A 243793-nucleotide genomic window follows, 5' to 3' on the forward strand; every position below is an offset into this window, starting at 1 on the left:
TAGGCAAGCCTTTTCGACCCTGACTCCCACCTGCTTTTGCTCCCGTGTGTTTTCCGGCTTCGACCCGTTTTTTGATCCTGACTACGTCTACTCTCCTCTCCTGGCTTTCAACTCGTTTCTGATCCCGACCAGGTTTTAACTCTCCTGCCCCGGCTACTGACCCGTTTTTTTCCCATTCCCGACACCGCTCGCCACGGAAGTCCCACTTCCGCGTTCAGAGCGATCACCGGATCGTGGGTGCAACCTAAAGAAAAGCTCATGAGAATCTCTGCCCAATTTCGTTGTCACAATATGTTAACCCATTTTGTAACAATGACAATAAAGGTATATTCTATTCTATTCTATTCTATTCTCCGTTCTGGTCCTGACAGTATGACTTTATCGTTGTTGTCACTGTTTTCCACTTCCCCTTCCGGTTATCACTATCTTTTTTGGGACACATTATTAAGGGCAGTAAAAGGAAATCTCATCTCATTAGCTGCACCGCTTATCCTCAGTAGGATCGCGGGGGTGCTGGAGCCCATCCCAGCAATCATCGGGCAGTGGGCAGGGGACACCCTGAACTGGTTGCCAGCCAATCGCAGGGCACACGGGGGACAGACAGACAACTCACTCGCTCAGTCACACCTAGGGATAATTTGGACTGGCCAATTCACCTGAAATTCATGTCTTTGGAATGTGGGAGGAAACTGGAGTGCCCACACAAGCACGGGGAGAACATACAAACTCCCCACAGTAAGGCCGGGAGCTGGATTTGAGCCCACGCAGGAGGTTCCCACGACCCCAGAACTGTGCCGCACACGCGCTAACCACTGCGCCGCTGTGCTGCCCTAAAAGGAAATTAAACCAACAAAATCACAATAAAATGAGATGTGGTCTGGGCGCTCTTAAATGCGCAGATTGACTGAACAGGTAGAAAAGATCAAACAGGGCTTTATTGACATCTATTGTTAAGGGTTGAAATTGACCCTCGGTTTTTTTCTTCTTAGCATTATTTTGCCGAGGAAAAAGGCCCACAGCCCAATGAAAATGGGTCCGTGGCCCACTTTTGGGTCCCCACCCACCAGAAACACTGAACCAGACAATTTTGTGTTTTCCATAAAAATCTCACACTTTTATTTATCAAAAGGAGGTTCCTAATATCTGTGTTTCTTTGCCAATGTTAATCTCTTCCTTTTGTTGACCAGTCTCAGCTGTGGCTTTTTCTTTGCGATGCCTTGAAGGCCAACATGTAAGAGTCGCCTCTTCACTGCAGATCTAAAGTACTTTTCCTCATGCTCGGTTGTGCAGGCCTCCCACTTCAATTTCTACTCAGTGCTGCTCTGATCTCTGTAGGGAGTAGTACACATCGCTGTAGGAGATCTTCAGTTTCTTGGAAATGTCCTGCATGTAGAAGCCTTAATTTCTTAGATCAATATCATACTGTCCAGTTTCACATGAAAGTTCTCTTTTTCTAGCCATTCTGAAAGTTTAATCATACAACAAATGTGATAGTCCAGATACTTGACAAGCTCAAAGGAAGGTCAGTTTTACAGCTTCTTCAATCAGCTAAATGTCAGGACCAGAACTGAAACAGGACTCACTTGCGTAACATTTACCACAGGTTTTATTGAAGGAAAGAGGAAGGACTGCACCCACGATCTGGTGTTCGCTGGAGGCGGGAAGAAAATCGCTCTCGTACTGGGATTGTGATCCGAACACAGAAGCAAAGACGGGACAGGCGGGAGTCAGGGTCGAAAAAGGCTTGCCTTGTAAAAACAGCGGTTCGCAAACGGACTGACAACAGAGGAGTGACAAGACTGAGTTCAAATACTGATCGGGAGCCAATAAGAACAGTTGGCGCACAGAAGCGGGTACAACTGAGTCACATCAGTAATCGTGACACTAAAATGTTTTCAGCTGTGCTCATTTCATTGCACAAGAGTTTCCTAATCGTCTATTATTATTTTAACGCAATTAGCAAACACATTGTACATCAGAGGCTGAGGAATTTTGATAACAGGACTCTGACAAAGGACGTCAGGCATTGCTTTGATAAACGCTCGGTGTTGTTCTGAGACATTGAGGCGAGGGTGTGGACCCTACGTGGGGGGCTGTCATTGGCACGCCCATGGGAGGAGCCGGCACACCAGCTTGCTGAAAAACGTGGGCCTAGGAAGAAAGGCAGAAGATCGAGAGAGGAGGCTTGACAGAGACTCAAGCGGCACTAATTCGGCTAATTCAGCCATATAAATTCGATGGAGTTTGTTAATTTGTTTAAGAAATTAAATCTGCCTAGTCTCAACAGGCGGCTCTGGAGCCGTATGTGGCTCCTTGGTGCTCACTAGTGGCTCCCTAGCGCTTTTTCAAAAATGTTTGATAATGGAAAATGATTTGGTTTCTGTAAGAGAACAAAAAATGACACAAACATTCTCTATGGTATAATAAATTTACAACTTTGCAACTCAGATCTCCTGTTTCAAAGTGGTGTTCCAGTGTGCTTCTCATAGTTGCAGTTCAGAATACACTAGCTTCCCATTTTCCTTGAATGCAGCACGAATCTTGAGGCAATGAAATTATTATCAGATGAGAGCTAATAGCAATATGCAAAACCTTATCCTGAAATGTATCAAAACTGTTATTAAGTTGATTTTGTTGTTGTGGGCAGTATGTGGATACTCTTCTGTTGGCAGTGGTGTGTCCTACATGGAAAAATGTTCCACGAATGCATCACCTGATCCGCCCTGTCAACGCCTCTCAGATTCTCATGTTTGGATGGACAGTGGGTCAAATATTTAGGTCAGGGGATTTCCAAAGACATCTAAAGATGAGATGCGAGTTCCCCATGGTTGGGGTTTCCAAAAATATGCAGTCTGGTATGTGGGGTGAAAACCCGCTTCATGTCTCAAGAGGGAGAAAGCCGGGTGGAGATATTTGGCTGTGACGTGCCTACAGGCAACATTTTATTTCACATACTCGAAAAAAAAAGAGCACATCATTGATATGATCTAAGAGAAATAAATATGCATCTTGGATGTGTGGCTTTTGTGGGTGTGGCCAAGTAACTGACATAGGAGGAACATTTCTGTATTTCCCGCCCTATACGGCAAACATGATTATAAGGCAATAGTCTTTTGTGAGAATCTTTTCAATATAAGGGGCACTGTACTATGAGGCACATCAAATTAAAACTAAAGTTGTCAGGACCAGAACGGAAACAGGACCCGATTGCGTGACGTGTACCACAAGTTTTATTGAAAGAAAGAGGAAGGGCTGCGCCCACGATCCGGTTTTCGCTCGACGCGGGAAGCAAGTCGCTCTCGGATTCCGACTGGGATCCGAACACGGAAGTGGATCTTCCGTAGCAAGGGATGGCGGTGTCAGGGATTGAAAAACAGGTCTGTAGCCGGGACTGGGAGAGCAAGGCGTGGTCGGGGTCGGAAATGAGTCGTAAGCCAGAGCGGGAGAGTAGACGTGGTCGGGGACAAAAAAAGGTCGTAAGCCGGGACGGGAGAACAGACGTGGTCAGGAGAAAAACAGGTCGTAGCCGGAGACAGACGGGAGCAAAAACAGGACAGGTGGGAGTCAGGGTCGAAAAAAGGCTTGCCTAGTATACACTGAGGTTCGCAGACGGACTGACAAAAGGGGACAGACAGGACTGGGTTCAAATACTCATCGGGAGCCAATCAGAACCCGCGGCGGTTGGCGCCAAATGAGCGGGCACAGGTGAGTCCCATCAGTAATCATGACAAAAGTAAGCGCGAAGATTGCATCATTATAAATACATAAATTTTAATTCAAACAATTTATTTCATAGAATATGAATTACTGTCATGACATCTGGCTTCCTCACTGAAATTAATCTTTTCATTCATAAATGGTTACTTGTGCTGCCCTCCGAAGTGTTCCCTTTTTTGACAGGTAGACAGCTAGTGAAGGACGTGCAACAACAAAATAGGAATCGAAAGAACATGTTCACTGAAGGAGGGCAATCCAAGACCACTCTATATATTTCTCAAAGGTAAAATAGAGACCTTGCACTGTCACAAATGATTGTGAACCTAACGTTATTTACATTTGATTAAACATTAACATTTATTGGACAATGGAATACATTGCCGACTAGTTCTATTATCGATTTTTGTCGACATCGTCGACTTAACGTTGCAGCTCTAATAAGCTCAGGAGATTTCAAGCTGTCATTTGGCATTCACTTTCTAGCATCGGGATGGAAACAAGATATGCAAATGCCCGTCGCCATGGCGCTCGTTGCCACAGCGTCACCGCTGACGAGGTCACACACCGATGAGCCTCTTATAGGCCAAGGCAGACGTTAATCCACTTAGAACTGGCCAACACACATACACACACACGCACACACACATACACACACACACACACACACACATACACACACACACACACACACACATACACATAAAGCACCTAGCCGTGTACTGCAGGGAAAATGACAAGTATGTTGCCACAAAAGCTCAAGGGACCACAATATGACGCGCACACACACACAAACAATCCACTATCCAGTTACGAGGCATGATCAAAAGAAGAAAGTTTTGTTTTGAAACGCTGGGATGAAAAATTTCAGTTGGCGAAAAAAGTACTGAAGCAACAATTTCCTCACCATAGGGCAAGGAGCGCTAAATCTACTCTTAGTTAAATACAAAAGGGAAATACACACACATTTGAAACAAAACCAAGCAAACAGTGCTTATGTAGACCACCAATTACACAGGGAGTTCACATAGAGGCTAACCACCTACCGTATTTTACGCACTTTAAGAAGAACCTAAATAAGACAGAAATGTGAAAGCGCGCCTTATAGTCCAGTGCGCCTTATGTGGCTTGCGAAACTATTTGCCCCCCTTGAACTTTGTGACCTTTTGCCACATTTTAGACTTAAAACATAAAGATATAAAACTGTAACTTCTTGTGAAGAATCAACAATAAGTGGGACACAATCATGAAGTGGAACACACTTTACTGGATATTTTAAACTTTTTTAACAAATAAAAAATGAAATAGTGGGTGTCTAAAATTATTCAGGCCCTTTACTTTCAGTGCAGCAAACTCTGTCCAGAAGTTCAGTGAGGAAACTTGAATGATTCAATGTTCATCTAAATGACTAACGATGATAAATGAAATCCACCTGTGTGTAATTAAGCCTCTGTATAAATGCACCTGCACTGTGATAGTCCCAGAGGTCTGTTAAATGTGCAGAGAGCATCATGAAGAACGAGGAACACACCAGGCAGGTCTGAGATACTGTTGTGGAGAAGTTTGAAGCTGGATTTGGATACAAAAAGATTTCCCAAGCTTTAAACATCCCAACGAGCACTGTGCAAGCAATAATATTAAAATGGAAGGAGTATCAGACCACTGCAAATCTACCAAGATCGGGACATCCCCCTAAACTTTCAGCTCATACAAGGAGAAAACTAATCAGAGATGCAGCCAAGAGACCCATGATCACTCTGGATGAACTGCAGAGGTCTACAGCTGAGGTGGGAGAAGCTGTCCATAGGACAACAATTGGTCGTATGCTGCACAAATCTGGCCTTTATGGAAGAGTGGCAAGAAGGAAGCCATTTCTTAAAGATATCCATAAAAAGTGTCGTTTAAAGTTTGCCACAAGCCATCTGGGTGACACACTGAACATGTGGAAGAAGGTGCTCTGGTCAGATGAGAACAAAATCGAACTTTTTGGCAACAATGCAAGACGTTCTGTTTGGCGTAAAAGCAGCACAGCTCATCACCCTCAACACACCATCCCCACAGTCAAACATCGTGGTGGCAGCATCATGGTTTGGCCCTACTTCTCTTCAGCAAGGACAGGGAAGATGGTTAGGATTAGGAAGATGGATTGAGCCAAATACAGGACCATTCTGGAAGAAAACCTGATGAAGTCCGCAAAAGACCTGAGACTGGGACGGAGATTTGTCGTCCAACAAGACAATGATCCAAAACATAAAGCAGTACAGATATCCAGATAATAACACTTCTCTGCTATGTCATGTTAGAAAACTAACAATGATCCAAAACATAAAGCAAAAGCTACAATGGAATGGTTCACCAAAAAACATATCAAGGTGTTAAAATGTCCAAGTCAAAGTCGAGACCTCAATCTAATTGAGAATCTGTGGAAAGAACTGAAAACTGCTGTCCACAATTGCTTTCCATGCAACCTCACTGAGCTCGAGCTGTTTTGCAAGGAGGAATGGGCAAAAATATCAGTTTCTCGATGTGCAAAACAGAGAGACATACTTCAAGCGACTTGCAGCTGTAATTGCAGCAAAAGTATTAATTCAATGGGGCTGAATAATTTTGCACACCCACTTTTTCCTTTTTTGTTTGTTAGGGTCTCAAATATCCAATAAAGTGTGTTCACTTCATGATTGTGTCCCACTTATCATTGATGCCTCACAGGAAATTACAATTTAATATCTTTATGTTTAAGGTCTGAAATGTGGCAAAAGGTCCGAAAGTTCAATGGGGGCAAATAGTTTTGCAGGCCACTTTAAATCCAATATATCTGATCTTTTGAGTTGCAGCAAAGAAAATAAATAAATAAATATTTACCACAAGTAAAATTTCAATATTTCGCTATAAAAGAGCCAGACTGTTTTTACAAATGTATTTAAAATGACCTAGATGCACATAGTCCAAAGAACAAATGTCAGCTGTTAAAAACTGTCACATTTCCAACAATTGAGAATCGTCAAGTTCTTTTGTTACAGACTTTGCAGTTGACCACTGAATGCACTTCACAAAATTCACATAATGTTTGTTTCATTTACTGTTCTAATGATGCTAATAACCCTCTTCTTGGTTTACAGGGATGAAAAATGTTTATTTAATTTCAATTTATCGTTAATTTGCTTGCACCTAAAAAAATGCCAAGTATTTTTAGGTACAATCACAATCCCAAAACATGCATGGCAGGTTAATTGGCCGGTCCAAATTGTCCCTAGGTGGGAATGAGCGAGCAGATTGTCCCTGTGTGCCCTGCGACTGGCTGGCAACCAGTTCAGGGTGTCACCTGCCCACTGCCCGAAGATAGCTGAGATGGGCTCCAGCACCCCCGCGACCCTACTGAGGATAAGCGGTGCAGATAATGGATGGATTAATAACTATCTGATAATTCGAATAATCGTTTCATTAGCCGGTTGACGGATCCCTTAACCACATGGGTCATCGGGGCACCAATGAGGACCCAACCCTGGACAATTTTCCTTCCTCTCTTCCTGCCCCCTTTGACTGTGCCCTGGAGGATTATCTTGGCTAATCTTGATGATCTTGTGATTAGACCACACGACCTGCATTTGTCTGATCATTGATTTCACTCCTGTGTTCCTGTCACTGCAGTTGGGTTTAAGTCTGGCAAGTGCGGCTATGGTCTAAGGTATCCTGGCCATGATTTCTGTTTCTGAGCCTTCTTCTGATATGATAGCTCCAAGATATATAAATTTGGTGAAAGATTCTAGCTCACTGTGGTTGATGGTGATGTTGGGGTGATACCTTGGGGTTTTTTGGTCATCACTTTTGTTTATTCTGTGCTGATTTCCATCCAATTCGGGCTTGATGCCTTGTCCAGGCAATTGACCAGATCTCTGAGTTCCTGTTCATCTGCTGCCAATTCGGCAGTATCATCAGCAAAACGGAGGGTAGTGATGTTGTGTCCCCCAATACTGACTGTATCTTCATGTTGCTCCAGCGCTTCAGACATGATCGGTTACTAGTCTACAATTAAAATAGTCGTGATTTTTATCCCCAGTGCTCACACAGTCAATCCTTCACACCACACACTCTCACACGCCCGAGGGTCGTTTTGTGTGTTTTTTGCACAACCTCCCTTCTGAGCCGAAGTGCGGCCGCATTGCCAGATGTTGAGTCATGTGAGTCATAAGTCTCGCTGGCCTCAAACGACTGCAGCTTGAGCTGCTGCTTTCATTGTTGACTTGGAAGCAAAACAAGCATGAAAAGCAGGAACTTGCTGAGCTGTTAGGCCCACGTCCCAAACCGGACGTCAGTGAGGCCCGAGAACCGTCATGTGATTTAAACAACCAATCAAAAGACAGATTTGATAAAAACACAACAAACAAACAACATTACTGTCCTCTGGAAAATAAATTTGAAATAAAGTAAAAGTATCTTTTGATGCTCTTATTTGAAAGGGGCAGTGCATAGACTTATCTATCTATCTACCTTGGTCATATCCCTCAAGAGGGGTGACCGACAGCAAAAAAAACACATCCACAAAAACAAAGAGAAAAAGGGAAAAAGTAGCAAAAAACACACACAAACATTTTTGGACCATGGCCAACCCTAACGCCCAAACAAGTTAGGCACCTCGGCACCTAAGTTGGTCATGCTTTCGTACCTCCGGTTGAAACGGGACACAAGAAAGCGGCCGTGTCACTCGGGTCAGGGTGACACAACACACTCTTCTGTTCAGCAGCAGGGCCCGACAGCTTTCACTGGTTTAACCCTGCCGCATCATACGGTGCCCTGCCCATCCTTTAGAACGCGTCCACAATCCCACTATCCTTGTTGGTGATAGGAAGGAGTGGAGAGTTGTTGTGAAATGATAGCGCATAGACTTAATTTAGAAATTAAGCAAAGACAATAAAACATGTGTTTCTATGCTACTGTTTTTATATTCTATTTTTGCCCTGCCAATCAAATGATGAATTACTTTAACCCTATTTGTAAATCTGACTGTGCCTCACCAGACATGAACCTTAATGCACATCACTGCTACATCGAATTTGGCTTAGTTATTGTGCATTACAGTAATCCCTCGGTTATCGCGGTTAATGGGGACCAAAACCACCTGCGAAAAGTGAAAATCCGCGAAGTAGCGACGCCCCTTCATATATGCTTAAAAAAAAAACGTTTTTTTTTAAAAAATTATTTGATTATTATTTTTTTTAGACCCGGTTAATGGGGACCAAAACAACCCGCAAAAAGTGAAAACCTGCGAAGTAGCGACACCCCTTCAAAAATGCTTAAAAAAAATAAATAGAAATAATAATAATAATTTTATTTTATTATTATTATTTTTTATTATGAACCCGCGAACGTGGAACTGCGAAGTAGCGAGGTCCCACTGTAGTATCGTTATCAGTAGCTTGGTGAAAACGTACTCATTACACATTTATTCATTTGGATATGAATGTATTTTTAATGGAACTATTCCAATGAAATTATATTGTGATTTTCTGTGGATCCAAACGCAGGGAAGCAAGAAGCATGGCAAGGCGCTCAAAAATGATGGTATTTAATCATGAAAATCACAAAAGAGTATCAAACCAATGGTCAAAAACAATAAAATGGTCTTAACCAGAAAACAAAACCCAAACCTCACAAACCAGGATGAAACTGGAAAAGGTGACGGTGATGATTTAAGGTGAGAAATGAAGACGACCCGATAACGGGCTTTCGCCAAAGTGTCCTTATGAGGCTCAGGGTAATAAGGGACAGGTGTGTGGTGGGTGGACACACCTGTCCCAATTCCAAAACCGTTAGATTCCCTCTATCAAGAACCGGAACCTGATCAGGACCCGAAACGCGTAACGTTTCTCACACAAGCCTTTTATTTTACGGGAAATGGGGAGTCATGCACGTTAGCCATCAGTCTGACGTGGAATGAACGGAAACCAGAGGCCGACGAGATCGATACCAATTGCCCGAGCAGATATCGGACAGATAGGGTCGATACCGGACAGGACGGGACAGACAGGTTTGTTATCAAAACAGGATATCGAAATTAAACAGGGCAAACTAGACGGGAACAAAACTGGAAACCAATATTGAACAGGACAAAATAAACGGGAACGATACCAGACAGGAAATACCAACAGGAAACAGGACCGAGTCGAAACCCACATCTTGCGGGGCAGAGGTTCGTTGACGGACTGACCAAGGACGAGTGAGAGCACTGAGCTTAAATAGACGGAGAGCCAATCTGTTAACGAGCCACAGCTGGCGCCACACGGGCGGGGCCAATTGGGCGCCATGGCAACCGTGACACCCTCATGTAGAATACCAGGGAGATGGTGGTGGACTTCAGCAGAACTAGAACTCACCCGGTTCCTGTAACTATCAAAGGAGAATGTGTAGAATTTGTCCAGACCTACAAATACCTGGGTGTGCAGCTGGACAACAAACTGGACTGGACTGCCAACACAGAAGCTCTATGTAGGAAAGGCCAAAGCGACTTTACTTACTCAGAAGGCTGGCCTCCTTCAACATCTGCAAAAAGCTCCTGAAAATGTTCTATGAGACTGTTGTGGCAAGCGCCCTCTTCTATGCGGCTGTGTGATGGGGAGGCAGCGCTAAGAAGAAGCATGTTTCTCGTCTTAATACAACTGGTGAGGAAGGACGGCTCTTTTGTGGGCACAGAGCTGGACAGCCTGACAACTGTAGCACTGAACAAGCTGCGGTCAATCAATCATGGACAATCCATCACATCCACTACACAGCATTATCTCCAGACAGAAGAGCAGTTTCAGCAACAGACTGCTGTCACTGTCTTGTACCACGGACAGACTGAAGAGATCTTTTCTTCCTCATGCCATGAGGCTCTTTAACTCCACCCGGCAGAGTAAAGGCCCAGATTAAACCACATTGCGTATTACCGATTTTTATTGCAATATGTATTCTGTGTAGCACTATCTCGATACTTTATAGAACACGCTACAGTGGGTATAAGCACGTCACATTGGGTATCTGTGTATTGTATTATTTTTGCTTTATTATTGTATTGTTTCTCAGCACAGGGATGCTGCTGGAAATGTGAATTTCCCTGCGGGGATGAATAAAGTATCCATCTATCTATCTATCTATCTATCTATCTATCTATCTATCTATCTATCTATCTATCTATCTATCTATCTATCTATCTATCTATCTATCTATCTATCTATCTATCTATCTATCTATCTATCTATCTATCTATCTATTTATCTATCTATCTATCTATCTATCTATCTATCTATCTATCTATCTATATATCTAGAAAGAGGCAACAAACTATTTATTTATGCATTTTCAATGAAACCATTTTATTGAATTAGTTATTTTTTGTATTTTTGTAACTTAATTTAAATAATTTATTTTTTATTTTTAAAGGAACCATTTAATTTTTTAATTCATTTAGTTATTTATTCATTTAAATACATAACACATTTGAATATAATACAAAAAAATACAAAAAAAGGAGCCTTTGAGCCTTTAATATGTCACAAAAGCAAAGGACGTAATGTCTTTGCCTCAGAGTTTTTTTTTTCAACAAATATATGAAAGCCACAATGCATATTGAATGATGTGATACTCAACATTTACAAAATAGCTTTTCTACAGTGATTTAGAATCTAGTTTTAAGAGGGGGATGATGATTTACACCTAAAACAACAGCAACCAGAGGATAAATGTGCTGTATCTGAGTCAGATCAGAGGTTTCTCCTGGCACTGTTAACCATGGAAACTAGTAATATCTGTTTCATGTAGTGGAGAAAACCCCTATTTAGAAAACTTTCTGGAGAGGGATGGGCGCCACCAGGTTGTACTTCCACGTTACACCACCGGAAGTAGTGCCCCGATGACCCTGGTGGTTAAGGGTTTTGTGAACCGTGATTTCTATGATATAGTTCTGTGAGACAACTTAGCCACTGTGAAGTCTACAGCAGCACATTGAGGCTGAAATCTACTGTAATTTCGGAACTGATTATAAGGCACACCCAGAAAAGTGTCTTGTGATATTTTTTTCATGTATAAGGCGCACTGGACTATAAGGCGCTTGTGACTAAAATTACAGAAAGAGCTCGGGTTGCATAGAAAATAAATAAAAACACTTGATTCGGCTTCAACAGTCGCCTCCTTAAGCGCTAGATATAAAGTATTAGAAATGTACTGTATACTGCTTGTGAAGTAGTACAGGGAAATATTTAAAACTTTTTGTTTTGTTTTACGCTGTTATAAAATTATTGGACTTGTTTTTGTTCCAGATTTTAATTAAAACCAGAGGAATTCTGTTGAATGGCTTCTGTTTGCTGCGGTAACATTTTTAGTCCATTTTTCTGTTGTAGTCCGATTGAAACATATTGAAAGAGTTTGGATTTACGGTACTGTAAATACTCAATTTCCGAGTAATGGGCTACTTTCGGGTGTCACTTATAAAGTGATTGCACAAAGTCCAGACAGTCACTCAGTGAGTAAGTCTTAATTTTACATTCATTTATTTATTTATAATGAAACATTTTTATTGAACTATTCATCTACAAATTTAAATGCAACTTTTTTATCAGTTTATTTTATGTATTTATGTAACTTATTTCAAATCAAATCAATTTTTGAAATAACCCATTCATTTTTTTACCCATCTAATTATGTATTTGTTTAAATACATACATAATTTGAATATAGACACAAAAATATTTGAAATGCAAAGTAATTTATGGGACAACGAGCCTTTAATATGTCACAAAAGCAAAGGAAGCAACATCATTACCACAGCTTTTTCAAAAAAATATAAAAGCATCAATTCTGAGGTATGGCTCATCTTTGAAAAGCAAAATGACGCTTTCCAATGAAAAACAACAGCAACCGAATGATGAAGGTCCTGTATCTGTGTCCGATCAGGAGGCTTCATGCATACCAGAACTATCTGTTTCATGTAGGGGAGCAAACCTATAACCAAATACCAGGCCTGGGTAGGGATGTGTCACGGTTGCCCATGGCACCCAATTGGCCCTGCCCGTTTGGCGCCAGTTGTGCCTCGTTGACTGATTGGGTTCCCTCCTATTTAAGCTCAGTGCTCTCACTCACCCTTTGTCAGTCCGTCAACAAACCTCCGCACCCGCATGACATGGGTTTTGACTCTGTCCGGTTTCCTGCTTGTGTTTCCTGTCCGGTATTTTTCCCGTCTATTTTGTCCTGTTTAATATCGATCTCCAGTTTCGTTCCTGGATATTTTGTTCTGCTTGTTATTGATCTCCAGTGTCTGGTATCGTTTCCGTCTATCTGTTTGTTATCGGACTCCAGTCTCCAGTGCCTGATAGCGATCCTGTCTGTCCCGTCCTGTCCGGTATCAACCCCATCTGTCCGATATCTGCTTGTGCAATTGGTATCGATCTCGTCGGCCTCTGGCTTCCTGTCATTCCTCGCCAGACTGCTGCCTCACGTCTTCCGCTTAACGATCGCCGAATCACTGGCATTTGGGTTAATGTGAAGCCCTTTGAGACTCTTTGTGATTAAGGGCTATACAAATAAAAATGACTTGACTTGACTTGACATGACTGCCCCATTTCCTGTAAAGTAAAGCTTGTGTGAGAAACGTCACGCATCTGGGTCCTCTTCTTGTTCTGGTTCTTGACAGGATGGGCACCTACCAATCAACAGCTGGTTCCCTCCAAGACGCCTTTTTTTTTCTTGTGATTCGTCAATATGCATTTTATTGGAATTCTGTGTTGTTGACTTTAAATTTTCTGAGCATAACAATGTTAAAACTATTTTGTATTTTCGCTTTGTAGATTTATAAATATCCATTCATTCATTATCTTTCTTCTATCTATTATTTCCATAGTAGAATCTTGTAGTATATCTGTAGTATTTTTATAGTATTACTTTACATTGATTTGGAAGTATTTCATAGTATGTCTACAGTAGTAATTTCGATTGCTGGTTGCTCGGACACAGAAATGGTATTTGCGTGGCGAGCGATGGTGGTGTCGAGAGCGGAAAAAAACAGGTCAGTAGCTGGGACGGGGGAGCAAAAATCGTGGTCAAGATCAGAAAAAGGGTCGGAGCCGGGAAACAGATGGGAACCAGAACAGGAGAGAGTCAGGATCGAAAAGCTTGCCTAGCGTAAGCTGAGGTTCGCAGACCGACTGACAACCAGTGACAGGAAGACGGGGGTTTTACAAGTGACAGGGAGCCAATCAGCGTCTCAGGCAGTCGGCGCCAAAGGAGCGGGCACAGGTGCCTCGTATCAGTAATTGTGACATGTATAGTATTTCTTTATTAAGTATTTTTTAGCTTATCTACAGTAGTATTTTTGTAGGATTCCTGTTGATGTAGTGGTATTTTTTTAGTATTTTGTAGAAGTATTTCCATAATAGTATATTTTTAGTGTTATTGACTTCCAATGTAACTCTTGTTGTATTTTTGTAATATTTCTGTTGTAATATTTCTGTAATAGTATTTTCTTTATTGTAGTATTACTGTAGTAGTATTACTTTTGCGGTGTTTCTGTAGTATTTTTTTCTAATCATAATGAAGACAAAATCATATGTTTGACGCTGTTTTTTTTTAGTTTTGTAGGAATTTCGTAGTATTTGTGTGTTTTTATTCAATCTGAAAAGTTATTCCAAGTAAGCAAAGTGTGTGAAAAAGCGCGCGCTTGCCAAAGGTGTCGTCATTGCAAAGACGCCAAAAGTGAGGAAAGAAAAAAATTAACAAGCGCTTACACAGCCACCTGCCTGCGGCTCTCGTCCCTGAACGCAACACAAAAGCTCTTCTGTGACAGCTGACGGATGAATAATGCTTACTCATACGCGCGCGCCCAAAGCGCACACGCACACACAGTTCCCGACCACACCTTCTGGAGACTCCAAAGGATAAGCCTTCAATAAAATACTTCGATATTTACCAATTACATAACATTTTCTATACACTAATCCAGGGGAGAACATACTATGCACCGCGGGCTAAACGCGGCCCGGCAGGCTTTTTTTATTCGGCCCGTCACACAAAAGTAGTAGATTTTATATATATGTATATATATATATATATATATATATATATATATAAAGTAAATTTAAGTTCCACTAATAACAAAATGTATGTTTTTGGTGCCAGCATTGTCCCTATTGCCCATTAATAATAATAATAATAATTTCCTTGGTATTGTCATTCTTTGTAACAATGTACACAGAACGAAATATTAATGAGTTGACTACAAAAATACTACTGTCAGAAACCAGAAACGGAGACAGGACCCACTTGCGTTCATTTTACTCAGCTTTATTTAAAAGGAGGAAAATGATTGCACCCACGATCTGGTGGTCCTAGAATATCATTTTTGTTTCATTCTGAAAAGAAGAAAAAACATAGTAACATTACTAAAAAGCTACCGCAGTAATAATATGATGAAGAAATCCTGCAACAGAAATACTAATGCAGGAATATGACTGGAAAAATACAACAAAATCACTACTCAGACATACTACTACAGTAACACTATAATACAACAGAAATACAACTACACAAATACAACAAAAGTACTACAGAAACATTACAAATGCTACAAAATTACTACTACAGTAATGCTACTCAAAACTCTAACATGAATGCTACCTCAGTAACACCCCAAAAATACTCTACAGAAATACTACAACAATAACGCTTAAAAATAATAATAAAAATACTACTACAGGAACACTTCAAAAATACTACCACATCATACAATTATACAGAAATACTACGGAAGAGATACTACAAACGTACTGGAAAATACTAATGAAATACTACGACACAAATACTACATAAATGCTACAAAATACTACGAGAGAAATGGTAAGAAATGTGGCCACCCCCACACTAATCCATTGGCGCTGTCCCTTTAAACTTGACCAGCGTGCAAGCGCATGCACCTTTTGCGTGCACGCAGAGCGTATCAAGGTGTGGCAAGGTTATTACATAATAGCTGGAGGAGAAAGTTCAAACTACCTGCAGATAAAGGGCTTCCTCTATAAACACAATTAAGGGGTGAACAGCGCTCCACAGCGGCCACCGTTGGTACTAACACGTTGCGTTATAAAATGATGACAGTCTCAACACATCAGACAACAGCTCCCCTTTATCAACGATTGCAATTCCCCATGGAGCAATAATAAACCTAACATACATACACAATGCGGCACCTATTAGGTCACAACAATACAGATTATGTGGAATAAACAGAAAGATCATTTGTGTCAACCCATTTTATTTACCAAACAAACAACACAAACAACTTTTTCATCATCTTTAATCGTTCTTTTCCCACTTGCAGTCAATTAAGTGTCGCATATTATCACGCTCATTACTCTGGGTAAACCATATACAAAAAAAAAACAAGAAAAAAAATACTACAAAAGACAAAATACACAACACAATAAATGACAAAATACATGACAAACGACAAAATACACGATGCAATACATATGACCAAATAAACATCAAAATACACTAGAATATACAAAACTGAGGACAAAATACTCACAAAAATAAATGAAATGAAATGATCTGCATTTCTATAGTGCTTTCCAAGTCAATGACTTCCCAAAGCGCTTTACAGTGTGCTTCACATTTCCCAATAGCGGCCGTGATCTGTGCAGCCATGTAAGGCGCTAACCTGCTTATTGGAGGTATTGGGGGTTTAGTGTCTTACCCAAGGACACTTCGACATGTAACACGGACAAGCCGGGATTCGAACTGGGATCCCTTAATCCTAAAATGATCGCTCTACCTCCTGAGCTACTGCCGCCCCAAAAAGGACAAAACACACGAGAAAATACTCAACAAATGACTAAATACACAACAAACAACAAAATAAACAAGATAAATACAAAATAAAGTAAAAAAATATACCACAAAATAGACAAGAAAACAAACAACTAATGACAATATACATGACACGCGACAAAATACACAAAAAAACCCCAAAGTAAACACAAAAAACAAACGCCATAATATACAAGATACATAACAAACAACAAAATACTTGACAAACTCCTTTTCCTCAAATTTTCCTCCTCCCTCCATCTCACCGTACCCACAGCCCGTCTCAGCTCCATAGGGAGCAGAGCTTTCAGCTGCTCTGGCCCCCATCTCTGGAACTCGTTCCCACATGACATCTGAAATCCCTCTACCTTGTCCATTTTAAAATCTGGACACAAAACCATCTCTTCCGACCCCTACTTATCTACCTCCCATGCCCCCTCTTTTTGTTTAAACTGTATTCTGTTTTTATTTGTGTGTTTATTGCTAGTTTGTTTTATTCTAGCTTTATTGTAGTTTTATATTCTGTGTACAGCAACCTTGGGTGTCCTGAAAGGCACCTTGAAATAAAATGTATTATTATAAAATAATGACAAAATACACGACAAACGGAAAAACAATGGACAAAAACCATGACAAAATAAATACTAAAAGAAATACTTGACAAAATAGTCGACAAAATGCATAAATAAATTGCATTTAAGTCATATATTTGTGTACTACGTGATTTATTTATGTGTTCAATTATTCATATGGCATATATTTGTAGGATTGTATTTATTTATACCTTTCTTTTTACATACGGCAGGATTGGTCCGCCAGATCAATAAAACGCAAAGAAATCATGCTAGTTATAAACCAAATTTTCTAGAAAATCAAAATGATCCTATTTTCAGAACCGATTTGCACTCTACTTAGGTGTTCTTAGGGGGCTTCCTAGGGTGGTGACCCCTGTTTTCAGGGAAGAAACTCAGTATTGGCGTTACAGGACTTTTGTTTGGCTACGCAATAAAATGCAGCAGTCTTATGTAATTCATTACAAATTGTAATTCAATCTGAGAGAAGCTTTGTTACCTGAAGTAGAGACACATCTTGTCTCATCTCATTAGCCGCACCGCTTATCCTCAGTAGGGTCGCGGGGGTGCTGGAGCCCATCCCAGCAATCATCGGGCAGTAGGCAGGGGACACCCTGAACTGGTTGCCAGCCAATCGCAGGGCACACGGGGACAGACAACTCACTTGCTCATTCACACCTAGGGATAATTTGGACCGGCCAATTCACCTGAAATGCATGTTTTTGGAATGTGGGAGGAAACCGGAGTGCCCGGAGGAAACCCACGCAAGCACGGGGAGAACATACAAACTCCGCACAGGAAGTCTGGAGCTGGATTTGAACCCACGCAGGAGGTTCCCATGACATGAACTGTGCCGCACACGCTCTAACCACTGCGCCGCCGTGCTGCCCCGTAGAGACACATTTTAAATGTAAATGCACCAATCCGTTCCATGCCCTGCAAAAGTACAGTGTATTTTTTTAACTAAATATCCAAAGAGCACCAGAACATGAAAAAAATAGATGTTAAAATTAGATTACCGCTCAATCAACAAAACGAGAGGCACATCAATAAAAAAATAAAAAATAAATAAACAATGAAGGAAATACTAAAAATACTCATTAGCCTTTTTGCCGCGCGTTTATTGAAAAACGGATCCAATGACGTCTGCTTTTGACAATCCGTCGGAAATGTGCGAGTCAGAGGAAGCGATAGCCCGACTTGTCAACACTTTTTCCGGGTGATTCCTTTCCGCATTTTCCGAAACTTAATAGAATTTTGCTAAAATGCCTTCAACCCCTCCTCCTCCTCGTCTCTAAACTTTGAACTATGACGATGACACGAAGAGCATACTGGGATAATGCATGCGCAGCAGGTTGCCAAGCAGATTTAGATTTGAAGCGATAGCCAGTTTGTTAACGTTACGAAAACTCTGCAAGCGGCGATTAGCAGCGCGTACAGTACTGTATTTTTGACTTTGTATCCTGAAACGCCTTTGTAACAAGAGGCAGTATTTTCCCGTTCAGGTACTTCGTAACTTGAAACCTTCGTATGTAGACATTCGGAAGTAGAGATACCACTGTAGTTGAAAATAACAAGCAGAGTGTGGGCGGGGCTTGACAGATATCATTTTCAGATGGCCACCGAAACGTGGGCTCATATTCTGCCTCTAAGGACGCGTCGTGTCTTCTCGTCCGTCATGGCCACCCGCACTTGAACCACAAGACAAGAATCTGTGGCAGTTAGGTCACTTTCTGCTTTGTTTTGTCACTTGTTGACAGGAAATGAGCATCTGGTTCCGCTTTACTGGATCCTCAAGAGGTTTCGGGTGCAGTACCCCTGAGGAAACTTTTGACCAATAAGACCGATCAAAGTGTTTGACTTCACAACAAAATGAAATACTGTTGAGGGATGAGAAAATAAAAAATGTACTCTTTGATGCCTTGCAAATGCAGCGTTAACTTTGCTGATGAGCAAAACAACCAAACTATCTGAAGACCATCAGCCTGGAATTGATGCTTAGTAGCACCTTTATGACTGTATGTAAGTTATATAGTAAATCAAGATTTGGTTGTAGGGGCTCCATTTCCTGTGGTGTGTCTTGGGGAAGTACAGCCTCGTGGCGCCCATCCCTCTCCAGGCCAACATAGAGGACTGTCACGACCAGAACAGAAGTACGACCCAGATGCGTAACGTCACTCACAAGTTTGTTGAAATATAGAAGAAAGGCAGAGCCAGCGATCCGGTGTTCGATGGACGCAGGAAGCAAGCCGCTCATCGGATCGGATCATGTTTCGAATGCGGAAGTGGATCTTCCGGTACAAGAGATCGTAGCGTAGTTAGACGGAAAAACAAGTCGTTAGCCGGGACAGGAGATCAAAACGTGGTCGGGGTCAAAAAACAGGTCGTAGCAGAAGACAAATGGGGAAATCAGGAACGGAGTAGTGGAAAACGGGTGACAAAAAGGGACTGACGGGAGTCAGAGTCAAAAATGCTTGCCTTGTGAAAACAGAGGTTCGCTGATGGACTGACAACAGGTGAGTGAAAGGACTGGGCTTAAGCAGGATGGGGAACCAGCAGCAGCTGGAGACAAACGAGCGGGCACAGGTGAGTGTAATGAGTAATCATGACAGGAACTTTTTTGAACCAAAGAGCCATAGTGGCAAAATATTTAGATTTTTTTGAGAGAGCGAGCCATACCATATATACAAACTCGCTCTCAAGATAAAAGCTAATTTCTTTATAACCTTTAACAACCTTCAATTAATTAAATTAATTAAATACTTTGCATGTCCCTAAACTGCATTTGAAAAGTAAGATAAAACTGATAGGCACAGAGTACGGTAATTAAAATATAAAGGCTCTTTGAACTCAGTTGGGCATTGTTAACACATACTTGATTAAAAAAAAAAGCTCTACTTTCAAATTTAATAGGTCACCTTAAACGACGCACCCCAGTGTGTAATATTTTGTTCCTCCTAGAGGACAAAAAAACCCTTCAGTAAAATAGAAATAAAAAATGCATTCATTTGAATATTGGGCAAAAATATGTGAACTATCATACCTATGTGTTTTTTTTATAAGTATGCAGAGGTTGAGAAATTTGTATTTCTTTTAGCGGAATCCATGCCTACTAGTCACCGCCATGTTTGTCTGTTATCTTGCTGTTAAGCTGTTTTCATTTGGAACTGGTCTTCTTTGGCATGAGAAAAAGAGTTCCATCTGGTGGTCAAATATCACAAAAGTCAAGTCAAGTCATGTTTATTTCTATATCCCTTGAATCACAAAGAGTCTTGAAGGGCTGCACAGACCACAGATTATTGCAAACCACAGACTATTATTACACCATCTCCTGATCTAAAACCTACATGAGGGCAAGGAAAAACTCAAAAACCTCAAAATGAGGAAAATGATGAAACCTTGAGAAGGGACCGCATATGAGGTACAGTAATCCCCCTTCTGGGATGACCTGGCTGCAATGGATGTTGCAATAACAAATAATACACAGATATTGTCAACATAAAATATAGGTTATTTATATGCAATAGAATAGAAGTCTATGTTAAGCTTGGATTTAAACATTTCTACTGAGGTTGCAGATCGGATCTCATGAGGAAGAGCATTCCACAGCACCGGGGCCCGAATGGAGAACGCTCTCGAACCAGCGATTCTTCTTGGCTCTTGGGATCACTACTAAACCAGCAATGTACCTTTAATGGCCTGGAGAAGGATGTGCACCGCCATGCTGTACCCTCCCAAGACACACCAGAGGAAATGGTTTCCCTACGACACTAGTGATAAGGGATCTACCCACACACCACCTTTAAAAAAGGGGGGTGGGGGATAGGTCGAACATAAAAAGAACAGACAAACAGATCAATTAAATAAATTGAGACAAATATAAGAAAAAGAGGAAAAAGGAAGAAAAAGAAATAACAAAAATTGTTGTTTGTTTTATTTTGAAATTGTTTTTTTTTTATCCTGGTCGTCACTAAACGAAAGCAGACATCGCCTTCTATAATATTCTCATTTTTTGTATCGCTAGCCAGCCAAGCTTACCTGTAAATAAAAATCCTTTTTAATTTGTTTGTTTATTTATTTACATTCACTTTTGGGGGAATATTTATGTGTTCGTTTGGTTATCTTATTCTGAAATTACGGTCCCCTCCCCCCCCCCCCCCCCCACACTCGTCCTCACAACGCGGAAGCAGGCGGGGTGGCAGGCAGGTGGCACGACCAAGGAAGAAAAAAAAACCCTGCATAGATTAAAAAAGGAAAAAAGGTTAAAAAAATCCACGCGACTCCGAAACAAAGTGACACGTCATCGGCGAAGGAGGCGATAAAAGTGCGAAAGGGATCGCGGGCGGTGGTTTGGGCATCATGGCGCTCATCCCGTCGCAGGTCCTCCGCGTTGCCATCCTGTTATCTTATTTCTCCATCCTGTGTCACTACAAAGCTCTCGACATGCCGGCGCATCAGACTTACGGGGGAAGCTGGAAGTTCCTCACTTTCATCGACCTGGTGAGCTTCTTCTCGGTTTATCATCCGGTTAGCTTAGCTCCGCACTCAATCAAAGGTGTGTTTGTTTTGTCTTTACGAGTCGGCAGAGTTGATTGGGATGCAACCGGGGGGCGGGGTGTGTCTTTCTCAAAATCTAGAAAGCGGTTTAAATCGGGAATTGCTCTGGAATAAATCGGGGGACACAGATTCCCTGCCCCTCGGTTGTTACCGTACAGGCTAACTGACAGTTTTTAGCACACGCGTCGAACCCTCAAGATCAGGGGTCTGGAACCTTTTTGCGACCAAACAGGCATAAAAGGAAAATATTTTGAGTTTTGATTTTTAGTTTATTTTTGAGTGAGCGAATCATACCATATTTTTAAAACAAAATAAAAAAAAAGCTCTCCAGAAAAATAGCTAAATTTCAGTGCATTTTATTTTACTGGTTGACGTTTGGTGATTTGATCAAATTCATAAAACGATGATGCCAGAGCTTGTGTGACATATGAACAATATACGTCTTTAAACTTGTCTCCCTCCCGTTGTTACTTAAGATTCTTGAGGCTCATTTTGACCCTCAAGTCAAGTCACATTTATTTATATAGCCCTTAATCACAAGTCTCAAAGGACTGCACAGGATTACAATTACACCATTACCTGATCTTAAACCAACATGCGGGCAAGGAAAAACTCAAAACCGCAGCGTGAGGAAAAGAGAACCTTGAGAAGTGGCCTCACAAGGGGTAATCCCCCTTCCAGGACGACTGGGTAAACCGTCTTTTTAAAAAAATGATAAATAATGGTTTCATAACAAGGTGTAAGCAGTTCTTTTGTAAATTAGCATAAATTAATGCAAACGAATAGTTTAAGCATTTTTTCCCTATAAGCGCAGTGGGTATGTGCGAGAGTGGGCGTGTGCAAGAGAAAGCTGTGCATTGCGTTTTTTAGGGTGTTTACAGTTTGTTCTGTGGTTCTCAAAAGTGTCTCAACAGTGAACACATATTGTTTAATGAGCTTCTATATAAGGGATTATTTAGCGACGTACAGCATAAACGAGGTATGCTAGTGTAACGCCTTGACTTTAAACTGTAGTTGAGACCTTCATCTACTGGACCAAACATTTCTGAGGTTTGTATATGCTCTGCGTGTATAATCATAGGAGAAACAGAGAAGACTGAAATGGGACACTTTTTGTCTCCTAGCCAGATGTACTCAAAATGAAGCCATAGCTGACTCTTGAGCCATAGATTTCTAACCCCTACTCTGGATGTCTAAGAGTCTAAAAATAAGTCAAAACAGTTCTTTGACCAAAGACTACCCACAATGCTCAGCGCCATTGTACAGAAGTGTGCCTACATCAATGCTAATGATTGCAATTGATAAATAAATTATCCCCAAAAAATTCCAAGAGGATTGGGTTATTTTAATATATTTAGTCGGTAATAGGGCTGCAACAATTGGTCGACACTGCCGACGCAAATCGATGATAGAACTAGTCGACAATGAATTCCATTGTCAACTATTGTCGCCAGACACGTTTTTCCAACAGAGTGAGGCATCTCTAATTGAATATAATCCCTCTTCAGAGTAACACATGCACAATAGTGTCTGGAGCGATAACATAAACACCAAATCTCCAGCAAAATGACTCTTCCATTATCATAAAGGCTAAACAAGTAAATAGATAGGGACAATCGATGCCACATTTTTTCAGAAGTGGCAATGTGGAATGCAGCAACATTTAGTGGGCAAATGATACACACTGTCCCTTTAACTTTCATATTAAGGCAGGGGCCTCAAACTATCATCCGTGAGTTTGAGACCCCTGCCAAAGGTATTCTGGTCACTTGTTGCTAAATATTTTAAGTGTCAACAACAATTTTGACAATATCAGTGTTAATTTTACCTCTGAAAAGTGATGAGTCCCGCTAAAAAATATATGGGTCCCAACAGAGATCTATGGGTCCCCAAAATTTTGTGTTAAGGAGGTTGAAATTGTAAATCGGCGACAAATATATGATGTGAATTTATATATTCATTCAGTTTTAATCATCACAGTTTATTGGTAATACAAATCGGTTATCACTTCAAGATTTTTCAGTTCACAACAATATTGTACATTATACAAAATATTGCTGAAATAATTATATTAATCTATATTTTCATTTAGTTTTAGTCATCACAGTTAATTGGTAATACAAAGCAATTATAGCTTCAGATTTTTCAGTTCACAAAAATATTGTACATTATACAAAATAATATTGCTGAAATATTAGTCTATATATTCATGCACTTTTAATCATCACAGTTAATTGGTAATACAAAGCAGTTATCACTTCAGATTTTTTAGTTCATATATTCTTTTTGGTTTGCCGTCCCGCCACAGTTGTAATGCCTTCTCAAGGTCCAATCCATTACCAACCTCCTCATAGCTTCACCAGGAATATAATTTAGTCCCTTTTGGCAGAAAAGTCCTTTTCTTGCTAGGAGTATTCTTTTTTTATTATCTTTCGTCGAATCGTTCGCTTCAACACACGTGTTTTCCTTGCCTCCGCGATCTTCAGAAGAATTTCTCTGCCGTTTTTTCGTGCCGGAATTATTGCCGTTGTTATTCTTTTTTTATTATCTTTCGTCGAATCGTTCGCTTCAACACACGTGTTTTCCTTGCCTCTGCGATCTTCAGAAGAATTTCTCTGCCGTTTTTTCGTGCCGGAATTATTGCCGTTGTTATCACTTTCTCCATTATGTTTCGACTTATTACTGACACTGAAGAAATGACCAATTTTGTGTTGATTTTCACCTAATACTGTCTTGCTCAACATGAATAAGGTTTATTATAAAAAAAAAATCAAAAATTGAGTAGCTTGGACGTTCACTGTAGAAGGAAAAAATACATGCAAATATAATTAAGTAGAATAATACGTTCTCTCATTCAAATTATGAATTCATTTTCTCTCATCTCATTATCCGTACCGCTTATCCTCATTAGGGTCGCGGGGGGGCTGGAGCCCATCCCAGCCATCTCCGGGCAATGGGCAGGGGACACCCTGAACTGGTTGCCAGCCAATCGCAGGGCACACAGGGACAGACAACGCATTCGCTCATTCACACCTAGGGACAATTTGGACCGGCCAATCCACCTGAAATGCATGTTTTTTTTGGAACGTGGGAGGAAACCGGAGTGCCCGGAGGAAACCCACGCAAGCACGGGGAGAACATACAAACTCCGCACAGGAAGTCTGGAGCTGGATTTGAACCCACGACAGGTTCCCATGACATGAACTGTGCCGCACAAGCGCTAACCACTGCGCCGCCGTGCTGCCATTAATTCATTTTGTGCATTAAATTATTTTGGGTAATATACTGATTAAAGGGATAACCACAAACCTGTCTTTTTTCATTTTCTCCTTTTATATTTTTTCTTAACTTCTCTATACAACATAATAATTCGTAATATAATGCATCAAAGCAAGTGAGCCGTTTGAGAGCCGGCTCTCTTTAATGAGTTGAGCCGAAAAAGCCGGTTCTCTAAAAACAGACGGACTTTCACTACACAACTCAAATAGGTTTGACTTGATTGATTTGCCGTTTCGTGATGTATTCCGGATGGTACCCATAATTGACAAATTTGCTTTTTTTCCGTACAGATTTTTTTGTACGTGGTAAAAGTCTTAAAATGCATAATAAACGTACTTTGTACGGCAAAAACGTACAGGTTGACAAGTGCGCATACTTAACCTTCACTCAACGACAGGCACCACAACAATGACGTGATCTTGAAGCAACGAGATCTCGTTTGCCGAGATCGACGTGCAGACGAAAACTCGAACCGCGAGACCAAAACAACAATGGCCGATCTGCCTGACGAAAAGTTTGGAGTGCGGTAAATCTTTGATAAAAAAAAGGTAATCGGGTAATAATGACAATTTTGTGTCAAAAAAGTTGCGTCCCGGGGACGCACGTTAATTTGAGACGATGCGTCCCCAGCAAAAATGATGCGTCTAGGACGCAGGGATGCGGGCAAACTAGAGCACTGCAATATTCAATTAAACTCCTAACTTCCTTCATTCGCTATAACACTCTCAGACAATTTCAAATTATTGATTTTTGTAAGAGTAAAAAAACGAATGTATTCGCTCAATTAGTGAGCTATATAAATAAGGATCAGCAAGTACCGATCCCAGGTATTGTGCCGAAACCAGACCCTTTTATGGTATCAGTACTTGCTATGGTAGCGCTGCCTTTTAGTGGCTATTCAATAATCAGGAACTTGAAATTAAAACAATTGTAAATTGCCAATAAATATTAACTATAGGGTTTCCAATAAACACCCGAGTAGCCCACGGACAGGTTCTGAAAATAGCTTACCAGTGATGGGTCATTGCGATTTTCCAGTAAATTTGATTTCTAACTGACATGATGTTATAGTGGTCTTATCATTTCGACCTGTAATAAGAGCCTTAAATATGCCACAAATGCAAACGTCATTGCCACAAAGTTTGTTTACCAAGAAAAATATGAAAGACACAAGTGATGCAATGCATATTGTGATGTAAGATCTAGTATCAGTATTGTCACACGATGCCCGTAAATGCCAAGATCCTGCTAATCTCTGAACAGCCGGATGACTCTTTCCGATGAAAAACAACTGCGACCTGATGATGAAGGTGCTGTATTTGAGTCAGATCAGGAGGCTCTGGGTATCCATGGAAACCAGTACTGTTTCATGTTTGGAAGCATATACCTGCCCCCAAAAAAACTGCCTGGAGAGGGATGGGCACCACCAGGCTGTACTTGCTCAAGACACACAATGGTGCCCCTATGACCCAGGTGGTCAAGGGATCCATGAAACGTGAACCCAAAACATGAGTCATGTTTATTTGTATAGCCCTTAATTACAAGAAGTCTCAAAGGGCTGTACAGACTGTTATTACACAATCCTTGGATCTAAAATTTACACAAAAGAAAGGATGAACTTAAAACCCCCAGCATGAGGAAATGAAGAAACCTTGAGGTTATCCCCCTTCCAGGATGACCAGGCTGCACTGGATGTTGCAAGGGCAGTAACAGGCAATACACAGACATAAACATGAAATATAGATAACAATATGTGCGGTTGTCATCTTCTTGAGGTCAACATCATTCATAATCTATAGAGTATAAGTGTGTTTTAAGCCTAAATTTAAACTATTCTACTGAGGTTGCAGATCGAATTTCAGAGGGCAGAGCATTCCACAGCGAACCTGCGGATTTCTTCTTGATTCTTGGGATCACCAGTAGACCAGCATTTCCTGAGCAAAGGCTCCACGCAGGAACATGTGGTCATTGATGTCAATATCACATTTTTATACAATACTACAAAAATAGCTACTGGAAAGTAGAGAAACAAAATAGTTTTTTTTAAAACATGGCAACATAATGCTGATCCCACATTAAAGTATAGAAGAAGGTGGGGAATAGAAATTAACTGGAACGGTTGTCCACACAAAATTGCATAGCAATCCAAGCATTTAGTCAGATTTTCTTTTTAAAAAAAAAAAAAAGAAAGAAAATTCTGGCAGGGTATGCACACTTTTTAGCACAACTCTGACTGATATTCAATTGGATTTGCCACAAACACATCCTTTTCTCAACAGGCTGTGAACACAATGCGTGCCCTCACACAAAAGCACAAAATGTCCATTGTTATCTTCGCTTGGAGGACTGGATTTCATTGAATTTGTCCACTTGTCGTCATTGAATGATTCTCAATTTTTAGCAAACATTGTAGTGGTTATTTTAATTGTATTTTTTCCCTGTTGTGTCATATCTTTCTCATGAGGTCTTTTTGGTTATGTGATTGTTTCCAGCGGCAGCCTGGAAACACAACAGAAAACATAGAGAAAAGTTAGAAAAGATGTCGTTTGTAGCGAAAATGGGTGGTAAGTAAATTATTCTGACAATTTATTAACCAATTAGGTCAAGAAAACGGATGAAAAACCTTGTTGAGTTATTCTAAAGGGCAGCTACACACACTTTAGGAGAATTCTTTTTACTGTTTTTGATAGTTCAATATATTTTAATCAAGACACACACACTCTTGGATTTATGGACTTTTCTTTTACTAATCATCTACTGAAGAAGCTTGAATAGAACACAAAACGACAATAATAAAATAAAACAAAGACAACAAGAAGTTGAGAACTTAAACTGGCACCATTTAGATAGACAACATTGGCTGGATAATTACGTTATTGTATTTTGATAGAGTTCCCCATTTTACTTCACACCAATACCTAGCAACAACAAGATGTTCTGTGGAGTTCTGCGTCGATAATGATAAAGGGCGCAGTCTTAATGCGATGAGGAATCCTAGAGGGCTCGAGAGCCAGTTGGGACGAGGACCACAGGTTGCAGACTGTTGAAGGAGAGGTTGACTGCTGGTGGCTAGAGGCTTTTCTGAGCTCGCTGGCTTTGTCCCACTGGATTGGCCGCTAGCTTTATCAAGCTTGGCTGCCGACCTGGCAAGGCTCGTCGGCTGCCTGTTGGGCTGAGACCTGAAAGTTAAAGGGACAGTTTATAATTTGCCCACTAAATGTCGCTGCAACCCGCCGTGCCACTTCTGGATGAATGTGGTATTGATTGTCCCTACCTATTAACTTGTCCGGCCTCGCCTTAATCTGAAAGTTATAGTGTGTATTTTTTTTCTCACTATATGTCGCTGTAGTCTGTCGGGCCACGGAAAACGACTGCTTTAAGCTAAACGCACAACAGAAGAAAACACAATACGGAGACCCAAATTGATCACGCAGCCCTTTACTATTGAAAAGAAGAGGAATAGGGAAATAAAAAACGGGGTTCCTAAAAGTCTTAAAAGGCATTGAATTCATTATACTAAAAATAAATACTTAATTGGCATAAAAATGTTTTAAATCCTATTTTTGAAAGTCTTAAAAACATGGACACGTTTAAAAGGTAATTATGGGAGAAAAGGGGTGCTTTTTGCTCACCTTCTGTCTCAGAGGTTCTAATTCATGCATTTATTATTTCTCGGTTTGATTACTGTAATGTATTGCTTTTTGGCCTCCCTTGTCTCACTTTTGTTTGCACTACACATTACAGCGACAACTAGTGAACAAATATAAAACACTGTCTCTGTAAGAACCGCGGAATGTTTTTATCAGCCCAAATGTAACTCTATGGTTAAAGGTGGTGTACGTAATGTCAAAATATTGTACTTGCTGATGCTGTCTTCTGGATTAAATCTTTAATGCAGGTCCTTTTGATGCACGTGCAAGTATGTACAATTTTTAGATGTGCTCAAATAAACCTTCTTTTTCATCTTTTTGTGGGTTTCGGTTGGCATTTGGATTGTATTTTAAACAGTCCTCTTCTTGTCACGATTTTCATCCTAGAGTTAAAGAAAACCGCGACCACACGCGCGATATCATCGTAAGCACAAGCATGAAATCACTCCCTCCCTTTCCTGCTCCCCAATGTGTTGCGAGTCCAGAACCACTTTGATAAAAGTAAGATAAAAGCAGATAGGTGCTGTGAAAAATTATAAAGGTTTTTTGAACCTAGAACACATGCTTAATAGAAAAAATATCCTACTTTCAACTCTTTAAGGCTACCTCAATTGACGCACCCCACTTTTAAGTAATTGGTTGAGTTATTTGGTGAATATATATTTTTAAACAATTGATGCATTTGATAAGTTAAAAAAAATCTTCACACGGGCGGGGTTTTAATACAAACAACTCTGAATAATTTAATTAGATTTTGTAACTGTTCTGATTACTAATTAATGAAAAATGTTTTTCTTAGGTACATAAAAGCTCATTAAAATCTAAAATTATGCAGAGGTTAGTTTTTGTTAAATACTACTATAGCGCGACCGAACGGCACCCGCGGTGCGGCGCAAATAAAAACCCTGTCGTGAATTTGTCTCCGATCGTCCCGGGCGGACGTAAAATCGCCCAGCTGTATGACTCTTAGCGGTGTCACTCGGCTCGTGCGTCAATGAAGAACGCAGCAAGCTGCGAGAACTAATGTGATTTGCAGCTGCGATTGGCTGGCAACCAGTTCAGGGTGTCCCCTGCCCTCTGCCCGGAGATGGCTGGGATGGGCTCCAGCCCCCCCCCCCGCGACCCTAATAAGAATAGGCGGAGCAGCCAATGAGATGAGATTTATTTATTTATTTATATATTTTTTGAAGGGTCGTTGCTACTTTGCAGATTTTCACTTTTTGCGGGTGGCTTTGTTCCCCATTAACCGGGTCTAAAAATAATAATAATATTAAAAAATACTAATAATATTTTATTTTATTTTATTTTTTTTTGAAGGTGCGCCGCTACTTCGCGGATTTTCACTTATCGCGGGTGGTTTTGGTCCCCATTAACCGCGATAACCGAGGTCTTACTGTATGCAAATTGGAAACCGTCTGAAATGTCCACACAATGTCCATGTTAAGTCAATTTAAAGTAAATATTGGTGTTTGTAGATATTTGTAATCTTGTCTTATTTTCCTGCAGGTGATCCAGGCGGTGTTTTTCGCCGTGTGCGTTCTGATTGACGTTTCTAGCCTGCTGACCAAAGCGGGCGAAAACCGGGAACAGGAGAGGCAACTCCGGAAGCTGATTGGTCTTCGGGACTGGATGATGGCCGTCTTGGCGTTCCCAGTCGGAGCGGTGAGTGCATCCATGTCGAAACTCCCTACATTCAAGTTTTTCTCGTTCCAAAACACTTTGAAACAAGCTTACTTGTTTTCAGTTTGTAGTGTTCACCTTTTGGAGTCTGTACTTGTATGACAGAGAACTGGTCTACCCCAAACTTCTGGACAACTTCATCCCCCAATGGCTCAACCATGGCATGGTAAGGTTACTAGAGTTCAGAGGGTCTCATTTATCTTTTAAGCTCCGCGCACACCTAGCGCTAGAGGTAAGATGGGTCCTAAATAATCTAGCCCAGCCCAACCTGGCGTGCGGGTATATAAGCACAAACCCGGCCTAACCCGACCAATTAGCTTGATTTGAAGTTCAGAGTGTGAAGTCTATAAATATATAAACCCATTGCTGACCAAAGTATTCAGGCAAAGGCATAAAAATTAGAGTTTAACTACTGCGCATGTAGGAGATCGGCCCGCCAGCCATCTTGTTCGGCTGCCCGGGCCTCTCTGACCACATCCGGTTCAGTAGGCGTATTTATTGAAAGGCCACGCATGCGCAGTGAATAGAATGGAGTCGCGCATGCATATTACATTACATACAATAGAAAAAAACGTGGATCTTTTAAATGTGACTGTGTGTGTGTGTGTGAATGATTACTTGTGTATTAAAAATAGAAAAACAGGTTAAACAAGTTAATTTCATAGCATAGGAGTCTGAGAAATGCACAATAGCTAATAGTAGCTTACTTTACACCTGTGCTATTTCGGCAACGAAGTGCATTTCGGCGCCGGAATGCGCGCTTTGAGTTGACTTCGAGCCGAGTCCTCAAATCAAGTGTGCACTTCAAAGTGCAGCGAAATAAAACGGAACAAAATGGCACTAAAAAGAAAATGATATCCTGCAGATTACAAGCTGCAAATAGTGAAATATTTGCCCGAAAAGCAGAAAGTTTGTAAAGTTTGGAAGCTATTACCTAGAAGCGGAAATGACATCTGATGTAAGCCACATAGAGGTGGAAAGAGGAAATGGTGCATCTTTTACCGTGACACTGAGAATGTAATTTTCTTTCGATTTAGTGATTTGGAGTTTGACTGATAGTTCGGTTAGCTTGTTCTTTATGATGGAATTATCTGAATAATAGAACTTTGGCGCCCATGTGCGCATTTTGGCGCTGAACTTCAGCCCTAAAGTGTGTTACTCAGGTATAAAGTACTGTTACTTGAGAAAAATATTACTCGTGCAGATGTAAAAAGCAGTCATCAAATAATTACTTGAATAAAAAGTAAGTGCATAATGATCATCCACGAAGAAAAAAAAGAAGCCCGGCCCGGCCTGACTTAACGATTGACATTTTAAGCCCGAACCTGGCCTTTATCGACCGGGTTAGGGCCCGGGACCAAGATCTTACCTCTACCTAGCGCCAACCACGTGCGATGTCACTGGCGATCGTCATTTTATTTCTGGCGTCAGGTGTGCGCGGGCACTTTTTGGTGCAAGACGGCATGGCGCGGAATATCAACCATGTTTAATATTTCTGCCAAATTCTTCAAGTGTGCGGGATAGCGGGCAAAACCGTGACTTGACGCATGCGATCTATTTTCAAAAGACTGCACTGACGTATGTGACCGGAGTTTACTTCTGTCCTCGAGGAAACAAATGTTCTGTTGAAGATATGGGAATTCCGACTATTGTTTAATCCATATATCACCATTTATCATGTATTATTGCACGGTTCTTGAAGTCTTAAAAGGCATTGATTTCATGATTCTAAAAATAAGGCCTTAATTGGCATTAAAATCCCTCAATTGTCTTATAAATGTGAATACGTTAATCAGATTTATATTTGTTGGAACTTAAAAACTTCAGAAACATTTATCGATTGTCTTTTTTAATAATTCCCCGATTTACTTACGTGGCAATATGGCGTGACCACAATAATGGAACTATCAAAACAGTGATTTGGTTTCAGTCGGGCCTTTCAGAGCAGATTCAGCAGTCTTGGGTCTACCCACAATACACATAGCAACTTCAGACAGAGATGTTAATTTTGGACCATGGCAAAGTGTCCATTTAATGAGAAGTGGCTGTCCAAAGAATTTTTTTCACCATGGCTAAAAGCTGTGCCAGGTCATGTGTACAGGCCACAAATTATTGTTTGATTCAACTGTGTTTTTTTTTCAACTCGGTCTTAAATTTGATTTCAAAAGGCATTAAAAAAGGTCTTAAAAAGCCTTTAATTCAACTTGCCTTAAGCTGTAGAAACCCTGTATTGTGAATTACTTAAAAGGTGGGGAAAGTAAGGCAAAATCACATGTAATGGTTAAGACTGAAAAACAGGAAACATAAAATATACATAACTCTTCAAAGAAAAGATAAAATAAAAAAACATTTTACCCCTTTTATACTTGACAATTTAAAGTCAACAGCATGGAATCCTTGAAAAAATGCATTTGACCTAATCACAAGAGAAAAATAGTGCCTGGAAGAGAACCAGCTCTTGATTAGTAGGTAGTCTGCTCCTGTTGTCCACTTTGAAGAGCTAGCATAGAGTCGTTTCATTCGTGTACGACAAGAGTCGCTTGCTGCTGCATTCACCATTTTGCCTTTTCTTTTGGAATAGTCTGTAGTTTGCAATCGTCTGTGGTCCGTGCAGCCCTTTGAGACTCCTTGTGAATAAGGGCTATGCAAATTAACATGACTTGACATGAATAAATACTGTTTCTGTAATCGCTATCTAACTAAACAGTGGTCACGATTTTGAACAGTAATATGATACGCAAATACGTGACGTAAACAACTTGGAGGAGAGGGGAAAACCTGCACCGCTAAAAACGGCTTATGTAGTGTGCAGGGGCACGTCGCCTTTGGCATTCTGCTGCCAAAGGCGTCGGCGCCAAATTCCCCACACGGTTGGCGTCAGGTGTACGCTGTGGTTCAGACACACGGATGACACCACTCAATCACTAGCGCCTTCCATTGAAATCAAGAGCGAGAGACTGGTAGAGAGACGGAGCGTTTCGAAGGGAGACGGCCCTCTTTGTTCACTTCAAAGAACCGTCTCATAGTCGTTTCATTCGCAAATTATTTATATGCAGAGAAATCTTAGTTATTTTGACCAACTTTGCATCTACAGAGCCCTCTCGCTACTTTGCGCTTCAGTTATTGCTGGTTCACTCTTTTGCGGGGAACAAAGAAAATTGAATAAATAAAACAGAGGCTTTCCCCACCACCCAGGAACATTTCGGGCAGCCAAGATTCAAGCCGATTAGGCAGCAACCCCTTGACTTGAGATCTCTGATGCAGATTGGCCAATTTATATCATACAGTTTTTCAAACTGTACCGTGACTGTGCACCTGCTCTGCGTTTCTCCGCATCTCGCTGAGAAGAATTTCTGTTTCACGCCTCATGCCGCCTAAAAGATCAATCTGCCGAACCATTTGGTCTCTATCCTCCTTGTTATGCTCTTTTTTGGCAAGGCTTTGCGCCCCCCCAAAAAAAGATACATAACGGGTTTCAATTTGTACTGACTAAGTCGGCAAGTCCCTTAAATAAGAAGGATCTCTGTATGTAAGATGATTTGATTTTTTAATTATACAATAATGTTTTTATTGTTTGATCTTATTTAATGTAGCAAATTTAAAAAAATCTATTTGAGAACAGTGGAATTTTTGTCATCAAAGCTTTTCTTGTAGACAACCGGATTTGGCCCAACGTCACCAAGACCTTAGCTTCTGTGGCCCCCAAGTAAATTGAGTTTTAGACCTCTGGATTAAAACAATGACTTGGATGAATAAATTATGTTAATACGATGTTAACAACTCCCTGTTACTACAATCCAGGAACAAAGACATCACTACTCTCCAGAAAGTGATGTAATAGGGAAGCGGTTGCTACGGTGGTCTCGCCAAAAGCCCAAAACAATCAGATCACCACTGGCCTCTGCTTTTATGTGTTTTTTTTTCCCTGTGTGTCATCTCTCATGGCAGTAAATATTTAGCAGTATTCCATGGTATCGATGCTCAGTGTTTGGATTGGTTGCCTCGGCAAATGTGTGATTATTCCCATTGCTTAAGGGAGAGGCCGGGTGTTGTCAAACAGTAAAATAAAAGGAATTTTAATAAAAATTTGAATACTCAAAAGTGCTTAAATTTTAATGCTGTGTTTTCAAGGTCGGGAAAATGCTTGAAATTTGGGTGAAGTGCTAGAAAATGCTTGAAATTGTTACCATGGCTATGTTTCATGGCAGTCTGGCTATAGATCACGCATGAAATGAATAACATTAAAAAAAAAAAACTGTGTGAAAATGACGCCACCACGCTTGCTCTCGTGGTTTGTCGTTATGGCGTTGTCGTGTGAAGTGTCACCGCCCCCTACTGGTCTCACCCAAGAGGACAGAAAACCATTTTTTTTTCCGGCTCCCAAACGCTTCCTAAGATTGTTTTAATGATATACTATCCATCCATTATCCTCAGTAGGGTGGCGGGGTGCTGGAGCCCATCTTAGCTGTCTTTGGGCAGTGGGCAGGGGACACCCTGAACTGGTTGCCAGCCAGTCGCAGGGCACACAGGGACAAACAATTCGCTCGCTCATTCACACCTAGGGACAATTTGGACTGGCCAATTAACCTGACATTCATGTTTTTGGAATGTGGGAGGAAACCGGAGTGCCCGGAGTAAACTCATGCAAGCACGGGGAGAACATGCAAACTACACACTGGAAGGTTTGATCCCATGACCTCAGAACTGTGCCGCACATGCACTAACCACTGCGCCGCCGTGCTTCCCTAATTATATACTATTGATTATAAAAAGCATAATGCAGCTCAGTAGCCTAGATGGTAGTGTGCCCGCTTTGAGACTGGGAGGTCGCTGGTTCGCGCCTCGGCCGAGACATACCTAATTGGTATAATGGCGGCGCCCTCTGTTGGCTGCGGCTGCATCGACTCGCTACAACGGGTCAGGTGTATCGACATTTCGTTCTGTGTACATTGTTACAAAGAATGACAATAGAAAGGAAATTATTATTATTATTATTATTATTTGGTATTTAGTTATTTAATATGTATTGCAGGGGATATCTGAAAAACACATTAAATAAAAGTCTGAATATTTATAGATCTACCCCAAAAAATTGTAAGATACAAAAGGGTTTCAGCTTTTTACACGATTTAAAATGCAAAACAATGAAATGTAAAAATATCAAGTCTTCTGTGCTATAAATAAATTAAAAAATGTAAAGAAAATAACTTTACAATTCTATTTTAACATATTAAGACACAGATCCTCTAAAAAAAAAAACACCCCAAAATTATAAGTCAAACTATGTGAATCAAAAAGCAAAAGATCAGCAGTCTCTAAGCTTGATAGAATAAATGCAATCTGCTTCGGAGAAAACAATATCAATAAAATAATACAATTTTGGCTCATTTTTCTGTTTCATCTCATAAAGTACTTTCTTATTTCGTCTTCCGTATTAATCTCTATTATTACCCATTGCGTATAAAGTCCTTTCCGTGTTCGTAAACAAGTGTGACGTAGCCAAGCTGCGCCAGCATTGTTGAGGCAGAGTTCATATCAGTTTATAGCACCCTGTTGATACAAACATCTAGATTGTAGCTGAGAACAGCCCAAATAGCACTAAGTATGTGGATTTGTTCCTTTTAAGGTACTGAAAAGTGCTTGGATTTGAACTTGAAAACGTTGTACAAACCTTTTTTTTTTTTTTTCAAATCTTCAAATTTCCAGCAGAAAGTTAGAATTTTACGTGTGGATGTGGGTGGTTGTCACGCGTGACCCAGATAATCTCCTTAAAGTCTGCGGCAAAATGTCAACTTCAGAGCGTTGCGAAACGACGCTTCCGCACGGTTCGTGTAGAGTTCAAGACTATACTAAAGCAGTCGTGAGTTTCTCTAGTTTCGACAACATTTTCTTGAGAACATTCACACGGCCAAATCTAAAAAAACGGTTTTGTGGGGTTTCTAAATTATGATCCACAAGTACATTTTTATTAGAATAACTTAATAAGTCCCCTGGTTGTCCGCTTATGAAATTATTCTCTGAAAACATGGACTTTTTACCTCCAGGACCGTCCAGTGAATCTAAAATAAAAATGTTCACCTCAAAGCAAACGATAATTCCAACAGATTAAAAAAAATCTGACTAAAAGCATTGCTTCATTGTTGGATATTCATTTTTGTAATATGTCTGTTTCACCAAATTCCTGTTTACAAATAAAAAGATTAGAAAAAACTATGGACTGTTCTAATGTTTTTTTTTCTTCAAATAATATCAGCGGTAGGAGATTTTTAACAGTAACATAGAGCTCCCAAACATTGAACATTATATTTCAGAACGAATAAAGAGAATTTTTAGATTTTGAAAATGCTCGGTAGTAATTAAGAGCGGCATTTTCGAAAGTGGTTCTTAGATAACGTCACTTAAAAAGAAATGGCATATTAAATTTACTGTTATCGTAAGTGTCCTACAGATAGCACTAATGCACCATAAATTACGAAGGAATAATCTACATTGCCAATACAAAAATCAGCATTGATTTTTTTTGTTTGTTTTATTTTCGTAGTTTTCACAGAAATTGCGTGTTTTGAATTTGCCATAAACTGGCATTGTAAACTTTGGATAGGGGTCGTACAGGGGTTTGAAATACTTAAAAATGCTTGAATTTTAATGTGCTTTCAAGGATCGAAAAGTTCTGGATTTTAGGGTGAAGTGCTCGTAAATGCTTGAAATTTTTCCCATGTTTCTCAAAGTCTGCTTAAAAATGCCACTGCAACTGCTCTCTGATCGCTTCGCTTTGACATTGCATTTCTTCCCCCGTGATTAACTGACGCATTAGTTTGTACGGCATTGTCCTGTGGAGCATCATTGCCCCCTGCCAGACCTATACTGGGCACTATGAAATGTATATTAAAGGCCATGCAAAAAGTAAAGCTAGCGTCAATTGTAATGGGAAGAACTTCCCAAAATTGAAAATATAAGCTCCAAACTACTGTCATTTTTACCGAACACCCTGTAGCGAATACGGGTGGTAAATAAATTCTTCTTCTTGCTGGCCAAATTCAGACTGCCCTTGTGAGGTGAGACGTGTACCAGCTCTGGTTTCCGATCTCCTGGGAGGGGCGGACTCACTGTGGTGGACTTGTCACGACAACCTTTGATGCACAAATGCGAGCTAATGCCCCCCTGCCCAAGCTCACAGTCCACCATTATCAGATAACCTATCTATTTGATCTACTTAAAACACAGTATTCACTTCACATGTTTTGACATTGTTTGATCATTTTCTGTCATTGGAAAACATTGAATACTCTACAACCCACATTTGGAGAGATTTTTCTCAAAAACAAATATATTTGATATTTACTCAAAAAGAAAATCACATCTCTTGATAAATTTACACATAAGATTAAAAACCGCAAGGTATATTTTTGTAGCTCTGTAAAATACACGATTCACACAGGGTTTTATCTTTAAATCCTACTGGAGAAATTGGAAAATTGGCTTTGAAAGTCTTTAAAAAGTGCTTGAATTTGGCCATAAAAAAGGTGTATGAATCCGCAAACTCAAAATAGGTTCAACAAAAAAAAGCGCTTTTAAAAATGATTCAGGTTTAAAAAATAAGCTAATGAGAACAAAAGTTTATCAATAAGGAAATACTGAAAAACTTAAGCAGTACGTTTTCCCACATTAGCTTTAACATCCTGAGTTTGGAGGAGTTAATAGGGAACTAGGCATATATTATCACCATCTGTTTGGGCGTTTAATTGACCCTCAAATATTTTGTTTCTTTTATTAGCATTATTTTGCCAAGGCAAAGGCCCCGCAACCCACTTGAGGAAACACTGCTCTACACTGTATGAAGCAATTGTTCTAGTCGCAAATGTAATTTCGTTTTTGCCACGGGCCAATGAAGAATGATTGACAAGCGGCAAATATCACCCAGTCCTTAGATTGAATATAATGATCTACAAATTGTCCTTAAAGTCACCACCTCGTGAAAAAAAGCAGAAAATCTCAACTTGAGTGGCCTTTTTTTTAAAAAAATGTTCCCAATTTGGTTCAAGACCACAGGCTTGACCTGCACACATGTTTGATATCATGATGGGAGGCAAGGGTATCATTTAATCCCTCTTGAAGGGAGACGTCGGCCCTTTCTCCGGCCTGCTCTCCAGGATGCCGTGGCGATCTTGGAGGACTAGCTAAATATCTGCAGGGAGGGGGTCTTCTTTTGTTTGTGCGGAATGGCAAGCATGCTTTTTTGGGTCTTCTGAAATATCTGCAGCGTGACAGCTTTTGAGAAATGCTAAAATTGCTCGAGACGCAATTTGCCTGCTTCAGCGGTTACTTTTTGCAGAAATTCCTTTGCAAAAAAAGTGATCTTGACTCCCTTTCAGCACACCACCGTTCTGCCGTTCATCATCATCGAGATGCGCACCACCCGCCATCGCTACCCCAGCCGGTCGTGCGGCCTGGCGGCCGTCTGCTGTTTTGGTGTGGGCTACATCCTCTGGTATGTACTTTTCCATCTCCGGATTCGCACGGGTGTTTGAAATCCTTGAAAATGCTGGAGTTTTGATGTTGTGTTTTCAAGGTTTAAGAAGTGGTTGAATTTTGGGTAGTGCTGCAACAACAAATCGATAAAATAGATTAAAATCGATTATTAAAAGTGTTTGCAATTGATTTTCTGATGGCTTTGTTGTGCCGCGCAAATTATGAGCCACCAAGCACGTCATATCAATGCAAATAAGTGCATTAAATTTAGTTGAGAAATTAGTGTTAGTGCTACTTAGGCCCGGCAGAGGGTGCCCAAAAACTGTATTTATACTAGAATATTACAAAATTGAAAAAAATGAACAGAAAAGTAATGATGACATATTAAGTCAACACAAGGGGAAGATTCTTAAACCTATTATGGTAGGCATTTATAACCCCTTAATGTTATGACTGTTAAGAAGCAGTCGTGTCTTAACTATGTCACTAGTCACTGAAATATGCCATGCCACATATCATTGGAAAGTTTAAACTCTCGGGATTCATCACAAAAACTTTATGATCAGTCTGAAACAAGATACCCCAAAACTATAAAGTCAGGATACCTCACCAATAAGTCCCCTGGTTGTCCGCTTATGAAACGATTCTCTGAAAACATGGACTTTTTACCTCCAGGACCGTCCAGTGAATCTAAAATAAAAATATTCACCTCAAAACAAACGATAATTCCAACAGATTAAAAGAAATCCGACTAAAAGCATTGCTGCATTGTTGGAAATTCATTTTTGTAATGTCTGTTTCACCAAATTCCCGTTTACAAATAAAAAGATTAGAAAAATGATTTCCAGTATGGCTGTTAGCCTCTGACCTTTTGATTGACACCACTCTTGGTCAATTGCAAGGTCCACAGCCCACATTAGCCTATAAGGGACTTTATTGATAAAACAAACATCGCCCTCTTTAGCTCTAAATATCTTTAGCAAGTAGTAAATGATTCAAATGATGATTGTCACATGGGTTAGCCAATGAAATTCTAAAGTCCGCGCAAGTGTGCACAATCATTAAGTGTCTTTTGCATAAAGAACCTCAAACGTTTAAAACTCTTTCACAATTTCAAAAGAATTTGCCAAGGTAAAATACACATTTGCAAAGGTTTTATTGTTGTAAACTGGTCGTCTCCAAATGGTGTCTTTTGGAAACGCGTAGACCTAGCCTTCGAAACATGTGTAAAATACAATGTTGAGTTTTTCAGATTATGATCAAATTTGACAGGGTACCAGGTAAGGCTTCAAGCTCTTTTCTAGCTAAGATGTTTAGGCTGTCTTTATCTGCAGGCATTTGATTGCATAAAAAATTCACACAAGAATAAAAGTCTTCTATTTCTGTGTGTTCCAACTCCGATAACTCAATGTTAGTAGCACTCGCAGCGATTAATTCAGTTTGGGACAAACATCAGTGTGTTACCTTTTAAAAAGGTTAAAAAAAAAGCATTCAATTTACTTTCATTACGTCTTGGATTGGGATTTTAGGTGCATTTTACATGAAGTACGCAAACCAGAACTTGAAAAGTTTGGGAGCATTTTAACCTGGATACCGCAAATAAAAAGACCACGTGCAAAGTTTGCAAAGCAGACCTTGTGAATCGTGGCAGTACCTCGCTGAAGTACGAACATTTAAAGAGAACAGTCGGGCAGTTGAATGAAAAGGAGTCTCGCCTCGGTATGATTCAAGTAACATTCAAGCCAACGCGGCTGCAATAACATGCATTGTACATTCTTCAGCGTCAATTTTGCTATAAAAAAGAACAAACGTCAGTTGTGCAAACGTTAAAATTGACAAACGTAAGTTGTTGAGACCGTTTGATTTCAATTTTTTTGAGAATGGTTAACGTTCTTTTACAGACTTTGCAGTTGACCACTGAATGTTATTGTTTTGTTTACTGTTTTATTGATGCTAGTGGGCTTGTTCTGAGTTTACAGCAATAAAAATGTTGATTTGATTTTATTATTTATTTGATTGTCTCAAAAAATGGACAAAAGTTAATTAATGGATTTATGTCTCCTGATTGGTTTAAGATTTCCTATTTTTTTACAAATCCGCAGTATGTTCAATAAACATTTTTTAATTGTGCCCATTTTCTTGTTCTCTTGTTAGTAAGGGTGCTTAAAATCCTTGAAAATGCTTGTTGTGTTTTCAAGATTTGCAAACTGCTGCAGTTTTGGGTAAATTGCTTGTAAATGTTTGAAATAGTTTCCTTGTATCCCGAGAGTCGTGACTCGATAGAAAAATAAATAAATTCTGCTTGAAAATAACGCCAACATACTTGCTCTGGTGGCTTTGCTTTGCCATTGCATTTCTTCCCTCATGAAACCGCAGCTGGCATTAGTATGGGGTTTTCATGTGACGAGGACAGGTAAAAAGACCAAGATGTTTAAATTGACTTTTAAAGTGCTTAAAAAATGCTTGAATTTTGTCAATGAAATGTGTATGAACCCTGCACATAATTAAATCAACTTCATGCAAATTTAAGAAAATTAGTATTAATCAGATTTAACTTACTGTTTCAATAGTTGGTGATGAGTCAACTATTAAAATAGTCGTTAGTTGCATCCCTAATTTGTATGTTTTCTTGTGCATTTCACATGCTACAATGACAGTAAATTTACATCTTGTTCTGACCTTGTGTTTGTTTGTGCAGGACTTACTGGGTGCACCAGGTGACAGGCATGTGGGTGTACCCTGTCCTTGAACGCATCACGCCGGTTGCCCGCCTTGTCTTCTTCTCTGTGCTTATCGGCGTCATTTGCATTTTCTACCTGCTCGGGGAAATACTCAATGGTTACATTTGGTACCGGCCAAACACAGGTGTATACACACACACACACACACTCCCACACAAAGTACACGATATACCACGGGTCCCCAAACATTTTCTTTTGATTGCCACATAACGTATACCTACTCTGAAGAAGGGCTGGTTAGTCTGTAACAGAAAAAGTGTGATGTGGCGGGAGTCCCTCAAATGTAAAAACTTCCAGAAAGGCACAATCAAATTACCCTTCCGGTATCTTCAGAGAACAAAAGTCAGAAAATAAATAATACTATTTATGAAATAAATAATGACCAAACAACCCCTCTTTGGGTTTCTCACAGAAAAAAGTACAAGGAATATAAGTTTTCTGTTGCGCCATATTTTTCAGAGCACTGAACCACCATAACTTGCAAAAAGGCAGTAGATTTTATCTCATGATCACACTATTTTTTTAGTGACGCTGCCAGATACTAATGTTAATTTCATTGTGTGATTCACAAGTTATTTTTAAAACAATAAATTCTATTTTTTCTTAGCATTGTAGATGATAAATTTATAGTCTTACTGTGTGAAATGCACAACCAAATGAACATTCGTCTCTGGTATTATGATTAAAGATAGTGTGTTACATAAGGAAATATACATGAACGATCATACAAACCTGCATTTTCTTAACTACTTGGGTCAAAGAAATTATTCATAGGTTAAGAAGTTGTATTTGTTTAACACTAGGGCTCACTTAGAGGGAGCTGACATAATTATCGGGCATCTTGCTGCTGCAGGTACCCAAAAACAACCCTGTAAAAGACTTGACAAAAAATGAGAAGATAAGAGTGCAGTTAAATCACTTTGAGTCTTCGTTGTTTGCATTCTTCTTTGTGCTTTAACAATTGTTTTTGGTTGCACAACACAATAAAGCGACAGCTATTTGACATACACTTTTCCTATTAAACTTTCACACTGAGTCGTATTGGACTTACACAAACGCTCTACATATTCCAAAATGTGCTTTTTATTCCCAGGCAAAGCTAAAGGTGAGTGAAGTCTGTTCACGCGCACCGATCAAGTTGCGCAAATGAGGTCACGTGTCCCGCTCCGTCCACCGGGAGAGCACAAGGATTGCCGGGTGACCTTTGAACCCCACCCATCAGCGGTAACAAACCCGAAAGTGGGAAATGAGATGCACAAGTTTTTTAATTTTACTTTATTTTAGATTAGCCAAGCAATACGCACACATACACACACAAAAATGGCTATACATATTTATTCCTGAATGAAACGGTCATGTTAGTTGGTGTGATAAATGCTATTTATTAGTGACGGGTACATATGCATACACACTCTTGCTGATGTATACTTGAAGAGGTCCAGATAATGAATACTTTTGGTAAGCACATGGAATCTTGTCAAAGCAAAGGCCTTAATGAGGTCTATGTAGATGTGGTGCTCCTAAATGTTGATTGACTGATTTGAAAACCTTTGGAAGCAGTTAAAGTCAACTGGAACCTTGTCAGACATCAGTGTGAACCAAAAACACTTGGACTCTGTTAATATAATTTCGGTTTGTCCTCATAGACGTCATACATACTTTAGAAAAGAGGCAAGGTGCACCCTGATTTGGTCACCAGCCAATCACAGAGCACAAGCGAACTCCTTATTGACCTTTTGCACGTGATGTCACGTCGCCTTCCCTAGGTGAATGAGAGCCATGACGGACGGCAAGAGCACCCTAGCAGACGAGCATTTGAGTTTAAACAAATACCAATAGCCACGACAGAAGAATATAACCACGACTTTTTACGAAGGTGATTTATTGCTGTGCCAACTGGCAAGGTTTTAAGCCCGATTTGGATTTTTTTTCGTATCCCTTTTTAATGAAGACAGACGGCGATGTTTATCCACAAATCACACAGAGGGACTCGCATCCCTCATTTTTTTCCAGGATTTGCAGCAAGGACTTTACACATAGTACTGTTGATGTATTTTCAATTAATTTTATGTTTAGTAGGTACGTGTGTAGTGGCTAACTTTTACTCGCCTGCAAAAGAATCTCACTCCCCTTGAAGTGAACGCGCACTCTGTTCTGCTTCTTAGCTCTGCATTTCTGACAGAACGAATGTCACGATCGCAGTCTTTATAATGTGTTCATTAAGGAATATTGATTAAAACAAAAAGTGAGATTCTGTAGGAAACGAGTCATGCCAATTACACTTAATGTAGCTACTGGAGTTAACTACTCAAATTGTTAATCATTTTTTTTCGGTTACAATTTGAGCTTTGAAAACGCCTTGGATAAAATACATTAGCATACACAGCTAATGTTAGTGTCTTACCTTGCAATAATGAGGTGCCTCCCACCAACAAACAACTGATAAGCATCCAGACTTTTAAGCTTTTGGATCAGCCCCCTGTATGGGGATGCTCCAGTTACAATATAGTTGAACAGATGGTGTGGACTGAAGTCAGGCATCCATTCATCCATCCATTTTCTTCTGCTCTTCCTGGGTCAGGTCACGGGGGGCAGCAGCCTTAGCAGGGAAGCCCAGACCTCCCTGTCCCCAGCCCCTTCATCCCAAGGGGTTCCCAGTTGAAGTCGGGCAAATTGGACGATTTTGGTTAGGTCTGTGAATATGTCAGGAGGAAGACTGTTTGGGTGTAGCTAATCTTGCTAATGCTATATTCAGTTTCTCTTTAAAAAAAAAAAAAAAAAAAAAAAAAAAACTCTCTTTGTGATTTCCAACAAGGTGAGTCACCTGAATCGACAGCTGCACAAAATTAGGGGCAGTACTGGACAGTACTGTAATGCGTCTTTCTTCCGCTACCGGCGTGTGGCGCTGTGAGAGCTCACCCAGCATCCACTCCGAAGAAGAAATACTGCTTCTTTCTGTCAGTCCCAGTTCGTGCGTAAACATACTGTACTGTATCTCCAGGGCGCTAAGAACTTTGACATTTTTATTTTTAATATCTCGCGCATTCATTCAATATGGTTGGTGTAAAGGAGAGGCGAGACGTTTCATTTGAAATGAAAGTGGAATAAGGAAGCTTGAGCGGTTGAGAAAATGGTTGGATCTCTTTTTCGGACACTTTTTTTCCACGGAGGATGAAGTCGTCTAATATTTGAAGCCCATCTTCCAAAAGTAAGTTAAACTTCACTTTATTTATAGAGGATATTACTTTATTCATCGTTTATTTTTCAATACGAAACAGGTTACTTAAACAAGCCTTAAACATACTTATATAAACAGGGATCAGAATTTTCCGCGGATCCGCGGATTTCCGCTGTTTTTGAACCCCAAAGGCATTCCGACTTTTTCACTTTTTCTCTTGCGTAGCAAACAAATTCAAAATCCGACTGGGATTGGTTGGGGGGGGGGGCTCCGCCCTGGTTTATTCCTGGACGCTGGCTATTTCAGCTGAAAATGAAAATCTCCATTCTGATCCCTGTATAAACCTTAAACATACTTAAATAAACCTTAAACATACATTCCATACAAAATATTGCACTGAAGCAAATTAATAACAACTTGCGAACGATTGCCCGGAAACATCTTTCGTAAGTAGGGGAGTGTCTGTTTTATGGTTTTCCTGCTGTCCTTCATGGTGTCTACATGTGTGTGCAAAGGGTCAAATATAAGGATGCCTGAAATGAGATTCAAACCTTGAACTGCTCAACTGTGAGCCAAATTTTTTTCCAAGCGTTTTGCTCACATGGCCTCATGTTTCATATTAGAACTCCTGACAAGGGCTTTATATCAGGTGCTGCCTTAAGATATGAGTGCCTCAATTGACGAGTCTTTTCAAGTTGCGTTTTATAGTAAAGGAAAATCTTAAACTAGATCATGCAGCAAGACGATACCGGGGGTCGGCAACAAGCGGTCTGGAGCGACATGTGGCTCTTTGGTGCCCCTAGTTGCATCCTGGCGCGTTTTCTAAAAGGTTTGATCATGGGAAATTTGTAAAACACACATTGTAAAACATGTCATTTGATTCTTGACATTGTCATTCTTTTTATCTGCAAATAGGTATTTGGAGTAGCAATCAAGGTAACTCAATATCTTAAGGCACCCCTGTTATTTACATGAGTTTAAAGGTTATTACATATACACATATTACTTTAATTTACCTCATATATGACACTCCAGCATTATAGGGATGCTTTGGCAAAATGGGAAAACAAAACAGGAAAGGTTTTAATATTTATTTTAGGGCTGTAGAGGGTGTACTGATGCTTTTTTATGGCAAAAAGTACATACATAGGATGCTGAAATTCAAAAATGTATCAGAGTTCTATTGTTAGTTGGAATGCTGACCAAGGTACTGCACATGAGGGATGATGATCAACTTGAATATTAAATATAAGATTCATAAAAGGTGTTTTTTGTCCTTTGTTTGCCATCAACGGATATTTAATTAAGGACATTGTCTCACAAGATACATTTTTAAGGTTTTTAGATGATGTAGAAATTCCATCACCAGCAGAAGTCAAACAAATATCATTCATCCAAAAATTCAAATGTCACAATTGTTGAATGCATTGTGGATGATGTTGCAAAACTACAACCTCTGAAATGAATCATTTCAGAATACACGAGATGGTAAAAACAACCCAACAACCACATAAAAACTCAAATATAAAAGAAATGAACCCTTGCTCCAACATGATTTAAGTTTCATGGTTTTGCTGATTTGCACTATACACTCTGTTCTGCGTTCTGCTTAGCTAAACTTTTAGTTTACAGTCAGGTCCTCACACTAGCAGACCCCGTTTTGGCTGTAAATTGCTAAATAATCCTTTATATGGATTAACCCAGCTCTAGCAAAGCACCCAGGGCAATTTGATTGGGTGAGCGGTAGGAATGGGAGGAGCTATAAACACTCTTAATCCTTTGCTCGAGCCGTCTGCACTGAAAGTAGATGTGTTGGCTATCCTCGTTTGCAGTATTAGGTGACATTTTTAAGAAATAACTTTGCTCGCACCTCGTTTTGAAACCATTATTTAGGACCAAAATGCCAGGCCAATTAAATCTCACCACTTTTAAGTCCCTTCTGGTAGGTTTGAGTTTTAAGTAGTATATTTGTATTGATATACCATCAAACCTTACACAGTGAAACAAATAGCGCTAAAGAATTAGCTTTTGTCTGGAGCGCGGGTTTGGCAGTTATGGTGAATTTTGTCTTAAAATATACGATGTGGCTCTCAAAATAATTTCCTTTTATGGCTCTTTGGTTCAAAAAGATCTTGAGCTTGCTGTAAAACAGTGGTAGGCAATCTGTGTTGAGGGCCACATAGGGTGGAAAAAAATTGGCTTAGGGGCCCGACTAGGAGGGGTGAAAAAGATAATTGATATCATATAGTCGGGAATCTGATACCTCGGAGGGGGGAAAAACTATCCAATTACAGATACAAACCATAATATCAACAAGATACATTGAAAACTCAAATTAGGACTAACTTGTACGTTTTTATGCATGTAAGAATATCTTGATAAAATACATAATGAAAAATAAGCAAGTATAGAAAAATGAACATTTTTTATGAGGTGGGGTCCTACATAAAAGACAGACTGGGGACAATACTTTTTACTTTTTTAATGATGAACACAGGAAAAGTAGTACATAACTATTATTAACCTTTATTTTTAAATCTTTGAAAAACATACAAGAATAACATCAACAGAAATGAACCTACTCATTAATGGAAAACTGACACAAAGAACACAAATTTACTGCTTGAATTACAATATGAAAGAAGTGACATTGTTTATTTTGGGGAACGCTGTTCGCTTACATTTCCAAAATGTGACATCTCATATTACACTTTGTTGAAACATGACAAGCATGTGCATGCTCTCTTTTTGTGAGGTGCCATCCAAACGCTCAACTCCTCTGTTTACATTTGCATAATTTAGCATGCTGATGAGCTGGGTCGCCTGACAGTCTGCCTCTGAGTGTGTGTTTATGAAAATAGGAACATAAAACTGTACATTATTAACGGAAGGGAAGGTTATTGCCGCTGTCAAATTAAAACTAGCATGTTTACTTAATCTGTTCTGCCCTCTGCTGGCTGGAAGTCTGAAAGGTCGGCTTTTCCAAGGCAATTGATTAGGAACATCGCTCACGTTTTCCTAATTTTAGGTTTGGGTGCTGAACAAAAGGACAAAATAAAAATATTACAATTTTCAGAAGAATCATGAAAATGTGACAACATAATTGAATATAAAAGTTATTTTGTGCTAACCGTTGGGGTTTTCCTGCTTGTAAAACGTCTTCAGCATCTCGACAGCTTCGTCCGCCCTGTGTCCTGTAACGCACTGTACACACACTCAGAATTGTCACACAGACGTTTTTTGGTAAACATAATACTGCATATCCACCTTGAAGGCGGATCCTGTGTTATTTAGCTTAGCCGAGGAGACATCCAAGACTGAACCACAGCCGCCGAAGCGATCGTTCCTGCAGCCGTACGCCACCACCGGGATCTCTGTCACATGGTTAAAGGAGAAAAAGAACAGAAACTCCAGCCAAATACTTATCAAATCAAAGGATACTCGTAAGGCGCAGTGCAGCAGTGCACATAATGCAAGGCTCCACTGTGACGTACAGAACCGTCTGCTCGCATACGCATTTTGAATCATGTTTGCCACGGTGACACCAATCCAGTAGCTGATCCAGGGCCACCATCTCTGCATGTCGGGTGGCCTCAAACACAGAACCAAGGTGAGTAAGCCGAGTGTGGGGATTTTGTTTCTGTACTTTAGAATTTGACTTGTCTTTATTGTCATAGATAGGAACAACTAGATTAGAAATGGCACTCAAAAGTAAACCTGTAAGAAAAATAAAAGAGGAAAAATAATGTCAGGATAAATGGGCAAAAATATTAACATGGTATTTCTTGGGGACTGGCCCAAGTTATTATAGTAGTGCAATGAAAAATAGTGATTTGCAATAACAGTGCACTGAAAATAGTGCATTAATTTTAACAGTGACAAAAATTCCAAAATAAGTCAATGAGATCAGAGTACTCATTTTTAAACGCAACTGGCAATATACAGTATCTATTTTTCAATCTTGCGCACTACTTTAGGGTGGTGATGGCCCCACGGAAGAAACTGTCTCTTAGCCTGTTAGTTCTTGTTTCATATATGTCAAATAAAACCCACGAATACACTAAAAAAATCTCAAAACAAAAAATGCACTAAATCGCATGGATTCGCTCTCCAGCACTGATGGAAAGCATATTGCAATGTGTATGTGAACAAAAACAGACCCCATGCCCCAAAGAAATCCCCAGTGATTTAAGATCTGATATTAGTATTGCCACATGCGGATCAGATCTAAAGATTTTGGGGATGCAGCAGACATAGTCGCTGGGGCCGCTGCCTGTCAATTCCAAGGCATAATTCCTAAAGAGCAAGAAGACGCTTAATGACAAAAACGGCTAACAGATGATAAAGCTGCTATATCTGATTCGGATCAGGTGGGCTTCTGTTACTGTCAACCTTGGCCTACTGCGCGCCTTAATGATTACTATTCCCCTTATTAAGCGATAATAAACCTTACAAGAACAACGCAGCAAGACAGACTATATAGAATAAAGACAAAGATGATTTGTGTATCAACTTTATCAAATAAATGCTTGATCGAGGATAACATTTGCAAAGATGTAGCAACCATATTTAGCAATCTACACTAACGTTGTCGTCTGCTACCGGTGACTGAGAGGATCCGGATTAGAGCTGAAATGGGGAAGACGAGATTGGTTTAACCGAAAACTTTTTTTTTTAAATTCCCTGAATGATTTTATGAATTTTACTATAGAGGATTTTATACGATTAAATGCAAGTTACATTTATCGAGTGTAATGAAGATTTCCACTGAGTGGGCTAGAGGTCACGCTGATCCGAATGCGGAATGTTTTGTTTAGTTCTGTTGATAGCAGAACTCTGACGCAGATCAGCAGGCATTGTTTGGAGAACTTGTTTTGATAAGCGCTCTGCTGTTGAGTTTTTCAGACATCGAGGCGAGGTGGTGGAGCCAACGTGGGGGCTTTTCCTGGCACGCCCATGGGAGGAGCCGGCACACCAGCTTGCGGGAAAAAAAACATGGGCCGAGAGAGAAGGAAGCGAGAAGATCGAGAGAGGAGGCTTTACGGAGACTCGAGCGACACTAATTCGGCCATATATTGGATGGAGTTCACTTAGCTAATTTTAATAAATTAAATCTGCCCCCGTGTGGAAATGCCGGTCTCTTGTTCATTTTTCCATCAAGAAACGAGCGCGCATTGTAAGGAGAATGCAGGTTGTGTTTGGTCAATGGAGTCATATAACTAATTCAAACAATTTGGTTAACAGTACATTTTAATATTTAATTCCTAACATCCCGTACAAAAATATAATTTGAAATGATAAAAAACGGATAAAATACAGGGAAAAGTTAACAGCCTCTCGCTGACAGGTATGCTATTTTATGGGACCTGTAGCGCCTACCAGAGAGCACAAAGGTGGTGGCCGGGATAAGAAGAGTACTTTATGTTGCAGTATCGCAATCCGGCAATGTCCTCCGCAGATAGCAGACAGCTCTGTGCAGAGTTGATGACTCTCTGTATGGTTTGCATTGCATTATATTGTATTTGGCCTCGACATTTGAAAGTGCACTGCAGCGTACGTGCACTGCTTGCTCAGACAGCAAAAATGAAAAATTGACGACACACATTGATAGAAACAGATACTGTTGTAAAAACTACGAAATCGTCAATTCTTGAAAAATATTTCCTCTTCTTACATTTTTCGTTTCGTTTACTTCGTTGCGTCCTTTCCCCACCACTTCATCCTTGTAGACGAGCAAACATCCCACTGGAACTTCTCCATTGTCCAGAGCCTCTTTGGCCTACAGAAAACAATGATTTCCATTACTTTTTGCACGAATTTATTTAGAAAATATTAATTATAAAACATGTAATTATTAACGTCACCATGTCAAAAGCGCAGTCCATCCACTTTGCAATTTCCTCGTCAGAAGGATAATAGGCAACTTTTAAGAACTGCTCCACCGTTGTCATTTCATTCTTTGGTACGGTTTTCTTGTTTTAAATGGAATGTTGTAAAATATGTTTTAGAAACAAAAACTCTCCCCTTGCCATGTGCCACATTGCTATGATTTGATATCCGGAAACAGAACAAACGGCGGAAGACAATATTAGCCGGACCTGTTCCTTTTTAGCAAACAACTGGTGGGTATGGTTAAAAATCAATGCTTGAATAAATCCATGGTTTTACAATAACAGATAGAATTATTAGTAAATTTTCTAAATATTTTTAGGTATCCAAAAGGAACTCTGGTTTTGCTCTATGATTTATTTTCACATGGTAAATGCCCGGGTTCACAGAGGGGAAGATAATATTAGACGTATCCCTTCGGCACCTAAGACTACTCCCTTGCCGTTTATAAGATCATGTTTTATCTGGATCTTTCAAAATCTTAAGTAGCCCATTATGATTTATTTTGTAATTTGTTGTTGTTTTCGTCAAAACTTAATAAAATATTTTTTTATGATTGTGTTATGATTTAATCTGCAAACTAGCAGAGCCTATTAAAAATATGCAATAATGGAAACATATGAAATTTTTAAATGATTTCAAAATGTAAAAAGTGCTCGAAAAATAAATGCTTAAATGAGTGAATACTTCCCCATCACACCGCTTTGCCACATCCAAAATGGTGTCCGGGCCACTGACGTAGAATACGAGATCCGGTTTTGCTGTTTGACAGTTAGCTCGATGCTAACGAGGTTTAGCTGAGGACCCGTCGGCTAGACATGTTGCGCGAACTTCGAGTCCAAAGATAAAAGTGCGAACTTTTTCGTCAGGTCGCACAACTTGTGGAAGTTTTTAATTGCGCAAGCATGTTTTCCTCCATGTGGAATTTTGTGAAGCGTCACAAGAGGAAATTTATCTTTACTGGAGCTGTAGTTGGAGGTACAGTAAAATGTTTAGCTTGTGTGCTACATTAATGCTACGGTTTGGAATTCACCTGGTGAATGAGTAGCTTTGTCTTTTTGACTTTTGGGTATTGTCCAACAGTACATTATTTTTCATTGTTAACATTTGCTAAATGTTGGTAATGTATCTACATCAACCAACGGAAGTGTTCTTTAACGTCCTCGTATTAATCGGATAGTCAAGTCACATTTATTTGTATAGCCTTTAATCATACAAAATCCCAAATGGTTGAACGCATTACCATTACAACATCCCCCTCATCTGAAAACTTACACGAGGGCAAATGATAAAGTCTACGTGCTGTAATAAATTTTTGGCATATGGGCAACATGTTCACAAATTGATAGAGCGTATTCCAAAGTTTTGCGTTTCAATTCCTCGAAACATCATTAAATCTATTATCTGAATCTTCCCACTTTCACTTCCAATCTGATCAGGTGTGTACTTCTTGGGCAGATATGCCCGATCCAAGATCAGAGAACTCCAAGAGAAGGAAGCCACAGAGTATATCTCTCAGGCAAGACGTCAATTCCACTTTGAGAGTAACCAGAGGACGTGCAACATGACTGGTGAGGAAGTCAATGAGAAACAATGAATGTATACAATAGTGGGAAACTTTTAAAGATATGCCTTTCATTGCTGTGATTCAGTTGTGTCCATGTTGCCTCCTTTGAGAGAAGCCATCGTCAACCAGCTCAACTCAGAAACTCTCACCGCCATCCTGAAAACCAGGCCAGTGTCACTTATCGCGCACTTAAATGTCAGATCCTGTCAATATTATCGAACCTGCTGACGTTTTTATTTGGTCTTCTTTCTCACAGGCCAGCCAATAAAGTGGAGATCTGGGATGACCTAAAAATCATCAGTAAGTTATACTTGGACCCCCCCTGCTCTTTTATCATAATTATGATCTCAATTGGCGCTCTGTATTCTCCGTGTCAGGTTTTACGCGAAGCTTAGTGGCCGTATACAGCACGTGCATGTTAGTGGTCCTTCTGAGAATCCAGCTCAATATAATCGGCGGATACTTATACTTGGACAACTCTATGGGAAAGTCTCCTGAGGTGAGGAACTTTTAGAGGCATGTTTATTTAGAGAAACCTTTACACCAAGGATGGGCAATTTCTTTTGAGTGGATGATCAGATTTAGTTACAACAGAGTTTCTACAGGTGCTTAAAATCTTTGGATTTTAATGCTTTGTTTTCAAGGTCAGGAAAATGCTTGAATTTTGGGTGAAATGCTTGAAATGGTTGCCATTGCCATGTTTATGGAAGTCTGACTCTGTAGACTACACAATAAATGAAGAAATGTTTTTAAAAAAGGGTGAAATGACGCCGACATGCCTGCTAAAGTGACTTGTCATTATGACATAGTCATGTAAAACGTCACAGCCCCCTAATGGTAACACTTAAGAGGACAGCTCTATTTAAAAAAACTGCTCTTTTGACTTATTTTCAATAATAATAAAACATTATGCATCAAATTATTAAGAAATGAGTAATTTCCTATGTTTTGCGGGGGATCATTGAAAAACACATGAAATATGAATTAAAATATTCACAGATTTACAAAAAAATTGCAAAATACAAATGAATTTTAGCTGTACAGATTTAAAGTTGAACAACACAAAATCACTAAAAATGCAAAACAATAGAATAAAAATGAACTCTATTAACTCTCCAGTGCTTTAAATAAATACAAAAATAACTATTTACAATTCTTTTTTTTTTAACCAATTTAGACACATCTCCTCTGAAAAACACGCAAAAATATAAATTGAAATATGTCAAACAAAAAGCAAAAGATCAGCAGTCGCTTGATACGAAAAATCGAATTCATTCTGCTCCGGAGCAATCAATATCAATAAAACTAATCAAATTTTCGCTCATTTTCCTGCTTTCTTTTTTTGTCTTCCGTATTGAACACAATTATTAACCAATACCTATACAGCCCTTTCCGTGTTTGTCAACAAGTGGGACGTAGCCAAGCTGCGCTTGCATTGTTGAAGCAGAATGGCAGAATTTATGTCAGTTTATAGCAGCCCATTGACACAATAAGATCGTAGTTCATTGATGGGAATAGCTCAAAATAGTCAACAACAAAAAACGTTATTTTGATCGGCGCTGGATTCTTCCTTACAATGTACTGGAAAAATGAAAAAAAAAAGGCCTTGAAAGTGCTTGAGTTTGGGCATGAAAAAGGTTTACGAACCCTGTTACAAATTTGGCAAAGGGGCCTGGCAGAAAAAAAAGGTTGATTATTTGAAGTTTTTAATCTGCCAATTTCGTGTCTTTTATTTATGAATAAATACAGATGCACATTTACGAGTTATATTTTACATATATTTGGGGTTACTTACATCGGGTACACTGGGGACAAGACTGCCACCAAAACAACAACCTATTTTTACAATTTTTTTTTTAACTTGGTAGGCCATATTAAAAGCTTAATGGGCTGTAATTTTCCCAGCCCTGCTTTAGGCCATAAAGTCTTAAAACAAATTTCCATTGATTTATTAAGATTTTAATCTCTGTCTTTGTCAGACTCCCCAGGCGCCTCCAGAGGTCCAGCAGCAATACTTGTCCAGCATCCAACATCTCCTTGGCGACGGTACGGACAACATTGATTTCCGAATGTTTTATAGAATACTTTATATAAACCTCTAACATAATCATTTGCCTTTCTGACTGTACAGGATTGACACAGTTGATCACTCTAGTAAAGAGGTCTGTGCAGAATACCCTGGACGGGTAAGCGCACTGAAATCAAACCACTTGGTTGTTCACAATTGCACAACATTACATGCAAAGGAAATCAAACCCAGTTTGTGAATGGGAGAGTGCCAGATCCTATCCACAAGTCTACTAGGGATACAGACAACACATGAAAATGCATTATATCTTATCTCATTATCACACTATTTTATTCATGGTATCAGATGAGTTGGAGAAATGAAAAAACATAAAGTGATTAAAAATTGGTATGACATTTTGTTTCACTTTCTCAGCTCAAACTAAGCATTGTCAAAAATGTTTTGAATATGCTCGGCCTTGTGTTGTATATTTTTCATGATGACCTAATTACTTCCCACAATATCTTCCACTTCATTTAATTCATAATCTCATGCGCTCCGTAAACACTTTGTGAGTTGGTGATACAATACTGTATTTTAGTAGTCCCCGACCTTTTCTGTACCACGGACCAGTTTTATGTCTCACTGTATTCTCACTGCGGGACGTTTGATCATTTGATAAATCTATTAAAAATAATTATGCCATAGGCTGTGTCCCATATCAATATAAATTTACTAGTTAAAATTTGTCTCCCTCCTGCAGTAAGTTAAGAGTGTCGAGGCTCATTTTGACTGCCATTTTTGTCATCAATAATGGTTTCTAAACAAGATGAAAGCAAAGTTCTTTTGTAAAAATGACACAAAATACTACAAACGAGGATTCCCAATATATATCTCCAGGGCCGATACCGTCCATTAATTTTAAGAGGCGGCCAATAACCGATATTCGGAGCCGATATTCATTTACTGTGGAAGCTTAAAATTGGTTAGAAAATTTTAATACTGAGAAAAGGAACAAATAATACTTGTTAAAAATTAAAAATAATTTGTAGTAGCTCTCTGAAACATTTTACAGTAAATGAATTATAATTTCAACACAACTAATATGTCTAATCTTTCACCTTAACCAAAAACTAACAGTGCAGGAAATAAAATTAGGCTTAGCAGCAATAGCATAAAGGTCCATAAAAACTTAAACAGCTCCCTGAAACCTATTACAGTAAATTAGAATTTCAACACAACCAACATGACTAATCTTTAACTTCAACAAAAATCTTAAAGTTCAGGTAATAAAATCAGGTTTAGCAGGATCTCGTATAGGCGAGATGGAGTGCGAGTTCCCTGAAATGAGCTCCACCCAATCCTACCGCTCACCCAATCGAATTCCTCTATGTGCTTTGCTAAAGCTTTTGGGTAATTAAAGATTGTTGGGTGGCTTTTCATCATATAGTGTCTTAACATAGATTGTTTAATGAGCTTCCATATAAAGGATTATTTAGGGATTTACAGCCAAAACGAGGTCTGTTGGTGTGACACCATGACTGTAATCTGTAGCTATAATTGTGTCCGATATATACTGGACTACAGTCAATAAGCATTGTTCTGGCTTAGCACGCATGACAATTGATAATATAAGTAAATACGCAAATTTCATTTTCATCTCCGAGCTATATGAAAAGAGCCATAGGTTCCCGATGCCTAGTCTGGTGGTTAAGATCTGGTAACGCTCGCTGCCGCGATCCGGCTTCGACCCCCGTTGCATCCAAAGTTATGCAATTTTTATCAGCTAAGTGTTCAATGCACAACTATGGTACTTTTTTGTGCAACCTTAGCCCTCATTGTATTGTTAGTTATAATCCGGTTAGCCTTTTAAAATTGGGTAATTCTAATTGTGTGTGCAGTGTGTCTCTTAAGCAGAGTTTGAGTCTGTTGGAGTTGGAGCAGCACGTTAATTGGATACGAGCCGAAGTGGAAGCTTATCCCAGCCGCCCGTTATCATCTTATATGATGGCCGCTGACGACAATGCCCTCGCCGATCAGGTACGTACGCAAACACTGGACTGTTGTTGTTTTATTACTTCGGTCCGACATAGCAAACCCGAACCAGTTCCAAATGAATGACAAAAATTGAGGAGATAAAAGAGGAGTTGTTTACAATGAACATTCTTTACAATGTGATTAGATGTAGTAGGTAGTGTCTATAGATTGGCCTATGTTGCAATTGCATCAGCCAGTAATGCAGGAAAAAAAATGATATTAAATGCAAGGAACATCTCTTGGATGCAACTAAGACATCATCAGTGATGCATCCCGGCTTCATTGAGTCTTTTGGGTCTCGCAACATCAGACACTCTTTCCCAGATGACCCAGCCAGGGTTGGTCAAGCTGTCCAGCTACAGTATTTTCAATACCATGGACAGCCTCTGGCGCCAGTATTTGATTTGTTGCGCCAGGGTCTGATAACCTGTATTATGAAAAACATAATAATTTTAAGTATACTGGACTGTCTCAGAAAATTAGAATATTGTGATAAAGTTCTTTATTTTCTGTAATGCAATTAAAAAAACAAAAATGTCATACAATTTGGATTCATTACACATCAACTGAACTATTTCAAGCCTTTTATTATTTTAATATTGCTGAATTTGGCTTACAGCTTAAGAAAACTCAAAAATCCTATCTCAAAATATTAGAATACTTCCTCAGACCAAGTAAAAAAATAATTTTATAACAGCAAAACTAAATCAAACATTTGAAAATGTCCTTTGATGCACTCAGTACTTGGTTGGGAATCCTTTTGCACGAATTACTGCATCAATCCGGCGTGACATGGAGGCAATCAGCCTGTGGCATTGCTGAGGTGTTATTGATGCCCAGGATGCTTCGATAGCGGCCTTCAGCTCATTTGCATTTGTAGGTCTGGTGTCTTTCATCTTCTTCTTAACTATACCCCACAAATTCTCGATGGGGTTCAGGTCAGGGGAATTAGCAGGCCAATCAAGGACAGTGATGCCATGGTCAGTGCACCAGTTACTGGTGGTTTTGGCACTGTGGGCAGGTGCCAGATCATGCTGGAAAATGAAATCCTCATCTCCATAGAGCTTTTCAGCAGATGGAAGCATGTAGTGCTCTAAAATCTCTTGGTACACAGTTGCATTTACTATGGACTTGATGAAACACAGTGGACCAACACCAGCAGCTGACATGGCTCCCCAAACCATTGCTGACTGTGGGAACTTCACACTGGATTTCAAGCAACTTGGATTTTGCTCCTCTCCAGCCTTTCTCCAGACTCTGGCGCCTTGACTCCCAAATGAAATTCAAAACTTGCTTTCGTCTGAAAAGAGGACTTTGGACCACTCTGCAACTGTCCAGTGCTTCTTCTCCATAGCCCAAGTCAGACGCTTCTTCCGTTGTCTTGAGTTCAGAAGTGGCTTGACCATGGGAACACGGCTATTGTAGCACATTTCCCGGACACGTCTGTGAACTGTGGCTTTTGATACCTGGACTCCAGCTTCAGCCCACTGTCTTTGAAGCTCCCCCAAATTCTGGAAGCGGCTCTTCGTCACAATTTTGTTAAGGCTGCGGTCATCTCTCTTGGTTGTGCAGCGTTTCCGGCCACATTTTTCCCTTCCAACAGACTTTTTGTGGATATGCTTTGAAACTGCACTCTGTGAACAGCCTGCTCTTTGAGAATTTTCCTTTTGTGTCTTACCCTCCTGATGGAGGGTATCAATGATGGTCCTCTGGACAGCAGTCTTCCCCATACTTGTGATTTAGTTTACTGAACCAAGCTGAGTGTTTTTAAGGCTCAGGAAACCCTCGCAAGGTGTTTCGAGTTAATTAGATGATTCAGGTGATTAGTTGAATAGCCTACTTGTATACTTTTTCATGATATTCTAATATTTTGAGATAGGATTTTTGAGTTTTCTTAAGCTGTAAGCCAAATTCAGCAATATTCAAATAATAAAAGGCTTGAAATAGTTCAGTTGATGTGTAATGAATCCAGAATGTATGACATTTTTGTTTTTTTAATTGCATTACAGAAAATAAAGAACTTTATCACAATATTCTAATTTTCTGAGACAGTCCAGTATATAAATGTGAAGTTAAGCAAAATAACCTTAAGATATCTCATTATGGTTAATTGGTTAATATTCGTGGTGTCGTCTTTGTAGAGTTAGTACCTGTGTTGGGGCTAACTTCTACTCTCCCGCAGAAGAGTCTCACTCCCCTTGGCGTGAACGCGCAATCTGACTTTCCAGCGCTGTGTTTCTGACAGAACAGGGCGTCACTATCATAGTCTGTATAATGTGTTTAGTAAGGAATATTGATTGGCGTGATTGAAACAAAAAGTGAGATTCTGCTGGGAAGTGGAAATGATCCACATCGAGTCACACCATATAAGCTACTGTAGCTAAAATATAAACGATAAAACGATTTGAGCAGTTTTCGGTGACAGTCGACTTGTGATTTGATGGCACCCTGAATAAAACACATTGGCATACACAGCTAATGTTAGTGTTTTAATCGTTGCAATAATGAAATGCGTCATTGAGCAACGCGTACCGGGATCCCAAACAGCTACGAAGAACTAGTGAGCATCCAGACTTTTAAAAGCTTTTAGTTTACAGAAGTCGGGCATCCTGGACGATGTGTTTGATGTGTGGATATGTCAAGAGGAAGACTAGCCCTGCTAATGCTACCCCTGTTTTTTCTAAATAGCACTCTTTGTGCTTTCCTAGAAGGTGAGGCACCCGATGCGACAGCTGCACAATATTCGTTTTGACTAGTCATTGCCAATGGTGTTGAATAGTATAACCGATTTGGTTATTGTCTACCATTTACTGGACTCACCAAACGTTTACTACAGTTTTACTGCCATCCGTCATGGAGTCGTCACGTCTTTAAGTCACGTGTGTGCAAAGGGTCAATAATGTACAATGAAGAAGCTCTGAATGTGAAATAACATGGCTGCGTTTCATTCAGGCGTGCGGTCTTACTGAGAGTGACGTCCTGACCATCCGCCTACTCAATGAGACCAGAGACCTGATGGACAGGTAACGAGTCATGCAGCATTCTCTTTTTTGTACCCATGCTAGCAAGCAATTTACATTGTTTTTTACAGTCCTGATTTCAGCACTGTGTTGAGCGCGTGCCTCCAACGAGGATTCTCTCGTCTCTTGGACAACCTGGCGCAGTTCTTCCACCAGCCGCCTGTTGAATCCTCCCATAACACTGAATCTGACTGGTCAGTTTGTTATTTTTTGTTTGTTTCTTATAGGTTGTAATAAGGTGCACTGCGATTTATCTGTTTGTAGTCTGCCGTCTATCAGTCTTCCACTGGCTAAGATCATCCCCATCATCAATGGTCAAATCAACACCATCTGCAGCGAGGCACCAGGACACTTTGTTCAGGTGACAAAAAGTCCAATAAAGTTGAAATCCTTGATTTGGTAGTACAGTAAATTCCAGACTAGAAGCCTCTACTTTTTTCTACAATTTAAACACTGAGGCTTTAAATATGGTGCGGCTTGTTGTTTTTTTTTTTTCATGAGGCAGATAGTCACAAGGGGTGTGGCAGCCCAACGCAGCGGTCTCCAACGTGGTGCCCTCTGAGGACCTGTTCTGAAAATGTCTCACCTGTGCTGGGTCATTGTGATTTTCTAGGCTAATTGGTTTTTAGTAGTGACTCTATTTCTAATTTCCTTGGTAATAACATAGTAATAACAAGATAATTAGTTATTTTAGAATTGCATATCAAACTGGGTGCCCTTTGCGCTATTAAGTAACAAAAAGTAGCGCTCAGCTTGAAAAAGGTTGGAGACCCATGATCTGTCGTACAGCTAACGTATATCTAATTGACATCTAATCTATATCCAAACCTACATCTAATTTAAGTCTGAATCTAACCTAAAGTACTTTTTAAATCCCAATTTGTGTGCGTGTGTCCAAGTTTATATTTTAATAATGGGGAACGAAACGGCATATTTTTTGTACAAAATTTACAGAGTTCTACATTAGGCCTCTCGAGTGCCCTTAGCTAGGTTTCGCGTCGAGGCTCCCCCAATAAGTTCTAACAAAATTAATAAATAGCTGCTTTTGTGGGGTATGTAACATTCTCCTGCGGCCAAATAAGGTACTGCAGTTCCCGACCAAGCAGCTAAATGCAATCTGCTTGTTTTTCATATAATGCATAACAGAAGCAAATTGGGAGGTTTGTTACAGGTACTTTATTCACTATTTACCATGTACTCACAATATTTTGACCTCTGCACCCATAAATTAAGACTTAAATTTATACATCTAAATTGAACCGCAGTGGAAAAAACTTTACACTTTTTTCTTCGTATCATCGCTGGACTTTCCTTTAACCCACGAGAAACGATGACAAGCAAATTACAAAAAAAACATGTCTGAGTGACGAACCAGTCAATCTTGCTTTTCTTTGGTTAATAGTAAAAATGTGCTGGCCTTGGTAATTGTCATCTAGAATGGTCACATTAAAACTTGGACCTAGGCAAATTAGAGGGGGGGACAAAACGGCACAGCTGAAAACGGTACATTCTTTTAATCAGGTGTGTAGTCCAGAATTTGCAGAAACCCTTATTTTACTCCTTCTTTGTTATAGGAGCTCCTGATGAGCAACGACTTAAAGGAGTTTGCGGCCAATGTATACGACAGCTTCAGCACACCGCAGGAAATGCACAAGTAGAAGGACCAACCGATATATTTTGTATTTTTCTTTTTATTTCCCAATGACATCTATCAAACTGGATTATGACTGGATTATGGGAAATGGAGTGTTTCAAAAGAAAACGCCTCTGCGTTTTGATGCCCTGGCGGAGGTTACAGGTAAGTGGGACACATGACCGCCATTTGTCTCTCATTGCGTGACATCATGTTGGTATTTTTTTTATTTTTTATGGTTGTATTAGCGTGCTCTAATACATGGCGATTGTTGACAAATTTTGAGACAAATACGTTTATTTCATTAAATAAGAAATGTTATTCTTGAACCTTCTTAGGGCTTTTACTTGGTTGTACATGGTTTAACTCCATAACTAATTAGTAGATCGCTTAATTGTCTCGGGAGGCAGTTTGATCTTGCGATAATATAGTGATATTTTCATGTTCCCGTTTAAAAATGAGCAACAAGGCTGTCATTTAATATTGGCAGCACTTGTCTTCCATTTAATTTCATCAATCTATCAAGCCACTCAATTGTCGTTTACGTGCCACTAACCTCGATAAAAAAATCCTAAAGCCGCCTGGATTTGTACTTGTATTTGGTAATGTATAACCCTTGTTGTCCACAAGGTGTCACCCTTTTACTGTACAAATTTTATGGGGCATTTTTCAATAGTGCTGGCCTTAATAATCCAGTTTATAGCACATTAATTATTTTCACTTTTAAGATGCTGAATTTATTGGTTGGTTGGATCCCATAACCACTAGTGTCTTAGGGGCACCATTTCCTGTGGTGTGTTTTGGGCAAGTAGAGCCTGGTGGCGCCCATCCCTCTTCAGGCCAATATATAATATTGCATTCAATTTAGAAAATCTGAAACATGCTAGTTTTACCAAAAGAGGTCGCTGTGGTCCTTACGGATCATAGAAGAAAACTCCCTGGGGAAAATGCTGACTTAACATGTCATAACAAGGGAAACATATTTAAACATATTTTAATTAACTGTCCAATGGTTTTATATCTATGTATTTAATGATGAATATTTTCCATAGTAGTCCTTTGTAACATTTTAGTACTAATGTTAAAGAAGAAAAGAAAATGCAGATTTCCTAGAGTCAAGTCAAGTCATTTTTATTTGTATAGCCCTAAATCACGAAGAGTCTCAAAGGGCTTCACAGATTGTTACACTATATTACACAAACTATTTTCAACCGACAAGAGGAGTAGGTTATTCGTATGCAATGGAGTAGAAGTGAGTTTTAAGTTTAGATTTAAACATTTCCACTGAGGTTGCAGATCGAATCTCAGGGGGAAGAGCATTCCACAGCACCGGTGCCCGGATGGAGAACGCTCTCGAACCAGCAGAAGACTTCTTTGCTCTCGGGATCATCAGAAGACCAGCACTCTCAGATGGTAGGCTTCGGACCGGGACATAGTGGCAGATCAGATCTGAAAGATAAGAGGGAGCAAGTCCATGTATGATTTTGTACAATACTAAGAGAACTTTGAAGTCACATCTTTGGCTAACTGGGAGCCAATGCAGGTTAGCCATAATCGGTGTTATGTGATCGTACTTTTTTGTCCTAGTTAAAAGCCTCGCTGCGGCATTTTGTACTAGCTGAAGAGACTTGATTCTGGACTTCGGGAGACCGGAGAGTAGTGCATTGCAGTAATCGAGACGGGAGGTAACAAATGCATGAATTATTGTTTCCGCATCAGACTGAGACAGTATTGAACGGATTTTAGCAATGTTGCGAAGATGGAAGAAGGCAGTTCTAGTAATTTGCTTTACATGCATCTCAAAGGATAGATCAGGGTCAAATATGACACCTAAATTTTTAACTGAGTCACTCTGTGTGATGTGACATTTGTCAATGTTCACAGCAGTTTTTGCGAATAAGTCCCGGCATTTAGAAGGACCAATGACTAACATTTCGGTCTTTTCAGAGTTAAGACGCAAGAAATTGAGTGACATCCACTCTTTTATCTCAGTGAGACAGGCCTCCAAATTTCCACAGTTTAGTGTGGAAGATTCCTCCAACGGAAGATATAGTTGAGTGTCGTCTGCGTAGCAGTGGAAGCTGATATTGTACTTGCGAATGATATCACCTAATGGAAGCATGTAAATGTTGAAAAGTAGGGGGCCGAGCACTGAACCCTGCGGAACACCGCAGGTAACATTAAAGGGCTCAGATGTCGTTTCACCATATTTAACACAGTGCGTCCTATCTGAGAGGTAAGATTTGAACCACGAGAGGACGGCTCCTGAGAGACCAATCCATTTTTCCAACCGTTCTAGTAGGATATTGTGGCGCACTGTGTCAAAAGCAGCACTAAGATCCAGTAGCAGCAAAAGTGATGAAGCACCAGAATCCATTGACATTAGGAGATCATTTGTTACCTTGATCAGAGCTGTCTCAGTAGAGTGGTTAGCCCTGAATCCAGATTGCATGGATTCAAAAAGGTTATTCCCTGATATGAAAGCATTCAGCTGCTGTGCCACTACTCTTTCGAGTACTTTAGAGAGGAAAGGTAGGTTTGACACAGGTCTGTAATTACTTAATATTTCTGGATCAAGGTTGGGTCGTTTCAGTGTGGGTTTAATAACGGCGGACTTAAAAGCTGCTGGAACTACACCTGAGGAGAGTGATGTATTTATAATATTTAGAACTGAAGGCCCAAGGACGCTAAAAAGACTTTTAATAAGTGAACCTGGGAGAGGGTCGAACTGGCAAGTTGTCGGTTTGGCCGCATTCACCACTTGTTTGAGATCATCAAGTGACAGTTCACTAAAACCGGCCATTTTCCCAGGGCAGCCACCCTGTCGTGCATCTGTAAATTTCAGTCCTTTAATACGTGTGGTACTAACAATATCTTTTGCAATTTCTTCCTGTATGCATTGAATCTTCTTAGTGAAGAAGACCATTAAGTCCTGAGCAGAGTGTGTCGAACTGTCTGCGATAGCCTGTTGCCTTGTAAGCGATGCTACAGTGTCAAAAAGGGCTTTGGGGTTGTTTTTTTGAGACGCAATCACCTTCGAAAGGTAGGCCGATTTTGCAGAGGCAAGGGCCGCTTTATACTTTAACAAGCTGTCACACCAGGTTTGATGGAAAACCTCAAGCTTGGTAGCGCGCCATTTTCTCTCCCATTTCCTGCATTCTTTTTTAAGGGCTCTAGTTTCATCAGTAAACCAAGGTGTGCGTCTTTTAGGACGTGATTTTAGTTTTATGGGCGCTATTGAATCCAGCACACTAGTCAGGGTGGTATTGAACTCATTCATGAGTGAGTCAATCGAGCCATTGTATTTAGGAAAGGACGCAACTGCTCCAGGAAGGAGTTCAAAGAGCTCAGAAACTGTGCCAGTGCTTATATTGCGTCTGCTAAATCCCTCAGCTTTATTAAGTCTACATTTAGTTAGCACCTCAAATGTCACTAAATAATGATCAGAGATAACAGTAGTACACGGTAGAACCATAATGTTTGAGGTTAAAACTCCTCGAGTCAGAATCAAGTCTAGCGTGTTCCCATTTTTATGGGTTGGCAAGTCAACCAGTTGAGTAAAACCAAATGCATCAATTAGAGAACTAAACGCAATAGTAAGTGAACTGTGTGGGGAGTTCATATGAATGTTAAAGTCTCCCATAATTATAATTTTGTCTGCATAGGTTACTAGTTCAGACAAAAGTTCAGCAAATTCGTCTAAGAAAGTTGTGTATGGCCCAGGTGCACGATAGATAGTTATTACATCAATTGACAATTGAGGGGACCGCATCACAAGAGCCTCAAACGTTTTGTAATTATTAGAGGTACGTGTATTAAATTTGAGCGATTTTTCAGAGATTAGCGCAACACCACCACCTCTTTTCAGCGTGCGTGCTATATGACTACTCTCGTAGTCTGGGGGAGAGGCATAATTTAGCGCTAAGTGCTCATCCGGGCGTAACCACGTTTCACAAAGACCCATACAGTTAAGTTTATAATCACGAATAATGTTATCAACAAGTAAAGCTTTTGGAGCAAGCGATCTAATATTTAACAGACCAAATTTCAGCTTTGCTGAATCATTTGACTTAGCTGAACTCTTTGTAGTCTTTGTCGAGATCTTCAAAAGCTCCCGGCGTTGTGGCCGCTCGTGAGCGCTGAGTTTAAAGCGTCGGTTGTCCGGCGAGGAATGAATGGTGGAATTAGTTACATCCTCGCGTCCATCCTCGCGTCCATCTTGCTGCTTGGACTTCACACGCTTCACACATCTACCTGCACGGCAACCACGCTTCTGTGTCCTTTCTTTACGGCGCCGTCGGCGACGTTTATTAAGAGGAATAGCTGTCCACAAGGATGCCGGGTCTCTTTGAAGTTCGCTCGGTATATCATGGGCGGTATAAAAAGTGCCCGAAAAATCGAAATTTAGACGCCCACCCAACCGAATAAGTTCGTCCCTACTGTAAGTGTTTTTGGCCACACATGTGTCCAAAAGTGTAAGCAAAAAAGACAAGAGAACGGCAATAAATAGAAGATTAGCTGGAGAGCTAGCCGCAAGCATGTATCCATGCGCAGCCGCCATCTTGCGAAAATAAATAAAATAGAGTCATTTGTTGGCCCAGTTTGTAGCCCTTTAGAGGGTGGCCACTGTCTCTTAAATATGATGTTATGTTCAGCATGAGGCATTTAAATCTTTCGCTGCCATTGACGTCTATAGAGTGCTTCGAGGTCCTAAGATTACCCACAATGCATTGCTTGCGGGCATTTTGGAAGTCAACAAAGCTTTTCACTTCATTCTTATTGTTCAGCGAACCAGTTAGATTCTACATTGTAATGCCGAATACATGCGTTATTGTTGGCTGTTGTAGCCGAGGGGAAAAGGGTGGGAAGGGCTTCTTTAGACTTCCGAAGTGTGTTTACGATCAGGGGATTGAAGCTCAGGAGAAAAGTGAACGGCGAAGACGAATGTGGCTGGCAGCTATCAACCGGTCGAATTTGCCAAAGCTTGACTGTGTTCGTGTTTGTTCTGACCACTTTCTGACAGGTAAATTGAATTATTTATGATGTAGAAATAAATTTTAAAAAGGTTATGGAACATGTGTACTTCATGTACATCTGTCGACACCATTCAAGTATGGCTAGGTTAAATACTGTGTGCACAGACACATCCCGAACCCAACCAGACACAAATCTGTCGTAGGCTTCCATACTTTTGTAATTTTGAAAATCCTTCAGTTCACAAAAGGGACTTGGGTGGAAAATAAGATAGTTGACAAGTTCGATGTAAGTCACACACGGCAACAAATCGGGATCAGACTTCCAGTCCTTGTTTTTAATTTTGTAGGGATCCAATTTTCCAATAAAATGCAACTTCGCAGCGTACCGCTCACGTGCTTCCTTGTCTAAACTCTCCACGTAGTTTTCCATAGTGTTGACAAAATCCGTACACAAACAAAGCTAGTTGAGTAAATAAATAGACAAACTGAGTAAATATTTGCTCCTCTCGCTATCACCGCTTGTAATCGACAGACTTCCAAGATGGCGGCACGAAGCCGTGTTACTATTTTTAGCACAGAGCTCGGAGCCCTCTATAGTCGTCGATAGCAGTGCCTGGAGAGGGATGGGCGCCTGTACTTGCCCAAGACACACCACAGCAACTGCTGCTGGTTGAGGGATTCGTGAACCGTGATAAGGTTTTTATAGCTTTATGTTCGTCATGCTCAGAGCTAAAGCTAGCTATATGCTAACTAAGAGAGACTTACTGCTCACAAATAACATTAATGTACTCTTTGATAGTAAAAGAACCCGTTTTTTTATTAATCTAACTCATTTGCTGCCATTGACATTTTTAGTCGTCGATGGCAATGACCGATTTCATGGCAGTTACGTATAAATTCCTCAACGGCAGTGAATGAGTTCAACAAATACAATGATGTAACTAGTGCTATAGTTGTACTGGACTTCAGTTATGCAAATAATCAGATTTCGCTTTCAGTCGACTAAATATGAAGATGTGCCATTTTCCATTTGTGTGCTTAAATAAGACAATCACATGACTTCTAGATTGTACCCATGATAGAAATATTTGACATAACATATACTGTAAGGAATTGTTAATGACCATTGAGGTTGTTGATCACGCATTCAGGGAGGGAAAATCTTTGAAAAATGCTGAGTCGTAATGACATCACAGCTCGTTTTTTCCTTTCCACGTGTGACATGGAAAACTCATCCCGTTTCCTAATCGAAGTCTTCCAGGGTGTGGAAGGCGGACCAAAACAAACTGGTCCAACCTGCAGGTATTTTTCCACGAGAACCTTAAAAAAAAAATCCCTTCAATCCCTGCAATCAATATGTAATGAATATGTCTTCATCGGTGTCCTCTCCCCTAGTAAATCCGACCGCATTTGCCGCATGGCGTCCGCTCAAATATTTCACTTGTTGAGAATTTCCACACGCGCTTTTAGTTTTTCCTCCCATGAATGGAAGTTTCAGTGGTGCACCGTGCCAGCTGCAATGAGGTTGCCACTTTCTGCCATGACAGCTCAAAATATTGCTACTGTTTTAGATTGCTGTGACAAAGAATATTTTGATTAATTTATCGATGATTGGTTACAAAACACATATCAAACAGAAAGTGGGATTTTGTCACATGTTTTTAATACATAAACTCCAGACTATAAGCCGCATGTATATCAGTGGAACGATTAATCGGTCGATAAGTATCGCCGATTAAATCGTGAAATATTGTATGCAACGGGAATCAAACCTGGCTCACGGCAGAGAGGGCGACTACACTTGCTACTAAACCATAACAATGGTATATGAAAAGGCATTAGAACCTTATTCTCCTTATTACACTATTTTTAATGGCCGTACCAGAAACACGGATTTGCATAGTGAATTCTGATAGAGTTAACGGTCTCTCCACTTCTTCACCTGTGTGTCAATTAACCTCTCAGTTTGTGTTATGTATAGACACGAAAAAGAGCTTGTAAAGTATTTTGTTGAAAGAATGTATTTTCTGTCTGATGCAACATAACGGAGTAGTTTTTATACTACGTTGTTTACTGTGGCACTCATTTTCAGTTGCTCTACACAATACAGCAACATCTACTGGTCAAATATTAGTCCCTTGAAACCATATTTGTCAAACTCATGGCCAAATGTGGACTGGTACATCATTTTATGTGGCCTGCCAGAGAATGCTGAGAGAAGCACAAGAGAAAAATGAGCCAAACGAGGACCTGAAATTTTAAATATGTCCACTGGATGTTGCCAAAGGCAGGCACCACTTGCAAAGGACCCACTGTAGCGGTATTTGCTGACCACATTAATCAACCAGAGAACATGGAGGAAACCCATTCTGATGTTATTTTACGGATGAGCTGTTTAAGGCAATATAGGAAATAAAAGACAGTTCAAAGAAATTTTAGCTCCTTTTTATGATAGATGTAAAACCAAATAGAGAAGTTCCTAATATCAGGTAAACAGTTTCGTAAAAAGAAAAGAAAATCTGACTTTTAAATCATTACATCAATCATTTAAATCAATTTTTGAATGCAGTTTTTGTCACTTCCCAGTTTGCTTGAGTTTTCCAGAATTGAATGAACCGAAGTTAAAAAGTTGAGTTGAATTGTTTTTTTGCTTTAGTTTTTACAAATGCACTGTCAATAAACATTTCAAGAGACTAACTAGATCTTAGTGAAGGAAAGGAATATTGAGGGGCCCCAATAATCGTTTTATAATCAAATCTTACACCCCTGAACAAGAGTATAATTGTGAGCCTCCAAAAAGACCCTTAGCACTCCAGCTAAGGCAAGGGCAGGTAATATACGGCCCGCGGGCCACATGTGGCCTGTTACTCTTTTTCATCCGGCCCGCCAAACAAAATCGGTCAATACAAATATGACAATATAAATAATAGTAAATAAAGTACAACTAATAAAATACGTTTTTTCGAACGTTAGCTTTGTCCCTATTGTCCCCTTGTCTATAACAAATAAAAAAGAAATACTACAAAATTATGACTAAAGTGATTATCCAACATGGACCTGATATATCATTTTTCATTTTATTCTTAATAGAAAACACATACTATAGAAATACTACAAAAATACGACTACAGTAATATTGTGACACAAAAACACTACTACAGATAGTTTATGACAGAAATTACTATGGAAATATGACGTATACTACAAAAACGAGACTATAGTGATACTACAGATGTACTATAAAAGCTCTACTATGAAAATATTACAAAATACCACCATGGAAATCCTACAACTGAAATATCAGAAAAATACACTACAGTAATACTACAAGAAAACACTACTACACAATACCATGACAGAAATACTACAACATGCTACCACACAAATATTATGTCAGAAAAACTAACAAAATACAACTACAGTATTACTACAGATATATCACAATAATTATACTATGAAAATAAGACAGAAGTACTATTGCAGAAATACTACAAAAACACACCAAAAAATGTTCAGTTAAACAACAAAAATCCAACAGAAATGCAACTGCAGAAATACTACAAAAATAATAAAAAATATACAGCTTCATTAATACTACAAAACTTAATATCAAATTTAGTGATTAAAAGAAGGACCTAATCTATTTTTTTGTTTTAATTGTGAGCGTTTCAAAACCATTCCGTGGAAACTGATCTATTTATAAACACATAAAGAGATATAACATGTATATTTATCCATAAATGAAAACATTGGATGGGTCTCCTGGTTTGGCCACTAGGCTACATTTTTTTGAACCCCACTCCAAATAGTTGCCTTCCCCTGAGAGAAGGCATACTTTTTACTAGTCCGGCCCTCTTGAGCAGGTTTCATCTGCAATGTGGCCTGCAAGCTCTGATGAGGTTTGACACCCTTGCTTTAAAGGAACGGCCGACTACTTGCAAATAGAGAGCGAGTGGTCCGTCTCAGTGATGCTTGTTTACTGATGGGGTGCTAGTAATCCCGGTGAGTCACAAATACGGGCAGAAGGGAGGACGCGTGGCCATGACATCATCCGCCATCAAACCCCCCAACCCCCACAACTCCCGCAACATGAACCCCTCCCCACGCACGAGCGCTACCGCTAGCTTCTGTATTATTGAGCGCGCCCGTGCCCTCAGATGCCACCCGATTGGCCGAGAGCAGCTCTTGCAGATGCGTGAGGGGGCGGGGATTTCAGGTGGTGCTCTGGTCAATCCCTCATTAGGCATTGGGATGACGAGGGATGAGGTCATTGGGATGATGTCATCTCACCTGAGCTTGCTTAACACTCGGGTACGACATCTTTCTTCATCGGGTCTCTTATAATATTAGTTAGGGCTTTTCGAATACCCCAATGATATATATATATATATCTCCATCCGTTATCTGCACCGCTTATCCTCAGTAGGGTCACGGGGGTGCTGGAGCCTATCCTAGCTATTCTCGGACAGTGAGCAGGGGACACTCTTAACTGGTTTCCAGCCAGTCGCAGGGCGGAAACCGGAGTGCCCGGAGGACTCTTCGACATGTACTACAGAGGAGCCGGGATTCGAACTGCAATCTCTTGATCCCAAGACGAGCGCTCTACCTCCTGAGCTAATGCTAACGGCTACATTCAAACGAGTTGATGCCAAAGAGTCATGCTAAAGACCAGATGCTAACAAGTCATGGTAATGGCTACATGCTAACGATTCATGCTTGGAGCTATATGCTAATGAGTAGATGCTAGCGAGTCATGCTAACAGCTACAAGATAATAAGCCATGTAAACGAATAGATGCAGACGTGTCATGCTAACAGTTACATGCTAACCAGTTAATGCAAACGTGTCATGCTAAAATTTACATGCTAATGAGTCATGCTAACCACTACGTGCTAAGGAGTCCTGCAAATGGCTACATGCTAACGATTTATAATAACAGCTACATGCTTATAGATAAATGCTAACGATTATATGGTAGGACCCAGACCAAACTTTCACACATGTTGTTGAAATCATCCACTTCATTCCTGTATTCCTTGTTGGTAAGCAATGACAGCAGAGGGGGCGTGGCCACAGGGTTGCTATTGACCTATTACCCAATTGTGTCCCAGATGACACTGATGGTCTTTTTTTATAGATCATTAGTTCAGAAATTTCCTACGGTCTGGAGAGAGACATGAAAGCAACATGAGTGATGTTAATGGAAGACTGAAAAAAGAGGAGAGTAGTGATCCTAAACTGTGACCCGTGGGCTGAATTGTGCCCACCTTCACATTTGGGTGGACCACCTGAAATATACTCGGAAAACCGCCACTGTTTTCCAGACTGCAAATAAAAATGGTTGCCGACTAGCTTATGAGCTGGGCTTAAGCTCAAGTGCTCCCTGATGTTAAAAGCCATCCTCGAGCCTCAAATACCGGATTTTTGGAAAATTCAGAACTCTTAGTGAAACGGGATTGAAAGCAATAAACGCTCGGACTTCCCTCCTGTTCAGTTGGTCAGATCGATGTTGGCACATTTTCTTCATGTGAAAGGGAAAACAATTCTATGTCTTCTGCGCAGATACATAGTGGCTTCTTTGTTTATCCCCAAAACTAGCCTATTCTTAAAAACTAGCATCATCATATTTCATGTCGAAATTGAGCGTTGTCGCCACACCCAAAAATGTGCGCCTTTTTTTGAAAACTAGCAATATATGTCTGAAGCTAGCATTTCTATGCTGAAAGTGCCATCATTTTCTTCTACTCTGTAAATTAACAACCTTCTCTGCCTGAAAACAAACAGCTCTTTTCAACTTCAAAAACAAAGCATTTCATACGTTGACAAGTAGCATTGTGGTCTTCACTGAAAACTAGTCTCATTTTATTCTCCGGAACATAGCGTTGTGTTCTTTTACACAAAAAAAACTGATGTCGTCCTGCCCTATGCCAAAAATTAGCTTGATTACGTCAAAAACTAGTATCATAAATTTTGACTTAACCTAGCGTAGTCATTTTCTGCGCCCAAAACTAACAACCACTTAATCTACTTAGAAAACTAGCTCGTTCTCTGCCAACTAGTATCTTCTTCTGCACAGAAAGCTAGTACCATTTTCTTCCATGCTGATAACTAGCCTCAAAAACTAGATTCTTAGAGAGCTAGTCTGGACTTCTAAATTGAAACCAAGAATTAACTTCTCCTAATTTTAGTTTTGTGATCTTCAAGGATTCTGCTTTTGGCTAAATATTAGCTTTGTCACACCGAACACTAGCATTTTTATCATTGCGCAGAAAACTAAACTCTTATTCCACACAGAAAAGGACTAGCATGTTTTTCTACATATAAAGTTCATTTTCTTCATTACTGAACATTGTCATTGTCATATTAAAGGGCTGAAATCTATAGATGCGCAACATGGTGGCTGTCCGGGGAATTTTTCCCAATTTAAGTCAAGTCAAGTCATTTTTATTTGTATAGCCCTAGGGGTTCACAGATTATTACACTATATTACACAGACTATTTTTCAGCCGACGAGAAGAGTAGGTTATTCATATGCTATGGAGTAGAAGTAAGTTTTAAGCTTAGATTTAAACATTTCCACTGAGGTTGCAGATCGGATTTCAAGGGGAAGAGCATTCCACAGCAATGGTGCCCGGATGGAGAACGCTATCGAACCAGCAGAACACTTCTTTGCCCTTGGGATCACCAGAAGACCGGCACTCTCAGATCGTAGGCTTCGGACCGGGACGTAGGGGGAAATCAGATCTGAAAGATAAGAGGGAGCAAGTCCATGTATGATTTTGTATAATACTAAGAGAACCTTGAAATCACATCTAAGGCTAACTGGGAGCCAATGCAGGTTAGCCAAAATCGGTGTTATGTGATCGTACTTTTTTGTCCTAGTTAAAAGCCTCGCTGCGGCATTTTGTACCAGCTGAAGAGACTTGATTCTAGACTTCGGGAGACCAGAGAGTAGTGCATTACAGTAATCGAGACGGGAGGTAACAAACGCATGAATTATAATTTCCGCATCCGACTGAGACAGTATTGAACGGATTGAATGTTACGAAGATGGAAGAAAGCGGTTTTAGAAATTTTCTTTACATGCATTTCAAAGGATAGATCAGGGTCAAATATGACACCTAAACTTTTAACTGAGTCACTCTGTGTGATGTGACATTTGTCAATGTTCACAGCAGTTTTTGAGAAGAAGTCACGGCATTTAGATGGACCAATGACTAACATTTCGGTCTTTTCAGAGTTAAGACGCAAGAAATTGAGTGACAACCACTCTTTTATCTCAATGAGGCAGGCCTCCAAATTTCCACAGTTTATAGTCTATACTAACGGAAGATATAGTTGAGTGTCGTCTGCATAGCAGTGGAAGCTGATATTGTACTTGCGAATAATATCACCTAATGGAAGCATGTAAATGCTGAAAAGAAGGGGGCCAAGCACTGAACACTGCGGAACACCACAGGTAACATTAAAGGGCTCAGATGTCATTTCGCCATATTTAACACAGTGCGTCCTATCTGAGAGGTAGGATCTGAACCACGAGAGGACGGTTCCTGAGAGACCAATCCATTTTTCCAACCGTTCTAGTAGGAAGTTGGGGTGCACTGTGTCAAAAGCAGCACTAAGATCCAGCAGCGGCAAAAGTGATGAAGCGCCAGAATCCATTGCCAGTAGGAGATAATTTGTTACCTTGATCAGAGCTGTCTCAGTAGAGTGGTTAGCCCTGAATCCTGATTGCATAGATTCAAAAAGGTTATTCTCCGATATGAAATCATTCAGCTGCTGTGCCACTACTTTTTCAAGTACTTTAGAAAGGAAAGGTAGGTTTGACACAGGTCTATAATTACTTAAGATTTCTGGATCAAGGTTGGGTCGTTTCAGTGTGGGTTTAATAACGGCGGACTTAAAAGCCGCTGGAACTACACCTGAGGAGAGTGATATGTTTATAATATTTAGAACTGAAGGTCCAAGGACGCCAAAAAGACTTTTAATAAGTGAACCTGGGAGCAGGTCAAACTGGCAAGTTGTCGGTTTGGCCGCATTCACCACGTGTTTGAGATCATCAAGTGACAGTTCACTAAAACTGGACAATTTCCCTGGACAGCCACCCTGTCGTGCATCTGTAGATTTCAGCCCTTTAATATGTGTGGTATTAATAATGTCTTTAGCAATTTCTTCCTGTATGCATTGAATCTTCTTAGTAAAGAAGACCATTAAGTCATGAGCAGAGTGCGTCGAACTATCTGCGATAGTCTGTTGCCTTGTAAGCGATGCTACAGTGTCAAAAAGGACTATGGGATTTTTCTTTTGAGACGCAATCACCTTCGAAAGGTAGGCCGATTTTGCAGAGGCAAGGGCCGCTTTATACTTTAACAAGCTGTCACACCAGGTTTGATGGAATACCTCAAGCTTGGTAGCGTGCCATTTTCTTTCCAATTTCCTGCATTCTTGTTTAAGGGTTCTAGTTTCATCAGTAAACCAAGGCGTGCGTCTTTTAGGACGTGATTTTATCTTTATGGGCGCTATTGAATCCAGGACACTAGTCAGGGTAGTATTGAACTCATTCATGGGTGAGTCAATTGAGCCATTGTATGGAGGAAAGGACGCAACTGCTCCAGGAAGGAGTTCAAAGAGCTCAGAAACTGTGCCAATGCTTATATTGCGTCCGCTAAATCCTTCAGCTTTTTTAACACTACATTTAGCTAGCACCTCAAATGTAACTAAATAATGATCCGAGATAACGGTAGTACACGGTAACACCATAATGTTTGAGGTTAAAACTCCTCGAGTCAGAACCAAGTCTAGCGTGTTTCCATCTTTATGGGTTGGCAAATCAACCAGTTGATTAAAACCAAATGCATCAATTAGAGACCAAAACGCAATAGTAAGTGAACTGAGTGAGGAGTTCATATGAATGTTAAAGTCCCCCATAATTATAATTTTGTCTGCATAGGTTACTAGTTCAAACAAAAGTTCAGCAAATTCGTCTAAGAAAGTTGTGTACGGCCCAGGTGCGCGATAGATAGTTATTACATAAATTGACAATAGAGAGGACCGCATCACAAGAGCCTCAAACGCCTTGTAATTATTAGAGGTACGAGGATTAAATTTGAGCGTTTTTTCAGAAATGAGCGCGACACCGCCACCCTTTTTTGACGTGCGTGCTACATGGCTACTCTCGTAGTCTGGGGGAGAAGCATAATTTAGCGCTAAATACTCATCCGGGCGTAACCAGGTTTCACAAAGACCCAAACAGTTAAGTTTATAATCACGAATAATGTTATCAACAAGTAAAGCTTTTGGAGCAAGCGATCTAATATTTAACAGACCAAATTTTAGCTTTGCTGAATCATTTGACTTAGCTGAGCTCTTTGTCGAGATCTTCAAAAGATGCCGCGGTTGTTGCTTTTCGTGCGCGCTGAGTGTAAAGCTTCGGTTGTCCGGCGAGGAATGGATGGTGGAATTAGTTACATCCTCGCGTCCTTTTTGCTCCTTAGACTTCGCACGCTTCACACATCTACCTGCACGGCAACCATGCTTCTGTTTTCTGTCTTTACGGCGCCGTTGTCGTCATTTATTAGGAGGAATAGTTGTCCACAAGGATGCCGGATCTCTTTGAAGTTCGCTCGGTATATCATAGGCGGTGTAAAAAGTGCCCCGAAAAGTCGAAATTTAGACGCCCACCCAACCGAAGAAGTTCGTCCCTACTTTAAGTATTTTTGGCCACGCATGTGTCCAAAAAAGAAAGCAAAAAAGACAAGAGAACGGCAATAAATAGAAGATTAGCTGGAGAGCCACTAGCCGCAGCAGCATCCATGCGCGCCGCCATGTTGAATCTGGTCAATTTAGTGATCTGTCACTCGATAATCTTAAACAGGTGGTGAATACAGCCAAACCGACAACTTGCCAGTTCGACCCGCTCCCAGGTTCACTGATTACAGGTCTTTTGGGGGTCCTTGGACCTTCAGTTGAAATATTATAAACATATTACTCTACTCAGGTGTAGTTCCAGCGGCTTTTAAGTCCGCTGTTATTAAACCTACACTGAAACGACCTAGATCCAGAAAGCTTATGTAATAGACCTGTGTCAAACCTACCGTTTCTTTCTAAAGTACTTGAAAAAGTTGTGGCACAGCAGCTGAATGATTTTATATCCGAGAACAATCTTTTTGAATCAATGCAATCAGGATTCAGGGATAACCACTCTACTGAGACAGCCCTGATTAAGGTAACCAATGATCTTCTAGTGGCAATGGACTCCTTCGCTTCATCACGCTTGCTGCTGCTGGACCTTAGTGCTGCTACATTGGGCCATAACATCTTATTCGAATGGTTGGAAAAATGGATTGGTCTCTCAGGAACCGTCCTTTTATGGTTCAGATCCGACCTCTCAGATAGGAGGCACTGTGTTAAGTATGGTGAATTATTGGTCCATCTAAATGCCGCAACTTATTCTCAAAAACGGCTCTGAACATTGACAAATGTAATATCACCCAGAGTGACTCAGTCAAAAATGTAGGTGTCATATATTTGACCGTGATCTTTCCTTTCAAACACACGTTAAGAATATTAACAGAACAGCTTTTTTCCATCTTCACAACATTGCTAAAATTCGCCCTATGCTGTCTCAGTTGAATGCGGAGATAATAATTCATGCGTTTGTTACCTCCCGTCTCGATTACTGTAATGCACTACTCTCCGGTCTCCCAAAGTCCAAAATCAAGAGCCTTCAGCTGGTAGAAAATGCTGCAGCGAGGCTTTTAACTAAGACAAGAAAGTTTGATCACATTACCCTGATTTTAGCTAACCTGCATTGGCTCCCTGTTAGCTTAAGTTGTGATTTTAAGGTTCAGTTGGTATTATACAAAATCATGCATGGACATGCTCCCTCTTATCTTTCAGATTTAAGATTTTAGGATAAGGAAAACAAAGAGATAAAGGAACAAAACAGATGTTTGTACTGTCCTTGTTGCATAGGCTTTGTTTTTCTCCGGAGGGGGGGGTGTATGAGGGGATGAGGGACAGACAGAGATGGCCGGATCCAACTAGATGTTTGATCTTACTGTACACACGGTCCAGTGTTTTTCCCCCTAATGGCTCAGTCCACATATTTAATGAATTTGGGAAGTACAGTACAAAATGCTGGTCTACTAGTGATCCCAAGAGCCTAAAAGAGAGCGTTCTCCATTCGGGCCCCGGTGCTGTGGAATGCTCTTCCCCCTGAGATTTGATCTGCAACCTCAGTGGAAATGTTTAATTCTAAGCTTAAAACACACGCCTACTCTATAGCATATAAATAATCTATATTTTACGTTTATAATTTGTGTACTATTTGCCCTCATGTAGGTTTTAGATGAGGTGATGGTGTCATAATAGTCTGTAATAATAGTTTGCAATAGTCTTTGATCTGATCTGTGCAGCCCTTTGAGACTCTTTGTAATTAAGGGCGTCTCAAATAAACATGACTTGACTTGACTTGGCTCCTCCGGCTCAGCTCCCAAACGGCTCCTCCGATTTTTGTTTTTTAATGATATAGTCTCAATAATAATACTACATCATGCACCAACGTATTTAGTAATTAGTAATTGAATATGTTTTGCAGGGGATCCTTGAAAAACACATCAAATGTAAATAAAAATATTCACAGATCTACCCAAAAATGTTTACAATACCAAAGAACCTTAGCTTTTTACACACTAAACAGATACAAAGCAGACAACAAAACAATATTCCTTTGAATTTAAAACAAAATTAGAAATACTCTACAGTGCTACAAATAAATTATGAAATGCAAAAAAATAACTATTTACAATTCTATTTTAACGATTTTAGACACAGGTTCTCTAAAAACATTAAAAAAATAAAAATTAAAATAAGTAAAAATAAAAAGGAAAAAAACAGCAGTCTCTAAGATTGAAAACACTGCTTCGAAGCAATCAATATCTTTAAAATGAGTCTAAATTTAGCTAATTTTTCTGATTTTTATACATACATTATTTTCTTTTTTCTCTTCAATATTGAAAACTATTACCCAACACCTTTCCATGTTTGTAAACAAGTGTGACATGGAAAAGCTGTGCCAGCATTGTTGAGGCAGAATTCATGTCAGTTTATAGCAGCACAATGAGACAAATATATCATAGATAGGGACCGCTTGAAATAGCAAAAAGTATGTGCTAGAAGAAAGATAGCAACTAGATTTTAGTTATCAAAGCCAACAAAAAAAGCTGGACAAATTGGCCTTGAAAGTGCTTGAATTTGGCCATGAAGAAGTACAAACCCCGCCTGTAATACCATCAAAACGATCATCGCACTTTTCAGTTATGAACCCGTTCGAGAAATGTTTATTTTCCACTCAGCGGAAGTGTACTCACGTCGACAATTCCAAACCTTCCCTTGTCGTAATGGGAGAACTTGCGTAATCGCTGTGGCCCAAAATGCATTTGTGGCCTACACTCTTGTAGTCTTGCTATGTGCTCTACTTTGCCCATAGGCGTGTGCGAGCATATTCATGTCTAAAAATAGCCTGTGCAGAATGTGTGACGCCACCAAAGCCCAGTTTGGGAATCCTGGGATGCGTTCCATTCCAAAATAATCTCGCTTTGTCAGAAACTGAAGCCCTAAATGTCCGAACACCCCCATTTCTCTCAATCTCCCCGAAAAACGTATAATTTGACAAAACCTCAACCGCTCTTCCTCTTTATTCTACGTCCTAAAAGTGTCAAATGGGCTATCGGATGGAAATGTTTTAGTGTTGGAACGTGACCCGACACGGAGGCTTCCCTTTTATTAGTGACCTCATCATACCCCGGGTAAAAGTTCGCAGGGTGTGAGTGGCGTCGCCACGGCAACAGCTAAGTCAACACACACACAAGGAACAGCCGCGTGGAACATTTTCACGATACTTGACGATCGTTTACGTCACTGGACGTGAGTTTTTGTAACGCTCGATTGTCCTTTGTGACTAAAAATAACTTTTTGAGCTATAAAATGACGTTTTAAGGATGGACAAACTCTGCTAACTATAGCCCATTTGCTAATAGTAGTTATATTTTAAGGTTTCAGTACTCTCACCGACAGTTAATACCAGTGACATATGCCCTCTACTGGCCGTTTTACAATTAGAGACTAAAGATTTTTAATTGTTTAAATTAGAATCGTCTTGATTGTCATTGATAACAAGTACCGTATTTTCAGGAATATAAGTGGCAGGTATTTTTCCAGTTTGGTTTGGGGGTGCGACTTATACTCCTGTGAGACTTATGTGTGAAATTTTCAACACAGTTTCGTGATCTAAAATCTTTGTAAGTAGAGGCGCATTTTGAATGTAAATGCTAATCCATTCCCAAATCCTTTGAACAGTATGATATCCATCCATCCATCCATTATCTGCACCGCTTATCCTCAGTAGGGCCGCGGGGTTGCTGGCACCCATCCCAGCCATCTTCGGGCAGTGGGCAGGGGACACCTTGAACTGGTTGCCAGCCAGTTGCAAGGTACACAAAGAATCACTAGCTCATTTACACCTAGCGACAATTTGGACCGGCCAATTAACCTAACTTGCATGTTTTTTGGAATGTGGGAGTAAACCGGAGTGCCCAGGGAGAACATGCAAACTCCACACAAGAGGCTCGATTTCATGACCTCAGAACTGTGCCGCACACGCACAGTGGTTAGCACAGTTCTGAGGTCGAACCTCCTGTGTGTGTTTGCGTGGTTTTCCTATGGGCACGCTGGTTTCCTCCCACATTCCAAAAACATGCATGTCAGGTTAATTGGCTCGTCCAAATTGTCCCTAGATGTGGATGGACGAGTGAGTTGTCTGTCTCAGGGTGTCCCCTGCCCACTGCCCGAAGATAGCTGGGATGGGCTCCAGCACCCCCGCGACCCTACTGAGGATAATAATAATAATAATAATAATAATTTCCTTTGTATTGTCATTCTTTGTAACAATGTACACAGAACGAAATGTCGATACACCTGACCCGTTGTAGCGAGTCGATGCAGCCGCAGCCAACAGAGGGCGCCGCCATTATACCAATTAGGTATGTCTCGGCCGAGGCGCGAACCAGCGACCTCCCAGTCAAGCGGTGCAGATAATAGACGGAAGGATACGGTAGTGAACTTATCTTACGGGATGACACATGGCACTCAAGAATAAGTACATAGGAAAAACTTAAGAGAAAATAAATAGGCTATTAACAAGATTAGCGCTTGGAGACTGGCTAAGCTGTGAGTGCATCTAAACAATAGTGCAAATAAAACTAGTTCAATAACAGATTGTCCTTTTCATGCATTTTATAGGACAATATATTCTAAAAGCAGCTGACTAAAAAAAAAAACATTTTGTCAATGGTGGACCATGACTAACACACATTAGGTTTTATCTCCTTTTTACCCTATTTTTATTCATGGTACCAGAGACGAATGTTGGAGAATGAAGAAAACGTCCTGCAAAATATAAATGATTTAAAAAAAAAAAAAGCCTGATGAGGGAAGCAACTCTTTGGTGTGTTCGTAGTTGTCAATGCATGATTTGAATGATGGCCGCATGTATTCAACGTTCGTCACTTGTCACAATAGTCGAACAGAATTTGTAAAATTTTTCCATCAAAAATTAGGGGTGCACTTTTACAACAAGTAAATATGGGAGTTGCTAAATAATACACACTGTCCCATTAATAATGATGCTATTTCATGCAAAAAAGTGACACATGCCTATGTGATGTAAAATATTTTCAAATTTAAAATCAAACAACTGCATTTATGGTCGATTTGTCAGAGATCTACATGGGATATTCCACCTTGCTTAAAAGCATGATGCTTCCAAAAAAGTGTGAAGTCAAAGTAAGATCTTGAGCCATTGGGCCAGACTGGGCTTCTCTCTCGCCATTTTTTGATGGGTTTTTTCATGGAGGATCTGCACAGCATGCACCTTACTCTTACTCCAGTAATTATTTAGACGACGACTTGATTGGAGAGACCAGGCCCAAAGTAAACCCAAAGCTGGACTTCGGCGCCAGGCGTACTTCAGCCGAAGTGGGTTAACTTCGTGCTCGGTCTCTCACATCGAGTCAATCAGTTGGGTTAGGGCTGGTTCGGGCTTTTATACCCACGGGCTGGGTTTAGTCAGATTTTTTAGGCCTCATCTTACCTCAAATGTGTAATCAGAATTCCTAAAAAGTCTTAAAAACATGAAATAACTTCAAATCAAGGTGCTTGAATAGGTCTTCAATTTTTCCTACAAGTCTTAAAGTAACTCTCAAATGTCTTTATTATTCCTTGTCTGTGTGATATATCTAAGTAAACTAACAAAATATTGGACATTGTGTCCTGAAATTATTTATCATTTTCTCTTACTATATCGATCTCAAACCTAGATATAACACATGGTGTTGTAAAAGGATAGTGGGATGTTTGGACGCGTTCTAAGGGATGGGCGAGTCGCCTGGGCACCTAAGTCGGTCTGTCCCCGACCCCCATCAGTCTCACCCTTAGTGCAGGACTGGCCAGGTCGGGGGCCATTCCACCCTTGGTCCCAGCACAGTCTGGCCGCCCTTACAACCCTAACCTTATCCGCCGGGTACGCAATACCTACCCTGCTCTTCGACGCGATAGTGGGGCTTCAAAGTCCCCGCCGTGGTGTCAGGCACCAGGGTCTGTTACGACGTGGAGCTTGCCTCCCGCGTCTGTATACCAGAATATGTGCAAAATTGGTTTTAAATTTCATCGGATGATGTCTTGAAAAAAGTCTTAAGTTTGAATGGAAAAATCCTGGGGAAACCCTTCGTATAGTGTGTTTTTAATCTGTCAAATTTAACACTGAAAATGACGTTAACATTTTAAAGACGTTAGGTGTCACGTGATTTGGCGGCTTGCCACGTCGTTACTTAGTCTTGCAGGTCGACGAATCTGAGTCAAAATTAGGTATTAAATGACAGGGGGCGGGACTTGTCAACTCAACGCAATGTCAATTTTCCCAACCTGTCTGTCTTCATTCCTGAATAGTTACTCGGAGTGAACTACCACTTGAATTCCCCTCGAGAGAAAAAAATCCAAAAATATTTAACATGACAATGTTTCATCATAGGGCATTACGGCAGCGCAGTTCTTAGCATGCGTGCGGCACAGTTCTGAGGTCACAAGATCGAACCTACCTGTGTGGAGTTTGCATGTTCTCCCCGTGCTTGCGTGGGTTTTCTCCGGGCACTCCAGTTTCCTCCCAAATTCCAAAAACATGCATGTCAGGTAATTTAGCCGATTCAAATTGTCCCTAGGTGTGAATGAGCGAGTGATTTGTCCGTCTCTGTGTCCTGCGATTGGCTGGCAACCAGTCGGGGTGGTCCCCTGCCCATTGCCCGAAGATAGCTGAGATGGGCTCCAGCACCCCCACGACCCTACTGAGGATAAGCGGTGCAGATAATGGATGGATGGATGTTTCATCATATCCTATACAAATCTCATAGACTTTCCTTTATTTGTTTCAATGACATTTAAAGTAAGCGAGGGGGAATCGATCTAAATATCGATTTTGAGTGAAGGTCGACCGATTATCAGCACAGACATTTGGTAATTTGAGAGATATCAATATCAGTGTTTTTATTTATTTGACGAGCCAATCAGGTACAGCAGAGCCTTTTCTACCTCTTTCACGCAGTCTTTCTCACACGCTAAAAACGCACCTTCTGATTGGATAAGCGACCAGAGGCGGAGCCACTGAAGCAGGAAGAATAACTCTCTCTGCTGACTCCTGAGTCCCGACACACTTGTGAATCACTGATAATATTAAAAAGTATGTGGTAGGAAAGTGTGTGTGTGATTAAAAGATGAGTGAAAAGTGTAGTTAATTCGTTTTAGGGAGCACATTCAGGTGGAGACTGATTAGTTCTTATCAAAACATAAGTTTGTCAGTCAAGCATGTGTATTTGTGATTGAGAGCAATAAAAGCATGCTAAAGTGGAAGGCTGAGCGATTAGTTCCTACCATAACATTTCGCTCGTCAATCTAGTTCTAAAACAGTAGCGCTCACACATTTCAATTTGCGAGCACCATTGAAATTAAAATGCACTTTTTGTCTTGAGTTATTTAAAGTCATGTTGATTTAATTGACATTTTTATTCATTCATTGTAAAAAGTTTCAGGGACCTATTTATGTTTCTATGTACCTTTATACAAGTTGCTGCTGAGCCTAATTTTTTTCCCCCCTGAACTGTTAGTTATTTGGTTTGAATTAAATATAAGTCAACTTGTGTTGAAATCCTAATTTATTTGCTGTTAAAGCTTTCAGAGAGCGATTAAAAGTTGTATTTAAATTTATTACAGATAACTTTTGTTTCACTTTGTTTTACGCCAATTTTTAACCCTTTACAGCAAATGAATATCGGCTCCAAACATCAGATAAGAATTAGTATTGGTACTGAAAAACACATATTGGTCGATTCCTTATTACAGAGCAAGTACTTGGATTAGAACGATACTATCCTCCTGAAGATCGATACTGTCTTAACATTTTAACTAAGACAATAATGATGCTGTTAGTAAATTATAGGATTATACATACATTTTCACTTTCAAATTGGATCAAATTGGGCTGGCTTTATTTTCCAAATATTGTGAATTGGAACGTATTTTAGTTGTCTAGTTGACATTGTAGATCTATTTTTTTTATACTGTTAAAGGGATGGTGTATTTGACCGCTACATGCTGGTGTACTGTGAAATGCAACAGAAAACGCTTGCTAAAAATCACAAAGAAGGATACCAACTATGGAGACTCAAAGGGACCGAAATTCACCATGTTTGGGTTTTTTTCCCCAGCCTTTTTTGAGGTTTTTGGTAACCCGTAGCAGCAAGATAGCCAACTATGATCTCTCTAAGCGATGCTCCTGATTTTTTTAAAAAAGGTTATTTCTAATTACAAGTACATTGAATGCTGTTTTTGAACCATTTGGAGAATATGGACGGTTCTGGTCTCTTTTAAAAGGCAAAACTCTGAAGTTTTGTTCCAAACTGAAATAATCACTGCAAGTGCTGCTTACATTGAGTCATCTAAGTTGCAACACACATAAAAGGTTTTTATTCTCGCCTGAATTTTTGGGGGCAATTAAATGCCTGCAATTGAATGTAGCATGGGCATCTTAGCTGGAAAACCGCTGGGACAATAGCACAAAGCCATACCTGGTACATTGTCAATTTTGATCACTATCTCAAAAACTATACATTGTATTTTACACATTTTTCTAAGGGTAGTTCCAGGCGTTTCCAAAAGTGACCATTTGGAGACAACCAGTTTACAACATTAAAACCTTTGCAAACGTGTACATTACTTTAGACATGAAATGGTAAAAGTTGCTAATATTCATGACTTTGCACACTGGCATGTAATAAAAATGCATATCACTAGTGGCGTTGCTCACTTTCATTTTGGGGTTTATTTGAATACCCAGTGCGAGTAATATAGAGATAAAAAAAGATATTTGAATTAAAGTTAAGTATTTTACAAGCATGAATTCATTTTTGTTGATTTTAATCAGGGGTCTCCTACCTTTTTCAAGCAGTGAGCTACTTTTTGCTACTAATTAGCGCAAAGGGCACCTAGTTTGATACGAATTTCGCAAATAGCAACTTAGCTCGATGCCTTGCTAAATAGCTAAATAGGTAGCTTGATAGTAAGCTAGACAGGTGAAAAACTACAAGGGGGCTAGAGTAAAAAGCCATCCAAATACCCGGATAATAAGCTAAAAACAAAACTAGCTAGCTAGCTAGAAAGAAGCCTAAAGATTAGCTTGATAACTAGCAAAAAAGTAAAATGTTAGCTAGATAGCATGCCCCAAAAAACATGAAAAAAGATAGCTTGATAAAATGGTAGGAAGATAGATAGCTATAAAAATTGCACTTTTTTTTTGTTCGTTAGCTTTACAAAACACATAAATTTGAACGTAGTTATTTGTATTTCCTTTCAAATAAATCAATAAAAAACACATTTGTTTAATACACAAATAGTTTCTAATTGGAACGTGTTTTTAACCTCTTTGAAGCCAAACTCATCTTTGCTGGTTTGCTCGTTAAAGTTCATAAATCAAAATTTAGCACCGAAGGGTAATTGCATTTCTCGTCGTAATACAGGACCAACATTTTCGTGTTACCTATATCTTAAACCAACTTGTTGACGTTAAGTTAACATACATTTGAATATAGAGTTCGGTGTTAGCTTAAAATGTAGGAATGTTGTGTGATTTTTTTTTTTTTTTTTTTTTTTTTTTTTTTTTTTTTTTTTTAATGCAGTAGTTACTACTTGAGATAGATTGAGATCACGGAGTTTGTATGTTCTCCCCGTGCTTGCGTGGGTTTCCTCCGGGCACTCCGGTTTCCTCCCACATTCCAAAAACATGCATTTCAGGTGAATTGGCCGGTCCAAATTGTCCCTAGGTGTGACTGAGCGAGTGAGTTGTCTGTCCCCGTGTGCCCTGTGATTGGCTGGCAACCAGTTCAGGGTGTCCCCTGCCTACTGCCCGGAGATGGCTGGGATGGGCTCCAGCCCCCCCGCGACCCTAATAAGGATAAGCGGTACAGCTAATGAGATGAGATGATATATATATATATATATATATATATAAAAACAGAGAGAGAGAATAATATACTTTATTTGTTAGCTGTACTTCAGGCTATAGGACATGCACTTCATTTTGTTGAGATGGACAAGTATGAAAAGCTGAAGAAAATAACCGAAGGTTCATTTGGTAAGGCTATTCTCGTCAAAGCCAAAAATGATGGGCACTAGTATATCATCAATAAGGTCAGCATATCCGGGGTAAGTCAACCAAATTCTAAGTCAAATTTCCACATTAGGGGAAACTGGGGACAGTTGTAACTGTCGTAAAAGTCAAAGTTTGACCAATTAAAAGAGAGTTTTATCGATGCCACTAATAGAGGATACTCCCCTTTTTGAGTTTTTCCTTGCCCTAGGTTTTAGATCAGGGCATGGTGTAATAATAGTCTGCAGTTTGCAATAATGTATGGTCTGTGCAGCCATTTGAGACTCCTTGTGATAAAGGGCGTCACAAATAAACATGACTCTTTATTTGGTTGGTTAAAAATAATTACTTTTGTCCATGATGCCCATGAACTGGAATTTATTTGAATTGTTCGAATAACAACACATATCATTTTACTAGAAAATCCCATTGACCCAGCAATTTTCCAAACAGCCCTGCCTGCCCCTCAACTGTCCTCAGGAGGCACTACGTCGGAGACCCCTGATTTGGCACGTTTATCGAAATCAAGGGGAAGTTCCCATTTAAATGAGCATGTTTTGGATGCTGAAATCTGATTGGGTGGGCAGGCAGGAAGCAGATTTCCCCTGTCTATTCATATAAGTGGCTGTTGGGAAGACGCAATGAATTCCAATTCGAAGGATTTCCTGTCATTGAACAAAATAAATGTAAAGTCGCGGTTTGTGCTCAACAAAAGGACAATGCTATGGCGTTGCGTGTTATATCGCAAACACGAAAAACACGAAAGCTGGGATGTCTGTCCAATTGTTTTGGTCGCGCCGGAGATGTTGCATCATCAGGAAGCTGACACGTGATTGGCTAGAAGCCAATGTTGATCTTGAAAAATACCGGCAACGCATTGACCGAAAACTGTGAAAGGGAAAAAATGAATTTCTTCTCGTAAGTATCTTTGTTCTCAATTTAAGCTCCTCCCACCAAAAATAGAATTAAACACAATTGTATCAATTCTTTGTCATTGTAGGAAGTTTGCATTTTACATTTCATCTAAATAAAGAAATGGCATATGTTTCATTTGGAATTCTATGCAAAAAGTTTTCGTTTTCAGTCGGCAGTGTGTGAACTGGTAAGTGTGAAGTACATTGTAAAGCGCTTTGGGAGGTCTTCAGGGTCCGGTTAAAGCGCTGTAGACAGCGTTTCTACGAGTGTTTGAAATCCTTGAACATGGTTGAATTTTAATGTTGTGTTTTTAACAAGTGCTTGAATTTTGGAAGAAGTGCTTGTAAAAGCTTGAAATGGTTGCCATGTTTCTAGGCAGTCAAACTCAAAAGACTGCGCATTAAATAAAGAAAAATAAAACTGTAAAACTGGACATTCTTTGGCTTGCACCCACCATAATTACATTGTTAGTTTTGGTGAGAAAAATACAGATAATGACAAATAATAATTATTAAGAATATAATAATGTATTCTTTCTTCTTTGAATTTTACTTGAGAAATTGGAAAATTGGCTTTTGAAAGTTTGGTTATGAAAAAGGTGTACAAGCCTCATACACAAATGCAGTGCGTTTTAGAGAATCTGCTCTTCTGGCTTGGCTCAAAAAAGAATCGATTCCCAAATGACTCTTCAGATTTATTTGTAGCTTTAAAGGGACAGTGTGTATATTTTGACCACTAAATGTCACTGTATTGTGTCGTTTTAAAAGATCAAAGGTAAGAATACAGACTTCAGAGACTCAAAGTGGCCACACACCCACACTGCAACATTTTTCAAATGTTTTGCACAGGAAAAGAAAAAGAACAAACTGGGAAGGAAAAAAAATTTTTGAAATGGAAAAAAATAAAGCAAAAAAATAGGAAATAGGGAAAAAAGAAAAAAAAGTGAGAAAAAATGGTAAATAAACTGCATTTATATAGCACTTTCCAGTCACTGGGGAACTCCAAAGTGCTTTACAATACACTTCACACTTTACCCATTCACACACATTCTGATAGTGGACTCAGCCATGCATATCGAGGGCATTAGGGGTTCAATGCCTGGCCCAAGGACAGCTTGGTGAAATGATAGAAGAAAAATAAGAAAAGGGAAAAATGAAAGAAAAAGAAAAAAAGACATTCTTGGAAAAAATGAAAAGAACAAGAATGCATATTGGCCAAGAAGAAAAAAGTGTCTCGAACAAAAGGGAGAAAGAGAGAGAATGGGTGAGAAAGAGAAAATAGTTTGTAAAAGAGAAAGAGTGTGGGAGAGAGACAGAGTGTGAGATAGAATACGAACTAGAGAAGAGAGAGAATGATAAAAGAGCAAGAGAGAGAAACAAAAAGAGAGCAAAAAAAGAGAAATAGAGTAAAAAAAAAGAGGGATACATTATTTTTATCAAACTTTTTTTAAATAAACGCCAAAAACAAAGGAAAAAAAGAAACAATAGAGATCAAAAGGGATAAATGGAAGAAAAAGGAAATTTGAAAAAAGGCTTGGAAAAGAGAAAACAAACTAAATAAAAAGGGAGCAAAAACGGATGGAAAAGAGAAAAACAAGACAAATAGACACCAACAAGATAAAATCCCTGACAAAAAAATGTGCATATTGCGTCTCTAAGGTAGCCGGCTCCTGATTGGTGGGGAGCCTTGTCGGTGTTAACCCGCGGATGGGAAAGTGAGGGGAGAGGGGTGAGGAAGCAGGGAGGAGGGGGGCGGATTTCCCGGATAGGTCGTGATGAGAAAGAAGAGGAAGAAAATAAAAAGGGAGAGGGGCTTGCGGAAGAGCCGGCACTTCCCGGAAGAGATGACATCACCCGAGTATGAGTTCATTTCGCGGCATCCCAAGAAACAAGTCATAATATTCAGTTCTTCTTTTAGTCTGGCTCGTGCAAAATATAATAAATCCCTATCATCAAATATATGAAAATATCTCCAAAATAACCACAGGGATTCTAAAACGTTTTTTAATACTATTACCTGTAAATAATGATTGGTTCCATTTAAAACACATTTTATTTCATTCAGTCATCTTAGAGATCAAGATGTTAGAATCTTATCTCGATTTTCCTACTTCAGAAATGAAGTCTAATGACTTAAATCAAGTGAGATGAATTACTACTCATTATTTTGTGTGTCTTGTTTTATTTCAATTCCAAGTTTCGGTAAAGAAACCGGACTATACCACTTTTTCATAAGTGTTCACCTTTGATTTAAAGCTTTGAAGTCGCTTTGTCTCTTTTAAAATGCTTTTTTGACCGCAGAGTAAAAACTTTAAATCTACTACTAAATGTTAAGGCTTGAGTTAAAGTAACTTTAATTTCTTCAAAAAGCTGTTTTGACCCCCAAGTAATAGCTTCAAGTTCGCATATTTCAATTTTTTAGACATTGTGAAAGAGTTGTAAACGTTTGAATTCTCTTCCCACATCTCTATTACTATTGTGCACACGTAAAAATGAATTACTGGTGGCGTTACACACACTTATTACTGGGTCTAATTTGAATACAATCATAATATCTTCATATCGATTTATTCAGAAATTCATTGGCTAACCAAAATGTCAATCATTATCTGAATCAGTCACTATTCGCTAAAATTACTTAAAGGTAAAGGAGTTCGCATATTTCAAATTTAAACTCTCGAGGTAAATCTGAAACTCCTTTAAAACCCCTGAGTTAATACTTCAAATCGAGCTGAACTCATTTAGAACTTTGACTCTTGAGTTAAAGCTTTAAAGCAACTTTAACTTGTTTTGGTAGCTGTTTTAACTCCCAAGTTAAAGCTTTAAATCTACATAACACATTTAAAACTAACTTTTTAGTCAAATCCACTGTCACTCCTTCAATAGTTTGTTTAAGTCACAAGTTAAAGATTTAAATCCACTTCAACACATTTGAAACCTTAACTTTTGAGTTAAAGCTTTAAAGCTACTTTGACTCCCTTAAAAGGATGGTTGAACTCCCAAGTAATAGCTTTAAGTTTACATATTTCAACTTTGAACTCGAGGTAAATGTGTAACTCCTTTGAAAACCCCTGTGTTAATGATTCAAAACGAGCTAAACTTATTTAGAACTTTGACTCTTGAGTTAAAGCTTTAAAGCAACTTTAACTCCCATGTTAAAGCTTTAAATCTACATAAACACATTTAAAACTAACTTCTTAGTTAAAGCTTTAAAGCCACTATCACTCCTTCAAGATTCTCTTCAACTCATCAGTTAGATTTAAATCCACGTTAACACACTTTAAACCTTAACTCTTGAGTTAAAGCTTTAAAGCCACTATGACTTGTTTTAAAAGCTTTTTTCTTGACTTCTAAATTGAAGCTTTAAACCCACTTTAACTCATTTTAAACGTTAACTGTTGAGTTAGAGCTTAAAAGCCAATTCAAATGCTTTAGTTGAAATCACTAAAAACCTTATTTTACCACTAAGAAGCGTAATTCATTTACAATCTCCCTTTTAGGATTTGAAGCTGCTTTTCCTTCCTCGAAGCTGCTTTAACTCCTGAGTTAACAATGGTTTAACTTTAACTATCAAAACAATTACAAGGCCCTATAATAGAACTGAGATTGTCAATAGCTGTGTCATTTCGTAGTGTTTATGTATCATTATTCAAACGTGTTCCGGATAAAATATACGTTTATAAATACATCAAAGCTACAACTGATGGAATTCTGAAGAACAGTATATTTGTGTTAAATGAGATCCTTTTTTTTTTTTTTTTTTTTTTAATCGTCTCCATTTTTTCCGGTAAATGACCTCACTTCTTCTCACCTTCGTGCACTGCTGTGTTGCCTTGGCAACACTTTCACCAACGGACTACTTTAGAGGTCGTAAACGAAACAAAAAGTGATGGCGTCGAAGGGGGAGAGGAATAAAGAGATGGAGGGAGAGAAAGGAAAACAGACAAAGAAAAGATAGAGAGAAAGACAGGGAGTGAAAGGGAGAGGGAAAGAGACCAAGAGAGAAAAAAGGGAGAAATAAATAGAGAGAAAGAAGGAGTGTGAGAGAGAGAAAGAGAAAATAGAGGGAACGTGAGAAAAAAGAAAGAGAACAGACAGAAAATAACCTGAGAAAAGAATAGAAAAGATAGAGAGAAAGAGAGGGAGTGACAGGGAGAACAAAAGAGAAAAAGGGAGAGAGAGTAGGTGAAAAGGTGTGCAAGAGAAAGAGTTTGGAAGACAGAAAAAGAGTGAGAGAAGATAGAGCATGTGAGAAAAGGAGAGAATAGAGACAGAGAAAAAATGAAAGAGAGAGAAAAGAGAAAGAGAGTGAGAAAGGGAGAGGGAAAAGACAAAGATAACAACAGAGAAAAAGGAAGAAAAAGGGAGAGAGACAGTATGGGTGAGAAAAATAAGGGTGTGAGAAAGAGTGTGTGAGTAAAAGAAAGAGGAAGTGCCAGAAAGAGAAAGACAGAGTGGGGGGAGAGAAAGAGTTTAAAAGGAAAAGCATAAGAGAGAAGAAAGAAACAAAAGAGAACGAGAACAGAGAGAAAGAACAAGAGAAAAGAGAGCAAGAAAAAGAGCGAAAAAAGAGCAAGGGAGAGAACCAGGTCATTTTTGTCATACATGATGATTATTTTTAAATAGACGCAAAGGAAATATTCTCTCTGGCCGCTAGAGGGCAGTGCTAAGTTCCTCTAGCGTGGCGACTTGGTTCTGGTGTAAAACACATTTAATGCCAAACAGGAAAATCTTATCCCCCATTTTTTGTGGATAAATGTGTTGTGTTTAGAAAAGATCACTTGTCATGTGAGATTATGATATGTAGGGTAGGTTTACTCATGTAGGCTAAATGATATAGCATTACACTCTACTGAAAAACTTTCGCCGGCCTGCCTCAAAACAGAAAGTGTGGTCCGGTCCCAGAACCAAACTTCACATCCCTGCGTTTAACTTTCACTTTTTCTTCCGTCATATTTTCTCGACAACGTAGTCAAGAATGTGAGCGCTCTCTCATAACGAAAGAGAAAGTTGTTCAAAGTTCAAACGTGGCCAACGTCAAACTACTTCAATAAATTAAAACAAAAAATTAAAGTGACTTTAAAACTTTTAACTCAAGAGTTAACACTCGAAATATAGCGACATCTAATGGTCCAATATTACACAGTGTCCCTTTAACTCAGGTTATGAAAGAGTTAAAGTGCATTTAAAGCTTTAACGCTGGCATTAAAATAGCTTTTTAAAGGAGTTAAAGTGGCTTCAAAGCTTAAATTAGAGTTAACACAAACATATATAAGTGACGTCTGTCCCTTTAACTCAAGTTGTATAAGAGTTAAAGTGGCTTTCAAGTTTTAACTCACAAGTCAGACTAAAAATATAAGCGACATCTAGTGTTTAAATATTACACAGTGTCCCTCAAATTATAAAGGCGTTTTAAATTGCGTTCAAATTTTAACACTAGAGTTCAAACAGCTTTTTAATGAGTTAATTAAATTAATTAAAGTCACTTTAAAGCTTTAACTCAGAGGAAAACTCTAAAATGAGGTAAAGTAGATTTAAAGCTTTAAGTAGGGATTGAAACCCATTTTTTAAAATTAAAGTGACTTTAAACTTTTAACTCAAGAGTTAACACTTAAAATATAAGTGACACTTAGTGGTAAATTAGAGTTAATACAAACATATATAAGCGACATCTGTCTCTTTAACTCATGTATGTTGTATCTCATCTCATTAGCCGTACCGCTTATCCTCATTAGGGTCGCGGGGGGGGGTCTGGAGCCCATCCCAGCCATCTTCGGGCAGTGGGCAGGGGACACCCTGAACTGGTTGCCAGCCAATCGCAGGGCACACGGGGACAGACAACTCATTCGCTCATTCACACCTAGGGACAATTTGGACGGGCAATTCACCTGAAATGCATGTTTTTGGAATGTGGGAGGAAACCGGAGTGCCCGGAGGAAACCCACGCAAGCACGGGGAGAACATACAAACTCCGCACAGAAAGTCTGGAGCTGGATTTGAACCCACGACAGGTTCCCATGACATGAACTGTGCCGCACAAGCGCTAACCACTGTCATGTATGTTGTATATGAGTTAAATTGGCTTTCAAGTTTTAACTCATGGGTTAACACTAATAAGCGACATCTAGCGTTTAAATATTACACAGTGTCCCTTTAACTCAAATTTCAAAGGCGGTAAAATTGCATTCAAGTTTTAACACTAGTTAAAACAGCTTTTTAACGAGTTAAAGTCCCTTAACTCTTTAACTCGAGGGGAAAACTTTAAAATGAGGTAAAGTAGATTTAAAGCTTTAAATAGGGATTAAAACACATTTTTCTAAATTAAAGTGACATTAAAGTTTTAACTCAAGAGTTAACACTAAAAAATATAATACAATCGACATATCGGGGTCCAATTTTACACAGTGTCTCTTTAACTCCGGTTATTAAAGAGTTAAAGTGCATTGAAAACTTTAACGCTAGCATCAAAATAGATTTTTAAAGGAGTTAAAGTGGCTTCAAAGCTTTAACTAGAGTAATCACAAACATATATAAGCGACATCTTGTCACCCTTTAACTCAAGTTTTATAGGAGTTAAAGTAGCTTTCAAGTTTTAACTCACAAGTTAAGACTAAAAATATAAGCGAAATCTAGTGCCGAAATATTACACAGTGCCCCTTACACCCAACTTATAAATGAGTTAAAGTGGCTTTCAAGTTTTAACTCATGAGTTAACACTAAGAAAATAAGCGACATCTACTGGTCAAATATTACACAGTGTCCCTTTAACTCAAGTTATAAAGGAGTTAAAGTGGCATTCAAGCTTGAACACTGAAGTTAAAACAGCTTTTCAATGAGTTAAAGTCACTTTAAAGCTTTAACTCCAGAGGTCTATTTTTAAATCTGGTCAAGTAGATTTAAAGCTTTAACTCAGGATTAAGACACCATTTTCAAGAAATGAAAGTGACTTTAAAGCTGTAACTGAAGACCTAACACGAAAAAATATATAAACTACATCTGGTAGTCAAATATTACACAGTATCCCTTTAAGTAACTGAGGGAGCGACAAGTTTTAAGTGGTATATTTGTTGATATGGGGCACGTTATTATTAGTGCGTATACGACTATGTTAAAATTTTGTCTAAAACTATATGGTGTAGCTCTTTAAATCCCAAAAGTTCCTGATCGCTGGTTTAAGCTAACATTAGGGCAGGGGTGTCAAACAGGCGGCCCGCGGGCCGGATCAGGCCCACTAAGGGGTTGAATCCGGCCCGCGAGGCAACGCTGAGGGAAGCGCGAGAGAAAAACGAGCTGCAGGTTGAAATATGTCCACTTGATGTTGCCAAAGCCAGGTGCCTTTCACGAATGCTGTACTTGTACCCCTCTCTCTCTGTGTCTCTCTCTCTGTGTCTCTCTCTCTCTTTCTTCCTCCCTTCTTCTCTCACTCTATTCTCTCTTTCACTCTCTCTGTTGCTTTTTCTCTTTCTTTGTTCGTCTTTGTCTCTTTCTCTCTCTGTGTCTTTTTAACTTATTTTGCTCTAACTTCTTTTTTTCCTTTTTCTCTCTTTTCTCTTTCTCTCTCACCTCTCTCTTGCTCTTTCTTTCTCTCTATCTCTCTCTCACCCCTCTCGCTCTCTTTCTCTATCTCTCTCTCACCCCTCTCGCTCTTTCTTTCTCTCTATCTCTCCCTCACCCCTCTCTCTTTCTCTCTCCATCCGTCGCTCTCTCTTTCTTTCTCCCTTCTTCTCTCACTCTATCTCTCTCTTTCACTCTCTCTGTTGCTTTTTCCCTTTTTTCCCTCTTTGTCTATTTATCTCTGTGTGTCTTTTTACCTTCTTTTGCTCTCTCTTCCTTTTTTCCTTTTCTCACTCTTTCTCTCTCTCTCTCTCTCTCTCTCTCTCTCTCTCTTTCCCCTTCTCTCTTTCTACCCTTCTGTCTTTCTCTCCTCGTTTCTCTCCTTCTCTCTTTCTATTTCTCTCTGGATTTCTTTGTTTCTCTCTCTTTATTTCCCCCTCTTTCACTATTTCTCTACCTATCTATTTTGTTTCTCATATTCTCCCTCTCTCTCTCTCTTTATCCTTTTCTCTCTTTCCTTGTCCAACACTCTCTCTTTTTTTCTCCCTCTCTTTCTCATATTTCTTTCTCTCTTTTTTTCTTTCTCCTCAATCGACTAGTCCGGCCCCCGAGAGAATGTTTGTTCTATCGTGTGGCCCCTCAGTTAAAATGAGTTTCACACCCCTGCATTAGGGTAAATTCTGCCATGCAGTAGGCCCTCCTCCACATCGGGTGGCGCTATACTAAAGTACTTTGACACAAAGGAGAATCCAGCAAAAAATACTCAATATATCTATCCTCTAGATTGGTGAGTATCCGATGATATTGGACACCTGAAAAGGAGATCACATAGGATGCCAGTTTCATTGTTCTGACTATTATGCACTGTGCGCGGGAAGCAAGTCGCTCTCGCAATCGGATTGCGATCCGAATACGGAAGTGGATCTTCCGTAGCGGGCGATGGCGATGTCAGGGACGGAAATCAGATCAATAGCCGGGACAGGAGAGCAAACAACGTGGTCAGGGTCAGAAACGGGTCGTAAGCCGGGACGGGAGAGCAGACGTGGTCAGGAGCAAAACGTAGCCGGAGACAGACGGGAGCAAAAACAGGACAGTTGGGAGTCGGGGTCGAAAAAGGCTTTCCTGAAAAAGGCTTGCCTAGTATTCACTGAGGTTCGCAGACGGACTGACGACAGGGGACAGACAGGACTGGGTTCAAATAGTGGCAGGGAGCCAATCAGAACCCGCGGCGGTTGGCGCCAAATGTGCGGGCACAGCTGAGTCACTTCAGTAATCATGACTATGACAGCAAAAAAAGAAGAATTAAACTATAGATCTATGTCAATACTAAGCAGTTGTTGTCTAAAACATGGTTGGCTGGATCCCTTGATCACACGGGTAATAGGGGCACCATTTCCTGTTGTGTGTCTTGGGCCAGACATGTCAAGCCAACAGGCGTTTCAAGGGATTAATTGATCAATTTCTACACACTTCGTCTATATCAATAGAAAATTTATGGTGGGGTGTACAGTTTGAGGCATGGGTCTCCAACTTGCTGCCCACTGAGGACAGTTGAAGATGCCTGTGGACCTGTTCCTAAAATAGCTCACTAGTGCTGGGTCATTGGGATTTTCTAGTAAACTGATTTTTTTTTATTAATTGACTGAGTCTATTGAACCATTGATCTGTGCAGCCCTTTGAGACTCTTTGTGATTAAGGGCTATACAAATAAACATGACTTGACTTCAAAATCCATTGGTGTCTTCTCTCCTTATTTTGAGTGTCTCCCGAACTATAAGCGGATCAGTATCTTAAAGTGTTTGTGTGTGAGACGCGACATCTAAATGAAGACTACGTACATCAGTGTGTATTAATAGTACACACATACGACACACACGCAGATGGTGGAGATCTAATAATACCGCACACGATTTAAAATTGGTCGCGCGTGTCACTTTCTTTTCCTGATGACTGGCGGATGCCAGTGGAATTCTGGGGGAATACCCGCTTGTCTCGAGTTGAAAAGCTCAGAAATTTTAGGAGAAGTGTTTGTAAATGCTTGAAATTGTTGAATTTCCCTACGGGGATGAATAAAGTATCTATCTATCTATCGATCTATCTATCTATCTATGTTTCTCGGCAGTCTTATTCCACAGACCAGGCAAGAAATGTAGAAAAATAAATCAAGTCTGCTTTAAAATGACGCTGACACGTCTAACTTTGCGTTGCCACGGCATTTCCTCTTCCCTCGTGACTTACGGCAGCTGGTATTAGTTTGTGTAGCGATGTCATGTAAAGCATGATTGCACCCAAGACGACAGGTGAAGAGATCAAGATGCCGAACACTGTAGAAATGAGGAAATAGGTTTCAAAATTTGTTAGGAAGTGCTCGAATTTAGCTATGAAAAAGGCGTGAATTTAGTGATATTTGTTCATAATTTGGATTTCAATCCTACTTTTATTTCTGAGTGTAATTTTCAGCTTCGCTTAATGTTTTATGACATTTTATGACCGTGTTTTTATGAGTGACACCTGTTACACAATGTTCTTTCACTTTCTCCAAGAAGGAAACAGACATTTGAAATACATTTTGGCTTTTCCCCCACATTTGATAAGGAATTAACACGTAAAGTTGCTGTAAAATTCGCCTAAAATCCCATTCTTGGACGCACCCAAAGTAAAATAAATGCTGTTGGTCTCTTTTGAAAGGTAACACTCTGAAATTCTGTTCCAAACTGAAATAATCACTGCAATCTCTACTAACTTTGAGTAGTCCGAGTTAAAACACACAGATATAGAGGGTTTATTTTTTCCTCGCCTAAAAAATATTGTTTTGCAATTAAATACCTGCAAATGAGCGTAGCATGGGTATCTTAGCTGTAAAACAGGTGGGACAGTAGCTTGTAGCATTACCTGGTACCTTATCAAATTTTATCACAATCTGAAAAACTAAACACTATATTCTACACATTTTTTGAAGGATAGACTTAGATGGTCATTTGGAGACGACCAGTTTTCAACACCAAAACATTTGCAAATGTGTATTTCACTTTTTTTTAGACATTGTGAAAGAGTTGTAAACCTTTGAATTCTCTTCCCACATCTCTATTACTATTGTGCACACTTGCACCTAAAAATGAATCACTAGTGGTATTTCACACACTTATTACTGGGTGTAATTTGAATACAATATGAACATCTTCATATCGATTTATTCAGAAATTCATTGGCTAACCAATACGTCAATCATCATTTGAATCAGTCACTATTCGCTGAAGTCCTTTTTAGCATGACAGACCCAAATAGGCTAATGCCGCCTGTGGACCGTGAAACAAAGCCTGCAATTAGCTGAAAAAAGTCTGTTAATTTGTAAACGGAAATTATGGGGCTATACAGACAGCTAGCAACAAGGAGCATCCATCGATGCAAAGATGCTTTTCGGTGGATTTTCTTTTCTTTCTTTTTCTTTTTTTTCCATCTGTGTGTTTGGGAGAAAATATTTTACACGGTTGAATTCACTAGACTCTCACAGATGGAAGGATGCTTTATAGTTTTCGGGTATCTTGTTTCAGACTAATCTTGATGTTTTTCGGATAAGTATATTTTCAAATGGTCATCATATCTTGAATCACAAGAGTTGAAGCTTTCCAATGATAAGACATGAACTATATTTGCTTCGGAATGGCAAGGGGTTCATTTTTGGATTGATTCATTTTAAATGTTCCTGTGACAGAAAATAAAGTTCTCTCCCACTGCTTAAAATCTTTATTGTTTGTTAATTGTACTAAAATAAAAATATTTCTTTACAAATTTGGCCTACAGTTGCCATTTTTTATCTTCCCTTATCCCCGCAAACGAGTGTAGGAAGTACAGAATGAAATCAAAGCCGGACTGGAAATGACCTACGTACAAGGACGTCAGTCAATGTTTTCTTCTCCTCTAACTGTTTCCTTTTAAAGGGACAATGTGTGTTATCTAGCGGCTGCTTTTGATACAAAAGAGAAGAAAAATCATGCGGTTTGGTCAGTTTGAGTATCCGTAGTTAGTATTCTTTCTTGTGATTTTTAGCACTTGTTTAATTGTTTGCTATAAGTGCAAGCGCATTAAAAAGTCAAGACAGAAAATGTGTGGACTACGCCTGTATGGCTAGTATAGAGCTTCCTGTTTTCTCACAACCTTGAGTGCACACACATTAAATAGAAGGTTATCTAACGCATATACTCGCAGATGAGTCAAATTGAGAACTTTAAAGTAATTACTGAAATCTGGCTCGGCTTATGTGCACATAAAACAAAATGAACACGTTCCTGTTCGATTGCCGCCATCTTGGTAGTGTTCAACAGGGACAACATCTCATTTTATTGTGATTTGGTTTGTTTTATGGCCTTTTTTCTCATAATAATGGGTCCTCATAAAGTTTGTGGTAAGGATAAGTGGAAAACAGTGACAACAACATGTCGAAGAAGGAAATTATTACAAAAAATTTATGAGTGTATGTCATTAAGCACTGCCTAAAAGTAAAGTAAATGGTTTAAAATATATATTTTTTTTCATCTTTACTACTGGTTTACTAATATTTCTTACTTACACATTTAAATTATTAGAGTTGTTTAGGTACTTTCATGATGACTGATTAATTTCACCTGTGCGCGCTCGTGCGTCTGATTGGTTCCCCGTCCTACTTAAGCTCAGTCCATTCACTCGCCTGTTGTCAGTCCGTCAGCGAACCTCAAGGCAAGCATTTTTGACTCTGACTCCTGTCTGTCCCGTTTTTCTCACCCGTTTTCCACCCGTCCGTTCCTGATTTCCTTGTTTGTCTCCGGCTACGACCAGTTTTTTGACACAGACCACGCTTTGATCTCCAGTCCCAACTATCGACTCGTTTTTTGACCCCCACCACGTGCTGATCTCCCGTTCCGGCTAACGACCTGTTTTTTCCGTCTACTACACTACAATCTGTCGCTCCGGAAGATCCACTTTCACATTCGGAAGGCGTTCCGATTCTGTGAGCGGCTTGCTTCCAGCATCCAGCGAGCACCGGATCGCGGGCGCTGCCTTTCCTCTATATCTCAATAAACTTGTGATTAACGTTACGCATCTGGGTCCTACTTCTATTCTGGTCATGACAGGTGCATGTTTCGTTGTGTTTTTGGGTAAGTATTTCTCTTAGCAGGTGGCCATTTGAAAGCAGTTTTAGGGGGGTCGCCTTGTATGTGAGTACACACGGTATGTTATTTTATGCCATGGGTAAGATATTATGTGCAAGTACCATGCTACATGAATTAGCTTTCACTTTTCACGCAGTCACTAACGTTTTCAACCTAATTTGCAGACACGCCTACAATATTTAAGGTACATTTTTTATCTTCCTTTTGAAACGACATTTTACGAGATGGATTTTTTTCTTTCCGCTCCAACAACAAATGGAAATAAGCGCTCACATCCTAATCTTGATTGACAGAAATCGAGTGAACATCACGTGATGCTAACTGGGGCAAAATGAATAATAAAGCAAACTGAATAAATATCATATGAGGGTGATGTCATTGACTGGTTTCGGTGATGAGGAAATATGGGTCTGTCCGCAGACAGACGACAACCAAACAGAATTGATACAGGTGAGTATCGAGACTAAGAATCGAGAAAAAAAAACTATACTCGAGATAAAACTCAAGAAAGGGATCCAGTACAGTAAAACGACACATCATCTGAATTATAAAAAAAAGGCCTTGCTGTCCATTGTTGTTGATAATGAATAGTAAGATTGTTAATAAAATAACAATATTGGTGGATAATTGATATTCATTGAAGGTGCAATACCATGGATTAATACAGGTGGATACGATGATATTTTCATACGGTCACAATAATATTTTATATTTTAAAAATTAAAAAAGTAACACAGGCTTAAAGGTTATGAGAAAAATATGGTCCAAAAATTACGAGCATACTGTAAATTCAGAAAATGGCAAAACTGTTCTTTTTAATTATTTGTTGACATTAAATATTCAAGATGTGTAAATGTTGTAGGGATAAATTAGTAACTTCCCCAGAATTTACTTAAATTTAAGGATGGTCAAAAAATTAAGAACAATCATTTTGCTTTTCGGTCACTTTAAGTGTCCGTAGTTTGTATTTTTTCTTGTGCCTTTTGACACTCGGTTTCAATTGCACTGCACCAAAAAGCAACATCTCGTGCTCAAATATTACAAAGTGTCCCTTTATAAAAGACATTCGGATCATATCTGAATTTCCCTGGATCAGAATTATTGTCAAATGAATTATTTCACATTTATGTTGTGTCTTATCTTAAAATAACTACAAGTATTGGTGAATAAACGATTAATACCATACATTTACCACGTATACTGTTTTTGTTGTAGTTAACTCTTGAGTTAATGCATTGAAAACTTTAACTCTAGAGTTAAAGCTTTGAAGCCACATTAACTCGTTAATCTTTTAACTCTTGAAGCAATACTTTTCAGTCAATTGAACTCTTACTCATTCAAAAGTGTTTTAATTTCTGAGTTAAACCTTTGAATTAATTGTAACTCATTTAAAATTTCAGACAAAGCTTTAAAGCTTCTCTGACTCTTTTAACTTTTGAGTTGATGCATTAAATCTACTTTAATGCATATAATACTTTTTTGAGTCAAAGCTTTAAAGTCACATTAACTCCCTCAAAAGGCTGTTTTAACTCCTAAATTTAAAGCTTAACATCCACTTTAACTCATTTGAAACCGTAACTGTTTATTCACTTATTCTAACTAACTTTTCTTTTTGACACTAGAGTCAAAACTTCAAATCCACTTCAATGCATTTAAAGCTTTGACAGTGTTAAATACACAGTCATACTAAAAAAATACATCAAAGTCTATAGATTACTATAATAAATGTATTATTGTTTTTGTGCAAGAACATTTTAATTTATGTAAGAGTGTTAGTAATATAATACAATTGCCAAAAAACATCTACATTTAGTAATACATGGTATTTTTTGTATTTGTTTCAAACGTTAAGTGGTCATGTTGTTACAATATAAAATATTAAAATCACATTTAATCAATCTTAAAATATGAATATATTTCTTGTTCTTTGCGTTTCAACAAGCGCAGAATCAATGACGTAAACATTTTCAGCAATAGAAAAAAAACAAAAATGTAAGGGGGAGCCTCGCATTTGTATTGGATTGCGTCATGACACAGCAATTTCTACGTCATCTAGCCACGCCCCCGCCCGTCCTTGCGCGCGCATATAAGCGTGACGCAACCTGGGAAGCTCATCCACACAGACATACGCGTGCTTATTCCGGTCTCCTCGCTAACTCGCACTCTTAACACGTAAGTAGACTTTAAAAACACTTTTTGTTTTGTATTCTAAAGCTTTTTGGCTGTTTTGACTTACCCTCAGGGTATTCTCCTACCTCTCAAAAGCGATTGAGAAATGGAAAAAGGGTATAAAAGTGAATAAATAACAAACTAACCCAACTTTTTCTTGCTTACGCTTCAGTATGTTTACGTTTTGTTTTGAAAGGTTGTAATCTATTATCATTGAGAAACAAAATACTATTTATCCGTTTTTCTTTATTTTTCCCCAGTGTTTAAAATGTTTTTAAAGTATATGCGCGCGATGATAATGTATTATTAAGTAATAACCGAGGGAACAAGAGATAATGGTGTACTTTTCCCCACTCGAACTCCTTTGACGTACATGTACTTTAACTTACTTAAATTCGTTTTCATTCTATATGTTATGTTCAATCACTAAACAAGTTTAACAACCGTTGCACTATTGTTTTGACTTCACAGACATTCCACTTTTAGTATAAGTTGTATAAGTTACATAATTATGCCTTTTCATCCTGAGTCTTTTATTCCCATTAAAGTCTTTTTTTTACGTGTTTACCCTGGAGTGCCATGTCTAAACTTGTTGCATACACAATGCTTACTACTTTGTTATCAATGACAATAAAGACAATTCAATTCGGTTTACAACCCTGAAAATCAAGTCTTCGCATATAACCAAACAGGTTTCATTTCGGTTGAAAAACCTGCTTGAATAGAAAAAAATATAACACAAAATGAATAAATACAATTTCAATGTATCGAGCGCAAGAAAACTCTGAGAGATTGTACAGTTTTGAACTTAAATGGACAGTGTGTTATTTTTTTAGTGGTAAGAAAAAAACTGGAATAATACTTAAAATGAGCTAATTTTGTTGATAAGGCAGAAAGTGTTGCTGCTATTGTATTATTTTCCCTATTTACTCAAGGGGCAAGGTGTATTATTTAGTGCCTAGAAGTGGGAAAAAAACGTTATTAATTTATTTTAAATACAAATATGGATTTAAATAATAATCAAAAATGCATGAACAAGAAGACTTAAGATATGCATTAAAATCTGAATGATAATAATTCAATGTTTTGACTCAAACATATAGCCTTTTGATTGATTTTCGTATTGATTCTCAATATTGTTTTAGAATTTGTAAAGAAATTATTTTTTAAAGATTTTTGAAAACATTGGCATTTTTTAAAATCTGGGCTGCTTTGGGGTGGAAAACCTACACCGCTCAGACAGACCCCAAGAAAATCAAGTGAGAGACCCCTGCTTTAAAAGTTAGATACCTTCTTTGTTTTCTTTTATCCTCACTGTTAAATGTGACACTGGAGTGCCACGTCCAATTTCGTTGTCACGATATGTTCAACCCATTTTGTAACAATGACAATAAAGGTATATTCTATTCTATTAAAACTATGTTCATTCAAGGATCCATTCACTAATTACCAGGGGGAGCTCTTGAGCACTTGACGCGGCATCGTCAATTTTTTGGGAGGGTTTCCAAACGTTTATGGTACAAATATCCAAGATATCTGACTAAATTTGACCTTTTATTTTCTGCAGGGCATGCTGCAGAACTCTCGGCCGACGCTGGCAGACGTCAGCTGTTCGTCCCCTGTCCCTCGACTGTCCCCGGTCCCTCACCCGTCACCTGTCCCTCGTCTGTCTCCGCCCGGCTCGCTGTCCCTGGACGACTTGAGTCACTTGATGGGGGATCCGGGCCGAGCCGGCCGTGCCGACCACAGCTCGGATGGCGCCAGTTCTTGCTCGGATCTCGGGGGAAGGCCACGGGTAAGGACTGAGTCACTTTAGAATTGGGCTGCAACAATTAATTGTCGTTGCCGACAATATGCGCTGATATATTGACTTAAAGGGACACTGTGAGATATTTGACGTAGTGCGACTGAAAAACGAGTGACCAAAACTCAAGGAAGAATACAAACTACGGAGACTCAAAATAGTTGACAATTAATTATATTGTCGCCAGACCTATTTTTCCCACCGAGTGCGGCATCTAATATTATTATGTCTGCTAAGAGTCGCTCATGCACAATGAAAGGTAACATACAGAAATTCCCCATCAACATCAAGTACACGTACCAAAATAGGACTTCTTGCAAAAGTTTGCAAAGCAGACTTTGTGTATCATGGCAGTACCCCAGTGATGCCCGAACATTTAAATAGAAAGCACGTCAGAAGGTTGAACCAAATGAAGACTGACTCGCCACAGTAAAACTAAACTAATGTTCAAGCCAAAACGATATTGACGACACATACTATATAATTTATATGCATATTTTTCAAAATAAAAGAGAGCTTAAGCGTTATGCCTGTCTGTGCCTCAGAAACATATTTAAAATGAAATGCATAAAGTCCAAAGAACATCATCAGTTGTTAAAACCACCTGATTTTCAAACTGTTTCTTGGAGACTTTGTAGTTGATGTATTTCACAACGTGCACATATTCATTTTATTTAAAGTTCTTCTGCTGATAATGAGCCTGTTCTTGGTTTATAGGGATAAAAAATATTTACTCGATTTTAGATTATTACATTTTTGCCTGTTTTTATAGATGTATGTCGCTAAATGGTAAATGGTCTGCATTTATATCGCACTATTCAAGTCACTGAAGACCTCTAAGAGCGCTTTACAATGTGCTTCACACTTAACCATTCATGTATAAATGCCCATTTATTTAAATCATTGGTGTTTTTTACCATCTCTACTGACCGAGGACTGTGCTTAATTGGTTTTAGGGTTAGTTTTATTAAGGTTAGGGTGCATTTTTATTTATAGCTTAAGTGTTTTATATTCAACCACTAGATGGCACTGTATTGTTTAATGTGGATGAAAACCAGTGCCAAGAGAACAGTGGAGTAGCAAAGTTGCCGGACAAACACGGCAGCAACTTTTAGGAAGGGATTCCTGTGTAAAAGAAATACATTGTGCTATGATTTTTACATATTAATTTTTTATATATACAAATCAATACTGGTATGATATTTCATGTGTTTTGCTTAATTCAGTGTTGTGGTTTTTTTTTTGTTACTGAATGATTTTTTTTTTTTGTACCACTAGGTGGCAATAAATACACTCTATCCTTCTAATTTTTGTACCGAATCGCGGTATGTTAAATAAAAAAAAATGTATTTTGCATTGTACAACAAAGGAAAATGTGTCGCCACGTAATTAAATCAAGTTTATTTTAAAGATAAGAAAATAAATGAGTTATTAGACTAAACGGTGATTAGTCATTAGATGCAGCCCTATTGTCGAATATACAATTCCCTTCATTGAAGTAATTGTGACTTTTTGTTGTTGTCATGGAAACAGATGTCGCTCTCTGAGTCGGACAGGAGGAAAAGAAGGCGAGAGAACAACAAGGCAGCTGCTGCCAAATGCCGCAAGAAGAAGAAGGACAGGACGGAATATTTGATGCTGGTAGGTCTTTACTTCAATTTGTTTCTAATAACTGAAGTGTAGGAGCCGAAATGCTATTATCATAATCATTGAATGTTCATTTTGTTGAGTCCATGGGGTGCCGCTCATTGGCTGCTAGGCTACGCTAAGCTGCACCACGTGCTGTACCCTTTTGGCCCGCGTTTCTTTTGTAATCGGCATTTAACGGAAGTCAAGTAGAATAAAGATGTTTGTTTGAGTTAACTTGCAGACCTTTTCCAACATCATTGCTTCAGATCACTTTATAACAATACTGATCCCCAGACACTTCAGGTAAAATTTAGCGCGTCAGCCTAACACCACCGGGCGATTTACATATCTCAGTAGTTCTGTATTGGGAAGAACTTCTTCAACATGGAAAAAAGGATTCAAATTAATTCAGTGTTTTGTTATGGAATGTTTTTTTGTCTCAAAACTGTTTCTCAGCTTTTTCCATGGAAAAGATCTTGAGGCCTATCTCTCGTCCAAAATCAAATTTAAAAAGAACTACAACACTAGTATAATTTTTTTATCAATTAAGCTGTTCTCATCAAAGTCTCAAATTGGAATTTTTGTTGTCGCGACTTTTATTCAGGGAGTATGGGTAAATCATTTTGGACATTGTTATAATCTTACGTTTTTGTATATTTTACTATATTTATAATAGATAGTTCTAGGTTTACTATGATGATGCTTCAAAACAAGCAAATAATTTGCCAGTTGATTTTTTTTAACTTCATCTTTGCTTCTTTTTCGAGGAAAATAAGAAAAATACTGTTGTAGTAGATGTTAAAGAGATATTGCATATTATATTGCGCCTCCTAGTGGTATAAAAACTTAATACGTTAAAAAAACTATTGATGAGAATAATAAGCAAAAAAAAAAAGCTTTAACCATCATATAAACTTACAATACAGTGTCATATAGTGGTCAAATGTTACAGTGTCCCCTTAACCAATAAACTGTTGTCATCAGAGTCTCAAATAATGTTTTTTGTGGCTTTGGTACTGGAACATAAATTTGTACATTTCTGGTAAAATAAGAAAACATGATACTAATAAACAGGCAAAAATATTTGCTAGCTGAGCCTCTTTTAAACTATTTTGTACTAATTTTTTGAATTAGGATCTCAAAAATGGTCAAATTCCAATTAGCAATATTATATTTCAACATTTTCAAAACAACATTACATGAGTGTTTTTTCTATTAAAATAAGTAAAAATAATATTTAAATTTTTAAAAATCTGTTTACAAAACGAGATTTTCATTCTTTCGCAGTGGCAGGTCAAACATCACCTTTAAAGTAACTAACATAGTTAAGACATACTTCCTCTTGAGTAATAGTTATAAAAATAGCAATCTGGTGCTTCCTGATAAGGGAAAATAGTACAGTTATTGCTGTTACGGGTATGCAAAAATATCAGAATCTCTGAGCAAAAAATCCGAAGTAAAATGGTGAAATCTGGTTGCTAGACTCTCCATAGTTTGTATTCCTCCTTGTGCTTTGTAGCACTCTCAGTTGCACTACACAATACAGTGACATTCAGTGGTCAAATACTATACAGTGTCCCTTTAAAGTTTCTTTTGACCTTGGGCACCAGAGGGCTGTCCTTTATTCATTGAAACCCCCAAAATAAACCCTATTTACAAGCTCAAGTGTTTGTTTAACAAATAAAAGTATTGCTCTTTGTAGTTTGGTTGTTTTTTACGAATGATATTTCTAAAAACAACCTTGCTGCTTTATTGCACTATGGTGAATACTCTTTTACGTTTTGTCGCCATCATATGGATGATATTGAGAAAGGAGAATGTGGCGTAAAAATGTATTTATCTTCCTTTAACATGTGAAGAATTTTGTGGATATAAGCATATTCCTCTGCCCTTTGGTGCTTTTGTCAGTCCAGAGCCCAGGTGTCAAACATACAGCCTGCGGGCAAGATCAAGCTCGTGAAGGTTTTTAATTCGGCCCGCGAGATATCGCTCAGATAAGCACAAGAGAAAAATCTGCAGCAGTTTGAAGCATGTCCACTTGATGTTGACAAAGCCAGGCACCACCCGCCAAGCAACCGGAGCTGTATTAACTGCTCTCTTTCTTTCTTTCTTTCGTTCTTTCTTTATTCATTTCTCTCTCTCTCTTTCTTTATTTCATTTTCTCACTCTCTTTCCATCTCCTTCTCTACCTTTTTTGTGTCTTCTTTTCCCTTTCTTTCCCCATTTCATGAGATCCCCTCTTTCTTTTTTGTCTCTCATCCTTTCATTTTTTCTCTTTTGTTTTCTCTCTTTCTCTGTCTCGCTCTTTTTATTCTGTGTTTTCCCCCTTTCTTTAGCACTCTGTCTTATCTCACGTTCTTTGTTGTCCCTTTCTTCTTGTTCTCTTTCTTTTTTAGTTTCTTTCTCTTTCTTATTTTCTTTCGGTCTTCTTTCTTTCTCTTGTACTCTCTCTGGTTTTCTTTCTCTCTTAAATCTACTAGTTTGGCCCCCGTGATAGTTTTATTTCTACCATTATGACCGCCAAGCTAAAAAGATTTACAGGATAGATAGGGTGACGCATACAGAAAAGGGGCAGGACAACTATGTAGCCAATCAGAATGCGAAACACAATGCAAGATAAAAAAAACCTGCCAATTTTACCAGTACCATTAAACAAAAAAAAGTGCAGATCAAAAGAAAGGGAGCCTAAACCTTACTTTCAAACTCTAAACCTTATTTCGGGACCCTAAAAAACCCTAATTAACAGCCAAAACCCGAGCTCCTAACCCTAGCCCCACACATATAACTAGCTGTAACCCTAGCCCTGTTTCAAACTGTAATCCTAGGGCTAAACAAATTTGGAACCCTACATTCCGTTTTGAACCCTAATATAGAATTCAAACTCTTGTTCCTATCCATAAACCTACACCTAACTCTAGCTGCAACACTAGCTTCTATTTCAGACCCTAAATTCAGTTCAATACCCTAACAATAAGCCTCAACCTTAGTTTGTAACTCTAGCCCCACCCATCACCTAACCTATGAAACATGGCAACAAGTTCAAGCATTGACAAGCACTTCATCTAAACTTCAAGCACTTATCAAACCTTGAAAACTCAACATTAAAATTCAAGGATTTCAAGCACCCGTACACACCCTGTGTAATTGTAGGCATTTTGTGCAGAGGATAAAGAATACACACGTATTGCGTTCAAAATACATGACTGCTAGCTTGACGCAAACACCTGATTTTGAAAATCGCTGTGACGGTACAGCTCGACCTGACCATTTGCCGTCCCTTTTTGCGCCCTCAGGAGTCGGAAAAACTGGAGACGGTCAACATCAACCTCAAGGCTCAGATAAAGGCCCTGAACCAACAGAAGCAACACCTTTCCTACATGCTCAACCAGCACCGGCCTACCTGCATCGTTCGAACCCACAACGGGTGCACGCCCGACCAGGAAACGGTGGACCTCTTCGCACGTCACTTCCAGGAAAGCCCAAATGCTCAAACATCTCTTTTCACCATCCACGATGCCGCCGGGTCCATCTTCGCAACCGGGCCGGAAATGGACGCCTCCGGACTGCTGGGCCTGGACCAGGTCCAGTGTTCGGTTTCTATGTGAAGAGGAGATTCAAGCGGATGAGTCCCGAACCTCGCAATCCCGAGCTGCTGATCGAACGACGTCATCTCCATCACAAACTTTGAATCGTCCGACTCAAAGCGAAGCACTTTCTTTTGCCACGCCCACTAGATGGCACCGTGACAGTACTACTACTACTTCCTCCTCAGCGATGCACAAAGAAGCTGAGATTAATTTATTTATTTAAAGAAACGACAGTCCGCTGTCAATCGCGTCTGCTACGCCCCCCAAAAAAAGCTGCTAAATGTTGGTTGTAACCACTCAGGACTTTACAAGCGAGTCAAAATGATTCCGACGCCGTAAAACTCGACACTTTCAATATGCTAGCGTCCAGGCTAAAGGCTAACTGTCTGTTCATTTTGTGTTTTTTGTGTCCGCCGTGGCTACATTTCTAATAGTACGGTTTAATGCTCGTGCGTTACTTCAAGGGTGGCACCTCACGAATGGTGTGTGTGCCGAAGCTACACAAATGTTTTGTTTTATACCACTTTTGTACAAATGTGTTTGTGACCGTTTGAGCTTTGAGCCAAAATACTTAACATGTTGCAGGTCAGAGACCAGCATGTTTTTGTCTTTTATCTTTGGTTAATAAAATGTTGAATGACAAACCACAGAAACTTGTGACATGGTTGTTTTGTCATATTCCAATTTACATATATAAGTAAAAAAAAAGGGGGAGTACGGTAGCTGGTTATAGCATTGCGTTTGGGGAACGCAACTTCAGATTTAGAGTAAACTGAATTGGTTCAAAGTAATAACTGGAGAGGAATGACTTTTCTTCCTCCCCGTCTTTGTTTAAAGTGACTTATGAAGGATTTTATACATTTGACTATAAAGGATTTTATATGATCGAATACAAATTATATTTATTGCAAAAGATATTCACTGGCTGGGCTGTGGTGCGATGTCAGGGCACCCTGGTGGAAAATGTCATTTACAGGAACGGCGGGAACGGGACATAAGGCTGATAAGATAATCAGCACATCCAGACGCAGATACGCCCCCATGACGTAGAAACGCTCGGTGTTGTTTTGAGTATTCCAGACATCGCGACGCTCTTCGAAGAGATGGTGAAGCACAGGGGGGCTTCCTTGGCACGCCCATGGGAGGAGTCGGCAAGCCATTATGCGGGGAGAAGATGGCCAATAAGAGAGAGCTAAAGGACTTGAGAAAAAGGCTTCCCACAGACGCCAACGACACTGATTCGGCTGTTTTCGATGGAGTACACTTAGATAAATTGTTGATGAGATTAACTCTCTGTGGAAACGTCTGCTTTCCTGTTCATCTTTTCCGTCTAGGAACAGGCGCGCGTAAATTGTTGGGTGAATGTAGGTTGTGTTTGGTTAAGGGAGTCAGATAACTATTTCGAACAATTTGGTAAACGGTACATTTTTATATTAATTCCCAACACTTAATTAGCACTTCCTAGTGATTAAAAAAAATCGTGAAAAATACACCGATTTGAATAATTATCAAAAATACAGGAACTATCATTCGGTATACACACTCGTTTTTTTTTAAACTCATCGGTAGAGAACCTTGTATTATTTTACATAACACAAGGCTCACAGCAAGGGAGCTGATATGAAATGAAATGATCTGCATTTATATAGCGCTTTTCAAGTCAAGACTTCCCAAAACGCTTTACAGTGTGCTTCACATTTCCCAATAGCGGCCGTGCAGCCATGTCAGGCGCTAACCTGTTTATTGGGGGTATTAGGGGTTCAGTGTCTTACCCAAGGACACTTCAACATGGGGGAGCCGGGATTCGAACTGCGATCTCTTGATCCCAAGACGAGCGTTCTACCTCCTGAGCCACAACCGCCCTCCCAGCCGGTGACAGTATGACTGTCATATTGCTGCTACGGCTACCCAAAAAAACTCCGAAAGGCTGGGCAACGAAATAAAAAATAAGTTGGTGCGTTTTAGTCACTGAGTGTCCGTGGTTTGTATTCTTGAGCCTTTCAGCACAAGCGGACCAAAAAAAAAAAAAAAAAAAGTCCTGTGATAAAAAAAAAAAACGAGAAGAAAAATCGGATTAGTCACTTTCGGTGTCCCTAATTTAAATTCTCCCTTGTGCTCTTAGCACTTGCCCTACACAATACAGCGACATCTAGTGGTCAAATTTGACTGTGTCTATTTAACACAAGGTTTGTGACAGCTAAACAAGCACTGGAGTTGAGCAGTTCCACTAAGATTTGTATTCATCATAAACAGAATATTCTGGGCAATGTAAGGTACAGAACAAGACTGTCCAGTTTCACAAATGCGCTATAAAATTGGCTGAGAGTACACTTTCATACTAGGAGGGGGGGCTATGACAAAAACAAAACCCTTTCTTCTTCACACTAGCCTTTTGTCTAAACCGAGTCAGGCCAGTACCAATAAATTTAAAAGTCTTCCCGAACAACAACTATTGTAGTACAAATATTTGTGTTTGTTATTAAAATCAATATTGTTGTTTTCAAATGAATTGGGTTATTTTTCAACCACCAGAACCAGATATGTCAAACTAATTTGAGTTCAGGGGCCACATGGTTGGACAAAACCTTTCATGCGGGTGGGGCTAATGGATTAGAAGGAAGAGAGAAAAAGAAAGACATAGAGACAAATAAAAAGAGAGCTGGAATAAAAAACAAAGCGAGGGAAAGAGAAAGGATAGAAATAAAAAGAAAGAATTAAAGTGAGAGAGACAGAAAGAATGAGAAAGAGAGAAAATAAGAACAAGAGAGAGATAAAAAAGATAGAAAAAGAAAGAGGAAGAGAGACAAAGAGAAGAGAGAAAGGAGAGAGGGAAAAAGAGAGGGGGAAATAAAGAGAAAAACAAAGAGAGAGAGAAACAGAAAAAGATAAGTGGAACAATAATAAAAGGAGAGATAGAATAGAAGCAGAAGAGAAAATTAGAGAAAGAGAGTGAGGCTGAGAGAGAAAGAGAGAGAGGAAGAGAGAAAGAGAAGAAAAGAGAAAAAAGGGAAGAGAGAGAGTAAAAAAGAGAAAGAATTATCAGCAAGAGAGAAAATCAGAGAGAGGGAGACAGGGACAGAAAAAAAGAAATAAAACAAGAGATATAAAGGGAAAGAAAGAGAGAACAAAAGAGCAAGCGATACAGCTGCAGTATCTCTGCAAGTCGCGCCTTGCTTTGGCAACGTCCAGTGGACGTATTTTTCTCTTGTGCTTCGCCCACTGTTGCTTCACAGGCCGAATTAAAGCTCTAGGTCTCAGGTTTGACACCTATGGACAAGAAAGTGCTAAATAATACAAAATGTCCAATTAACGTTTCCAAACAAATAATCTTCATGGTTTTTTACTTTTGGTTTTCAAAATAACACATTTGCTCCCAACAAACTAACACAATCGCACTCCAATAATTCCTGTAAACCTGTTTCCCAAACTTTTGTCTTCCTCTTGCTATCAAACATTGAGAAGCTAGCACGTGTCTAATAGGTCAAAGGACAAACACTCATGCTTAGTCATTCTGTGAGAACATTGATGATGCAAGTCGATCGAAAACCGAGGAAAGACTGGAACATGGTTCAACTTTCACATCAAGAATGTTCTCTTAGCGCATTAGCCTTGTGTCGAAAGCCTGACTCAGGCAGGAAAAAGGGAAATTGTGTCGGATTTCGTGGTATTAATAGGAGATAGTCCAAAGTTCGGCGTCGTGTCATCAAGTAAATTGGAGCAAGCAAAAATGCTAACCGAGAGAGGAAAAAAAGAGATAACTATATATATTTTTTTCATTTCGAAGAGATGTTGTTTTTATGTGGTCAAAGCGAGCTAAAATGCTAACAAGGTACCTGAAAAGAGTGGCCTGAATTAAAAAAAATATATACATTTTTAGAAGCAGTAACATGCACTAATATTTCTGTCCGTTGAGACCGACTCAGCACCGACATCTTGTTTCATTTAATAGCAAGAAAGCAATATATAAATAAAACAGGGGTCTCCCGCTTTTTGTTCATAATTAGATAGATAGATAGATAGATGGATAGATAGATAGATAGATAGATAGATAGATACTTTATTCATCCCCGTAGGGAAATTCACACTTCCAGCAGTCTACCCCGTTGTTTAATAACAGATGAACATGATGCCCTAGGGGTGCTTGTAGCGAAGTGGATGACGTCATGCCAGTCCAAAAATTCGACATCCCTGCGGCAGATGGAAAATTTTTCTTTGTGAAAATACAGGGATACACCACCTCGTGTTAGCAAGTCCGCCTCCTCTCCGATTCCCCCCGGCTTTCGTGTCTCTGTTTAGCGGCGTTGAAGCCGGATTGCTCCAGGTAGCTCCGGGTGGCTACACGTTAGCGTCCGGAATGCTAAACGTGAGCCACGTTTCCGCAAAACACAGCAACTGCGCTCCCTGTGCGCTTCGATGTTTTCCACCAGCACTCGATGATCTTATTTGGTCGTGAGTTCGCATTTACCATGATTACGGATGGTACCGAAGACTTATAACGCCGCTAGCCGCTTCGCTAGCTCCGGCTTTTCCTCCACGATAGGCCCCTTCATCACGCCGGCACGAGAATTTTTCAGGGCAAGGAGTTGAAATTCCTTGAATACACGCATTTCTTGTGCGTTAAAACCCATGTCCATAGGATAGAAGTAATCCATAGTGTAGTTGTCAAAACGGGAAGAAAAAAACACCGAAGATAGGAGCAGACAATAAAACAATAGGGCAGCTGCTGGAAAAGGCAGCCGCTTGTGGCAGCGCCGCTTTGATTAGCGTAAAGGGCACCCAGTTTGATATGAATTTCAAATATAGCAACTTAGCTAGATGGCTTGCTAGATAACTATGAAGTTAGCTTGATAGTTATCTAGAAAGGTGAACCACAGGTATAAAAGACAAAACAAAAGGGAGCTAGATAGCTAGTAAAAAGCCGTCCAAATAACCAGATAAAAACCTAAAAACCAAGCTAGATAGCTCATTAAAAAGAAGGAAAAATTCAGCTCGATAGCTATCAAACAAGGTCAAATGTTAGCTAGATACCATGCAAAAAAAAAAAGAAAAAAGCTTGCTTAATAGCTATAAAGGTAGGAAGCTAGTTAGCGACAAAGCTAAAAAAACTAGCAAGATGGCTAGCGGAAAAAAACTGCAAATTTTTTGCTCTTCGCTTTATAAAACCCATGAATTCGAATTTAGTTGGTTGTATTTCCTGTAAAACAAATCAATAAAAACATGATATTTGTTTAATACGCAAATAAATTCCCATTGTACTATCTTAATTCATTTCTTAAAAATAATTTTCAATACTTTAACACTTTTTTTTTCATTTTTTGTCCATGAATCCAACAAACTGGAATTTTTCTATTTGTGTTTCTAAAATAACAACTCATCATGTTATTACTATGGTTTTACTATGTTATTACGGGGTTAATTGTTAAAACCAAGGTTTAACAGACTCAGTCAACCAATAAAATCATTTTAGTAGCGAGTTAACGACTTAGCTTTGGTGAGCTATTTTCAGAACATGTCCGCGAGTACCTCAACTGTCCTTAAGGGGTACCATGTCGGAGACCCCTGATATGAACTGTACCATAGAGTAAATGTTGCATTGTCTTACCTTAACCAATAAATGAAGTCTACGTGCAGCTCCTTAATAAAAACACCAATAAATAAGTAAAAGATTATTTAAAAAAGGCCATCATTAAATCTATGGGTTTGGGGCTAAGGTGTGCGTTAAATAAGAATCCTTGATCTCACTATCGCCCTCTGCCACGAGTCAAGAAGATTACGTGCCTCAGTGTCCATCAGCACAGTTACGTACTAATTGTGTAAATAATATTCATAATATGATGTGAAGATTCAGCGGTTTTGAAAGAAAAAAAAAGAGCCAAAAATGTTACATTCAAACGAGAAAGAACGTTAATTCTGAAAAAAAAAAGAAAACATTTTTATTATATTTACATATATTTCGATTACGGGTCATGCACTGTTTAGAACAGGGCTCTCCAGCCTTTTTCAAGCTGAGTTCCTTTTTTTTGTGCTACTTATTAGCACGAAGGGCACCTAGTTTGATAGGCATTTCTAAAATCACTTATCTTGCACTACTTACTATGTTGTTACTATGGTGTTACCAGAATAATTATTGGAAGTAGAAAGAAAAGAGAAAGAGCACAGAAAAGAGAAAGAGAGAGAAAAATAAAGGAAGACAGAAAGAGATTAAGACAGAAGAGAAAAAGAAAGGGAGAAAGGGGAGAATGAGAGAGAGAGAAAAGGGTAAAATAAATGGAGAAAATTAAGAGATAGAGAAATAAATGAAAAAGGGAAGACAAGAGAAGAAAATAAAAGAAAAAGAAAACACGAGAAAAAGAGAGCAAGAAAGCAAAAATAGAAAACGAGAGTGAAGTAGGAAGTAGGGGGTGAACTGACAATGTTGACCACTAAAAAAATAATTTGACTAGAAAATCACAATGACCCAGCATTGGTGAACTGTTTTCAGAACAGGTCCGCAGGCACCTCAGCTGTCCTCAGAGGGCACCTCGGGCCCCACATTGGAGACCCCAGGTTTAGAGGCTATTTTAATTCAAACAAGTACAGTAATGTTCAATTCATACAATTCAGTTGCAATTACTTGTTTTTAAGATGCATATTAGCACCTATATCTTCAGTTAGTGATTTACTATTGATATGAAAAAGTTTTGTATTCAGGCATAGTTATTCGGTGTTCGGAACAATAAAAATGAAGTGTTTATTCAATGTCGATAACACTTGATGTTAGCAGGAGCCTTCATGTTTGTAGTTGAGAAATAAAAATAAGTCACTTACACTTTTTCATGTGAAGCGCACATATTTTTAAAAAACATTGGGGGATAATGGTTTTTACATCAAAGGATTGGGAATGAATGATTTCTAATAAACGACAACTGGTCGACAGTTATTAGCAGGTGCTAGCTCGAATGCTAACAGACCACGTACTTCCCCTTTCAGTGAATGGATAAATTAGGATTAAAAACAAGTGTTGGTGTCATAATAGAAACTTTTTTTGACGTAGCAATAAAAGTACGAAAAGTCACTTCCAGTCAATGTTCTGCTGACCTTTTGACGGCACTAACTTCTCCTTTTTTGTTACTTTCATTTCGTCATCTGTAAGGAAATCAGGAAGATGCTGTCCATACTCTACTCCGTCATTCTGTTTACATTTAATATTTCCTTTGAGGAAACTATCCACGGATAACAAACTATTAAGTTAATAATTAAAACAGAATATATTATGTGGGGCAGCACGGCGGCGCAGTGGTTAGCGCGTGTGCGGCACAGTTCCAAGGTCTTGTGTGGGTTCAAATCCAGCCACCGGACTTCCTGTGCGGAGTTTGTATGTTCTCCCCGTGCTTGCGTGGGTTTCCTCCCACATTCCAAAAACATGCATGTCAGGTTAATTGGCCGGTCCAAATTGTCCCTAGCTGTGAATCAGCGAGTGAGTTGTCTGTCTCTCTGTGCCCTGCAACAGGCTGGCAACCAGTTCAGGGTGTCCCCTGCCCACTGCCCAGAGATAGCTGGGATGGGCTCCAGCACCCCCGCGACCCTACTGAGGATGCAGCTGATGAGATATTATGTAGTTTTAAAAATGCTGAAATCTTGTCACTTTTATTAATCACACAGATGTAACGAGTAGAAAAGTCTCAGAATATTTAGCGTTTATACGTCTATCAAAACCAGTATCATAATAACTTGAATTTTATATTCACTCTAAAAACAGACAATTGCCAAAAGCATTTAAAGCACGATTTTGTATTTAATTTGAGGCATTTATATGAGAGCATTTAGTACAGCTTCATATTGCAAGAACAAAATTGAAGACAATAGAGGCAAGAGTTTCCAAATTATATTCAGATTAAAAAAAAAAAAAAGAATACAAATATGTAAAATATTTCCTTTTCCACCAACCTCAGTGGAAATGTTTAAATCTAAGCTTAATACTCACTTTTACTCTATAGCATACGAATAACCTAAACTTCTTATATGTAATAACTTGTGAAGCCCTTTGAGACTAATTGTGATTAAGGGCTATACAAATAAAAATGACTTGACTTGACCCCAAACTTTACTAAGGAGCGCTGTGGATTTCGTCATATTAGTGTTTGGCGAGCTCTAGTGGTTTAATCGAGAAATGCATGTTCTCTGGGTGAAACAAATGTATTTGTATGATGTGGTTTTTAAAGGTACAGTGTGTATTACTTAACAATTTTACCATTTTTATGCTACACTAACAAAAACAAAAAACGCAGGGATGAGCATGAAATCACCCAACCGCCCACTCCCCCTTCCCTTCTCCCTATTGTGTTGCGTCTCCTGCAACAGCATTGCTAAAGGATGAAAGCTGTTAGGCATTGGAAAAAATATTATAAAGGCTCCTTGAACTCAGTTGGGCATTGTTAACACAAACTAATAGAGAAAATATTTTACTAAACGACTTAAAAGACACACGCCACTTAAAAATAGAATAAATAAAATGTAAAATTGTACTGATATAAAAATATAACCCAAAAAAATAAACTTTATTATCAAGAGGTCCTATTCATTCATTTTTATATATCCATTTGAGGCCAGGGCATCCTGCGCCTCAAGTAGAACCGACTTCCTCTTCCCTCTCCAGTCTGCGGAGTTTGGAGGTGGAGGCGGAGTTTCTTCTAATTGGTCCCTTCCAAACACTTCCTGGTGCACAGCCGATGAAATAGGACCGGGCTTCATGCTGATCAACTGCAGCAAACCTTCTGCCTGTTTCTGAATTGCCTTGATGGACTGAAAAAAAAAAAATAAACAACAACCACATTTCTTTTTTTTTTGCCAGTTTCTGAGAGTATTTTTTTTTTTATACCTTGACGTCTTGAGCGATTTGTTCTGTCACTCCCGATGCTCGTGTTGACAAGTCCTTTAGCAAGTTTTCTGTTAACAAACCAAGTAGGTTGATGTGTTTCACAATTTGTTCTTTGGTGTGTGTGCTATATTGCCGAGCATTCTAAAAATACATATATGAATACATACTTTAAAATACTGTATATGCAAAATAAAAGAAATGAATAAATCATGTGACACCTTTATACATTTTTTATGCATTTTGTCATTTCTTTATTTCCGTATTTGTTTTATTTTGGTGTGTATTTTGTCAAATATTTAGTCATAAATTGTGTCGTGTACTTTTACACATTTCTTTTGTAGTTTGTCTTGTATTTCATAGCATTGTCATGTGTTTTTATCGTGTATTTTGCCACGTATTTAGTCTTTCTTTTGTCGTATTACTTTTTTGTGTATTCTGTCACATATTTTGTTAGGTATATATTCATTTATTTGGTTGTGTAATTTGTCGTGTATTCTGTCACATAGTCATTTATTTTGTACTGTAATTTGTAATGTGTCGTGTATTTTGCCACTTATGTAGTAATTTTTTTTCGGGTTTTGTTGTGTACTTTGTCGAGTATTTAGTCATTATTTTGTCGTATTATTTTGTTGTGTATTCTGTCACATATTTTCTTATTTATTTTGTCCTGTAGTAATTTATTTTGTCACGTATATATTCAATCATTTTGTTGTGTTATTTCTTGCGTAGTTTTTAGTCACAGTCATCTATTTTGTAGTGTAATTTGTCATGTGTTGTGTCGTGTATTTTGCCACATATCTAGTCATTTTTTTGTTTCAGGTTTTGTTGTGTATTTTGTCGCGTAGTCATTTTGTTTTGTATTTTGTCGCATAGTCGTTATTTGGTCGTGTAATTTGTCATGTATTTTTCCACATAATTAGTCATTTATTTTGCCACGTACATAGTCATCCACTTTGTTGTGTAATTTGTTGTGTTTTTGTCGCATAGTCATTTACTTTGTCGTGTAATTTTCTGGGCATTTAGTAATTTATCTCTTAGAGTATTTGTTGCATATTCTATCATTTAGTATGTAGCATAATTTGTCGTGTAGTTTGTTGTTTATTTTGTCATATATTTTTGGGGGTATTTATTTTGTCGAGAATTTGCCAGTATTTATTTTGACGTGTAATTTGTTGTGTATTTTATCACGCTTTTTTTCCTTTATTTGGTTTTTTACTTTCTCGTTTATTTCGTCCTGTCTTTTGATGTGCATTATGTCATGTATTTTGTCACAAACAATATTCAAATGAGGGATCAAACTAGCTGAGCTTTTCATCTATTCTAGTAGTTGATTCCTTTCTCACTGATCAACCAATAGGTGAAACGCTAAGCCAGTTCAACACACCCTCTAATTTGAATAGGTTTAGTAGTGACGAGGTACCTGAAAAAAATAAATGACAAATACCAGAAATAAATAAAAAATGCATTAATACATGAACAAATTGCCCATAGGTATGACACGATTTATCTGTGTTCATTCATTCATATGGCATACATTTGGTGCTATTTATATACACGTGTATTTCTACATAGGGCGGAATTGCTTTTCCATCGTGTTACCTGTCTGAGAGTGTGTGAAAAGCGGCTGAGGTTCGACTACCATTGTATTTGAAGCCTAAAAAACACAAAACAACCAATATCAAGTGATTGCCAAAGGTAAGAACGTGAAGTGAAAGTGGAACCCACCATAAGTTTCTCCTCTGCTTTGAGGGCGCGCACGGCTGAGCGAAGGATTTGCGGCGGGAGTTTGCGTCGTTTCTTCGCCGTCTCCACGATGGCGGCGTCAAGCTCCCCCTCCAGCTTTGCCCCATCTGGAAAAAAAGAGAGATTAATGAACACACGCAAAGATAAGTATATAGCACTAGACAGGACAAGCCCATTTGAGCGGCATGGCTACTGCGAACTGAAGCTAGTCGGATCAAACTAGCAGGATCTTCCAGTGCATGTGGACGGATGCATTCAATGCAGTACCATAGAGTCCCTGAAAGCTGAAATAAGCGTTCAATGGTTTTTTGGCTCTGTCAACCTCATCATTATATCTTGTTGAGAGCTCAGTAGGTCCAGTCCCACTTGTTGGCTTACACTGTTTCTATGTTCTTAAAAATAAGTCTGCATCACATTGTCAGATTCACTTCCCTTGATTAACAAAGTGCTTGCTAAACCGTCCTCTTTCACGATTTCTAGGAATGTTTTATAGTTTTAACCCTTCATGTGGCAAGTGACCTATGGTCACTTCAGTAGACATCAAAACTAGATGAATAATTTCCTTTTCTTTCAATATTTAAATATTTTGTATACATACAGGATTTATTTATTCTTTTTAGCCTGATTTATATGGTTTATATATTTATTCATTTACCTTGATTTGCAAAATTAAAAAAAAAAACATTGTTAAAAATACCTAAACAAGCTTTTAAAAGAATTCTTAAAACATCTTCTGATTTTGAATTATAAATCGTTTTTTTGATGAGTTTCACCTGAAGTGTTAAAATTTCAATGCGGTTGTTTGTAACTTATATAATTGTTCACTATTTATCTATCTATGCAGATGACACTCAACTATATCTTGGAAGAATCTGCCACATTAAATTGTGGAAATTTGGAGGCCTGCCTCTCTGAGATAAAAGAGTGGATGTCACTCAACTTCTTGCGCCTTGAGCTCTGAAAAGACCAAAATGTTAGTTATTGGTCCATCTAAATGCCGTGAGATGTTCTCAAAAACTGCTCTGAACATTGACAAATGTAATATCACCCAGAGTGACTCAGTCAAAAATTTAGGTGTCACATTTGACCCCGATCTGTCCTTTCAAACACACGTTAAGAATATTACTAGAACAGCTTTTTTCCATCTTCGCAACATTGCTAAAATTTGCCGTATGCTGTTTCAGTCGAATGCAGAGATTATAATTCATGTGTTGGTTACCCCCCCCGTCTCGATTACTGTAAAACACTACTCTCCGGTCTCCCAAAGTCCAAAATCAAGAGCCTTCAGCTAGTAGAAAATGCTGCAGCGAGGCTTTTAACTAAGACAGGAAAGTTTGACCACATTACCCCGATTTTAGCTAGCCTGCATTGGCTCCCTGCAGTGTTCTCGTTTGCCCGCGTCCCTGCGTCCTAGACGCATCATTTTTGCTGGGGACGCAAATCAACGTGCGTCCCAGGGACGCAACTTTTTTGACACAAAATTGTCATTATTACCCGATTACTTTTTTTTTTTATTTAACAAAGATTTACCGCACTCCAAACTTTTCGTCAGGCAGATCCGCCATTGTTGTTTTGGTCTCGCGGTTCGAGTTTTCGTCTGTCGTTGCTTCGAGATTACATCATTGTTGTGGTCGTTGTCGGCGAGGGAAGGTTGAGTATGCATACCTGTCAACCTTTACATTTTTGCCGTACAAAGTACGTTTAGTATGCATTTTAAGACGTGTACAAGAAAAATGCAAATTTGTCAATCATGGGTACCATCCGGTAAACACAGACGAAAATGAAAACGGCAAATCAATCAAGTCAAACGAGTTCTAGTTGTGTAGTGAAAGTCCGTCTCTGTTTAGAGAACCGGCTTTTTCGGCTCATCGCATCAAAGAGAGACGGTTCTCAAACGGCTCACTTGCTTTGATGCATTACATTACGAATTATTATCTTGTATAAAGAAGTTAAGAAAAAAAGGAAGTATAAAAGGAGAAAATGAAAAAAGACAGGTTTGTGGTTATCCCTTTAATCAGTATATTACCAACAATAATTTTATGCAGAAAATGAATTAATAATTTGAATAAGAAAATGTATTATTCTACTTAATTATATTTGCATGTATTTTTTCCTTCTGCAGTGAACGTCCAAGCTACTTAATTTTTGAACTTTTTTTTATAATAATCCTCATTCATGTCAAGCAACTCAGTTTCTCAGAACAAAATGTTCATTAACAATATATATGATAAAAGGAAACACATGTACAGTATAACATATTAAACTACATAAATAAACACGTTTGAAAAAAAAAATATGGTGTAAGATTTTTTTTGTATTTTGTAAGGGAAAATACGACAGTTTGTAAGGGCATGGAGCCCTGGAGGTTGACAGGTATGAGTATGCCTCCGAAAAAACAATTAGTATTAGGTGAAAATCAACACAAAATTGGTAATTTCTTCAGTGTCAGTAATAAGTCAAAGCATAATGCAGAAAGTGATAACAACGGCAATAATTCTGGCACAAAAAAACGGCGGAGAAATTACTCGGAAGATCGCGGAGACAAGGAAAACACGTGTGTTGAAGCGAACGATTCGACAAAAGAAAATAAACAAAAGAATATACCTGTAGATTAATACAATTATTTCAGCAATATTATTTTGTATAATGTCAAATGTTGTTGTGATCTGAAAAATCTTGAAGTGATAACTGATTTGTATTACCAATAAACTGTGATGATTAAAACTGAATGAATATATAGATTTATAAAATATATTTGTCGCAGATTTACAATTTCAACCTCGATAACACAAAATTTTGGGGACCCATAGATCTCTGTTGGGACCCATAGATTTTTGAGCATGCGAGTCCCCGGGACCCATCACTTTTCGGAGGTAAAATGAACACTGTCCCTGTTAGCTTAAGATGTAATTTTAAGGTTCTCTTGGTATTATACAAAATCATGCATGGACTTGCTCCCTCATATCTTTCCGATTTAATTTCCCCCTATGTTCCGGTCCGGAGCCTTCGCTCTGAAAATGCTGGTCTACTAGTGATCCCAAGTGCCAGGAAGAGATCCGCAGGTTAGAGAGCGTTCTCCATCCGGGCCTCGGTGCTGTGGAATGCTCTTCCCCCTGAGATTCGATCTCCAACCTCAGTGGAAATGTTTAAATCTAAGCTTAAAACACACTTCTACTCTATAGCATATGAATAATCTATATTTTTTTGTTGACAATATCTGTGTATTATTTGTTATTGCAACATCCATTGCAGCCTGGTCATCCTGGAAGGGGGATTACCACAAGTGCGGTCCCTTCTCAAGGTGTCTTCATTTTCCTCATGTTGAGGTTTTGTTTGAGTTTTCCTTGCCCTCATGTAGGTTTTAGACCAGGGGATGGGGTTTGCAATAACCTGTGCAGCCCTTTGAGACTCTTTGTGATTAAGGGCTATACAAATAAAAATGACTTGACTATCTATCTATCTACCTACCTAACCTGGTCGTATCCCTTGAGAGGGGTGACCGACAGCAAGACAAACACAAAAACAAAGAAAGAAAAAAATGGAAAAAGTACCAAAAACCACAAAAATTATTTGGGACCATGGCCAACCCAAATGCCTGAACATCCAAACAAGTTAAGCACCTCGGCACCCAAATTGGTCATGCTTTTGTCCCTCCAGATGAAACGGGACTCACGAAAGCGGCCATGTCACTCGGGTCAGGGTGACACGACACACTCTTCTGTTCAACAGCAGGGCACGACAGCTTTCACTGGTTTACCCCTGCCGCATCATACGGGTGCCCTTCTCTTCCCTTAGATAGATACTTTATTCATCCCCGTAGGGAAATTAGCATTTCCATCAGTCTCCTTTGTTGTTTATTAACAAATTAACAGGATGCCTTCGGGGTGCTTAGTTGTAGTTTAGCCACGGCGGAGTGGATGACGTCACACGCTAGTCCAAAAGTTTGACTTCCCTGCGGCAGATGGAAATCTTTGTGCCTTAGAACGCATCTAAACATCCCACTATCCTTTTACAACATCTCTCCACTCATTCTTATCACCAATGAAAATTGTAGCTTCCACTAGATTTAGACCCCTTTCTTGCAGTGCACTCATAACACTATCCAGCCACGTCAATCGCAGCCTTCCTCTTGGTCTCTTTCCATTTACTTCTGCTCTGTTCATAAAATGTTTTAATAAATCGTTTGTTTTTTTAAGACGCCTTTTTTCGTTTTTACATTTTTAATGAAATTTCTGTAATAACAGCAAATGACAGCGTCGACAAAAAAAGTTACCCGCATGAATTTCAGTTATAAAATGAGCAAGTTACGATTTCCCTCCGCAATGTACGTACATTGCCTTAATGGGGACGTTGACCCTACCAATGTGGCTGCCACGTAGGGATGCTAGTTAACAGGTAACTACAGCGTGCTGACGTATATAGTGTTCTGTAGAGCAGATGGCAAACAAAGTGGCACTAAGTAATCGTCCTCACCTTCATCGTCGTCAGCTGCGGCTTCGTCCCACGGCTTTCCATTCACCAACACGTTGGCTTGAACAGCAGCCTCAAAATCCTGAGTAGAAGAAAAGCCACATTAAAGTGACAGTTTGTAACAATTCACCCCTGCAGGTCTTAGAATGGAGCAATCGAGGAAGAGATGAATTTGGTAACCTACTACCAGATTTTCTTGGGCGGGTTACACTTTTATTCTGCCTTACTTTACTTTTCAGGGTCCTTACACATTTTTCATGGCCAAATTCAAGCACTTTTTAGGACTTACAAAGCCAATTCATCAAATTTCCCAGTACCATAAATAAAAAAATCCAGTGTGAATCATGCATTTTGTAAAGCAACAAATATATCGGTGATTTACATATGCAATTTTTATTCTTGCAGGTGCATTTATCGAAACATAATTTTTAGATCTGGAGTAAATTGCTAATATATTTGTTTGAGACAAATCTCTCCCCATACAAGTGTAAAATGGTAATACAGTTGGGGGAAGTTCTTTCCATTACAGCTTACTGCTGATTTACAAGCACTTCACCCAAAGTTCAAGCACTTTTCAATCTTCTGAACACGCAACAATAAAATGAAAGGATTTAAAGATTTCAAGCACCCATACAAATCGCTGCATATTGGTCACCTACAAAGATGCATAGACAGGGATGTTCGTTTTTTTTAACTATTATGCACGGTTTATGTCATTAACACTATCAACCAATCATCTTGCTTTTCTTTGAATTCCACACCCTTTAGGGTAGATCTGCTTTTTGTAACCAATGACATTAAACAAAAACAAAGAATTCAGGGGAAGACCTTTAGAACAGGTTTCGAATCTTTTTTGTCGTTTTTTTGTAAAGTCCTCTCCTGTTCTGGGCGGCAGTAGCTCAGGAGGTAGAGCAATCGTTTTAGGATTAAGGGATCCCAGTTCGAATCCCGGCTTGTCCGTGTTACATGCCGAAGTGTCCTTGGGTAAGACACTGAACCCCCAATACCTCCAATAAGCAGGTTAGCGCCTTACATGGCTGCAAAGATCTCGTCCGCTATTGGGAAATGTGAAGCACAATGTAAAGCGCTTTGGGAAGTCATTGACTTGAAAAGCGCTATATAAATGTAGATCATTTCATTTCATTTCATTCTCCTGTTCAAAATCAATGTATTGTCTCCTTTTGCTAAATCATTTAGGCTTTAGTAGTAGTAAGATGGTGGCCAAACATGTCAGTTTCTTCAAGTTGTAAAATGTATTATAACTTTGTAAACCTAAAAGTCATTAAAAAAATCATGTTTATGATATACTGCATGTGTAAGATTATTATTTCAATCAACAGTGTTTCATTTAAATGAAGTATTTGTAAACCACTAGAGGTCACTATATACACGACACTATGGGTTTAAAGCAGTCATGGGCTGCTAAAAAATGGTTAAATATGTTGTTAAAGCCCCAATATATAATATTTGACCACTAGATGACAATGTTGGCAGTATGTCGGACAAACATGGCGCCGACTTAAGTGGGTAATTAAAAGAAGGTGTAAAAGAAACACTTTTTTCAGATTCAGATTCAGATCTACTTTATTGTCATTCTAGTATATGTGTATACAGAACGAAATGTCGATACATCTGACAAGCACAGTTTCCTTGAATGTACAGACATAAATAAAATGTTGTATTGAGTTGGAGTATTGAGTACTAATAATATAGTAAATAATTATGGCTATGTATAGTATTTTACAGTAGCGCAAATAGTGCAAGAGGAGCAGCTAACCAGATGTGCAAAATGGGCAGTCAGGTAAACAAGTCTGGTAAACAGTAACAATAACACTGTACCAATAACGCTGTAAGTACAATAGTGCAGAGAAACAGATGTGCAAGGAGTGGCTAGCTCTAAAGAACTGCCAGTAGTGCAAAAAGTCAAACAAAACCAACAGATGTACAGATTAGCAGCAGTTAGATTTACTATGTGTTTGATTGACCGTTTAACAGTCTAATGGCCAGGGGGACAAGACTATTGTGGAACCTGGTGGTCCTGCACCGCACACTGCAGTACCTCTTCCGAGAGGCTAGCAGAGTGAACAGTCCATGATGGGGGTGAGAGGGGTCGCTGATAATGTTCTTAGCTTGGGATAGGCAGCGCTTCTGGCCAATGTCCTGAATGGAGGGGAGAGAAGTTCGGATGATTTTCTCTGCTGTCCTCGTCACCCTCCTCACACTACCCCAGTCGGAAGCGCTGCAGCCTCCACACCACACAGAGATACAGCTGGTCAGGATACTCTCTATGGTGCCCCTGTAGAATGTGATGAGGAAGGGTGGGGGCAGGTGGCCTCTCCTCATCCTCCGCAGGAAGTACAGGCGCTGCTGTGCCCTCTTAACCAGTAATGCAGTGTTCACGGACCAGGTGAGTTTGTTTGTGATGTGCACCCCTAGGAACTTGATGCTGCTGACAACCTCCACAGCCTTGTTGTTGATGAAAAGTGGGGCATGGTTGGGCTGGTTTTTCCTGAAGTCGACAATGATCTCTTTAGTTTTGTCAACATTCAGGACCAGGCTGTTGTCCCTGCACCAGCCCACCAACTGCTCCACCTCCTCTCTGTAGGCCAGGTCGTTGTCGTCCCTGATGAGGCCCACCACTGTTGTGTCGTCCGCAAACTTCACGATGTGGTTTGTGGCGGACCTAGGGACGCAGTCGTGTGTCATCAGGGTGAACAGCAAGGGGCTCAGGACACAGCCTTGGGGGGAGCCCGTGCTGACGGTGATGACATCGGAGATGTTCTGACCAATCCGCACTGACTGGGGTCTGTCAGTGAGGAAGTCCAGCAGCCAGTTCCGCAGGGGGGTTTTGAAACCCAGGAGTCTCATTTTGTCTACCAGGTGTTTTTTTCTCAAATTATGATAAAATTGGTATGATAGTTCATGAATTTTTGCCTAAAATTCAAATTAATGTTTTTTCTATGGATGAAAGTTTTTTGTACCACGACGGGGCACTAAATTTGATACACTGTCCTTTTGAAGAAGTACTACTAATAATGCTTTCCCTTTTGCTATGCCCACATTTCCCCAAAAGATGGCGCACTCAAACAACAATGAACGTTGGAAATACTCCGGCTGCATAACTGGTGTCTGGAACTACAGTGGCGGTCGATTTGAAATGTAAACCCATTTTTAGAAATGAATGAACGAATGAAAATGAAAATTGGACAGTGCAAAGACAATATTGGAGAGGTGAGAAAACGAGCATGATGGTAATTAGCAGCTGTGATGCACGCAGCTCCAAATTCTTCCGGTTTTAAAACCAATTTCATGTATTGACACCATTCTAAGAAGGACGCTGTGTAATATTTCAACACAAGATGTCGCTGTATTGCTGAGTGCAACCAAAAACGACACTAAAACAAAAGGGAGAATACGAATTACAGAGAAACAAAGAGACCAAACCACTCCTGTTCTTTTAAGATCTAACAAAAACATTATTATCGCTAAAACATAAAGATACAATTGGGTTTTACTTTAAATATCGCCTGCCCGCACAGTTAGACTACAGTATTGTTGTCGCAGAAGTAGGCTTCTCTTTTAATAAAAACGGCTCTTTTGGCTGGGCTCACTAAAAAGAGCCGTTTCTTTTGGCTCCCAATCGGCTTTTCAGATTGTTTTTATTGTTTATTTTACCAATTGTTATGTGACATTATGCACAAAATAAATTAAAAGGGGTGAAAACGTAAAACCAAAATGAAAAAGTAAACAAAAGCAAATCAGGGGAGGGAGAAAAACACAAAACTGAAGTATAACATAAGTGGCAATAAAGCTGTTGGTTTGCCAATCAGATTCTATTTGGAATGTAATGGCTATACAAATAAACATGACTTGACTAGAAGACGTAAAAACAGTCAACAATTTCACAAACTAAGATTGGCTAAGGGACGTAACGGAAGTACCACAACGAAAGGATGAAGAAAAATACAGTATCCCTGTGTCCACAGCTTCTGTGGAACGGGCATTTCCAGCCCTTAATCGAATAAAAAAGTGTTGCAGAATTACAACAGGGCAGAATTAGCTTTGATGGTGAAGGAAATGAATTTCTTGGTTGAACAAATGCGCAAATAATCTGTATAATAGAGTAATTGAAATGTTTTTGAGGAATGAAAGGAGGATGGATTTTGTGCATGAATAAAAGGGATTTCGGTGAGTAAAATGTGGCTATATTCGTAAAAAATATTGCAATTTTAAGAGGTTGTTATCGATGCTTTTAAACACCTGTCTTATGAGATAGCAATTGAGGCTTGGATTGATTCAGCCGACTGAAGGCCTAGGTGTAAGATGCACGGCCCGCCACTGATGTAAAATAACCCATGCCTTTCGCTTGTCAAGAAAGTTGCCTTATTCACCCGACCACCAAGATTCCCAATACCAACATCCGGGCATTTTATAAATTTGATGTGGCATTACATTATTCGTAATACTTTCAACTTGTAATTGTATTTAATAAAAACACTTGAGATGTATCAGGTGAAAAAAAATGACGCGTTGTTAATTTGGGAAAGCGAGCATTTTAACTCACGTCCAATAGTTCCTTAAGTAAAAGTTCCTTTTTATCCCCTGGAATTTCCTCTTGTCCGTCCAGCGCTTTCTTCAAAATGTCTCTGTACTGATTCATTTGTTGAACAATTTGTGTCTTAGACGTCAACCGCACTCTGAAATCTTCGTTTGCTTTGGGTTCGTCTTGGGCGTCTGTTTTTGCCGCCATGTTTTGGTTTGAACGGCTTCCTTTTTTCCGGGTTGCATCGCCTTTGAGAATCCGTGTAGGAACAATTTGAACAAATGTTCCACATAAAAGTTATGGTATTCTACAAATAAATGAATTTAAAAAGAAAATAATTAAATTCAAATAAATACACAAATAAGCATAAAATTACACAAATATTACTGAAGTCCAATGAAACAACATTACTTTGATTTTTTACCTCTCTTTTATTGATTTAGTCTCATCCGTCTGTAAGCCTTCCATCCGTCCATTATCTGCGTTGCTTATCCTCAGTAGGGTCGCAGGGGTGCTGGAGCCCATCCCAGCTATCCTTGGGCAGTCGCAGGGTACACAGAGACAGACAACTTACTCGTTCATTCACACATAGGGACAATTTGTATTGGTTAATTAACCTGACAGACTTGAATAGTCTAAATTGAGTTTGTTATTTTTGTTAATCTTGTAAAAGCAATCTTAAAGGGACGTTGTGTATTTTGTGGACATCGTGTAACTGGATGTTGCTGTATAGTGTAGTCAGTGCAACCAAAAAAACAAGTGCTAAAAAGCACAAGGAAGGATAAAAACTACAGATATTCAGTGACCAAAACGTACCATTTTACTTCTAATTTTTTTGCCCCGCCTTTCAAAAGACTTTTGTTTTTTGAGGGTACCCTTAGCTACAAAGTGACGGACAATTATGTTAGCTCCCTCTAGGTGAGGCTCATGATATCATACCTGACAACCTGTACGGTTTAGCTGTACAAAGTACGTTTTTTTTGTGCATTTTAAGACGAGTCCGACGTACAAGGAAATCTGTATGGAAAAACTCAAATTTGTCAATCGCATGCGTCTGCCGCCTGGGGTTTTCCCCATCATGCATCATTCCGTAAAAAATATGGAGTACGATTATTTTGTATTTTGTACGGGAAAATACGACAGATTGTATGGGCATGTGTAACAGAGTTGAAATTTGATTGTTTTGAATGTTTTTTTGAATTCTCACAAAATCTGTGTTTTTGTTGTATTACTGTTAATATTCCGGTACCTCATTCAGTTGTTAAGTCATGGGCGTCTGCGACTGTTCTTTTCGTTTGGCACTTTATGGGCTTCAGCGCTTGCCGTAGCTTAAATAAGTTTGTAAGCGTTGAAGGTAAGATGTGCCCAATATCAGTTGGATAAAAAAAATGCATATTTTGCTAGACATTTGAGCTGCTTTCGAAATTATTTTTGTATATAAAGATATATAAGTTGTTCTAAATGATGTATATTAAAAAAACACTAAATAAGAGGTTAAGCAATACAGCTTGAAATGAAGATGCAACGTGTTTTGATGCAAACACGCCACGAGGTGCGGCCTGTTGAGTGATGACCCGTTCTTTTGTATCTTTAATATTTTAGATAATTGCAGTCGTGAACAGAAGCCCCTGACTTTTGTATTGTTTTGTTTATTGAATGCAGGTACGTGTGAAAGTTATGTTCATTGTTATTATCGAAGTTTCATTATTAATGTGCTCGCATGTTGTCTGCTTGCTGTAGCTAAAATAAGTTTGTAAGCGTTGAAGATAATTGCAGTCGTGAACAGAAGCCCCTGACTTTTGTATTGTTTTGTTTATTGAATGCAGGCAATAAACCCAGAGATTGTGAAACCTTGTGTCGTGCATGAAAGAGGGTCGCTACACATGGAGCTGTGGAGGTTGACAGGTATGTGATATGAAAAATCAATCTTTAGTTCTCGACCTACAAGTATTTTAAAAATGCACCATTATGTGATATAAAAAGTCAAAAGTTGTGATTTTTTTTTAATAAATGCAAAACCAAATATTAATCTCTGGCCGCTAAAGGGCAGTGTTGACTTTGTATAGCATGGTGAGTTGCTTCAGGAGTAAAACTGCCTTCACTCAACTGTTAAAATAAACCAGTTAACACATTCAATGCCCAACATGAGCTGACATTCTTTTCCTGATCCGGCCTGCCTCAGAATAAAAAGTCTGGATCCAGTCCCAGAGTCAAACTAAGTGTCGCATTCCTGATCTAAATTAAAATGTTTTATTCTCAATGAACAACTTTTTTACCACAAGGAGGCGCTACATAATACACAATGCCCCTTCAAAATTTTCAAAAGAGGACCCAAATTGTTTAATCTCACTTACGGTTCCTATTTACTGTCAAACCACACTTGAAGAATTGAAAATTGCAGCAAATTCAGTGAAAACTACACAGGCCCCAAAATTGAACAATGTAAACCACCTTCTATCATGCCATACCACACAAAACCAAAGCTAGCTAAAATAAATATAATCATTATTTGTTTAATAAAAAAATTTCAAATAGTGCTTTTTTTAATTTTTGATTTGTTTTTTTCTTTTTACCTTTTTTGGACAAAATACATGTAATGGCGTTACATAATTAGAATACCCAATTTTTTTTTAAATTGTATTCCGTTACCGTGACATTAAAAAAGGTGTGATCAAATTTCAGGTTTATTTTGTAGGAGCCAAAATTACTTTGCTGGATTACAATTTTGTTTAAAAGCATTTTTTGTCATGAACCGGAACAGGATCAGGACTCAAATGCGTGACGTTCTCACACAAGCTTTTATTTTATGGGAAATGGGGAGTCATGCACGTTAAGAAGCGGTCTGGCGTGGAAAGACTGGAAGCCAGAGACCGACGAGATCGACACAGATTGCCCGAGCAGATATCGGACGGATGGGGTTGATACCGGACAGGACGGGACAGACAGGATTGATATAGAAACAGGGTATCGAAATTAAACAGTACAATCTAGACGGAAACGAAAACTGGAGAGAATAATAAACAGGACAAAAATAGACGGGAACAAAACTGGAAACCGATATTAAACAGGACAAATTGGGCGCCATGGCAACCGTGGCATTTTTATATTGCACACTACAGGGGACAACATTTATGTCCGGTGTGCGTGAGCTTTAAAGTTTTTTTAAAAATTATTTTCTTCGTTTGCAAAAGCTTGGTTTACATTTGCCATGTCAGTTTCCTCCTCTCCCTCTCTGCAGTATCATTCATTACACACAAACGCTCACTCTCAGCCCCCCAGCATAGCTTCACGACCCAAAACGGCGTGAAAACAGAAAAGTGCCATGTTAGTAAATTGTAACTAACGAGACAATTAAAGGATGAATGCAGTTTAATGCCTGGGAGCCTGTGCCCTCTTCCACAGCCTCCATTCAAGCATCCATTCATTAACTTCATGTACTCATTCACGTGTTTTACATTTACATATATATAATGCACTCATAATGACAATAATTTTAGGAAAATTTTGAAAATGGACACGTGCTTAAAACAATATTTGTCACAGTTGCCATGGCGCCCAATTGGCCCGGCCCGTGTGGCGCCAGCTACGGCTCATTGACAGATTGGCTTTCCGTCTAACTAAGCTCAGTGCTCTCATTCTACCTTTGACAGTCCGTCAACAAACCTCTGCCCCGCAAGTCGTGGGTTTTGACTCGGTCCTGTTTCCTGTTGGCATTTCCTGTCCGGTATTGTTCCCGTTTATTTTTGCCCTGTTTAATATTCTAGTTGTCCCGTTTTATTTCGATATCCTGTTTCATTATCAATCCTGTCTGTCCTGTCCTGTCCGGTATCTATCCCATCTGTCCGATATCTACTCTGGCAACTGGTATCGATCTCGTCGGCCTCTGGCTTCTTATCATTTCACGCCAGACTGCTGCCTAACATGCATGACTCCCCATTTCCCTTAAATAAAAGGCTTGTGTGAGAAACGTAACACGTTTGGGTCCTGATCCTGTTCTGGTTCATGACAATATTGGGTTCTTGATGTCCTCTTAATGTAAAGTAAAAAAGGGTATATTTTCAGCTACGTAACAGAGAATATTTTATTTTTTATTTTTTCTATTATCTACGTGGTTAAAATGTGAGCACTTTTTTGTTGGACTACAAGCAACTCCCTGATCTTGGTTTCCTCTATTTCTTTTTGAAGGTTACATTCTTCATTTATCCAAAACAAAATGTATTCATTCTATTTATATTTAGTTTATTTGTTTTTCTATTATCATATTTTGTATTGGTGTAATCAAAAAGTAATCGAAAGTCATCACTTTACAATCCTTTTATATTTTAGTATTCGGATTATGTTGCTGATTACATTTTTCAACAGGTAATTAGTAACTGTATAAGATTACATTTTTAAACTAATCCTTCCAACCCTGTTTGCATGCTTCTCAAAAAGGTTATTCCGGTAAATTCCTGCTTTTGTTCGAATCAGAACAAAAGCAGGATTAAGATGTCAGAGACGAGTAGATGCATCCAGCTGACAGGTGGGCCATTATTTTGAGTGTTGACATACAGCCTGCGGAAGGTGTCAAAAATCTTGTTTATTTTTCATCTAGGTTGTCTTTCGTTTATCTTGAAACATGGAAGGCGTCGTGCTGAGCCTCATTCTGAGAACTATGTTTGTATGATGGATAAGTGAGCTCCAAAGGACGTTTCCTCTGAAATGTAAAAACACATGTAATATCCATCCTAATAACTCACTGCTAGCTTGTTTTTCCTCTTGTTGCCGTTTTTTTTTTTTTTTTATTCTATTGGGGCGGCAGTAGCTCAGGAGGTAGAGCGCTCGTCTTTCAAATCCCGGCTCGTCCGTGTTACATGGCGAAGTGTCCTTAGGTAAGACACTGAACCCCTAATACCCCCAATAAGCAGGTTTGCGTCTTACATGGCTGCAATACAAGGCCGCTATTGGGAAATGTGAAGCACACTGTACGGCTCTTTGGGAAGTCATTGACTTGAAAAGTGCTATAGAAATGCAGATTATTTCCTTTCATTTCATTTCATTTCATTATGCGAAGAACAACTACCATATTATTACTGTTTGTAGTTTGGCCGGAGTGCGATTTATACTCTGGTGTGACTCATATATAAGATTATTAACATGTTATAACATCATTGAGTTTTAATTTTTTAATTACCGGTTGAGTATATCACTTCATATCTTATTTTTACACTTAACCTCAAGAGGGCGCTCGAGGCCTGTGTTGATAATTTTAATTTTGCCCTGTTGAGAAGCGGCTTATCGTCTTCCTCATGAGTTGTTTACCAGTAAAAGTGACACCAAAGATAAATATTTCATTAGATTTATTGATTTGGAGGAAATCTGATACTTTGGTAAGGATGTTATTTATGTTAGAGATATCCGAATAACTCTTAAAATGTTACCCCGTTATTGACGAGCGTGTCTAAGTATGTAGGTGTATTGTTAGTATACTGTGTACTCTATTTTATCTTTATTTTAAATTTCCTTTCAAGATGACATGTATGTTTTTGGTGTTGGATTTCATCAAATAAATTTTCTCCCAAAATGTGACTTCTACTTGTTGTTTTCCTTCTTAAGTATGCTTTTTTTTTTGCTGGTGCGACTCATACTCTGAGAGACTTATAGTGCGGAAAATACTGTTCTCTAGATTTAAGTTTTGACTGTGGTACTTCTACTGGGCCATAGTGGAGAACATACTGGCATATAGCATCACAGTGTGGTTTGAAAACAATAAAACCTTACACAGAATCATCAAGACAATCCAGTAAATCATCAGCTCCTCTCTGTACAGTCTGGAGTGAATTGCCAGATCGTGATACCGGATTAGAGCCGATGACCTTAGCAGTGTGCCATGAGACCTTGTCTAGTGTGCCACAGGGAATTACTCTATTTTATCTTTGCAAAAAAGCAAGCCATTGCTCAGTATCTATAGTTTATTCCAGTAATAATGTATGAAAATTAAACTGTCGTAAAACATTTTTGGGTTAGCTGGCAGACAACTTTCTCAAGGATGTATTTTTCTACAATAAAAAACAGAAATGTGTTGAAAATAGGTTGAAATAAAGCCAAACCCAAAATGATAAGCAAAATTATTAGCCATGGTTCTGTATCTTCGCTTTCTTCCAGTGATCAGTACTGTAGCATTCATCTATATCAGATGGTGGCAGAAGATTATGATAAGATTGTAAGAAGATTATGAGATACTTTTTTTTTTACATATTAATTATCTGCTAATGACGTAGCACAGTACATTTAAAATTAAAACAAAATTTTGAACCTAAACCTTTGTTACCTCTTAACCAAAGGTGACCAAAAATGATAAGAAAAGCTTAACACCCTCAATTCAAGCAACATGGTAATTCAAGCAACAGAAGATTGACAGATGGGTCGGTGCAGCGTCTGCCGTCATGCGGACCCTGTCGTGGTAAAGAGGGAGCTGTGCCAAAAGGCAAAGCTCTCGATTTACCGGACTATATGTGTTCTTACCCTCACCTATGGTCATAAACTGTGGGTTATGACCGAAAGAACACGTTCCCGGATGCAAGTGGCTGAAAAGTGTTTCCGGGAGGTACTCTGTGTAGAGCCACTTGTCCTCCGCATTGAGAGGAGCCAGTTGAGGTGGTTTTCCAGGCATCTCCCACCGGCAGGAGGCCCCGGGGACGACCTGGGACACGCTGGAGGGACTATGTCTCTAGGCTGGCCTGGGAGCGCCTCAGGATCAAGTCGGATGAGCTGAAAGAAGTGGCCGGGGCAAGGGAGGTCTGGGCTTCCCTGTTAAGGCTGCTGCCCCCCGCGACCCAATAAGGGGAAGGATGGATGGATGGTAATTTAAACTGGTAATTCATTAATAAACATTTTTAACGGTTGTTGTGCCTCATGATTTTATGATGAAAAAAAGTGTGTTTTGGCTGAAAAAATGTTGAGAAACACTGTTGTAAAGGACCCCCTGTCAGGTGCAGGGCAGGTCTCTTCAAACAAGGACACGGAGACTCATAGACTGTTTCATCCCCCAGGGTGATCCCCACTCTGAACAAAATGCAGAAAGATATATCTTACATAAATATATATTTCAAGAAATGCACATTGTTGTTTCATCTCTTCTCTCTTATATTTTGCTAAATGTTGCCAGTAATATCATTATTTTCTGATGAACTTACAATTTAGGCCGGTCTACAAACACTAGCTTGTAAATATTGACTGTCCTAAAATTCCTCTATTTTATATATCTTTCTTTAAAAATGTTATTACATGTTTATCTATCAAGAGACCAGAACAGACCAGGAAACCCCAGAGCATTCGTTACAGTTCTTTATTAGGGAAGCGTACAGGGCTTGCGGGAGATGTGATGTCTGTCAGACGTCAGCAGCGGAGCCAGGAAGAGAGCTTCGGATCAAGTAGTCAATCGGACTGCGGAAGTCAAGCAGGTCAAGTTTACCGGGGCTGGAGAGAAGATCGTAGCGTGGGTCGGAAGCAGGTCGGATCGGAGGCAGGCAGAAACAGGTAAATAGAGTTCTAGACGGAACGGGTAATCAGGAGAGTCACACAGAGTTACCAACGTATCCTCTGATGAAGAGGTCTGGGCGCAGCACGCTAAAGAAGAAAGCATTAGCCAATCAGAAGGCGTCCACATGATTGCTCCAGGTGACCAGAGTTAGCAATCATGACAGAACCCCCCACCTCAAGGGACGGCTCCAGAAGTCCCAAAAACCAGAAAAAAAAAAAAAAAAGTAATCCAAGGGCAGGCCGACAGGTATCCCAGAAAAAACAGAAAAACAGAAAAAATGCAGGTACTCCAAGGGCAAAAACCAGAAGACAAAAGTAATCCAAACAGGCACAAAAAATATTCCAATACGTCACCCAGAGGGATCCAAGGCAAGTCACCCGAAGTCCTTGGCAGTCACCGAATCCACAGGCACGTCTCCAACCACCCAAAAAAAAGGAATAAACAATCCAACGATCAGTGACGAGACACAAGGCAACTGAAAAAACAAAAGCATTACAAAAACCGAGAGACAGAACAATACAGTACCTAAAACTCCTCCGAATGGACAGAGGTCCCCTCATCAGCACCCGAAGGGGCAGCAGAGGGTGGGTCCGGAGGTGAACGTGCAGAAGGCTCTCGGGGACGACCACGGCGCGGCGCTGGTTGATACGGGTGTTGTTGGTGGAACTCCTTCACGAGGGAACGGTCCAGGATCTGCTGGGTGGGAATCCATGACCTCTCTTCCGGGCCATATCCCTCCCAGTCGACCAGGTATTGGAGTCCACGTCCTCTGCGTCGGGAGCGGAGCAGGCGACGAACGGCACCCCGCATGCTGGTCCCCATCCAGCATGCGGGGGCCGGAGGAGGAGGAGTCTCAGGTGCCAATGGGCTCTGGCGGACGGGCTTAATTCGGAATACATGAAAGGTGGGATTAACCCTCATTGATCTCGGCAGGCGGAGACGGACAGCTGAGGGGTTGATGATCTTCTCCACTGTGAATGGACCAAGGAAACGAGGCGCCAGCTTCTTGGATTCCACCCTCAGCGGTAGGTCAGTGGAAGAGAGCCAAACCCTTTGGCCCACCTGATATTCCGGAGCGGGCCTTCGACGTCGGTTAGCCCCAGTCGAATGGGACTTGCCTGCTCGAAGGAGTGCTGTCCTAGCTTGGGCCCAGATACGTCGGCAGTGCCGAGCGTTCGCTGTCCTAGACGGGCAGGAAGCCTCTCCCCCTTGGCTGGGGAACAGGGGGGGTTGGTGACCATAAATGCACTGGAAGGGAGAGATTCCCGTAGAGGAGCTGACCAGGGAGTTGTGCGCATACTCCACCCAAAGCAAGTGCTTGGCCCAAGAGAGCGGTTCCCGAGACACCATGCAGCGCAGTGCTGTCTCCAAGTCCTGGTTTACTCGTTCCGACTGACCGTTGGACTGGGGATGGAACCCTGAAGAGAGACTGACTGACGCCCCCAGCAGACGGCAGAATTCTCTCCAAAATCCTGACGAAAATTGAGGACCCCGGTCAGAGACAATGTCAGTAGGGATGCCATGGAGGCGAAACACAATCTGTTGAACGGCCTGGGCGGTTTCTTTAGCGGTGGGGAGTTTGGGTTGAGCCACAAAGTGTGCCATTTTACTGAACCGGTCAACTATGGTAGTCATACCTTCAGATTCAGGTAACCCGGTTACAAAGTCCATAGCGATATGTGACCATGGTCGATGAGGGATGGGTAGGGGGTGGAGTAGACCGGCCGGACACTGGTGAGAGGACTCGTTCTGGGCGCAGACTTGACAAGCCTGGACGTAGTCTTTTATGTCTCTAGTCATGGAGGGCCACCAAAAACGTCGTGAAGCAAAACCTTGGGTTTGCGCTGCCCCTGGGTGGCAAGACAGGTCGGAATCCTGCCCCCACTGTAGGACCTCTAAATGTAGGGGCTCTGGGACAAATAATCGGGACAGGAGCTGGGACCGGCTTGGTCTCGTAGTGCTTAAATTACTCGCCTCTCTATGTCCCATGTGACGGTTGCAACCATGCGCGATGCTGGGAGAATGGTAGCCGGACCCTGGGGTTGGTCTTCGGGTTTCTGGAACTGTCTAGAGAGGGCGTCGGGTTTTACATTGCGGGATCCGGGTCCGTGGGAACAGGGTGAAATTGAAGCGGGCAAAAAACAGAGACCAACGCGACTGCCGTGGGTTTAGTCGCTTGGCCGAACGGATGTATTCTAAATTCTTGTGGTCCGTCCAGACAATAAACAGCACCGTCACCCCCTCCAGCCAGTGCCGCCACTCTTCTAGCGCTAAGTTAATGGCCAGCTACTCACGATCCCCCACATCGCAGTGGCGCTCAGCCGGGGAAACCGCCGGGAGAAGAAGGCGTATGGGTGCATCTTCTGGTCCTTCAAAGATCTCTGGGACAGGACAGCCCCAACGCCCACATCCGACGCGTCCACTTCAACCACGAGTTGCCGTGCGGGGTCTGGTACCTGAAGAATAGGGGCCGTGGAAAAGCAAGTTTTGTGTTTATTGAGGGCCTTATCCGCTGCGGGGGACCACCGGAAAGTGTCCTTAGGGCTGGTAAGAGCTGTGAGGGGAGCCGCCACTGAACTGTAATTACAGATAAACATTCTATAGAAATTGGCGATACCAAGAAATTGCTGGAGCTTCTTACGATTCTTCGGAACGGGCCAAGAAGTGAAAGACGATACATTGGCTGGATCCATCTCTAGCTTCCCTTTGGTTATTATGTAGCCCAAGAATGACACAACCTTGGAGTGGAACTCACATTTCTCGGCTTTGACAAACAGGGAGTTCTCCAAGAGGCGACGGAGGACGAGCTGGACGTGTTTCTGATGTTCCTCTTGGGACTTGGAAAAGATTGGGAGGTCATCCAGGTATACAAAAACAAAACGGTTCAGGACATCCCGTAACACGTCATTAATCAGAGATTGGAAGACAGCGGTTGGTTAACCCGAACGGCATTACCAGATATTTGTAGTGGCCGGTGAGGGTGTTGAACGCCGTCTTTCATCCGTCTCCCTCCCGGATACGAACCAAATGGTAGGCGTTACGGAGATCGAGTTTCGTGAATATTGTGGCCTCTTGAAGTAACTCGAAGCCAGAAGCAAGTAATGGTAACGGGTAACGGTTCTTTACTGTGATATCGTTGAGTCCCCGGTAATCGATGCAAGGTCGGAGGGATCCATCCTTCATCCCAACGAAGAAGAACCCTCCTTCCGCTGGCGAAGAAGAGGGTCGAATGATGCCGGCCACCAGGGCATCTGATATGTACTTGTCCATGGCCTCCCTCTAGGGAGCCGACAGGGAATAGAGCCGACCCAGAGGGGGAGATGACCCGGGCAGGAGATCAATAGCGCAATCATAAGGCCGATGGGGTGGCAGGGAAGAGGCCTTAGCCTTGCTAAAAACCTCCCGTAAATGATGGTAGCACTCAGGGACCCGGGACAGGTCAGGTGGAGTCTTCGGGGACACGGAATTATCAGGTCAAGAGGCCGCGCGCAGGCAGGTCTGATGACAGTCCATACCCCACTCCAAAATCGAGCCAGAACGCCAATCAAAGTGGGGATTATGTTGGACTAACCAGGGGTGGCCAAAAACTATAGGCTGACTGGGGGAGTGCAGCAGATGAAAACAAATTTTCTCTCTGTGATTACCGGAAAGTCTTAATTCGACGGGGAGCGTTAATTGAGAAACGGCGCCTAGCAAGTGCCCATCTAACGCTTATGCCGAGATAGGACTAGGGAGTGTCTTAACAGGTATTCCTAACTTGCGGGCAAGGGACAGATCGAGAATGTTTACCTCATCGCCCGAGTCAATCAGGGCCGGAAATGTCTGAGCAGAATCGGAGAGGTAGAGAGAAGCCTGGGTCTAGCGTTTTTGGGAGCAGATACGAGGACTGAACTCAACCGGACGCCCCCTATGTCCAACGAGCGTTGGCCTTTTACCGGCCAGGGGGCCACGCGATGTCCTTTGCCGCCGCAGTATAAACATAAAAAGAGAGACCCGGTCCACCTCCATCTTCTCTACGATGGGGATGGCCGGGACCCGGGGATTCGGTACGTTACCCTCTTCTGGAGACGGGCGGGTAACAATTCGATTAGGACCTCCCCGCTCTCGTCGTCTAGCCTGAACCCGGCGGTCAATCCGGGTGGTTAATTCAATCGCCTCATCTAGCGTACCCGGGAAAGCGTGTGACACTAATTCATCTTTAAGATAGTCAGCCAAACTATGTAAATAGGCGTCGACCAGCGCCTCTTCGTTCCAGTGGCTTTGCGCCACGAGCGTACGGAAATCAATCGCATAGTCGGCTATGGTGCGCCTACCCTGGCGAAAGTTCAGAAGCGACAGGGAGGAATCGACCGACGAAGAACCCGAGTAAAATACCTTTGTCATTTCTTAAGCAAAAAGGTTGAATGACGTGCACGCCGAAGCACCTCTCTCGTAGGCAGCCCTTCCCCAAAGACGAGCTCTTCCAGTGAGGTGATTAATGGCGAACGCCACCTTAGCTGCTTCAGTAGCAAAATTGCGGGGATGGAGATCAAATATCAACGTACAATTGACTTTGAACGGGCGGATCTGAGCGGGATCTCCCCCAAACTTCTCTGGGGCTCCCACTTGTGGCTCAGCGAATCCGGCGCCGAATGAACCGGGAGAGGGCGGGGCTGGGATTCGCCACCCGAAACCCGAAGGGGCGCTGTCGGTGTTGGGCACCGATGAAGTGGCTTGTCGGATCATTATTTGCGAGAGATTGGACCAATCCTGACTAAACAGATCCAATTCAAGCCGTTGCTGACTCACTTGCTGAGCCAGTCTGGCCACTTCGGAAGCGACTTGCCGAACTGCACATTCGGCAGAGGGACTGCGCTGCTGGTTCTGGCTTTCGTAGTCGTCAGGAGGCAAAGGAACGAACACGGGGTCCATTCTGATCAGAGGATTCTATCAAGAGACCAGAACAGATCAGGAAACCCCGGAGCATTTGTTACAGTTCTTTATTAGGGAAGCGTACAGGGCTTGCGGGAGACGTGATGTCTGTCAGACGTCAGCAGCGGAACCAGGAAGAGAGGTTAGGATCAAGTAATCAATCGGAGTGCGGAAGTCAAGCAGGTCATGTTTACCGGGGCTGGAGAGAAGATCGTAGCGTGGGACGGAAGCAGGTCGGATCGGAGGCAGGCAGAAACAGAGGCGTGTTCAGGAGAGTGATCAGACATGTAGTCTCTTGATAATCGCTTGCCGTGCACTGCTGAACGTTTTGTAATCGCTCACTGTGATTGCCTTACTGATCCAAAATGGCCGACGACAGTACAATGGATTTCGTTCTACAGCTTGCTTTGAGCGAGTTGGCTGATATGAGCGACAGTTCGCATATTGACACAGTTAAGGTTATCCTAAACGCAGTGGAAGGGTCATACCTGTCTTGCATTGTTCACAAACATTACCAGGCAATGTAAGACGATATATTACATCGCCAACAGCACTCGTCAGGGTGAGATCCTCCATCTTCTGCACTGTCGACGCCATGTTGGAAATCAAAGTAAGCGGTCTTTCTCCCGTGATTACTCGGGCACGCGAGCGCTCAATAATCACTGGCCGTTCAGAAGCTAGCGATAGCTCGCGATAGCAATCACTCACTCCTGAACACGCCTTAGGTAAATAGAGTTCTAGACGGAACGGGTAATCAGGAGAGTCACACAGAGTTACAAACGTATCCTCTGATGAAGAGGTCTGGGCGCAGCGCGCTAAAGAAGGAAGCATTAGCCAATCAGAAGGCGTCCACATGATTGCTCCAGGTGACCAGAGTTAGCAATCATGACATTATCCGAGAGTGTTATGTCTAATGTTGTTGTAAACAATATTCACGATGTTGTTCACAGTGACAAAAATACAATTGTAATCTCCATGTTTATGTTTGTAATACACCGCTATTGTGTGGATATTACATGCACAGCAATATTTATAACCCCTGCAAAAAGTATGACATTACCAGTCTTGGGCAACCTCTTACTCAACCATTTTATTCTGTAGAAAAAACTCAGATCGCAAACATGAAACAATCGTAAAGTCATTCCAAAGTGCAACATAATGGTATTTCGAAACACTAAATGAAATTAAGAAAAGACATTGCAATGGTCAAAATGTTAGTTTTATAGAGCAAGTGCTGGGAAATGAATATGTAATCACTGAATTCTGAGGAAAAAGAATATGGAATCAGTGCATTTTGAGTAAGGAATAAGGATGCACCCAGTCAATTTATTTTCCTTAATTAGCCACCTTGCTTGGATTAAGTCTGCTCGTTAGTCAGTGTTAAGAACAGTGCAGTTATCCCAACTGGGAGGGCTCCTGCACCAAGTGGATTGACAAGAATCATGGCTCCAACAAGAGAGAGGTCTCTTGAGACCAAAGACAGGATTGTCAAACATCTTGGAGAAGGTAACTCTACTTGTATGGTTGCCAAAGATGTGGGCTGTTCACATTTGGCTGTCGAAGATTGGACCAAGTACAAACAGCATGGGAAAGTTGTTAAAGTCAAGCGTACTGGTAGAGCAAGACAAACAACTAAAAGCCATATGTCTTGAAAACATAAAATGCACAACACAAATGAAGAGGAAATTGGAGTAAGTTGGAGTCAATGTATGTGACAGAACTGTGCAAAATCGCCTAAAGGAAATGGGATTTTCATATAGGAAAGCTAAAAGAAAACCATTGTTGACACCTAAAAACAAAAGAACAAGATTGCAATGGGCTAAAGAGAGGCAACCATGGAGTGTGGATAACCGGATAAAGGTTATCTTCTGTGATGAGTCAGGAATCTGCATTGAACAAGGTGATGATGTGGGAACTTTTGTTTGGTGCAGTTCCAGTGAGATTTACAAAGAGGACTGCCTAAAGAAAACAAAAAAAATCCCACAGTACTTAATTAATGATATGGGGCTACATGTCAGGTAAAGGCACTGGTGAGATACATGTAGTCAAATCTGCAATAAATGCACAAGTTAAAATTGTCATTTTGGTCAACTTTATTATTCCTTCAATTTAAAAAGTTTTTGGGAATGATGAACTCATTTTCCGAGATGACAATGCATCATGCCACAGAGCAAAAACTGTGAAAACATTCCTTGGACGCATCCAGTCAATGTCATGGCCTTCAAATTGCGTAGATCTCAACCCAATTGAAAACCTGTGGTGGAAATTGAAAGACATTGTCCACAGCAAGGCTCCGACCTGCAAAGATGATTTGGCAACTGCAATCAAAGAGACTTGGCACCTGATTGAATGAATGAATGAATGAACCTTTCATTTTGAACATGACAAAAGCAAAAATGAAACAACAAATCAAAAAGAAAAAAAACCCACAAACAATTTTAATTTACATGTTCAAAAGGTAGTAGGAAGATTAAATCCTACCACCAGACTTCCTTAACAATTGCATCACTCATTTTGATCCCCTGTGTATTTACATGTAAAAATACTCATGAATATACACATTTACATTGGCTCTGTGGATATACACTCTCTTCATTATTATCCTTATCATCATCATTACAACTTCCATCCCTTTTTTTATAATACCAGATTACGGTAGCGTTCCAGTAAATTTATGGAAGTGAAGTCAAGTGTAAATACGTCAAAGGTACAATGTAAAACCTTTAACGGTACAAAAATGAAGTAAATGACTTCTCTGATATAAAATACTTCTTCTGTAAAAAAGTACTTATCCTGCATAGCTGTTTTGGAATTAAGTCAAAAGCATTTAAAGTAAAACTATACAAAACTGGGATTGCACTTGAACTGTATTTTTCAAAGATTATCATAAATCTCAGCCCTGTTGACACACACAGCAAACAAAATTACCAATCATGTGACTTGGGCCAAAGTAATCAGATTACAATAGTTTGAGCTCACAGTTTTGCCACTAATTGTAGAAGTCTTGTTAATTTCTGTAATCTTTTTGACAGAGTACAGTATACTGTATACGGAGCTGCGGGTAGGAATGCGGCTTAGGGTATTGTTGTTGTAAAGGATCAGCGTGGTGGCGGCGTGTGAACGGACAGAAAAATGAACACAACTTCCACACTGAGGAAGGTTTTGTGGGCCAGAGGTCAGTCGATGTGCGCCTCTGGTGCTCCATGCTGAATGGGATTTGTCTCGTGGTTAAGAATTTCAAGAAAATATGACTTGGTCGAATAAAAGGTTGAAAAAAAGTCAACCACACTTAACTTCTTTAAAAAAAGGAAGAAAAGCCGAACTAGACGGGTTTTGGTGGGTTTGTTTCCTTTTCTCTTTGAAATTTTAAACGGTTGCTTTGATGCCCTAAAAAATTGTTAATTGAGACGGCTCAAACTATTTAAAACATATTTTAGATTTACCAGTTGTTATGAATAGCTCAGCACTATGAGTAGTCACGTCTTTCATGTCCTTTCCTTGGCATGAAGTAGATGGATCGATGTTGTGAAAGTTTATTGTTTAAAAGGACTAAATATAGTCCTTCTGCTAGCCTTTATCCAAGACCTCACTGATCTGAGTGGCGAGCTACACCAGACCAGTACTCCGACAGGAACCTGATTGGTCACAGAGCTCCACATCAAGGTCGCGGTGGGAATTTGATCATCCCTGGGCTCTTTGCTGTGAACCACTGAACATTGAGAGCCAACGTATGCTCATTGAGAACATCAACATTGTATTTTCTTTGCTTGTTTGATAAACCTTTTTGTCATTCATTTGAATTGTCACTCAAATTTGCGGTGTATTATTATCCGACTTTAAATTCTGACATGGAAATAGATCCATGTTGATTCTAAGATCCTATTTGGGCGCACAAAAGTAAATTTTGTGACTACTAATACATTTATCAACTCCAATTAGAATACAGAATATGACTGGTCATAAAACCGGTATTGAAATAAAACAGTGTTAATCAACCAAGCCTAACCACTCCAAGAATTTCTCATCCAAGACCAGGGGTGGCCAACCTGGTCCTTGAGAGCCACACACATCCTGCATTTTCTTTGGAGTTTCTCTGCTCCAATCTAGGTAATTCCAATCATCACGATCTTTAACAGGCTCACACAAAGCTTGCAAACAAATTGATCATTTGTATCACCTGAGTTGGAGAAGAGAAACCACCAAAATATGCGAAGGGCCTTGCACACGGACGTGCGAAACATAAAGCCTATCTTTTTTAACGGAATCTAAGTTAAGCAAGACTGTATAAATGGAGAATATGAACAATGACGGGTTGATAATTTTTTTTAAAAGTCAGCAAGAGAAGAGCTCTGCCAGACTCCAATGTACCGACATGGCCCGAAATTCAGATTGGGTCGGGTTTGGCCTTAAGATCTTACCTCTCTGCTGAAAGTGGCGGACAAATTCCCACATGCAAAAAAACTTGCTTGCTTCGGAGTTGTATGACCTCTCGCTAGTAAATAATTTCCTTGTTTAACGGCTGTTGGCGCGATCACTTTGATAGATTACCATCCCCTAGCCAGTCATTTTTTGTGCAACCGGTGACGTTTCTTTAATACTGCTTTGAGAATCCAACTCAGAATCTGATTGGCTGAACCATCAGCTTTCTCGAAGACTGATTATACAGGCCAGGGCCTTCAGAATTTTTTGTGAAAGCCACTCGGTGTATTTATGGACTAGAAACAATTTATAGTTGAAATTTGGTTGAATGCTTCAATATGAAAACACCCATCTAAAAGTAGTGCAAACAGGGAGAAGCAATAAAAAAGAAGCTGAAAGGCAATTTAGAAGTATAAATGGACAAAATATAATTTAAAAAGCATGATTCCGATATGCGGCATGGCAACTGAGTGTTTAGCCCGTTTGCGGCACAGTTCTGAGGTCAAGGGTTCATATACAGCCACAAGTCTTGCTGTGCGGAGTTTGTATGTTCTCCCTGTGCTAGCGTGGGTTTCTTCCGGCGACTCTGGTTTCCTCACACATTCCAAAAACATGCATGTCGGGTTAATTGGCCAGTCCAAATTGTCCCTAGATGTGAGCGAGCTAGATAGTTGTCTGTCTCTGGGTGCCCTGCGACTGGCTGGCAACCAGTTCATGGTGTCCCCTGCCCGCTGCCCGAAGATAGCTGGGATGGGCCCCATCACCCCCGCGACCCTACTGAGGATAAGCGGTGCAGATAATGGATGGATGGATAATTGTAATATCTAAGTCAAAAATGTAGGTGTCATATTTGACCCAATTCTGTCCATTCAAACACACGTTAAGAATATTACTAGAACAGCTTTTTTCCATCTTCGCAACATTGCTAAAATTTGCCGTATGCTGTTTCGGTCGAATGCGGAGATTATAATTCATGCGTTGGTTACCTCCCGTCTCGATTACTGTAATGCACTACTCTCCAGTCTCCCAAAGTCCAAAATCAAGAGCCTTCAGCTGGTAGAAAATGCTGCAGCGAGGCTTTTAACTAAGACAAGAAAGTTTGTTCACATTACCCCGATTTTAGCTAACCTGCATTGGCTCCCTGTTAGCTTAAGATGTGATTTTAAGGTTCTGTTGGTAGTATACAAAATCATGCATGGACTTGCTCCCTCATATCTTTCAGATTTAATTTCGCCGTATGGTCTGGTCCGGAGCTTTCGCTCTGAAAATGTTGGTCTACTAGTGATCCAAAGAGCCGAGAAGAGATCCACAGGTTCGATAGCGTTCTCCATATGGGCCCCATTGCCCTTCCCCCTTAGATTCGATCTGCAACCTCAGTGGAAATATTTAAATCTAAGCTTAAAACACACTTCTATTCTATAGCATATGAATAACCTGTATTTTATGTTGACAATCTCTGTGTATTATTTGTTATTGCAACATCCACTGCAGCCTAGTCATCCTGGAAGGGGGATTACCTCATGTGCCCTTCTCAAGGTTTCTTCATTCTCCATGTATAAGTTTTGGAGTTTTTCCTTGCCCTCATGAAGGTTTTTGATCAGGGGATGGTGTAATAATAGTCTGTGGTTTACAATAATCTGTGCAGCCCTTTGAGACTCTTTGTGATTAAGGGCTATACAAATAAACATGACATGACTTGAGTGATTCAGATATCTTTGAATCCAGCAGAGAATGAAGAATCTTCCCCTTGTGTTGAGTTAAACATGACATAATTATTTTCTTTTCCATTTCCTTTCTATGTATGTATTTCTGCAGCACTTTATGTTCCTTTCAAAATTGTGAACTTCGTGTTTTTGTTTCCAGCCAATTTTGCTTCTCATGATGGAATGTTCAATGAAAAAAAACCCGACAAATACCGGTAAATCCCCGGCGAGCAGGGGTGGGGGCAGCTCACTGCCTAGCTCACCTGGTTGAACCCTGTGCATGGCGATACGTCCTTTCCTGTCGAGATGTGCTACCTGAGGCTGAGCTGACAGAAATTTTGTTTTCTTTATAATCAAATAAAAGTAGCAACACTAAAACTCAGAATTATAGGACAATATAACTTTTACTGATCATATAAACGAGGGTTGGCATGCATACATACACTGCCTGATTACTGTAGTCAACAAACACCATGCTAGAAAGCTACCACAGACAAAAACAACAGGGTTAAAAGCTATGTCAGAAGACAGTATTTAGAAGCAGTGAAAGAGTCAAATAACTCAAAATAAAAACGAAAATCGTAAGTAATCACCGCTTTCAACTGAAAGTATCCTCGCTTTCAAAGGGACATATTACGGGTACGCCGAAAACGTAGGTAGGGCGTCTCGATGGGTTGGAAGAATTTTCAGAACACCTGGCTAGAGTGCAGGTGAGCTTGGTAATGTTTCCCCTGGGCCCTTTTCCAGGCGCAGCGAGAGGCCACCTTTCCTCTTCCTAGAACAACTCGGCCATGTTTGTTTGGGAAAGCCGGCGATCCAGATGTTGTGTCAGCGGAATAAAGATTCTCCGGTTGCTGTGGCTATGGGAAACCGGAGGCTTCGGAGATCATAGCCTCTCTGTCAGGAAGGAGAATCTAGTACGTGTTCTAGAGTGATCATCGGAAGAAAGATTTTAAATAAGTTAAAATGATGAAAAAAAAATCATTATTGAATGAACTCAATATTTAGGAAATATTTAAAGGGACAACGTGTGTTACTTAGAGCCTCCTGGTGGTAAAAAAAACAATAATGATTTGAATTATAAGCAACAATTGTCATAATTACTGATGTTACTCAGCCGTTCCCGCTCATTTGGCGCCAACCGCCGCGGGTTTTGATTGGCTCCCTGTCACTATTTGAAGACAGTCCTGTCTGTCCCCTGTTGTCAGTCTGTCTGCAAACCCCAGTGTATTCTAGGCAAGCTTTTTTCGACCCTGACTCCCACCTGTCCAGTTTTTGCTCCCGTCTGTCTCCGGCTACGACCTGTTTTGCTCCTGACCACGTCTGCTCCCCCGCCCACCGACCAGTTTTTCCGTCCCTGACACCGCCATTGCTCGCTATGGAAGGTCCACTTCCGGATCTTGGGCGCAGCCCTTCCTCTTTCCTTCAATAAAACTTGTGATAAACGTTACGCAATTGGATCCTGTTTCCGTTCTGGTCCTGACAACAATAGATCTACTATCATATTGGTGCGGCTGATATCATTGCTCGACATTTCGCTGCTACAAATACCGCCAAAAACACACAAAAAGTTTGAGATAAAAAAACAGAAAAAGATCTGTACAGTTTGGTCACCTTGAGTATCTGTCGTTTTTACACTTCCTTGTAATTTTTAGCACTTGTTTTGGGTTGCACAACACAATACAGGTATGTTGAGTTGTCACATTTTACAGTGACCCCTAAGTACAGTACATAATACTGTATATCATCAAATTTAGATAACTATTCTTTTTATTTATTTTATTAGATTTATTTCAAAAAATGAATGCCAAAGACCCCTAATATGAGTTATTTAGTTTACAATTAAGAACTTAAAAGTAGCGAAAAAATAATGCAAATAATTTAAAGATAGCTTTGTTTTCATTTTTTATCTGAATTTGTAAATTTAATGTTGTATAATATTCAAAAGATATTTATAAAACTTCTATTTTCCTCATGTTAATGAAGTTAACTCTTACTGTTGTCAGATACGATGGTAGACCCAAACGCGTAACGTTTCACACAAAGCTTTATTGTACGATCGAGGAAGTCAGGTGCGGGGAAACAAACGACAGTGGTCCGGTGCTCGTTGGGCAGGAGGAGAAAGGAGCTCATGGGATCGGAGCGTGGTGGGAATGCGGAAGTGAGTGGAGTTGCCGTGACGGGCGATCGGAGCGTGGTCGGTGTGCCACAACAGGTCAAGTAGCCGGAGCGGGAGATCAGATTGTGGTCGGTGGGCAAAAACGGGTCACTAGCCCGGAGCGGGAGATCAGATCGTTGTCGAAGGAAGGGCAAAGTCAGGGAGCCGGAGACAAAGGGAAAATCAGGGACAGACGAGCAGGATACAGATGAGGATGGGACAGACGGGAGCCAGAGTCAAAGTGCTTGCCTTGCGTATGCGGAGATTCGCTGACAGACTGACAAGGCATGACTGGAGTACTGAGTTTAATAGGAGGGGAATCAATCAGGCAACGAGCAGTCGCTGGCGCCAAACGAGCGGGGCACAGGTGAGGGCAATAAGTAATCATTACCAATGTTGCCTCTAAGCTGCGTGTATGCGCAATTGCGCACTGCCCAGAGCTTTTACGCACACAAGAAAATCGAGCCAGCTCACAAAAATCAGGGCTCGAAATCCTAATTAAGAAGTGAATTAAGTCAAAGTTACAGTGCATAAAGGTAAAAATACAAGGGTTCCCCTGACGTTGTGTTCTAAATGCGGTATTTGGAAGTCAAAGTTGAAGTAGAATGAAGTTGAGTAAAGTCAGTAGAGTTTTTTGAGAACCGGCACCTTTAGCTCGGCTCACTAAAAAGAACCGGCTCTTTCGGGTCCCAAACGGCTCTTCAGGTTGTTTTTGCTTCTTTAATCCCTACACGACCAAATATTATGTAAAATTATGCACAAAATGAGTTAAATGATGGGTGGGGTGGTGGGGTGGGGTTATAATAGAACAAAAAAAATAAAAATACCAAAATTAAAAAGTAGTGAAAAGCTGGGAAAAAAAGAAACAAAAGGAGAGAAAAAGAGGAATAAAAGAGCAGGAAAAATTCACAAAAAAGCCAGAAAAAAAGAAACAGGAAAAAGGAAATAGAAAACAAAAAGCAAGAAAAAGGTAACAGCTGGGAAAAAATAAACACAGTAAGATCTTTTTAAAAAGGAATAAAAAAACAGTAGAAAAAACAGGGAAAAAGAAGAAAAAGTTTGTGTTGTATTTTGTCACGGCGACCATGCTGGACATGACAGTTTTAAATAATTTCCAATTATATCAAGTCAATCTTGTTGCCGACATTGAACTTCCACTACAGAAAATGTAATTAAATACAGTTCTTTATCGCGCAACCGACTAAATAAGCCCCCCAAAATGTTAGTATTATGCGACAAAAGATACCAGGAAAAAAAAAATGGAAATCTTGTGAAAGAATTGTAAAAACAAATGACGTTTGTAGGCTGTACAACCTTGGTAATAATACATTAGTCAATTCATTCAAAAGTGAAAAATAATTTTGCATTGCCGGAAACTCAGCAAAATTTAACTTGATGTCAAGTTTTTAATATGTCTGATAATAGATTAGTTGCCACACTTGGGATTGTTGTTGCTCACTGTTGTTTCAAGCGTTGCTCACCGACTTTGTGTGAACGCTCAGACCCCTGGAAAATTAGAGGGAACATTGGACCCTACTTAGGATAAGCAGTGCAGATAATGGATGGATGTGTATATACTGTATATTCTATCAAACCGTGGGCGTGTGCGCGCGCCCTATTTTTACGTCATTGCCTGGCAAGGAACCATTGCTGCTTTCCTATTGGCTGAGGCAGCGTGGGGCCACCCTTCTCCAATAACAAAGGATCAACGAGTACTCCGTCTGCTCACTCACGGGACCGCCGTGACGAGAAAGCATGTCCCGATTTAACCGTCGTGTTCCGACCCAGTGAACGTAAAGAAAAAGCGGAAAAAGAACGCACCATGGTGGCTGCGGAACTGGTGCAAGAGCATGTGCGGGCGGATTCCGCATCCCCACCTGACCGCATCACCGACCCGGAGGAGGCTGCGCTCGAAACGAGCCTACAAACCGGCGACGCGGAAGAGGTAGCCGGGGAACGCGACCTGATGCTTCCAGACGGGAACCACCCGAAGATGGAGCCCCAGGATGAAAAAGTCAGGCCCGTGGAGATCAAGCTGTACTGGCAAAGGTTCTTGGTTCTGTTCGTGTTCAGCCTTTACTCGCTGGTCAACGCCTTCCAGTGGATCCAGTACGGCATCGTGGCCAATGTTTTCACGCACTTTTACCGCGTGGGCAACGACAAAGTGGACTGGTTGTCCATCGTTTACATGTTGGCCTACGTGCCGCTCATTTTCCCGGCTACTTGGCTCCTGGACCGGCGCGGCTTGCGACTGACTGCGTTACTGGGCGCCGGGCTTAACTGCGCAGGTGCGTGGCTTAAGTGCGCCAGCGTGGGTCGGGACCTGTACCCGGTCACCATGGTGGCCCAGGTGGTTTGTTCCGTGGCGCAGATCTTCATTCTGGGCTTGCCATCCCGTGTCGCCTCCGTGTGGTTCGGGCCCAAGGAGGTGTCCACCGCCTGCGCCACTGCCGTGATGGGCAACCAGGTGAACAGGGACGGGGTTTGTTGGGGCACGCATGCGCCGTTAAGGCCTCTACCTGTCAACCTGTACGTTTTTGCCGTACAAAGTACGTTTGTTATGCATTTTAAGGTGTGTACGACGTACAAGAAAATCTGTACGGAAAAACGCAAATTTGTTAATAATCGGCACCATCCGGTATGCACCGACCATCACGAAACGGCAAATCAATCAAGTCAAACAAGTTAGCCGTGGTATCGTTTTTTTCGTTGCAAACGATGGGAGCGGTTTGATGCTACTGTGCGCATGCGTCTGCCGCCTCGGATTTCATGTGCTAGTTATGTAGTGAAAGGAAGTCCGTCTCTTCTTAGAGAACCGTCTTTTTTGGCTCAACTCATTAACGAGAGCCGGTTCTCAAACGGCTCACTTGCTTTGATGCATTATATTACAAATCATTATTGTTGTATAAAGAAGTTAAGAAAAAAGGAAGTATACAAGGAGAAAATGAAAAAAGACAGGTTTGTGGTTATCCGTTTAATCAGCATGTTACCAACAATAATCAAATGCAGAAAAGGAATTCATAATCTGAATAAGAAAATGTATTATTCTACTTAATTATATTTGCATGTATTTTTTCCTTCTACGGTGAACGTCCAAGCGACTTCATTTTTGAACTTTTTTATAATAAACTTCATTCATGTCGAGCAACTCAGTATCTCACAACAAAATGTTAATTAACAATATATATGAAATAACGAAACACATGTACAATATAACATGTTAAACTACATAAACACGTTTGAAAAAAAATATGGTGTAAAATTATTTCGTATTTTGTAAGGGAAAATACAACATTTTGTAAGGGCATGGAGCCGTGGAGGTTGACAGGTATATTGCCTTCATCTTTGGAGGGATGATTAGTGGTCTTTTCAATGTTCTCAAACTTGCAGCCCGCTGCACCATTTAGGGAAAGAAAATCCAATTGCGATTTTTCAGAGCAAAATTGCTTTTCAGATGTGATTTTCGATTTTAAAAAAAGTGCCTTTTATTCGTGAGCACCGAACTAAAAAAGTGATTCCAAAATAAAAGCTTTTATAATAAAGTATTTCACTTGCAAAATAAGTACAAAAACACTTTTTTATTTTACTATAAAAAAACAAGTTAACAAAACAATTTCACTACAAAAATAAAAATACTGTAAAACAAGAAAAAAAAATTAGACTAAATATTGTTCACTCTTATTTAACCAGCTTCGTGAGAGCTGCTACAGTTATGAACAGGTATTTGGGGTTATTAGTGTGTGGTATCGATCCCGTCTGTCTCGTCCTGTCTGATACCTTGCTACAATCTCCAGTTTCGGGTATCGTTCCCGTCTATCACGTCCTGTTTGATATCGGTCTCCAGTCTCCCGTGTCTGGTATTGTTCCTGTCTATCTCGTCCTGTTTGATATCGGACTCTAGTCTCCAGTGTCTGGTATTGATCCCGTCTGTCTCGCCCTGTCTCATACCTTGCTACAATCTCCAGAATCGGGTATCGTCCCCGTCTATCTTGTCCTGTTTGATATCGAACTCCAGTCTCCAGTGTCTGGTATCGTTCCAGTCTGTCTCATCCTGTCTGATATCTGTTTCCAGTCTCCTATATCTGATATCAATCCTGTCTGTCCCGTCCTGTCTGATATCGCTTGTGTAACTGGTATCGATCTTGTCGGCCTCTGGCTTCCTGTTGTTTCACAATAGACTTCTGCCTTACTTGTTCCGCCCAGCGAACCACTGGCGTTTGTGTTAACATGCTCAACTGCCCCATTCCCGTAAAATAAGGCGTTGGTGAGAAACGTTACGCATCTGGGTCCTCCTCCTGTTCTGGTTCTGACAATACCTAAAATATGAAGATATTACAACTTTTGTTATATTTGTATATTTTGAAGAATACCAAACCAAAGGGTCATATGTAATCCCACTTATGCATCCTAGGTTTAATAATTGAGACATGCCTTACACTTAAATAAACAGCGCCCTCTTCTGGGGAGCTTTGTTAGTGTTGCGGTCTGCACACACACACACACACACACACACACACACACACACACGAGGCTCAAACGTGGGTGTGTGGTGTGCAACGTTGTCGGGCCTTTATTGGCTAGTGCCGATAAAACTCACCTGATTGGCCGACACTGTTAAAACCCAAACAGTGACAATTCTGGTTGGCCAAACGCTCCATCACTCAAATAACAAAGGGGAATTATGAATCCTAAAAAACACAGTGTCTTGCGATTACACGATCACACTACATCACATCGCAATATCAATTAGATTTCGGTTAATCGTGCAGCCCTAGTTGACTGAGTCTATTTACTTGTACTTCCAATAATTAACTAAATAATAACACAGCAATAACATAGTAATAATTGAATAAGTTGTTATTTTAGACATGCATATCAAACTGGGTGCCCATTGCGCTAGCTAGTAAAAACATGTAGCTCCTTGCTTGGAAAAGTTCCTGGTGTAGTGCAACAAAAATGAGTGCTAGAAAGCAAAAAAATAAAATAAAAATGTGGGCCATATGTTGAGACCATGCGGTGCATGAGACCAAATCTCTGCAAAAACAAGTAAGAGGACAGTTTCAGATTTAACACCATGCTGGTTCTTGGGAATGAGCATTTTTTTCTGTACAAAGGAATCTCCTCAAAGCGACTAGAATTATAGCGGGAAACTTTCTTTTTATGCTGGTAACTACTAGACTTTCAGTGGTCGAAAACTCCCATAATTTCCGGTGCCATCCTCTCCCCCTTTTTCCCATATCATTATTCTCTGTGTAAATAAATTGTGTGTATGCTATTTCAATCGGCCTGGTTCATTGAATCAATTTTCTTGGGATTAGTAATTCATATCAGAACTCAAAAGAACTTTAAGTAATAAAGTAGTTTAATTTTTTATCAGTGTAGGAAATTCCAGCATCTTTCAGAGAAAAAAAGATTTATGGTGGCGCACAAGCAACACCCAGAGGCAAATTCGTTTACTGATTGCATTAAAGAATAATTTGTTTCATTCCCGACGGTTTTCAAAATCATAGCTAGAAAAATCCCTACATTACGTTACTATATTTTTCTCTCTAGTAGAAAATGTGTTTTGTTTTCCTATTTTTTCCCTATTTACATTTTTTTTCAATTAGGCACATTTTTTTATCTTAGGTAGTATGTTTTTACTTAATTAAAAATATTGTTAAAATAATAAGTATATAAGAAATATTTCAAACGAGTGAAATTGTTTATCCACTTTTACTCATATGTATTTTTATTTTATTTTTTGAATACTGAACAGAAGATGACTACAAATTAAGATATGTTAAATATTTTAGGTAAAATAATTCAAAAAATTCTTAGTCTGATTTTGAATATCTCGAACCTAAACAAGTTTTATGTTAGTTGGGGCTAGTTGTCAAAATGGAATAAAAAAGTCAGAAGGAGAAACATTTAAAATGTGGGCGTTATTTTTTCAATCTGAGATAAAACATTTTTCCACATATCAAAACTATAACTAAAATCGGGTTTAATCATCTGAAGAATATAGCCAGAGTCCGCTCTATTCTCTCAGGCAAACATGAAGGTTCTGGTTTATGCTATTATACTCTCGTTAAGCTTATTTTGATGCCCTGCTCTCCAGTCTTCCGCCCAAAAACATTGCAGCATTGCAGCTAGTTCAAAATCCAGCAGCAACAGTGCTTAAGGGTGTGGTTCAATGGCTGAAAATCCTGAGGCCATTTGCTGCCAGCCCTATCAGTGTGGATAAGCCTCCCTTCAGGTCATTTTTCTCACATGGTTAGTCCGTGCCTTGCCATAATCATATTTCGTTTCTATTACGATTTATTTAGTTTTCATTCTATTTAAACCCGTTGTGTGCATCTTTGTATTTGATGTTTCGTTTTGTTGGGTGGGTGTAAATAACAAAGGTGTCGCTGGGTGTTTTATTCTCTCATTGTCCACTGAGTGTTTTTATATAGCACTTTGCGTTGAAATTTATTCCCTGAAAAGTTATTTACAAATAAATTTCATTTACATCACCCCAAGAAGCATATCATTTAAAATCAATATACCGTATTTTCCGCACTATAAGGCGCACCGGGGTATAGGGCGCACCCCGAAAAAATCGTTTTTGGTCCTATTTTTGACATACATAAGACGCACCGGATTATAAGGCGCTACAATGGGAACGGCGACAAAACAGTCAGATAGTTCAGTCAAACTTATTACCCCCTTAACATTCCCAAAGCTTGCAAAGACGCAAATACGTGTCGAGAACGCGTGCGGATGCGGTGTCCGTACGATGTCACTCAAATGCATCGTTCCATCATTCGGAAGGTTAAAGTCTTGGGATTCAAGAAATGCCAACCATTCCTCAGTTTCTATTTTCTTTTTCGCTCGCAACTTTACTGTATACATGACAATAAACACTTGGAATTGAGTTTAATTTAAAAATAAACACTCCATTCCATCCATTATCTGCACCGCTTATCACAGAAACATCGAGTTCAGTCTGAAACAAGATACAGGGACAATATAAAACCCGGAGTAGCTCACCGAAGTCATTGTGTTCATAATAATGTGCAGCCAATGTCCTCTTATATCCGTGAGTGCAGTAAATCCAGGAGAATAAAATATTTACGAATACAGAATAAAAAAAAATGCTTTCTGTGTGCCGTCAGCCAGGTGCTATACGCATTCATCTTTTTCGGCCAATTGCAGGCTTTGTTTTGCCGTTTAAGCCAATGCCAGCCTGTAAATGATAAAAAGGATCCGCCTCTTGATCTCCGAATAACTTTAGCCAATAGTGATCGATTCAACTGATGATTGACACATCTTTTTTGGCCAATTGCAGCCTTTGTTTTGCTGTTCAAGCCAATGCCAGCCTGTAAATGATAAAAAGGATCCGCCCCTTGACCTTCGAATAACTTTAGCCAATAGTGATCGATTCAAATGATGATTGACACATTGGTTAGCCAATGAAACGCCGGTAAATAAATCCCAGCATACACCGCGTACTACTTGGTGTTCGGGGGAAAATCTAGTCGGCGGCTGCAAGTTAGTTGGAAAACTTAATGTTGATCCATAAATAAGGCGCACTGTATTATAAGGCGCATGGTCAGCTTTTGAAAAAAATAAAGGCTTTTAGGTGCGCCTTATAGTGCGGAAATTACGGTAATTATCTGTGTCTTCAGTAGAAATTTAGTTTTGTCTTTTTAGACCATCCCATCCATCTATTAATTATCTGCACCACTTATCCTCAGTAGGCTCACGGGGGTGCTGGAGCCCATCCCAGCTGTCTTCGTGCAGTGGGCAGGGGAACAGTGAACTGGTTGCCAGCCAGTCGCAGGGCACACAGAGACTGGCTCACTCATTCATTAACACCGAGGGACAATTTGGCCCGGCTAATTAACCTGACATCTATGTTTTTGGAATGTGGGAGGAAACCGGAGTGACCGGAGGAAACCCACGCAAGCACGGGGAGAACATGCAAACTCCGCTTAGAGTGCCGCGGACGCACTAACCTTTCAGCCGCCATGCCGCCTTTAGACCATCCCATGTGGTTAAAATTCTACTGTCCCAAATATTCAAGTGTTTTGGACAAAACCTGTTTCTTTTCAACGTATTTTCAAATGTGAGCCCTGCTATAACCAGGTAACAAGCCTGTACACAAATAGGAAAAATGCTTTAATTTATTTTTTCTTCATATTTGATAATATGTGCGATTATGTTTTTTTCCCCAGTGTAAAATGTGTGCCTTGGAGCAACATAAGTTGATCCTTTTTTTTTAAAATTAAATACCCATCATGCCCCACTCTTCAAACATGTAGGGATAGCATCAATGTCAATAAAACTGCAAAGGAATGCTGTGCTAGGTGTTACATAAGTTATAGCAAGGGTTTTTATTCGACCTACTTTTGAAGTTGGCAGTGTTCAAAAAGTTGACTCATTTTCAAGACTAACAGTTTTTCAATACTAATTGCAAATTCTGAGAGCTATAGTAAAGGCGACAGTGAATGTGTAACTAATATATGCATGCTAGCTAGTGTGTCTATCACAATTCTTTTCTAAATTTATTTTTTATTTGGTTTGGAGAGAGGCTAAAATGGTTCTTTGCGATGCCCTTTGGCAACCTCCTTGGATGCACAATGAGAAACCTTAAAGGGATAGTGTGTAGTGCCTCCCTAGTGGTAAAAAAAATATTTCTCTAAAGGAAACAACATATTTATTGAAATAAGCAAAAAATACACCAACTACACTAAAAACGAGCAATTTTCTTTTCAAACACCTGTAGTTTGAGAAATGGAACTGACATAATTATGTGCCATCATGCTGCTACAGGTACCCAGAAAACCAAAAACCTCAAAAAGTCTACGCCAAGACAACTGGTTTGTTTTTGGTCACTTTGAGACTCCATTGTTTGTATTCTTCTTAGTGAATTTAGCACTTGTTTTCAGTTGCACGACACAGTACAGCAACAGTTCGTCGACAAATAATACACACTGTCCCCTTAAAAAGTTTTTAGTAACGGTATGAGCACATATTTCCATAAGAGTCAGTAAATCAAAGAAGCGTTGGGGTTTTACAACTGCTTTAAAGTTACACTCAAAACAGAACCTATCCTGAAAGTGGATTTTCTTAAATACTCTGAGCAGTGTCTGAAACTCATGCCAAAAAGTTAGCGGACACCAGGGCAGAAAACTCTGAAAAGTTGCCTGCCCCAATTTTCACAACTTGAAACACAATAAGACGACTAATCGCAAAAAAAAATACACTTTAAAATTAAGTTTATTATAATAACATTTATTGCATGTATATGACATTGCTGTTTTCTATCTGCCATCAGTATGTACCTGTATTTACTCTTCTTCATTCAAGCCATGTGAACTCCTCTTACCACGATGCTTTTAATGTACGTTTACGTTTTGTAGCGTCATCAATTTTGTTAGCTTCTTTTCAATCTTTCTTCTGGGGCTGAGGTTTTGGCTTGATTCCTAACCACTTCTGCATTTTTCTTCTGTTCTCTGTGCGTCTACTTTGGAAAGCGATATTAATGCACAACCTTATAAGGCTCAGGAAAGTCCGGATGCACGAAGTTATTCGATGCAGGCTTCTGATTGGCTCCCGAGTATGCAAATTTGCCAAACGAACCAAAATTCAGAAATTTCCAAACTGAAGGAAGATTTCGAAATTCGAATAAAGCAAACGTTTGATTTGGAAAAATAAATAAATAAATAAAAACGAAAGATTTTTTTTTGATTTCTTGAAAAAGTTGTCGGCCATCCGGGAAGAGACGTTGTACAACTTGTACGCCCGATGTAAAAGATGCACGCCCCGGGCGTCCAGGTAGACGTTATTTCAGACACTGCTCCTAGGTCGAAAAATTTGCATGAGCCACACCTAGAGCTGACATAATTGTCCATCATCTTGCTCCTTGAGTTACCCAGAAAACCAAAAATCTGCCGAAAGACTGGACGAAAAATTTAGAAGAAAACAGGTGTGATTTGGTCACCTAAAATATCTGTATTTTTTACTCTTCCTTTTGCTTCTAAGTACTTGTTTTGGTTGCGCTACACCATACTCTAAACATTTATTTAGCAAGTAATACATACCGGCCTTTAGTGTACAGTTACAGTCAAAGACTTGAGAAAATAATGCTAAATACACTTCATGTGTATAAAACTGTACAAAAAAATTAAATTCAAGATTAATGCTTGTTAGAATTTAAGTGCTATGTTAGAATTTAGGTGCTATAATTCTTTGATCAATCGGTGTAAAATATGTAAATATATCATGAACCAGAACAGGATCAGGGCCAAACGCATGACGTTTCTCACACAAGCCTTTTATTTTACGGGAAATGGGGAGTCATGCACGTTAGCCATCAGTCTGACGTGGAATGAAAGGAAACCAGAGGCCGACGAGATCGATACCAATTGCCCGAGTAGATATCGGACAGATGGGGTAGATACTGGACAGGACGGGACAGACAGGATTCATAATGAAACAGGATATCAAAATAAAACAGAACAAACTCGACGGGCACGAAAACTGGAGAGAATAATAAACAAGACAAAAATAGACAGGACCAAGTCAAAACCCACGTCTTACGTGGAAGAGTTTCGTTGACGTACTTCAAAATTGAGTAGCTGTAGACTAAATTATTAGTTCTGAGTCCATGTTTTGTTTAAATGCAAAAAAAGAGTTGATAAAAAACCCCAAAAATGGTAAGCATATTTAAGGGGAGAAAAGCGGTATTCTAACACATAGATAGTGTTGGTAAGTATGCTTTTTGTCATAACTGGGATTAATTTTCTGTCATTCGAGCTACGTAGTATGTTGAAACGCAAAGCATTTTGGGGATAGTCTAGCCCAGGGGTTGGGAACCTATGGCTCGCATGTCATGATTACCGATTGGAATCACCTGTACCCGCTCATTTGGCGCCAACCGCCGCGGGATCTGATTGGCTCCCTGTCCCTATTTAAACACAGTCCTGTCACTCCCCTGTTGTCAGTCCGTCTGCGAAGCTCTGTTTATACAAGGCAAGCCTTTTTCGACCCTGACTCCTGCCTGTCCCGTTTTTGCTCCTGTTTGTCTCCGGCTACGACCTGTTTTGATCCCGACCACGTCTGCTCTCCTGTCCTGGCTTACAACACGTTTCTGTCCCCGACCACGTTTTTGCTCTCCTGTCCCGGCAATCAATCTGTTTTTCCGTCCCTGACACCGCCATCTCCAGCTACGGAAGATCAACTTCCGTATTAAGATCACGATCCGATTGCGAGAGTTACTTGCTTCCCGCGTCTCGCGAGCACCGGATCGCGGGAGCTGCCCTTCCTCTATCTCAATTAACGTGTAAGAAACTTTACGCGATTGGGTCTACCCTTTGTTCTGGATGTGGCATCGCAAGCCATATATGGCTCTGTTCATGAGTACATCTGGCTCAGAGATCAAATAAACTAGCGCAATTACGTACTGTAATATTACATAAAAACCTGTTTTTAGCAGGTGCGGAACGAAAGCAGGACTAATTATGAACATAGTTCGGTTCAATATATATAGTGCACAGTCTTAACTACAGTTTTAAGGTGTCACATCAACAGATATTGTTTGGACTGTTCATGGCTAGAGAATCCTTAATATGTAAGTTCATTAGCAATGTATGTTTACCGATGAAGAAAAACGACAGAACAAACTGTAAACACCGAAAAACTGTAGCAAAGCACCCAGAAAAATTTAATTTGGTGAGCGGTAGGAATAGGCAGAGCTTTACAAAAAGTAAATAAGTTGGCGTCCTCGTTTGCAGTATTTTGTGACATTTTTACTTAATTAATTTGCTTGCACCTTGAAACCATTTTCAAGGACAGGAATGGCAGTAAAAATGTGCCTCACAAGTAACTGCGGAAAGATAACAATTTTTGATGGTATATTTATATTAGAGCTCTTGTTTGGGATACGAATAAGTGGAGAGGTGTTGTAAAAGGATAGTGGGATGTGTTCTAAGGGATGGGCAGGTCACCCGTATGATGCGGCAGGGGTAAACCAGTGAAATCTGTCGGGCCCTGCTGTTGAACAGAAAAGTGTGTCGTGTCACCCTGAACCGAGTGACATGGCCGCTTTCTTGTGTCCCGTTTCATCTGGAGGGATGAAAGCATGACCAACTTGGGTGCCGAGGTGCTTAACTTGTTTGGGTGTATGGTCATTTGGGTTGGCCATGGTCCCAAAACATTTTTGTGTGTGTTTTTTTGCTATTTTTTTCCTTTTTGCCTTTCTTTGTTTTCTTGTATGTGTTTGTCTCGAGGGGTATGACCCGGGTAGATAGATAAATAGATAGATAGATAGATATTTATATTGATATTGGACACAGGCTCTGGCATTATTGTTTCATAGATGTTATTAAATCACCATTATATGTGCTGAAGAATTAGCTTTTGTCTGTTGAGCTGGTTTGGTAGTTTAGTTAAATTTCTTTCTTAAAATACATGAAGTAGCTCTCTCAAACAAAAAAATCGTAATATTTTTGCTTTTATGGCTCTGGGTGAAAAAGGTTTCAGGCCCCTTGCATGGCTGCACGGTCGCTATTGGTGTGTGAGTGTGTGTGAATGGATAGGTGTGAAGCACATTGTAAGGCGCTTTGGGAAGTCTTCATTGACTTGAAAAGCGCTCTATAAATGCAGACCATTTACCATTTACCCCTGGTCTTTATCTAGCGAAAATTCTGTGCCACGGTTAGCTCGCGAGTTTTTGTGATTTATGATCGATTATGTAAGCTATCTAATTCACCACGCTTCTTTAAAATGCACCACTGAGCTGTATCATTGAGCAAGAGGTTTCTCTGTAATATAAATGATAACACAAACAATAGGGTGTCTTGCTTAAAGGCACCTTGTCGGGAGTGTTGCTTGGAATGCTATCTTGAACTGAAGCGTTGGCGGCATGCTCGTGTGACTGCATGTTGTATTTTTCCACAGCTTGGCGTCGCCATCGGATTCCTGCTGCCGCCCGTTCTTGTTCCGACCACGCCGGACGACGTGGAACTGACGGCGCACAACATTCGCGTCATGTTCTACGGCACCGCCATCGTCTCCACAGTGCTTTTCGTCCTCACTGTCGTAGGTGTGCACAAAATAACAAACAATCACTTTGTTTTGGGAGGTGTTTTACTCAAGTAATTATGTTTTTCCCTTTACTAATAAGGAGAAGTCATGATACTATTTTATTTCCTTTATCACGTGCAGGTCATGTTTCATAATTGGGTCATGTCCTAATTTTGACTTTGTCTGCATTTATTTTACATGTAGGGGTAAATGCCTGGGCACCACGGCGGGGCAGTAATTAGTGCGTGTGCGCCACAGTTCTGGGGTGGTGAGATCAAACCTTCCTGTGTGGAGTTTGCATGTTCTCCCCGCGCTAGCGTGGGTTTCTTCCAGGCACTCCGGTTTCCTCCCACATTCCAAAAATATGCATTTCAGGTTAATTGGCCGGTTCAAATTGTCCCTAGGTGTGAATGAGCGAGTGATTTGTCTGTCTCTGTGTCCCCTGCCCACTGCCGAGCAATGCAGATGATAATGGGTAAATGCCTTGGATAGAAACCTGCTGTTCTGGTTTTCCTGGCTCTCGTTGTGCCAATGAGGGAACCACTTTGTTATGCTGGTACTGTACAGTACTTTTTACACAAGACACAAGCCTCAATTGAGGATTGAAGTTGTTACAAGTTCATTTTTACAATACAGTATTCCCTCGTTTATCAGGAAGGTTACGTTCCAAAAAGAACCAGTCATAGACAAAACCCAAACCCAAAGTTATTTTTACTATGTAGGTTTTAGATCAGGGGTTGGTGTAATAATAGTCTGTAGTTTGCAATAATCTGTGGTCTCTGCAGCCCTTTGAGACTCCTTGTGGTTAAGGGCTATACAAATAAACATGAGTTGACTATTATAATACAGTTATATACGCTATTGTACACTGAAACCAAAGGACAAGCCCTTTTTATAGACTCAAGCATACAATTAGAGTGATATATTGTTTTTTGCATCGACCTGCGATAGTCAAAACTTGTAAAGTAGAAACTGTCATGATTACTCATTGCCCTCATCTGTGCCCGCTCGTTTGGTGCCAGCTGTTACTTGTTGCCTGATTCATTCCCCTCCTATTTAAACTCAGTACTCCAGTCACTCCTTGTCAGTCCGTCAGCGAATCTCTGCATATGCAAGGCAAGCACTTTGACTCTGGCTCCCATCTGTCCCGTCCTCATCCGTATACCACTTGTCTGTTCCTGATTCCTGGTTTATCTCCGGCTATCGACCCGTTTTGTCCTTTTGACCACACTCTGATTTTCCGCTCCGGCTACGACCCGCTTTTGACCACCAACCACGGTAAGATCTCCCGCTCCGGGAGATCCACTTCCGCATTACGATCACGCTTTAATCCCGTGAGCGGCTTGCTTCCCTCGTCCAGCGAGCACCGGATCGCTGACGTTTGTTTTCCTCTGTTTCTTAATAAACTTGTGAGTAAACGTTACGCATCTGGGTCCTTCTCGTGTTCTGGTTCTGACAGAAACCTTTATTTATCCATGCATTTATTAAACAGGGTTGGTGCGGGTGCTTGCAGACCTAGAGAAAGCTTGACTTTTAATCTTGCGTTTTCAAGGATTGAAATATGCTTGAATTTTGGGTCAAGTGCTTGTTTTTTGGCAAATGTGCTTAAAAATGATGCCGACGCTGCTCTGTAGTGGCTTCATATGGCCATTGCATTTCTTCTTCCCTCGTGATTAACTGCAGCTGGCATTAGTTTTTACAGAATTGTCCTACAAAGTGTCATCGACCCCTATTGGTTGCGCCTAAAAGGACAGGTTGAGATGTGTTTTGGTATTTCAGAGGGTTGTATGTTTGGGGATGTTGCTTCTTTATGAATATTGAGTTTATTGTATAATTGATATTGAATATCAAAAGTTTGTCAGAACCCGAACGGAGGGTGGACCCAGACGTGTAACGTTTCCACACTACCTCCATTTTACGGGAATGAAGCAGCCATGCGCGTGAACACAAACGCCAGTAATTCTGCAATCGCTGGGCGGAAGAAGTGAGAAAGAGAAGTCAGGTGCAGGAAAACAGGAAGCCAGAGGCAGACAAGATCGAAACCAGACAGGACAGATGGGATCGACACCAAATACACGAGCAGATACCAGACAGGACGGAACACACAGGATCGATACCTGATACACGAGCAAGATACCGGAAAGGGCAGGACAGACAGAATTGATAACGGATACTGGATACACGAGGAAGATACCGGACAGAACGAAACAGACGGGATCCATACCAGATACAGGAGACTGGAGCAAGATACCGGAAAGGACGAGACAGGCGGGATCGATACCGTATACTGGATACACAAGCAGGATATCGGACAGAGTCAAAATACACGTGTTGCAAGTGCACAGGTTTGTTGACGGACTGTCAAGGAGTGAATGAGAGAACTGAGTTTAAATAGGAGGGGAGCCAATCAGGCAACGAGCAGCAGCTGGCGCCAAACGAGTGGGCCCAAGTGAGGGCAATGGGAAACCGTGACCAAGTTTTTGTTATCTATCTTTTCTTTGCAACGGGGAGAAAAACAAAACCATGTACGCTTGCCTGTTACGTTGAATGATTTTGTCAATCAATTAGAAACCCCCAAAAATTCTTGAGGACCAGCTCCGTGGCCTTGGGGTAGAGCACCCGGTTCGAGACTGGGAGGTCGCTGCTCGAGGCTTGACTTACTACGTTGGTACCCATTGCCTCCTTGCTTCGTGCTTGGCATTAGGGTTTGGAATTGGGGTCTTATCCCACTAAAGAAATCTCAAGGCACACAGTCCGGCATAAGTGTTTGAAAAATAATTCCCAACAGTTGTTTCATGTTTTGTTTTTTCAAGCTTAAATGATCATGTTGCCTAAATGTACTGTAAAATTAAGTTGTCCTTATCATTTATTGTTGCTGTAGTTCAGGAGATACTCCAAGATATTCTTTTTGGTGAATATTTTTTCCATAATTTTGGATTCATTGTATTTTTGACCTGTTCTTCAAGTTTTAATGTATTTATATCTTGTTTTTTTAGGTATGAAATAATGAAGCTTATAAGCGACTGGCATTAGGGTTTGGCATTGGGGTCTTGGTCAACTAATACTTAAAAATCGGGAAAAAAATATCCCACTAAAGAAATCTCAAGGCACACAGTCTGGCATAAATGTTTGAAAAATAATTCCCAACAGTTGTTTCATGTTTTTTTTTCAAGCTTAAATAATCATCTTGCCTAAATGTACTGTAAAATTAACTTGTTCTTATCATTTATTGTTACTGTAGCTTAGTAGATACTACAATATATTATTTTTGGTGAATATTTTTCCCATAATTTTGGATTAATCGTATTTTTTACCTGTTTTTTAAGTTCTAATGTATTTATATCTTGTTTTTTAGGTATAAAATAATCTTTTGAAATGAGCAAAGACATGTAACATTTGAGGAATGACAAGTTAACCTTTTTTCACCCCCTTTTTTATAATATAAAAAGTTATTAAATATACTGTACTTCTAATGACAGAGACAATTCGTTTATAATTTTAAAAAAAAGTAGTAATCAGCTGCCATCCACTGATATGAATGAATGTCACAGTTACCCGAGTGATAACTGGAAAAAACAGTGATACTTAACAATACCATGTTTTGTTTTTTTTGAGTGGAAAAATACTGATAGCTGATAAATGGCATACTGTAATAGTTTTCAGTCTGCTAGTAAAAAAAGCACTGATCAGTGATCACTTGGAGTCATGGAACTAAATTCCCTCACCCTAAGCCAATATTTTTTCAGGTCTATTTTAAGGTATTAAGTTAAAATATATCCGTTTTAACTAGTTTTGATATGTATGGAGGACTGATTTCCCTTCCAGGATGACCAGGCTGCCAGCAAACGTTTACATAAATAAATACACAAAATATATGCCAAAATATTTAAACATTTAATTAAATCATGTAATACCTAATATACAGTTCTTCCGGAAAGTATTCACAGCGCTTCACTTTTTCCACATTTTGTTATGTTACAGCATCATTCCAAATCATATTAATTTAATCTCTTATCTCAAAATTCTACACAAAATACTCCATTATGACAATGTGAAAGTTTTTTTTTTTTTACTTTTTTTGAATGTATTAAAAATAGAAAACTAAGAAATCACATTTACATAAGTATTCACAGCCTTTGCCATGAAGCTCAAAATTGAGCTCAGGTGCATCTTTTTTCAACTGATCATCCTTGAGATCTTTCTACAGCTTAATTGGAGTCCACCTGCAGTAAATTCAGTTGATTGGACATGATTTGGAAAGGCACACACCTGTCTATATAAGGTCCCACAGTTGAGTGTGCATGTCAGAGCACAAACACCAAGCATGAAGTCAAAAGAACTGTCTGTAGACCTGCGAGACTGGATTGTCTTGAGGCACAAATCTGGGGAAGGATACAGAAAAAATTCTGCTGCTTTGAAGGTCCCAATGAGCACAATGGCCTCCATTATTCGTAAACGGAAGACATTTGGAACCACCAGGAATCTTCCTAGAGCTGGCCGGCCTTCTAAACTGAGCGATCGGGGATGAAGGGCCTTAGTCGGGGAGGTGACCAAGAACCCGACGGTCACTCTTTTAGAGCTCCAGCGTTCCTCTGTGGAGAGAGGAGAGCCTTCCAGAAGGACAACCATCCCTGCAGCAATCCACCAATCAGGCCTGAATGGTGGAGTGGCCAAACAAAAGCCACTTCTTAGTAAAAGGAACATGGAAGCCCGTCTGGAATTTTCCAAAAAGCACCCGAATGACTCTCAGACCATGAGAAACAAAATTCTCTGGTCTGATGAGACAAAGATTGAACTCTTTGGTTTGAATGCCAGGCGCCATGTTTGGAGGAAACCAGGCACCGCTCATCACCAGGCCAATACCATCCCTACAGTGAAGCATGGTGGTGGCAGCGTCATGCTGTGGGGATGTTTTTCAGCAGCAGGAACTGGCAGACTAGTCAGGATAGAAGGAAAAATGAATGCAGCAATATATAGAGATATCCGGGATGAAAACCTGCTCCAGAGCGCTCTTGACCTCAGGCTGGGGCGAAGGTTCATTTTTCAGCAGGACAACGACCCAAAGCACACAGCAAAGATCTCAAAAGATTGGCTTCAGAACCACTCCGTGAATGTCCTGGAGTGGCCCAGCCAGAGTCGAGACTTGAATCCAATCGAACATCTCTGGAGAGATCTGAAAATGGCTGTGCACAAACGTCTCCCATCCAACCTGATTGAGCTTGAGACTTATTGCAAAGAAGAATGGGCAAAAATGCCTAAAGATAGGTGTGCTAAACTTGTGGGATCATATTCAAAAAGACTTGAGGCTGTATTTGCTGCCAAAGGTGGATCAACAAAGTATTAAGCAAAGGCTGTAAATACTTATGTAAATGTGATTTCTTAGTTTTCTATTTTTAATAAATTCAAAAAAAGTAAAAAAAAAAAAAAAAAATTTTTCACATTGTCATAATGGAGTATTTTGTGTAGAATTTTGAGATAAGAGATTAAATTAATACAATTTGGAATGAGGATGTAACATAACAAAATGTGGAAAAAGTGATGCGCTGTGAATACTTTCCGGATGCACTGTAGGATTCTTTAGTTTTGTATTTATTTTGTTGTGTAATTTGTCGTATTTTTTGCAAAAAATGTTATTCTGATGAGGGGGCGGCTCAGTTGCCTGAGCTTTTCGGCCTACTGGTTGATCAGTGATGAATGAATCAGCTAATACATCAGTCCAATTACTGTCATCCCGATATTTATCATGTACCCCACCTTCGTTAGTAACTAGTGTCAGCAAGTATAATGATTTTTTTGACGTAGTAGTAATACATGGTCCCCTCTCTATTACTTTGTCATGTTCACAAGGGATGGGAGAGCTTTAGATCAGTTTTATGGTTTAGCATGACTACAGGCGGTTGTGATTGTTCGGGATTTTTAATGTTAGTCATTTCAGTACATTGAGTTTTGTTATGAGAGTGTTTTTGTCGCACTCGTGTGTATATTTTAAAGCAGATTTTATTAATATTTCCTGTGGAGGACACAGTCTGCAAACGAGTGTCTTAATAGCAACATAATGTGTTACTTTGTGCCATGCTTAAAGCTGTGTTTGAAATGTAGGAAAAAAGTAGCGGCTTGTACTCCGGAATTTACGGTTATTCCGTCAGCCCGATTGTACCATAATAGCATAACATAGGAATTGTGGAAAATAATGACAGTAGTATGTTTTTGTGTGCGTGGCAGTGATGAAGGACCGTCCGCCGCTTCCACCCAGCCAAGCCCAGGCCGTCTTGCCCGAAGGACCACCACCGGATTATTCGTACCGCCAGTCTATCCTCAACCTGATGAAAAACAAAGCCTTCATCCTGCTGCTCATGAGCTACGGTGAGCCAAGGTCAAACAAGGTCATCCATCCCTGCAGTTTGCTCAATCTAGGGTTTGTGGATTTAAGATTTTGGTTTCAGTCCAGACCAAATAAATAGAGAGTAGTATCAATTGATGCCGATTAGATACCTGTCAAGGCCCCCGCTCAGGGCATGCAGAAACAAAATGCAGAAAACAGTTGAGACCAGTGGTCTTTTTATCGGGCAGGGTTCCCAACACATGGAGTCAGATATCGTGGAAAGAGTATCTACAACACCAGAGGCAGATGTCGTGGTCCAAGAGGCAGGTGAGAGGTCAGTGATCCAGCAAGCAGCAACAGCGACAGTCCAACAATTCGGCAGGCGGTAATCGTGAATAATGATGGGCAAAATGAAGCGCGGCTTCGAAGCTTGTGTCGACCGAGAAAATCAAGCCTCGTTTTGAGTCAGACTCCTTGAGCAACTTCGGTCACGTTACCAGGCTCAACCCATTACTCGCTTTTGCTGACGTGTCACGCTGGTAGAGACCGGGTTGAATCTGGTTCAAACGCAGAACAAGTAGTGATGGGTATTCCGGCCCTTTTTCAAGACCCAGATTTTTATGCTCGGTTCTCTAAAAAGGACTCTTCAGATTGATTTTGTTGCTTTAGTCCATACATTACCAACCATTATGTAACATTATGCATTAAATAAATTATTTAAAAACAATTTATTATTCTACTGAATTATCACACAATTTATTTTTTTTACTTTTAAAGTCAAGCAATTCAGAGTCTTGGAAAAACAGTGAATCAAAAATGTGTTCTTTTCAATGCAACAACAAATAAACTATGCAATACAAAAACGTTTTATTTTTAATGTAAAAAAGCTAATAGTGAAAATTATTATCCTTGAAGAATGCAAAAAACATAAATTAGAATATCACAGATCTACAAAGAAAGATGAAATACAAATCAATTTTAAACTTTTATACTGTATACTCAACAAATGTAAATCCAACAAATCAACACAGAATCCATAGAAAAAATCATTAGACTGATAACAAGAGGAAAGAAACGTCTCTTGATTGCTGGGGAGCTGGCTTCCTTCGTTCACTTCCAAAAGCCAGCTAGTTGCGAGTTGAGAGGTGTTCAGAAGAGATGGAGACAGCGACAGTGAAACAGAGAATACAGTATTTTTTCCACGATGATTATTATGAGTTTTTGTTTTTTAGTTTGATTTTGAATTGTATTTTCCTGGGTGCTGGGAGGAACTTGGATCGACCATTTTTGACAAAGCAATGAAGGCTTTCCGTTGTTAAGTTGGAATCAAGATTTTTCTAGAAAACATAGCGTGGGACAAACCTGAGGCCTAGACCAGTGTTTTTCAACCCTTTTGGAACCAAGGTACACGTTTATTTATAAAAAAGTTCCGAGGCACACCGTCCGTCGAAAATGTTTGAAAATGAAGTTATGTCAAATAGTTCACTGTATTACCTCATAAGCCGATAATTAGTATATTAAAAGAAGAAAATAATACTTAAAATAAAAAAGAGTGATGTGCTTTATTTATGTTTTTATTTTTTACAGTGCAATCTTAAACCGCTTTGTTAAACAAATTAAAATGAAAACTTGAGTTCAGGACTGTGACAGTATGGATAATTTTTTGCTTGGAAATCTCCATTTATTGCATCCATCCATTATCTGCACCGCTCTTTCTCAGTAGGGTCGCAGGGGTGTTGGAGCCCATCCCAGTTCGGGCAGTGGACAGGGAACACCCTGGACTGGTTGCCAGCCAATCGCAAGTCACAAAGAAACGGAACAGTCACCCATTAATTCACTCCTAGGGACAATTTGGACCAGCCGATTAACCTAACAATCATGTTTTTGGAATGTTGTAGAGAACCGGAGTTTCACACAAAAACAGGGAGAACATGCAAACTCTGCACAGGGAGGCTGGTAGCTGGATATGAACCCATGACCTCAGAACTGTGCAGCAGATGTGCTAACTATTCAGCTGCTGTGCTGCTTGAAAACCTCTTGATCAGTAAATAATTTGACTCCTCCCCCTTGAGTTATTTTAAAAACAGCCTTTAAATTGTATTGTATTTATTGATTTATTCAGCCAGTATAAACCATAAACATGATATATACAAGAAATCATTTGACACGCAAACACTCAATAATGATAAAATAATAGATTTAAAAGAAAAAAAGAATAGAGTAAAAAAAATATTGTAGTGTATAATACAATGTATTTATATAGAATAGTTTTGAAAGAAAGAATATGTAAATAACAAGACTAGAGTAGAATAGATCGGAGGAACGCCGTTGGCATAATAATACTATACATAATAACCTAAATCAAGTCCCGTTGAACATACGGATAGCGGAAGGGTAAAAACTCTTTAAGACGTGAAGACTTGCTCGCAATGGAGCGAAGACGGCGGCCTGACGGCAGGTAATCAAAGTACCTGCGAGCAGTGTGACTGGGATCGTCTATAATTTTTAGTGTCCGTTTTCTAGTTCGATCGATGTAGACACATTGCAGAGACGGGAGGCCAGTACCTATGATTTCCTCTACTGTCCTCACTACTGATTCCATCTTTGACAATTCTATCTGATTGACGCGTCCAAACCAAACTGTGATTGACCTAGTTAAAACGGATTCAATAATAGCACGATAAAAATGGACTAGAATGGATTCCGAATGATTTGAGTTGACGAAGGAAGTAGAGCTTTTATCTAGCTGACTTTAGAATATCAGTAGCATTGACAGTCCATGTAAGGTCAGCTGACAAGTAAGTACCAGAAACTTGAATGAATGGACCAGTTCCACCTCACTACCATTAATTGACCGTGGCGCATGCGGGGAAGGCTTAGTATGGAAATCTATTATCATCTCCTTAGTTTTACCTATATTCAATAACAGATTACTCTCATGACACCAGGTGGAAACTGAATCAATTTCTGCTCGGTATTCAGTTTCGTCTCCATTTGAAATAAAGCCAATAACCGTGACGTCGTCTGCATATTTAGCGAATAGTGAATGGTCAGAATTGGGTTGACAATCATGTGTGAATAGGGAAAACAAAGTTGGAGACAATGGGCAGCCCTGATGTGTACCAGTGTTGAGGACAATAGAACATGAATCTTTCTCACCAATGCGAACGGACTGTTCTCTATTGAGAAGAAAATCTAGAATCGAATTTGATAGTGAAACGGGAAAATTGAGGTCATGAAGAAGTTTAAAATGCAGTTTAGAAGGAATGATAGTGTTGAAAGCCGAACTAAAATCTATGAATAAAACCCTAACGTATGAATTCCTATGCTCAAGATGACTTAGAATCTCATGAATACAAATTGAAATGGCATCATCTACATTTCTATTAGCACGATACGCGAATTGGTACGGATCTAGATTTGATAGTAGAAAGGACTTCATGAATTTCTATACGCTCTTCTCGAAAGTTTTGACGATCACGGACGTGAGTGCTATGGGTCTAAAATTGTTCAAACATGAGACGTTGTTCTTCTTCGGGACCGGTACAATTGTAGCGCACTTCCAACACGAGGGTACAGTAGCAGAACTCAAAGACCAATTGAAAATACCAGTAAAGACAGGGGCAAGTTGAGAAGCACACTCTTTGAGAAGGCGGGGTGAGAGTTTATCAGGGCCTGTTGATTTCCTCTCCTTCAACCTCCCGAAATCACGTCTTACCTCCTCTTCACTGATGATCAAAGGATTGTCGTCCTCGGCCACCGGGGCTGGCACTGGAGTACTACTATTGTCATTGTCAAATCGGGCATAAAGGTCATTGAGCTGATCGGGTAGAATAGCGTCCACATTACCAATAATCTTCATTGGTCCTTTGTACTGAGTTATTAGCTTCAAGTTTGACCATAGAGCTCTGGAGTCCTGAGTGTCGAATCGTACCTCTACCCTATCGCGGAATGAACGTTTGGCGGCCTTAACACCCTTTGTCAACGCTGACTTCGCTTGGCGGTAAGCCTCGGGGTCCGAGTCCTTGTGTCTATAGGCGGCGGCCTTGGCAACGATCAATTTCCGGATGGACATGTTGAATCATGGTTTTGAATTGGAGTACTGAGTTTTGGACGTAGTAGGTAAACAGAGCTCCTGGCAGAAACGTACGTAATCCGAAACCGTGTCAGTGTACTTGCTGATGTCATTCATGATGTCATTTGAGTACTTCCCATTCCGTGCACTCCAAACATCCACGCAGTTTATCCACATCAGCTGGTGACCAGGTCAGATGGGTACGTTTGGTAAGTGGAACTTGCTTGAGCTATTGTTTGTAGGCGGGTATGAGTAGTACCGTGGAGTGATCGGAATTCCCCAGACTTGACCGGTTGACAGATTTGTATGCCTTCTTCACTGGACAATAACACTGGTCGAGGATCTTGTCACCACGGGTTGGGCATGTGACTTGATGTTTATAGTTTGGTAGTACGGAACGAAGATTGGCCTGGTTGAAATCACCTAATACTATGGATCGGGTGTTGGGATCCTTGTTTTCGTACTTGGATATAGCACTTGCTAATCCTTTTCGTGCGACTGGGGTGGATATATACTGTGGTGAGGGTCACTGATGAAAAATCACGAGGAAGTTAGAAAGGCCTGCATTTAATGGTCACGTATTCCAAATCAGCAGAACATCCACTGGATATAATCTGAGCATCCGTACACCAGCTGTCGTTCACCAAAAAACACACTCCGCCTCCTCGGGATACCAGCTCAGTAGCCTAGATGGTAGTGTGCCCGCTTTGAGACTGGGAGGTCGCTGGTTCGCGCCTCGGCCGAGACATACCTAATTGGTATAATGGCGGCGCCCTCTGTTGGCTGCGGCTGCATCGACTCGCTACAACGGGTCAGGTGTATCGACATTTCGTTCTGTGTACATTGTTACAAAGAATGACAATACAAAGGAAATTATTATTATTAATTATTTACCTGTGATATCTGTGTCCTGATCCTGACGGAAAATCGTAAATCCCGGCGGCTGGACTAAGGAATCAGGATGTGATGGTTTCAGCCAAGTTTCAGAAAAACAAAGAACGTTACAATCACGGAAATCTTTCTAGGTATGTATCCTCATAAACAACTCATCAGTTTTGTTATAAAGCCTCTGAACGTTAGCAAGCACTATACTAGGAATAGGAGTACGTCCATTTCTTCTTCTAGCTTTCACCAATAATCCACCTCTTCTTCCCTTTTACGGGTTCGAACCCGACGACTCTCGTTCCTAATTTCAACATTAAAATTATCAATATCCGATAAAAGTGGGGGGTTAAAAGGCGTAATATCCACAGGGCGTAGTAATAGTAGTTCCTCTCTAAAATATTGCACGATATAGTAGGTTGTAGAGGTAAAGAAAAGCGCTAAAATGAGGAAAATTATGAGAGCTCAACGTGACGCGTCGCCTTCGATCGGCGCCGGCGACGCAACTTCAACGCAAACTCGTAGAAAACATATATATACCGTATTTTCCGCTCTATAAGGAGCACCTAAAAGCCTTTTTTTTTTTAAAAGCTGACCATGTGCCTTATAATACATCTCCTTCATCTCATTAGCCGTACCGCATATCCTCATTAGGGTCGCGGGGCGGCTGGAGCCCATCCCAGCCATCTCCGGGCAGTGGGCAGGGGACACCCTGAACTGGTTGCCAGCCAATCGCAGGGCACACGGGGACAGACAACTCACTCGCGCATTCACACCTAGGGACAATTTGGACCGGCCAATTCACCTGAAATGCATGTGTTGGAATGTGTGCCCAGAGGAAACCCACGCAAGCACGGGGAGAACATACAAACTCCGCACAGGAAGTCTGGAGCTGGATTTGCACCCACGCAGGAGGTTCCCATGACATGAACTGTGCCGCACAAGCGCTAACCACTGCGCCGCCGTGCTGCCCCGCCTTATAATACAGTGCGCCTTATTTATGGATCAACATTAAGTCGCAAAGTCTTCCAACTAACTAGCAGCCGCCGACTAGATTATCCCCCGAACGCCAAGTAGTCCGCGGTGTATGCTGGGATTTATTTACCGGCGTTTCATTGGCTAACCAATGTGTCAATCATCATTTGAATCGATCATCTCATCTCTCATCTCATTAGCCGTACCGCTTATCCTCATTAGGGTAGCGGGGGGGCTGGAGCCCATCTCAGCCATCTCCGGGCAGTGGGCAGGGGACACCCTGAACTGGTTGCCAGCCAATCGCAGGGCACACAGGGACAGACAACTCATTCGCTCATTCACACCTAGGGACAATTTGGACCGGCCAATTCACCTGAAATGCATGTTTTTGGAACGTGGGAGGAAATAGGAGTGCCCGGAGGAAACCTACGCAGGCACGGGGAGAACATACAAACTCCGCACAGGAAGTCTGGAGCTGGATTTGAACCCACGACAGGTTCCCATGACATGAACTGTGCCGCACAAACGCTAACCACTGCGCCGCCGTGCTGCTTTGAATCGATCACTATTGGCTAAAGTTATTCGGAGGTCAAGGGGAGGATCCTTTTTATCATTTACAGGCTGGCATTGGCTTAAACGGCAAAACAAAGCCTGCAATTGGCCGAAAAAGATGTGTCAATCATCAGTTGAATCAATCACTATTGGCTAAAGTTATTCAAAGGTCAAGGGGCGGATTCTTTTTATCATTTACAGGCTGGCATTGGCTTAAACGGCAAAACAAAGCCTGCAATTGGCCGAAAAAGTATAGCACGTGGTTGACGGCATACAGAAAGCATTTTATACTATACTGTATTTGTAAATATTTTATTCTCCTGGATTTACTACACTCACGGATATAAGAGGACATTGGCTGCACATTATTATGAACACAACGACTTCGGTGAGCTACTCCGGCTATATATTATCCCTGTATCCTGTTTCAGACTGAACTCGATGTTTCTGTGATAAGCGGTGCAGATAATGGATGGAATGGAGTGTTTATTTTTAAATTAAACTCAATTCCAAGTGTTTATTGCCATATGCGCAGTAAAGTTGCGAGCGAAAAAGAAAATAGAAACTAAGGAATGGTTGGCATTTCTTGAATCCCAAGACTTTAACCTTCCGAATGATGGAACGATGCATTTGAGTGACATTGTACGGACACCGCATCCGCACGTGTTCTCGACACGTATTTGCGTCTTTGCAAGCTTTGGGAATGTTAAGGGGGTAATAAGTTGGACTGAACTATCCGACTTTTTTGTCGAGGTTCCCTTTGTAGCGCCTTATAATCCGGTGCGCCTTATTTATGTCAAAAATAGGACCAAAAACTATTTTTTCGGGGTGCGCCCTATAACCCGGTGCGCCTTATAGTGCGCAAAATACGGTATTTATATATTATATTATATTGTATTACAACTGTTTTAGGAAAAAAGTCAAGACAGTCAAACCAAAAAAAACAGCAATGTAACAAAAATATATCCAGTATTTATGTCAGGCGGGACGGAAGGACAACTGAGATTACTAGCACTCGTTTCTTGGTTTTTATTGGAAGGAAGGAATGACAAGGCGTGATTCTTCGATCCGTTGTTTGACGGATTGTCGAGGCTTGACAGGCGGGTGAAGGCTTGGCGGGAATGGTCGTGGACAGGCGTAATCGTCATGTTGTTGGTCGGGGCTGGAGAAGAAGGACGTCGTCGTGTTCGGAAGAGTGATCAGGAATCAGACGGGCAAGGCAGGTCGTAGGCAAATTCGGAAACAGGTCGGCAACGGAGATCAAGCAGAAAAACAGGAGGCAGGCAAAGAGTCGGAGCTTTCTTAACAGATGGCAACAGATCGCATAGTACAATCAGACAAGGTGTTTCCGGAAGCGCCAAATCCTGAGCACAGGTGTTCCCGATCCGGGTGATTGTGACTATTAAAAAACAAAATGTAAAGTCTTTAGAAGAAGAAAAAAAATTATTGTAATTTTGCTTATTTTGAAAATCAATGTTTCTTTAATTTTGATTAATTTTTAGGAGACCGTGAATAATACACACTGTCCTTATAAACTTTCATATGAAGTCAATAGCCTCAAATTATCATTCTGTGGGCCTCAATTGGCCCACAAACCCGAGTTTAAGACCCATGCGCTACTTTTATGTTCCCTTTGTATTCCTAAAATGACATTTTTTTTTTTCAGTTAAAAGCCAAATCAACCCTTTTTATATATGTTTTAGAGGTTCGAGAGCGTTCTCCATTCGGGCCCTGGTGCTGTGGAATGCTCTTACCACTAAGATTTGATCTGCAACCTCAGTGGAACAGTTTGAATCTAAGCTTAAAATACACTTCTATTCTATAGCATATGAATAACCTATATTTTATGTTGACAATTTCTGTTTACTATTTGTTATTGCAAAATCCATTTTGGCCTGGTCATCCTGGAAGGGGGATTACCTCCTGTGCAGTTCCTTCTCAAGGTTTCTTCATTTTCCTCATATTGAGGCTTTTGAGATTTTCCTTGCCCTCATGCATGTTTTAGTTTAGGGGATGGTGTAATAATAGTCTGTGGTTTGCAATAATCTGTGGTCTGTGCAGCCCTTTGAGACTCTCTGTGATTAAGGGCTATACAAATAAACATGACTTGACCTGACTTGTCATTTTTCTTTTAAAAAGTAAAGCAAGAAGATGCTAATCGGAAACAGATGTTAATATTACGTTCACATTTTGGTTGAAAGAATGCTTATTTTTCCGCAGGCATAACTACGGGCGCCTACTATTCGGTGTCGACTATCCTCAACCAAATGATCATGTTGTGCTATGAGGTAAGAGTACTTTTTGAATGCGTATACTGCATCCTGTTGTGTAATGTAAAATTAAATACCCAAGAGAAAGAGGACAATACTTGCATTAGTTATTTAGAAATGATGTTGCCATTAGTTTGTAAAATGAACCAAAAAGATGTCGTGCCTACTGTATATAAATGGTGAGCGAATGGGAACAACACGCTTTTTAAGTGGAAAAAGCTTTTAAAAAATACCATAACAAACCCACATAGACACTGTGTAATATTTGACCGCTAGATGTCACCGCCTTGTGTTGTGAAACCCAGGAATGAATGTCACAAAGCACAAGGAAGAATATAAACTACGGAGACTCAAAGTGACCAAACTGCACCATTTTTCTTCATTTTTCCCCAGATTTTCACAAGGAATTTGTTTTTGGCGGTACACACAAGTTTTTTTTTTTAAATGCACGTTTTATGGTAGTTCAGGTATTTTTTCTTATTCAAATCAATATTGATTTTTAGGAGGTGCTTAATGATACACAATGTCGCTTTAAAAAATAACAATGGCATATACTGTAATTCTGTATGGGCTAAACAGTATTTTTTTATTGTATACAAAATTACTCAAATATACACTAAAATAAAATAAATTTTAATTTTTTTAATTATTTCTTTTAATTTTTGTCGTACTACTAATGGTCAAACAAATAGGTAAAATACTGAATAAATAGATTAAAATGTTTTGTTGTTGTTTTAACCAGAAAACAAGTTAAAAGTTTAGGTAAAGAAAAAGAAAACCTTTAAACTTTAGATGTTGTATTTGTTTGTTATACAGAAAACATGTTAAAAAAAAAACACACAAAAAAACAATTAGTCAAATTATTAAAATTGAGAGTATTCTTTTTACGACAAGCAAAATAAAATCATGATAATTAATACATCTTTGGAAGGGATGAGTTTTGACTGAGTGTAAACTTTAAAAACCCGTTTGTCTTGGTTAGGAGTTAATTATGAGGTATAATAAGTATACAGTATATAGTATAGTATATACTGTATAATATAATATAATAATATAGTATATAGGCTGCATTGAAAACTACCAACACAGAAATTGGAGATGGCTTTTCTATAGAAAGCTGAAATGCTTGAAAGTATCTAATGAACTCTATGGAGAAAAATGTCACCAACGCTGGTTCATATTTGTTATAACTGTTATAATTCTAATAGTCAAGTCATGTTTATTTGTACAGCCCTTCATCACAAGGCGTCTCAAAGGGCTGCACAGACCACAGATTTTTGCAAACTACAGACTATTATGACGCCATCCCCTGATCTAAAACCTACACAAGGGAAAGGAAAAACTCAAAACCTCAACATGAGGTAAAGAAAGAAACCTTAAGAAGGGACCGCACATGAGGTAATCCCCATTTTACGATGACCAGGCTGCAACGGATGTTGCATTAACAAATAATACTCCGATATTGTCAACGTAAAATATAGCTCCATAAGCAATACTGTTCTCAAAACAGTTTCTTCCCCAGGGCCACCACCACCCTAAATATGTATTTGTAAATTAATATATTTGTATATTTTGAATGTTTCAAACCCAATTGGGAAAACAGTTCCTTTATAAACAAATAGACAATAAAACACAACTTGTACAGGTAAATGCAAACGACTAGCTTATGTTTTTTTTCCTAATTTACTGTTGAGGTATCGGATTTAAGACTCTCTATTGGCACAAAAAAAAATTGGCGAAAATTTTCCAACCAAATGCGGCCCAAGACTCAAAAAGTATGCTCACTCCTGTGTTATATCGTTGAAAAGATGTATGTTAATCTTTAAAGCGGAAGTTAACCTAAATGATGTTCTATTACAGGGGTCTCAAACCTCATTTACTTGAGGGCCACCGGAGCTAGGGTCTCTGTTGAAGTTGGGCCAAAAAAGCTCTAATAAATATTTATATTTTTTTATTTAGCTACACAAACTAAGGTCTATAAACACAAAAATCACTAAAACCCCAGTGTATAGTGTTTGACCACTAGATGGCTCTGTATTGTAGGAAAGCCGGTGCAAAATAAGCACAGCCTAGGAGCAAGATGCCAGAAAAACATGGCAGCGACTACTAGGTATGGATTCCACCATGTAAAAGATATGCAAATTTCTCAACGTATTAATATTTATAATAATTACCATTAGGTATGATAGTTTATTTTGCCTAGTATTCAAATCAACGTTGTATTTTTTTTTTTACTGAATTAATTTTTTTTTGTACCACTAGGAGGCACTAATTAATGAATCAATCAGTAATAAAGGAATCCATTAATTCTCAATTATTTTCTGTCTTGCCCACCTTAGAAGAAGAAACCACTCGCACAAGGGACCCCTAACGTAGTAGAGGTGCAATTGCACTTTATTCTAGAAGAGTAAAAATAAAAAAACCTAACCTGAGGTCAAACGCGCCACGCTATTTGAGAAATACTGCATTAAAGGGACAGTGCGTATTATTCGACCGCTAGATGGCACTAGATATAAACTAGATGACTAACTATTTCACAATTGTAATCACAAAATTAACTAATAGAACAAGCAGAATAAAATTATGACGATTACAAGTTCTTCAGAAGAGATGCGTTTTGACTCATAGTGAAAATGTTAAAAACCAGTTTGTCTCAGTTGGGAGTTTTAAATGAGGTATAATAAGTATACATTCATAACAGGCTGAATGGATGCAGAAAACAAAACAAACAAATAGGAAATTGGCCTATATCATGTAAGCCGATATACTGTATTGGAGGCAACTCATTTTTTGGGAGAAAAATATCTCCCCAGCCAGTCAATTTTTGATTAATCTTTTGAACTTGTTTTACTTCTAATACTGTTTTCAGAGACAGTTTCTTCCCTAGCCACCACCACCCTAAACAAGAGAGCAAAACTGTGAAAAGATATACAGATGTGGTCAAAGGTGAAGAACATAATGCCATGACTCTCTTAAGTATCCAGTTATTTCCACAACTCTGATTTTTCTCTGATGGAGTCATTGGAACAGAAACTTTCATGAGAGTTGGTTCTTTTATGATTTTATATAGCTTAACAGAAAAAGTGATCAAACTTGCTGGGTCAAAAATATACATACAGCAGCGCTAATATTTAGTTACATGTCCCTTGGCCATTTTCACTTCAATTAGGCACTTTTGGTAGCCATCCACAAGCTTCTGGCAAGCTTCTGGTTGAATCTTTCACCACTCCTCTTGACAGAATTGGTGCAGTTCAGTTAAATTTGATGGCTTTCCGACATGGACTTTGGGAAGGCCATTCTAAAACCTTACTTCTAGCCTGATTTAGCCATACCATTACCACTTTTGATGTGTGCTTGGGGTCATAACTGCGCCCAAGACCCGATCTTCGGACTGATGACTGCTTTTTGGTGATTCTCGTTTGAATCTTCCCCCTTCTGACCAATTTTCTCTCAGCAGCAGGTGATAGCTTGCGTTTTCTTCGTGATCGTGTCAGTGACAAATCATGTACTTTATACTTACAGTACAATTTTTTGCACTGTTGCTCTTGGGACCTGTAGATGCTCTGAAATGGCTCCAAGAGACTTTCCTCACTTGTTCAAGTCAATGAGTCGCTTTTTCGGATCCATGCTGAGCTCCTTTAACTTTCCCACTGTAGCGTTTGCGGACGTTTGCATCCAATGAGCCCCATTTAAATGGCCTCAGGAAAGTCACCAGCTGTAGTCACTCATAATCAATCACAAAAAGTTAAAAGGACATGCTATGAAGCTCATTTCACTGACACAACTTTCTAAGTCACCAAAAAAGCTAATTCGTGTTGCTGTATGTATACTTTTGACCAAGGTGATTTGATCACTTTTTCTGTTAACCCATAATAAAGTCATAAAAGAATCAAACCTCATTGTTGTTTTTTTGGGCAAATATTTATCTGTTCCAATCACTCTATCAGAAAAAAATCCGAGTTGTAGAAATAACTTGAAACTCAAGAGAACCATGACATTACGTTCTTCACAAGTGGATGTAAAGTTTTCACCAGAACTGTATGTTTTGCGACCTCTTTTGTCATGATTACCGATGTGAATCACCTGTGCCCGCTCATAAGGCGCCAACCGCTGCGGGCTCTGATTGGCTCCCTGTCCCTATTTAAATCCAGTCCTGTCTGTCCCCTGTTGTCAGTCCGTCTGCGAACGTCTGTGTATACAAGGCAAGCCTTTTTCGACCCTGACTCCCACCTGTCCCGTTTTTGCTCCCGTTTGTGTCCGGCTACGACCTGTTTTAATCCCGACCACGTCTGCTCTCCCGTCCCGGCTTACGACCCCTTTTTGTTCCCGACTACGCCCACTCTCCCGTTTAGGCTTACGACTTGTTTCCGACCCTGACCACGCCTTGCTCTCCAAGTCCCGGCTACTGACACCGCCATCGCTCGCTACAGAAGATCCACTTCCATGTTCGGATCACAATCCGAGTACGAGAACGAGTTGCTTCCCGCGTTCAGCGAACACCGGATCGTGGGCGCAGCCATTCCTCTTTCCTTTAATAAAACTCGTGGTAAACGTTACGCAATTGGGGACTGTTTCCGTTCTGGTCCGGACATCTTTAGTCTTAATTACGTGTATACCCTGGAGTGCCATGTCTAATCTTGTTGCATACATTGTTTCACTACGTTGTTATCAATGACGTAAAAGACAATTCCGTTAATTTACGGCCTACACGTTACATCCCCCTCCCCCTTTTTTTATTAGAATCAAGAATTAAACGCGGGAAGGATCGGGCTGACGTTGGTGGTTGCTGGCATGGTAGGCTCCATTCTTTGTGGCTTGTGGCTGGACCACACCAAAACCTTCAAGTGAGTCTCACAGGAACACACACACTCCAGCTTGTTCTTTTTTCCCCGTGCAATCTACTCATTAGTTCAGGGGTCATCAACGTGGTAGCCCACAAGAACACCAGAGGAGCTCCCAGACCAGTTCTGAAAACAGTTTATCAGTACCCGTTACAAATACATATTATGGATAACTAAGAAAATAAATCAATGAAACAGTAACATATCAAACAATGCAGCAAATAATAAAAACTTAAACTACATATATTGGTCTAAAAATATTCATATCAAACATGCTTGGCTCAACACACCGAACGTTATGCGCAAGGTGCATCCCCTTTTTAGCTTCAGTTCAACAGTGATGATCTCTTCCACAGAGAGAGCATCCATATCAAACTCTTACATTAAACTTAGATTTTAAGGCAGGGTCCTCACAATATTGTCCCGCAGGCCGCAACTGGTCCACGGGCCACATTTTGAGACCCTCAGTTGAAGCAGTGCTTCGAGGACAGACACTCATACACCATTTTTGTATTTCGCAAGTATTTGTTTTGACTCTATCGTTATTTTCACTGTTTTCCACTCTTCCTTATAGTTGACTTTCTTGGGACCCATTATTAGGTAAAAAAATAGAGCAATAAAACACACAAAATTACAATGAAATGAAATGCGGTGACTCTCCAATACACAGCGCCGGTTGACTAAACAAGAGGAAGAGATCAAGCGAGTGGGTAACATGAGGACACAGCACAGCTGTGGCACATTGAGGACACATCATGGAGGCTGAGATATGGTGGGCAGGCGAAGCACCTGAGTCGACTGATTTACAAGGATAGAGCTTGGAAGTGCTAAACGACTTTACTTGGGTGGCTCTGCCTGTCTTACGCCCCTTGTGTTCATAATTTTTTATGCGCCTATTAGCTGAACCCCTCATTTAAGTATTATATTGTACACCGGGGGTCTCCAACCTTTTTCAAGCTGAGAACGACTTTTTGTTACTAATAAGCATAAAGGGCACCCAGTTTTAATATGCATTTCTAAAAGTATTTATCATGTTATTGCTCTTTTGTTACTCTGTCATTACTATGTTACCAGGTTATTTAATGGAAGTATGGTTAAATAAACTAAGTCAACCACTAAAAAAATCTTTCAAGGAAATTACAATGACCCAGCACTGGTGAGATATTTTCAGAACAGGTCAGTGGGCAACTTAGCTGTTCTTAGGGGGCACCCTGGTGCCAGCAGGCACCAAGTTGGAGACCCCTGTTGTATACTGTGGCCCCTTTATAAACAAGATTAGTTTGTCCCCAGATCAAAGTCACATCTAAAGTTTCTCATATTACAAACTAATTATCCCCATATGAAATAACTGAAAACCATATAATCTATTCTTGGCCTCACAAAGGGATCCAAGTTATTTTTAAATAGCTATAAAACAAATTTGGATTATTTGTGATAGATTGTGATCATGTCCAAACTTGTTCTGGCCTAGGAGAGTAGAATGTCTCTCTGGGAAAGCTGCCGAATCAGCAAAACCAGAAATGGCAAGTCAGCTTTTTGGCAGTTTTCCCATCTGTGGTGACCCACATGAGAATGTAAAACCCAATGTGTTAGACTTAGTCCAGATGGAGACAAAAAAATGCAGAGTCAGCAAAACCAAAAGTGCTGAGTCAACTTTTTCAAAGCATTCTTTCCACATATCCGTCAACTCTTCTAACTGTCTTCAAGACATTCTGTTTAATTAAATTTTGTTCTGGCAAGGAAGAAGTGAATGTCTTTCTGTAAGAAAACTGCTGAGTCATTAAAACTAAAAGTGCAGAGTGTTTTTTTGGCATTTTCCCCTGTACAGTGACCTACCTGAGTCCTTGTAAAGGTTGTGAGCTGAAACTGTTTCGGCCTGGGAGGGTAGAACGTTTTTCCGGGAATGGTATTTAGTCAGCAAAACAAAAATGCCAGCTTTATTTGCATTTTTCACATCTGAGGTAACCCACTTAATTTCCTGTAAAAGATGGTGACGATATTTAATGTTCTCCTGACATGGGATAGTGGAATGTCTTTCTGAGAAAAAATGCTTGATCTACAAAACCAAAAGTACTGAGTCCGATTTTGGGGTATTTTTTCATATCTAGGATAACCTTCTCTTACTGCCTGTGAAAGATTATGGTCATATTTAAACTTCTCTACAGTTTTCTTGGGCGGACAGAAAAACAAACAAAACAAACAGACAAATAGATATACATACTTAGATCCCAAGCAAAAAGATTATCACTACCCTGACTTTGCTTGCTGATGATAAACTTGATCAAACTGTTTTAATTTTCATCGACAGTCTTGTTATTAAGAAATAAACAAGTGATCTGTTGCCACCTACTGATATGGATGAATGTTAATAAATGAATATAGCGGCATTTCCTGTTGCACACTCGACTGTCTCGGCACGGAAAAAGAATGATTTCGACTGTCGCTTTGCTTGGCCAGGATGACGACGCTATTGGTGAATTTCTTGACATTTGTGAGCATGGTGATCTTCACTTTCACGCTGAACCTGGACCACATCTACCTGGTCTTCTTCACGGGTGGCCTACTCGGGTAAACGCGTAGTCACATTAAAGCACTCATAGTCCTTCAGAAATCATCAGAACCATATCAATTGCAGCTTCTTCCAGACGGGATATCTCCCTGTGGGCTTCGAGTACGGCGTGGAGATCACTTACCCGGAGTCGGAGGGCACGTCGTCCGGGCTCCTCAACACCTCAGCGCAGGTTTTCAATTGTTTTATGATATAAAAGTCATCAGAAGTTAACACACCCCTGATAATATGTTATTTCTACAGTTATTCGGCGTCATTTTCACGCTGATTCAAGGGAAACTGACCACAGATTACAATGACCCGTTGCCAGGAAACATCTTCCTCTGCGCATGGATCTTGTTGGGATTAATACTCACCGGTAAAGTGTGTGTGTGTTGGGAGTGTGCGTTTGTATGAGAGCCCATTTAAGGAATAAATCATACATGCTCTCACATACTACATACTACTCTCACGTTTGCACAACTATACTTTCATGCGGACACAGTCACTCTCTCATACATGCTACTATGCTCTCATGTACACTCTACTATACTCTCACACATGGTACTATACTCTCACCCATACTACTATACTCTCATACACACACTATTATACTCTCTTACTCATACCTATACACTCTAATACACGCACTACTTTACTCTCTCACACATATTAGTATATTCTAATACACGCACTACTATGCTGGCACACATATGCTACTATATTCTATAACGTATACAAATATACGCTTTCACACATACTACTATAGTAGGAGCGGTTCCAGTTTGACGTCACACCTTACAACATATACACACAGATCAGTGTGCATCACCATGGTTACCAAAGTACCCAAAGTAAAATAACACTGAGAGACAAGGTGATCATTGAAAAACCCCTATAGAAATAGAAATTTTAATGGTGTCTGGGAAAGAATAGTAATATGTGTGTGAGAGAGAGTATAATAGTGTGTGTGACAGTCTATAGTAGTGTGTCTGGTGGTGTATAGCAGTGTGTGTGAGAGAGTATGATAGTGTCTGAGAGAGTCTGTCAGATACACAAGCAGGATACACAAGCAGGATACCAAACAAAGTCAAAACACACGTCTCGCGGGTGCAGAGGTTCGGTGACGGACTGACAAAGGGTGAGTGAGAGCACTGAGCTTAAATAGGAGGGAAGCCAATCAGGCAACAAGACGAAGCTGGCGCCAAACCGGGGGCAATTGAGGGCAATGGGCAACCGTGACAATCTGGTAGTATGTGTGTGAGAGTACAGTAGTATGAGCGTGAGAGTGTAGTAGTATGTGTGAGAGTATAGTAGTGTGAATGAGGAAGTATAGTAGTACTTGTGCATGGGTATGACTCTGTCCATATGAGAGTATAGTTGAGCATGTGTGGAGTATGATGTTATATGTGAGAGCAAGTGTAATTTACTTCTATAACCGCCTCTCATACGTCTGTGCTTCAACAAAATTGCAAATGTTGTCATTGCAGCCTTCATCAAGTCCGAACTGAAACGAAATAACGTCAACATCGGGGTAACAGGCAAAGAATGCCAAGCGGTAAGTGTGGCCAAGAACATTCCTTTACCACTGCTGTTTTTGTGATATTAACTCAAATCAAGTTTATTTGTAAAGCAGTTTTTAGGAAATAGATTGCCACTCGAACTACTGTATAAAAACGTTCAGTTTACAATAAGAGTATAAAACAATAAAATCCCCTGCCATTTCCCCACCCAACAACCTGAAACATAGAATTGCTTTAATCTGCAGGGTTCCCGCTGGGTCTTAAAAACTTCGAAAAATCTTCCATTTGATGACTGCAAATTATATCAAAATTCTCAAATGCCCTAATTTCTCCCTGCCTTATTGCGTGAAGTTGCCATCTAACAAAAGAAATATTGCAGATAAAGCATGCGTACCTGGTTAGAATTTACTGACAGCAAGAGATTATGCTACAAACAAGATCTTCCTTGTCAGAACCAGCACAGGAGGAGGACCCAGATGCGTAACATTCTCACACAAGCTTTATTTTACGGGAATGGGGTAGTCATGCGCGTGAACACAAGCGACAGTGATTCTGCGATCGCTGGGCGGAAGAAGTAAGACAGAAGTCCGGCCGACAATATCGATACCAGATACACAAGCAGATACTGGACGGACGGGGTCAATACCGGACAGGACGGGACAGCCAGGATCGATACCAGATACACGAGCAGATACCGGACAGGACGAGACAGACAGACGGGACCGATACCGGATACTGGAGACTTGATTTAGATATCAGACAGGACGAGACAGACGAGATCGATACCGGATACTGGATATCGGACAGGATGAGACAGGCGGAATCGATATTGGATACTGGAGACTGTACCAAGATATCAGACAGGACGAGACAGACGAGATCGATACCACACGTTGTAGACTGGAGTCACATATCAAACAGGACGAGATAGACGGGATCAATAACAGATACACAAGCAGATACTGGACAGACGGGGTCAATACCGGACAGGACGGGACAGCCAGGGAACGATACCAGATATATGAGCAGATACTGGACAGGACGGGCCAGACAGGACGAGATAGACGGGACCGATACCGGATACTGGAGACAGGATTTAGATATCAGACAGGACGAGACAGACGTAATCGATCCCGGATACTGGAGACTGGCGCAGGATATCGGACAGGATGAGACAGGCGGAATCGATACCGGATACCGGAGACTGTAGCAAGATATCAGACAGGACGAGACAGACGGGATTGATACCAGACACTGGAGACTGGAGACAGATATCAAAGAGGACGAGATTGATACTGGACAGGATTCACAAGAAGGATACCGGACAGAGTCAAAACACACGTTTTGCGGGCGCAGAGGTTCGTTGACGGACTGGGGGACGGGGAAAATAAGGACACCACTTACAAACAAGGAAGACTGGACTTTGAAGAATGATTTGAACATGGATGATATTCCCCAAAACTCCCATGTTGTTTTGGTTGTTTTTGTTTTTTTTTTGTTCCAAAAAGAGAAAAATCACAATAAAAATTAAGTTACAAGCAAAAATGGCATGTGTAAATCACAGATATGTTTGTGGCTATGGAAAATACATGATTCTTCTTTTAAGGCTACTAGAGGAATTTGAAAATTAGCTTTGAAGGACCTTTAAAAAATTATTGAATCCGGCCAGGAAAAACGGTGTACTAAGGTACCCAGTATTATAAGGCGGACTTTGAGTTTCTTGCAAATTTGGGGTTTTTAGGTGAGCCCAATGTTCCAGAAAATACGGTAGTCTTTCTGCAGACATAGTAGTCGCAAATACTTTCATTAAAATAGTTCAGGACTCACTGCCGCAGTGTCTGCTTTAACATTCCAGCTAGGGCGTATCCCAGGATGCGCCCTTAATAAGACCTGCTTGGCTTTGTGTTTTATATGTGCTTTTGTTTCTTTCCTGGCTGTGGACGCAGTCGTCGCCCTTGGCTGAGGTCGTTTTTCATAGTCTCTGATTCTCCTCCGAATAAAAGTGCCCATCCATGTTACCACTAAGCTTCCGCGAGTCTGAGCAATCAGACAAAGTCTGTGAGCGTTTTTCGTTTTTCTTTTCTTTTTGCCTTTTCTGTGATTCGTTAGTTTCCCTTTTCTTTTCTTTGTTACTTCTTTTTCTCTTTATTTTTGAGCTTTTTACTTCTTTTTTCTTGCTTTTTAGTTTTTGATGTCATTTTTACTTAAAAATACCAAAATGAAAAAGTAGTGAAAAGCTGAGAAAAAAGGAAGAGAAAAAAAGAAGGAAAAATTTAGAAAAAAAGCCAGAAAAAAAAGAAAAGAAAGAAATGTAGGAAAAAAGTAAATAGAGAACAAAAAGAAAAAAGTAACAGCTCGGAAAAAATAAACACAATGAGATTTTTTTAAAGGAATTTAAAAAAAAAAAGTAGAAAAAAAACACGGAAAAAATAAGAAAAAGTTTGTGTTGCACTCAAATAATTAAAATTATATCAAGTGAATCTTGTTGCCAACATTGTACTTCCACAAAAAATGTGATTAAGTACAGTTCTGTATCTTACAACCGACTAAATAAGCCCCCAAAAATGTTAATATTATGTATATCAGGAAATAAAAAGAAATGGATATCTTGTGAAAGAATTGTAAAAACAAACGACGTTTGTAGGCCGTACAACCTTTGCAATAGTACATGAGTCAATTCATTCAAAAGAGAAAAATAATTTTGCGTTGCCGGAAACTCAGCAAAATGTAACTTGATGTCAAGTTTTGGACATGTTTGATAATTAATTATCTTGCCACACTTGGGATTATGGTTGCTCACTGTTGTTTCGAGCGTTGCTCACCGACTGTGTGAAAGCTCAGACCTGTGGAAAATTACAGGGAACATTGGTGCTGAGGAGGTCTGGGCAGTGCCCAGTTTAGAGGGAACATTGGTGCCTATCCAACCTATCTTGGGATGCTTATTTCTGTCGTAAAACTGAAGAAAAAAAAACATTTTGTGTTATTTTAGCTGCCAACGGAATCTCCAGACGAAAAAGTTCCCAAATTGAATCCGTCTCTCAGCTTCGACAGGGAAACGTCCTTGTAGCCAGGATGACCCGAGGGACCCAGACCCCGGGATCCTTTTTGTGCTTTCATTTGGGACCAGTGGACAATCGGTGATCATCGCGGAGTTTACTTGAACGCATCGTTTCCCTTGGATTTCTGGGTAAAGGTCACCTGGCTAGAGTGCTGCTTAATAATGTTGACTCACTGGAGAGATTCTAGTGTGTCAGTTGAAAGTGCTTAAAGGAGTTTCATTGCAATTTTGGAACATTGATGTGACTACCTCTTTGTTTAACTGTTTAAAAAAAGTGACCCCAGGAATGCAAGCACTATTACCAACCATGCAATCGTTCTACGAGACCAGAATGCTGATTTTTTACAGTGCCTTGCAAAGGTGTTGGCCCCCAGGAATTTTGGCAAAATGCCATATTTCAGGCTTCAAACCGAAAGTTAAAAAAAATCAATATTTTCCAAGAATTAACAGCATTGCGAAAAGAAACCAAATTCATTCAACATTTCATATTATGCTAACAAATGAAAACAGTAGGTGTTGCAAAAATATTAGCCCCCTTTGAGTTAATACTTTGATCAACCTCCTTTCTGCCCCAAATCTTTTTGGGTATGTCTATATGTTTTACACATCTTGAAACAGAAGAAATCGCCCATTCTTCCTGACAAAACAGCTCCCTAAGTTTCTTAAGGTTTGATGGTGATTGTTGGTGCCCAGCATTTTTCTGATTGTTCCCCAATTGCTTTATAGGATTGAGGTCTGGACTTTGGGTTGGCCATTCTAATACCTTTATATTGTTGGTTTCAAATCATTCCATTGTGGATTTTGTTTATCTTTAGGGTGTTGTTCTGTTGGAAGGTGAACCTGCACCCCATTCTGAGGTCACTTGCAGACACCAACAGATTTTGTGCCAGAATCGTTCTGTATTTGGCTCCATCCATCTTTCCATCAACTCTAACAATCTTCCCAGTCCCTGCTGAAGAAAGGCAACACTAGAGCATGATGCTGCCATCACCATGTTTTGACAGAGGGCATGGTGTTGTCAGGGTGATGTGCAGTGTTACTCTGACGCCAATCGTAACGCTTTGCTTTCAGCCCAAAAAGTTCGATTCTGATCTCATCTGACCAGCATACTTTGTTCCACATATAATTTGTGTCTGCCATGTGGCTTCTTGCAAACGCTAAATTGGCCCTTTTATGGCATTCTTCCATAAAGTCAGATTTATGCAGAGTACGACTAATGGTTTTTCTTATGCCCATATTGTCCCACCTCAGCCGTGTATGGCTGCAGGTCATCCGGTGTGATCACGGTGCCTTTGGGGGGGGGTTAAAGTTTGAAGGGATGGCCAGTTATTGGTAGATATACAGTGTTTTTTTTGCTCTCTTTATGTTGATATTTGGGCAGCACGGCGGCGCAGTGGTAAGCGCGTGTGCGGCACAGTTCTGAGGTCATGAGATCGAACCTCCTGTGTGGAGTTTGCACGTTCTCCTCGTGCTTCCGTGGGTTTCCTCCTGGACCTGCCTGGTGTGTTTTTTGGTTTTCGTGTTTTCAGTTCTCCTGTGTTCCTTTCACAGACTCCTGAGCCCATCACAAAGCAGGTGCATTCTAACTAACATTGTTAATACATTAGTTCGACATTCAATCAATCAGAAGTCATCCGGGAACTTCTGGAGTCAGATGGCAGAGCTGAGAGGACAGGGGGCAAATATGTCTGCAAAACCTAATTCCTTTTTGATCATTGTAAATATAATTTTGTTCCACCTTTCGATTGTGTTCGTTTTTTTTTAGCTTTGAAGCCTGAAATGTGACAAAATGACAAAGACGTTTGTGGGGGTGTAATACTTTGGCTTGGCACTGTATTGTCTTGTGGACAATTTCAACACTGAAATGTGCACCCAAAGCTAAATGTTTTGGAAATCATACAACAGCTTTTTAACTATGCACAACTTTAAAGGGACAGTGTGTGTATGTTACTTTGTGGTGTAGTGCAACCTGAAACAAGAGCTCAAAAGGACACGGGAAAATACGAACTACAGCGACTCAAAGTGACCAAAATGCATTATTTTACTCAATTTTTGTCCACCATTTTTGAGGTTTCTGGGTACCTGCAGTAGCAAGACTACACCAGAGCTGTTTAGATAAAACTCATGGTATGTAAAATAAATGCATATTCCTCGACCTGCCAGGACTATAAACACAAACATTTATGATTGTTCCTGTATTTTAGATTATTATTCAAATGCATATTTCTATTTTATTAAGTTTTCTTTTTACAATTAAGAGGTACTAAACATTGTAAAGTGCTTAGGGAGGTCTTCATAGACTTGAAAAGTGCTATATAAATGCAGACCAGTTACCATTTAAACACACTGTCCCTTTAAAAATACATTATACTGTGCGTGTGTAGGCGAGTGAGCAAATAAAAGGTGAGTGGAGGTTGCTCTCTAGTGTTCTTTTTGAGTATTGCATGAGGACGTCATGCATCTGTTGGACCGTTTAATGGAGTTTACCTTTTTAGGGTATTTTTTTTTTTTGGGGGGGGGGGTGTAATTCAATCATCATCTTTTATATTATAATGGATAATTTGATGTCATTTTTGTTAGAATTATAAATTTTTGTAGTGCTTTTGCATGGCTTTTTAAAAAACATCGAAAGCGTTTAGTGTGATTTTTTTCAAATTTATACTAAATTAAAAAACGAAACATTCATTTCACTGTAGAAACACTTTGATTGTTTCAGGTTTCGACGGTTTTGAATAACTTAGAAATACAACTTTATATGTAGTAGTTTCTTCAAATGTTAATTTATTTTAGTACTGAGTGCAGGTGTGGAAAGTAGAAGTTATGGGTCATGTGACACTTTTTAGGTTTATTTATGTAATGCATTTCTGGATTTTATTTAGATTATTATTTTATAAATTGTGAAAATGAAAAAAAAAAGTTTGTTCTAGCACTGTTTTAGACACTGACTTATGTTGCCTGTCAACTGCTGTGTGCTTCCTGAATGGTTTATTCCCTATGACTACAATCAAACATTTGTGTCATTAAACGAAAAAGTTTGTCATTTCTCTGTGTGTGCACTTCAAACGTCTCACTCGCCAGTTCACAAAAGAAAGTGCTTGTTAATGCTTAAAATTGTTGCCGTTCTTAGCAGTATGGCTCCATAGACCACGCACTATATGAACAATTTCAAAAATAAAGTGTGTGAAAATGACACTACTTGCCTGTTCTGGTGGCTTGTCAGTATGGCGTTGTCATGTGAAGATTCACTGCCCCCCACTGGTCGCACCAGAGAGGACAGCTCTATTTAGAAAAAAACCCCGCTCTGTTGGCTCGGCTCACTGAGGAGAGCCGTCTTTTTTGGCTCCCAAACGGCTCCTCAGAATTCTTGTTTTACAGACGCTGCCCTACTTACGTTCCAGACGATCGTTCCTAAGTAGTTCGTAAGTTGCTTCTGTGCTATATTTTGTATGTTTAAGGTTTATATAAGTATGTTTAAGGCCTGGTTAAGTAACCTGTATTGTATTGTATTAAATAATTAACTCTATAAAGATAAATAAAGTAAAGTTTAACTTTTGGAAGATGGGCTTCAAGAGTTAGGCTACTTCCTCCTCCGTGGTAGAAAAAAACGATCCAACCGTTTTCTCAACCGCATCAATCTTTCTTTATTCCACTTTCATTTAAAAAGAAACGGCTCGCCGCTTCTTTACACTTTACACCAACCATATTGAATGGACGCACGAGATATTAAACAATAAAAATGTCATAGTTCTAGATACAGTACACGTAGTACTGTTTACACATGAACTAGGAAGTATAAGCCGGATTTCTTCTTCGGGTGGATGCTGGGTGACAGCGCCACGCAGCAGAAAGAAACACTACAGCACTGTCCTCTACTTGGAAAAGGTGCACACAAGACAAAATCTAACTTCCAGCAATGTCCGGATATTTTTCGACATCCCGAAAAACTGTTCGTATCTACCGTTTTACATAAGTCGAACGGGAAACAAATTGTGTAAAAAGGTGAAGAAACTAAAAGCTGTTTTATTACCACAGCAGTGCTTTTTCATGAGGCCCCGCGATTCAAATGAAAATGCTACAAATATCAGAAAACCAGACCAGTAACCCCAGAGCATTCGTTTTAGTCTTTTGTTAAGGAAGCGTTCAGGGCTTGCTGGAGACGTGATGACCGTCAGACGTCAGCAGCGGCGCCGGGGAGATAACTTCAGAATGAGTCGTCAATCATAGTGCGAAAATCGGGCAGGTCGTGTTTACTGGGGCTGGAGAAGAGATCAAAACGTGGGAAGGAAACAGGTCGGATCGGAGGCAGGCAAAATTCAGGTAAGCAGAGTTCTAAACGAACAGGATATCGGGAGAAACAGAGTCACAAGAATGTACGCTCTGACATTCCTCTCAGGGCGCAGGGCGCTTAAGAGAGGATTGCCAGCCAATCAGAAGGCGCCCACCCAGGCGCCACATGATTGCTCCAGGTGATCTGAGTTAGTAATCATGACAACAAAGGCAAACTACGAGGTTGCCAAGCACTGCAAACTTTTCACTTAGATTCAATTTATATTGGACTCTATCTATCTATCTATCTATCTATCTATCTATCTATCTATCTATCTATCTATCTATCTATCTATCTATCTATCTATCTATCTTATCTATCTTATCTATCTATCTTATCTATCATCTCAGCATTTGGGAAAAACAGGTTGGAAAAGGTTGGCTGTAACTGAAAGAGTTTTTATTAAAAAGAAAAGAAAACAGGAACTCGACATGCATGGAAATGATGTTTGTTTTTCTTTTTTCTTCCGTCAGTTCCCCTTTAGTTGTTATAGTGCTGTGATAAACAAGATGGACAAGTCAATGCTGCTCAGCTAGCCCGCTTGTGAAATATTTCTTCTATAAAAGGATAAATGCAGAACAAACCCAAGTGATGCAAACATTTGCGTGTGAGTTAGGAAGGCTCGACCTTTATTTCCCTTTCTTTTAGTTTTGACCATATTATCACAATCACGAAACAGTAACAAGATTAAATTGCTCACTGAAGATGAACATACAAGAATTCCTTCTGATTTTTCTGCTTCTGTTTGAAGGTAAGAAACCTTGGATAGAATATTTGTTAAGACGGCCTGTAAATGTTTACTCACAGGAACTGCCACTTTCACATCTCCGTTAACGCAATGTCACAGCCACACTAGTGTTAACATAGGCTGCAGCGTGAGGAGCGTAGATATTCCGTGTCTCGTCGCGTGTTCGACTTCTGGGATCAGACTGAGTATTTGGACGAATACTTAGTAACAAAACAAAATAAATCAGAGTATACTCTGGGCCAGGGCGACACGGCAGCTGACTGGTTAGCGCGTCCGCGTCACAGTTCTGAGATCATGGGTTCAAATCCAGCTAGCAGCATTCCTGTGCGGAGTTTGCATGTTCTCCCCATACATGCGTGGGTTTCCCCCAGCAACTCCAGTTTCCTCCCACATTCCAAAAACATACATGTCAGGTTAATTTGCCGGTCCAAATTGTTGTCTGTTTCTGAGTGCCCTGTGACCGGCTAACGGTCCTCTGCCCACTGCCCGCAGATGGCTGGGATGGGCTCCAGCACCCTACTGAGGTTAAGCGGTGTAGATAGTGTATGGATACTCTGGGCCGACAAGGAGGAAGTCTCCCTCAGACAAGGCATCAGAAAATGGCTTTTCCACTGTGCAAAATGAAACTTAACTGAGATAGAATTTACCAGACAAAGTTAGGAAGACACATTTTTGTAAACAGACCATTGTTAAGACTGGACCCAGTTGGATGTTTAGGGTTGTATGATGTATAATATGGCGTATGCAGTGAAGAAAATTAGTATTTGAACAGCCTGCTATTTTACTATTTGACTCAGAGGTATTTTCTTCCCCAAGGCTATCACTACCCTAAATACACACTGCACAAAAAACCAAAACTCTCCACAAACGCTCTTTAAGGAGAAATACCAATGCAAACACACTTCCTCATACAGATGTAAAATTGTATTCATGCCTATGCCTACTTTGCACAATGTTGCCTATTTGCACTACGCCATAATGCGCTACGACGACCCCCTGTAAGTAAACACCCAATGTACATATCTTCTGCTTTTACACGCCCTCACTTTGTTGTGTAAATATTTTGTGTTCATATATACAGGGAGTGCAGAATTATTAGGCAAGCTGTATTTTTGAGGATTAATTTTATTATTGAACAACAACCATGTTCTTAATGGACCCAAAAGTCTCATTAATATCAAAGCTGAATATTTTGGAAGTTGGAGTGGGGCTTTTTTAGTTTTAGCTATTTTAGGAGGATATCTGTGTGTGCAGGTGACTATTACTGTGCATAATTATTAGGCAACTTAACAAAAAACAAATGTATACCCATTTCAATTATTTATTTTCATCAGGGAAACCAATATAACAGCTCAACATTCACAAATATACATTTCTGACATTCAAAAACAAAACAAAAACAAATCAGTGACCAATATGACCTTTCTTTGCAAGGACACTCAAAAGCCTGCCATCCATGGATTCTGTCAGTGCTTTGATCTGTTCACGATCAACATTGCGTGCAGCAGCAACCACAGCCTCCCAGACACTGTTCAGAGAGGTGTACTGTTTTCCCTCCTTGTAAATCTCACATTTGATGAGGGACCACAGGTTCTCTATGGGGTTCAGATCAGGTGAACAAGGAGGCCATGTCATTAGTTTTTCTTCTTTTAGACCCTTTCTTGCCAGCCACGCTGTGGAGTACTTGGATGCGTGTGATGGAGCGTTGTCCTGCATGAAAATCATGTTTTTCTTGAAGGATGCGGACTTCTTCCTGTACCACTGCTTGAAGAAGGTGTCTTCCAGAAACTGGCAGTAGGACTGGGAGTTGAGCTTGAGTCCATCCTCAACCCGAAAAGGCCCCACAAGCTCATCTTTGATGATACCAGCCCATACCAGTACCCCACCTCCACCTTGCTGGCGTCTGAGGCGGACTGGAGCTCTCTGCCCTTTACCGATCCAGCCACGGGCCCATCCATCTGGCCCATCAAGACTCACTCTCATTTCATCAGTCCATAAAACCTTAGAAAAATCCGTCTTGAGATTTTTCTTGGCCCAGTCTTGACGTTTCAGCTTGTGTGTCTTGTTCAGTGGTGGTCGTTTTTCAGCCTTTCTTACCTTGGCCATGTCTCTGAGTATTGCACACCTTGTGCTTTTGGGCACTCCAGTGATGTTGCAGCTCTGAAATATGGCAAAACTGGTGGCAAGTGGCATCTTGGCAGCTGTACGCTTGACTTTTCTCAGTTCACGGGCAGTTATTTTGCGCCTTGGTTTTTCTACACGCTTCTTGCGACCCTGTTGACTATTTTGAATGTAACGCTTGATTGTTCGATGATCACACTTCAGAAGCTTGGCAATTTTAAGAGTGCTGCATCCCTCTGCAAGATATCTCACTATTTTTGACTTTTCAGAGCCTGTCAAGTCCCTCTTCTGACCCATTTTGCCAAAGGAAAGGAAGTTGCCTAATAATTATGCACACCTGATATAGGGTGTTGATGTCATTAGACCACACCCCTTCTCATTACAGAGATGCACATCACCTGATATGCTTAATTGGTAGTAGGCTTTCGAGCCTATACAGCTTGGAGTAAGACAACATGCATAAAGAGGATGATGTGGTCAAAATACTCATTTGCCTAATAATTCTGCACTCCCTGTATATATATACAAATTCTTTTTATCTTTTTTAATCTTTTATCTTTACAGTAAAAATGTGTAACTGGAGTGCAATGTCCAATTTTCGTTGTCACGATATGTTATTTTGTAACAATGATAATAAACGTATATTCTATTCTATTCTATTCTCCCACTTAGAAATCATGGACGGGTCTGACATTTTCATCGTAGGTGCATGTTCAATGTGAGAGAGATAAACTAAAAAGAGAAATCCAGAAATGACAATGCATGATTTTTTAACGTTTTATGTGTCTGATATAGCTGCAAATAAGTATTTGAACACCTGAGAAAATGAATGTTAATGTTCAGTTTTTGTTTGCTATTACAGAGGTCAAACGTTTCCTATAGTCTTTCACCAGGTTTGCACACACTGCAGGAGGGATCTTGGCCCACTCCACCACTCAGATATTCTCTAGTTCAGTCAGGTTTCTAGGCTGTCACTGAGATACGGAGTTTGAGCTCCACTCCTTAGATTTTCGATTGGGTTCAGTTCTGGTGACTGGCTAACCCATGCTAGAACCTTGATATGCTTCTTACGGAGCCACTCCTTGGGTTTCCTGGCAGTGTTCTTGGGGTTGTTGTCGTGTTGGAAGACCCAGCCACGACCCATCTTCAATGCTCTGACTGAGGGAAGGAGTCATTTTCTCTTTAATGCAGTGCACTCGTCCTGTCTCTTATACTTATTTGCAGCTGTATCACACAAGAATTGTTAAAAAATCATGCTTTGTGATTTCTGGATTTTTCTTTTTAGTTTATCTCTCTTGGACATGCACCGACGATGAAAATTTCAGACCTCCATGATTTCGAAGTGGGAGAAATAGCAAAATAGCATGGTGTTTAAATACTGTATGTATGTATGTATGTATGTATGTATATATATATATATATATATATATATATATATATATCTCATCTCATCTCATCTCATCAGCTACACCACTTATCCTCAGTAGGGTCGCGGGGGTGCTGGAGCCCATCCCAGCAATCATCGGGCAGTGGGCAGGGGACACCCTGAACTGGTTGCCAGCCAATTGCAGGGCATATACATATATATATATATATATATATATATATATATATAAATAATACGTATATAATTGTTTTTTTATGTCATTTTTTATTTATTTATGGTATGTGTTGTGTTATTTTCACACAAATTAAAAAAAGAACGAGTAATTTTAAAAATCATATTCATTTTCGATTTTACTGGCAGTGGCGCGTGAAAAAACTGATACTTGGGAAAAAAATATTTTCCGAAATAACATGGCATCTAAACCTCCTACGTCCTAATCACTCCCCAATATCGTTGTTTGTTCAAACTTAACTTTACATTTTCAAACTTAAGAGTGGTCAATATTTTGTAATAAATAAATGATAAAATAGCAACCTACATGTGGAGAACAACTATACAATAAATATATCAAAATATGACTAATTGTTTTGATAATAAGCATAGACAAATATTACTAATAACAATCTAAAATAATTAAGTTTTGGCTTGCTGAGATCCAGCTCATCTCTAAAGAGAGGGATAATGATTTACATCCAAAAAACAACAGCGGCCTGTTGATGAAGGTGCTGCATTTGAGTCAGATCACGAGGCTTCTCCTGCTGCCAGTAACCATAAACACCAGTACGGTCTGTTTCATGTGGGGGGGCAAACCCCTTCCCCCCAAAAAATCACCCTGTGGAGGGGTGGGCACCAAAAGACTGTACCCGCTGAAGGATTTTATACATTTGACTATAAAGGATTTTGTACGATCAAATACAAATTACATTTAAATGGAAAAGATATCACTGGCTGAGCTGTGGGGCGAGGTCAATGCAACCTAGTGGAGAGTGGTCTTTACAGGAACAGCGGGGAACTGGGACAAAGGGCTAAAAAGATAATCAGCACTTTTCGACGTTGAAACGCTCCTGTTTTGAGTTTCAACAGACATCGAGGTGAGGGGGTGGACCCTACGTGGGGGTTTTCCTGGCACGCCCGTGGGAGGAGCCGGCACACCAGCTTGCGAAGAGACGTGGGTCAAAAAAAGGAAGGCAGAAGATCGAGAGAAGAGGCTTGACAGAGATTCGAGCGACACTAATTTGGCTAATTCGGTGGAGTTCACTTAGTTAAATTATTTAAGAAATTAAATCTGCCCCAGTGTGGAAATGATGGTCACTTGTCCATCTTTTCCCATCAAGAAACGAGCGTGCATTGTTAGGAGAATGTAGGTTGTGTTTGGTTAATGGCGTCAGATAACTAATTCGATCAATTTGGTAAACGGTACGTTTTTAATATTTAATTCCTAACACCGCCTAAGACACACCACAGGTTGGGTGCCCCCACGACCCTTGCGGCTAAGAGATCCGTGAACAGTGAACCTCACTCTTATTTTCTTTTATCTTTGTGGTGTCTTGCAGTCAATTTGGGCCAACGACCAATGTTTCACAAGGTTGGCGACGTGGCCACTCTGCCCTGCAAAGAAACGCCAGTGAATGGTCCGTGCAACGATGTAACCTGGTTTTACAGTCGGGACGGAAGCCCCTTGGTACGAGAAGTAAAAGACGGTCGAGTGCTAAGCAGTTCCCCCAGAAGTCAACGCCTCCGACTGACGGACGACTGCTCGCTGGTGCTTGACCGGATGGAGGCGGAAGATGCCGGTTACTTTGAATGCGAAATGGACGGACAGCGGGAATTGAGGGTCTTCATGACTATGATGACATGTGAGTCGATTTTAGATCCTGTGGATGTGATCAGTTAAAGCAGGGGTGTCCGATTTATTTGAGCTCAGGAGCCACATGGTAGAAAAATAATTCTCACAGGGGGTGGACAAGTAGATTAAAGAGAAAGAAAGGAAGGTAGGGAGATAATTAAACAGGGAGATAGAGAGCAAGAAACAAAGGCAGAAAATAAAAGAGAGACAGAAAGAGAAAGACAGAGACAAAAAGAACGAGAGAAGAAACCAAAGAGAAAGACGAGAGAAAGAAAGAAATAGAGAAGGAAAGGGAGAGAGTAAGTGTAAAGAGATTTCAATTTCATGTTCACCTTGACACCTCCACCTAGTTTTTATTTTAATGAGGTATTTGTATAATTTATATGAGAAGAGCCAAAAGTCAATATTGATCCATTGAAGCTAGTCTAACTGGTCTGCCAGTCAGAAGTTTCCATTTTGACGTTGAGAACCTCGAACTTGTCGTATAACTTGTTGTGGGGGTCAGCTTTCTGCTTTTCGACCGTGGCGGTCTGTTCGGCGAGGGTGTTGCCCAAGATGGCATCAACGGCAATTGGACAGACATTTTCCTCAGTTGTGTCAACAAACTCCACATAAAAATGCCAAAACAAATTCCTCCGATAAGAATGAAGAACACCATGTCGTCAACGTCTTCAATGTCCAGTTGTGTTAAACACAGTGATTTCCAAATATTCAAGGAGCTTGAATGTACCCGCTAGGGTACGTGCCCTCTGGGAAAAGTCTTTTATGACTTTCAGCTTTCCTATTAGAGTAGATCATATGAATTCCACTGAATGCCCAAATGAGAAATTCCATTTTGGCAGCTGTGACGTGTCGTGGGAGTGGTGAGATGTCAGGCGAACTTTAAAAGTGTGTTTGTGTCAATTTTCTGATTTTCGGATTTAACATAACAGTCACTGTTGACTTTTATCTTCTCTTTCAGTGATACCTCTGGACCCTGATACAGATGGTCACACTGCCCTTAAGTGTTCCGTGACCTGCTACGGTCCTAGGGGTTGTGAATGCCCAGGAGTCCTTAATTGGATGGACGAAGAAAGCACAAAGCTTTCCTCAAAAGCTATTGCACAGAGCAAATGCGTTTCCTTTCTTAAACTACTTTCTGGCAGCCTAAAAAAGACATACACCTGCCAATATGTGTTTGAAAGTATGGTGCAGGTCCAGACCCAGTACACAGTCAACTCCAAGGAAAAGAGCACCAGTAGTCCTGGAATTGACGGACCGCAGTTGGCTGACCTAAACACGCAAATTATTATTGGGTCGGCCCTCGGAGCATTGATGCTGATTGTCATCGTTGCTGTTGTCGTCCTCATAAAGATGAAGTCCAGGAGTCACTCAGCCCAAGGTATGAACACAAATCATCATTATTTGTACATTGTATTGTGTTTATACATTAATAAATACTCGGTTTCAGTGTATCAGAGTCTTTTAAGATATCAGTAGTATCGAAGGCGGCTGATATCTCAATCCCAGGGGTCTCCAACCTTTTTCAAGCCGGTAGCTAATTTTTGTTACTAATTTGAGCAAAAGGTACCGAGTTCGATATGAATTTCTACAATAGAAACTTGCTAAATAGCTATAAAGGTAGCTTGATAGTGTAAAACAGGGGTGTCTAACTCATTTTAACTTGGGGGCTACACGATAGAACAAACATTCTGTCGGGGGCCGGACTAGTAGATTAAAGAGAAAGAAAAAGAGAGATAAAGAAATAAGAGAAAGAGGGAGGGAAGGGGAGAGAGGGCAGGACAAAGAAAGACAAAGAGAGAGAGGGAGAGAGCGTGAGAAACAAAAGAGATAAAAAGAGAAGTCGTGAGAGAGGGGGAAAGAAAGGGAGCGGAAGAAAGAAATCCAAAGAGAAATAGAAAGACAGAAGGAGAGAAAAGAGAAAAGAAAGCGCGAAGGGTAGGAAAAGAGAAAGAGAAAAGGAAAAAAGGAAGTTAGAGCAAAATAAGTTAAAAAGACACAGAGAGAGAAAGAGACAAAGAGCAACAAAGGAAGAGAAAAAGAGACACAGAGAGTGAAAGAGACAGAGACAGAGAGTGGGAGAAAAGGGGTGGAAAAGAGGAGGGGAAGAGAGAGAGAGAGAGAGAGAGAGAGAGAGAGAGAGAGAGAGAGAGAGAGAGAGAGAGAGAGAGAGAGAGAGAGAGAGAAAAAGAAATACAAGTTCAGTGTCTTTGTTCGAGGCACCTTTCTTTGGCAACATCAAGTTGACATATTTCAACCTGCAGCTTGTTTTTCTCTTGCGCTTCTCTGAGTGTTGTCTCGCGGGCCGGATTCAATTCCTTAGCGGGCCTGATCTGGCCTGCGGGCAACCTGTGTGACACCTGTGGTGTAAATGGTAAACAGTTAAAAAAATAAAAGGGAGATAGATGCACAGCTAAAGTAGTAAAAAGCCAAAATAAATAGAAAGCTAAAAAAAGCTAGCTAGCTAGAAAGGAGGCCAAAATTTAGCTTGATCACTCGCAAAAAATTCACAATGTTATCTGTATAACATGCAAAATATGTAAAAAGCAAGCTAGATAGCTAAAAAGGTAGGAAGATACTGTAGCTAGCTAAAGGTAGTCAGATAGCTAGCTTAAAAAACTGCACACTTATTGCTCATTCGCTTTCTAAAACCCATACATTTGAATTTAGTTTGCTGCATTTCCTGTAAAATAAAACGATAAAAAGATGAATGGATACATTTTCATTCTATCCTCTTATTCAATTGCTCAAAATTAACTATCAATACTTAAATAGATTTTTTTCGTCCATGTCTGGAATTAATTTATTCGAATTTATATAATAACAATTTATCATATTATTACGATGTCATTAACAATTTAATTATTAAAAATGCTGTTAATTAGACTGAGTCAACCTAGAAAATCCCAATGACCCAACACTGGTCAGCTACTTATCAGATCAGACCCTCGGGCACCTCAACTGTCCTTAGAGGGCACCCTGGTTGGAGATCCTGCTCTATCTGCTGCCCTCTAAGGGTCAAATCAAAAATAAGGAACTAGAATGAGAGCAGTCTTTTCAACTAGTATGCCGAAAATCGCCCAATTCTAGATCTTTTAACATTAATGCATACCAGTATGTGGCAGAATATATGTTTTTGTAATTTGATACTGTACTAATTACCACAAGTTAGGAAAGAATATGTAATAATCTTTGTGATGAAACTGTTTCCAAATCTAATAAATCAAATGAAGCAAACACCTTGCATGTCATTTTGCTATTTTCAACAATTGTTTTCTTACTTTACTAAATAAAAAAACCCTGAAAACCTGAACAGTTATGACACAGTAAACTATTGTTGTCCTACTGTGATAGGTTAACAATTTAGTAGACACTTAAAATAAGGAGAGAAGACAATAATGGAAAGTTCAAACCTCAGATAAGAAATTCCAACCTGTTCTGAAAGACCTCTTCTGAGCCCTTTCTTTTTATTAAATCTTTGAGCTTACAGATCCGCCATTTGCAGCAAAATCAATGTCTGATAGTGATGATTGTTAAAAGTGCATAACTGTCAAAACAATTTTGCCTCAAAGTCATTAATTGCCATTTTATCCAATCCACTTTGCAGGGTTTGTAAGGGTGCTTGAAATCCTTGAAAGTGCTTTTAATGTTGTGTTTTCAAGGTTAAGAAAATGCTTAAGATTTGGGGTTAAATATTTGAAATGCTTGAGATCGTTGCCATTGCCATGTTTCTTGGCAGTTTGGCTCTCTCGACCTTGCAATAAATGAAGACATTTGCTTTTTAAAGTGGGTGAAAATGACCCCCACACCCCTGCTCTAGTGGCTTGTCATTATGGCGTTCTCATATGAAGCCTCACCACTCCCAAGAGGACCCAAAAGGACAGCTCTATTTAGAAAACTGGCTTTTCTGACTGGGCTCTTATGGCTCCCATTCGGCCCCTCAGATTTTTAGTTTTTTTAATGATATATTAACAATAGTCATAAAATATTAAGAGCTAAATGATTCATCTCATCTCATCTCATCAGCCGTACCGCTTATCCTCATTAGGGTCGCGGAGGGGCTGGAGCCCATCCCAGCCATCTCCGGGCAGTGGGCAGGGGACACCCTGAACTGGTTGCCAGCCAATCGCAGGGCACACAGGGACAGACAACTCATTCGCTCATTCACACCTAGGGACAATTTGGACCGGCCAATTCACCTGAAATGCATGTTTTTGGAACGTGGGAGGAAACCGGAGTGCCCGGAGGAAACCCACGCAAGCACGGGGAGAACATACAAACTCCGCACAGGAAGTCTGGAGCTGGATTTGAACCCACGACAGGTTCCCATGACATGAACTGTGCCGCACAAGCGCTAACCACTGCGCCGCCGTGCTGCCCTAAATGATTCAGTATTTAGTAATTGTATACGTTTTGTATTACTCAGTACCTATAAAGACCTTTCCGTGTTTGTAAACAAGCACGACGTATCGAAGATGCTTGTGGATTGTTGAAGCAGAACAGCAGAATTCATGTCAGTTTATAGCAGCCCTCTGACACAAAAAGATGGTAAATCATGGATAGTAAAGAGCTCAAAATGACACAAAGTATGTGCTAGCAGCAAGATAGCGACTTTATTTTAGTCATCAAAGCCAACAAAAACCCTTTTGATCGGTGCTGGATTCCTTCCTTTGAAAGTACTGGAAAAATTGAAAATGTACCCTTTAATTTGGCCATGGAGAAGGTGTATGAACCCGGCCTTTGAAGGGGTTTGATATTAAAAACGGAATAAAACAAGAAATTTAAAATACAGGTTAAAAATATACCCCCAAAAAATACAGAAAATTTATTAACGAAATGAGTACTACTTCCACGCTGATCATAAATGAGTAGAGAAACGTAATATTGACGATTTAGACAACATGATAGTTACATTTTTTAAAAACACATGAAACCGGTGCTGGGAAATAATTTTTCAATATCTTGAGATTTTCTCTTGTAAAAAATTGTGCTCCGGCTTTAAAATGTGCATGAAAAATGTGCATGAAATAATGCTCTATATACATTTCAATGTTATTGTTTGCAGAGTGCTTCTTAAAATGTTTAAAGCTTGGGAAAACTATTTGTATCCAAATCCAGCTTTAAACTTCTCCACAACAGTATCTCGGACCTGCCTGCTGTGTTCCTCGTTCTTTATAATGCTCTCTGCTCTTTAAACAGACCTCTGAGACTATCACAGTGCAGGTGCATTCATACAGAGACTTGATTACACACAGGTGGATTCCATCTATCATCGTTAGTCATTTAGATCAACACTGAATCATTCAAAGATCCTCACTGAACTCCTGGACAGAGTTTGCTGCATTGAAAGTAAAGGGGCTGACTCATTTTGCACACCCATTCTTTAGTTTTTAAAAGTCTGTTCTGCTTCATGATTGTGTCCCACTTATTGTTGATTCTCCACAAAAAATTACAGTTTAATATCTTGACGTTTGAAGTCTGAAATGTGGCAAAAGGTCACAAAGTTCAAGGGGGGCAAATAGTTTTACAACCTACTGTACATACCGTTGAAATATTGTTCTTTCCCCCCCAGATTTCACCAAGCAAACAAATGTAAGTTTTTTCACAACATCTTTTCTAATTTTTGTTTTCTTAGTCATCACTCTTCTGTAAGGAAATCCTCAAAGCTGTATCTGGGCGATACTGGGAATTTGGGTATCAATCCGATCCAAGTGAATACGGGGTAGTATTGATTGATATTGTAGCGAGACCCAGGTGGACGAGCTAGCTCCAGCTGGTGTTACACATTTGTTTTGTATATACAGTATATATATATTTATTGAGCAAGTCTCACTAAATCACGTGAGATCCCGTGAGACTCTCTGACCTGTGAGACGTTGCTCTCTAGTGGTGATATACTGGTACTTCTCTTACCCTTTCTGCAAGACAAATGGTAAATGGTAAATGGTCTGCATTTATATAGCGCTTTTCAAGTCAATGAAGACCTCCCAAAGCGCTTTACAATGTGCTCCACAGGCGCCGACCTGCTTATTGGGGGGCATTAGGGATTCAGTGTCTTGCCCAAGGACACTTCGACATATAACACAAGACAAAACTCAATACCCGGAAAAATAATAATAAACTTCCCCCTACAATCAAATACGGATTACACAACATGAACCCCAAAATATAACATACAACATAAGATACTGTACCTTATAATTGTCATAAACACAACACAGAGAATTTCCGCAATAAATATTCTTTATTCTTTATTTCTTTATTAAATAACTAGAATGCAAACTTTAAAGAGACAGTGTGTATTATGTAGCGCGCCCTAGTGGTAAAATAAATATTCGTTAAAGAAAAAAAACGATATTGGTTTAAATTATAAGCAAAAATACATTAACTGTCATCAAAACCTGCTTTTTTTAAAACACTGCATTTATTTGACAAAACATGAGCCTCACCAAGAGCAAGCTAACACTGCCATCTTGCTGCTACAGGAACTCAAAAAGGGTGGGAATATTGGTCAGTTTGAGTCTCCATAGTTGGTGTTCATCTTTGCGTTTTTAGCAATTGTTTTCTGTTGCCCCACACCAGGGGTGTCAAACTCATTTAAGCGCGGGGGTCACATCGTAGAAAAAAGAGAGAAAAAAGACAGAAATAGCGAGAAACAGAGAGAAATAGAGAGAAAGAACAAGAATGAGAGAAAGAGATAAAGAAAGAGAGAAAAAAAGAGAAAGACAGAGAGAACGTGAGAGAAATGGAGACAGAAAGGGAGAGAGGGAGAGATAAGAAATTGAGAGACAAAGAAGGGAGAGGGAGAAAGAGAATAGAGAGAACGAGAAGAAAGAAGACAGGAAGAGAGCAAAAGAAAGAGGAAATGTAGGGAGATAAAGAGGGAGATAAAAAGTGAGAGCTAGAGAAAAAGGCAATTAAATAAACAGAAACAGAAAAAAGAGCGAGAAAGAGAGGGAGAAAGAGAAATATAAGAAATAGAGAGGTAGAGAAGGAGGGAAATAAAGAGAGAGAAAGAGTTAATAGCGAGAGAGAGAGAGAGAGAGAGAGAGAGAGAGCAAAGACAACAAGAGAAATAAAATGTGAGAAAGACAATTTAAAAAAACTAAAAGAGGAAAAAAGTGAGACACAGAGAGAAAAAGTAGAGGGACAGCGAGGGAAAGAGAAAGAAAATAAATAGAGACAGAAAGCAAGAGAAAGGAACAAAAAAATAAAGGGAAGAAGACACAGAAAGAGAGAAGAAATAGAGGGACAGAAAAAGCAAAAAGACGGAAAGAGGAAACGAGAGTACGAAAGAGAGAAAAAGAGGAGAGAGTAAGAAAGAGAGAGAGAGAGAGAAATACAGCTCCAGTTACTTTGTGAGTTGTGCCTGGCTTTGGCAGCATACCATGGACATATCTCAAAGTGCAAGTTATTTTTCTCTTGTGCTCCTTTCAGCGTATTCTCGCGGGCCGGATTACAACCCTTAGCGGTCTAATCTGGTCGGCAGGCAGCATGTTTGACAGCTATGCCCTACAAATTACAGTGACATCTAGTGGCCAAATGATACACACTGTCCCATTAACAGAATATAAAAATGAATTTCTAACAGTTCTAACAAATGCCAAGAGAGTCAAACCCCCAAAATAAGCAATATCACAAAAATAGAAATACAGTATGATAATGTCAACAAGACAACTGAAATATAATTCATTGCATCACAGGTTGAAATTAAGGTCAGCAGTGCAAACAAAGTGTAAACACAATCCAAAATGCTCGTGTCTTTATTTTGCTTGATAATTGCAAGCTTCGTTTCCATGGTTATCATGTTCTTGCCTCCCCCTTTAGCATCGTTGGAAACCTTGGGACCCAGAGCTGACACCCCAAACCTTCACGAAGTACACGAGATTACTAAGCAAAGAAAGAGGAAGGCATTGTGGGAGGGAGTTCAGCAAATAGTGTATCAGCATTTTCATGACGCTGTGACACAAACCATTACCACAAACCATTGTGCTATTTAAAATGGTAAGACAGTATCGATCCCAGGATAATAGTATTGATCCAATTCAAGTACTCTCTAACTTTCAATTATATCCATATTTGGTTAGATAGGTATCGAAAGATTTGAGGAATGAGTTCCATTTTTCTTTTATTGTTTTTTTTTTAACTTTCAATGACCAGTAAGCAATTCAAATAATTCATAATTTTTTGGTTGTTTATCAGGAAGAAAACAATGTTACTTATGCGAGCGTTGCTTATGACCACACGACGGAAAAATCCGAGCCCAAGGTGAGAATGTTGGCATCCAGTAGTAGAGTATACAGTGGCTCGCGAAAGTATTGACCCCCCTCCCCCACAAACCAAACAGAACAACTTTTCAGGCTTCAAACTTAAAGCTGAAAAAAACATTTCAACACTTTATAACATATTTGTTGTTTAGATTTGTTCTTTCACCACAGCCAACTCACTTCAGAAGTTCCCTGATGACTTCTGAATGATCCAATGTCGAAAAAAACAAATAACAATGACAAACACAGTAATTTAAGTCTCAGTTTGAACACACCTGCTGATAGGCCAGAGGTCTGTGAAAGCAGACACTGGAGAACAGACAGTATTATGAAGATCAAAGTATGCACCAGGCAGGTCCAGAAAAAAGTTAGTGAAAAGCTCAATTCAGGAATGGGATACGAGAATTTGCAACATTTACACATCTCCCGGAGCACTGTGCGAGCAAAAATATCAAAATGGAGAGAGCATAAAACTACTGCAAACCCTTTAAGACATGGCTGTACCTCTAAACCTTTAGCCCAAATAACAAGAAGACTAATCAGAGAAGCAACCCAGGCCTCGTGATCATATTGGATGACCTGCAGGCATTCACCGCTGAGGTGGGATGATCTGTGCATAAGACAACTTTTAGTCGTAGGCTAAATAAATCTACCCTTTATGAAAGAGTGGGAAGAAGAAAGCCCTTTCCGAAAGGGTACCATAAAAGGGCCAAGAACCCACACGGGAGATAAAAACAACATGTGGAACAAGCTGTCCTGGTCAGATGAGACAAAAATTGAACTTCCTGGGCTGAATGAGTGTTACGATTGGTTTAAGAGCAACACTGAACATACCCCTGACAACACCATACTCACTGTAAAACATGGTGGTGGCAGTATCATGCTTTTTAGTTCACTTTTATTCAGTAGGGACTGGTTTAATCCTTAGAGATGATGGGAAGATGGATGGAGCCAAAGACAGGGAAGACCTGAGAATGAGCAACCCTAACCATAAAGCAAAATCTACAATGGATTGGTTGAAAACTAACAATATGAAGATGTTAGAATGCCCAAGCCAGAGTCCAGACCTAAATCCAATAGACTAGTGTTTACAAACAATCACCATCAAGGAACTTCAGCTGTTTTGTAAAGAAGAATGGGTAAATATGTCTGTTTCAAGATTTGCAAAACGTGTAGAGACACACCCAAAAAGACTTGTGGCTGTGATTGTATAAAGTAATAATTCGAAGGGGGTCGACATTTTTGCAACATCTATTTTTCAATGTTTTATTTGTTAACACAACAGAAAATGTTGAATAAATCTAAATTTATTTTCACAGTTGTGTCTCACATATTCTTGAGTCTTAGTGAATCAGTTTGAAGCCTGAAATATGTGTTAAAACGTCCTTAGGGGGCTAATACTTTTGCAAAAATGAATACGTAGTATGTTAAAAGCGCTCTTTTCCCTTTTTCCCCTCATCATTTGAAAAGGATGGGTCGCCGGATGAGAGTGAGAGCGCCATAACATACGCTTCTGTTAACCTCAAGAAGAAGAAAAAGAAAAAGGAGGAAGAGAGCAAAAACGAGGTCTGTAGCACTGACTGTGTCCATTTTAAGGTTACATTAAAAGATGTTAGGTTTGTTTACATTAGCTTTAATTTTGACATTTTTGTGCAATGATTAACTTTTTTTGTCTATTTGTCTTTTGATTTAACTTAATATCATTCGGAAATTCATTCTTGATGTTTTAAACTTTAGACGAGTTAAAGTGGCTTTAAAGCTTTAAACCTGGAGTTTTTTGAATGAGTTAAAAGCATTTCTCAAGCTTTAACTCAGGCGTTAAACAGGTTTTTGAAAGCGTTTAAGTGTTTTTAAAGCTTTAACTCAATAGTTAAACAGTTTTTGAGGCAATAAAAGTGGCTTTAAAGTTTTAAATCTAGAGTTCGTTCAGGATAAGTTAAAGCATATCTCAAGCTTTAAAAGAGTTTAAGTGGCCTTGAAGCTTTAAATAAAAAATAAAAGTTTTATATGAGTTAAAATATATTTAATGCTTTAACTTTTAAGTTAAACCACCGTTAGAGGTGCTTTAAAGCTTTAACTCTAGAGTTAGTTTTGAATAAGTTAAAGCATAGCTCAAGCTTTAACTTAGGCTTCAAACAGCTTATCAAAGGAGTTTAAGTGGCTTTACATTTTTAAATCAAGAGTTAAAGTTTTATATGAGTTAAAGTTTTTTTTTAAACTTCACCTCTAAAGTCAAACAGTTTTTAAGGGAGTCAGAGTGGGTTTAAAGCTTTAAATATAGAGTTATTTTTTTATGAGTTAAAGCAAAGTTCAAGCTTTAACTCTGGCGTTAAGCAGCTTTTAAAAAAAAGTTTAAGTAACCTTGAAGCTTTAAATCAAGAGTCAAATTTGTATATGAGTTATAATATATTTAAAGCTTTAACTTTAAAGCTAAACATTTTTAGGGGAGTTAAAGTGGTTTCAAAGCTTTAAATCTAGAGTTAATTTTGTATATCTCAAGCTTTAACTCAGGCGATAAACAGCTTTTTAAAAGAGTTAAAGTATTTTGAAAGATTTAACACAATAGTCAAACAGTTTTTATGGGAGTTAAAGCAGGTTTAAAGCTTTAAATCTAGAGTTAGTTTTAATTGAGTTAAATTATAGCTCAAGCTTTAACTCGGGCGTTAATCAGCTTTTTTAAAGAGTTAAAGTGACTTTAAAGCTTTACACTAAGAGTCAAGGTGTATATGAGTTTAAGTATATCTAAAGCTTTAACTCAAGAGTTAAACTGTTTTCTTTTAAGGGAGTTAAAGTGGCATTAAAGCATTAACTTACAAGATTAAATATGTAAAAACAATAGGCAGAAATACGTGAATTATCAAATAAGAATGCATTCTTAAAAATACTATCAGGTCAAGCATTTGCCTTTATTCGGCATAACGTGAACCTTACCTAATTGTCAGCCATCATGCTTCCATAAACCTTTTTTTCTTGCTTTTTTTTGTTATTTTTTGTCCTTTTTACCTTCTTTCTTCCTTTTTGTGTTTTTACCTTCTTTTTTGTCCTTCCTCCTTTCTCTTTTTAATTTCTTTCTTTTTACATTATTTTGTCATCCTTTTTTCCTTTTTCTTTTTTAATCTTCTTTTCTTCTTTTTCTTACTTTTTTCTTGCTTTCTCCTTTTACCATCCGCCCCTCTTTTCCCCTTTTTCTTATTCACAAAAGACTGCGGGGAAAATGGTCACTTTGATTTTTTTTTTGCTTATCTTCTTCCTTGTACTTTTTAGCGCTCATTTTTCTGTGGCACTATGATATATATTGACTTCTTCAAGTATAACACACTGTCCCTCTAAGTACGTATTTGTGGCTGTGCAGGTCCATGGAGAGGAGCAGGTGACCTACGCAGCTATCAGAACGGCAGGCAGGATTCTGCCCGAGCCAGATTTCAGCCAATGAAAACAACACACAAGGTTGTCATGACAACAAGGTTACAAAGCCTTTTTGACAGACGCACGCATCATCGTTGAAATGAAACGAAATAAAACACTTTTGATTATTTATTGTAAAATGGGTAGTAAGATATTAATAAGAGATTATTTTTCAAATAAATCAGACTTTTAAACCCGCGGGTGTGGTGTGATATTTTTGTAAATGTGGAGACCGCTTTGAAGGGCCTTGGTTTTGTCTCAAAATTGTAGGTGTTTGTCTTAATTGTTGTGGTCTAGGCTACCAACCAGTAAACTCAAATTGGATTGGCTAACAATCATTTATTTCTACACAAAGATTACAAAAAAGAAATACTATAGATCTAGAATAGGGGTCTCCAACATATTTCAAGCTGAGAGCTACGTTTTTTTTTAACTAATTAGCACAAAGAGCTTCCAATTGTTATTCCAACATCCGTTGCAGCCTGGAAGGGGGATTACCTCATGTGCGGTCCCTTCTCAAGGTTTCTTCATTTTCCTCATGTTGAGGTTTTAGAGTTTTTCCTTGCCCTCATGTAGGTTTTAGATCAGGGGATGGTGTAATAATAGTCTGTGGTTTAGAATAATCTATGGTCTGTGCAGCCCTTTGAGACTCTTTGTGATTAAGGGCTATACAAATAAACATGACTTGACTTGACTCGACTTATGAAGGATTTTATACATTTGACTATAAAGGATTTTATACGATCGAATACAAATTACATTTAATGCAAAATATATTCATTGGCTGGGCTGTGGTGCGATGTCAGCGCACCCTAGTAGAAAATGTTGTTTACGGGAAGGGCAGGAACGGGACATAAGGCTGATAAGATAATCGGCACATCCAGACGCAGAAAGGCCCTGATGACGTAGAAACGCTCTGTGTTGTTTTGGTTACTCCAGATATCGCGACGCTCTTCGGCGAGATGGTGAAGCCCAGGGGGGGCTTCCTTGGCACGCCCATGGGAGAAGTCGGCAAGCCATTATGTGGGGAGAAGATGGCCAATAAGAGAGAGCTAAAGGACTTCAGAAGAGGGCTTCCTAGAGACTCCAACGTCACTAATTCGGCCGTTTTCGATGGAGTACACTTAGTTAAATTGTTAATGAAATTGAATCTGCCCCCGTGTGAAAATGTCGGCTTTCTTGTTCATCTTTTCCCTCAAGAAACGAGCGCGCATAAATTGTTGGGTGAATGTAGGTTGTGTTTGGTTAATGGAGTCAGATAACTAATTCGAACAATTTGGCAAACGGTACATTTTAATATGATTTCCCAACACTTACTAAAATAACAACTAATCTTGTCATCACTATGTTGTTACTATGCTATTACCAGTGTTGAAGGTTTTCTGCCCAATACAGAACTACTAAGATATCTACTACGCAGGGTGGAGCTAGCTCAGTGGTGGAGAACCTATGGCTCGCGAGCCATATATGGCCTCTGAAATGGGTTTTTCCTTGCCCTAATGTAAGTTTTAGATCAGGGTATATATAGTCTGTGGTCTGTCGTGTGTAGTCTGTACAGCCTTTTGAGACTTCTTGGAATTAAGGGCTATACAAATAAACTTGAATTGACTTTAAATGATGAATTTATTTTCAATGTAACGAGCCGCTAAAAGCTAGCTGTTGCCATGCTTCGAATGAAAAAAAAATGCCTCTGGTTTCTGTGACCGCATTGACTCACACACACCCAACACACATACATACAACCTGATCCTTTGATAGCATTTGATCAGATAGCATGGATAGATTGACATAGACAACGTTTATTTTGTAAAAGAAGACGGAATATATTGGTTCTGTTGGTCTTTTTCAAAGGCTAGGTGATAGCACACTCGATGCCACCAAAAGTTTTTCGACTGAATGAAATGTCAAATGAACACAACAATAAGAAAAATACTTCACTCAAATACATGGAAAAGGTGGATTCATTACAACTATATGAATAAAATGATCAATTATGTGATAAATCATAGAATAAGGCCGAAAAGCATTGGATAAGTCCCACAATTATGACAATACATGTAATGACATCTCATCTCATCTCATTAGCTACACCGCTTATCCTCAGTAGGGTCGCGGGGGTGCTGGAGCCCATCCCAGCAATCATCGGGCAGTGGGCAGGGGACACCCTGAAGTGGTTGCCAGCCAATCGCAGGGCACACGGGGACAGACAACTCACTCGCTCATTCACACCTAGGGACAGTTTGGACCGGTCAATTAACCTGACATGCATGTTTTTGGAATGTGGGAGGAAACTGGAGTGCCCGGAGGAAACCCACGCAAGCACGGGGAGAACATACAAACTCCACACAGGAAGTCTGGAGCTGGATTTGAACCCACGCAGGAGGTTCCCAAGACATGAACTGTGCCGCACATGCGCTAACCACTGCGCCGCCGTGCTGCCTATGTAATGACATACAGTATTTAAAGATTCTAACACTGGCTAACTATCAATGGGCACAGCGCAAAGTTTGTGAGGGGCGGGACTGAGCATGCTACCAACCAAAGGGTTCAGGTCTAATTGGTCCTTGGTGACTGTCAAATCTAATCGTTTTTATTTAATTGTGTATTTCTCTGTCTTCTATGTTACAAATAATCCTGATGTGCTTGACTTATATTACAACTTGTTTTTCTGCTTTGTAACTATTTTTGAACCGAAGGATATGACGTCGTTTGTCATTACTACGCATGTGCGAACTTTCAAACGTAAACGTATGTGTGACGTCATTGATACTTTCTGCGCATGCGCACGTTTTGAACAAAACCGGGTTGCACCACGAGAAACACGTGAGACGCTAGGACCTTTTGTATTCGTCTACCTCACTGCGCAGTGAATAAATTCTAAAACTACATTTTGCCTCTCTTATTGATCACTTGGGGTTAACCTACGAAAATATTAACCCTAACATTTTTGATGCCGAGACCCGGATGATACGTAGTATTTTGAAGTTGAAAACGAAAAAAAAAAAAACCAATCCAGTTTACCACGTGGTCTAGAACAAAGGAAACTTTTTTCTCGAGATCAACTTCGAACTCAGCGGCATCGTCAACGAACCAGGATGAAGTGGTCGGTAAGAGATGCATTTTAATATAAAAATTTGGAATAATTCTAAGAACGAAGCCATTTTTATAGAAAGATAAAATAGAATATGACCCAGAAGAGCGATCGTAGTGTTAGACGGGCGCCATATGTGGGCTTGAGAAGCCATTACAAACCTTAGCTAAGTAAATACCCATAAGGCATCAGAATAAAATACGAAGTATTTTAAATACTCAAACTTTTTGTTTGAGACGGAATGGATGATTGCCTCGGGACGGGAAATGTCAATGCTAACCCATGTTTGGGACGATATGGAAAAAAGAGAAAAAATAAAAATGTTAAAAAAAAAAAATACGGAGGAGGGGTACAGAAACGACCCCCCACTTTTTTCCATGGTTGCTTTGTCGGGGAACAAAGGACCAGATCCCTCTGTGGTCATATAAAATAAAGTTTAAGTAAACTGCATGGCTTAATTAAAAAGTGTACACGGTTTAAAATTAATTTTTTTGTGTGGGCCCACTCTGTCTTGTCAAATGTTTTATGTTTGTTCAATGTGTAAATGTTTGTAGTCTTTCCTGTATTCTTTTTTTTCTTGTTTTATGTTTGTTTGTACTGTTTTTTTAATCAGCCCACGTAACTGAAAAGAAAGAAAAATGGAAAAATACGAAGAAAAGTGCCGCAAACGAGAAAGCGCGCGCATTTTCAAAAGAAAAAAAAAAGGGAAGCGAAGCGCACATTGCAACGAGAGAAACGTCGTTTTTTAACAGTAAGACCGTTTAAAATATGTTGTTTTTGGGTGGAACCGAGAGAGCACTGCGTTAGGAATCGAAAACGTTCGTTTTTTGGGAAATCGGCGTTTGACGCTAAGGGTGTTCAACATAACGCCTGCGGGCTTAAGGGGTTCCAAAAAATATTTTTTTCGGTCCGAATTTTTTTTTGTTTTTTCAATTGGAAAACGATAAATTTAGGTGTGCTAAGTTTAGAAAACTTATGTTTGAGTTATTTTAGATGCGTTAAAAGAAGTTAATGCCAGAATAACACTTACCAAAGATACAATAACAAAAATAAAGATAGAATATTCCGGTTTTCAGTTCTAAATTAGAAAATTAAGGACTGCAAAGACGGGGGAAGTTATTGCCAAATTAATACAATAAAAAAAAAATTTTTTTTTATTCGATGAATTTTTTCTTTTTATAAAACCAGGGTTGTTGTTTTTTTGTTTTTCTCTTTTTAGTTAAAGGAAGAAAATGGGTCAGACCAATAGAGATAAAAGGTGTTTTGTACAAAATTATCGAAATAGAGCGAATAATTATTTTCAATGAATATGGAGAGAAAATTCATTGAGGGGAATAAAAATGATAAAATGACTCGTAGATCAATACACGTCATTTTTATCATTTAGGCTGGTAACCTGAAAAGGGTGTTAGAAAGGGCAGAAGAAAAAAGTGTTATGTAGGGAATGTATTGTTGGCAAAGCATGTAAGGAAGTTGTTAGATGGGGCGGCAGTGGCTCAGGAGGTAGAGGACTCGTCTTGGGATCAAGAGATCGCAGTTCGAATCCTGGCTCCTCCGTGTTACATGTCGAAATGTACTTGGGTAAGACACTGAACCCCTAATACCCCCAATAAGCAGGTTAGCGCCTTTCATGGCTGCACGGCCGCTATTGGGAAATGTGAAGCACAATGTAAAGCGCTTTGGGGAGTCTAGACTTGAAAAGAGCTTTATAAATGCATTTCATTTCATTAGATGGACAGTAAAAGTTCGAAGTTCTGAAGAAAGGTTTTAAAGGAAGTAGGCACGAAGATCAGATTGAAGGCTGAATTAGTTCACGAAAGGATGGAGACACAAGATGTGGACTGATCAGAGCGAGAAAAAAAGAAAGGATATTGCAAGTAGATAAGAGTTGGTAAAAGGAAGTGAAAAAAAAGGGTAAAGAAAGTGAATCGTTAAGGAAAAGAGCAAGTGGAATACAAGTAAGAGAAAGAAGGAATGTAAAAGGGAAAAGTTATTTAAAGAAAAAAAATAATTCGCTGAAAATTGGATATGAAAAACTTGAGACAAAAGTATGAAAAACATCACATTAGTGTTTTTGGAGTTCCTCATAGTCTTGAAAAACACTATATATATGCAAACCATTTATAATAAGAATATACCTTTACCGATATAGTTAGAAATGGGTTAACATATTGTGACTGACAATGAAAATTGGCATTACAATCCATCTACAAAGTAAGGTAAAGGAGCAGAGAAGGTAAGGTTATAGTTATAATTGATACAATATTTGCACAAAAAATTAATTGCATGTAAGACGTTACATGCAATTGAGGTTTGTGTAATATGCATTTGGTGAATAGTCATCATAATTTAAAGTTGTCAGCATTGTGCAAAACATGTGACAGTATTATTATAGATAAGCTATACAAATTAACGGAAAATATTTGAAGGATGAAAATCTATTTGAAGGCAAATGAACATAGATATGCTATCGAACACTACACTATTTCGTTGCCATAATGGGAATTATTATAGACTAGAATATTGTTGGGGAACTATCGTGAAAACACTGCAAAGTATCTAAGGTAAAGTTTGATTTTACAGTAAAAGTGTTGCACTAACAATGTTTTGAGTTCTAGAAGTTTGGTTCTTGTCTCATTTGGACTCAACAACTCGCTGAGGAGAAAATGGGAGGAAGAGCGATCAGCGAAAGGTAGCACTATTAACGATGATGAAGATATTACATGTGATGAGCAATGGTAAGTGAAAAATTTTTATGATATTAAAGGAATATGTCATCAATAAAGGTGTTACAGGTGAGAACCAGAAAAGTTTTGTGTTCATATTCGGCCGGTATGAACCATAACTATGACGCGTAGATCTCATCCCATCAGCTACACCGCTTGTCCTCAATGGGGTATCAAGAATGTTGGAGTCCATCACAGCGACCGTCGAGCAGCGATTGGAGGGCACCCTGAACTGGTTGCAAGCCAATTGCAGGGCACACAAAGATAGACAATTCACTAGCTTATTCACACGTAGGGAAGCTTTGGACCAGCCAGTCCACATGAAATGCATGTTTTTGAATGAGGTAAGTAATCCGGATAGCCGGACTGAAATAATGAGATCATGCAGGCTCCACACCAGAGCCCTGTGGCTGACTTGGAACACACACACCTGTTCCCAGGTCCTTAGTAATGCAGCACACGTGCTGGCCAATGCGCCACCGTGCTACACACACATATATTATATATATATGAAACAATTTTAATACTGAACTATCAATAATGATAATATAATAGGGATTTTGAATTCCCTGTACTAGCTTGTTAAAAGATTTATAGATCTTGGGAGAGATCTAATAACCCTGAAATTTAGTGATACGAAGATCGAACTTATGAATCGGTGACAACAGGGGTCAGCAATAAATGATTGGTGAAAAATTAATGCCATTGATTGCGAAAAACTAATGGAATGGTAGCTGTACGTACGTAGTGTGGTTGCACAGCAGCTTTTTATTGGTCGGGACAAAATCGGGCTTGTTGATTGGCTCGCGTTTTGCCTCAAGCACGTACGTCGTGGATGAACATACGCACACGTTGTACACCACTACTACTACGCTGTATTGATTGTAATCTTCGCACGGTTATGGGACCGAAGGAAAAAAAAATGGTTAGATTAGATTAGAGGGATCAGTTTGTTCGGCCATATTGACACGGCTAGTATGCCATTAAATTACTAATTAATGGCTAGAAATCCAATAAATACCCATTAATTGGCCTTGCCGAAAAAGAAAAAAAAAAACCAAAAAATTAATTTTAATTTTTTCGCACTTGGATATTGATTTTTTTCCAAAAATCAATTGCTGATGACCCCTGGGTGACAAATATAGTAGATATCTGCGTATTCTTTCAGTTTTGATCATCGAACTATTAATTTATTTTCTGCATTTGTTGATGGTAATTGTAAATAACAGGCTTGTCTTCTTTTTTTTCCACTTTTCTGCTTTCTGTGCTCTCTTTAACATCTTAGTAGTACATAATTGGTGACATCAATCATCAAACCAAATGAGCCGTAAAAGCAAGCTCTCTTTGATGCATTGAACAAGGAAAAAAGCCGTTTGTCTAATAAAAAGACTGACCTTCGCGCGACAAGAATTACCAACAACAATGACGTAATCTCGAAGCGATGAGATCTCGTTAGCTAAGATCGGCGTGCAGAGAAATAAAACTCGTATAACAAAAACTCGTACAGAAAATAACAAAATAACGATTAGGTTTTAATGCGATAAATCTTTGTTAAAGAGTAACTAAATGATAATGACAATTTAAGGGAAAAGGTTGCGTCCCCAGCATAAATGACGTGGGGAAATGAAAACAATGAGTGTTTAATACAAGATAACTATACAGAATAGTTTAAAAAGAATATTTGAGTAACCGAACTAATCACTTTTTGTTGAAGATGCGAATAGCAAAGGGTAATAACTTTAAGACATGTAGTTTTGCTCCTGATAAAGCAGGGACGAAAAAAGCAATGAAGATGAACGGAAAAAACGTCCATAATTTTAGTGTTCATCTTCTCGTTCGTAAATGGACAAATTCAAGAGGCGTAATATGTGAAGGTTATTTCCTTAGTTGTTCTCGTATTCAATAATAGATTACTCTGAATAGGTAATTCGAACCATTTCAAATCAAAATTTTGAAAGAAGTTTGTAAATGACGACAAATTAACACAAAAAGAATTGGAGACTAGAAATCATTTGGAAACTAGAAATCATAACGTAGCTGAAGCTATTTCAGTCACTAAATCTATTTTTTTTTTCTTTTAAACAGGAAAAAGAGAAACAAGTAGCAATAGTTGGACCAAATCGTTAATTTGTTTAGCTGTAATCACAAGGGATCTTGAAAGGATGCTTAGAACAAAGACTAGTGCGTAGAAACGAAGATTGTTGCGCAGAATAAAAGATAATGAATAAACAAAATAGATACACTCAACAAGATAATTCATAAGTGACGGGTATGTATTGCTCTATATTGAATCAATAACAAAAGATTGATTATGATTACAGAGAGAACAAAATACAATTAGAAAACTTATGACATTAAGTTCGATTTGGCATTTTTGAGAATTTTTTTTCAGACCTTTTGAGATTTTTGATATTTAGTGTGAGAATTTGGAATTTTGACAAATTTAGCCCAAAAGGAAATTGGGAGGACAATTGATTACACACTGAATTTTTTTAGAATGAGCGTTACAATTGACAAATGATAAACAAATGTGTAACAAATGCTGACTTTTGGTTGAGTTGAAAAGAAACTGTTTCTATGGAAGAGCATTTTTAGAACACAATGAGAAACTGATCAATCTGTAAGAGGGCCATAGGAAATAACGGATTAGTTGATTTCGAGACAATTCGGGCTAAATTAAGAATAATTGCATGGGAAATAAATCGATAGAAATTGATTAAACTAAGATAATGTCTACGAGTACTTAAATTTAGAGAAAAATTTAAGACATTGAATAATGCGGCCAATTTACTAAAAAATCCCACTACATAAACACAATGGAATTAGCGAGACTCTTAAGTGTCTGAATTCCACCAAAAGACTCTTTTTGAAAGTCCATTTACTCTTCAAAGGACATACCACCCTGTCAAAAAGAAATCATGGACAAAAATCATTTGCTGAAAGAGCCAAAGACATCAGTCATGCATTATCTGCGCCGCTTATCAACAGCGAGGCCAAGGGAGTGAGATGGAGCACATCCCAACTACGCTCAACAACGACATCATGGGAGTGTTGGGGGCACATCCCAGCTGCTTTTCAGACAGCTAACAGGAGATTCCTGCAGTCGTTACCAGTGGAATTGACAGAAAAGTCAATAAAGTCATTTTGTGTTTGACATGGACACATTTTTGAAAAACTATTTTTGATGGGCCAAAAGCAACATTCAACTGGTGAATGAAATGTGGAATAAGCAAATCAAAAGACTGAAAGACAACAACATTCAAGAACACGTCTGCTTGAAGTTTTATAGAGTCTTGTTAATACAAAGTGTAAATGTATTTGAGGAAGATTGATAAATTAATCTTGCAAATTTATAAATGTGTCTGATTTCACTCCTATTCAAAGATTGGGAACTTAGGTTTTAACTCAGGGGGGAAGAATTGAGACATTCAGTAAAAAATAAGTTAAAACCTCGTTTTTTCCGAAATTGATGAAAAATTGTCTTCTGAATATGCTCTCCATATAACGTTTTTTTGAGATTCAAATTACGAAATTTGGACGAATAGAAAAATATTACACAAAAGAAATGTTGTAATATAACAAATTTACAATGGTTATCAAATTGATCAACAAAAATCGATTTAAATAACCATTCACCATTAGAAAATCGCCCACATTGAGAATATTTTGGGATGGTATTTTTCATTTTTGGCAAAATCATTCACTTTGAGCGTGAATTACCTGCTTTCTTTGCAAAATACTGTTATTTTGAACAAATTTACTTACTGAAAAGATAATACATAGGTTATGATTTTTACAAAAGGCAAAACAAAGGGTGAATCATAACAATAGAAACGTCTTTTCTTGGGTTAAATTGATAATTTAACAATCTATCCTGGTCATCTGCCTCGAGGGGAATGGCCAACAGCAAAATAACACATTGAAAATCAAAAGAAAATGCAAATAAAAGGTGCATACAAATTTTTTTCTCAAATGTGATCAATCTACAAAAGAGAACACTCAAATCAAGGTAAATGATTCTGACAAGGATGATGGTTAGACTGATTCAGTGACTAGATTTAGTGAAAAAGCAAAATTTGAAATTTAGACCTGACAATTTAAAAAATAAATTGTTTATCTTCGAGTTAGCATTTTGGGATAGAACGCTCAAAATGGATAGGGCATCTTATAGTGGGGATTTTGATTTCACTTAAAATAAATATAAAGACAACTTGAGAAAATATACAAATCTATAAATGAATTTTTTTTAATTAGCTTTGAGCCATGAAGTCTCAAGAGGGGGGGGGAAGAAATAAGAATAGTACATTCTATTAATAAAAATTTTTTTAATTAAGTCCTGACTATCCTTTTTCCTATCTATAGCTTTCCCGGAATATTCAGTTCTATGATATTCATTATGCTTCTCTCATCCATACAGGGGATGGTGACCCCTGCTGAACAGATGACTGAGTTCTGTCTGCCCAGGGAGCTTCGAACCTAACTTTTCTTCCCAAGGGCAGCTGTCAGGACTCTGGGGAGTGTTCCAGCACTCGCGCCATCAACTGTGTCTCCACACACGTCCGCCTCGACGCAGGAGGCTGTTGTCATCTCAGGGAAGAAGCTAACTTGCCAGATCCGAAAAGAGGAGCAATCCAATGTGGACAACTGGATGGTGTCATCTCATCTACAAGCGACACATCATCACGCCAGGAGGTCATCACCATGACGACGGAACTCTGAGGACCCGGCGCTCAAAGGACAGAAGTAAATCCAGCCTGATGAGACAGCCCTGGTGGTCGCTCCGTTCCCCAGAATGCCCCCCGTGCCAAAGCCCCCCTTGGGTCCCATCCCCCTTCACAGTCCCCTCCAAGCAGGGTCCACCCGAGCGCCTGAGCCAGCAGGCCTTCGTCATCGAGTTCTTCGACGATAACCTTCGTAAGAAGCGCTCCCAGTCCTTCACTCATAACCCTGCACACGCCGAGTCCTACTCTGCCCTCAAGACCAAACTGGAGCGACGCAAAGGTGACGATCGCCCGGCGTCTATTCATGGCCACGTGGCCTCGACCCAGCAGGTCACCGTGCCGCTCAAAGGCCCCGGGGGCTATGGAGTCATCCAGAGATCTAGTTCTCTAAAATGGGAACATGCTGGTGCTGAGACCTCTCGCTCAACTTCAGCCATCTATGTTCGTCCTTTCGGCAGTGTCGGAAAGAAGTCCTACCGTTAAAGACCATATACATTTTGCTAGTAATAAAAGGTGTGGGGATCCTTATGGTGCCCATGCTGATGATAAACTGCATCAAAAGCTGCCAATAGTGCCCTAATCTATTCTTCCGAAAGAATAGGCATTATATTCTATAATGATATCTAGAGAAATGGTCGTAAAAGTACCAAAATGAGAATTCTAACAACTAAGGGAGGAAATAAGATAAGGTACAATTTCTTCTTGCGTAACGTTGAAAATTTTGGACTTTGCGGACTGCTTTGTTTTATTGGTATCAATTCCCATACACCATATTTAAATGGACTTAGACAACATTGTCTAAAAGAACTTATCCCTACCAACAAAGGGAAACCTCTCTATTGCACACGCGAACATCTGAGTGGGTAAGCTAATCGAGTCCCGCTCACCAAGTCATTCAGGCCCTGTGGAGACCAACGCACAGGCAGGGTTTTTTGTTTTGTGTTTTTGTATTATGGTTTTTGTTCGTTTTATCTGTGATTCTTATAGTTAACTATCGCACATTACTACAACGTTTTCTAGCATAAGAAACACTCTCGACCTCACGAAAATGAGGTGGGAGGAGGGGAATTTTTCTCCTTTACGAAGGTTTTTCGCCCCTCCACGAAACTACTAACCTGTTGTTTTTCTTAATGTGTTAACTTGAAAATCTCTGGTATTATCACTGATATCCTTCGAAATCCACAACAGGGGGGAAATGTCAAATCTAATCGTTTTTATTTAATTGTGTATTTCTCTGTCTTCTATGTTACAAATAATCCTGATGTGCTTGACTTATATTACAACTTGTTTTTCTGCTTTGTAACTATTTTTGAACCGAAGGATATGACGTCGTTTGTCATTACTACGCATGTGCGAACTTTCAAACGTAAACGTATGTGTGACGTCATTGATACTTTCTGCGCATGCGCACGTTTTGAACAAAACCGGGTTGCACCACGAGAAACACGTGAGACGCTAGGACCTTTTGTATTCGTCTACCTCACTGCGCAGTGAATAAATTCTAAAACTACATTTTGCCTCTCTTATTGATCACTTGGGGTTAACCTACGAAAATATTAACCCTAACAGACCCCTAGCATGAAACGAAAGTTCTGCAGCAGGGTCACAAAGAAGAGGAAGAGCTCCATCCAGGCCAGGCCCTCGTCCAAGCAAGCCTGGCGACCTGCCTCAAATATGTCCAAACAGCAGGTTAATTCTGTATCAGTCAGATACTGCAGAAGACAATACAATCTTCCCAATCCCGCACCTACTGAGAAGGCCATAAAAGGTGCCAGGCTTGAAGAACTTCCTTGTCCAGTAAGTGTTGAGGATGGAACAAGTTTGGCTTCCCCCACTCGCTCTTGTCATACAGGAAGGACGTCAGGAGGGGGACCACGGTTGTGCCCTTAAAATTGGTCAGGGGGTTAAAGGTAAACAAGTACAGTACAGTCGTACCTCTATATACAAGCACCCCTAGACACGAGAATTTGTTCAATCGACCAGGGGCGTGACTGTTCTTCTACAAACCACTATTCATGACGAAATGAAGAGACTTTTGGATATGCGACAAGTAGCTTGCAGGCGACACGAGAGCAGTAGCCGCAATCTATCTACAGGGACTTACAGTACAACTTAAGGCGCAAAAAGCAACAACTGGATGGATTTCAAGGGCAGCTTTGGCTGGTTTGAGAAATTTACGAGGAGGACTGGCTCTAACTCTGTGGTTTGTCATGAGAAAGTAGTGAATTCAGGTTAAAAAGCACCGAGGAGATTTTGTGGTGCTTTGATTCTTTCAATAAAAAGGAAAATTAAAACCAGTATGCTGTAGTTTTAGAAGGTTGCTTTTATGTACTAAGAAACCTCCACTTGTTAGTAACCGCCGACTCATGCTCATAATGAACTACAATTTTTTTTCGATGATATAGTCTTATTTATCATATTACTGTATTGTCATGTTTAACTACTATTATAGTATGTTTTAAGTGAGGAGAAAGACGTGTTTTATGGTTATTTAGGGTTAACCTTGATGCTTTTGGGAGGCCAGAAAGGATTAGTTTGTGGTAACAGTATTTGAATCACGAGCACAATCCTAGAGTGAATAAGGCTTGTATGTAGAGATACTACTGTATTGAGGTAAAGACAATTTATTTAAGAAATGTTGCCCACCTTATTGATGAAATAACCCTGGAAAGTGACATCCTTGCTGGTCCTCTGAGGGATCGACGTTGGAACGTTGTCTGTCGGCCTCAGAGTCTCGTGGGTGACGGGGTCAATGAACGGCAAGTTCTTACTGTCCTTTACCAGGACCTGACGTTCTTAGATCACCCGCATCTGCTTCACGTGGACCTTGTCCACCGGTTTGACACACTGTAATTCATTCTACAACGATCCCTGATGATTTAGGTATGTATTTGATCTATTCGGTTGAAAATAAAAATGCATATTTTAAATAGTGACTCATATCTTAAGACACGTTTTATTATAACTAAGGACGTACATAAATGACACAGTTATCTTAAGCCCTACCTTCTGTGATCTTCTTAACAAGAGCTCTTACTTTGAAAATGAAAACAGTTCAGGAGTAACAGCACATACTGGAAACTCTACCAACCAAAGCGGGAAAAATCCTACGCATGTTACCCGAACCCCAAAAAAAAAAAAACGGATTAAGATGGATATTTTAAAATAAGAACATGAAATGCAGTCATCTATTAAGTTTTACCTTAACTAGTTAGACATCAACAGTTTTAACATTAGGTTAATTGCATTTGATCGCAATCATTATGACTTATGGCTATTAACCTAATTTTCACACTTCAAATATTTTACAAAGATAAAGAGAGGTTGGCATGTGTGTCACTTTATAACTTAATCCAACCAAACTTAATTTCAGTGGTAGGCAACTGTTGTTACTTTGTATGTCGGGATATTTGCCCATGATGAGAAGTGTCCATCTAAGTATGAGGGATGCAGTATCTATGCCTGCAGCGAACAGGTTCCAGACTGTCTCCCTAAGGTTTGAATTGTGAAAGTGACCGATGTCCCCTGGGTCCTGCATACATAGAAGACCTGAAATTGGCTTTAATGGGGGAATACTCTTTTCGTAGAAGATACAGTGAATTGTAGTGGGACCTCCTCTTGATGCTGTCGGATCAGGAAGGCATCCACAAAGCCTGGGCTGCATTGCGGGTTGAGGGTCTCCTTCTGGATGAGTTCTATGGCCTTCTTCCGATTGGCCTCTGTATGACTGAGACACTCCTATCTTACCCCTGAGAACCACTTGACGAGCCACAGAAACATGTACTGGAAAGCAACACAATGCATTAATCTGGTCTGGATCTGTGCCAGTTATAATGGAAGGGAGGTTTCTGGCTACCTGGATGGACAGAGTACCCAAGAGTTGAAGGTTTCTGCTAATGCGCCACACCATGGCTGTGAAGGCAGGGTCTTGGTCCTGGTACCTGCTGCTGAACACCATCAAACAGAGGAGGGAGTTACATATGGGCATGTAACTCAAACAAACCTTTTTCTTGATAGAAGCATAAAAATAGTTTTAGCTATAACCTGTGAAACTCTTGAAGATTTCCAAGAGGTAATAACACTCCTCAATGATCTGGTCCAGGGACACTTTCTTTCTGGAAAGGTGTCGATGATGCAGTCACGCAGAGGGTATATGGCCCACTTTGGAATCCTCTGGAAGTCTTCTCGACTGAGAGTGCTGTTCTCGCCTTTGTCCAGGCTAATGGAACGACCGTTTCTTTCTAGGTTTCCTCTATTTCCTCCCCACGTACTAACGTAGAAGCCTGTGAGCCCATAATGATGTTCAAGTTCGGAAGCAACACACAGGTCCGAGCCGGCCGGGGGTATGTAGCAACAATGCTGTACGTTTGCTCGTCCACCGAAAGGAGGAAAAATAAAGCATACGTAGACATTTGTGCCTAAAACTCGTCATAAGTTTGTTTTTTGTCACTATATAAAATATAAAGAACGTTTTTTTCTGTTCGCGTCTTGCAAAACGCGCCATGCTCGCTATCATCTATGCAACTTATTTTCACGACCATAGGGCGCACCGTGTGAAAGGGCGCAGTCTCTGTAGCTGTTTTTTTTGTATTTAACACGACATAGGGCGCACTGCAAGGTAAGTTGTGAGTGCCCTCCATTGCAGCACGGCCGGGTTACAACAACACAGACAAGCATACAACTAGGGTTGCACGATTAACGTAGCAATGTGACGTAGTGCGGTCGTGAAACCACAAAGCACTGCGTTTTTTTCAAGGTTTTGTTGTGAGTGATGGAGTTTTGGCCAACCACAATTGTTACTTTTCGAGCTTTAAAAGCACCGGTCAATCAGAGGCAAATTTTAATAACAGCACCAACCAATAAAGGTGATTCAACGTTTGCAAGCACCACACTATGCCACACCCATCGTGTAAGCTCATTGAGTCGTCATGGGGGAATCCGTAAATATAGTCCTAGAGTCAACAAACGAGAAGGAATCAAAGCTTGCACCAAACAAGGGCGGTACATCACTTGTTTCGACCTATTTTGGTTTTGAGGAAGTAGAAGAAAAACACCCGCTGCAGAATTTGCTTTCACCTAAACGCTAGGTCCAGGGGAAACACAAGTAATTCGTACCAGCTGTCGTGATTGCCTAAGTGAATTCACCAGGGGCAATCGTTTGGCGCGCTGGAGCGCACTTCCTGATTGGCTGACGTTCTCCACTTAAGCGGTCTGCGTCCAGAGATGGACGTCCGGGTATACTCTTTGTATCCCTGAGTGCTTCGCCAGACTACAAGGTACCCACGACTCCTCTTGCCTGATTCATGCCTGTCTCTCGTTTTTGACCTATTTCCGTTCCACGTTTTGCGACCTACTCTCCCGCCCCGGCCATCGACTTACCTGCTAAGCTGCACCTTCCGTCTATCCGTCACAGAGCTGCCATTCCGCCCGAAGAGGCTGACGACCAACAAGCGCCGACGTCCCAAGCCAATTCCAACAACTCTTTCAAATAAAAACTCTGAAACTAACGCTATTGGATCCGAGAGACCGTTCTGGTTCATGACACCAGCACCTTAAAAAATTATCACAAATTACAATACATGTGACTGCGCATGTCTCAAACCGGCAGTGGTGGACATGTTTTTTTTCTAGCTAAAAATGTCTAATAGTGTCCAACCCCAAAACTGCATTATCGTTTAGAGGTACCACTGTTATTTATGAAAGTTAATAAGTGAAATGTTATCCTAAGAGTAATAAATAGTTGTAGCAGTAGTGTTAATATGTTAGCATCAAAGGTGGGTTTGAATTAATACTAAACTATGGTTTTTGCACTGATGAACATGCAGCAGTAGCACATAGAAAATGTTATATTACATTAATTGCAGACATGTCGCGTATTCAGCTTTAAAAGTCTGTGGATTATTTTTTGTGTGCAATTTTTACCTTTTATAGTGTGCAAATGTTCTTACATTTTTTAAATATATATATATTTTTTTTTCAAATATTGTTTATGTTAGATGTTCACTTAGTTTAGTGTGGACTATTTTAGTGTGCCATGTTTACCTTTTTGTGGTGGATTTGGATACATATTTGAATACCTTTCTTGCACTGATAAACATGCTGCAGTCGCACCTAGTAAATTTCATATTATACTAATTGCAGACATGTCACGTTTACAGCCTTAAAGGTATGTGAATTATTTTAAGCGTGCAATGTTTGCCTTTTTATAGTAAATGGTAAATGGTGTGCATAGTGTGCACAATTTCGTTTTGTTGTTTTTGTTGTTGTTTATTTTTTTGGTGTGGGTTATTTTAAGTGTCTACATTTTTTCTTGTATCCTGTGCAAATGTTCTTGATTTTCATTATTTCATTTTTTAAATTGTTATTTATGTTAGCGTTTGTTTTTGTTTGGTGATGACAACATGTCAAAATAAATAATTGGAATGTTATTTTGTGGTGTTTTATTTCAAAAATTGTCTTGACCACTATTTCATCGATTGAAGTGCTATCTAGTGTATTTCATAGGTGAGTAGGTACTTCTATTGATAGAGGAATTGAAAAGTAAAAAATGGTCAACAGAAAGTAACCCCAACAAAGCTCGCCAGAAAATGGTGCTGTTTTCTCTAGGTTTAGCATTTAATATGGTTGAATATTAACAAAAACAAAACTAGCATAGAAAATGTTGCTAAGAAAAAAATCGAAAATCGCATCAAAATCGCAATACTGGTCTGAAACATCACAATTGTTTTTTTTTTCTAAATCGTGCAGCCGTACATACAACCATGAAATAAATGATCTGCCACAATGAGTGGCAAACAGGGTACTCTTTTGTTTTAATCATCATGGAGAAATCGTGGGCACCAGACACTAGCCAGATACTGCGAAAACCTAGGGATCTTTGTATTTTATATGGCTTAAGTAGAGCTTTGAATTAGTCAAAAAGTGGTAAGAAATTTTCTTACAATACATGCTAATTATTTTGACAATAGCCTCACCAGCCAGTGGTTCAGGCAAAATGCTTATTTGGACTTTGACGCCACCATCTAGTGGAGTCATTCTTATTTTCCATACAATTGACAAAATGGCACTGTTGATAAAAATACCCAAACCCCAGAAACTGAAGCCAAATATAACAGGTTTATGATCAAAGACTATAATTTATGATGGAAGTCTATGTCCAAATTATGTACATAGTATGTTTTGGGTATAGTATGTAGTTGGCTCTCAAATGCAATAACACGTAAATCACAGCACATCACCATTTTGAACATCTCCATGTTTTTACAACCGAGGGGAAATTTGAACAACCAAGGTTTACTCTCAATGCGCTCATTTTGTACCAAAAAAACGAAACAAAACATGAAAATGTACACATGTGCCTGCATGCCACGAGGCTTAAAAACATGAATTATCACATGGTGGATTAAATACAACTACATGAATAAAATGATTAAGATAATAAATAGATTATTAAAACAATCAGAATATTTAAAAAGTCATGCAATTATGAATATACATGCAGTGACATATTTTAATTTTCAAACACTGGCTAGTCAGTAATGGGCACGGCGCAAAGCTTGTGTGGGGCGGGCCTAAGCATGCCACCCACTAAAGGGTTCAGGTCTAATTGGTCCTTGGTGACCCCTGGCATGGGCTGGAAGCGGAAGTGCTGCAGCAGCGTCACGAAGAAGAGGAAGATCTCCATGCGGGCAAGAGCCTCACCCAAGCAAGCCCGGCGACCTGCCACACATCCAAGACATCTCTTTAGGTCGGCACAACCAGCAAGTTCATTCTGTGTCAATGTTGGGACTACTGCGTTACATAGGAACACATTCCTGGATTGCAATAACTTTTCTCAGTAAGTGGTTTTGTAACGCATTATGAACAAAAGTTAGTAACTCAAACATCATTACTATATGTAGCGAACTCATTAAATGCAGATAAGAAAATACAATAGTTAGTGACTGTAGAATAAACCTTCATAATGTCTCATACAACCCTCTATCTGACTGTTCCCAATGTGTGGGCATGTTTAAATATAGTTATAAAGTACAACTAAATACAGTTGTGGCAAGTACGATAAAGCTGACTTTCTCGCCCAACACATACAGTATTCTTTATAACTTATACACTCGCACGTAAGCAAAATTTACACCTAATAATTATTTCTGTAATACAGCATGCCTGGGGAAAAAAGAAAATGTGTTGGGCAGTACCCAAAACTGGAGAAAGAGATCTTGCTTTTATTTAAAGTTTCTTCGATATCTTTTACGATGTGGCTATTTTAGAACAGTTTCAGAGGGTTGGGGTTGCGAGTAGACGTATGCTGTAACTTGTAACTAGATAGTGTCATGATTGCCGATTCAGAGCACCTGCGACTGCGAGAGCTGATTGGCTGATGAACCCCTTTTAAACCCCCGACTTCCGAGAGATCCCTGTCAGATCGTTATGCGAACTGTTGCTCCCAGCTCGGTAAGCTCTTACGTCAGACTCTGTTCTTGCCCGGTTTTTCTCTGCCTGAACCTCGTTGACAACCTGTTTTCGGACCTGACTCTGCCTTGGTCTGCCTGCCCGTTATCCGATCTGTTTTGCCCCGCTACCTGCCTGCCTCCTTTTGCCGACCTCGTTTCAAACTTGACACCGCCCTTGCTCTCCAGTCCCGGCTAATGACTTGTAATTCCTGCCTGTCTTCAATCCTCCTCGCTAGACACGGAAATGCCACTTCCGCATCTCCTGCTCCCCTTGTCCGTCTACCATCGAATCGTGGAAGCAAGCCCTGCTCTCCCTCTTTATTAATAAAAACTGAGAAAACGAGCGCTATTGGGTCCTGTGCCTGTTTCTGGTCTGTGACAGATAGTTAAGTTCGAAGTAACACACTATGTTTTTAAAGCCACAGCCCACCAATCTCACTGCCTCTTCAACCTGCTGCCTTCAGAGCCAGAACCAGCAGGCTCAAGGACGGATTCTTTAATCAGCCTGCGAGGACTCTGAACTCTCTCCCTGCCCTACCCACTCCCACTTCCTGCCTTCAGCCAAATCAATACAAAACGGCTCTATTTAGATTCTGGGTTATTCTTTGCACATGTTTTCTTCTAAACCTTTTAGATTTGTATATACTACAGTGGGATCTCGGTTATCGCGGTTAATGGGGACCAAAACCACCCGCGAAAAGTGAAAATCCGCAAAGTAGCGACGCCCCTTCAAAAATGCTTGAAAAAAAAAAAGATTTTTTTTGTTTTGTTTTTTTGTTTTTTAAATTATTTTATTCTATTATTATAATTTTTTGGACCTGCGAAGCTCTGAACCCGCGAACGTGAAACCACGAAGTAGCGACGCCCCTTCAAAAATGCTTAAAAAAATAAAATACATAAATATTTATTTATTATTATTATTTTTATTATTTTATTTTATTATTATTATTATTTTTTAGGCCCACGAAGCTCTGAATTTGCGAACATCGAAGCGCAAAGTACCGAGGTCCCACTGTATATGCATCCCTTTTTTTACATCTCTGTTATTTGTTATTTGTATTTGTGTCTTATTTATTGAATATTTGCATGCAGAGAAGAGGAAGCAATTTAACCTGTGATGTATGTTGTGCATATAGCGTATTTGACAATAAAGTTGAAGTTGAAATAAAGAAGCTAATAACTGTGACTAATAACTGTTTTTAGTAACACGCCCATCACTGTTCTGTATCAGTATTTGTTGAATGTATGCCTCTTTCGTGAGACAAAAACAAGGCAAAAAATATAATTAACATCTGGGTAACAAGGTCAAAACCTCAATCACTCAGCAGTCACGCAACAAAAAAAAAGAAAAATAACTAAGAAGTTAACCAATCAGAATGTCCGAAGGACAAGCAATTCGCCCTCAATTTCTTCTCAAAAAACAAATGACAACACAAACTACCCGTTGTTTGCCGCACCTGCTGAGAAGGGCATGAAGGCGTCAGGCTTGACAAAATTGCCATCCTTGTCCAGGAAATGTTGGGGATGGAACGAATTTGGCTTCTCCCACTCGTTCTCATCATACAGGACGGATGTCAGGAGGGGGATCACAGTTGTGCCCTGGAACAAGAACCGGGGGCGGCAATGGCTCAGGTAAAGCGCTCGTCTTGGGATCAAGAGATCACGGGTTCGATCCCCGCCTCCTCCGTGTTATATGTCGGAGTGTCCTTGGGCAAGACACAGAATCCCTAATGCCCCCGATGCTGCTATCGGTTAGTTAGTGTGTAAAAGTGAAAAGTGTGAGGCACATTGTAAAGCGCTTTGGGAGGTCTTCATTGACATGAAAAGCGCATATAAATGCAAACCACACATAAACAACTACAAACTTGTTGTAAGAGCCAAAATGTATTAGTGTCATAGACTGCTATACTTGTTTGTGCATGAAGTGGCGCACATAACTTTGTACGGACACTCCCCTACTTATGAACATTCAAGTGACGGATAACGGTACATACGAAAAAAAAATTGTCGAAAAATATCCGGTATTGCTGTAAGTTAGATTTTGCCAAATACAGGACAGTATTGTAGTGTTTGTAGTGGCGCTGTGAGAGCTCACCCAGCATCCACCCTGATCTTTTCCTGTAGTGTATGAACTTTGACATTTGTTTTGTTTATTAGCTCGTGCATCTATTTAATATGGTTGGTGAGAAGTGCAAAGAAGAGGACAGCCGTTTCATTTGAAATGAAAGTGGAACAAGGAAGCTTGATGCGGTTGAGAAAATGGTTGGATCACTTTTTTGCGACCACTTTCTACCATGGAGGAGGAAGTAGCCTAACTCTTGAAGACCATCTTCCAAAAGTTAAACTTCACTTTATTTATCTTTATAAAGCATTCTATTTTAAGAAATCCTTATTTTTCAGCACAAAACACTACAGGTTACTTGTACAAGCCTTAATCATACTTATATAAACCTTAAAAATACATCCCGTACAAAACTAACTAAAGAACTGCACGGACAAATTCAGCTTACGGAAAATCGTCCGGAACGTATTTTATTCATAAGTAGAGGAGCGTCTGTATGTGAATAAAAATAGGAACATTTGTGTTGTCAGACAGGTGTCTGGGCCAGAAGGGCATTAGGTTTTGGCCGCTAGGGTACACTAAGCTGCACCACGTGTTGTACCTTTGGGCCCGTGTTTTCTTTTTAATCGGCATTCAACGGAAGTCAAATATAATGAAAGTGTTTGTTCTAATTATTTTGCAGAGTGTTTGCAGCACCATTGCTTCCAGATTACTTTATAACCAATGTTCCCTCTAAGCTGCGCACGTGCGCAATCGCGCACTGCCCGCACATTCTCAGCGCACAAGAAAATCTATCCAGCGCAATGTTCCCTCTGAGCTGTGTGTGTGTGCAATTGCACACTACCCAGAGCTTTTCCGCACACAAGAAAATCTAGCCAGCTCACAAAAATCAGGGCTCGAAATTCCTAATTAAGAAATGAATTAAGTCAAAGTTACAGTGCATGAAGGTAAAAATACACGGGTGTCCCTGACCCTGTGTTCTAAATGTGGTATGTTGAAGTCAATGTCAAAGTAGAACGAAGTTGAGTAAAGTCAGTAGAGTTTTTCGAGAACCGGCTTCTTCGGCTCGGCTCATTAAAAAGAATCGTCTCTTTCGGGTCCCAAACGGCTCTTCAGGTTATTTTTGCTTCTTTAATCCCTACATGACCAAATATTATGTAAAATTGTGCACAAAATGACTTAAAGGAAAGGGGGGGGGGAATAGAACAAAAAAGAAAAAAATACCAAAATGAAAAAGTAGTGAAAAGCTGAGAAAAAAAGAAACAAAGGGAAGATAAAAAAGAAAGAAAAATAAAAAAAAAGCCAGAAAAAAAAAAGAAAGAAACAGGAAAAAAAGTAAATAGAGATCAAAAAGAAAAAAGCAACAGCTACGAAAAAATAAACATAATGAGATTTTTTTAAAGGAAATTAAAAAAAAAATAGAAAAACAACAGGGAAAAAGAAGAAAAAGTTTGTGTTGCATTCAAATAATTTCCAATTGTACCAAGTCAATCTTGTTGCGAGCATTGTACTTCCACTAAAAAATGTGATTATATACGGTTCTGTATCTTGCAACCGACTAAATAAGCCCCCAAAAATGTTAGTATTATGCGACAAAAGATACTAGGAAAAAAAAGAAATGCATATCTTATGAAAGAATTGTAAAAACAAATGACGTTTGTAGGCTGTACAACCTTTGCAATCGTACATAAGTCAATTCATTTAAAAGTAAAAAATGATTTTCTATTGCCGGATAATCAGCAAAATGTAACGTGATGTCAAGTTTTGGACATGTTTAATAATGATTTAGTTGCCACACTTGGGATTGCTGTTGCTCACCATTGTTTCAAGCGTTGCTCACCGACTTTGTGTGAACGCCCGTGGAAAATTAGAGGGAACATTGTTTATCACAACAATACTTATCTTTAGTCACTTCAGATTACATCTAGTGCGTCAGCCTAGCTCCACTAGACCTATGGGATATCTAAGTAGTTCTGTATTGGGCAGAACTCCTTCAACACTTGTAATAAAAGTAGAAATCGGAGGTAAAGACTATTGTTTTAAGATACGCAGGGTTGGGTAGGGTTACTTTAACATGACTACTTTCAATTACTCTTGGATTACTCCAATACCAAACATGTTAATAAAAGACAAAAGAAACTAAATATGACTATAATTATGACTCACAACACGTGGTAAGCTTTCTCTCCTGGCTTTGATCTTTGATCTCCGGCAAAACTAACATAAAACGCGACGGAAACAAAATGAAAACAAATCCAAACAGCTTGCCAACATCATTTTTGCCGTTCCGTGTGTTCCCTTACTCCCCAAGCCTGCACAAAATTTAGTAAATTTATTCATATTTAATTTATTTTGTCTTTTATTAGCATATTTGGTATTGGAGTAATCCAAAAGTAATTGAAAGTAATCAAGTTAAAGTAACCCTACCCAACCCTGAAGATAAGGTTTACCCACCTTCTCGATGAAGTAACCCTGGAAAGTGACATCCTTGCAGGTCATGTGAGGGATCGAAGTTGGAGCGATATCGGCCAGCCTCTGAGTCTCGTGGATGACTGCATCAGTGAAGGGCAAGTTCTTACGGTCCTCCATCAGGACCTGACGTTTTCCGATAACCCCCTTCAGCTCAGCTTGGACCTTGTCTACCGGTTCGCATGACAAGTAGAGCAACACATTGCAAATCATTCTTGAATGACCCCTTACAAATCCCATATATTGTGTTCTATCTTAGAGATGGGAAAACATTTGGAGTCAAAGGCCGCATCAAAGTAAAACATTTAGCCGATGGGCCGGTACTGGAGACCTGGACAATTGTTCTCATTTATAGATATTTACACATTACAGACCTCTAAATGTAATATTTATTTTTGTATTTTTTAAATTAATATTAGTTTAATATTTGCTACCTTATCGTGGTGGAGGAGTTTGTGCGTCCCAATGATCCTAGGAGCTATGTTGTCTGGGGCTTTAAGCCTCTGGTAGGGTACCCATGGAAAACAGGTCCTAGGTGAGTGGCCAGACAAACTGCAGATCAGAAGACCCCTTATGATGAGACAAAACGTTAGTCCTCAATTTCCCTCGCCCCCTTCTGGAGCCAGGCCTGGAGGTGGGGTCCGCTGGCGAGCGCCTGGTGGCCGGACCCTTACCCACGGGGGCCGGCCGGGCACAGCCCGAAGGGACGACGTGGGACCCTCTTCCCATGGGCTCACCACCTGTAGGAGGGGCCAAAGGGGTCGGGTGTGCAGAGAGCTGGGTAGCGGCCAAGGGAGGGGTCCTTGGCGCGACGATCCCCGGCTACAGAAACTGGCTTTTGGGACATGGAACGTTACCTCTCTGGCAGGGAAGGAGCCCGAGTTGGTGCGTGAGGTTAGGAATTTCCGACTAGATATAGTCGGACTCACCTCCCCGCACGGCTTGGGCTCTGGTACCAGTCCTCTCGAGAGGGGTTGGACTCTCTTCCACTCCGGAGTTGCCCGTGGTGAGAGGCGCAGAGCCGGTGTGGGCATATTAGTTGCTCCACGGCTCGGCGCCTGTACGTTGGGGTTCACCCCGGTAGACAAGAGGGTAGCCTCCCTCTGCCTTCGGGTGGGGGGGACGGTTCCTGACTGTTGTTTGTGCTTATGCAGCAAATAGCAGTTCGGAGTACCCACCCTTCTTGGAGTCCTTAGAGGGTGTGCTTGAGAGCGCGCCCCCTGGGGACTCCCTCGTACTGCTGGGAGACTTCAACGCTCACGTGGGCAATGACAGTGAGACATGGAGGGGCGTGATTGGGACGAACGGCCCCCCCTGACCTGAACCCGAGTGGTGTTTCGTTATTGGACTTCTGTGCCCGTCATGGTTTGTCCATAATGAACACCATGTTCAGACACAAGGGTGTCCATATGTGCACTTGGCACCAGGACACCCTAGGCCGTAGTTCAATGATCGACTTTGTCATCGTTTCGTTGGACCTGCAGCCGCATGTTTTGGACACTCGGGTGAAAAGAGGGGCGGAGCTGTCAACTGATCACCACCTGGTGGTGAGTTGGCTTCGATGGTGGGGGAAGATGCCGGGCCGACCCGGTAGACACAAGCGTATTGTGAGGGTCTGTTGGGAACGGCTGGCAGAATCTCCTGTCAGAAGAAGTTTCAATTCACACCTCCGGCAGAACTTTGCCCATGTCCCGAGGGAGGCGGGGGACATTGAGTCAGAGTGGACCACGTTCCGCGTCTCCATTGTCGAGGCGGCTGATCGGAGCTGTGGCCGTAAGGTAGTCGGTGCCTGCCACGGCGGCAACCCTCAGACCCGTTGGTGGTCACTGGCGGTTGCCGAGGCAAAAACTCGGGCATGGGAGGAGTTTGGCGAGGCCATGGAAGCCGACTTCCAAACGGCTTCGAGGAAATTCTGGTCCACCATCCGGCGTCTTAGGGGGGGGAAGCGGTGTGCCATCGACACTGTGTATAGTGCCGATGCGGCGCTGCTGACCTCGACCCGGGACGTTGTGAATCGGTGGGCGGAGTACTTCGAAGACCTCCTCAATCCCACTGACACGTCTTCCTCTGGGGAAGCAGAGCCTGGGGACTCTGGGTTGGGCTCTCGTATCACTGGGGTTGAAGTCAGCGAGGTGGTCAAACAAACTCCTCGGTGGCAGGGCCCTGGGGATCGATGAGATCCGCCCAGAGTTCATTAGGGCTCTGGATGTTGTGGGCGTGTCATGGTTGACACGCCTCTGCAACATCGCGTGGACATCGGGGACAGTGTCCTGGACTGGCAGACTGGGGTGGTGGTTACCGTCTTTAAGAAGAGGGACCGGAGAGTGTGTTCCAACTACAGGGGAATCACACTTCTCAGCCTCCCTGGCAAGGTCTATTCAGGAGTACTGGAGAGGAGGGTCCGCCAGAATGTCGAATCTCGGATTCAGGAGGAACAGTGTGGTTTTGGTCCTGGCCGTGGAACACTGGACCAGCTCTATACACTCTGCAGGGTCTTTGAGGGTGCATGGGAGTTTGCCTCTACATGTGTTTTGTGGACTTGGAGAAGGCATTCGACCGTGTTCCTCGGGAGGCCCTGTGGGGGGTGCTTCGGGAGTATGGGGTACCGCACAGTCTTATTCGGGCTGTGCGGTCCCTGTATGCCCAGTGCCAGAGTCTGGTCCGCATTGCCGGCAGTAAGTCGGATTCGTTCCCGGTGAGGGTTCGGCTCCGCCAGGGCTGCCCTTTGTCACCGATTCTGTTCATAACTTTTATGGACAGAATTTATCGGCGCAGCCTTGGCAGGGATGGATTCCGGTTTGGGGGCCTCAGCATTGCGTCACTGCTTTTTGCAGATGACGTGGTGCTGTTGGCTTCCTCAGGCCGTGATCTTCATCTCTCGGTGGAGTGATTCGCAGCCGAGTGTGAAGCGGCCGGGATGAGGATCAGCACCTCCAAGTCCGAGGCCATGGTACTCAGTCGGAAAAGGGTCGTATGCTCCCTCCGGGTTAGGAAGGAGGTCTTGCCCCAAGTGGAGGGGTTCAAGTATCTTGGGTTCTTGTTCACGAGTGAGGGTAGGATAGAACGGGAGATCGACAGACGGGTGGGTGCAGCGTCTGCCGTCATTCGGACCCTGTACCGGTCCGTCGTGGTGAAGAGGGAGCTGAGCCGAAAGGCAAAGCTCTCGATCTACCGGTCGATCTACGTTCCTACCCTCACCTATGGTCATGAACTTTGGGTCATGACCGAAAGAACACGATCCCGGATACAAGTGGCCGAAATGAGTTGCCTCCGCAGGGTGGCTGGGTTCTCCCTTAGAGATAAGGTGAGAAGCTCAGTCATCCGGGAGGGACTCGGTGTAGAGCCACTGCTCCTCCGCGTTGAGAGGAGCCAGTTGAGGTGGCTCGGGCATCTAACAAGGATGCCTCCTGGACGCCTCCCTCGGGAGGTGTTCCGGGCATCTCCCACCAACAGGTGGCCCCGGGGGTGACCCAGGACACGCTGGAGAGACTATGTCTCTGGGATGGCTTGGGAACGCCTCGGGGTACCCTCGGATGAGCTGGAGGAGGTGGCTGGGGATAGGGACGTCTGGGCTTCCCTTTTAACGCTGCTGCCCCCGCGACCCGACCTCAGATAAGCGGAAGACAATGGATGGATGGATGGATGGATGGATGGATGGATGGATGGATAGTTTAATTTGGTTGGTTTTAAAATGGTCATAACTAAAGCAAAATCATATATTAGTTCCTGTTCTAAGCACTTAATATGATATTTAGTTTTTTCGTCTGTCTATAGTAGTATCTTCGTCGTATTTCTGTTTAGGATACTTTTAGTATTGATATCATTTTTGTCGTATGTCTGAAGTTTAAAGAATTTAAAGCTCCCGTCAATTGTCCACAAATGTTTTGAACTAATTCCCTTACTTCAAATTTACTTAAAAGATAAAGAGAGGTCGACGTATGACTTCCTTAGCAACTTAATACCCACACATCAAAAATTCAGTTAGTAGTACACTGTTGTTGTTACCTTGAATGTCGGGATATTTGGCCATGATGAGAAGGGCCCATCTGAGTGTGGTGGCTGTGGTATCTGTGCCTGCGGCAAACAGGTTCAAGACGATCTCCACAAGGTTCTTATTGTTGAAGTGACCGATGTCCCCTGAGTGCTGCACACAAAGAAGACCCAAACTTGGCTTTTTGGGGAAAATGTTCTCTTCAGATCCAGTGAATGCTTATAGGACCTCCTGTTGTCGCTGTCGGATCAGGAAAGCGTCAACCAGCCCTCGTCTGCAATGCGGGTCGAAGGTCTCCTTCAGACCCTCGATCAGTACTGCAACCTGCTTCCGAGCGACCTGATTATTACGATGAATCTCTGCTCTTCCCGCCACGAACCACTTCAAGAGCCACGGGAACATGTTGTACAACTGCGACAAAGCGGAATTTCGACACAATGGATTCATCTCGTCTGGTATTGTGATAGTTACATAAAAAAATATGTTTTTTGGGGCGACCTGCAAGGACGGAGCACCCAGGAGGTCAACATTCCTGCCTATGCGCCACAACAAGTCTGTTAAGGTGAGGTCGTTGTATTGGTACCTGCTGCCGAACAGCATCAAACAGATGACGTTTCTCACAGAGCAAGACAACGGCTTTTGAGTGTCGCACGCTTCACCTGCAACAATTGAAATCAGTACAGTTAAACAGTGAGTCCACAAAAAAAAAATATGTCGGGCATATCATTTGCAAAACTTGAGATCTAAGTATATTGCAATAATTCTAAGGGTAATCGTGAAGTTGGTTGATCAACCAGTGTGTTGTTTTCTTTCCAACAGGCTTGGTGGTATTTTACCCCAAAAGGGGATCTACACTTTAGGTAAAATGACTGTGTAAATTCTTAGCAGAATTTTTCTTTTGACCTGTATAATACAGGCCTGGTCGGAGCTCGTCCTGTTTCCGCCCGATGGAAACCGAACATGTCGGTGGAGCATGAAGGGCGATTTTTTTCTTTTCTAATGATTTGTCCGGCGGTCGATTGATCTGCCTCGAGACATAGACGGTTAACAGGAGTTCCTTGACTGCGGATACCATAGACAAAAAAGGTGCCCTCTCTCGAGGCAGTCCAACAGCTTCCAATCAACATCCAGGAGGGCAAAGATCTTTGCTCCAAAGCAGTAATGCCACATATATTAAGTATATCCACATCTTATTAAAGTTAACCTTACTTTCAACCATTCAACATTTACTTAGCAGCAGACCTTGATTTATAAATGGTTCTTGAGTCACCTGGTGGTAAAATGGTCTCAATAAAGTTTCTTTCCTCAATCCTCATGTCTTCGATTTATCAAAGATGAAATTATCATTGATTACTACAATCCATTGGGTTTACAATATAGCAAAAATGTTTTTAATGGCAGTCATTGTGACACAAATGGCCATTTTTACTTTAAGTACCGGTATACAGTGGAACCTCGGTTTTCAAACGCCTCTCAGTTCGGACAAATCGGTGTTCGACCAAAAATTTCGAGAAATTCTTGCTTCGCTGTTCGGTCAAAAAATCGGAGTTCGAACGCCGGTACGCTAGGGTGCGATGCTGAGCGGCGTACGGGTGTTTTAGCCCCTAGTTATGCCTCCGAAGAAGGTCGGTGCAAGCAGGACAGGTGAAAAAAAAAACAAGTTGTTCGTCCAACTAATGCCTTTAAGAAAGACATAATAGCTAAATATGAAAGAGGTGTACGAATTTCCGATCTTGCTAGTGAATACAGCATGGCTAAATCTACTATCAGTACGATAGTAAAGTTTAAGGAGGCTGTGAAATCGAGCGATGCGGCTAAGGACGTTAGCGCTATAAGCAAGCAACTGCCGCAAGTTTTGGAAGAGGTTGAAAAACTTTTGAGGATTTTTCTCTCCCCACCGTCCACCACAAAGGTAAGAAATCCTATCCATGATCCTTTTTTTATTTTTACACGTTCATGTTAGCATAATCTTTCGTACGGGAGATTACGATAACGCGAACGTACGATTAGCCTGGGTTAGCCTGGGTTAGCTTTGTTTACGTAAAACATTCAGGGTGTTGGAAGGGAGCTCCCTTTCCAATGAAGCGCTAGCCCTTGTTGTGGAGACCCAGGTGCTAAATGACGTGTGAACGACCTGATTTTTTTATTTTTACACGTTCATGTTAGCATAATCTTTCGTACGGAAGATTACGCTAACGCGAATGTACAATTAGCCTGGTTTGGCTTTAAATTTACGTTAAACGTTATTTCTGCAATACAGCATGTTAAACATTCAGGGTGTTGGAACGGATTAAAACAATTTTACATTACTTTTAATGGGAAAAACGATTTTCCGTGATCGACCAAATCGGTTTTCGAACAGGGATCTGGAACGGATTATGGTCGAGAACCGAGGTTCCACTGTATTGTAAATTTCTCTCCCATTTGCAATCGTTTCTAAACTATTTAGTGAAATGTTGATCATTAGCATGTTTAACAATGTACACTTTTTGCTCACTGGCAGTATTTTACGTACATTCTCTTTCATATAACTGACCATACAATCCAAAAGAGCGAAATGGAGAAAACTACCTCTTGGTTATCAAACTAATAGCCATTGATAATGACTCTGTTTGAGTCTTACACACATTTGTGCAAAGATTTCATAATCTAACTCAAACAAACCTTGTTCTTGATAGAAACCTAAAATATAATTGTACTTATCACCTCTGAAACTCTTGAAGCTTTCCAAGAGGTAATGACACTCTTTTATGATCCTGTCCTCGCTTGCCTTCTTCCCCATCCCAAAGTCTTTCAGGGTGCTTACAGCGAAATGACGCAGCTCCTTCCACAAGTCTCCGTTGGTCCAAATGACGCCTCAGGCAAGCAAAAAACTTAATTCACTTCTTGTGGTCCTTATCTTTGAGTGTTTTTTACAGGCTTACCGTGCAACGGCCCCATCTCTTTTAAAACAGTAAAAGGTTGTCGTTCTCCAAACTCTTCAGCGCGCTTGACCAGGGCCTCCTTGACTGTTTTATAACCGGCCAGAACCACCACTTTAGCAGGGCCCAGGTGTAAGGTAAAGACTGGACCATACTTTTTGGACATCTTGGACAGAGAAAGTTGGGTTTGATATGAAATTCCACTCAACAAAAATGTTTGCATCACAATATTATGTTCAAGATTCAAGATTGTCTTTATTCTAAATAACATATTGCCAATATTTTTTTTATCTGCAGACTCAGTACACAGTGTTTACAAAGGAAAATAGAATTTACAAAGAGGGTTTGAAACAGGATATAATACAATTATTTATATATATATATATATATATATATATATATATGTGTGTGTGTTTATATGGCAGCTGCACGGCCAGGAGAGGAAAAAAACTGGCGCTGGTGTTTAAGACAACACGGGGTATTGTGGACGGACCCTCCCCAACTTGGAATCCGTTGTCCGAGTTTGAGTCAAGAAGAGAGCAAAGGCCATCGCCACAGACCTCAGCTACTCCGGCCACAGACTGTCTGCTTCTGTCAGGAAAGCGGTGAAGGAACATCCGCGCCACCACTAACAGACCGAGAGACGGGTGTTTTCCCAAAGCTGTAAAGTTATCAGCCCTAGTTTCCCTATGGTAAATGAAATATTGAAAAAAACAAAGCTCTCATCCAAACTCTCATCACCTACCTTCAGAAGTTGTCTGTGCTGCCCGGCTCGAGGGTTTAAATGGAGCAGGTTCCCTAGCACCGGCAGTGGCCTAGGACCGGGAGGCCCTTTCTGCCCAGGTTTTGCTGGTTTTGAGACCGACAACCAGGCGACATGAGCGAGGAGAAGCACCAGCACGGTGCCCAGCACGTAGCTGGAGCTCAGCGGGAACAAAGCGTCTGAATCGTTCATACTTGAAAGCCTGAGTGACTATTGACAGCCAGAAGATTCTCCCCAACGATGTAGGTGTGGCTCCTCTTGTTTTACAGATACATTCACTTTTTGTAATATTAAATTATGGGCTGACGTTTATTGTTGATTTTTAACCTGCTTGTGATTGGCTTTCTAAATGTTTGATCCTGGAAATCTGTATGCTGCTAAGTAAATGTTGAATGGTTGAAAGTAAGATATATATATATCGCTATCCTCGGGTATTGTTCCTGTAGCCTTCAAGCCTGCCGTTTTTAAACCCACACTTAAGCGTTTTTTTTTATTTTTATTTGTTTTAATTTTATTATTATCATTTTTTTAGACCCGGTTAATGGGGACCAAAACCACCCGCGAAAAGTAAAAATCTGAGAAGTAGCAACACCCCTTCAAAAATGCTAAAAAAAAAAAAAAAATTGTTGTTATTTTATTATATTATTATTATTTTTAGACCTGCGAAGCTCTGAACCCGCAAACGTGGAACCACAAAGTAGCGACGCCCCTTCAAAAATGCTTAAAAAAAATAAAAATAAATAAATAATATATATATATATGTATATATATATATATATATATATATATATATATATTCATTTTTTTTAAAATATTTTATTTTATTATTATTGCCCTGCGATTGGCTGGCAACCAGTCTAGGGTGTCCCCTGCCCACTGCCCGATGATTGCTGGGATGGGCTCCAGCATCCCGCGACCCTACTGAGGATAAGCGGTGCAGCTGATGAGATGAGATTTTATTATTATTATTTTTTAGGCCCGCGAAGCTCTGAATCCGCGAACGTCGAAGCGCGAAGTAGCGAGGTCCCACTGTAAAGGTTTGCATGGACTTGCACCCTCTTATCTCTCTGATTTGATTTCCCCCTATGTTCCTGTACGCAGTCTGCGCTCGGAAAATGCCGGTCTACTTGTGACTCCGAGAGACAAGAATTCTGCTTGAGAGCGTTCTTCATCCGGTGCTATGGAACGCCCTGCCTCCGGAGATAAGATGTGCAACCTCAAGTTTTTAAATCAAGGCTTAGGACACACTTCTATTCCAAAGCTTATGATTGATGCCCACCTCATATTCTGTATTGGCTTGTCTTTTTACGACTGCCTGCCTGGTGGTGATACGAAGGAGAAGGACGATTTAAGATGAGTCAGCGGACCAGCTTTTGACCTGAAGCATGTGAACGCCTGCATGGACCAGCTGGCAGAGATGGGAAGCTGCGTTGTGGCCGCCATAGACTTTCTGGGCTAGTTTACAGGCTGGGGGCGTCGCTGCTGTCATGCACTTTCCGGACAAATTTTCAACATGTTACCTAGTGTTTACTATGTTTGTGTACTGTAATGCTAAATGTAATTCACCCTGGTCATCCTGGAAGGGGGATATCACTTGTGAGGTCCCTTCTCAAGGTTTCTCTTTTTCCTCTCGCTGAGGTTTTGAGTTGTTCCTTGCCTGCATGTTGGTTTAAGATCAGGTAATTGTGTCATTGTAATCCTGTGCAGTCCTTTGAGACATT

The 243793-nt window shown here is 40.1% G+C and overlaps 8 protein-coding genes, 1 long non-coding RNA gene and 2 pseudogenes across 14 annotated transcripts; 6 read left to right on the forward strand and 5 right to left on the reverse strand.

Annotated features, from left to right (window-relative positions):
• The first annotated feature begins 21300 nt into the window (after positions 1 to 21300).
• Positions 21301 to 43905, forward strand: aig1 (androgen induced 1). Its single transcript, XM_088325450.1, has 6 exons — positions 21301 to 21614; positions 30107 to 30262; positions 30345 to 30446; positions 38653 to 38768; positions 41448 to 41614; positions 42584 to 43905. Exons 1-6 carry the CDS (start codon positions 21474 to 21476, stop codon positions 42601 to 42603), a joined length of 702 nt encoding a protein of 233 aa, XP_088181576.1. The 5' UTR covers positions 21301 to 21473; the 3' UTR covers positions 42604 to 43905.
• Positions 43906 to 47178: 3273 nt separating this feature from the next.
• adat2 (adenosine deaminase tRNA specific 2) lies at positions 47179 to 50791 on the reverse strand. Of its 2 annotated transcripts, XR_015848279.1 has the most exons (7): positions 50533 to 50791; positions 50343 to 50447; positions 48110 to 48260; positions 47936 to 48042; positions 47800 to 47872; positions 47606 to 47705; positions 47179 to 47575 (listed from the first exon to the last, which is right to left on the reverse strand). XR_015848279.1 is itself a non-coding variant. In XM_088325050.1 (6 exons), exons 1-6 carry the CDS (start codon positions 50617 to 50619, stop codon positions 47677 to 47679), a joined length of 552 nt encoding a protein of 183 aa, XP_088181176.1. In that variant the 5' UTR covers positions 50620 to 50790; the 3' UTR covers positions 47179 to 47676. The 2 variants fall into 2 exon arrangements, 1 of the variants encoding a protein (XP_088181176.1); XM_088325050.1 differs by having other exon boundaries at positions 47179 to 47705; positions 50533 to 50790.
• Positions 50792 to 51271: 480 nt separating this feature from the next.
• pex3 (peroxisomal biogenesis factor 3) lies at positions 51272 to 61155 on the forward strand. 2 transcript variants are annotated; one of them, XM_088325049.1, is made up of 12 exons: positions 51272 to 51535; positions 52016 to 52128; positions 52210 to 52291; positions 52381 to 52424; positions 52502 to 52623; positions 54104 to 54170; positions 54256 to 54310; positions 56034 to 56172; positions 59122 to 59192; positions 59261 to 59383; positions 59454 to 59550; positions 60764 to 61155. In XM_088325049.1, exons 2-12 carry the CDS (start codon positions 52122 to 52124, stop codon positions 60845 to 60847), a joined length of 891 nt encoding a protein of 296 aa, XP_088181175.1. In that variant the 5' UTR covers positions 51272 to 51535; positions 52016 to 52121; the 3' UTR covers positions 60848 to 61155. The 2 variants fall into 2 exon arrangements, with proteins under 2 accessions (XP_088181175.1, XP_088181174.1); XM_088325048.1 differs by having other exon boundaries at positions 51276 to 51535; positions 51997 to 52128.
• A 40102-nt stretch (positions 61156 to 101257) lies between these two features.
• atf3 (activating transcription factor 3) lies at positions 101258 to 109001 on the forward strand. The gene is made up of 4 exons (XM_088325018.1): positions 101258 to 101335; positions 102900 to 103127; positions 104670 to 104777; positions 108059 to 109001. The coding sequence occupies exons 2-4, from the start codon at positions 102903 to 102905 to the stop codon at positions 108368 to 108370; spliced, it is 645 nt and encodes a 214-aa protein (XP_088181144.1). The 5' UTR covers positions 101258 to 101335; positions 102900 to 102902; the 3' UTR covers positions 108371 to 109001.
• Positions 109002 to 116846: 7845 nt separating this feature from the next.
• nsl1 (NSL1 component of MIS12 kinetochore complex) lies at positions 116847 to 128231 on the reverse strand. The gene is made up of 6 exons (XM_088325110.1): positions 127987 to 128231; positions 123426 to 123504; positions 118935 to 119059; positions 118809 to 118863; positions 117210 to 117277; positions 116847 to 117133 (listed from the first exon to the last, which is right to left on the reverse strand). The coding sequence occupies exons 1-6, from the start codon at positions 128170 to 128172 to the stop codon at positions 116906 to 116908; spliced, it is 741 nt and encodes a 246-aa protein (XP_088181236.1). The 5' UTR covers positions 128173 to 128231; the 3' UTR covers positions 116847 to 116905.
• Positions 128232 to 129457: 1226 nt separating this feature from the next.
• Positions 129458 to 133459, forward strand: LOC148346569 (uncharacterized). The gene is made up of 3 exons (XR_015848290.1): positions 129458 to 129870; positions 132400 to 132487; positions 132560 to 133459. It is a non-coding gene; the product is annotated as an uncharacterized LOC148346569 (long non-coding RNA).
• Positions 133460 to 150392: 16933 nt separating this feature from the next.
• Positions 150393 to 191274, forward strand: flvcr1 (FLVCR choline and heme transporter 1). The gene is made up of 10 exons (XM_088324603.1): positions 150393 to 151145; positions 161606 to 161750; positions 167954 to 168094; positions 176758 to 176825; positions 181548 to 181651; positions 184106 to 184216; positions 184284 to 184389; positions 184461 to 184575; positions 185687 to 185754; positions 188709 to 191274. Exons 1-10 carry the CDS (start codon positions 150501 to 150503, stop codon positions 188784 to 188786), a joined length of 1581 nt encoding a protein of 526 aa, XP_088180729.1. The 5' UTR covers positions 150393 to 150500; the 3' UTR covers positions 188787 to 191274.
• Positions 191275 to 193599: 2325 nt separating this feature from the next.
• Positions 193600 to 212079, forward strand: LOC148346571 (uncharacterized). 4 transcript variants are annotated; one of them, XM_088324605.1, is made up of 8 exons: positions 193600 to 193855; positions 198914 to 199216; positions 200168 to 200587; positions 204779 to 204798; positions 207409 to 207474; positions 208944 to 209039; positions 210826 to 210937; positions 211818 to 212079. In XM_088324605.1, exons 1-7 carry the CDS (start codon positions 193810 to 193812, stop codon positions 210904 to 210906), a joined length of 1032 nt encoding a protein of 343 aa, XP_088180731.1. In that variant the 5' UTR covers positions 193600 to 193809; the 3' UTR covers positions 210907 to 210937; positions 211818 to 212079. The 4 variants fall into 4 exon arrangements, with proteins under 4 accessions (XP_088180731.1, XP_088180732.1, XP_088180730.1 ...); XM_088324606.1 differs by having other exon boundaries at positions 210826 to 210920; XM_088324604.1 differs by lacking the exon at positions 211818 to 212079 and having other exon boundaries at positions 210826 to 211055.
• Positions 212080 to 222978: 10899 nt separating this feature from the next.
• LOC148346572 (cytochrome P450 2K1-like) lies at positions 222979 to 224227 on the reverse strand (annotated as a pseudogene).
• A 184-nt stretch (positions 224228 to 224411) lies between these two features.
• Positions 224412 to 228451, reverse strand: LOC148346573 (cytochrome P450 2K4-like; annotated as a pseudogene).
• A 493-nt stretch (positions 228452 to 228944) lies between these two features.
• Positions 228945 to 242264, reverse strand: LOC148346574 (cytochrome P450 2K1-like). Its single transcript, XM_088325688.1, has 9 exons — positions 242055 to 242264; positions 241313 to 241475; positions 241095 to 241244; positions 238887 to 239047; positions 238617 to 238799; positions 238403 to 238541; positions 234383 to 234567; positions 231324 to 231465; positions 228945 to 229135 (listed from the first exon to the last, which is right to left on the reverse strand). The coding sequence occupies exons 1-9, from the start codon at positions 242262 to 242264 to the stop codon at positions 228945 to 228947; spliced, it is 1524 nt and encodes a 507-aa protein (XP_088181814.1).
• Positions 242265 to 243793: the final 1529 nt, after the last annotated feature.

The sequence above is a fragment of the Urocampus carinirostris genome, chromosome 20 (genome assembly GCF_059441175.1).
Source record: "Urocampus carinirostris isolate Australia breed hairy pipefish chromosome 20, RoL_Ucar_1.0, whole genome shotgun sequence".
Classification (NCBI taxonomy): Eukaryota; Metazoa; Chordata; class Actinopteri; order Syngnathiformes; family Syngnathidae; genus Urocampus; species Urocampus carinirostris.

Bases quoted from the DNA above. Each gene is read 5' to 3' on its own strand.
- aig1 (XM_088325450.1), top strand. From the start codon at position 21,474: ATGGCGCTCATCCCGTCGCAGGTCCTCCGCGTTGCCATCCTGTTATCT. The intron at 30,447-38,652 runs GTAAGGTTACTA...ACTCCCTTTCAG, and splicing joins AATGGCTCAACCATGGCATG to CACACCACCGTTCTGCCGTT. The intron at 41,615-42,583 runs GTGTATACACAC...TTTTATTCCCAG, and splicing joins TTGGTACCGGCCAAACACAG to GCAAAGCTAAAGGTGAGTGA.
- adat2 (XM_088325050.1), bottom strand. From the start codon at position 50,619: ATGACAACGGTGGAGCAGTTCTTAAAAGTTGCCTATTATCCTTCTGAC. The intron at 50,448-50,532 runs GTGACGTTAATA...TGTTTTCTGTAG, and splicing joins TGGACTGCGCTTTTGACATG to GCCAAAGAGGCTCTGGACAA. The intron at 47,873-47,935 runs GTGGATATGCAG...GTGTGTGTACAG, and splicing joins ACACAGGATCCGCCTTCAAG to TGCGTTACAGGACACAGGGC.
- pex3 (XM_088325048.1), top strand. From the start codon at position 51,463: ATGTTTTCCTCCATGTGGAATTTTGTGAAGCGTCACAAGAGGAAATTT. The intron at 59,193-59,260 runs GTAACGAGTCAT...TGTTTTTTACAG, and splicing joins ACCAGAGACCTGATGGACAG to TCCTGATTTCAGCACTGTGT. The intron at 59,384-59,453 runs GTCAGTTTGTTA...ATCTGTTTGTAG, and splicing joins CATAACACTGAATCTGACTG to TCTGCCGTCTATCAGTCTTC.
- atf3 (XM_088325018.1), top strand. From the start codon at position 102,903: ATGCTGCAGAACTCTCGGCCGACGCTGGCAGACGTCAGCTGTTCGTCC. The intron at 103,128-104,669 runs GTAAGGACTGAG...TCATGGAAACAG, and splicing joins ATCTCGGGGGAAGGCCACGG to ATGTCGCTCTCTGAGTCGGA. The intron at 104,778-108,058 runs GTAGGTCTTTAC...TTGCGCCCTCAG, and splicing joins GGACGGAATATTTGATGCTG to GAGTCGGAAAAACTGGAGAC.
- nsl1 (XM_088325110.1), bottom strand. From the start codon at position 128,172: ATGGCGGCAAAAACAGACGCCCAAGACGAACCCAAAGCAAACGAAGAT. The intron at 118,864-118,934 runs GTGGGTTCCACT...TGTGTTTTTTAG, and splicing joins AAGCAGAGGAGAAACTTATG to GCTTCAAATACAATGGTAGT. The intron at 117,134-117,209 runs GTATAAAAAAAA...TTTTTTTTTCAG, and splicing joins AAATCGCTCAAGACGTCAAG to TCCATCAAGGCAATTCAGAA.
- flvcr1 (XM_088324603.1), top strand. From the start codon at position 150,501: ATGGTGGCTGCGGAACTGGTGCAAGAGCATGTGCGGGCGGATTCCGCA. The intron at 151,146-161,605 runs GTGAACAGGGAC...ATTTTTCCACAG, and splicing joins CTGCCGTGATGGGCAACCAG to CTTGGCGTCGCCATCGGATT. The intron at 184,576-185,686 runs GTAAAGTGTGTG...TTGTCATTGCAG, and splicing joins GTTGGGATTAATACTCACCG to CCTTCATCAAGTCCGAACTG.
- LOC148346571 (XM_088324605.1), top strand. From the start codon at position 193,810: ATGAACATACAAGAATTCCTTCTGATTTTTCTGCTTCTGTTTGAAG. The intron at 200,588-204,778 runs GTATGAACACAA...TTTCCCCCCCAG, and splicing joins CAGGAGTCACTCAGCCCAAG to ATTTCACCAAGCAAACAAAT. The intron at 204,799-207,408 runs GTAAGTTTTTTC...GTTGTTTATCAG, and splicing joins ATTTCACCAAGCAAACAAAT to GAAGAAAACAATGTTACTTA.
- LOC148346574 (XM_088325688.1), bottom strand. From the start codon at position 242,264: ATGAACGATTCAGACGCTTTGTTCCCGCTGAGCTCCAGCTACGTGCTG. The intron at 239,048-241,094 runs GTGATAAGTACA...CAATTGTTGCAG, and splicing joins AAGCTTCAAGAGTTTCAGAG to GTGAAGCGTGCGACACTCAA. The intron at 238,542-238,616 runs GTCCTATAAGCA...CTTTGTGTGCAG, and splicing joins TCCGACAGCGACAACAGGAG to CACTCAGGGGACATCGGTCA.